This window comes from Ornithodoros turicata, chromosome 8 (genome assembly GCF_037126465.1).
Source record: "Ornithodoros turicata isolate Travis chromosome 8, ASM3712646v1, whole genome shotgun sequence".
Classification (NCBI taxonomy): domain Eukaryota; kingdom Metazoa; phylum Arthropoda; class Arachnida; order Ixodida; family Argasidae; genus Ornithodoros; species Ornithodoros turicata.
Genome location: NC_088208.1, coordinates 5,682,969 through 5,959,082, shown reverse-complemented (window position 1 = coordinate 5,959,082; position 276,114 = coordinate 5,682,969). Strand labels below are relative to the sequence as shown.

Sequence of the window (276,114 nt, the reverse complement as noted above, 5' to 3'; positions counted from 1 at the left end):
CATTTAAGCATACCTACCACCTGCTCTTCAACCAGTGTGTGCGCTTTCGTCCAGACGACGAATTCACGAAATCGAAGTTTGGCAACAATTCGGGATAGGTATGGGCTTCTGTGGCGACCGCTACTAATGTTTCGAGCGGCTATGAAGCGACAGGAATTCTTCCGTTCAATCGATCGATCGCGTGACCCAGACCACAAGTTTGCTCATGCGTAACTGGATGAATCTCCCCGTCCCCTGCCCCCAGTTATGAGCCCCGCGCTGCAGTGAGTACCACGTCTAGATGCCAGCCAGAGCACACAGCGTACGCCCACTGCGCTGTCATCGCCCGCAACTGGTGCGCCTGCTGAGTCAACGACTCTGCCAGATCGTGCGACTCCAGCGCGGAACGTAATTCCCTCACTAGCGAAAGGCGGTGGGGTAAGTTGTTGAAAATAAGTAGCCTGTCATTTTCGGCTCGTACGAAATAAATATCTGTTATCTGGTTCATGGCCACAGTAATTTGTGGATCATTTCTCAAGGGTGTGGGGATTCAGTTGACGAATTATAGTACAATTTAGGCGGTTATTTTGGCTGCTGTTAACAAAATAGTTAACCTGTCTTCAACATAGACCACCTTATCCCACCATTATCGATGGGCGTGCTGATAGTGTCTTTGGCCCATGAATAGCCGCGTAGGTGACCACCGGAACACCTGGAGTGTATCGATAGTTGTGCGTCCTGACATTTCTGAATGTGAGTAAACAAAAGTTCCCAAAACCGAGAAAAGGAAAGCAGGACTGCAGCAGTATAGGGACTGAATAATGCGGAAACCACGAATAAGAGATTTCTTTTCTTAAATAAAAGAATAACTTATCAATGAAATCTAACGGTAACTAAAGGGAAACAACATGCGGCACTTTATTCCGGGAAGTGCGAGAAATAAGCACGCCACAGTACTAGTCTGCCGTGTGAGTAACTGTTACAGAGCAAGGGAAGCTACCGTGGGTGCCGTCACGGGAGTGGGCAAAGGGGGTCGGTGCTTCCCCTGGCTTCAACAAATAAGCGTTGCCGTTGCTACACGATCACAAATTGCGATTCCTTTTTTCCCAAAGTTCCAGTAAGGTAGGGTTTCTGAGCCAAGACAATGTAGTTGCGGGCGCGGTTGACGCAAAGAATTATATGCAGATCCCGTACCGTGAAACCTCCACCTAACATTCTGCCCTCGCCCCTCCCGCGCTGGAAAAAATCCATGGGCACCACACTGAACGCAGTTCGTTGGAGGTGGCCCGGTACGAGGTAACGCGAATGACAAGATTATCAGATTATCAGCTCGTCACAGAAGGCCTTGTAATTTCTTCTGCACACGATTACTCATTGAAAGGACGCAGTGAGAAGGGAAGCATCTCCGAAATATGCTGAACCTATATAGTATAGTGCCTCTTTCGCAACACGGACCGAATAACAGGTCCAGTCACCTTGCATCGCATGGTTTATTCCGTTAACGTTCTGTCAGCGCAGTTTTTCTAAAACTATTGCCGCTCTCGATACTCCTATCAAAACAACAGAAAATCAGACACACAATCGCGTTGGATAATAGATCTGTAAGCACACAAATATTATTTTGTTAATGCACGAGTTTCCCGTGCTGTCCACATTGTGAGGTTTCGTTGCCCAATACGTGTGTTGAAATTTTCCTTTTAGCTGTCCGACTGACTTCAACTTTGTTGCCTTTTTCTCAGCTAACAACCATCCCCCCCCCCCCCCAAAACAAGAGCACGTGCTACCCACGAACCTTCATTCGTTCTCTATCCTTCAAGGAGCCATGGCCCTGAACCTAAAGCGCTATCAAACCCTGATCGCACTTTCTGCCATAGGAGTCATGACCTGCGTGGGCACAGTAGTCTTCTCTTTGACGATGTCCCGGGACCGTCTCCGTGCCGCGCGCTCGCACTCTTTCAACGGTACGCCTTGCAATGACACTCGTTGTGCCTGGGAGGTGGCCTACTTAAGTGATCGGCTGAATACATCGGATGCTGCACCCTGCACCAGCTTTTATGATTATGTCTGCAAGGCCCCTTGGAAAGACAAGGCTCTCGCAACGAAACGGTACAGGGACCAGGCTGCAATAGCGCTTGTTCTAATGCTGAACAACACGATTTCTCTCTACCCTTCCCTTGTCGAAGCCCTGCTGACCTGCTGCAGAGGATACTACCCGGTACTGGGGCTGGACTTCTTCCGTGCATGCTATCCAGGCAAACCTCCAGCGGCAGACTTAGAAAGTGTACGGCACTTGTTCAAACAGCTGGGGTTAGGAGCTTGGCCGGTTCCAGCCAACGGAGTTCTTCTGCGAGAGCAGAGCCCATGGGACGTTATGAAAGTTTTGGACCAGAAGTTCGGTATGTGGTCCCTCATTCGCTTGTCGCTTCGGCTTCGTTTAGGAGTCGTTCAAATGCAGCTTGACAGGCCGGTGCTGCCCCTTGCTAGACACCAGCAGAGTTCTCCTCCAAAACACATCGATGACTATAAAGATGCTGTAGGAAGAACACTCATTATGCATGGAGGAAACTTCTCGTCGGCTCAAGATATTGTGGAGCTCGAGCAGGCCCTGTTGGCGATCGTTCCCCGGGAAACGTTTCTGCCAGGTGGGCGTATGGTAAGCCTCAAGGACCTACCACGCTCCGACCGCTGGAGCTGGGTTGAATATATTGCTACAGTGCGGAACAACGTATCACTACTCGTGGACCAAGACCGGGAAGTAATTGTACGCGATCCAGAGTACCTGGCGTTTTTAACGGACTTGCTTCAGAACACCAGTTCCAGTACTCTGTACAACTACCTTGGATACCGGGCACTGGCGCATCTGTCTCCACTTTTGCCACCGGAAGTTCGTCACCTAGTCCCTCTTGCTCACGACGGTCATGGTTATGACCTACAGCTGGAGTCCTGTCTGCAGCTTCTGGGGACCATAAACCCATTCACATTGCGCTATTTCTCTGCTGTGTCGGTATCACATGGAACGACGAAAAGTGTAACATATAGCCTCGATGACACGTACATTAGGAAACTCTTTGGGGAAAGTCAGACGGCTGTTGTCAACCTTCTCGAAACGCTTCCATGGAAGAATGTCTCTGCGTATACACGGCGCAAACGCATTCTGTCTAACATGAAGCTCAGATATGGTGGCGGAAACGTGTCAGTTACATCGGAACAACACCTGGGAAATTTCACCGGTCCATCGCTTGTTCGCGGTCCTCAATTTCTACAATCCCTTTTGGAGGTGCTGTCCTACAAGTCAAATGCTGCATGGAGGCTAAAGGAACCAGACGACCGCCTAGATACGCGACACCAGGGTGACATGTTCTTGACGAAGACGGACTATTTCTTCGGCGACAATGTTCTGTATGTTACTCGTTCGACAGACGCAGTATCTGCGATTCTAGGAGTGCAGTTGGAACCGTTCTGGCGACCGAAGATTGGTAAGCCACTCCTTGCTGGTATTCTGAAAGGAGCAGTAGGTAGAGTTTCACTCGAACGTTCCCTGCGTGGCATTATGGAATACGAAGACTGCTTAGCAACCCAGTACAACACGACTCGAAACGACGTCCATTTCTACGACGTTTTTCTGGACAACGTGGCAATGCGGCCGCTGTACGAGGTGTACCTCCGAGGTCTCATTCAGCATGAAGGATATTTTCTTTCACAAAGGCTGGGGCATTTGAACCTGACTTTAGATCAACTCTTTTTTGTGAACTGGGCTATTGGACAGTGTGATGACCCAAGTGTGCAAGATCGACAGAGGGACCTGAAAATGATACCCACCAAGTTGCTGGTAAATGTTCCGTTGTCGAACTTCAATAAGTTCCATGAAGTTTTTAACTGCCGTGTAAACAGTGCGATGCGACCTCGACATACGTGCACGTGGGTAACTGCCCCCTATTAGACTGGGAGACGTTGGACTTGTCAATAAAAGTGAAGCGTTGCGTGTGTTCGTCCTTATTGGCTCTTATTCACTACACTGTGACTATGCTCTCTTACTGACTACGTTGACTGAATATTTTGTGCATTGGTATCGCATTCGGGGTCTGCAGCATGCAAACGCATCACTGTTGTGAGAGCAAGCCTTGCACTGGGAATCAGACCATTTGCTATCAGTATAGGACTGAACACGATGAGGGTGATAAACTTGAGAAGCCGTTAGTGTTCCTCACGCAGCAATACGTCTACTGCCGAAATCACTCACGGGCCTCACAGCGGTCCTTCACGTTGATGAGACTGCAAACCTGGGTATTCGCCCCGAGATCGAACGGTGTAGGCGCGCAGCGAAGAAACGATGAACTACCACAGTGCGAGTTCGTCGTCTGCTTTTAAACGTTCGTTCTGCGTTCAGTGCAGTAAGTGGAGCATTGGAGAACGGAATAGTATCTTACCACAAGGCACACGTGATTTTCAGGTGAATATACAGGACAACTGTGGAAAAGAACCATTAACTCCGAACATTGGCCGGCGTGTCATCCACACTACAGGTTTTCTCGATCGATTTAATCCGTTGGTCACTCAATTTAATCACGTGGTCACTCATTTTAATCCCATGGTCATTGAAACTAATCCCATGGGCACTGAATTTAATCCTATGGTCTATCAATTTAACCCGATGGTCAACCAAATTAATCCAGTGGTCAGCCAATCTAATCCGACCAATGTCATTGCATCTGCCGCCATTGGAATCAGTATAACCCTGGAATTTACGACTACGGCTGCGCGATAAGGAGACAGATATTTATAATACCAGTACTTGGTCATTTATTACATTGGTATTGCGTCATGAGTTATGACTATGCGGGACTTTATGAGCTTTTCATGACTATAACCTATATTATAGACCATAACTGGACTATTTCGGACAACCCTTGTCGGAAATGATATACTGACATGAATTACGACTATGCGTGACTTCATGGGCTTTTCATGACTATAACCTAAATTATAGACTACAACTGGGCTATTTCGGAGTAACCTCATTGCAGATAGTATAATACCATGATCTATGACTATGTGGGATTTTATGAGGTTTTCATAACTAAAACCTGCATTGTGTACTATGACTGAACTATTTTGGACTACTCTTGTTGAAAAAAAGGGTTAAAATTGGGCTGTTCGGTTTTCTGGATTCATGATTAAAAGCTTAAAGCCCTTATGAAAATGGATTTTTTCCTTTCTGCAAACCTCTTGTGGACTTCTTGTTTCCTGGCTCGACAGTGTATTGACTTTGACTTCTTGTTGATCAAGTCAACAGGAATTGCTATTGACATCATTTTGGCAATCTCTTGAACTACCTGCTGTGTACCTTCTGTGGAGAAGGCATATAGATGTCGTTGTTGACTGTTTGTTGACTTTCTATGCGCCTATGTCGCAAGTACTTATTTCAACCGTTTTTTTTTCTACATAAACGAATTCCGTATTATTAGTTATTGCATTATCGGACAGTAATGTCCACAGAGGTCGACCTCAAGGGGGTACCGAGCATCCCATCGGGTGGGGGTGGGGTGGGGTTAAGTATGTAGAGGCGCTTGCTTGTGGCTCTATTCATTGGGAGACAAGCTGCATGCATTGGTAATGTAATATCAGCAATTTCTGGGTGTGTTGCAAAAACACCACTCCTGGGAGGTGGAGAGTTCAGTACTATTGGCACGGTCCTTTGATACTCTCTCTGGTCACGAAACTCCATAGGAAAGTTAGCCTAGGGACCGGAGCTGCCGCGCGGCGGCGCGCGCGTAAGCAGCAGGTGGTGACGGTCGTGTCTGGCTCATCGTAGCCGTATGTTCGCGCGTGGGCTGAGCTGGCCGTTTTGGGTGGTTTTGAGCGCAACAAACCAAATAATGTTGTTCAACGTTTTTGAATTTTGTTTTATTTTACACGTGCACGGGTGTGCAGCAATATATAGCTCTTTGAGCAGTATAATCGGCTGCGGACGGAGGAGAACTTTCAGCGAGAAATGGCTTTCACATACCGACGTCCAAATGGGACTGATCGCAAATTTGCAGCGGCGCTTTGTCACTTAAACGCTGTGTTTAGGCAGTTATCTCATCGACACGCTTTACTGTAAGTGTTTCGATCGCGTTTAATGTCTGAAAAAACGAAGACTCCACCTGCGCTACAGCAATGAACCCAATCATCATTTATTGCAAATTTACTAGTTTAGGTAGCAGAACTCCACAATACTGCTATTGCAACATGTTTCCCACACCATGGAGGCTTTCATTAACTACATTTTATGACTGTATTATACATTTTATGATTCGCGAAACAACAGTGATCACAATCAGCGGCACTGGCAATGAGGACTTTATATCACAGAACATCAATGGCTGTGAGTGACTGGGCTTTACATAATCAATTATGATAATCGGCAAAAACAATTTTCCAGGGCAACTCATGAAATGACCAAATGCCTTACGGCCTTGGATGGCCAGATTTATTTGCACTGTTCACCCACAGTGGTGAATCTTTCCTGCCACCTGCAACAGGGCGTGATGTGGGTGTAGCCAGGTTAAGCTTCTTGTTTTTTTTTCTCCTTTTTTTTGTGGGCAAAGAAGTGCAGCCGACATCTAAAAAAAATTAAGCTCTTCAGTTGTTTTCTGGATTTAGTGCGCACTGCATCCAAAGCTAGGACCCGGACATATATATATATGTGAGGTACATGTGACACCTTGAAGATTGCACAGACCTGTGCCAACTTTCTCAGCAGGATGTACTGCTTCTATTGTGTGTCCCACAGCTTCCGCTTTATTCGGTCAAGTTCTGCTTTTATGCACACATGTGAATCAGTCCGACAGGAGTTGTTGCAAGTTTTACTGCAGGCCAGAAAAGATAAATTAATGAATGCGTGTTATTATGGCCTCTTGTTGGCTGCATTGCATTCATATGTTACAACAGAGAATTTCCAAAGGGCTTCTATGAATAGTAACGCACATTCTACTCTGATGCGCCTAGCGTGAGCTTGCGCCTAGCGCTTAGCTAGTCTTGAACGCAGAGTTCTCCTGTTCCAACGTCAATGAGAGGCGCCGAGCTTCTACCACCACAACTCATCAGTTTTCTTTTAGAGAACGGTTTCGCTGCTGGCAGCCTCGTCGTTGCGCAACTTTTAGGTTTTGGGGTTCTCTAGTATTGCGGACACCCGTCAAAAATTCGTGGCACGGCTTCAGGACGCAGCTTTGACCTGTCGCGAGGCATGGTGACCTTCTCTTTGCTTGCGGTGTCATTCGGAGCTTCGCGTGTCACGAGGAATTCGTCCGCTCTGACAATGTCGGATGTGTCAAAGTGCTTCTCGCACACACGTGTCCACTTTGACTCAAAGCTGAAACGCGAGTCCTCTTTCTGAGGTATCGAACGCTTCCACTTGTCTCGCTTGATGGCACCAGTCGGCAACGCGAAAAACGATACTTTTTCACCAGAATTATCATATCCCGAGCGACACGCTGGGATACAACACGTCTGCGGCATGCATAGATTAGCCGAAATCTATTCACAGTTTAAAGATGCACGTGGATTTCAGGAAGAAGCGTCTACACTGGTCAAAACGCAGGCAAAAGAAGAGGCATTTACCCGTATCAGCTGGCGTTTTCTCCCCAAGTAGCGACGCGCGCGCCTCCACGCGGCGGCGGTTCTCTCTAGGCAAACCTGACCTATTGTTCTCCGGCGGAGTTTCGTGACCAGAGACAGCATCAACGGACCGTGCAATTGGCTCTCTAAACAAAGCGGTATTTGAATCTGAACTTCTAATTAAATGCAGTAGCTTGAACGCCACTTTGCCACCTTTTAGCTACATATTAAAACACTAAATACATGTTCTTATTGTAAGTCGGCATGTCCTTATCGTAAGTCCCCACGTTCTCGTTGTAAGTCTCCATGTCCTTACTGTAATTTGCTACGTCCTTAATATGCCTGCCTCCCACTAACACCTCCCTAACCAATTTGCTCCAGATTGCCCACTGTTGAGGAGCAGGAACCCAGAGATTCCCTCCGCAGTGACAACAGTGGACTAATTTGCCCTAGATTTCCCACTGTTGAGAGGAGCAGGAACCCAGAGATTCCCTCCGCAGTGACGACAGTGGACTAATTTGCCCTAAATTCCCCACTGTTGAGAGGAGCAGGAACCCAGAGATTCCCTCCGCAGTGACAACAGTGGACTAAAATTTACGCTAGGTTTCCCACTGTTGAGAGGAGCAGGAACCCAGAGATTTCCTCCTCTGTGATAACAGTGGACTAAAATTTGTCCTAGATTTCACACTGTTGAGAGGAGCAGGAACCCAGACATTCCCTCCTCGGTGACAACAGTGGACTAAAATTTGCGCTAGGTTTCCCACTGTTGAGAGGAGCAGGAACCTAGAGATCTCCTCCTCAGTGACAACAGTGGACTAGTTTGCCCTAGATTTCCCACTATTGAAAGGAGCAGGAACCCAGAGATTCCCTCTGCAGTGACAACAGTGGACTAAAATTTGCGCTAGGTTTGCCACTGTTGAGAGGAGCAGGAACCCAGAGATTCCCTCCGCAGTGAAAACAGTGGACTAAAATTTGTCCTAAATTTCACACTGTTGAGAGGAGCAGGAACGCAGAGATTCCCTCCGCGGTGACAACAGTTGAGTAATTTGCCCTAGATTTCACACTGTTGAGGGGAGCAAGAACCCAGAGATTCCCTCCGCAGTGACAACAGTGGACTAAAATTTGTCCTAGATTTCACACTGTTGAGAGGAGCAGGAACCCAGAGATTCCCTCCGCGGCGACAACAGTTGAGTAATTTGCCCTAGATTTCCCACTGTTGAGAGGAGCAAGAACCAGAGATTCCCTCCGCAGTGACAACAGTGGACTAAAATTTGTCCTAGATTTCACACTGTTGAGAGGAGCAGGAACCCAGAGATTCCCTCCGCGGTGACAACAGTTGAGTAATTTGCCCTAGATTTCACACTGTTGAGAGGAGCAAGAACCAGAGATTCCCTCCGCAGTGACAACAGTGGACTAAAATTTGCGCTAGGTTTCCCACTGTTGAGAGGAGCAGGAACCCAGAGATTCCCTCCGCGGTGACAACAGTTGAGTAATTTGCCCAAGATTTCACACGGTTGAGAGGAGCAGGAACCCAGAGATTCGCACCACAGTGACAACAGTGGACTAAAATTTGCGCTAGGTTCCCACTGTTGAGAGGAGCAGGAACCCAGAGATTCCCTCCTCAGTGACAACAGTGGACTAATTTCCCTAGATTTCCCACTGTTGAGAGGAGCAGGAACCCAGAGATTCCCTCCGCAGTGACAACAGTGGACTAAAATTTGCGCTAGGTTTCCCACTGTTGAGAGGAGCAGGAACGCAGATATTCCCTCCGCGGTGACAACAGTTGAGTAATTTGCCCTAGATTTCACACTGTTGAGGGGAGTAGGAACACAGAGATTCCCTCCGCAGTGACAACAGTGGACTAAAATTTGTCCTAGATTTCACACTGTTGAGAGGAGCAGGAACCCAGAGATTCCCTCCGCGGTGACAACAGTTGAGTAATTTGCCCTAGATTTCCCACTGTTGAGAGGATCAAGAACCAGAGATTCCCTCCGCAGCGACAGCAGTGGACTAATTTGCCCTAGATTTCCCACTGTTGAGAGGAGCAGGAATCCATAGATTTCCTCCGCAGTGACAACTGTTGAGTAATTGCCCTAGATTTCACACTGTTGAGAGGAGCAAGAACCAGAGATTCCCTCCGCAGTGACAGCAGTGGACTAATTTGCCCTAGATTTCCCACTGTTGAGAGGAGCAGGAACCCAGCGATTCCCTCCGCAGTGACAACAGTGGACTAAAATTTGCGCTAGGTTTCCCACTGTTGAGAGGAGCAGGAACCCAGAGATTCCCTCCCCAGTGACAACAGTGGACTAATTTGCCCAAGATTTCACACTGTTGAGAGGAGGAGGAACCCAGAGATTCCCTCCTCAGTGACAACAGTGGACTAATTTCCCTAGATTTCCCACTGTTGAGAGGAGCAGGAACCCAGCGATTCCCTCCGCAGTGACAACAGTGGACTAAAATTTGCGCTAGGTTTCCCACTGTTGAGAGTAGCAGGAACCTAGAGATTCCCTCCGCAGTGACAAGAGTGGACTAAAATTTGCGCTAGGTTTCCCACGGTTGAGAGGAGCAGGAACCCAGAGACTCCCTCCGCAATTGCAACAGTGCAACATAGTGGTACGGCATGCAGCGCGGTAAGGCATATACAGTAAGGCATGTAGCTGTGAGACGTGTGGCAGTAAGGCATGCCGCTGTGACGCATGCAGCAGTAGGGCCTTTCCCAAGGCAGCAAGTCTCCATGTCCTTATTGTAAGTCGGCATGTCCTTATCGTAAGTCCCCACGTTCTCATTGTAAGTCTCCATGTACCTTACTGTAAGTTGCTACGTCCTTAATATGCCTGCCTGCCACTAACATCTCCCTAACTAATTTGCTCCAGATTTCCCACTGTTGAGGAGCAGGAACCCAGAGATTCCCTCCGCAGTGACAACAGTGGACTAATTTGCCCTAGATTTCACACTGTTGAGAGGAGCAGGAACCCAGAGATTCCCTCCGCAGTGACAACAGTGGACTAATTTGCCCTAAATTTCCCACTGTTGAGAGGAGCAGGAACCCAGAGATTTCCTCCTCTGTGATAACAGTGGACTAAAATTTGTCCTAGATTTCACACTGTTGAGAGGAGCAGGAACCCAGAGATTCCCTCCGCAGTGACAACAGTGGACTAATTTGCCCTAAATTTCCCACTGTTGAGAGGAGCAGGAACCCAGAGATTTCCTCCTCTGTGATAACAGTGGACTAAAATTTGTCCTAGATTTCACACTGTTGAGAGGAGCAGGAACCCAGAGATCTCCTCCTCAGTGACAACAGTGGACTAGTTTGCCCTAGATTTCGCACTATTGAGAGGAGCAGGAACCCAGAGATTGCCTCCGCAGTGACAACAGTGGACTAAAATTTGCGCTAGGTTTGCCACTGTTGAGAGGAGCAGGAACCCAGCGATTCCCTCTGCAGTGAAAACAGTGGACTAAAATTTGTCCTAGATTTCACACTGTTGAGAGGAGCAGGAACGCAGAGATTCCCTCCGCGGTGACAACAGTTGAGTAATTTGCCCTAGATTTCACACTGTTGAGGGGAGCAGGAACCCAGAGATTCCCTCCGCAGTGACAACAGTGGACTAAAATTTGTCCTAGATTTCACACTGTTGAGAGGAGCAGGAACCCAGAGATTCCCTCTGCGGTGACAACAGTTGAGTAATTTGCCCTAGATTTCCCACTGTTGAGAGGAGCAAGAACCAGAGATTCCCTCCGCAGTGACAGCAGTGGACTAACTTGCCCTAGATTTCCCACTGTTGAGAGGAGCAGGAACCCAGAGATTCCCTCCGCGCTGACAACAGTTGAGTAATTTGCCCTAGATTTCCTACTGTTGAGAGGAGCAAGAACCAGAGATTCCCTCCGCAGTGATAGCAGTGGACTAATTTGCTCTACATTTCCCACTGTTGGGAGGAGCAGGAACCCAGAGATTCCCACCGCGGTGACAACAGTCAAGTAATTTTCCCTAGATTTCCCACTGTTGAGAGGAGCAAGAACCAGAGATTCCCTCCGCAGTGACAGCAGTGGACTAATTTGCCCTAGATTTCCCTATCTTGAGAGGAGCAGGTACCCAGAGATTCTCTCCGCGGTGACAACAGTTGAGCAATTTGCCCTAGATTTCCCACTGTTGAGAGGAGCAGGTACCCAGAGATTCCCTCCTCAGTGACAACAGTGGACTAATTTCCCTAGATTTCCCACTGTTGAGAGGAGCAGGAACCCAGAGATTCCCTCCGCAGTGACAACAGTGGACTAAAATTTGCGCTAGGTTTCCCACTGTTGAGAGTAGCAAGAACCTAGAGATTCCCTCCGCAGTGACAAGAGTGGACTAAAATTTGCGCTAGGTTTCCCACGGTTGAGAGGAGCAGGAACCCAGAGACTCTCTCCGCAATTGCAAGAGTGCAACATCATAGTGGTACGGCATGCAGCGCGGTAAGGCATACACAGTAAGGCATGTAGCTGTGAGACGTGTGGCAGTAAGGCATGCCGCTGTGAGGCATGTAGCAGTAAGGCCTTTCCTAAGGCAGTAAGTCTCCATGTCCTTATTGTAAGTCGGCATGTCCTTATTGTAAGTCCCCACGTTCTCATTGTAAGTCTCCATGTCCTTACTGTAAGTTGCTACGTCGTTAATATGCCTGCCTGCCACTAACATCTCCCTAACTAATTTGCTCCAGATTTCCCACTGTTGAGGAGCAGGAACCCAGAGATTCCCTCCGCAGTGACATCAGTGGACTAATTTGCCCTAGATTTCCCACTGTTGAGAGGAGCAAGAACCCAGAGATTCCCTCCGCAGTGACAACAGTGGACTAATTTGCCCTAAATTTCCCACTGTTGAGATGAGCAGGAACCCAGAGATTCCCTCCGCAGTGACAACAGTGGACTAAAATTTACGCTAGCTTTCCCACTGTTGTGAGGAGCAGGAACCCAGAGATTTCCTCCTCTGTGATAACAGTGGACTAAAATTTGTCCTAGATTTCACACTGTTGAGAGGAGCAGGAACCCAGAGATTCCCTCCTCAGTAACAACAGTGGACTGATTTGCCCTAGATTTCCCACTGTTGAGAGGTGCAGGAACCCAGAGATTCTGTCTTCGGTGACAACAGTGGACTAAAATTTGCGCTAGGTTTCCCACTGTTAAGAGGAGCGGGAACCGAGAGATTCCCTCCCCATTGACAACAGTGGACGGATTTGCCCTAGATTTCCCACTGTTGAGAGGAGCAGGAACCTAGAGATTCCCTCCGCAGTGACAACAGCGGTCTAATTTGTCCTAGATTTCACACTGTTGAGAGGAGCAGGAACCCAGAGATTCCCTCCTCGGTGACAACAGTGGACTAAAATTTGCGCTAGGTTTCCCACTGTTGAGAGGAGTAGGAACCCAGAGATTCGCACCACAGTGACAACAGTGGACTAAAATTTGCGCTAGGTTCCCACTGTTGAGAGGAGCAGGAACCCAGAGATTCCCTCCGCAGTGACAACAGTGAACTAAAATTTGCGCTAGGTTTCCCACTGTTGAGAGTAGCAGGAACCTAGAGATTCCCTCCGCTGTGACAAGAGTGGACTAAAATTTGCGCTAGGTTTGCCACTGTTGAGAGGAGCAGGAACCCAGAGATTCCCTCCGCAGTGAAAACCGTGGACTAAAATTTGTCCTAGATTTCACACTGTTGAGAGGAGCAGGAACGCAGATATTCCCTCCGCGGTGACAACAGTTGAGTAATTTGCCCTAGATTTCACACTGTTGAGGGGAGTAGGAACCCAGAGATTCCCTCCGCAGTGACAACAGTGGACTAAAATTTGTCCTAGATTTCACACTGTTGAGAGGAGCAGGAACCCAGAGATTCCCTCCGCGGTGACAACAGTTGAGTAATTTGCCCTAGATTTCCCACTGTTGAGAGGATCAAGAACCAGAGATTCCCTCCGCAGCGACAGCAGTGGACTAATTTGCCCTAGATTTCCCACTGTTGAGAGGAGCAGGAATCCATAGATTTCCTCCGCAGTGACAACTGTTGAGTAATTGCCCTAGATTTCACACTGTTGAGAGGAGCAAGAACCAGAGATTCCCTCCGCAGTGACAGCAGTGGACTAATTTGCCCTAGATTTCCCACTGTTGAGAGGAGCAGGAACCCAGCGATTCCCTCCGCAGTGACAACAGTGGACTAAAATTTGCGCTAGGTTTCCCACTGTTGAGATGAGCAGGAACCCAGAGATTCCCTCCCCAGTGACAACAGTGGACTAATTTGCCCAAGATTTCACACTGTTGAGAGGAGGAGGAACCCAGAGATTCCCTCCTCAGTGACAACAGTGGACTAATTTCCCTAGATTTCCCACTGTTGAGAGGAGCAGGAACCCAGCGATTCCCTCCGCAGTGACAACAGTGGACTAAAATTTGCGCTAGGTTTCCCACTGTTGAGAGTAGCAGGAACCTAGAGATTCCCTCCGCAGTGACAAGAGTGGACTAAAATTTGCGCTAGGTTTCCCACGGTTGAGAGGAGCAGGAACCCAGAGACTCCCTCCGCAATTGGAAGAGTGCAACATAGTGGTACGGCATGCAGCGCGGTAAGGCATATACAGTAAGGCATGTAGCTGTGAGACGTGTGGCAGTAAGGCATGCCGCTGTGACGCATGCAGCAGTAGGGCCTTTCCCAAGGCAGCAAGTCTCCATGTCCTTATTGTAAGTCGGCATGTCCTTATCGTAAGTCCCCACGTTCTCATTGTAAGTCTCCATGTACCTTACTGTAAGTTGCTACGTCCTTAATATGCCTGCCTGCCACTAACATCTCCCTAACTAATTTGCTCCAGATTTCCCACTGTTGAGGAGCAGGAACCCAGAGATTTCCTCCGCAGTGACAACAGTGGACTAATTTGCCCTAGATTTCACACTGTTGAGAGGAGCAGGAACCCAGAGATTCCCTCCGCAGTGACAACAGTGGACTAATTTGCCCTAAATTTCCCACTGTTGAGAGGAGCAGGAACCCAGAGATTTCCTCCTCTGTGATAACAGTGGACTAAAATTTGTCCTAGATTTCACACTGTTGAGAGGAGCAGGAACCCAGAGATTCCCTCCGCAGTGGCAACAGTGGACTAATTTGCCCTAAATTTCCCACTGTTGAGAGGAGCAGGAACCCAGAGATTTCCTCCTCTGTGATAACAGTGGACTAAAATTTGTCCTAGATTTCACACTGTTGAGAGGAGCAGGAACCCAGAGATCTCCTCCTCAGTGACAACAGTGGACTAGTTTGCCCTAGATTTCGCACTATTGAGAGGAGCAGGAACCCAGAGATTGCCTCCGCAGTGACAACAGTGGACTAAAATTTGCGCTAGGTTTGCCACTGTTGAGAGGAGCAGGAACCCAGCGATTCCCTCTGCAGTGAAAACAGTGGACTAAAATTTGTCCTAGATTTCACACTGTTGAGAGGAGCAGGAACGCAGAGATTCCCTCCGCGGTGACAACAGTTGAGTAATTTGCCCTAGATTTCACACTGTTGAGGGGAGCAGGAACCCAGAGATTCCCTCCGCAGTGACAACAGTGGACTAAAATTTGTCCTAGATTTCACACTGTTGAGAGGAGCAGGAACCCAGAGATTCCCTCTGCGGTGACAACAGTTGAGTAATTTGCCCTAGATTTCCCACTGTTGAGAGGAGCAAGAACCAGAGATTCCCTCCGCAGTGACAGCAGTGGACTAACTTGCCCTAGATTTCCCACTGTTGAGAGGAGCAGGAACCCAGAGATTCCCTCCGCGCTGACAACAGTTGAGTAATTTGCCCTAGATTTCCTACTGTTGAGAGGAGCAAGAAATGAGATTCCCTCCGCAGTGATAGCAGTGGACTAATTTGCTCTAGATTTCCCACTGTTGGGAGGAGCAGGAACCCAGAGATTCCCACCGCGGTGACAACAGTCAAGTAATTTTCCCTAGATTTCCCACTGTTGAGAGGAGCAAGAACCAGAGATTCCCTCCGCAGTGACAGCAGTGGACTAATTTGCCCTAGATTTCCCTATCTTGAGAGGAGCAGGTACCCAGAGATTCTCTCCGCGGTGACAACAGTTGAGCAATTTGCCCTTGATTTCCCACTGTTGAGAGGAGCAGGTACCCAGAGATTCCCTCCTCAGTGACAACAGTGGACTAATTTCCCTAGATTTCCCACTGTTGAGAGGAGCAGGAACCCAGAGATTCCCTCCGCAGTGACAACAGTGGACTAAAATTTGCGCTAGGTTTCCCACGGTTGAGAGGAGCAGGAACCCAGAGACTCTCTCCGCAATTGCAAGAGTGCAACATCATAGTGGTACGGCATGCAGCGCGGTAAGGCATACACAGTAAGGCATGTAGCTGTGAGACGTGTGGCAGTAAGGCATGCCGCTGTGAGGCATGTAGCAGTAAGGCCTTTCCTAAGGCAGTAAGTCTCCATGTCCTTATTGTAAGTCGGCATGTCCTTATTGTAAGTCCCCACGTTCTCATTGTAAGTCTCCATGTCCTTACTGTAAGTTGCTACGTCGTTAATATGCCTGCCTGCCACTAACATCTCTTTAACTAATTTGCTCCAGATTTCCCACTGTTGAGGAGCAGGAACCCAGAGATTCCCTCCGCAGTGACATCAGTGGACTAATTTGCCCTAGATTTCCCACTGTTGAGAGGAGCAAGAACCCAGAGATTCCCTCCGCAGTGACAACAGTGGACTAATTTGCCCTAAATTTCCCACTGTTGAGATGAGCAGGAACCCAGAGATTCCCTCCGCAGTGACAACAGTGGACTAAAATTTACGCTAGCTTTCCCACTGTTGTGAGGAGCAGGAACCCAGAGATTTTCTCCTCTGTGATAACAGTGGACTAAAATTTGTCCTAGATTTCACACTGTTGAGAGGAGCAGGAACCCAGAGATTCCCTCTGCGGTGACAACAGTTGAGTAATTTGCCCTAGATTTCCCACTGTTGAGAGGAGCAAGAACCAGAGATTCCCTCCGCAGTGACAGCAGTGGACTAACTTGCCCTAGATTTCCCACTGTTGAGAGGAGCAGGAACCCAGAAATTCCCTCCGCGCTGACAACAGTTGAGTAATTTGCCCTAGATTTCCTACTGTTGAGAGGAGCAAGAACCAGAGATTCCCTCCGCAGTGATAGCAGTGGACTAATTTGCTCTAGATTTCCCACTGTTGGGAGGAGCAGGAACCCAGAGATTCCCACCGCGGTGACAACAGTCAAGTAATTTTCCCTAGATTTCCCACTGTTGAGAGGAGCAAGAACCAGAGATTCCCTCCGCAGTGACAGCAGTGGACTAATTTGCCCTAGATTTCCCTATCTTGAGAGGAGCAGGTACCCAGAGATTCTCTCCGCGGTGACAACAGTTGAGCAATTTGCCCTTGATTTCCCACTGTTGAGAGGAGCAGGTACCCAGAGATTCCCTCCTCAGTGACAACAGTGGACTAATTTCCCTAGATTTCCCACTGTTGAGAGGAGCAGGAACCCAGAGATTCCCTCCGCAGTGACAACAGTGGACTAAAATTTGCGCTAGGTTTCCCACGGTTGAGAGGAGCAGGAACCCAGAGACTCTCTCCGCAATTGCAAGAGTGCAACATCATAGTGGTACGGCATGCAGCGCGGTAAGGCATACACAGTAAGGCATGTAGCTGTGAGACGTGTGGCAGTAAGGCATGCCGCTGTGAGGCATGTAGCAGTAAGGCCTTTCCTAAGGCAGTAAGTCTCCATGTCCTTATTGTAAGTCGGCATGTCCTTATTGTAAGTCCCCACGTTCTCATTGTAAGTCTCCATGTCCTTACTGTAAGTTGCTACGTCGTTAATATGCCTGCCTGCCACTAACATCTCTTTAACTAATTTGCTCCAGATTTCCCACTGTTGAGGAGCAGGAACCCAGAGATTCCCTCCGCAGTGACATCAGTGGACTAATTTGCCCTAGATTTCCCACTGTTGAGAGGAGCAAGAACCCAGAGATTCCCTCCGCAGTGACAACAGTGGACTAATTTGCCCTAAATTTCCCACTGTTGAGATGAGCAGGAACCCAGAGATTCCCTCCGCAGTGACAACAGTGGACTAAAATTTACGCTAGCTTTCCCACTGTTGTGAGGAGCAGGAACCCAGAGATTTCCTCCTCTGTGATAACAGTGGACTAAAATTTGTCCTAGATTTCACACTGTTGAGAGGAGCAGGAACCCAGAGATTCCCTCCTCAGTAACAACAGTGGACTGATTTGCCCTAGATTTCCCACTGTTGAGAGGTGCAGGAACCCAGAGATTCTGTCTTCGGTGACAACAGTGGACTAAAATTTGCGCTAGGTTTCCCACTGTTAAGAGGAGCGGGAACCGAGAGATTCCCTCCCCATTGACAACAGTGGACGGATTTGCCCTAGATTTCCCACTGTTGAGAGGAGCAGGAACCTAGAGATTCCCTCCGCAGTGACAACAGCGGTCTAATTTGTCCTAGATTTCACACTGTTGAGAGGAGCAGGAACCCAGAGATTCCCTCCTCGGTGACAACAGTGGACTAAAATTTGCGCTAGGTTTCCCACTGTTGAGAGGAGTAGGAACCCAGAGATCTCCTCCTCAGTGACAACAGTGGACTAGTTTGCCCTAGATTTCCCACTATTGAGAGGAGCAGGAACCCAGAGATTCCCTCCGCAGTGAAAACAGTGGACTAAAATTTGTCCTAGATTTCACACTGTTGAGAGGAGCAGGAACGCAGAGATTCCCTCCGCGGTTACAACAGTTGAGTAATTTGCCCTAGATTTCCCACTGTTGAGAGGAGCAGGAACCAGAGATTCCCTCCGCAGTGACAGCAGTGGACTAATTTGCCCTAGATTTCCCACTGTTGAGAGGAGCAGGAACCCAGAGATTCCCTCCGCGCTGACAACAGTTGAGTAATTTGCCCTAGATTTCCTACTGTTGAGAGGAGCAAGAACCATAGATTCCCTCCGCAGTGATAGCAGTGGAATAATTTGCCCTACATTTCCCACTGTTGAGAGGAGCAGGAACCCAGAGATTCCCTCCGCGGTGACAACAGTCGAGTAATTTGCCCTAGATTTCCCACTGTTGAGAGGAGCAAGAACCAGAGATTCCCTCCGCGGCGACAGCAGTGGACTAATTTGCCCTAGATTTCCCAATGTTGAGGGAGCAGGGACCCAGAGATTTCCTCCGCAGTGACAACAGTGGACTAAAATTTGCGCTAGGTTCCCACTGTTGAGAGGGGCAGGAACCCAGAGATCCCCTCCTCAGTGACAACAGTGGACTAAAATTTGCGCTAGGTTTCCCCCAGTTGAGAGGAGCAGGAACCCAGAGATTCCCTCCGCAGTGACAACAGTGGACTAAAATTTGTCCTAGATTTCACACTGTTGAGAGGAGCAGAAACCCAGAGATTCCCTCCTCGGTGACAACAGTTGAGTAATTTGCCCTAGATTTCCCACTGTTGAGAGGAGCAGGAACCCAGAGATTCCCTCCGCAGTGACAACAGTGGACTAAAATTTACGCTAGGTTTCCCACTGTTGAGAGGAGCAGGAATCCAGAGATTTCCTCCTCTGTGATAACACTGGACAAAAATAAGTCCTAGATTTCACACTGTTGAGAGGAGCAGGAACCCAGAGATTTCCTCGTCGGTGACAACAGCGGACTAAAATTTGCGCTAGGTTTTCCATTGTTGAGAGGAGCAGGAACCCAGAGATATCCTCCTCAGTGACAACAGTGGACTAGTTTGCCCTAGATTTCCCACTATTGAGAGGAGCAGGAACCCAGAGATTCCCTCCGCAGTGAAAACAGTGGACTAAAATTTGCGCTAGGTTTGCCACTGTTGAGAGGAGCAGGAACGCAGAGATTCCCTCCGCGGTGACAACAGTTGAGTAATTTGCCCTAGATTTCACACTGTTGAGGGGAGCAGGAACCCAGAGATTCCCTCCGCAGTGACAACAGTGGACTAAAATTTGTCCTAGATTTCACACTGTTGAGAGGAGCAGGAACCCAGACATTCCCTCCGCGGTGACAACAGTTGAGTTATTTGCCCTAGATTTCCCACTGTTGAGAGGAGCAGGAACCCAGAGATTCCCTCGCGGTGACAACAGTTGAGTAATTGCCCTAGATTTCACACTGTTGAGAGGAGCAAGAACCAGAGATTCCCTCCACAGTGATAGCAGTGGAATAATTTGCCCTACATTTCCCACTGTTGAGAGGAGCAAGAACCAGAGATTCCCTCCGCAGTGACAGCAGTGGACTAATTTGCCCTAGATTTCCCACGGTTGAGAGGAGCAGGAACCCAGAGATTCCCTCCGCAGTGAAAACAGTTGACTAAAATTTGTCCTAGATTTCACACTGTTGAGAGGAGCAGGAACGCAGAGATTCCCTCCGCGGTGACAACAGTTGAGTAATTTGCCCTAGATTTCACACTGTTGAGGGGAGCAGGAACCCAGAGATTCCCTCCGCAGTGACAACAGTGGACTAAAATTTGTCCTAGATTTCACACTGTTGAGAGGAGCAGGAACCCAGAGATTCCCTCTGCAGTGACAACAGTCAAGTAATTTGCCCTAGATTTCCCACTGTTGAGAGGAGCAAGAACCAGAGATTCCCTCCGCAGTGACAGCAGTGGACTAATTTGCCCTAGATTTCCCAATCTGGAGAGGAGCAGGAACCCAGAGATTCCCTCCGCGGTGACAACAGTTGAGTAATTTGCCCTAGATTTCACACTGTTGAGGGGAGCAGGAACCCAGAGATTCCCTCCGCAGTGACAACAGTGGACTAAAATTTGTCCTAGATTTCACACTGTTGAGAGGAGCAGGAACCCAGAGATTCCCTCTGCAGTGACAACAGTCAAGTAATTTGCCCTAGATTTCCCACTGTTGAGAGGAGCAAGAACCAGAGATTCCCTCCGCAGTGACAGCAGTGGACTAATTTGCCCTAGATTTCCCAATCTGGAGAGGAGCAGGAACCCAGAGATTCCCTCCGCAGTGACAACAGTGGAATAAAAGTTGTGCTAGGTTTCCCGCTGTTGAGAGGAGCAGGAACCCAGAGATTCCCTCCTCAGTGACAACAGTGGACTAATTTGCCCAAGATTTCACACTGTTGAGAGGAGGGGGAACCCAGAGATTCCCTCCTCAGTGACAACAGTGGACTAATTTCCCTAGATTTCCCACTGTTGAGAGGAGCAGGAACCCAGAGATTCCCTCCGCAGTGACAACAGTGGACTAAAATTTGCGCTAGGTTTCTCACTGTTGAGAGTAGCAGGAACCTAGAGATTCCCTCCGCAGTGACAAGAGTGGACTAAAATTTGCGCTAGGTTTCCCACGGTTGAGAGGAGCTGGAACCCAGAGACTCCCTCCGCAATTGCAAGAGTGCAACATCATAGTGGTACGGCATGCAGCGCGGTAAGGCATATATAGTAAGGCATGTAGCTGTGAGACGTGTGGCTGTAAGGCATGCCGCTGTGAGGCATGTAGCAGTAAGGCCTTTCCTAAGGCAGTAAGTCTCCATGTCCTTATTGTTAGTCGGCATGTCCTTATCGTAAGTCCCCACGTTCTCATTGTAAGTCTCCATGTCCTTACTGTAAGTTGCTATGTCCTTAATATGCCTCCTGCCACTAACATCTCCCTAACTAATTTGCTCCAGATTTCCCACTGTTGAGGAGCAGGAACCCAGAGATCCCCTCCGCAGTGACATCAGTGGACTAATTTGCCCTAGATTTCCCACTGTTGAGAGGAGCAGGAACCCAGAGATTCCCTCCGCAGTGACAACAGTGGACTAATTTGCCTCAATTTCCCACTGTTGAGATGAGCAGGAACCCAGAGATTTCCTCCGCGGTGACGACTGTTGAGTAATTGCCCTAGATTTCACACTGTTGAGAGGAGCAAGAACCAGAGATTCCCTCCGCAGTGACAGCAGTGGACTAATTTGCCCTAGATTTCCCACTGTTGAGAGGAGCAGGAAACCAGAGATTCCCTCCGCGCTGACAACAGTTGAGTAATTTGCCCTAGATTTCCTACTGTTGAGAGGAGCAAGAACCAGAGATTCCCTCCGCAGTGATAGCAGTGGACTAATTTGCTCTACATTTCCCACTGTTGAGGGGAGCAGGAACCCAGAGATTCCCTCCGCAGTGACAACAGTCAAGTAATTTGCCCTAGATTTCCCACTGTTGAGAGGAGCAAGAACCAGAGATTCCCTCCGCAGTGACAGCAGTGGACTAATTTGCCCTAGATTTCCCAATCTTGAGAGGAGCAGGAACCCAGAGATTCCCTCCGCGGTGACAACAGTTGAGCAATTTGCCCTAGATTTCCCACTGTTGAGAGGAGCAGGTACCCAGAGATTCCCTCCACAGTGACAACAGTGGACTAAAAGTTGCGCTAGGTTTCCCGCTGTTGAGAGGAGCAGGAACCCAGAGATTCCCTCCTCAGTGACAACAGTGGACTAATTTGCCCAAGATTTCACACTGTTGAGAGGAGGAGGAACCCAGAGATTCCCTCCTCAGTGACAACTGTGGACTAATTTCCCTAGATTTCCCACTGTTGAGAGGAGCAGGAACCCAGAGATTCCCTCCGCAGTGACAACAATGGACTAAAATTTGCGCTAGGTTTCTCACTGTCGAGAGTAGCAGGAACCTAGAGATTCCCTCCGCAGTGACAAGAGTGGACTAAAATTTGCGCTAGGTTTCCCACGGTTGAGTGGAGCTGGAACACAGAGACTCCCTCCGCAATTGCAAGAGTGCAACATCATAGTGGTACGGCATGCAGCGCGGTAAGGCATATATAGTAAGGCATGTAGCTGTGAGACGTGTGGCAGTAAGGCATGCCGCTGTGAGGCATGTAGCAGTAAGGCCTTTCCTAAGGCAGTAAGTCTCCATGTCCTTATTGTTAGTCGGCATGTCCTTATCGTAAGTCCCCACGTTCTCATTGTAAGTCTCCATGTCCTTACTGTAAGTTGCTACGTCCTTAATATGCCTGCCTGCCACTAACATCTCCCTAACTAATTTGCTCCAGATTTCCCACTGTTGAGGAGCAGGAACCCAGAGATTCTCTCCGCAGTGACATCAGTGGACTAATTTGCCCTAGATTTCCCACTGTTGAGAGGAGCAGGAACCCAGAGATTCCCTCCGCAGTGACAACAGTGGACTAATTTGCCCTAAATTTCCCACTGTTGAGATGAGCAGGAACCCAGAGATTCCCCCCTCTGTGATAACAGTGGACTAAAATTTGTCCTAGATTTCACACTGTTGAGAGGAGCAGGAACACAGAGATTCCCTCCTCAGTAACAACAGTGGACTAATTTGCCCTAGATTTCCCACTGTTGAGAAGTGCAGGAACCCAGAGATTCTGTCCTCGGTGACAACAGTGGACTAAAATTTGCGCTAGGTTTCCCACTGTTAAGAGGAGCAGGAACCCAGAGATTTCCTCCCCATTGACAACAGTGGACGGATTTGCCCTAGATTTCCCACTGTTGAGAGGAGCAGGAACCTAGAGATTCCCTCCGCTGTGACAACAGCGGACTCATTTGCCCTAGATTTCTCACTGTTGAGAGGAGCAGGAACCCAGAGATTCCCTCCGTAGTGACAACAGTGGTCTAATTTGTCCTAGATTTCACACTGTTGAGAGGAGCAGGAACCCAGAGATTCCCTCCTCGGTGAGAACAGTGGACTAAAATTTGCGCTAGGTTTCCCACTGTTGAGAGGAGTAGGAACCCAGAGATCTCCTCCTCAGTGACAACAGTGGACTAGTTTGTCCTAGATTTCCCACTATTGAGAGGAGCAGGAACCCAGAGATTCCCTCCGCAGTGACAACAGTGGACTAAAATTTGCGCTAGGTTTGCCACTGTTGAGAGGAGCAGGAACCCAGAGATTCCCTCCGCAGTGAAAACTGTTAGATATATTTACACAATGTGTTGTCTAGTTTCGTTTTCGTGTTCGTCTGACGTATGCCCACGTGTTTGTTCACTTTCATCTTGCGCACACTGCGTGTCTCGCGTAAAACGCTGTTCCTTTACTTTTTCCCTTTTCCTTCACAAGTAAAGTCGTTCCGTGTTCGACTCTTGCTGTGGTCTCTGTCTACTCATACCTGCGCAGCGCTAACAGGTTATGGGCCCAGGGCGCAAGTGAAGACGACAGGTCAGGATGCAAGAGAAGACGACAGCTCAGGACGTAAGTGAAGAGGACAGTCCAGGACGCAAGTGAAGATAGCGACCGAAGCCCGAAGCGACGTTAGCGAAGCCAGACGCCAGGAACACAGAAGTAGTGCCTGGGACGACAAAGCGATTCTGAGCGACGCATACCGAGACGGGACGACAGTCAAACCAGAGACGATTCAGCAGTCATGGCTTTCAGCGACGAATTCAAGATCACGAAACTGAATTCAGAGAACTACCATGCGTGGTCGATTAGGACGAAAGCTGCACTCGTACAAAAGAATTGCTGGGAAGCTGTGGATCCTGGATACTCCGGCTCAGAAATGACAGACGAGGAGAGGAAACACAATAACAAGGCCCTCACTTTCCTGTTCCTTGTAGTAGAGGACAGTTATCTGGACGACATTGGCACTTGCACAACCGCGAAGGAAGCGTGGGAAATCCTTTGGGAAATTCACACGAAATACGGATTGCTGCACGTCCTACAACTCCTGTGAGATTTTGTGAATGTCCAGAAGAAAGACGATGAACCGATGAAGGAGTACCTGAGCCGCTTGATGGACCTACATCGCAAGTTGACTAACGATGGATACGGATTCACTGATAAAGAGGTTGCACTTGTCATGCTGATGGGACTGCCGGAATCTTACGAAGCCCTCATCCTCAAGTTGGAGCAGGACGAAGCCACACTCACCGCTAAGGAAGTAAAGGCAAGACTCTTAGTCGAAGAAAAACGCAAGAAACGTCGAGATGAAGGGCAGACGACGGAGAGTGATGGTACAGCAAGAGCTTTGTTCACCAAACGGGAAGCTGAGAGTCAGTACAAGTCAGTAGGCGACAACATGTCCAACATGTCTGAAGGGAAATCGTCCTCTCGAGGCCGTGGAATGAAGAGTTTTCAAAATGTAAGACACGATGTTGGAAGACGACGTGTGAGATGCTTCGCCTGCGGGAAACTGGGACACATCGCCAAACACTGTGAAGAGGTTGATGACGACACCATACCGCAGAAATCAACAGGACGACGGCAAGCGAAAAAGGTGACTCACGCATCATTATCGTTGTCAGATACAAGATCTGGGAGTCATGCTGTTTGGTACATGGACAGCGGAGCTACAGACCATATGACATCAAATAGGACGAAATTCGTGGAGTTCCAGCCATATGAATCTACTGTACACACAGCGAACCAAGACGTAATGAAAGTCCTCGGACTTGGCGAGGTGAAATTCCAACTAAAAGAAGAGTACGGTGGGAATTTCTTAACTCTCAAGAACGTGCTGTACGTACCCGAGCTAGACGGCAACATCCTATCAGTAGGGAAAATTGAGGAACTTAATTTCAAAGTAACATTCCACAATGGAAAAGCAGAAGTGCGACGGAGCAACGGTGAGACCATCTTATCGGCAACAAGGTCGGGAAGATTATACACGGTAGAAGAGTTGTGCTCGTCATCGAGGCTATCGAAACGTGGTTGTACTGCAGATGCATCGCTGTGGCACCGTCGACTCGGCCATCTCCACCTGGATGCCGTATACCAGCTCTGTCCAGAAAGCTTCAGGAGCGATGAAGGAAAATGCTCGACGTGTGTGGAAGGCAAGCTCAGGAGAAGTAGTTTTCCGAGCAGTGACGTCACAGTGAGAGCTACAGCGCCGTTAGAACTGATCCACTCAGACGTGGGGAGTGTGACACCAACTTCGAAAGGAGGTTCCAAGTATTTCGTAACTTTTATTGATGATTATTCCAGATACGCAGTCGTGTACCCCATGAAAAGGAAGAACGAAGTCCTTAAAAAGTTTGATGAGTATAGACGGATGGTAGAAAATCTTCACAGCACTACCATCAAGACCCTTCGAAGCGACAACGGTGGCGAATATGTTGGAGATGACTTCAAACAATACCTGACGAAATACGGGATAACACGACAGTTGACAGTACCTGGGACACCGCAACAGAACGGTATAGCTGAGAGATACAACCAAACGCTGATGGACATGACCAGATGTCTGTTGATTGAGTCCGACCTGACTAAAACACTTTGGGCAGATGCGCTTGATACAGCAGCGCACATACGTAACAAGTGTCCTTCAAAAGCCGTCAACCATCAAGTGCCGGAAACCCTATGGCTCAACCGAGAGGCCAAAATAGACTACCTCAGAGTCTATGGATGTCGAGCTTGGGCAGTACAGCGGAGACAACGTAGAAAGACGAAGTTGGACCCCAAAGCGGTCGAATGCATTCTTGTAGGTTATCCTGAAGGTGTCAAAGGATACAAACTGTGGGACATGAAGAATGATGAATTCTTCTTGAGCCGTGATGCTGTTTTCGACGAAGGCGTATTTCCCTGCAAACCCGAGACTGTCGAAACAGTCACGGAGCCAGTGACTGCGGAGTCATGTAACGACGACGGAATCGTAGTCGTAAATCTTGAAGTCAACGACGAAGACGAGGCCCCAAAGGAGACTCCTATACGAGAACCCGAGCAACAAGAAGTCGCATGCTAATGTGCAAACAGAGACGAAGAGCTCGTCGATGAAGCAGGTCAAGTGGAGGACGAAGTAGAACAGCTACCAAGACTATCTCAACGACTAGCGAACAAACCACGACCAAACTACTGTTACACGGTCACACAAGCCGACGCTATCCCAGATCCTATCACTCTGGAAGAAGCATTGTCGATGCCTGATGGCAATTATTGGCAGGAGGCCATAGATGAAGAACTGGGAAATCTAGAGAGGAACGGTACGTGGGAAATTGTCCCAAGACCGCGCGATCAAGGAGTTGTCAAATGCAAGTGGATATTTCGAAAGAAATATGACGAGAACGGGAATCTACAACGGTACAAAGCACGACTTGTCGCTTGTGGCTATTCTCAAGTCCAAGGAATTGATTTCAACGAAACTTATTCACCCGTTATAAAGATGAAGTCAATACGGATACTCCTTGCGGTTGCAATTGAGAGAGATTGGAAAATACATCAGGTTGACATTACAGCAGCATACCTCAACGGAATTCTAAAGGAAACCATATATATGGAGCAACCCACTATCTTGTGTAAAGAAGACCAGGACAACGTTTGCCTGTTAAAGAAAAGTCTTTATGGACTCCGTCAATCAGGGAGGGAGTGGAACATAAGATTGGACGAACTCCTAAAGAACGAAGGCATGACAAGGTCAAAAGCAGATCCCTGCGTTTACTTTTGTGAAGACCTCATTATAGGTGTGTATGTGGACGACATACTCATCCTAGCGAAGACGGAAAGGAAAATTGAGGACTTTAAGCAGAAACTGCGAAGTGCATTCGAAGTAAAGGACCTTGGTGAAGCGAGCCACATACTATCTATGAGAATCAGAAGAAATGAAGACGGAAGCCTGATCCTGGACCAAACGAAGTATGCTGAGGAGCTCGTGGAAACCTTTGGCATGAAAGATGCGAGGGGAGCTTCGTCACCACTAGATCCAGGAATGAAGTACAAGAAAGCGTGTGATGACGACGAGGCAGCGAATGCATTGTCTCACCAGTACCGTCAAGCGATTGGAGGGCTACTTTATTTAGCTGGAGGGACGAGACCTGACTTGGCATTCGCGGCATCATATATGAGTCAGTTTAATGTGAAGCCTACCGAACAGCATTGGAGCGGATTGAAGCACATGCTACGCTATCTCAAACAAACGAAAGACGTTGCGTTAACGTTTTCAAAGACTGGGAAGCAAATTCAAGCCTTCTGCGACGCAGACTGGGCGACTGATTGTGTTGACAGACGTTCTTTCAGTGGCTACGTTTTTACGCTAGCAGGTGCAGCGGTATCCTGGAGTAGCAAAAAGCAGACGTCAACCGCACTCTCAACAGTCGAAGCGGAGTATATCGCAATGTGCCACGCAACTAAAGAGGTCTTGTGGTTGCAACATTTTACGAAGGAAGTGGGAGCGAGTGAATTCATCGGTGAGCCACATACCCTCTTCGTTGACAATCAGGGTGCAATTGCGGTCGGAAATAATCAAGTGGTATCCGAACGCAACAAGCATATAGAGTTGCGACACTTCTTTCTCCGTGAGAAGATCGAGACCGGACAATTGAAACTCCAGTACGTCAGAACATCGGAAAATTACGCGGACATCGTGACCAAGGCTCTGAATGGGAACAGGACACGCCGGCATTGTGAGAGTCTGGGTCTTCATAAACATCAGACTCCGATACCATCGACAAGGGTTTTTGCGACGACACATTGAGGGAGGGTGTTAGATATATTTACACAATGTGTTGTCTAGTTTCGTTTTCGTGTTCGTCTGACGTATGCCCACGTGTTTGTTCACTTTCATCTTGCGCACACTGCGTGTCTCGCGTAACACGCTGTTCCTTTACTTTTTCCCTTTTCCTTCACGAGTAAAGTCGTTCCTTGTTCGACTCTTGCTGTGGTCTCTGTCTACTCATACCTGCGCAGCGCTAACAAAAACAGTGGACTAAAATTTGTCCTAGATTTCCCACTATTGAGAGGAGCAGGAACCCAGAGATTCCCTCCGCAGTGACAACAGTGGACAAAAATTTGCGCTAGGTTCACCACTGTTGAGAGGAGCAGGAACCCAGAGATTCCCTCCGCAGTGAAAACAGTGGACTAAAATTTGTCCTAGATTTCACACTGTTGAGAGGAGCAGGAACGCAGAGATTCCCTCCCCGGTTACAACAGTTGAGTAATTTGCCCTAGATTTCACACTGTTGAGGGAAACAGGAACCCAGAGATTCCCTCCGCAGTGACAACAGTGGACTAAAATTTGTCCTAGATTTCACACTGTTGAGAGGAGAAGGAACCCAGAGATTCCCTCCGTGGTGACAACAGTTGAGTAATTTGCCCTAGATTTCCCACTGTTGAGAGGAGCAAGAACCAGAGATTCCCTCCGCAGTGACAGCAGTGGACTAATTTGCCCTAGATTTCCCACTGTTGAGAGGAGCAGGAACCCAGAGATTCCCTCCACGGTGACAACAGTTGAGTAATTGCCCTAGATTTCACACTGTTGAGAGGAGCAAGAACCAGAGATTCCCTCCGCAGTGACAGCAGTGGACTAATTTGCCCTAGATTTCCTACTGTTGAGAGGAGCAGGAACCCAGAGATTCCCTCCGCGCTGACAACAGTTGAGTAATTTGCCCTAGATTTCCTACTGTTGAGAGGAGCAAGAACCAGAGATTCCCTCTGCAGTGAAAACAGTTGACTAAAATTTGTCCTAGATTTCACACTGTTGAGAGGAGCAGGAACGCAGAGATTCCCTCCGCGGTGACAACAGTTGAGTAATTTGCCCTAGATTTCACACTGTTGAGGGGAGCAGGAACCCAGAGATTCCCTCCGCAGTGACAACAGTGGACTAAAATTTGTCCTAGATTTCACACTGTTGAGAGGAGCAGGAACCCAGAGATTCCCTCCGTGGTGACAACAGTTGAGTAATTTGCCCTAGATTTCCCACTGTTGAGAGGAGCAAGAACCAGAGATTCCCTCCGCAGTGACAACAGTGGACTAATTTGCCCCAGATTTCCCACTGTTGAGAGGAGCAGGAACCCAGAGATTTCCTCCGCGGTGACGACTGTTGAGTAATTGCCCTAGATTTCACACTGTTGAGAGGAGCAAGAACCAGAGATTCCCTCCGCAGTGACAACAGTGGACTAAAATTTGTCCTAGATTTCACACTGTTGAGAGGAGAAGGAACCCAGAGATTCCCTCCGTGGTGACAACAGTTGAGTAATTTGCCCTAGATTTCCCACTGTTGAGAGGAGCAAGAACCAGAGATTCCCTCCGCAGTGACAGCAGTGGACTAATTTGCCCTAGATTTCCCACTGTTGAGAGGAGCAGGAACCCAGAGATTCCCTCCGCGGTGACAACAGTTGAGTAATTGCCCTAGATTTCACACTGTTGAGAGGAGCAAGAACCAGAGATTCCCTCCGCAGTGACAGCAGTGGACTAATTTGCCCTAGATTTCCCACTGTTGAGAGGAGCAAGAACCCAGAGATTCCCTCCGCGCTGACAACAGTTGATTTATTTGCCCTAGATTTCACACTGTTGAGAGGAGCAAGAACCAGAGATTCCCTCCGCAGTGACAGCAGTGGACTAATTTGCCCTAGATTTCCCACTGTTGAGAGGAGCAGGAACCCAGAGATTCCCTCCGCAGTGACAACAGTGGACTAAAATTTGCGCTAGGTTCGCCACTGTTGAGAGGAGCAGGAACCCAGAGATTCCCTCCGCAGTGAAAACAGTGGACTAAAATTTGTCCTAGATTTCACACTGTTGAGAGGAGCAGGAACGCAGAGATTCCCTCCCCGGTTACAACAGTTGAGTAATTTGCCCTAGATTTCACACTGTTGAGGGAAACAGGAACCCAGAGATTCCCTCCTCAGTGACAACAGTGTGCTAATTTGCCCTAGATTTCCCACTGTTGAGAGGAGCCGAAACCCAGAGATTCCCTCTGCAGTGACAACATGGACTAAAATTTGCGCTAGGTTTCCCACAGTTGAGAGGAGCAGGAACCCAGAGATTCCCTCCTCGGTGACAACAGCGGACTAAAATTTGCGCTAGGTTTCCCACTGTTGAGAGGAGCAGGAACCCAGAGATCTCCTCCTCAGTGACAACAGTGGACTAGTTTGCCCTAGATTTCCCACTATTGAGAGGAGCAGGAACTCAGAGATTCCCTCCGCAGTGAAAACAGTGGACTAAAATTTGCGCTAGGTTTGCCACTGTTGAGAGGAGCAGGAACGCAGAGATTCCCTCCGCAGTGACAACAGTTGAGTAATTTGCCCTAGATTTCACACTGTTGAGGGGAGCAGGAACCCAGAGATTCCCTCCGCAGTGACAACAGTGGACTAAAATTTGTCCTAGATTTCACACTGTTGAGAGGAGCAGGAACCCAGACATTCCCTCCGCGGTGACAACAGTTGAGTTATTTGCCCTAGATTTCCCACTGTTGAGAGGAGCAGGAACCCAGAGATTCCCTCGCGGTGACAACAGTTGAGTAATTGCCCTAGATTTCACACTGTTGAGAGGAGCAAGAACCAGAGATTCCCTCCGCAGTGACAGCAGTGGAGTAATTTGCCCTAGATTTCCCACTGTTGAGAGGAGCAAGAACCCAGAGATACCCTCCGCGCTGACAACAGTTGAGTGATTTGCCCTAGATTTCCTACTGTTGAGAGGAGCAAGAACCAGAGATTCCCTCCGCAGTGATAGCAGTGGAATAATTTGCCCTACATTTCCCACTGTTGAGAGGAGCAAGAACCGGAGATTCCCTCCGCAGTGACAGCAGTGGACTAATTTGCCCTAGATTTCCCACGGTTGAGAGGAGCAGGAACCCAGAGATTCCCTCCGCAGTGAAAACAGTTGACTAAAATTTGTCCTAGATTTCACACTGTTGAGAGGAGCAGGAACGCAGAGATTCCCTCCGCGGTGACAACAGTTGAGTAATTTGCCCTAGATTTCACACTGTTGAGGGGAGCAGGAACCCAGAGATTCCCTCCGCAGTGACAACAGTGGACTAAAATTTGTCCTAGATTTCACACTGTTGAGAGGAGCAGGAACCCAGAGATTCCCTCCGCGGCGACAACAGTTGAGTAATTTGCCCTAGATTTCCCACTGTTGAGAGGAGCAAGAACCAAAGATTCCCTCCGCAGTGACAACAGTAGACTAATTTGCCCCAGATTTCCCACTGTTGAGAGGAGCAGGAACCCAGAGATTTCCTCCGGGGTGACGACTGTTGAGTAATTGCCCCAGATTTCACACTGTTGAGAGGAGCAAGAACCAGAGATTCCCTCCGCAGTGACAACAGTGGACTAAAATTTGTCCTAGATTTCACACCGTTGAGAGGAGAAGGAACCCAGAGATTCCCTCCGTGGTGACAACAGTTGAGTAATTTGCCCTAGATTTCCCACTGTTGAGAGGAGCAAGAACCAGAGATTCCCTCCGCAGTGACAGCAGTGGACTAATTTGCCCAAGATTTCCCACTGTTAAGAGGAGCAGGAACCCAGAGATTCCCTCCGCGGTGACAACAGTTGAGTAATTGCCCTAGATTTCACACTGTTGAGAGGAGCAAGAACCAGAGATTCCCTCCGCAGTGACAGCAGTGGACTAATTTGCCCTAGATTTCCCACTGTTGAGAGGAGCAGGAACCCAGAGATTCCCTCCGCGCTGACAACAGTTGAGTAATTTGCCCTAGATTTCCTACTGTTGAGAGGAGCAAGAACCAGAGATTCCCTCTGCAGTGATAGCAGTGGAATAATTTGCCCTACATTTCCCACTGTTGAGAGGAGCAGGAACCCAGAGATTCCCTCCGCGGTGACAACAGTCGAGTAATTTGCCCTAGATTTCCCACTGTTGAGAGGAGCAAGAACCAGAGATTCCCTCCGCGGTGACAGCAGTGGACTAATTTGCCCTAGATTTCCCAATGTTGAGGGAGCAGGGACCCAGAGATTCCCTCCGCAGTGACAACAGTGGACTAAAATTTTCGCTAGGTTCCCACTGTTGAGAGGGGCAGGAACACAGAGATCCCCTCCTCAGTGACAACAGTGTGCTAATTTGCCCTAGATTTCCCACTGTTGAGAGGAGCAGAAACCCAGAGATTCCCTCCGCAGTGACAACAGTGGACTAAAATTTGCGCTAGGTTTCCCACAGTTGAGAGGAGCAGGAACCCAGAGATTCCCTCCGCAGTGACAACAGTGGACTAAAATTTGTCCTAGATTTCACACTGTTGAGAGGAGCAGAAACCCAGAGATTCCCTCCTTGGTGACAACAGTTGAGTAATTTGCCCTAGATTTCCCACTGTTGAGAGGAGCAGGAACCCAGAGATTCCCTCCGCAGTGACAACAGTGGACTACAATTTACGCTAGGTTTCCCACTGTTGAGAGGAGCAGGAACCCAGAGATTTCCTCCTCTGTGATAACACTGGACAAAAATAAGTCCTAGATTTCACACTGTTGAGAGGAGCAGGAACCCAGAGATTCCCTCCGCGGTGACAACAGTCGAGTAATTTGCCCTAGATTTCCCACTGTTGAGAGGAGCAAGAACCAGAGATTCCCTCCGCGGTGACAGCAGTGGACTAATTTGCCCTAGATTTCCCAATGTTGAGGGAGCAGGGACCCAGAGATTCCCTCCGCAGTGACAACAGTGGACTAAAATTTTCGCTAGGTTCCCACTGTTGAGAGGGGCAGGAACCCAGAGATCCCCTCCTCAGTGACAACAGTGTGCTAATTTGCCCTAGATTTCCCACTGTTGAGAGGAGCAGAAACCCAGAGATTCCCTCCGCAGTGACAACAGTGGACTAAAATTTGCGCTAGGTTTCCCACAGTTGAGAGGAGCAGGAACCCAGAGATTCCCTCCTCGGTGACAACAGCGGACTAAAATTTGCGCTAGGTTTCCCACTGTTGAGAGGAGTAGGAACCCAGAGATCTCCTCCTCAGTGACAACAGTGGACTGGTTTGCCCTAGATTTCCCACTATTGAGAGGAGCAGGAACCCAGAGATTCCCTCCGCAGTGAAAACAGTGGACTAAAATTTGCGCTAGGTTTGCCACTGTTGAGAGGAGCAGGAACGCAGAGATTCCCTCCGCGGTGACAACAGTTGAGTAATTTGCCCTAGATTTCACACTGTTGAGGGGAGCAGGAACCCAGAGATTCCCTCCGCAGTGACAACAGTGGACTAAAATTTGTCCTAGATTTCACACTGTTGAGAGGAGCAGGAACCCAGAGATTCCCTCCGCGGCGACAACAGTTGAGTAATTTGCCCTAGATTTCCCACTGTTGAGAGGAGCAAGAACCAAAGATTCCCTCCGCAGTGACAACAGTAGACTAATTTGCCCCAGATTTCCCACTGTTGAGAGGAGCAGGAACCCAGAGATTTCCTCCGGGGTGACGACTGTTGAGTAATTGCCCCAGATTTCACACTGTTGAGAGGAGCAAGAACCAGAGATTCCCTCCGCAGTGACAACAGTGGACTAAAATTTGTCCTAGATTTCACACCGTTGAGAGGAGAAGGAACCCAGAGATTCCCTCCGTGGTGACAACAGTTGAGTAATTTGCCCTAGATTTCCCACTGTTGAGAGGAGCAAGAACCAGAGATTCCCTCCGCAGTGACAGCAGTGGACTAATTTGCCCAAGATTTCCCACTGTTGAGAGGAGCAGGAACCCAGAGATTCCCTCCGCGGTGACAACAGTTGAGTAATTGCCCTAGATTTCACACTGTTGAGAGGAGCAAGAACCAGAGATTCCCTCCGCAGTGACAGCAGTGGACTAATTTGCCCTAGATTTCCCACTGTTGAGAGGAGCAGGAACCCAGAGATTCCCTCCGCGCTGACAACAGTTGAGTAATTTGCCCTAGATTTCCTACTGTTGAGAGGAGCAAGAACCAGAGATTCCCTCTGCAGTGATAGCAGTGGAATAATTTGCCCTACATTTCCCACTGTTGAGAGGAGCAGGAACCCAGAGATTCCCTCCGCGGTGACAACAGTGTGCTAACTTGCCCTAGATTTCCCACTGTTGAGAGGAGCAGAAACCCAGAGATTCCCTCCGCGCTGACAACAGTTGAGTAATTTGCCCTAGATTTCCTACTGTTGAGAGGAGCAAGAACCAGAGATTCCCTCTGCAGTGATAGCAGTGGAATAATTTGCCCTACATTTCCCACTGTTGAGAGGAGCAGGAACCCAGAGATTCCCTCCGCGGTGACAACAGTCGAGTAATTTGCCCTAGATTTCCCACTGTTGAGAGGAGCAAGAACCAGAGATTCCCTCCGCGGTGACAGCAGTGGACTAATTTGCCCTAGATTTCCCAATGTTGAGGGAGCAGGGACCCAGAGATTCCCTCCGCAGTGACAACAGTGGACTAAAATTTTCGCTAGGTTCCCACTGTTGAGAGGGGCAGGAACACAGAGATCCCCTCCTCAGTGACAACAGTGTGCTAATTTGCCCTAGATTTCCCACTGTTGAGAGGAGCAGAAACCCAGAGATTCCCTCCGCAGTGACAGCAGTGGACTAAAATTTGCGCTAGGTTTCCCACAGTTGAGAGGAGCAGGAACCCAGAGATTCCCTCCGCAGTGACAACAGTGGACTAAAATTTGTCCTAGATTTCACACTGTTGAGAGGAGCAGAAACCCAGAGATTCCCTCCTTGGTGACAACAGTTGAGTAATTTGCCCTAGATTTCCCACTGTTGAGAGGAGCAGGAACCCAGAGATTCCCTCCGCAGTGACAACAGTGGACTACAATTTACGCTAGGTTTCCCACTGTTGAGAGGAGCAGGAACCCAGAGATTTCCTCCTCTGTGATAACACTGGACAAAAATAAGTCCTAGATTTCACACTGTTGAGAGGAGCAGGAACCCAGAGATTCCCTCCGCGGTGACAACAGTCGAGTAATTTGCCCTAGATTTCCCACTGTTGAGAGGAGCAAGAACCAGAGATTCCCTCCGCGGTGACAGCAGTGGACTAATTTGCCCTAGATTTCCCAATGTTGAGGGAGCAGGGACCCAGAGATTCCCTCCGCAGTGACAACAGTGCACTAAAATTTTCGCTAGGTTCCCACTGTTGAGAGGGGCAGGAACCCAGAGATCCCCTCCTCAGTGACAACAGTGTGCTAATTTGCCCTAGATTTCCCACTGTTGAGAGGAGCAGAAACCCAGAGATTCCCTCCGCAGTGACAACAGTGGACTAAAATTTGCGCTAGGTTTCCCACAGTTGAGAGGAGCAGGAACCCAGAGATTCCCTCCTCGGTGACAACAGCGGACTAAAATTTGCGCTAGGTTTCCCACTGTTGAGAGGAGTAGGAACCCAGAGATCTCCTCCTCAGTGACAACAGTGGACTGGTTTGCCCTAGATTTCCCACTATTGAGAGGAGCAGGAACCCAGAGATTCCCTCCGCAGTGAAAACAGTGGACTAAAATTTGCGCTAGGTTTGCCACTGTTGAGAGGAGCAGGAACGCAGAGATTCCCTCCGCGGTGACAACAGTTGAGTAATTTGCCCTAGATTTCACACTGTTGAGGGGAGCAGGAACCCAGAGATTCCCTCCGCAGTGACAACAGTAGACTAAAATTTGTTATAGATTTCACACTGTTGAGAGGAGCAGGAACCCAGACATTCCCTCCGCGGTGACAACAGTTGAGTTATTTGCCCTAGATTTCCCACTGTTGAGAGGAGCAGGAACCCAGAGATTCCCTCGCAGTGACAACAGTGGACTAAAATTTGCGCTAGGTTTGCCACTGTTGAGAGGAGCAGGAACCCAGAGATTCCCTCCGCAGTGAAAACAGTGGACTAAAATTTGTCCTAGATTTCACACTGTTGAAAGGCGCAGGAACGCAGAGATTCCCTCCGCGGTGACAACAATCGAGTAATTTGCCCTAGATTTCCCACTCTTGAGAGGAGCAAGAACCAGAGATTCCCTCCGCGGTGACAGCAGTGGACTAATTTGCCCTAGATTTCCCAATGTTGAGAGGAGCAGGAACCCAGAGATTCCCTCCGCGGTGACAACAGTTGAGTAATCTGCCCTAGATTTCACACTGTTGCGAGGAGCAGGAACCCAGAGATTCCCTCCGCGGTGACAACAGTGGACGAATTTGCCTTAGATTTCCCACTGTTGAGGGAGCAGGAACCCAGAGATTCCCTCCGCAGTGACAACAGTGGACTAAAATTTGCGCTAGGTTCCCACTGTTGAGAGGGGCAGGAACCCAGAGATCCCCTCCTCAGTGACAACAGTGTGCTAATTTGCCCTAGATTTCCCACTGTTGAGAGGAGCTGGAACCCAGAGATTCCCTCCGCAGTGACGACAGTGGACTAAAATTTGCGCTAGGTTTCCCACAGTTGAGAGGAGCAGGAACCCAGAGATTCCCTCCTCGGTGACAACAGCGGACTAAAATTTGCGCTAGGTTTCCCACTGTTGAGAGGAGTAGGAACCCAGAGATCTCCTCCTCAGTGACAACAGTGGACTGGTTTGCCCTAGATTTCCCACTATTGAGAGGAGCAGGAACCCAGAGATTCCCTCCGCAGTGAAAACAGTGGACTAAAATTTGCGCTAGGTTTGCCACTGTTGAGAGGAGCAGGAACGCAGAGATTCCCTCCGCGGTGACAACAGTTGAGTAATTTGCCCTAGATTTCACACTGTTGAGGGGAGCAGGAACCCAGAGATTCCCTCCGCAGTGACAACAGTAGACTAAAATTTGTTATAGATTTCACACTGTTGAGAGGAGCAGGAACCCAGACATTCCCTCCGCGGTGACAACAGTTGAGTTATTTGCCCTAGATTTCCCACTGTTGAGAGGAGCAGGAACCCAGAGATTCCCTCGCAGTGACAACAGTGGACTAAAATTTGCGCTAGGTTTGCCACTGTTGAGAGGAGCAGGAACCCAGAGATTCCCTCCGCAGTGAAAACAGTGGACTAAAATTTGTCCTAGATTTCACACTGTTGAAAGGCGCAGGAACGCAGAGATTCCCTCCGCGGTGACAACAATCGAGTAATTTGCCCTAGATTTCCCACTCTTGAGAGGAGCAAGAACCAGAGATTCCCTCCGCGGTGACAGCAGTGGACTAATTTGCCCTAGATTTCCCAATGTTGAGAGGAGCAGGAACCCAGAGATTCCCTCCGCGGTGACAACAGTTGAGTAATCTGCCCTAGATTTCACACTGTTGCGAGGAGCAGGAACCCAGAGATTCCCTCCGCGGTGACAACAGTGGACGAATTTGCCTTAGATTTCCCACTGTTGAGGGAGCAGGAACCCAGAGATTCCCTCCGCAGTGACAACAGTGGACTAAAATTTGCGCTAGGTTCCCACTGTTGAGAGGGGCAGGAACCCAGAGATCCCCTCCTCAGTGACAACAGTGTGCTAATTTGCCCTAGATTTCCCACTGTTGAGAGGAGCTGGAACCCAGAGATTCCCTCCGCAGTGACGACAGTGGACTAAAATTTGCGCTAGGTTTCCCACAGTTGAGAGGAGCAGGAACCCAGAGATTCCCTCGCAGTGACAACAGTGGACTAAAATTTGCGCTAGGTTTGCCACTGTTGAGAGGAGCAGGAACCCAGAGATTCCCTCCGCAGTGAAAACAGTGGACTAAAATTTGTCCTAGATTTCACACTGTTGAAAGGAGCAGGAACGCAGAGATTCCCTCCGCGGTGACAACAATCGAGTAATTTGCCCTAGATTTCCCACTCTTGAGAGGAGCAAGAACCAGAGATTCCCTCCGCGGTGACAGCAGTGGACTAATTTGCCCTAGATTTCCCAATGTTGAGAGGAGCAGGAACCCAGAGATTCCCTCCGCGGTGACAACAGTTGAGTAATCTGCCCTAGATTTCACACTGTTGTTGTGTCAATTATTCGAGAGACCTACATATGAGTGGTGTGGTTTTTGTGTTCGGGGATGCAAAAATCATGTTCGTTCACCATCGGCGGCAGGCGTTTCTACCACAAGATTCAACAGGAGAGTGCGCGAAAACGAATGTGGTTCAAAGCACTCGGTTATTAGATGTAGCAGTCGTGTGGTATGTGCTGAGCTCATTTTGCTGCCGATGACTACGAAGATGCCGTAGAAGGCGAATTGCGAAGACGTCCGAAGCACACTGATGCTCAGTATCCAGTGATTTTGCTTCACCGAGGTGACGAGTTCAACACAACGTCTTAGGTACGTACAGGTGTCACACACGTATAAGTTATAATATAGCGACGACGTATTCCATTTAACTTATGTTATCCTACTTGTCCCGTACTCAACTTTGTCAACATCAACAAATTCAATTTTAGGGGCCTTCCAGTGTTGAAGTGGCGCAACACTGCTTCGTATGTGTGATCCAGGCACTCAAGTTGACATGAGAGAAATAACTGAAAGCAGGTATGCAAAGTCCACAGATGGAAGCACTAGATTTGTTACGTGTTGCAGACTTTGTGACATTTTTTCTTTCTTTTAGTCTTTGGACAGGTGCAGAACATTAGTATGACGTCAACAAGAGGAGAAGAAACCGATGAGAACTACTAGCTTGTTTCAAGGGTACGAGAATAGTTCCTGTTGAGATGGAGTTATGACTTTATGACTAAGGAACACTAATTAATTTTCTAGAGATGCATCCTCTACACTTGAATACCCAGTGCAACAGCAAACGTTCATTGTCTTTGAAGCCGCAACTACTGGAATTGTTGAATGTGTGTCAGAGCTGCAGTGAGCCATGCAAGGTTACCACATCATATTGGTCCCAAAATTTGCAGAGTTCCCCTATCTCGGACGCAACTGTCATTTCTCTTTATTGCTCTTCCGATCCTACCTTCTCAGAAATGAATATGGTTCACCATACACTGCATGGGCACTGCCTTTCTCTGCTCATGCTTTCGGTTTCTTATTCTGTTGAATAAATCTTCACTTGAGTTTGCAGCCATTACGCTGTCTACTGTGTTTGCCCCTCATCTATATTGATGTACTCTAACGGTATAGCACATCAACATCCCAACAACCTTCCAAACAACCTTGCCTAGTCCTACTTTTGGGTGGAAACTACACGATGTGGTAACATCCACATATATAAAGTTATAGTCGACGGAGATTTGCTGTTTTTGTACAACCTTCATTGTACATTTCTTTTGTCTCACTTAGCATGCCTGAAGAAATGTTCTGATCTTCATCAAGATGACAAGTCATTGTTTGATCTGCAGCATCATTTTTCCTGTAATCTTTTCACCAACAGAGAATACAAAAGTGAACAAATGGTAAAATATAACTAGCTTGTTAAATTCAAAAGGGAAAGACGAAACTGTTTATACTTCTCTTGTTTATTTTGTTGTAGGTTTTACAACTGTACGTTCAAGTACGTCAAAACATCAGAGGGCAGGAAGTCCTACTCTATTTCCTAAATCCCTGGACAATAAAAAAGAAAGATATAGTTTGAATTGGGACAAAACGTTGCTTCTGCTCTTATATTATATTTCAATTAAATGTTACGATGCATTTGTAGTGTACAGTGAAGCCAGTTTCAATTTGCAGGGCTGTCAAAAGTACTTTACAAAAGTACATCTCAATTACAGTAACAGAGAACTTATGCAATAAATTATTTAGCCATTTTGGAGTACTATGCACACCAATGGTGCATTGTTAACTTTGAACCCAGATCAAGGGTTAATAATAGTTGAAGTCAGCCCTCAAGTCCTTCTTTACAAATGTTAGTTGGCGACGTGATAATGAATCAGTTACAAGTACTCCGTTTAGCAAAACAGATTTAATTAAGTGTTAAATCCCAATCTTGGTTCAATTATTAGTTGACATTTGGAAACGTGGTCACTAAGAAGTATACTAAAAGGTTATGAACACAATTCAGCTGAATGACACTGATGAAAATTGTCTTACTTACTCCTCACATATACAAGTGAGACATGAGTATAACCTACAAATACATCTATGCCCACAGGTTACTTAACCTTCCAGGTACAAACTAGTAATTATAATATGCTGTGACAGCAAAGAAAAAGCAATGAGAAAAACTTGCAGCAAACAAGAAATGAAAATGTGCTGACAACAGTTCTACAGGTCAGCGCACTGATGGGAAAGCATCCCTGATAGCATGCATGACGCAGATCGAGATCCAGTGGAGTATTTTCTATTGTATTTTCACGGAGCACCCCACATCCTTGTGAATCGCCAACGGGTGGTAAAACGGAATTTCCTGCAGAAAGAAGGGTTTTCCGTCCAGTTTGCCGTTCAAGTAGCGCGTAAAGACCACATGGCGCTGCCGTGTACGTTGCCATGCTCTTCGGTTTCTCGGATATATGTAAAAGACACTGGCAGTACTTCGGTGTCAAAGCACAGTATTTCGGAATATTCGTTAGTTCTGATGCAATCGTCTGTCTGCTTTTCCCACGCATTCTCTACCTCTCGGCAGCAAAAACCGTAGTATCCACCGTAGTATCCGTCGGTTTGCATTTCCCACATGAACACCTGCACGACGAAAAAACAGCGCTTGTTTCGGCTTACAAAAGTGCTTCTCCCTGATACATGGAAATTTCACAAAGCAGTCCATGTTCACGGCACGGTGAGCTACTCCTGAGGACGAATGTGACTCCGATTAATCTCTGGACGAGGAATCTTCTGCTGCGAAGAACACACTTTCCAGCACGCTAACGCACGAACAACAGTTCTGTGTGAGTGACAGTTCTCGAATGCGGAATTCCAGCGCACTTATATCCAAGAGGGTCGACATTCTCGACGTAGAAAGCGGTCACAAATGCCCACTGCCATTTTCGTTTTCGCCGGATTAGCGCCCGGAAGTGCGCGTATTACATGCGTCCTCGACAGATGGCGCGGGGTCATGCCATTGTTGACAGACTGCTCGGTTTCCTACTAGGTCCCTGGACATGCGATTATGGAAAATTCGATTACAGAAAAACTACAGCGATTTCAGCGGAGTTCTTTGACATTTGAGCTTTTCGCTGAACATAAAGTTTCGATAGGTTTATATTCACTTTTCGGTCCCTTTAAAGTACTCTTCTCCTTAGGCAAGCGAGGAAGCGAGAGATTTATTGACTCTACGTTGCACTACTGTCAGCGCGCTGAGCGGTTGAGCTGGAATTGGAAATGAATCAAAAATAATAATAAATAATACTAAAAAGAAAAAGAATAAAAAAGCGTTATCTGAGCTGATCGAGCTCGGTTCACTCTGGAAATTGTTGGACCGACGACTGGCGCCACGTTTGAACTTACCTAAAATTGCTCCTCTGTTGAACTGTCCTTCTGGGCTCGCATGGCCGCGCCCATGAAATCAGCAGTCACCTGTTCTCGTTTTGTGGAGTGTGCACCAAACTGTTTGTAGTTCAAGCTACAGGTACTTAATACGAGTGGGAGAGCTTCGGCAGTCTTCCTGTGGATTCGTGGGTGCATCAACAAAGATGGGCATAGCTTTCGGGATGGCTGTGTGTGTGACAGCCGGTGTCTTTCTCCGTCTGTTACGTCGCGAAACAACTGAGATCACCGTTTGTGCGCGCTCAGGAAGCTTGAAATCTGCCCTGACACATATACAGTAATATATACCTTCAATATACGCTGATACATATACGGTCAATAAATTGGGACTTGCTCCACTGCAATCTTTCCCGGAGTGCACAAGAGACACTGTTTGTTGATTTATGCCTTACATTTAATCTATCGCAGGTCGTTCCACATCCTACCCGAATAACTCATGCCACACAGTCAACCCTTCACTTGGTTTTAACCTCCTATCCTGAGCACATCACTTCTTTGCATGTCAGTGATGGTCTCAGTGACCACAATGCCATTTTCTTCGATATCTCTTCAAGTCGTCCAAATGTTCGTAAATTCAACGATAAAATCACATACGACTACGCGCGAGCTAACTTCCAAGCCATCAACCAGGGTCTTGAAGCTCTGTATGAAAATTCCTTTCATGGCACCTCGCCTCACTCCATCGAGGATAACTGGTCCCTCTTTCGTGACAACGTAAACTACCTTACCGAGTACCATGTTCCAAAGATAAGAGTGAAATCTTATGATCACAATCCTTGGTTCACGAAAAGTCTCAAAATCTTGCTAACCAAGAAAAAGCGTTTATTCAGGAAGGCAAAGCGTCTTGGCGACGACGTATCATGGGCTGAATTTCACTACTGTGAACAGGAATACAGGCGCTCGATCAAGGAAGTGAAACTTAAGTTCTTCACCATCGACCTCCCGTCTCTATGGGCCTGTTGCTCTGGGCCAGGTGGCGCGAGTGAGCAGCAACAAAAGGCGCCCCAAATCATGCAACACTCCCCAGTTTAGCAGACGACGCGGCACTTTCAAGTACACGGTTTCGAGTTGTTCGCGCTTTTCAAGAAGCACCGCTTTTTCTGTTGATTTCCTACAGGTTTTGTAGCTTCCTTGGCACCATACCGTTTGACACACCATGCAAAACCCGCTGATGGAACTCCTTACTGTTGGGATCCGCGGCCGTTTGGGCCCGAAATGGCGCTGTGCAAACTTCAGTGCAACAGCCCTATTGACGAATAAACCAAAACAATTTTGGAAAATTTTAGCTCCGCCAAAATCTCACCTTATCAGTCTAACTGACACCAACGGCGATACTATCGCCGACAACGACTGCGCCAACGCTTTCGCTTCTTTCTTTTCATCGTTTTCAACACCGATAACGGGTACACCCAAACTCCATTATCAGTAATCGCCTCCTCACCTATGGTCCCCATTCATATCAGCACTCATGGCATTTGTAAAATCATTGAGTCACTTAAGCTGTCGTCAAGTGCTGGTCCGGATTCTACTAACCCGAAGGTTCTATACAACACGAGGTCTATTTCCTGCAAGATTCTATGTTCCATATTTACTCAGTCACTCCAAGATTCTGCTTTACCGCAGGACTGGAAGACGGCGAAGATTGTCGCTATTCACAAATCAGGCAGCTGCCACATCGGTAATAACTACCGCCCCATTTCACTCACTTCATTAGTATGTAAAATTCTCGAACACATAATCTTCTCCAACGTAGTTTGACCTTGACGAAAGTACCTTGACGAAAAATGTTTCTTCTATCCCTTGCAGCACGGGTTTCGAAAGCTCTTTTCGTGTGAAACTCAAGTAGCCAGTTTTGTTCACGACGTCTTTCTCCACGCGGACAATAATCATCAGACTGACGCCGCTTTCTTAGACTTTCGCAAGGCCTTCGATATGGTGCCGCACTCTGAGCTTCTATACAAACTCTCTCTGCTTAACCTCGACCCGTATGTCGTCCGTTGGATAGCTCAATTTCTGACTAATCGTACGTCATTTGTTACTTGCAACAACGACCTATCCCCAAATGTACCTGTGCTTTGTGGTGTCCCTCAGGGTTCAGTCATCGGCCCTCTCCTTTTCGTTATCTATATAAATGACCTTCCTTGAGGCATATCTTCCACGATTCGTCTCTTTGTGCTGACGACTGTGTAGTGTACAGACAAATCCTTTCTCCTTCTGACCAACTAACCCTACAAAGCGACCTTTCACTAATCCGGCGTTGGGTGTAATGAGTGGCAAATGCCTCTGAACATTGCAAAGTGTCGCATTTTGTCGTTTTCTCGAAGACGGGTCTCCTGTCTTCCTCCCTTCCCCTACACTCTAAGTGATATCACATTAACCCGAGCAGATTCTTACAAATATCTGGGAATCCACCTTTCCTCCAACCTAACTTGGAACGAGCACATCAACCACATAATAACTAACGCTTCTCGCTCCCTAGGCTTTGTTAGACGCACCCTCAGGTTGGCGGCCTCCATCTTAAGCTCCTAACCTTCACGGCTCTTGTACGAAGCAAGCTGGAATATGCATCACCTATTTGGGACCCTCCCCAAAAGTATCTCTGCGACGCCATAGAAGCCATCCAGAATCGGGCTGCCCGTTTAATTTCCAACAACTACTAATTCAATACCTCTGTAACTGCATTGAAATCAAATCTTAATCTTGACTCACTCGAATATCGTCGCCGTCTAGCCAAGTTATCCCTCTTCCATAGGTTCTTTTTCATCTTGCCACCGTACCAATCGCCCATCACCCGCTCGAGTGTCATTTTTCCTCACATCGACCACACTAATAAGGTCATACGTTTTCATTGTAATACCATTGCATTATCCAGATCATTCTTTTGTTCAACTGCCATCGAATGGAACAACTTCCCATCATCTCTCGCAACTATTATCGACCAAACGGTATTTTGTAACACCCTCTCCCGTTCACTCCACCCACAAGACCACCACGCTTGTATGTCAGTTGCTATGAAATTTTTCTCCTCCCCCTTATTATATTTGCTAATTATCTGTACTTATGTGAACGAACTCCCTGTTTCATGCTTTAATAATTGTTTTCATATAAGTTTGTACTGTCGTCGTTTCTTTCTTTTCCTGTTTACTTACTGCTAATTGTGTTGTTCTTTTTTGCTTGCTTGTTTGTTTCTATCAAGTTGCTGTAAATGTATCTTACGCTCCAGTTCCCACCCTCATGTAATGTCCTCCGGAACCTTGGGGTTCTCGAAATAAATAAATAAATAAATAAATAAATAAATATGAATGTTATACTAGTGCGCACAAGTAGCGTCTGATGTAGGTCCAGGGTCTCGTCATGATACAGTGAGGAATACTGCGACATACTCGATTGAAAGCATTGCTGCGGGTTAGCTTGTTTCCCGACTGATTGCGCGTTGAACTGAACTTGCATTTTTGTAAAACAACTTCAATATAATGCAGTCGTAGCGAGATGGAACCACCGTGGTCAGGACCCCCATTGAGGCCGCGATAGCCCAAACGGGGCCCAAGAGAAAGCAGATGAAGTGAGCGTAGTATGCCGCAAAACCACGTTGGTAGAAGTCTTCATGCAGAAGTGGTAGAAGAAGAAGAAGAAGCGTTTTGCACATCACGAGGTCTGCTTCAGGTCTAGTAACATTACCTGAAGCGCTTAGTCCTAGCTTGCACGTTCGGCAGTCAGTACATTTCAACAGCTTTCGACATACACAGTCTGTATACAGTATACAGTCTGTAACACTATCTGACGCCGGGGCACCGTCGAAAACATGATCGCACTCAACTTCATCTTCCACGAGACCGTCGAGCTTGCATTTCAGTTCCTCCAAGCGCGAATTGCTGGCGTCATTCCCTTGAATGCAATCGTCAAGTCCGAGAGGTTTATCAGACGCGGCTCTTCACTTTGTTCCCGCTGGCAGTTCCCGTACGTTGGTGGTTTTACTAGGCTGTAAATTGAAAGCATGCTATACAGTTGCAAGAAGGTAGGCAAGCAGGGATGATCGTTCTGGCCTCCTGCTTGACGTATCACACCAAACAATTTCTCGAGAACGTCTTGATTAAACTTCGCCGTTAGCACGTACCGGAAGCCGCAAGTCTCCAAAAGGTACTTAGAAAGCTGTATAGGGCTGTTGCACTGAAGTTTGCACAGCGCCATTTCGGGCCCAAACGGCCGCGGATCCCAACAGTAAGGAGTTCCATCAGCGGGTTTTGCATGGTGTGTCAAACGGTATGGTGCCAAGGAAGCTACAAAACCTGTAGGAAATCAACAGAAAAAGCGGTGCTTCTTGAAAAGCGCGAACAACTCGAAACCGTGTACTTGAAAGTGCCGCGTCGTCTGCTAAACTGGGGAGTGTTGCATGATTTGGGGCGCTGATGTTGCTGCTCACTCGCGCCACCTGGCCCAGAGCAACAGGCCCATAGTGGAAAGAATGGTCACTCTTAAGCTCTCAGCGGTTGACTCAGTAAGAAAGTTGTCCAGTCGTAACGAGTTCCTCTGAAAGTTACCACGGCGCAAAAGCACCGAGTTAAGTTACAAGTTACCAAAAAAGTGAAATTAGTTACAGTAACGAGCACGGTGGTCCTGACACATGGTTTGGGAAACACTGAGGCATACTGTATATTGTTACATGTGACATATTGTAGTGTACTGAAGCCAGCTTCACTGTTGTATTGTTTCTTCCCATGGTTACTTCTTCAACGTTATTTGAATGAGGAATGCCGAGAATGAGGAAATGTACGCCTTGCATGTTCTGGATGTTCTCTAATTGCTGACCACTGCCGTTGGGCTAAAATCCAGCAACTACACAAAAAGATTAACAAATGCAGAACGGGAGACATAAACACAGACACAATGACATGATTGAGATCATGATATGCTGTCAATTTTTTTCTGCGTCTCTGGTTCTACATCTTATGAACATGTGCCACATTGCCAGCACCCTTTCCCTCTAGCTACGAAGAGAGCCTCTCAGTAATAAAAATGCGGGTTGTCAAATGCACGTAAACAGTGCTTACATTTTTTTTGGTCTTCGCTCATCTAATGTTTATGGCAGAAAATGATCCTCTAGTTCACATGGCATACTGAATATGAGTGTGCTCCACAGCCACAAACTACACTGTAAATTAGCACTGCAGTATGTTTATCGGCACACATGAAATTACCCTTTATAAGTGCATCATGCAAGCGCAATGATTCTGATGCTAATTGCTCATGAAATAACATGGGGTGGGGTGAAAGACACTGGAATCACATGTTGCGTCACTAGCAGTGCCGTACTCACTCTGCAGTGATTTTTTACTGAAGCCTGCTACTCAACGATGTAATTCACATCTTGATTGCAGAAAAAGTAAGCACATTTTTGTTATTACTTGGTATACAGTTGAAACTTGTTAATGTGATGACGGTCATTCTCGTGGATTTTGGCAATAAAACCATTTTAGGATAAAAAACACCTGTGAAGGTGTAAGCTATGAAAAGTAGTAAATTGAGTGAGGCATTTTAAATTGCCTTTTTTTCTTTTATATTTTCAATGCTGACATACATCAGCTTGTATAACTGTCAATCTGGGCTATTCCAGCCCAAACCAGCCAGAGATGTAGCTTGACTCTCTTAAGTATCACTGAAAAAAATTGTGTGCATTTTTTAGACGAGGCATATATCGTATGTAAATCATCATTTTGTTTTCTTGAATAATGGGGGCACATTAAACTGTGCCGAAATATGAAGTTGTCCCTTACGAGCTTCCTTCTGACATCTACATATACATCATTTGTGCGCTTTCGTTGCCTGGTGTTAGAGGGGAAGCACGGGTCTGCCATCCCAAAGGGCATGTAGAACGAGTATAAATCTGGGACGTAGTGAGAACTCAAGAACGGAGCACATTTTGGGTAAAGTTTATGATAAATTTCCGGCAAATTAGCATTCTTGAAAGAGTCCCAGATTATTTATGCTTGTAACTGATTGCTTGTGATTAGCTTCACATAAAAATATCAAGCTGATCTATATTCACTGTGTAACAAAGTGTTTGAGAACATCAAGCACTTGCAAAAAATTGCTGTTTAGTACTGTGATGCTTCGCCACACGTTTTATTGTTTCTAAGAACTACCCGTAGATATATGGACGCCTGACCTTGCACGTGCGCTCTGCTCACCTTTGGGACGAGGATTCGGCATTGTAATGTGCCCTTCACGGCTCTGCACTCCCCGAGACAAACGACAACAACGCCCTTCTCACTGTCCCAAACCTTGAAAAACCGAAGAGGCAACCAGTGCTGCAGTGCCTTTACCAGCGAAGAGCATACCATGATGAGGAATCCCCAGAACACAGAATGACGTACAACCTAACCTTCAGACACCGCAAAAAGAACCAAGCAGCAGACAGCGGTTCCTAGAAAACTGTCGCGCGACGGCCTTGTCAATGGGGACGCACGTCCCGCTGAAAGGGAAAAGGAATTTCGGGAGAATGGGACAGGCCGACGCAAGAAGGTCAACCTCGTCCGATGGTCCCTACAAAAGCCGACGGCGAACGCTGGCTGACACAGTTTCCTGGGCCACAGTGAAGAGTGTTGCTGCGAGGAGGAAGATCGGCCTGCCTGTCACCGGAGAGCTGCCCACGAGGATCCGCAACCCCGACTTGCGTCGTGAGGCCCTTTCCGGACACGGACACCGGACTCCTGCACCCAAGTGAAGCTCTACTGTCCAGTGGCGACGTGCGGCCCCTTTCCCACACGGACGTTGGCCTCCGACTCATCACAGCGACTCTACGAGCAACAACCCCTAGTGAGGACGTAAAGCATCGGAAAGAAAAGCCAATCCAGAGGAGGACGGCGACATGGACGGTGCAAGCAATCGCCGGAACCAAGTTCTACTAGGTGAGTCCAGAGCGCACCCGGGGTCGAGGCGTTGGTTAGATTGAGAACGGGTTTACTAATAAACAGTTCCCATTGTTATGAACTGTGTTGTTGTTCTCACTCACTCCCAGTCTCGCCCAAAAGTGGATCCTTTAGTATAGAATTGCTCGCACTCAAATCGCGGGAAGCCTTGAGTTATCACAGTACATTCACATATAGGTCGCCTAAAAGAAATCTTCCCTTATTTGTATAACTGGTCCTCTCCTGTAACATATTGAAAATCTACAGGTTTATTTTCATTAAAAAAACAAAAAAAAAACTTGTCACCATAATCTGCTGTAGCTTGTTCGTCAGTTGAGGCCATCCAGAAAGCAAAAAAAAAAAAAGATGCCTTTGTGGCTGTCTCCTGCAAAAATCGACACTCTGCTTTTCCATTTTGAGAACCTACAGGTGTATTTGTTCTTACGCAAGGATGTTTCGTCAGCTCATTCATATCCCATCTGTATGACGCTATAGCACACTTTGAACAAAGTTTGCATTCAACTGTTCTGCCCAGTTCTACAGATTGGTTGCAGTCGCTGCTTCATAACAGCTTTGTCAACATTTATGATTGTTTTCACATTACACACCTGAAGTCATCTGGAAAGTGAACAAATCTCATCATTTCAAGGGCATACCCTCTCCTATAGCATGTTCAGAATCTGCTGGCATGTGTTTTCTGTAGATCTTATAGCATCAGCTGACCGTATTGGCTCGGATCATGTCAGAATGCGACGTAACAGCTTTTGGAAACAATTTATTATGATCTCGTCTGCCCTTCAACCACAACAGAAAAAAAGCCCACAGTCTTTCTTTCAGTGGAAATAGGTGTTTTTGCTGCATTAACAGAAGGTGCCTCAAAGTAATAGTACCTCCTTGTGGCCTGGGTGGAGCATGCCTCACTGTGCTTTATGTCCAGTAATTTCTTCTCCAACCGTATCTCTTTGGCAGTGAGCCACAACGTATGCAGTCTTCAAGCTTTCTTTCACCAGGAAGAACAGCTTACAGCTCTGCAGGCATCAGAATATCTGCACGCAATAGGGGGCTGCAACCTAGCCCTATCGGTGCTAACGTTTTAAATGGTACTGCGAACACAGTCATAGTACCCTTTATCACGGCACAAAGCAATTATGTCAAAGTCATGCTTGTGGAAGCAAAGCCATGCTTGCCAAAGCCAAAGAGGCAAAGTGATGCTTATGGAGGGTTTTATTATGCCCTGCTGCCCAGTGTATGGCTTCTGTTTTTAGTTGGAACAAACCAATAAAAAAAATCTGAGGAAAGAAATATGCCACCTTCAGTTGCCATTGACCAAGCAAACTAAGTCAATAATGGTGGTTGTTATTCACTCTGCTATGTGATTGTGTTCATGTTCATTCACCTGTTTGGTACTGTGGTACCAGCTAGCTTCCTTGTAGCGTAACATATATGTGACCGCATGGAGGACAAAGAGGAATTAGCTAGTCTGGCGTAGGAGTCCTCACACTGGCATAGCTGGTCAAAGAGAAAATGTGGGCCATACATCACATAAAACAAAAATACCAGTATATTTTCAGCAACCACTGGTTAATTTCTAGTAGGTGCGGTGCATATAGCTTGTCCATGGACTGATTTTTTTATTCTTAGAGAAGTCATATTTTTGCAGTTATAAGGAATGACAACATGTTCTACATCCGAAGTGGATGTACTAATTAGGTCTCGTTTAATTATTGGAAATAGAAGGTCCGTGCAAATGCAACGTCGGTTTCCCTATGTGCCGCTATAGTTTTCGAAAGTATACTCGTGACCATTTAGTGCGAGGACATGGCCCCGAAATAATGGTTGTGTGAGAGTAAGTCTCGGAACGTTCTTTTTGCCTTTTCACTTGAACGTGAGGAAGAAACAACGCTGCAGAAGTGCAAGCAGCACATTTAATGTAATGTCGTGCAGGATGCAAGTTTTACAGCGATTTCATATTTCAGCACAATATTTATAAGCTGTAAAAGTAGGTCCAAGGGTACCATACAATGAAGTAGCTGGTACCGTAAATTTTCGATCTCTTCTTGGGGTGGGTGCTTGGCATAAAGAGTGACCTGCTAATAAACGTACTTGGGGATTTCTGAATGTGAAGATCATAGGAGAGAAAGGAAGGCAAACAAATACAACAGAGGGTGCCATTCATTTCTCACACTTCTGATTTCAGTTACTTATTGCGCTTGGTTTTCTTCAGTTCCGACATCAGATAACCATAATTTGCACTGTATATCCACGCGAATAAAAAAGATGCAAAAATTTCTGTGAGAAAATTTCATGGTTTTTAAGACCTTGGAAATGGCATTCTTAGGTTCCAGGGTATTCAAAGACCAGTGAAAACAAAGTGCTTGAAGTATTATGCCTAGATACATCTCTTGCAGCTCTTGCATGGCAAATCGTTGTCTAGGAAGGTGCGCGAATCAATGTGAATGTTCCTGAAATTAGAATCTTATTTCGTTACACTTTCAGATTACCGTATGCTGGTTACAAAAAATTAGGGCACCTCTGCTGATTCAAGTTATTCATTTGAGAGAAAATAGTTTTTTCTTGCAAACAAACAAACAATTTCTTCACATTGATATGCAGCTTATTTGCAGAAATGCATTTCGAGAGTCTGCCCAGTACCTGTTCCCTGCATTTATCAGAACGTAGGCTCACAAGGAAAACCACAGGCAGTTTCCGATTTCACGACTCTACAGTTCTGAGGCTGGAACACACACAAACACATACAGACGGACAAATACAACACATCCACACGGTATCGGAATCAGGCTTTTTCGTCGATCGTCACTTTTCAACTCTACGATTTCACAACCAAGGCAGCCGTGCAGGAGAATGGCGGTGTTCGCGACAATGTTCATAATATAGCAGGTGTCCACCATAGCTGGAACCAACACCGGGAACTCATTTATTTATTTATTTATTTATTTATTTATTTCCATACCCTCAGGGCCATGAGGCATTGAAGAGGGGAGGGGCAGTACAACACTGGGAAACAAAACGAAAAAAAAAAAGAGGACAACATAGAGCAAGTCTCAGTCTCTGTAGAGATAGTGACACAAAAAATAGCACAAAAAGGTTAGCCATCAAAGTAGATCAGATAAGGTGTCCCTGAAGGTGGGCGAGTCCTGGATGGAAGCAACAGCACGAGGCAACCTGTTCCATTCCAACGCGGTGCGAACAAAGAAGGAGTTAGAGAAGGCACTAGTATATGCATGCGGAATGCGCACTTTACGGAAATGGTCAATGCGGTGCGAAGTGTAAGTGGCAGATGAAATGTATGAGGAGAGAATGGGATCGTTATGATAGAATACCTTATGGAAAAGTGACAAACGAGCATTCTTGCGATGAGATGCTAACAAGGGTAGACACAGAAACCTTTTCATGATACTGACACTTGATGTACGATAGTAGCTTGAGAGTACAAAACGGCTGGCTCGGTTTTGTGTCGATTCTAACATTTTGATGAGGTTATCTGTTCCAGGATCCCATACCGATGATGCGTACTCTAATTTTGGTCGCACGAGAGACCTATATAGCTGTAGCTTAACCTTGGACGGGGCCATGTAGAATGAGCGTCTGATGAAGCCAAGAGAAGAGTTAGCTGAATTACAAATATGCGTGATATGGGACTTCCAAGAGAGGTCTGATGAGATATGAACACCGAGATACTTATATTCAGATACTTGATCGAGAGGGACATCGTTAATTTTATATGAAAACGTGGGTGGCTGACTACGTGAGCGCGAGATTCTTAAACATTTACATTTCTTAATATTCATTTCCATGGACCAAGCTGAGCACCAGTCAAGAACGGAGTCTAGATCTGACTGCAGAATATGAAGGTCAGAGGGGTTAGTTATGGCTCGATAGATTACACAGTCGTCGGCATAAAGCCGAATGGAAAACCTGACGCACCCAGGTAAATCATTAATGTATATGAGAAAAAGTAGCGGGCCCAAGACGGAACCCTGGGGGACGCCGGATGATACAGGGGTTAGGGCAGAGGTGACTTTGTTTACTGTGACAAATTGTGACCGCCCAATAAGGAAAGACTGAATCCAGGACAATACCTTAGGGTCAATATTTAGTAAGGATAATTTTAAAAGCAACAGATTATGGGGCACCTTATCGAATGCTTTGCTGAAGTCCAGAAATATACAATCAACATCAGTTCCTCTGTCCGAAGGGAGATGAATGTCATGAATGAAAGATACCAAAGGAGTCTCACAAGAAAAATGTTTACGAAAACCATGTTGATAAGGGGAAAAGAAAGAGTTTGATTCAAGGTGACGAACTATGACTGCAGATGATATGTGCCAATATCTTGCACGGTATACTCGTTAGTAATATGGGACGGTAGTCAGCAGCGATTTGGTGACACGACACGGATTCAGAGCTCGACATACTCAATTTTGACAGGCGAGCAGCAGAACAAAACATTAACTTGGAGAAGGGCTCCCAACACGAATTAGTCTAGTGCTGAGTGTATCATGTCCAGTATGGGAGGTTCCAGGGATCGAATGCCACTCTGGGTCTTCTCGTCGTCATATTGTCACCGATGAAAACAGACGAGCGAGACGGCGAATAATCGGCGAACGCTTTATTCATCTGCTTAGCTAGTTAACAGAAGAGCGGTAGCTCTCTAAGGTGAAGAAGGCTCCGTCTGGGAGCTCACAAGCTTTACACAGCGGCACGTTACCATGGCGACACGTATCATCTTTGAAGCGACTACACCAAACAGCAACAAAGGGCGGCGAGGCAGCGAACGACGGGCTAAGATCCACGACACGCCGCGCTGATTGACGAGCGATGCTTCCAGAAGCATCTGTTCCTTTGCTTCCTTTCTTCACCGATGCGTGTTGTCTGCAATGTTCGCCGCTGTGTATAAAAGCTTGTGGGCTCTCAGACGGAGCATTCTTAGGTAGATTCAGGTAGACCACCCTGTATTCGACTGAGTCGTTGCCGTTCTTCCAGGCCGTTGTGCATGGGTTGCCCTGCACTTCCACCAGAAATGTCACGGATGAAAACAGACGAGGGAGACGGCGAATAATCGGGGAACGCTTTATTCATCTGCTTAGCTAGTTAACAGAAGAGCGGTAGCTCTCTAAGGTGAAGAAGGCCCCGTCTGGGAGCTCACAAGCTTTACACAGCGGCACGTTACCATGGCGACACGTATCATCTTTGAAGCGACTACACCAAACAGCAACAAAGGGCGGCGAGGCAGCGAACGACGGGCTAAGATCCACGACACGCCGCGCTGATTGACGAGCGATGCTTCCAGAAGCATCTGTTCCTTTGCTTCCTTTCTTCACCGATGCGTGTTGTCTGCAATGTTCGCCGCTGTGTATAAAAGCTTGTGGGCTCTCAGACGGAGCATTCTTAGGTAGATTCAGGTAGACCACCCTGTATTCGACTGAGTCGTTGCCGTTCTTCCAGGCCGTTGTGCATGGGTTGCCCTGCACTTCCACCAGAAATGTCACGGATGAAAACAGACGAGGGAGACGGCGAATAATCGGGGAACGCTTTATTCATCTGCTTAGCTAGTTAACAGAAGAGCGGTAGCTCTCTAAGGTGAAGAAGGCCCCGTCTGGGAGCTCACAAGCTTTACACAGCGGCACGTTACCATGGCGACACGTATCATCTTTGAAGCGACTACACCAAACAGCAACAAAGGGCGGCGAGGCAGCGAACGACGGGCTAAGATCCACGACACGCCGCGCTGATTGACGAGCGATGCTTCCAGAAGCATCTGTTCCTTTGCTTCCTTTCTTCACCGATGCGTGTTGTCTGCAATGTTCGCCGCTGTGTATAAAAGCTTGTGGGCTCTCAGACGGAGCATTCTTAGGTAGATTCAGGTAGACCACCCTGTATTCGACTGAGTCGTTGCCGTTCTTCCAGGCCGTTGTGCATGGGTTGCCCTGCACTTCCACCAGAAATGTCACGGATGAAAACAGACGAGGGAGACGGCGAATAATCGGGGAACGCTTTATTCATCTGCTTAGCTAGTTAACAGAAGAGCGGTAGCTCTCTAAGGTGAAGAAGGCCCCGTCTGGGAGCTCACAAGCTTTACACAGCGGCACGTTACCATGGCGACACGTATCATCTTTGAAGCGACTACACCAAACAGCAACAAAGGGCGGCGAGGCAGCGAACGACGGGCTAAGATCCACGACACGCCGCGCTGATTGACGAGCGATGCTTCCAGAAGCATCTGTTCCTTTGCTTCCTTTCTTCACCGATGCGTGTTGTCTGCAATGTTCGCCGCTGTGTATAAAAGCTTGTGGGCTCTCAGACGGAGCATTCTTAGGTAGATTCAGGTAGACCACCCTGTATTCGACTGAGTCGTTGCCGTTCTTCCAGGCCGTTGTGCATGGGTTGCCCTGCACTTCCACCAGAAATGTCACGGATGAAAACAGACGAGGGAGACGGCGAATAATCGGGGAACGCTTTATTCATCTGCTTAGCTAGTTAACAGAAGAGCGGTAGCTCTCTAAGGTGAAGAAGGCCCCGTCTGGGAGCTCACAAGCTTTACACAGCGGCACGTTACCATGGCGACACGTATCATCTTTGAAGCGACTACACCAAACAGCAACAAAGGGCGGCGAGGCAGCGAACGACGGGCTAAGATCCACGACACGCCGCGCTGATTGACGAGCGATGCTTCCAGAAGCATCTGTTCCTTTGCTTCCTTTCTTCACCGATGCGTGTTGTCTGCAATGTTCGCCGCTGTGTATAAAAGCTTGTGGGCTCTCAGACGGAGCATTCTTAGGTAGATTCAGGTAGACCACCCTGTATTCGACTGAGTCGTTGCCGTTCTTCCAGGCCGTTGTGCATGGGTTGCCCTGCACTTCCACCAGAAATGTCACGGATGAAAACAGACGAGGGAGACGGCGAATAATCGGGGAACGCTTTATTCATCTGCTTAGCTAGTTAACAGAAGAGCGGTAGCTCTCTAAGGTGAAGAAGGCCCCGTCTGGGAGCTCACAAGCTTTACACAGCGGCACGTTACCATGGCGACACGTATCATCTTTGAAGCGACTACACCAAACAGCAACAAAGGGCGGCGAGGCAGCGAACGACGGGCTAAGATCCACGACACGCCGCGCTGATTGACGAGCGATGCTTCCAGAAGCATCTGTTCCTTTGCTTCCTTTCTTCACCGATGCGTGTTGTCTGCAATGTTCGCCGCTGTGTATAAAAGCTTGTGGGCTCTCAGACGGAGCATTCTTAGGTAGATTCAGGTAGACCACCCTGTATTCGACTGAGTCGTTGCCGTTCTTCCAGGCCGTTGTGCATGGGTTGCCCTGCACTTCCACCAGAAATGTCACGGATGAAAACAGACGAGGGAGACGGCGAATAATCGGGGAACGCTTTATTCATCTGCTTAGCTAGTTAACAGAAGAGCGGTAGCTCTCTAAGGTGAAGAAGGCCCCGTCTGGGAGCTCACAAGCTTTACACAGCGGCACGTTACCATGGCGACACGTATCATCTTTGAAGCGACTACACCAAACAGCAACAAAGGGCGGCGAGGCAGCGAACGACGGGCTAAGATCCACGACACGCCGCGCTGATTGACGAGCGATGCTTCCAGAAGCATCTGTTCCTTTGCTTCCTTTCTTCACCGATGCGTGTTGTCTGCAATGTTCGCCGCTGTGTATAAAAGCTTGTGGGCTCTCAGACGGAGCATTCTTAGGTAGATTCAGGTAGACCACCCTGTATTCGACTGAGTCGTTGCCGTTCTTCCAGGCCGTTGTGCATGGGTTGCCCTGCACTTCCACCAGAAATGTCACGGATGAAAACAGACGAGGGAGACGGCGAATAATCGGGGAACGCTTTATTCATCTGCTTAGCTAGTTAACAGAAGAGCGGTAGCTCTCTAAGGTGAAGAAGGCTCCGTCTGGGAGCTCACAAGCTTTACACAGCGGCACGTTACCATGGCGACACGTATCATCTTTGAAGCGACTACACCAAACAGCAACAAAGGGCGGCGAGGCAGCGAACGACGGGCTAAGATCCACGACACGCCGCGCTGATTGACGAGCGATGCTTCCAGAAGCATCTGTTCCTTTGCTTCCTTTCTTCACCGATGCGTGTTGTCTGCAATGTTCGCCGCTGTGTATAAAAGCTTGTGGGCTCTCAGACGGAGCATTCTTAGGTAGATTCAGGTAGACCACCCTGTATTCGACTGAGTCGTTGCCGTTCTTCCAGGCCGTTGTGCATGGGTTGCCCTGCACTTCCACCAGAAATGTCACGGATGAAAACAGACGAGGGAGACGGCGAATAATCGGGGAACGCTTTATTCATCTGCTTAGCTAGTTAACAGAAGAGCGGTAGCTCTCTAAGGTGAAGAAGGCCCCGTCTGGGAGCTCACAAGCTTTACACAGCGGCACGTTACCATGGCGACACGTATCATCTTTGAAGCGACTACACCAAACAGCAACAAAGGGCGGCGAGGCAGCGAACGACGGGCTAAGATCCACGACACGCCGCGCTGATTGACGAGCGATGCTTCCAGAAGCATCTGTTCCTTTGCTTCCTTTCTTCACCGATGCGTGTTGTCTGCAATGTTCGCCGCTGTGTATAAAAGCTTGTGGGCTCTCAGACGGAGCATTCTTAGGTAGATTCAGGTAGACCACCCTGTATTCGACTGAGTCGTTGCCGTTCTTCCAGGCCGTTGTGCATGGGTTGCCCTGCACTTCCACCAGAAATGTCACGGATGAAAACAGACGAGGGAGACGGCGAATAATCGGCGAACGCTTTATTCATCTGCTTAGCTAGTTAACACAAGAGCGGTAGCTCTCAAACAGAACTACACGCTTAAAAATGAACTTCACCGCATAGCACGCTCCTTGCCAACCATCACTGCGAATGATATCGTTATCTGCCCTGATTGGTTGAAAACGGGAGGCGTACGCCTGTTCTGTGACAATTATGAACAGCATAAGTGTCACAAAAAAGGCGTACGCCTCCCGTTTTCAACAAATCAAGGCAGATAACTACATAATTCGAGGAGCGTGCTATGCGGTGAAGTTCATTTTTAAGAGTGTAAGGTAAAGAATGCTCCGTCTGGACGCTCACAAGCTTTTATACACAGCGGCAAACATACGTAGAAACTTTGAGAATCAAAAGAACATTGTAGAAAACATGCGTCGGTGAAGAAGGGGAAGTAAGCTTCTCCAATGTCGTGGATCCGTCCTTGAGATTGATGCCAGCGAAGGAACAGGGCCCGCTTGCACGAAACAATCCTCGGTACGATCCTCAATGCTCACCTTCCTCAAGCATTTCGTTACTCAACTGAGGAATTTATGGGTTGCAGCAGAAAGTGGGTTGCACGAACACTTTGAGAGACGTCCTAATTTGAGTGGATTGTGGCTAGGAACTTCCGGCAGGCTGGTATTGGTGGAACGAACATCAAAAGCTCCTCCCCAAAAACATCACGTCATTTTGCGTTTAGACCAACCAGCGATCGCGCTGAACGGGACTGTCGTCTGCTTTTGCTATCGCTCCATGTAATTTTAGAAATGCACAATAGCGAGCGATTGTTTTATTTTCACTGTTATGCATGTATAAGATGCTGCTGCTTGTATCTTTTTTGCAATAAACGAGCCTCATATTACATACTGTCTCTTCCCTGTGACGGATAATTTCTCCCAAATGTGATCGCCGCCGTCGATATTCATCAGCTGCGGCGATTAGCTGGCCTCACACCAAGAATGGGAATATTAAAAAAGAGAGAAAAACGTTTGACATTAGCGACGATACCAAGAAATAACTTTTCCACAAATACTGCTGAGAAATACGTTACCCACAATATGACCTGAGACATTTGATCAAATACATGAAATGCGCGCTTTTAGTAAGCAGACGATCACGCAGTATTTCCGCGCTTTTGATTTGTTTGAAATGGAAAGTGCTCCAGCAAAAAAGCGCCGTGCTTCTACGTGGAGCGATGAAGAAAGACTGGAGTTCCTCCAAGAGGTGATGGACAGGAGGACTGTCATCAGGGGAAAGTTTAGTCCATCGCTAACCAAAAAAGATAAAAAGGCGGCGTGGCAACAAATTGCGGATGTGCTCAATGCGCGGCACCCAACTACGCTACGAACTGTTGCAGAGCTGAAAAAACAGTGGGACAACCTGTGCACAAGGCACAGAACTATTTTCTTTGAGTTCAGAAGGCAGTCACTCCAAGCTGGTAAGTAGCAATGAGGCTTTATTACATACATTAGTTTTATATTGGGTTCTCTTATGTACGTGTTCCTCATTTGCAATGGAAGTGAAATAAAGACATACACACATTACTACATCATAGTGAACCTGTACGAGGAGCATGACCTCCACCACTGACGTTATGAAATGCATCAAGAACTTCGCATAACACAGCAGAAGCCACACATCCCACAGTGGCGTACGTACAATTGAATGATGAGAATGGAAGAAAAGCAATGAGAATGGAACCCGATTTGCTGGCTTCCTTGGAGCATCCTTTTGTTTCGCACTCAAGTGCTTTGGTGACAGCTTTACAATATATTCATGCCAAAACATATTTAGAGTCATTTGACATGTCAATAACATCCCACAACATAAGGTACACTACATATAGCTTTACACTTACAAAGGCACACTGCTGAGCACATGTGTTCACATTTGTTTTTGTGCTACAACGTTCTGGACTTCTGATTACAGGTCGGGGAGGCAATGTCTCGCAGCCCTCTGCAATCACACAGGCTGTGATCGACATTATTGGTGAAGATTCCCCCAGTATCACTGGGGTTGAAGGAGGTATGGACACCCGTGGGTAAGTAATACAGGTATTATGTAACTAATACGGCTGCCACGTGAAAAATTTCCAACAAGGCACGTCTCACATTGCGTTCGACTGTAATAGGGGAACACAAACACTACTGACAAGGTGGAGCTGGTGCAAAAGAGCACGACATGTTCGGATAAAAGAATTTTCATAGGTCAGGACAGCACCTGATTGGCTTACTAATGTACAATGAGGCACTCCATACTGCATGTACAATGTGTAGAACATTGGAAGTGGGGGATAAGGGAATCATTATATGTTATCTGTAAAATGGTTATTCGAAGGGGTCGTTTCATAATACACGCCACTTGGTGTCACATCCCTTGCTGTGGAACTTGAAATGCACCCTCACACTGATGTAAACAATAACATTCTACAGGCAGGCAGACACACAGGTAGACATACAATGCTATTGTTTACGAAGTGCTACAACCCCATTGAGCACGTTGTGCTACAAGAAGAGCACCTGTGGTGTATTCAATAAACTATCTACAAGACATATAGACAGAACAACAAACAACAATACAACAATTAACTAATATGAAGAGCAAAATGTTGGGGCAACCCAAAAATATTATAACAATCCAAACATAACTATGCATATTAAACATTGCACACTGTCCTTTGTGACATAAGAAATGAACCACAGTTGAAGCAAACTGCTCAAAACAAAACCCGAACAAAACGTGGACTGAGGAAGTACATATATGCACGCACAAAACACACAAAACTGGGTCTCTTGTAAAGTCAAACATACAACTTATAAACAGAGTGCTAAGGAACAATGAAGGAAATCGCTGTACATTTCACCAAACCAACTCATCCGTGTTTTTTTGCTTTCTACAACAGCGCTGCCATTATCGAGGACGTCATTGCAAGTCTGCCAGGGCCGTCCACCAGTGATGACCACGATTATGGTACTGTGGTCCAGGATGTTGTGCCTGTAGTTGGGCTGCGTGAAGATGATAACTTTGTCGTGACTTGCGAGGCGGGTGGCACAGGGGGTAGTGCCTCTTCACAGCCGTTTGCCGGTGCTGGGAACGGTGCAGAGGAGCAGCCGGCACGAAGCAGTACGAATGCGCGTTCCCAGCGAGCCAGGAGGGACACTAGAGAAAACATAGAGCGCAGTTACTCGGGTCTCCTTCACAAGGACACTGAGACGGCTACAATGGAGCAACGGCTCATTGAGGTCCGCCAGAGAGTTGCTCTCGAGGAGCTTGAGCTATGTCATCTCAGGCAGGAAACAGAGCGTCTCAGGCAGCAGACTGAACTGCTGAGACACAACACAGAGAGGCTGCTGCAGACAAAACTGGAGCTGGAAGTGGAACGTCTCCAACAGCAGCAATAGCACAAATGCGCACATTTTTAAGTTCTTATTTCTTATCTCGTTGTATTCATTCCCTTGTGACAATGCAGTTGAAGCGAGCTTAATTTGTTCATGACAGTACCCTCATAGTGCTTAATTTGTTTGTTGCTTTATTTGCACATATTTGCAGGGGTTGCGACTCTTTAATAGATGTGGTTCATTATGGCGTCATGTCTGTGTCGTACTCCACTCCAGAGTACTGAAGGAAGAAGCATTATTCTTCTACGTCTCGTACTTGGTGAGATACAAGACCTAGAACACACAGCTGGGATAATATGGGAAGATGTGTCACAACCCCTTAAAGCTGTACTTGACCTTAGCCTGTGTTAACCTAAATTGTTTGTTAAAGACCTCCAATTCACGCTTAGAACTGTGTTGAGTGATATGTTCCAAAATGTCCACTTACGCTCATGTGAAATGCTGACGTACGATGGCATCTCTGTACATGAAGCCATCCTGACGTCCTTCATAACTGGACACCAGCTGGGGGTCGTAATAGGGGTCGTGATCATTGTCGCTGTCTGCCTCCTGCACTTCACTGCCGAATTCTTTGGCTGTGTTGTGAAGGACACAGCATGCCACGATGATAGGACAGGTATGCTTTGTTAGCACTCGCAGCTCACTGTGAAGGCAGTGGAACCTCCTTTTCAGCTGACCAATTGTCCTGCAATACATACAATAAGGAACAAATATGTACACTGTGCATCTTCCCCGCTGGCATGTGCTGCAGTTCCATCTAGTTTTGCAACGGTGTGCAATTTTGCGCTTACATTGCAGTTTCCATACTGCATGGAAACATGCATGTATATAGCTCATCATATTATGTATGTACATAACTAACAGGGTAGAGTGCCACGTTTTAAACTGAGTCATTCAATAAACTATTCTTGCTATGTTGTTGCTAAATATCGGTGATATCCTGAACCAACTTACCGCTCTACCAAAGCCCGTGTTGTCGAGTGTGAAGCATTGTACTTCTCTTGTGCTCTGTTTCGGGGCTGGAGAAACGGTGTCATCAGCCAGCGTTTGCAGGGGTACCCGCTGTCACCAAGAAGAAGCCCAGTGTGGACTCCAGCTTCCAGCTCCCTCCCAATGGTGCTTTCACGCAGTATCCTAGAGTCATGGGTGGCACCGGGCCAGTTCGCAACCACGTCCAAGATCTTACAGTCGCACCCGCAATGAGCTGAACATTTATGGAGTGGTAGTTCTTGCGGTTGACGAAAGCTGTCTCGTGTGCTGACGGTGCCTGGATGCGAACATGGGTGCTGTCCACTGCTCCCACAACCCCAGGAAAACTGGCCAGATGATAAAACTGGTGTTGGGCCCTTGCTATCTCCTCACCACTTGGCCACCTAAAACATGATTTTAGGAGTCAGGGAAAACAGACAGAACACCAATAGGCATATATGCTTACCGGACGAACTTTCCGACCCTCTTGCACAGCGCTGCAACGACGCGGTGCACTACACGACAGGCTGTTGCTTCGTGCACGTTGACCACGTCACCCGCTGTGATGAGAAAGTTCCCAGTAGCGAGGAACTGCAATGTCAGCAGCACTTGTAACGACGACGGGAGGGACTGGCTCCGACGGGTCGCAGGCTCGATGTCGAGAGCAACGAGGGACGTAATGAAAAATATTCCATCCCTCGTAAAGCGGAACCGCCGTTGCAGCTCACCGTCGTCTAGACACTCCAAAGGATTTTCACGGTCTCTGTAGACTCGCTGCCGTGACAACGAGAGCGCGAGAAACAGCCGATGACGGCGTCGCAGCGTCACAACACGATCCATGCGGTCCATGTTAGTGCTAGCGTAAAAGACGGTCGAAGCTGCGTTGAGAGTGCCAGTAGCTTCCTCAGCCCTTTCGGCGCCGCCGTCCTACCTTCCTCATGGCTACGATCCTCAACTTGTTTCGTGCAAGCCACTTTTCCGCTTGAGGACATCACAGAGGAAGGAAAGTGCCGAGGAGTGTCCCGGAGTGTCCTCAAAGTGTTTCGTGCAAGCGGGCCCAGATGCTTCTGGAAGTATCGCTCGCCAATCAGCGCGGCGTGTCGTGGATCCAGCCCGTCGTTCGCTGCCTTGCCGCCCGTTGTTGCTGTTCCGTGTGATCGCTTCAAAGATGATACGTGGCATTACAGAAGATGGCCCAGAATGCACCAAAGTGTTCGCTAGATATTACTCAAATGTTTTATTCAACATTGAGCTGGTAGGCGTCGTTGTGATATGCGATATCACAACGAAAAAAGATACGAAAGATAGAATTAAGGCGTGGGGGCGAAGTACAGACGATACTGTTGCAATGTCAGGAAAAGAGCGCAGGCTATAAAAGGCACACTGATTCTACAACGATTGACCGAAAGCCCATGAGGGGCATCCATCCATGGCATGGGCCGCTTCATAGAAAAAATACAAGTTGTCCGGTTCTAGATGTGCTATTGTTTTTCCGGAAATGATAGCCAGATGTCACTAAACATGCAGGGACTCCTCCCTATGAACAACCTCTCTCATCATCAACCTCAAGCATATTGCAGGAGCTATATGCTACAAGCGACCGCACAGGAAACTAGTGGCGGGCAGAAGCCAAGATTTTACTGAACGAGAAACAAAAGGGGTGAGCGCGAGCAGGTGAGTAACCCGTGATGCTCGTCGTTGTCGTCAGGCCGCTACAATATATTAACTGCAAGGAAAAGTGTGCATTGATTCGTGAGGAGGAATCATGTGCTGATTTTGTTTGACAGCAGTGCCATGCTGTCTCGTATGCCAGTACACTCTAAAAATGATGGTGGTGATGGTGAAAGGGCTTGCCGTTGTGCCGTGCATAATGGCACAAAATAGGCTCCTCCTCCTGTTTTCAACAAATCTAGGGCGAGAACGTTGTCATTCGGGGTGATGGTTGGCTAGGAGCGTGCTATGTGGTGAAGTTCATTTTTAAGCGTGTACGACCCCATCGATACCACGTTCATGGCCATAGAATGAGAGCACGAAGCTAGAATATAAAATCCTCAGTTACAATGCAGTTGTCTTTTCAGATGAGGACGACAACAGGGTCAGTAGTCCACCTTTGTAATATCTGAAGTGGACGATGACAAACCCCTAGAGTTGGCAAAGAATTCACAGCGCGCCTACTGATCAAGTCCTAATTTTGATTTTCCTTCTGTGCATAGTCTAAGGAACTACCTACAACATAGAAAATTTTTGATGCCCTAGCTGCTTATGTGGGAATGGGATCAGTCGTATGCAGATTTCATTCCTCTGTCTTGTGGGCTAGAGATGAATCACCAAATGCAAGCCGCCCAGAAAAGAGCCCAGTCGAGGGCCATAGAATCATTGAATTACGAGAACATGTTGTGGAAAATCATCCCTCCGTCACAGATGCTTACTTCCTTTCTTTGTCACAGATGAGGCCTTCGACGGAACTGCTACTATGTAGACACTTCTCTGCTCCCTGGACGATGACAAGATGGACGATCTGCGGCTCTATCTACTTATCGTAGCTCCAGCAACCACACCCGTCCTGGAAGCAACACGCCTTTCAAATTTTATCTGTGCTCTAAGGTGCTCATGGTTAAGGACAGAGTTGACAGGTTGACTCCTCATGTCCTTCATGTGAACCTTCACATAACCACCAAGAAATCGAATACGCGATAAACTCTGCTGCCGCAGAGTCCTTGCAACACGTAGAAACTGTGCGAAAGAAGGGTTTTTACCTCCAACGACGTTCAATGTGTCGACTTAAAACTAACACGTTTGAAACCAAAGTGGGTTAGGTGCTAGATCGAGTGTGTTTGTTCACTTGTGTCCGTGTCTTATGGTGTGGCGGTTGGGCAAAAGATGGGTTGGACTCAACCCCGCGTGGGATTCAAGGGGCAGAATCCCACAAATTGACGCCCAACATGGGGCCCAAACCCACGACCCCGAGATTAGGTATCTCGTGCTCTAGTGACTGAGCTAGCCGGGCCGGTCAACCATCCCCGAAGGGACTATGGCCCATCTGCCAGGTGTCCCAAATTCACATGGAGACACATCATTGTGGGGCCCTCCACCTCTGCCGCACCCAAGGAGCACCGCCTCTGTCTAATCCTGGGAACCTACACAACCTCCAGGCAGCTTTAGGTGTTATTTGACGTCTGCAGCCAGATCTTTTGGTCCCTTCCCCCCAGCATCCTTGCACACAAGAAGATCGTCTGCTTGACCTTCCTGACCTACCGGACAATTGATTAGGTGTCATGACACCTGTGCTTAAGTGGGGGGGGGGGAGTGCGGGGTGACGCGGCCGCACAACGGCGCCGTTATCTCGCCGGGAGAGGGAAAACTGGCTGTCTCTTCCGGCGAAGATTATTTAACTGGCTACTGAAAAGGCACAGGGGCCTCTTTTCGGCTGAGCGGTCCTCGGAAGAAACATTCCTCCTGCAGGATACTCTGGTTGGAAGCAGTCCATGTAAGTTTCTCTAGTCACTGATTAAAGGGTGTGTTTGTTCACTTGTGTCCGTGTCTTCCAGTGCGGAGGTTGGGCAAAAGACGGGTTGGACTCAACCCCGCGTGGGATTCAAGGGGGCAGAATTCTAGAAGACATAAACGAAGCGATTCTTGAAATGGCAAAAGCGGAGGAGAGCACCTCATTTACCAAAATACAGTACATGTGTCCCCAATTTCACGATATTGGACACGGAGAGCGTTTTGGAAAAGGATGCACTGGTTAGGGACGCTGTGAGTGTGCACAAGATGAGCTTGTACTGCAGCGTTGTAGTGAGAAGCTGAGTTGGAAACATAATGCGGCTAGGTGGCTATTTGGGACCCGACGTGTCAGAGGAATGCTCACTCGCGCTCAAGGGATTTTGCAATGAAATCGATAGGTTTGAACACTGTCCCTCGCCGTTGGTCATAAGGCTGGAGGACCAGTCTCGACACGAATGCACGACACACTGCGAATTTTGTGGAATTGAGTTTAACCAGCACACGCGAAAGGTTGGCACCTTTCGCGTCACGAGCACCCCCATTTCGTAATGCCCACTTCTCGAATTTTGTCATGGTGCTATGTGATACATGTCACCTATTTGTCGTAACACCAGAGAACTCGTAGTGTGTGTGCACAACATACAATATACTGTATAAGTGGTTAAATTCGCGGGCTCAATAATTCACGAATTTGCGAGGAGCCAGGATCAGGCAATTCTTCGCGGAACCTTAAATTTGCGGTACCGCAGTGTATCGTCCCCCGCACGAGGCGTCTTTGCGACTTTCCACCTTGAACTAACAAAAGCACAATAACCCATTCATCCCTTTTAAGTCCTTCCGACTCAGAATGCTACAATGAGGGGTCATTGCAGAAATTCTGTGTCTCCCTTCATTCTTGGGTCTGCATCGATGCAGTGAGCATCGTGACAGCTTCGTATTTTTCAACTCATTCCCGCCATGTTCTTGCTCCAGTACTTGAAGCCAACGTCGCCGCATCGTCCTCCTTCAACCAGCCACCACGTGCATGGACTGCCTGACGGTGCCATCCTCCGCACGGAAAGCGACAAACTTTTTCTGCTGCCAATGAACATGTCTCTCACGAAGTATCAGCGTCCAGAGCCTCATTTCTTTCTCGTACTTTTCTGTCATTGCTTCGGATATTTCGCGGGACTTTAAATTCGCGAAAAAAAGGGCGTTCGCGAATTTCTCGAAAAGTAGGTCCTCGCGAAAATTACTACTTAAAGAGTAGTTCCCGAGCTACCTTCTCCGCCACATGCACATTCTAAATCTGGGTGAACCATAGATCTTAGCTTTGAATTGGGAAAAGATATGAGGGTCTAACATTGGCGACCTACATTTCTGTGATATCATGCAGGTTTTCAACCTCTCCTTGTCTAACCTGGGGAAAACGCTCCTTGCCAGCGGCGGCTAGAGCATGTTTCATTGCAGCCATCAAATGGTGACTGCTTCCGTCAACCTCATCCAGAAGGGCATTTATCCCTTCACCTTCGTCAACATCGTCTCCTTATGTGTGTGTGTTTTGTGTTGTACTAAACGGCCAGATTGTAACAATCACTGAATGGGCGGACAAGGGAAGCCAGGATTGTCCGTGCCCCTCCTGATGTTCAGTATAGTCTGTAGTGTTCATGCACACACACAACTTATCTTTCTTTGAATTCATATTCGTCGTACCGCACAAGGTAGTTTTCCCAGTCCCGAATTCGTCGCACCGTCACTACGGCAATAACACCGTGAGGGTATAGCTCTTGAATCGCAGGACACGATCCACAAATGCACATGTCCTCCATGTTTGTTTCGATGCGAGCGTCCCTCAGGGAGCGTACAGTGAGCTCACTTGGCTGGCGCGTGCCCTTTGGGCGCCCCTTCCAGATACGGACGCTTTGGGAAACAGAATTCTCCTCCCTCAGGGCTAGAGGTTACATAGGGAGCCCTCAGCTAGTCTTCTTACTCCGTGGTCTCACTACAGAGTTGCATCGATCCCATTGTGTATACGAACATATTATGGCGAGGACTAACATGGTTTTTACTTTTTTTCTCTCGTTCACTATAGACAATAATGTCATCCTGATTAGGACGACAATAAGTCGACGATGAGGGGTTTAGAAACATAAATCAATCACAGAATGACGTTATTATAATAACGTCATTTTGTAGTTGAGTTATTATGATTTATTACATGGTAATTTAATCACCTCAATATTTCATTTCTGCTGGTTCTGATGGTGGCGTTTCATTTTCTGATGACCAGCACATCAGCTAGTATTTCATGATCCTTTGCAGGATAGACATGCAACATTCGAAAGTTCATGCGCACAAGTAGATGGCGGTGGTAATGATAGAAGTGCCTGCCGTAGTCGGCCATGCTCATGTGGGCGACTTCATGATAATCCGAGGGGAGATCTTGCGTCCTTGGCCGACGTCCGTCTTAACAGAGCAAGTGTTTGGGCTGGTTGGTACATGTTGAAATTTAAAATAATTAAATATCCCCCAGTGCTGGGTAGGACGAGAGCGAGGGATAAAAACCACAAGTCGTTTTTCCCCTCGTCCTCGTCCTATCCAGCACTGGTTTTTTTTAAAATCATTTTTAAGTCTGTCTTAAAGCGTCTGAGGAAAACCCAGGGAGAGGCTGGTGGTGGCTAGTCGCTGTCGACCTCACAGAGGTGGTCAACTTCAGGACTGATGCCCTGGGGGAATGTGCGTCCTGAGTCGATTCTAAGGGAAGTGTTCTGTCTGAAAGAGTCTGAGGAAGGGAGAAGGGAAGGGAGGGAAGGAGAACTCGGGGCTGTGGTGGTGGTGGTGATGACGAAGGTCTCGCCGTTGTTGGCCTCACTGAGGTGGGCAACGTCACGACTTACGCCCTGGGGGAATGTGCGTCCTGGGCCGACTTCTAAGGGAACTGTGCCGACACATGCCTGAGAGCGTCTGAGGAACTCAGGGAGAGGTGAGGACTCTGCTCAGTCATCAGCCAATGACTGAGAAGGTAAAGAAGAATTGTGCTGCTAGTGTTGGTGCTAACGAAACTGCTTGCCGTAGTCGATCACGCTCAGCACGGCGGATACAAAGGCAGTAAATCTGTTGCATATCTGAAAGCCATACAATAACGCTTGCAAGGAAGTGACTACTTGTTTACTTCAAGTGTGCCATACGTCTTCCCGCATATTGTTATTATTATTATTATTACGGAAGAGCTGCAGCAGTTGTACAGAGTATTATTTTACAATAGCAACTAACTATGTAGGTAGCAAGGCCACGCAGCTCAAGTAATAAAGGGGGTTTACCTAAACACTACGAAACCAAACACCACCAACGTATGATTCTAAACAAACAGAAAATGGCTCAAGTCAAAGGTCATATGACTCCACCATGCGTTAAACAGCTCCACTGCTCAGAGGGATAAAACTGTTCCTCCCAGGGAAGAAAGTCAATTTACTCCAGAAGCGAGGTTATACACGTGTCAGGATTTGACTCCCCCCAAAGCCAGTCATATCTTGAACTGGCCTGAAGTGGATGTTGACCTGACTTGACAATAACATGAATATGGATGTTTTCTAATATTGCACGCAGGTACTCGGCTATGGTGAACAGCGACTCAGGACAAAATGGGTAAGGTGCTGACTCGCAAAGCCATTTGTAGAAAATGCAACTGATGTGCAGATGACTGCTTGTCTTTCCGAAGAAGCCTGCTACTGACTGCTCTTCTTGGAAGAATGAGGGTGAGGTTGGGGGCCGTAACTCAGTAAGGTACCCTGTGGCATGTCACCGTGATATAGGCCTTCCGTCGTGTTGTCCTGCCCGAATGGGAAGATTGAGGCTAAAAACAGCAAAGGCAGAACAGTCGCCCTTTATTTTAATTTTTCTTTAGTGGCTCATCAAAAGAGATGTCAAGAGAAAGCATTCCGTGAATCTATTTCTATTCAGAGTTTTTACTTTTACTTTACTTACAGAGTTCTTACTAAAGGTTCTCAACGGGCATTCTGTGCGACCTTCTTCTGTGAAACAGTCTACTGTGCGTGGGAACGAAACGGGTTCTGTCATGTAGAGTGTTTATTTTTCATCGCATTTTATTTGCAATCCAAACAAAACTTAAACAAGAAGACAGAAACCATGCAAAGAATGGCACTGGAACAACACACACACAGGCGGAGCTGTTTCCATGCAGCTCACCAGCAACTGCACCCTCGTTGAGAAAGAGGCACAACAGACCGTTTCGGAACTCAATCATTGCCGATGCCACACTCCTGGAAAATACAGTAAAATTAAGATAAGCGAGATGTAGGCACTGAAAGTTAGAAAAAGCGCGCGTCCAATTCATCCTATTTCCGTAACGAAATACATTCCCTTCTACTGCGGCAATAGCTGGAAGAAATTGCGAAAAACGTCATTTCGAGACGCGCCGTCAGTTCTCCGCCAATGTTATGCAGGCGGCGAAAGGAGGGAATCAATTTACCCCCCTTCAATTTCGCTTTCTATACTTTTCATAACGGCAGCAAGGTTGCACGACAGCTATCTGAAACAACAGAGTAGCTGCTATAGCGTATATTTGCGAGGGATTATAGAGTAGGGCCTCATGCATTAGATAATAGCAGGCCAAAGGACGCAGAAGGCGAAAATTGGAAAGTGAGAGGGTTGAGGGTAGTGTAGTAGAGGGTTGAGGTAGTGTAGAGCTCGGAGTTCCAGCATCTGATATAGTTCACTTCTGCTTTTTTATCTGTTATTTTACTGAAACGTTTAAATTTTATTAACTGAAGCAGCAGCGAGCCAGAGTGAAGAAGATATCTGTTTCTGTGTCTGCTGCAGTATGTGGGTTGTGCAGGGCAAAGCATAAGAATTCTGTGACCCCTGCACCACCTATAAGGTGACTAACGTGAAACTAAAGCTTGAGGAGAGCTAGGAGAAGAACTATTTCGTGAAACCACCAACGAGAGAACAGGCCTAACTAAACGATAACCATTAGTTTGTTATCGATTGTACCCTGTATCTTGCTTCTCGATCCCTATGTACCCTCACTGAAGTGACAGTAGCCTGTTTAACATGAGCACGACGGGAGCGGGTCGAGTAGAATCACAGGCTGTGTCAAGCTCTACCCGACGCTGTTTACATTACATGATCTCGCTCCAACCGAAGCCGACGGTACCGCCGCCTTGTGGATCGAGTCCAGCACGACCGAGTCACACAATAGATTTGTTTTTATTTTGTTTCCGCAAGTTAAAGCTCACCTTCGCCGCATGAGGCAGCACTGTGCTGCTTCACCCTCTCACATTGGGGCGAAGGAAAGACGCAAATTCGGAAGACGCGCAATGAACAAAATAACCAAAGAAATAGTGTTCCTTCACAAATTTTTTGCCGACGATCTATCGAGCGGATTTTTGCTCTGAAAACGGCTCCGGTATCAGGTGATCGAAGAGACCAGGTGTTCTCATTGGAACAATTTCGTAGCTATTATAATTGAAAAGTTAATTATTGAAAGTTAACTAAGACATTGCCTTAGGAGTTTGCTAATGCCCTCCTAAGGAGTGTCCTTGAGCATATGCTATATGGCAGTTGATTTCCTCCCGGAAAAAGTGATATATATATATATGTTTAAAACATATGTTCGCATTTAGACACCCTGTATATATGTCCCTAATTTTTACAGGGGGTGTTTTTTTAATGGAGACACATTTTTCATAAAAGACTATAAGGGCTATAGCCATGCTGTTTTCACTTGTATAATCTCTGGGCCGGCGGACGTTCTTGGCCATATGTTGCTCAACCGTCAAATGACTAATTACCTAAAAATCGTTGATTAACTTTCTAATTATAAAAGCTACGAAACTGTCCCAAATAGAACATCTGTTCCTTTGGTGACCTGATATCGTGGCCGTTTTCAGAACAAAACTCCGTTCGGTAGATCATCCGCAACAAATTCGTAAAGGAGCACCATTTTTTTATTTATTTTGTTCATTGCTCATCTTCAGAGACCCGTCTTTCCTTCACCCCCAATGTGAGAGGGTGAAAGAGCACACTGTCGCCTCTTGCGTCCTGGAAAAAGACGAAAAGAAAACAGAAAATGTATCCCATCGGGGGGGGGGGGGGGTTCTAATTGGGACAACTTCGTAGCTTTTATAATTAAAAGTTAACTAACGATTATTAGGTAATTAGACATTTGACGGTTGAGCAACATATGGCCAAGAACGTCCGCCGGCACAAAGATGATATAGAAGGGAAAACAGCATGGCTATAGCACTTACAGTTTTTATTAAAAATGTGTCTTCATTAATATATATATATAACAGAAGAAAATTAGCAGATGCTCTTATAAACATATATATATATATAAGTTGTTAAGTATATATATATATATATATCTCTTAGGACAAATAGGTTAATATATCAGGGCGGCTACGAAGTTGAATAAAAGTGAAATCATAAGACTTGGACTACAGGTTACAGGAACGTTAACAAAAACTAATTTATTTAATGGGATTTAACACATAGATTAAAAAAAAGAATGGTCGACGTTTCGACAGTGGCACTGTCTTCGTCAGGACAAGAGAGGTACAAGGGTTGCATATTGCTTAAATAGGTTTCCTGGGTGACGTCACAATCGGTGCAAGTATGCCACGTGGCAGTTGTCTGGGTCATATTCTGGAACATTCCGCAAGGTCAAGTCCGGGTGGTGATGTCATCTTTCTTCGGGAGCCAGCTCACGGTGAGCTGTACTGAGGCCATAGCTGAGAAAAAAGGAAAATAAAAGGAAAAAAATGGGAAAGTATATCCCATCTAGACGACCAGATTCCTTACTGTTGAAAGTACACCGGGATCTTCGTTAATGATTGATTGGAATTTGTAAATGAGGTAAGACTCGCGTTGTTCCCTGCCTCTATCGGAGCTAAAGTTTGATTGAAGAATAAAAAGGGCGACGTCATTTATTGAATGACCAGGCTGGTTGAAACGACGAGAAACAGGAAGATTTGGCTTTTTATTAACGTCCGACCGGTGGTTGTTGAACCTGATCCGAAAAGATGTTTTGGTTTGACCTACGTATTGTGCTTGACACGCGTTGCACTGAATGGCATAAATGACGTTGGATGAATTGCAGTCAAAGTCTTCATGAATTTTGACGAAGAAATTAGAATTTGTGCTGTTAAGTACGTGGGCACTTCGCATTAGTTTGCATATTTGACATCTGCGGCCATTGCACGGGTGGCAGCCTGCCGTCGGACTTGTTGGTCGGTTGACTTTGGAGCTGACTATATTGTCGTGGAGGTTTTGCGTGCGCCTGTAGGCCACACTTATATATATATATATATATATATATAAGTTGAAATAAACGAATGCGGTTGACCACGAAAAATAAAGGTATTCAATAAAGATCAGAAGTGGAGGAATAAAAGGGGGACTTTATTAAAAACTAAGAGGTGGTATTCGACGTTTCGACAGCAGCGCTGTCTTCAACAGGAATGGGATACTATGGTGACGCAAGACCATTGCAAAGAATGAGAGGGGAATATGTACAAGGAGAGAGGGCAGCACACGTGCTTTGTCCCAAGCAGCACAATGACTGAAAGTTGAGTGCAACAGGGGTGGACGGTATGTGTCTTATCAATGTTCTTTAGTTTCACGAGTCTGTCGAAGACCTTCCACCTACCCGACCACCCCTATTGCACTTGACTTTCAGTACATTGTGCTGCCTGGGGTCAAACAAAGGTAAAGGGGTACAATGAATCATAGGCAGTCATGTTCTTCGCCGAAGGGCAATGATTTCCTGGGGTGACCAACCGGGGAGTCTGAAAGAGATACAAAAGAGTGTATGTATTCTGAGAGAATTAGGAATTTAGGTTGCGAACTGTTGAGAGGACGCCGGGGTCCTGGTTAATCTGGCTTTTAAATTTGTGGATCAGGAACGATTCTCTTTGTTCTCTAAGGCGTTGGGATGGAAAACCAGATTGCAGAACGAAAATGGCTATGTCGTTAATTGAGTGGCCGGGTTTACTAAAATGTCGAGACACTGGCAGATTAGGTTTCTTTGATACGTCGGACCTGTGCTTGTTGAATCGGATTCGGAAGGATGTAGCTGTTTGACCGATATATTGGGCCTTGCACTCATTACATTGAAGGAGATAAAGGACGTTAGAAGAGTTGCAGTTAAATAAACCATTAATTTTTGTGCGATAGCTAGAATTTCTGCTTTCTACTCTGGTAGCAGTTTGCATTAATTTACAGATCTGGCGTCTGCGTCCGTTGCATGGTTGACAACCGTTGTGTTCCGAGGACTTGTTTAACTTGGCGTTCACAAGTCTGTCTTGGATGTTCCTTGCTCGACGATAAGTAACGCGGGGTGGTTCCGGAAACACCTGACTCATACGATTAGATTGGGTGAGGATTGCATAGTGTCGTTTAAGTATGCGGTGTACGTCCGGGGCATAACCGTTGAAGCTAATAGTGAGGTTTACCGTAGAATTCTTATCGGCTCGGGGCTGTGTTTGGAATAGTTTCTCTCGATCGGGTGATCTAGTTTGGCTATGGCATTCATAGCTATGGCTATGTCCGCGATTTTTCTGAGTTGGAAAAACACCAGGCGTTTTTCCAACTCAGAAAAATCGCGGACAAAATTGCGCGCTACTCTTCTCACCTTAATACTCTGGTAACATATGAAAGGAGTGGAAAATGCCCGCGAGGACTGCAGATTCGTAAGATATCTACGTTTCCTCTTAACCAAAACCTTGAAAAAGAGTGGTTATCAACCCTGCACAATACGTCCCTAGCCCTATCCACAATACTAATTATGCAGTGTCAAGATACAATCAATTCCCTGTCAGAGGAGGCGAACAGCGTCTCAAACGCAACCACCTTATCTGAGTCTCATAGAGCTGAACTAGACGAGTTCTTTCAAAAGAAACGAGTGAGCCTAAAACTACAGAAAGAAAAAAAGCTCACTCGGGATAACATACAACATCATACCGCCGATAACACAGCCTCAAACGCGCCCAATTTCTTGTCCACTTTTGCCGTAGCCTCAAACCCTAATCTGCAGCACGTCCCTGAAACGCATCTAAATAATAATTCCCCTCCAATGCGTGATGCCGACCGACTACCAAAAGATCGTAACGTTATCAACCTTTCTTCACGTGAACTTACGAACTCCGATCGTTCCCTACTTGGTAAAGGATTATCGTTCTGCCCTAATGATGCAAGAGTGGATGAATACCAGTTACATTTAGATCTTGATAACTTTCCCGGAGGCTACGGCTTGCAGAATATTTTCATGAAAAGACAGAGTCGAACAGTAATCCGTTTCGTATAAAGTCAGAGTTCACTCCAGAACCTAACCGAGATAAAACCCTTGATTTGTACATTAAAGCAGTTCAGAAGGATATCTTCCGTGCGTATCAGGACAGCGCCAAACGCAAACTCAGGTATAACCTCACTAAGCAGGAGCAAGGAAGCTTGTCGGCATTAGAGAACGACAAGGATATCGTAATTAAGAGAGCAGATAAAGGAGGAGCGATAGTTGTAATGGATAAACAATCATACGTTACAGAAGGCCTCCACCAACTTCAGTGCGCGGAATTTTACAGACCTCTCGAAACTGACCCTACCCCCGAAATTAGTGCCAATGTAACCAAAGTCCTAACAAGATTAAAAAACGCTAAAAAGATTGACGAGAGCTTGTACCAGTACTTACTCCCAAAGGACCCTAGGCCTGGTAGATTTTACATGCTCCCCAAGATACATAAGCCGGGTAACCCCGGAAGACCGATTGTTTCCTGTAATGGTACAGCCACTGAGAATCTTTCATCATTCGTGGATCATCTCCTCAAGCCCATCCCATCTATATTCGACTCATACGTTAAGGATACCAACCATTTCCTTCAAGATATACGTAAAATAAACGTTCCCCCTAACTGTCTGTTAGCAACCCTAGATGTCACTTCCCTGTATACTAACATTCCTCACTCAGATGGAATAGCAGCAGCAGAGCGTGCATTTAAGAATCAACCCGATCAGGGTTATGATACGTCTGTCCTCACGGAACTCCTGAATCTGATCCTAACATGCAATAACTTTGAATTCGACGACAAACAGGTTAATGGTACAGCAATGGGAACAAAAATGGCCCCTAACTATGCAAATATCTTTATGGCATCCTTGGAAGAACCGTTCCTCAGAAATTGTGCACTGAAGCCACTCCTATATAAGCGATTCCTAGATGATATATTCATTATTTGGCCCCACTCCGAATGCGACCTTCAGTTGTTTGTTAACGACTTTAACCAAGTACATCCCAGTATTGAATTTACATTCAATTACTCCTCCTCAGCTGTTAATCTTCTGGATGTGGAAGTTAAACTACATAATGGAATCATAACCACCAGTCTGTATCGCACGCCTACCGACTCCCAACAATATCTATCGTTCCAGAGTTGCCACCCCAGGCACACTAAGCTAGCTATCCCTTATAGTCAAGCGCTGCGTTACCGGAGAATATGTTCTGACGATGATGAACTAGACAATCATCCTGAGAGCCTTGAAGAAACTTTCGCAGATAGAAAATATCCTAATCAGGTCGTAAAAGATGCCATAGCCAGAGCTAGATCAACCGATCGAGAGAACCTATTCCAAACACAGCCCCGAGCCGATAAGAATTATTCGGTAAACCTCACTATTAGCTTCAACGGTTATGCCCCGGACGTAAACCGCATACTTAAACGACACTATGCAATCCTCACCCAATCTGATCGTATGAGTCAGGTGTTTCCGGAACCACCCCGCGTTACTTGTCGTCGAGCAAGGAACATCCAAGACAGACTTGTGAACGCCAAGTTAGACAAGTCCTCGGAACACAACGGTTGTCAACCATGCAACGGACGCAGATGCCAGATCTGTAAATTAATGCAAACTGCTACCAGAGTAGAAAGCACAAATTCTAACTATCGCACAAAAATTAATGGTTTATTTAACTGCAACTCTTCTAACGTCCTGTATCTCCTTCAATGTAATGAGTGCATGGCCCAATATATCGGTCAAACAGCTACATCCTTCCGAATCCGATTCAACAACCACAGGTCCGACGTATCAAAGAAACCTAATCTGCCAGTGTCTGGACATTTTAGTAAACCCGGCCACTCAATTAACGACATAGCCATTTTCGTTCTGCAATCGGGTTTTCCATCCCAACGCCTTAGAGAACAAAGAGAATCGTTCCTGATCTACAAATTTAAAAGCCAGATTAACGAGGACCCCGGCGTCCTCTCAACAGTTCGCAACCTAAATTCCTAATTCTCTCAGAATACCATACACTCTTTTGTATCTCTTTCAGACTCCCCGGTTGGTCACCCCAGGAAATCATTGCCCTCCGGCGAAGAACATGGCTGCCTATGATTCATTGTACCCCTTTACCTTTGTTTGACAAAGCACGTGTGCTGCCCTCTCTCCTTGTACATATTCCCCTCTCATTCTTTGCAATTGTCTTGCGTCACCATAGTATCCCATTCCTGTTGAAGACAGCGCAGCTGTCGAAACGTCGAATACCCCCTCTTAGTTTTTAATAAAGTCCCCCTTTTATTCCTTATCCTGTAGAAGCACCGTCTCCACTTCTGATCTTTATTGAATACCTATATATATATATATATATAATGAGGGGGAAAAGCCATTAAAGAAACAAGTAAATGACACTAGACGTGTTTGAAATTCAAAATTACAGATTAAGATGGCTTCTATGGCTGCACGCAGAGAAACAGATACTCATGGAACGATGAGACAGCACCAGAGGACACATGCTTCGCCGTGTTTGCGGCTCGTCAGCTCTGGGTAGCTGCGCATCGTTCGGAATTGGCAAACCAGGGGTCGCTCAGCGAGCGATATACACCTGGGAGGGTGACTGAGCACTCCTCAATGCCACAGTGCAAGCCAGTGAATTATAATGAGGGGGAAAAAGCGGCGAAACACGTGTCATCTGGTGCTGTCGCATCGTTCCATGAGTATCTGTTTCTCTGCGTGCAGCCATAGAAGCCATCTTAATGTGTAATTTTGAATATCAAACACGTCTAGTGTCATTTTCTTGTTTCTGTAATGGCTTTTTCGCCCTCATTATAATTCACTGGCTTGCACTGTGGCATTGAGGAGTGCTCAGTCACCCTCCCAGGTGTATATCGCTCGCTGAGCGACCCCTGGTTTGCCAATTCCGAACGATGCGTAGCTACCCAGAGCTGACGAGCCGCAAACACGGCGAAACACGTGTCCTCTGGTGCTGTCGCATCGTTCCATGAGTATCTATATATATAAGTTGAAATAAACGAATGCGGTTGACCACGACAAATAAAGGTATTCAATAAAGATAAGAAGTGGAGACGGTGCTTCTACAGGCCAGGGAATAAAAGGGGAACTTTATTAAAAACCAAGAGGGGGTATTCGACGTTTCGACTGCAGCGCTGTCTTCAACAGGAATGGGATATTATGGTGACGCAAGACAATTCCAAAGAATAAGAGGGGAATATGTACAAGGGAAGAGGGCAGCACACGTGCTTTGTCAAACAAAGGTAAAAGGGTACAATGAATCACAGACAGTCATATTCTTCGCCGGAGGGCAATGATTTCCTGGGGTGACCAACCGGGGAGTCTGAAAGACATACAAAAGAGTGTATGTATTCTGAGAGAATTAGGTAGTCGCACTGTCCTCGTCGTCAGGACAAAAGATGCGCAGGGGGTTACAGATTGCTTAAATAGGTTTGGTATGTGACGTCATCATCGGTAGAAGGCAGGCCACAGGCGGTTGTCGGTGAGCCAGGTACGGGAATATTCTCGTACCTGACTCACCGACAACCGCCTGTGGCGTGCCTTGTACGATGATGACGTCACATACCAAAGCTATTTAAGCAAACTGTAACCCCCTGCGCATCTTTCGTCCTGACGAAGGCAATGCCACTGTCGAAACGTCGACACCTTTTTTCATTCAACTTTTAATTTCTGCCCATTAAATGAACTAGTGTTTCAAACTTCCCTAAAATCTGTTGTCCACGTCTTCGCCAATAATCCTGGCGGTTACCGTGGTACAGGGAGCATCCTAATGAAGACTACTGAGGGATGCTCACATGTTTTCTGTGGTGGGTAGTCCTCTTGGACTACCCTAATCCCAGAGCAAGAGGGTTAGCACACCCCTCCCTCTCCTGTGCCACCATCATCTTTCCCCTCCCTCTTTCACCCTCCCCACTTCTCCCTCCCCTGTGTGCACCGAGCCGCCACTTTAGAGCAGGCTGACCGCCCCTTCCCTCTACATCACCCCCCCCTCAAACGCTGCCTGCCTGCGTACTGCTGATGAGGCCCAAGAAGGCCGAAACAGGTGTCCAGTACTAGCATGGCGACGTTTGAGTTACAAACATATGCTACACGTGCAGCTAAAGAGCTCTGGCTATTTTTTTTCCCTAGTACACTTCACTGACTTTGCACTGGGCTTTCAGTGGTGAGTTACCTTATCCTGACGGGAGAAATCACGTGTTACGTGACCCTCTGACGCCATTTAGTCAAACGTTGCCTGTCTGTGAACGGCTGATGAGGCCCAGGAAGGCCGAAACAGCTGTCCAGTATTGGCATGGCGACGTTTGACTTACAAATATATGCTATACGTGCAGCCAAACAGCCCCGGCTATTTTTTTCCTAGTATACTTCACCGGCTTTGCACTGGGCTCTCAGTGGTGACTTAGCTTCACCCTGACGGGAGGAATCACGTGTTACGTGACCTTCTGACGCCATCTGCACAAAAGTTGCCTGCCTGCGTACTCCTGATCGAACTCTCTGTTCGCACTTGCTCTTGCCCGTGCTCGCGGTCTTTGTTCCACAGACACTTCACCCTAATGGCGACATGGTAGCACGGCCACGGTCAGTGATGATACGATAACGTGCCTTTTACACAAAGATCCCAGGGCTCAGAACCGCACCATTCCAATCAAACTACCATGAAGCGTCGTTTGCTGATTAACGTGTATTCGCATCTACTAAGTAGTATAATGAATAATATCAGTGATTTAGGCCAAGGTAGCAGGCTCGGTTGACTGTTATGATCCTGCAAAGATCCTGCGAGCAAACCGGTAGGTTAGTTAACCACTCCGACATGAGCTTCGTGCTGCGGTAATTCATGGTTATGCTTCTATCATAACCACTGCTAATCTGGTCTGTCATATCGCACAAACTCTTTCAAATTCCTGAACGACCATTGACGCCTTCCTGTCCACTTCAAACACTGTACCACACAAAAGGAAGTGTGCTTTAGCCTGCCTGTTGTGCTTCATTCCCACCCGTGGCCCCTGAACCGAAAAAAGGGAAGAATAATGAAACGTTTCTAACCAGTATAGTTGCTATCCGCAGCTGAACCGGAAGTGAACCGTTATCGTGGAACCCAAACCCGAACCGAACCGATATACCGTTTCGGTTCGACTCTCTGCACTAAACACACACGGAGACATGATATCTTAGTGTCACAGAATGCTGCTGAATTCCAGCACACCATGACGTCAAGGTACTACGGCTAGCCACTGCAGCTAACAGGAAGGGCCGTAGGGTGTGGCTTGCACGTGATGTCGAACAGGGCTGTAGAAACCAGTCATTCAGGGTACTAGTACATGAAAACATGGTGTTGGATGTCAATACTCGAAATGGAGAGCGGGCTGTGCCCTGTTCGGAGCAGGCACATTTTCAGTAATTTTCATCATTACGTCATGCAGTCCTGATTACGTCATGCAAGGGAATAGCCCCTGAATTCGTACCGCTTTTCAAGACAGCGCACAGTGAAATTAGTGTGCTCCTGAAAGGCTACTTGGTGAGCGGTTCCTGCTTGAGAGAAAGTCTTCATGCTTACATGTATCATATTCAGAATTTCCACGTTGAGAAAATAGATATCTGTCTCCTTCATTGAGTCGCTACTCTCTAGTACACTGGGTCTCTTCACGAAGCTGGCGTCCAATACCGCAGAAGTGGCCAGTATCCTGACGGTGATGTTGAACTGTCCTTGTGGTGGGAAGCCCAGATACAGCGTCCTCTCGAAGTTCGGGTTCGACAATTTGACACTGGCCCTGCGAGTGACGTTTCAATGTGACGCAAACGCGCACAACAGTTTTCTACAGCGGCACCCGTGCGAAGTAACTCATTCTTATGAGCCTGCGTTGATGTACGTGTTGTTCCGTGAAACTAAACTTTAGAGACAAGATGGCGTATATGGAGGCAAGATGGTGGAGGAACTCCATTATGTAAAAGCCTGAGCCTGGGCAAACAGAGGGACGACACGAACACTCAACACAAACTTTCTGTAGTGTGGTTGTGTCATCCCTCTTTGTGCTCAGCCTTAAACTTTAGAGTATCGTTACTTCTTGTCCTCAGGTAATATGATTATGCGACATTTTCCATCAAAGCATGCAAGGCAAGTGCAACAAGTTTAAACTACAGTATTAATCTTTTCTATTGGCTCAGGACAAGTGTTGCTGCATGGACCGCATATCTACCAATGACTGTTCACGCGATCAGTCATGAAGAAACATCAGCCTGATCTTGCGATTGGGCGATTGGGCCTCAGGAAGGACGACACCAGCAATGATTTATTCACAAAAAGAAGCAAAGTTACATTACCCCGCCAAAACCCGAATGGACAAGTTTCTTTGGAGTCCTTACCAACTGCGCTTTTCTGGGAAAATGGTATCCTTGTTCCTTTCTATTCTACCTTAAACACCTGAAGCGTAATGTGTTGTATATGACAACGAAATGGAAAATTTTTTGGAACAGGTTTTCTCGGAAACAACGGAAAAATGGAAACTGAAAGTAATTCGGGACGCAGTGTCGTGTACTTTTTCTAGCAAATTCCTCTTGGAGGACCACAAACCAGATATGCCCCTCAGGATTGTTTAGAATGAAAACAATACATGGCAAAAACTACCGTCGTACTTTACTTCAAAATCGCGCTCTGCCGCCCTCTGCCGCAGATCTCAGCAGTTCCTTTAGATGATGTTACCCTTTCACGGCAGGAATGCGTTCGTCATTTCACTTAATGTGAATAACTTGCGTTCTTCGTTAAACGAGTCTTTGCTCTTACGTCGTGTGCGCGGGTTTCTGTGGAGGAATTTAGTTTAGTTTCAGTCTAATTTGGTACTCGCTGTAGGTGAATTATTGCTGAACTTATATTTGCAATCAACCGTGACTTTCATTGATGATGTTTTTTTATACTCAGAGCAATGGTGTGTAAATTGAGTCGCCTTATTGGCTGAACTTTATTTGAACGTTCTTGGATAATTCAGTGCGTACATTTCTTCGGAGGGTTCTGCTGCATGGGTCCCAATGTTGACGACACTATCACTGTGCGTAATAGCAAGGCCCTGCGGGACACTTTGCAGCAAAAAGTTTTTTTCGAGTGCACCTGAGCTGAGTTTCACAACAGAATTGCTAGCCAAGGAAAGTTAATTTTTTTATTTGACATTACGCACTGAAGAAAGGCCGTTGTGGAAATACAGGAAAGCGAAGCATAGGCCTCTTCTTTGTCAAGAAGTTGTCACTCTAAGTTAGTACAAAAAACGAGGGAGCTGGTGAAATCATTATTAGATAATGCGGTGAAGAAGCCTCGTTGCCCTTTGATGGTGGTTGACTTGTTTAAGACAATGGATATGCTGCTCAAAGCCGGGTTGTTCAGAACCGTTCGTACTCCATTCGTTATTGTCACGTTTCGAGTCACGCTAAAAAACCCCAATGGATTTGGGAAGAACTAAAGTGACCCCGTTGCATAATTTAAAAGCAATTTGTGGTCAGCATGGTGTTAGAGCTGATTTTAAAAAGCACTTTCAGGATAGATCGTCTTACACCATCTTCAAGGTGCATTGGTCTTCAAGGTCCTTGCATTTGCTCGTTTTTTACGGTGAAATTTTTTACAGTGTGGAGTACAGGCGAGGCTCGATGAACGTGGTGGCAGACGCGCTTTCCCGTGCGCCTCTACCGGAGGGGGGAGAGGGAGGCACCGAGGCGCCTTCTCAACTACTGGCAGCAGCACAAGTGCCACTGGACGTACCTTTGTCTTGGAGCACGGTCGTGAGCAGAGAGCAGCTCCTAGACGCTCAGAGAGCGAACGGCCTTTGTCAGCGGGTGCCTCAATATGAACATTTTTCAGAATCAATTCTCTTGAGCGGTTACCGACAAGAAAAAACAAGTGTTTCGTATGCGAACGTTGCAGACGCTCCTTTAACTAGGAAAAGAGCATGCAAAACATCGTTGCCTCTGCGCGGACATAAATGAAATTATATTGGAATTTTGCGAACTGGAAAAAATTTGTGGAATTTAATAAAATACAGTACATGCAGCAACACAACTACGTCATCAAATTGGGCACGGAGAGCGTACTCGCGGCTTGCGGTTTTGGCATGCATCGTAACATCACCTCTTGCTTCTGTGCTGTGCTCGTGCGCACATATGACTCAAAGGTGATGCACATAAGGACGCACCACGGTGAAGATTCCACAAGGCTGTGCTTGGAAGCTTTGATAGAAATTTGGGACGAAATGATTGTCCTGAACGCCTGGCCCGCCGCATTGGTGCTGAATGATGAGCAACGGGCCGAGCACAGAGACACCACTCATTGCGCGTACTGTAAATGGAAGTTCATGCAAGATCTGCCTCGTGTCCAGCATCACGAGCATTCCAAGCATTGTACTCCAGGCGTGACAAATTACATCGCAACGCTGTGGAACCTCTGTAACGCCGCATGCACGACGAGGGAAAAATTACCGATCATGGTGCACAATCTGGCCTACGATTTTGCTGGACTGCTGCGGGAATTTCACATTCTTGGGTGGATGTGATCTCCCTCCATCGTGGCCAGTTCCATGGAAAGAATTTGTTTGTTTGAAATTGGCACTTTCCTCTTCAGAGGTACAATGAAGTACGAATTGACTCTGCCAACAAAAAACGTCTTCCAAAACGATCTGACGGGGGAGGAGATAAGCGACGAACACTACCAGTATGCACTGGACACATTTGAACATTTTAGATGCCCGAATCTAAAGGATTATAATGGACTGTACTTGAAAATGGGTGCCCTATTACATGCTGACGTAATAGAGCACTTCCGACAACTGTGCTGCCACGCACGCATATTGGAATTGCTTCATTGTGTTTCTCTGGCATTCAATTTCTCTGGCTCTAGCCATTCCAGTGAGGGCTCCTCAAAGAATTAATGTATCAGCAAAGCAGCAGACAGCAAAAACCTGCTCCTCACGTGCAACGTCAAGGTCTAGCACGTCGTCACGTCGTTCGTTATGCGCTGCTCGCACTCCAGTGTAGATTGGGCATGAGGGTGACGAAAATCCTTTTCTTTGACGAAAAGTTCTAAAATTTCGTCAGTCACCATTCCTGCGTGCCTACACCAAGGACACTGTTGCCAGATGCTTTGCCTCGGGCACGATGTTCGAAACAAATTTCTATACAATCTCAAATAATGCAGTCTTCCAAAAGAATGCTTTGAAATAAATTTCATATGTGGATATTTGAGTAGCCTTCAATGAGGAGACGGTGAGTCTACTCCTGTGTCTGTCGGAACGCGTGAGAATGGAAATTGTGTCCTCTGATTGCGTAATCTACGAAATGCGCAAAAGAAAAGTGTGATACGATTTCCTCCCACAGATTGGCTGTACGTTTTTAGAACGGAGTAAATTAACCGGGTGGGGTCTACGTCAGGTCTATGTGCATAAGTGCTAGTAAAGGTTATGTTCAGTAGGCTTAGAATAGAGTCAGCTAATCAGCGCGTTTGGAATCAGGAGCAGCCAATTAGCGATAGGTAGACCTAGAACAGGCCACTCAACATGAAGGGTCAATCGGTAGGCCTAGAAAGGGGACAGAGCTGGGTTCAACCAATCATGGGGCTTACAAGTCTGGAAAATGTGAACAGGAGGACCAATCAGGATCAGTAGGCTTATAATGGACTAATCAGCGTGAAGCGAGGCAGAGCCAGCTAATTAGCATAAAGTGGCGGAGCTATCCTCACCAATCAGCCGGCGTATCATGCATCAATCAACGTGCATTGGGGGAGTCAAGCCAACTAACGAGGATAAAGGGGCTGAGCTATGGTCAACCAATCAGCGATCAGTAGGCTTAGCATGGGCCAATCAACATGAAGCAGGCGGACCTAACGGCGGCCAATCAATTGGCTTAGAATTGGCTTGTGTTGCATTACAACTGCATTTTGGCTTAGAATTGACTTAGAATTTGATTAGAATTGGCTGCTCTTGGATTAGAAAAAGTTATTGGCTATAGGACTTGTAATCATACTACTGCCACCAAGCGAAGGAATAAGAAAAGCCGTGTCATTGCATTGAGTACGTACGAACCTCTTGGATGCGTGCAAAACTCAGTAGTCAGTAGTGCTATCGGTGCTACAAGGTAAACGTCGTCATATCAAACGTGACTCATATTTTATCTGTGTGATTACCTGCGACACCACCAAGCCCTTGCTTTCCACCGACACGGATGAACATGTTTACCGCCTATGACGTGTTGAAGTGGCATTTGTATGTTTCGCCAGCGAAATCAGAACATCGTTACGCATTGTAAAGAATGTAGGTACCCATTTGCGAAGGCAACAGTAATCCAAGGATGTATACACACAGTTAGCTGCCATTTTCATGCTGGTCTCCAAACCAATGGGAACCGGAAATGGCAAAAACAAAACCACCCGCCATTCCATGCTCTGCTCATCGAGCTTCGTGATAATGATGTGACTACGAACGGCAGCACACAACCAAGTGATGTAATGGAAAACACAGCTTACTTCATCAAGAACATTGTGCCCTAGAAAAGTGACTACAATAAAGCATGGCAAACACTCAACAGCAATTATCAGGTGACAAACAAACAAACCCATTTCTCCTTCTAGAACACTATTGAGCAACCCCAAGCGCCACAGATTTCTTCTGCTAAGCGGAAGCGAAAACCCAGGGCTCTCGTCACAGTGAGCAGTGAAAAATTACTCGCACTTCTGTTCGAATAGCAATGTGTCAAGCATGATGAAACGTACGTTGAGAAACACACAATTTTCTACCTTCAGTAAATTATTGCATAACGTAATACGATAATCTTAGGAGTTTTACCCAGAAAACTTTTACGCAGCCCTCTTTCGGGTACTGAAGCTTGCGGTCAATAATGTTGTAATTATAATTTTTAATTTGATTCATCAGTCACTCACCTACTTAGCGAAGGGTAGCATGATCAGGAATATATGCAAACTGGTTCGGTAGTTGATATCTCCAGTGTGTAGCGAATGCTGTTTTCATTTACCCGTCTTTGTAGTATTCTCGCAAAATGTTTTGGGTGAAAGCAAATAAAAATTAAAAGAAATGAATCCCCTTCTGTTTTATAACTGCTGCACAAAAGCACAACGCCCCTTGGATGTCTAGCCAACGCATAACTGAGGTGCTGCGTGTTTCTTTTTTTTTTTGAATTCCGTTCTCTCCTTGGCCTCTAGCGGGTAAGAATGTGTTACTCCTCACTGGTGGATGGCGTGCGTTGATTCTGTCCGTAGCAGTTGCGTTGACCGTGTAAAAAGCGTAGCCTAGGTGGGATCACGTCACGACCAATAAGTGAGGCCCGCAAGAAGGCGCCAGTATTCAATTCTCTGTTTGCCCTTTGTGGTAGGGACGCGGTACTTCTGGTGAACGGCGCGCGTTGATTCTGTTAGCAGCAGTTGGCGGGAGAAAGTGCAGCCTCCATAGGGTGACGTCATGAACAATCAGTAAAGAGGCGCGAGGATTAATTCTCTCTGCCCCTCGCGGGTACGGACGTGTTACTCCACATTCGTTGGCGGTGTCCTCCGATTCTGGTGGATTTTATTTCGAGCGGGCTTACGATGAGGACTGTTTTTTTCTGCCTGTACGTTGCACGTGGAAACACTTTGATGCTGGCAAGTATGTGTTTTCCACTTTGTTCAAGTGTATTTTCTTTGAGTTTCAAGCGTATCTTCTACTCTATACTGACCAATGCTTTCTGTGTGCTTACTTTCCTTTGTTGCGTACTTTTTCTCGCGTGGCAGTACTCATTGCGGATGTGCTTAGACGAGTCCCACTCCGTTCTGTCTTACACTGTTAAAACAGAACTTCACCACATTGCGCGCTCCTAGCCAACCATCATACCGAATGATATCATTCTGTGTCATGATTTGTTCAAAACAGGGGGAGGCGCCAATCTGGGACAAGATAATCTGTCCCAGATAGGCACCTCCTCTCATTTTCAACGAATCAATGCACAGAATGATATCATTCGGAATGGTGGTTGGCTAGGAGCGTGCTATGTGGTGATGTTCTGCGATGCGTGACTTTGTCACGCATCGCAGTCAAGATGCGTGACTTTGTACAGGAGAAAAAGCATCACGAGTCAGTGATGCATATCAGGCATATCGTTCTGTGCTCCTCGTGAGTGTTGCTGTGGTCAAAAGTATGGTGGTCTGCTGCGCACCGAGTCCTTGTTGTTGCTGTTAGTTAGTGATGACGTCCTTGCTAGCATATTTTGTTCTTTCTCCCGCAGAAGTTTGCATCCTTCTGTACTGCAAGAACGGAGACGACTCAGCTCTACAACGAAGATGGGACCCTATTCCGAGCTACCGATTGCGCGTGACCGACACTGTCGGTAGGAGAGGATCGCTAGCTCTCGATCGATATTGCGCAAACGACACATGCAACTTTTGATAGTCCGACGGCGCGGCGTGCTTGAATCGCGAGGTGCACCGCACGAGCTAGCGAGTTGTTTGCAACCGATACCACGTGATGCGTGATGTCACGTAACGACGGCACCGAGCATTTGGTATTTCCATGCCTTCTAAACGTGTCGCTTGTGAACGACGCTATCGGCTGAGTGTCGGTACACGAGCGACTGCTCGGAAGTTGTTTGGCCTGTGGATTAGCCAGAGCATTCAACAGAGATGGCTGCAAGTTACTTCGCGTGGCTGCTATCGAGGCCAATGCGGTCGGAACCAATGTACACGTCGAACTGCCTTCATCGCTCTGTGAGGCAGAAGCGGCCTCGGGCGGTGCCATATAAATGACCGGTGATGCGGACTCCGAGGCCGGCAGTGCCCGTATTCCGAGTCTCCTGCATCCCGGTCGCCGCCACTTGCCCTATCACAGAGGCGAGCCGCTCCTCCAGCTCAGAAAGCGATTCTTTCGGAGGGAGGACCTCCTCCCGTCCCCCGCGTGTGGTGCGAGATTGCGAGCTGCCTTGGCTTTGGTGGCGCTTTTCCAGTCGGTCCACGTCTACAAGTTCCCATTGTATACACAACTTCAAACAAGCAGTGGGATATTGCAACAACAACAACATATATATTCGGATGATGAAGGCGGGAGGTTTTCCGCTCCAGGAGTGGAACGCTACCCCATAGCTAGGGGGTCTAATATGAGTAGTGACAATGATGAGTGATGACGATGAAAGATGACGGGAATGATCGGATCGGCGATGGCGATGATGAACGTGATCGTGATGGTGGTAATGTCCGAGAGCGCTGCTGGGGTCATAATGAGTTCTTTATGCCTTCGCCTCAAAAAAGCCAGCTTCATGACGTAAGGCCGCCCTGGAGAGGGGCGTGGTGCCCCAAGGGCCGACGATGGGGATATTGCAGTCGTCACTGCTGCCGCGAATTTTGAGATTTTTGTTGGTGTTTCGTACCTAATACTAATTTACGCACCTTTCTCCGCGGTGCGCTACATGGTTCCCCCTCCGCCGAGAGAAAGGAAAGGGAGGGTGTTCACACGACTTGGTTGCAGCCTGGGGAGGGCCTTCATTGAGCAATGTGACAGGTGGACGGGTACCAATTGATTCGTCGCAGGTTCCAAGGGAGTGCCGGAGGCTAAGGTCGTTGAGGTGTCGGTATGGCTGCAGGAGGAGCTGACTGAATCAGAGAGGAACCAGCGGGAGCCTCGAAATTCGGGAGCGCAGGCATGAGGCGATCACTGGCCACGGTGTCGGGGCCGCGAAGAAGCTGGAACCAAGCGAGGACCATGAACGGTCCGTCACAAGGCGCCTGCAGAGGTGCCCGCACAGCATCCCGGCGCAAGAATACGTGCGTAGCGTAGAATTTTGGCAGACGCGACGCGGAAGACGATCGACGCCGGTTTGGGACTGTGTAGAGAGGTGGCGGGGTAAAGGATGTGCCAAGAAGTCGCAAGTTGGTGGCATAGACAAGTTCGGCCGGGGAGCAGCGGGGGTCCTGGGGCGGATTACTGACCATTGCATCGGTACGCCTAAACTGCACTCTTAAAAATGGTGGTGGTGGTAAGCCTGGGTTTTCCCCAGACGCTTTCAGACATATGTCGGCACAGTTCCCCTAGAAGTCGGCCCAGGACGCACACTTCCTCCGGGGCGTCAGTCGTGCCTTTGCTCAACTCTTAAAAATGAACTTCACCGCATAGCACGCTCCTAGCCAACCATAATCTCGAATGATATCGTTATCTGCCCGTATTTGTTGAAAAGGGGAGGCGTACGCCTTTTTTGTGACACTTATGCTGTTCATAATTGTCACAAAAAAGGCGTACGCCTCCCCTTTTCAACAAATACGGGCAGATAACGACATCATTCGAGGTTATGATTGGCTAGGAGCGTGCTATGCGGTGAAGTTCATTTTTAAGAGTGTGGCAACGCCCACCGTCGGGCAAGCGCGCGCTGCCGACGCACGATCTGAAGTGGTCAGTAAGGCCACCGTGGTCCGCTTGGTAGGCGAGCCTCGTCGGCGCGAGGAGCAATGACGCTATTCTCGGTGGCACACGCAAGTCTGTCAAGCAAAAAGCCTAAATTTGACGACATTAACTTACTTTGTATTTACCTCTCACAAATATAAATTTTGTTACCGCGTGGAAAGAATCCTCCTTGCACATACTTCGCTAGATGAGCACGTAAGACACGAATCAGCCAATGCGAATGCAGTGCGGTATCGTCTGCTGCCATCGCCGGCTCGAAGGGAATCCTTCGGCGCTCGGAGCTGTCTCTTTTTCATTTCACTCTATACATGTGTTGAGAATTAATTTCGTATTTTATTTTAACATCACATTCGTAGAAGACGAGGACGGTGATCTGTGCACTGTACGCCGCGTGCAAGATTGCTATACTGAGGAGGATAAAGTTGTTTGGCGGACCTACGTTGTGCTTGCTGAGCTTGTCGAGTGATCTCTTCCTCCTTTTTAGTTGTACAACTAAACTAAGCAGTGATTCGGGTAACAGCTCAGGACGACACAGCCTGCTGAGGCTTCCAGAGAGTTACCGGCTACAACAAGCAGCCAAGCTCAAAATGTGCGGAGCGGAGGCAGATGTCGACGGAGGAGGAGGCCACCATCAATATCGCACCAACTCCTTGAAGAACGAGGGAACAACGGTGGCGGATTGCAGGAAGCATTGATCGCCTATGCCAAGTGCGCCCAATGAAAGAGTTACTAACAGTACGGGCAATAAAGTATGTGCTGGCTCATTTCCGCAGGCACGGGCTCCAATATCACAATATTATGCGTACAAGCTTCTGCAGAAAAGGCATACAATGAATAGCGCAAGTATTGCTTGTGTTTTTTTTATTGCAGTGTCCAAATATTTCGTAAATAAAGAAACGTCATGTCTGTGCGAGACGTTCATTTCACAATGTTGTGTTACAAACACACTAACTCAGATAATGCAGGTGCATAACATTTCCTACATGGGAAACACTCGATGTCATGTCGATGTTTCCATATACATCCTATATGTGTGTACACGAAGCTTTGGGCAGTCGGAAGAAAGAAACAAACGGCTCTTCCGACAACGACGTGAAGACATCCTTGTGAGCACGAAATGTCCTCGTTGACTCCACTGAAGCGGCTCCTTGGTCCTCTAGAAACGCGCACACAACCATTTTCAACGACGAACATCGCAACGTTTTGCGTTGGCTGACCTCCTCGCACAATGACTACGAACGCCACACACCCGGCTATGGTGGCAGGCTGCGAGTAAGGTCCCTTCTTCCTTCTCACGACGAAGCGGGTCACGTGCAGAACGCTTTGCTATGGCGACGACGCTGCTCTACGCGCCGACAAGTGGCCAGTAATCCGCCCCTCGACACGACACGACCGACTCGGCTCGGCCCGATGCGGCTCGGAGACCGAGGGCAACCGATCGACCCGGCGGAGGATCTTGGTAATGCCATTTGCTTGAGGGTGGAAGGCCGTGGTCCATATGTGAGCGACTCCCAGTAAGTAGCAGAGGCTACGGAAGAGGTGCGAGTCGCACTCACGGCCCCTGTCGGTGGTGATGGTAGAGGGAACTCCGCAGGGGAAGATCCAACCAGACAGGAGAGCAGAGGCTACGGTCTCCGCAGACATGTCCTGTATGGGAATGACCTCTGGGCATCGAGTGAAGCGGTCTATGCAAGTGAGAGAGCGGCGGTTGCCTTTGGCAGGTGGATGTGGGCCTACCAAATCAATGTGAACGCGGTCGAACCGTGCATCGGGTGTCATGAACCGGCCAGGTGGGGGTGTGGCGGCGAATCTTGCACCGCTGGCAGGGTAGACAAGACCGGACCCACGAGGCCACGTCGCGGTTCATGGTAGGCCAGATGTACCGCTCCTGAAGTAGCTTTCGGAAGACTCGAACGCCAGAGTTAGCCAGGCTGTGGAGGGCGTAAAGGACAGGACGGCGGAACGCAGGTGTTACGTAGAGGCGTGGGGAGCCAGTAGACGTGTCACACCAGAGGGAGGTGCATGCGGGAGGCACTGGAAGTAGCTCGAAGTGGAGGGTACTGCGTTTATCGGAGTATAGAGCCCAGAGGGCCTCGTCCGCCAGCTACGAGACCGCGAGCGCTTCAAAGTCGGTGGGGGCGGTTGCCGAATATCGGGGATGGGGACGATGAGTGCACAGGACAGGACGTCGGATGCGGTGTTGTGGCGGACCGGGATGCAGCGGACATCGTTCGTGAATTCAAAGATATAGGCCATTTGGCAAGCTTCGCGGTGCGAATGCGTATCCGAAGGGGTCCGCAAGGCACAACACTAGAGTTTTGTGGTCCGCACAGCACAAAGTCGCGGCCCTCGAGAAAGTGCTGGTAATGGCAGACTGCCGTGTAGGCTGCGAGTAGTTCCCAGCCGAAGGTGCTGTAGAGGGTCTCAGCTGGTGTCACGTCAGTGTCCGAGAAAAGAAGCTGAGCGGTTTCCAAGCGCCATATTGACGATGTTGCAAGACTGCACCGACGGCCTGGCTGGTGGCGTCCACAAGCTAGGTTGTTGGAGCATGCGGCTCGGGTTGATGAAGTAGCGTAGCGCTAGCGAGCCGCCGTTGAGCATCGTCGAAGGCATGCAACCCGCCGTTGTCCAGGATAAAGGGACAGAGAGGTATTTCTTCCCGTGGGGAGCTGGCAGAAGCGCATGCAACGGAGCCAAAAGATAAGAGAATTGAGGGATGAAGCGACGGTAGAAGTTTAGTAGTCCCACAAACTTGCGGGGAAAGGGTTAAGTGTCTGAACAAGGGAAGTCAGTAATGGCTGTGACCTTCGCGGGCATTGGACGAATCCCCGACGAATGAATGGAAGGTGAGCGTAAAGACGTGAAATTCACACTTTGTGAGGTTGATGATTATTCCATACTCCTGAAGTCTGGAGAGCAGTTGGCGTACGTGGGCGAAATGTTCGGTCTCGGACTTGCTGGCTACGACGATGTCGTATAAGTATGCGAAGGCACTCAAGACTTGATTAATAAAACGCTGTGATGTCTAGGCGGGGTGGTGATGGCGGCTTTCACATTTGGACTCGCCATGAATTAAAAGCTTCATGGGAAACCGAAGTAGAGACGCAAATCTATTGCAACATGTGAATAACACCTGTTTACATTGGAAGGCTCACGAGACGGAAAACACCCTATGGTTTGATTACATATGGACTCGTCACGAATTCACACCTTCATGGCGGAACCGAACTGGTGGTGCAAATCCATTGTAACACGTGAGGAAGAGAAGATCGGATGTTGTGTGTATGTGCAAGGAAATGATACCATCAGCATCAATACATTTTAATCATCTGCTAATCCTGATCAGATCTCGATTTTTAATGTGGGAACTTGCGCGACAGCGACTTGCGGAGCAGTAACACGCGAAACCGAAACATCACGCACCAGAAAACGGAGCGATATATGATCATCATACCCCGTGTATGTGGCGCCACAACAGTGGACGGCCGGTTCGCATGGGTTCCGCTTCGATTGGGCAGTTAAGTACGATCAACACAAGTGAGCAAAATGATAAAAACACTGAAACGTCTGTCTACCAGCGTGCAAACGTTCATGCAAGGGTAAGAATGAAACCTTCGATGGAAGGCAGCTGTTCTGACTCTGAAAGCGACACAAGACTCGTGGGTCAATTCCTGCCACTCTATCTATTTGATTGGATATTGGATGTCATATTTGAATTGCGCATGAAAGCGTTGAGGCGGAACGGCCGTTCAGCGTCTAGTTCAGCGCACTATGCGGCGGCGCCGCCGTATACTTGGGGTTGTGATGATCATGTCGCTGCGGTTGCTGGCTTGGCGTGATGTTTTGGCTTGACACCTATAAATAAACGAAGAGCATAGAAATTTCCCAGTTTATATCTATAGTGACAGGCTTGCAAGTGGATGCGGGTACGGATTGACACCAGACCACCAGACAGACAGAACAAGCTGGAAGGCAGACGATGCTGCAGTCACACGCGAAACTGAAACATCACGCACCAGAAAACGAGCGATATATGATCATCATACGCCGTGTATGTGGCGCCACAACAGTGGACGGCCGGTTCGCATGGGTACCGCTTCGATTGGGCAGGCATTGAAGTATATAGGAGGCTATGGCTCGTACGTCATAAAGATGGCTTTTAGTGTTGCTATTTTTGTCATTTTTTATCGTGCATTACATGTTTTGCGTGGTTAGCAGACTGCCGTTCGAACGTCACTTACGGATCCCCGGAGCTATCGGGTCTTCCAGTGACAGTCGTAACAGATCCGACTTGTACATATGCCATAGTACCAGGAAGCGCCAGCTGTCGGGGAAAAAAAAAAGTTGTGTTTACGCCTGTGACTGTGTGAAGGCGTGTTATCGTGCATCAGTATTTTCATCATTCCTATACATGCCTGTGTTATAACTGTTATGCAACCTGTTGAGCTAACGATAGCTGTCATCCAAACACTGGATTTGCCTTTTACAATATCAAACTGTCGAAGTAGAGTGACACCACGTACATGGACTCGAGAAAACAGGGTTGCGAGTATTCGAGCGGCAAGTGAACCATGGAACGGAGATGAGAAAATAACATAACATTGTAATATTGTAGTCTAAGCCTAAAGACACAATCGCAAACAATGAAAGGAATGAAGCGCATGCTGTTATATATCCAGGTTTATTGGGGATTATAGAAGAGCTTACAGAAAGGATAGAGCATGGCCGCACCGTGTACCAGGGAAGGATACCGGACGTATTTTGGTTACCGTTCCTAATTTCGTTACTGCTATATTTTTGTTTCCGTTATCTGTTTCTGATACCGGCCCTTCAATTTCGTTTCCATTACGTTTCCGTTACTGTTTCCGGTAATGGAACGGTTGTTACAGAGCTGCGAGAGGACAGCCCTTCCGGCTCTGTCAGCATCCTGTTTCGCCCAAGTGCCTTCGGTGTCACGCGTACACACTACACAAGTAATTTTACGTCGTTGGGATGCGCACATTTTGCAAGATTGCTAAAAAAAAAATGTAGGAACATGCGTTCAGTCTTCAGTCACTCGGAGTCCAGCAAGTCAAGATGGGCGTAACCATCATTCAATGTCGAATTCAAAAGCAGACGCTCTCAGTAGTAAATAATACTGCAACAGCAACGGTGAAATTAAAACAAAAAGAGTAGTACCAAATAAGTAACTCAATAGTGGGCGGTCATCCTCATGCTATGGTGGAGTATAGTCATGTGTTGATGCCATGGAATATGAGGACTGGGATGATGTCAGCGACGGATGCACCCTCGAGATCCAATATTGCACTTTCCTTCCATGCTTTCGTGTAATATTTAGAGCATTACAGGGAATGGAGTCATAAAAAAACAACAACAAATAAATGAAAAGTCACTCAAATGTAATCGCACAACAGGAATAGTCATTACGTGAATTCAATACCGGACGATAAATTCGTTTCTGTTTCTGTTTCCGGTAATGGATGACCGTGGTATGCGTTTCCGTTTCCGTTATCGTTACCACATCCAATTTCGGTAATATGCCGTTTCTGTTTCCGTTACCATTACCGTTACCCTTCCCTGCCGTGTACAACTGCGTCACTTACTCATCACGCGCGGCGGAGTGAGCTCCGACGGTAACGTGAGCTCCCATGGCAAGCGGCGCCGGCATACGGAATATCCAACGCATGTAATCTTCTCAGGCGAACAAAAAGTAAAGTTTGCTCATTCCAGAAAGAAAGAGAGAGAGAGCAAAAAAAGTGTGTTCTTTGTCAGCATAGCATTGTAGATCAACTAGATAGATGACCCTAGACGAACAAGATATAATGTTCTTACCACGACCTACTACATTATAACGACCATGTCAGGCGCACCCCTTCTATGCGCCGCATTTTTGGAAGGTAGCGGTGGCGCTTCTGATCGTCCCAGTTATTGCTTCCTCAACTTCTACAATACTTTGTACTTCAGCTTACCTTAGTATTTCTACACAAGCCGTGGACGTTCCACAGATGTTTCATTCTGAGGTTGATTATCATCATCATTCTACGCGTTTTCAAAGGGGCTATCGGTGTCGACTGCTGCGATAGTCGTACACACGCTTCTGCGCGTTCAGAATTCAAATTTCCATCGTCCACTCGTGTTGTGCCGATCAGTAGCGCCCCTGGCGGATCGTGCGGACAGGCTCCTCATAGGGTTTTCTGATTGTGACATGGTCGTTATAATCTAGTAGGTCGTGGTTCTTACTCATCCTCCCTAGAAGTCTTACACTTTCCCCATATTAAAGAGAATAAAGAGAACGCGATTCATAGTCCGTTGCATGATAGGCAAGCCTGAGCGATGGGCAAGACACGTAAACAAACACAAACACGAAAGTGTGTCTACGTGTGTGTGTCTACGTGTCTTGCCCATCGCTCAGGCTTGCCTATCATGGAATGTATCCACCAGCTAGCCTGCATTTACGCCATTCTGTCATAGTCCGTTGCCTCGTGCGTCACTAGGCCCTTCACATGAAGCTCAACAATGCGGAGAGGCCTCCCATTGGTCTCCTCAAACGATATCTCATGACGATTGGTTCTGCATTGGTAGCCCTCTTGCAAAGAAGACGGAAGCGTTCATAGCGTTTTTTTGTCATAGATCGCAAACCACGCCGCCTGTATGAATCCCGTCCCTTTTGTCTGTCATTCCGGAAAGAGGAGAATGCAGTGTTTCCCCGTGTTTAACCCCGTTCATGGTATCCATGGTTCATGATATTCAACTATTCATGGTATTAGGCGCATTCGCCACCTCTCGATGGGACTCTGGCTTTTTCTTTTTCTTTTTGTTCTGGATATGACGCAAGCATTATCGCTACAATACAGAGTACATGTCGGCTCACTTCTTACTTCTGACGTCTACGTCGATCGGAGACTTTACCGTGAGCATTACCTCTTCCACCGTGATATGACAGCCGCATGGGTTTCGATTTTCTGACGTGAAACGTTAACAGTTCGGTTTGGTAGGTCAAGATTTACCATTCAATGATGTTATGCCGAATTTCATGAAGCAATAACTCGGTGTGTGACAAACCGATAGGAATCAACCGGCTAAACACAGAGAGGTGTAAGATTCTAGCTACAAGGACAGTATGCGCTGGGCTCGCCACATTAAGCACCTTGAAATCGAAGTGGAGCGATGGCTTCCTGAAATTCAACTTCTTTCTGGCTTAGGCTGGTGCTGTGATCAACGCTCCCCTCTAGCTCTTCACGCGGCTTTGGTGAGAGCGACTGTGGTTTACAGTCTTTCAGTCTTGCACAAGGTTTCTGCAACATCGTTAAATACCCTTCGGACCCTGTTCTCCCGAGCCTTCGTCGGTGCCTTGGAGTTTCAAGAATAGCTGAAACACGGCAAGTCCTAGCTGAAGCTGGAAAACTCCCGATGGAAGTCCTCCGTGGGCCTGAAACTGCTCGACACTTCCTACGTTTGAGTGCGCACGTCCCCCGTCACCCACCCCTCAGCAAAATTCGATACAGTCCTGAAAGTGATCTCCATCGCGTAGCGCAGAGGACACGCCAGGCTGTCCCTGGCTTCACACCTGAGGATGTCACACCGCCGTGCGCCTTCTCATCACTGCCTGCGCTACCCACCTTCGCACATCTTCCTGACCTCCGGGATCTAAGAGATCAGGTTCCCCCTCAAGTCCTTCGAGCCCATTATTACGCTCACGTAGACGCGGAGTTTTGTACCCCTGTCGCCACATATATCGATGGCGCACCTCGAAATGGCCAGTCCGCGTCGGCATTCGTCATCCCATCCGATATGGCGTAGTTGAACGACGTCGTCTTTGGCATCATACCTCATGCACAGCTGCGGAACTCTATGCCATACTTTTCTTTCTGCAGCACACCGTTCACTTTACCCCACGGAATTGGGTGGTCTTCACTGGCTCAACATCTGCGCTTCAAGCAATTCAAGAGGGATGGAATACTTTTCATAACATCCCTTCACCGCTCCCGGCATCGAGTCTACGAAGCCAGTCCCTCCCGTCGTCGCTACAAGTGCTGCTGACACTGCAGTTCCTCGCTCCTGGAAACTTTTTAATCACATTGGGTGGTGTCATCAACGTACACAAAGCGACGGCCTGTCGTGTGGTGTTTGTGGTGCTGTGTTTGTCTTCTATGTTTATCTCATCTACTGCCATATTACATGAAGTTGCTCTTGATATATTTTTAAACTCCAGTGGTGGAGGTCATGCTCCTCGTACAGGTTGATTGTGATGTAGGACGGTGTGAATGTCTTTATTTCACTTCCATTGCAAATGCGGAAGGGAGCCCACTATAAAACCAATGTATATAATAAAGCCTGAATGATAGTTCCCAGTTTGGAATGACTGTCTCCTGAACTCTGAGTGAGCTTCATTTATTTACCAAAAGTAGAAATAACACCGTCTTATACGTGTATAAGAGCGAAAATGAAACAATTGCTCGCTCTTGTTTGTTTGAAAAATTCCATGGGGCGATGCCAGAAGCAGACGACAGGGCCGCTCAGAGCGATCGCTGGTTGGTCTAAACCCGAAATGACGCAGTATTTTTCGAGGAGGATCTATTGAAGGTCGTTCCGCCAATAACAGCCTGCCGGAAGTTCCTCGCAACGATCCACTTAAATTAGGACATCTCCCAAAGCGTTCGTGCAAGCCACTTTTGCTGCATCCGATAAATTACTCAGTTCAGGACGGAAATGCTTGAGGAAGGTGACCGTTGAGGACCGTACCGAAAAGTGTTTCGTGCAAGCGGGACACCACAGGACTTCGATCCTTATTGCGAAGGGGTTCGTTATTTCATTCCCCGCATCGCCACCGGCAATGGGGTAGAGTACTGCCACCTGGCGACAAAACTCCCCAGCCATCTACCCGTAATAAAGTTGTTGTTTAGCTACAATGTTGCGGCAGCTGACGCAATAGTTTCGACTCGAGTAGTTTCGACTCGCAATAGCTGACTCGAGTTTTGGATGACCTGTACTTGTCGCATCGAAACTCCAACATGGCTGACGTGTCAAGGCCGTCGCTAGAGATGTGCGCCAATGCCGTTGTTGTCGGCGGCGGCGTTGGTTCCATTTTGAGCCGGCGGCGGCTGCGTGAATCGGCGCACCGGCGGTATCGTCATCGGCGTTCAGCGCAAACCGGCGGCACGCTCATCCGTGCGATCTACGAACGATATTTTAGCGGCACTGCTTACCTCATGATGCTTTCCCTTTCAGTTCCTTCCCTTTTTTCTTTTATTCTTAATAAACATATCCACCCCTTCCATCTGTTGTTACATAGGGAAGAGGGTGGATGCAAATGCACTGTTGCGCATTTGACACTGCGCATTAGTAACAGAACGCTTACAAAAGCAAGCGAGCTGATGTCATACACCCAGTGGTTCGTAATCAAACGTGAACACTGATTAGGAAGATCAGGTACCCAAATCACCAAAATGCAACTAGTTTACTGTCTTCATATTTAACAAACTGTACTATGAAATGCAGCGTCGTCCTGAATTTCCAATACCTGGCGTACATTGTAATGCGGTTGAATTGTTAGAGCCTGAATAAATGCGCTTCCGAGTGCGAGTTCACCATTAGTTTCGAGACTTCATGCCGTCCACTCGGACGTCTGCTTTCCCAGATAGGTCCTGTTTGAAGATACGAACCCTAAATCCCACGCATTTGATGTCAGTGCTTCAATGTAGCAACCTCTCCAGAATTACATACAAAATTCGTGCATGTCAGATTTAATGAATTTAGAATGGTCTGGTAGCAAGTAACTCCAAGTAGTAATTGCAAAACATGCACCAAACAGATTATGCAGACTCATGCTCCAGAGATTGTACACGAAATGCAGAAGGCCCATAGCGCCACAGTAGATAATTCTGCAAAACTTTATGACATGCAAAAAAAAAAAAAAAACACGAGCAACACATACACTGCTGATCTCCCTCCCCTAACAGGAAACAGTCACAGTAAAACTCCAGCGCGAAACATGCTCCAGACCGAAGAGTGTACAACAACAACAGCAAATAAGTGGTGATGACGTAGTGGGATGTTTGGAAGCTGTGGCAGCACCCTATCCCATTGCTTGAGGGGGAGAGGATGGGGATCTACTGACTGGAGGAGGGATCCTTCCGGGATGATCTTGAGGCCATTGATGGGCGGCCCTTGCTGATGCAGTTGCCGACTGGTAATATCGTCTATCCCCTTTCGTCAATATGATGGATATCGTATGTCGACTGCGGTGGTCTTGGGCGGCTGTTAAATCTGCGTCTTCATTACCACGTATACCGTGGCGGCCCAGGATCCACTGTCGGTGTCCCTGTTGGTGTAGTCGCTTGTAAAGTTTCAGTACGTCTGTAGCGATTGACGCAAAGGAGTCTCGAAGGCGCCTGCTTGCAATACACTGTAGAGCTGCTTTAGAGTCAGTAGAGATCACCCAGGAGATGGGTTGAAAGTGACACTCCAATAGCTTTTTCATGAAAAAGAGAATAGCGTAGAGCTCCGCACTGATGAATGACGTGCGGTCCGAAAGCATATACCCGCAAGACGGGGACTCCTCTGGTATGACGAAAGCGACAAGAGTGCAGACACGCTACAAACACGCAATTGTCAAAATCTGCACGAGCAGAGAAACCTGTCCGTCTGTGGCTATTGCCTTGCCGAGGCACTCCTTGCAGAAGTACAGGTTATTCACGGATCGCCCCATGCTGTCTTTCTTCATAGATGGCGAAGTATCCCCAAACGCGGTTGGCCAACAGTGTGTAGTGTCCGTCGCCCTAACAGATTTCGAGGAAATTGGAGGGAAATGCAAGAGTATAGCTAAACGCAATTGCAATGTGCACGAGAAACTGTTTCCGTCATACGACACCCACGCGCCTTAGAAACATGAGTTTGAGCGAATGGGTGCCCCCGGTCGAAACTTCTGGAAGCCCTCACCCGCGCAATGTTTCTACTTGGTGGATTGCTTGGATTGGTCGGAACGGTCGGATCTATTGCGTGATCGCTGAGATCCACCAATGGCGTATCTTTCTCCTCCATATTACTGTTTCTGATTGCATTTGTTTATCAATTCGTGCATCCTTCCCTTCGTCCTCCTTTCTAGAATAGCTATACTCTATACACCGTTTTCCAGCCAGTCTCACACCCAGCGCTTTCGCACGCAGCACACTTCAGCAAGAAGGAAAGCGATACCAGTAAGGAAGCATACGACACATGTGCTTTCCTTCTCTCTGGGTTGTGCGGTAAACAGTTTTCAACGTGCTCCCCCAGCTAGACGGCGTCGCGTTTCAATAGGGCGGCGACCACGGGGAAAACGGTGTATACTGGTCCAAAATGGTTAAACCGACGCGGTTTTGGATGTGCACGATGTACTGGAATCTTCGAAACGCGTCTTCTTTTCTGCGTCGGCAGCTATTGTTGTGGGACGAATTTTCTGTCTTTCTCGGAGGAACGATGCCGGTGCAGTCAATCTCAGTATGCGTAAAATCGCACCTTGTACTTTGCGCTATAGGGCTGTTGCAGTGAAGTTTGCACAGTGCCATTTCGGGCCCAAACGGCCACGGATCCCAACAGTAGGTAGTTTCATCAGCGGGTTTTGCGTGGTGTGTCAAACGGTATGCTGCTAAAGGAAGCTACAAAACTTGTAGGAAATCCACAGAAAAAGCGGTGCTTCTTGAAAAGTACGAACAACTCGAGACCGTGTATTTGAAAGTGCCGCGTCGTCTGCTAAACTACGGAGTGTTGCATGATTTGGGGCGCTGAAGTTGCTGCTCACTCGCGCGACCTGGCCCAGAGCAACGGGCCCATAGTCAATTAAATGTTTATTGACTGCGTTCGCCTCTATGTGAGTTTCCCTTTCAATTGATACGAAACACAACAAGGTTTATTCGAGGCACGAAATGGTTACGTCATCGACGTTTCGAGCTCCGGGGAAATCACTTCCACGTAAGATAATCTAACCTGTAACCACTGACGTCGACGATGTCGGTGTTTTCCTCAGTCCTCAGTCCCCGCCCTGGAACTCTCACATGGCCCCTCCGAGAAGTCTACCCCGATGACAGTAACGATGAACATTATGTGCGGTATTCAACAAATCGTAGGCTTCATGCGAATGAAAAAAAAAAAAAAAAGCCTCACGACACGGAATCCCATGTGTTCCGTGTATGTTACCGCTCCGTGTTCAGACGTTTTTACGCCGCTGTAGGTTGAAAGTGCTTTTAATAATAATAATAATAATAATAATAATAATAATAATAATAATAATAATAATAATAATTTATTTATTTCCACATAACACACCATGTGGCGGGAACTGTGAAAAAAAGTCACCTTGGTGACTTGACGAGCTCACAGCTCCCGTGAAAAGAAAACAATTGGCATTGTTTTACATACAAGAATTGCGTATGCACTTCCGCGATGTATAGACAGGATCAAAAAAACATTCGTTTAGAACACGTGGCAAGATGTAGCTCACACTTTGCTCCCCGTAGCGTGTTCTGCAACGGGGTACAGCCCACATTTTTTGGTTCCTACAATTATAGTAGGGTGTGCTGAGATTCAGATTAAATCAAGCTAAAATGGTACTTATACAGTTTTTACATGCTGCCTGGTAAAAACAAAGCAGCCTATATCTGTACAACTTATGTATTTGTATCAAGCCATGTTTTTTAAACAGTCCTACTGTTGTGTGGGTGTAAGGAAGGCTGTCTAGGATTCGGATGAACTTTTTTTGCAGAGCTAGTACTTTATCCAGGTCCGACCTAGTTGCACTTCCCCACACCAGAAAACAGTACGTAAAATACGAGTAAATGAGCGCATAATAAAGTATTAGTACAACTGATTTGGGTAGGGATGAGCGATATCTGTACAAGAAGCTAAAGAAACGCGATGCCTTAGAGTGAACATGATTGATGTGCAGTGTCCAAGAAAGAGTAGAGGTGAAAGTGACACCAAGAACTTTAACACTGTCGACAACGCTGATAACGGTGCCATCAATCAAAAGTTGTTCTCTTGCGTTGACGGACTTGTTCTTGGCAGTGTGGCGACCACCTACCGTCGACGACGACGAGGTCTATCGCAACAGCGGGCACGCGCTACGCGCCCGAATAAACAGTTGACCTCTGGGCTTCCTCCTGTGTGGCTGTCCGCTAGCTAGCTCCCACAGTTGGTGACCCGAACATTCGAACACCTCGGACTATTCGGCCTTCTTACCACCCTAAATTCTCCATTTTCTGCACCAAGCTTCCCAGGCCCACTCAACGTCATTCCCAGGAGGAAGCTGCCTTTTCCATCCGGCAACAGAGGTCACTCAACGCACGGCAAACCACCACCATGCGCCAATTCCACCTTCGGCAGCCATCGCCGTCAGCACCGCGTCCTCAGGTCAGCTTGGAAGGTTCGCACGAACGCCACCTCATTACCACCGCATTACATCACCTGCCGGCCGTGACACCAGAGCCCCGTGCTCGCCGAGCGGTCGCGCTCGTCACGGCAGCCGACGTCACCCTCCCTGTAGCCGACGTCTCGGCAGCTCATCAGCGCGGCGAACAACGCCACACACGCGCAGCCAACACGGCTTTCAACCTCTCTACAACCAACTTGTCAACCTCTCTTCACGGCCTCGCAAACCTTCTGGCGCACATCGCCAAGCTCTTCCAAAGCGACTCAAAGCCATTCACGCGACTCAAAGCGACTCACGCGACTCAAAGCGATTCAAGCGACTGAAAGCGACTCCTTCAGCACCGCACCTGCCTCCCATCATCGCATCACCCATCTCCTTTCCATTCCATGCTCCTGCTACTGCTGCAACCTGCAACCACAGCTCCCGCTGTCTCTGGGCGGGGGAGTACCTGTGGCGACCACCTACCGTCGACGACGACGAGGTCTATCGCAACAGCGGGCACGCGCTACGCGCCCGAATAAACAGTTGACCTCTGGGCTTCCTCCTGTGTGGCTGTCTGCTAGCTAGCTCCCACAGCAGTAAAGATACACGCCTTGGTTTTTGTGGCATTGATCCTTAAACAGTTGAGATCGGCCCAAGATTTTAATTCACGGTGTACTCTATTAGCTCTCCTAATTAAGCCATCAGGGTCAGAACCGGTAAACAGCAGGCTCGTGTCATCAGCATAGATGATAAAGGTTGCTTCATTAGTTAGTGATACGATGTCATTCGTGTAGATACAAAAGAGAAGAGGGCCGAAGAGGCTGCCCTGCGCTTTTTTTTTTTTTTACCGTCATTTTCTTCATACAGTTGGAAGAGCCGACTTATCGAATTGTTCGGTTTGTGCAACGGTGGAGGACAGTGAGCATATATTATTATACACTGCACTAGGTATGCATCTCAAAGAGCTACACTGAAAGCTACACTTGCTCGACTAGACATAAGGGTCTTGGATATAGTGAAGATGTTGGGGTTGTGGCACCGAACAGGAGGAATGCTACCTTCGCGGCTGTCGGATGGATACAGTCTTCTAGGATGCCCTGTGCATGATCTTGGGATAATTTGAATTGGAATTGCCTGTTTATTTCGACGATGAACAATGGTATAAATACTGAACGCGTGCAGACTCATTGTGAATAGTGGGCTTCTAGTGAGCATGTGAACAGTGGACCTGTGAATGGCGAACATGTATATAGTGAATAGCGAACCTGCGAGTATAGAGCACACGATAAGTATTTTTGGGGTAGGGGGTAGGGGGGGGGGGTGAGAATTTATGTTAGGAGTAGCAGAACAAGTCGGGAGTTCGAGTTCAATTTCTTCCTATGTTTTTTTTACAAATAAACAAAAGTCCTCATCACAGAACCTTTAAAAGAAGAGCGATTTCTTTGCTTTTTTTCTCAGCAGTTTTTGAGAAATAGTTAAACAGAACATTCCATCGAACATATTGCGGGTATTATGCGGCGATCAAAGCTAAGGCGATTTAACACTAGGACTGACATGATTCCCCTTGCTAGAACACCGGTGTACTCACGAGGGGCTTTTAAAAAATATGAACCATTATGCTGACCCAATATTTCCGTATATGGACAGTCGAATCTCTTGTTTCCTACTAGTAGTCAAACCGACGCTCATGTAGATGCCTGCAAAGTATAGCAAGAGAAATCATTCCGAAAGACTGAAATGGGCCTGTGAGATATTACGAGTACCAAATGTCATTTATTATCAGTCTAAATCTCGTACGTAACCAGGAACACGAAGAAAGTCGACGTTTTGGCCAACATTAATGTGACGGCAGTCACCGGTTGGCTGCGTATGCCCATAGTCGGAAATGATCAATTCATTCGTGCCAAATGTTTGTATACCACTATATATTACCCTATACATCGAGTTTCGCGCTGACAGATGCAATAGTACATTTCTTGTTTACGCCACTACCTAAACAGACACGCTTGAACATGTGTGATTGCTGACCAGGGTTACACGATTGCGTCATTTTTAACCGGGCTTTGGTTCACGCAGACTTGGCTTTCTCGTCGTAACACATATGCGGCTCACGTATTCGTTGCAGACCTGCGATTGTAAAGCTGCCATATACACGCGAACTCTAGGTCTGCCCGCGATATAATTTCCTAAGCAGCTAGATTTCGCTGAGACACCTTACCAATGAGCTGTCCGTGGGAAAGTATGGACTGGGGAAGCCCACATTATCCTGCGTCACGTGGAATTCCTGCAGTGGAGCAGTATCTGACAGATCCACTTGGATGCAGTCCAGCCGGCGGTCGTCGAACACATGCAGGAGGAAGCTGTAGGCGTTCATGAAGATCTGCAGGGAAAACACAAGTTTCAATAATGATGTTGTCAAGGAAAAGGAAGAAGGGGGGCTCGCGCATCGTCTGTTCATTAAAACCCTGTTCTGTGCATATATCTGGCGCTTCCTCAACAAAATGGTGCCGAAACCCGGCCTGGGCCTGCGGGAGATTCTTCGCCTTGAGTCACTAAATAAGCTACCGCATTTAGTGACTCTATCTTCGCCCAGGAAAAGAATCAGGAGGTCCACTTCAGGCCAGCGATATGATGGAACAGGAGTTGTTTCTCGCGAAGAGAACCTGCACCCGTCGGAGGTTGACTGCGATACTCAGCGAGGCAGAACAAGTCATTACAGAATCCCACAACAGTTGGGACCACGTCAGTCACTGCGAGGTGCTGTCACAAAGGATTAGGACATTCTCCACGAGCCTTGCGGACATCGAGAGCAGACTAAATACTCTGTTCACAGTTCAAGAAGCAGAAACGGAGTTAGATACAGCGTTGGAATGGCAAGGCCGCATCTTTCAAGTTATTTGCCTTTTGAAGAAAAGACGCGCCCAGCATGCGGGAGCGACGTCCAGAACGGCGACTTCTGGATCGACAGCGGCGAATCGGATTTCGGGGCTACAGGGTTACGCTTCACTACTCAAGTTTGATGGCCGCCGCGAACCATGGCAAGAATTTTGGAGCCGGTCGAGGCACTAGTCCACAGCAATATGTACTTGACCATCGCAGAGATGATGTCGTACTTGGTAGCCGTGCTCGTCGGAGAGGCGGCAACGTTCATAAAGGGTCTTCAGCTCACCGATGCCACGTACGCCACATCGGTCAAGGTGCTGGAGGACAAGTTTTGGAAATCGGACACGCTGCCATCAGTTGTCCCACTTGACTCAGAATTTAACTACCAAATCGCAGAACCTGAAGCACCGGTAGACGCTCCGCAAGAAACAGGTCCGGCAGCAACGTCATCAGGCGCACCTCTGCAGGGACTCCCATTAACTGGACTTGACGAGGAACGTGCACCAGGAGGCATCAGCCCAGCAGAGGTCAGGTTGGCTGCGGAGACAACGGCCGAGAAATCATCAGCCACTCTATTTTCGGACGCTGAGAACACACTTTTTTCCACCTGGAGACGTGATTCACAGTAAGATGTCACTTACGGATGTCGAACAGAGGAAGCACCTTACATTGACAGCGTCGCTTGTTGACACGCAGCGCTTGACCAGGGAAAGCCATAGTACTACAGAAACACTGCAACGTAAACTGGAGGAAGCAACATGGAACATCAGCTGGAGTTTTGAAACGCGTAGCGACTCAACTTCTCATGGTGCCGTACCGCTAACCACTGAAGCAGGTAGCACTGTCATACCTACGGGGGCTGACGATCAACCTTCTGGAACTTCTGCAACAGAAACCGCACAGCGTAGAGACGAACAAAACGCAAATGGTCGACGAGCCTCTTAGTTCGACAACGGTCACCGAAGTCTTGGAAAGCACACCATCTGGCGAAGTAAAGTCATTGGAAAATCATGAAATTCTGAAAAATACTGCCTTCTGAACAAGGACTAGTACCAGGCGTAGCAGCAGACATATCACAGCAACCGGCGAACGCATTGGTGAGAGCGGGTGCGAGAGAAGTTGAAGAATGGGAAGAGCACGTACGCTACCCCGATGTTGGGGAGAATAGACTTCTCGAGCGTTCAGCAGAAGACGACCCACCAAAGTGTGTAGGAGCTGGTCGTACAGAGCCTGAACATGTTCCACAACTGAACGACGAAACTGATGTAGGAGAGCATATGTGGATGATAACAGAGCATGAGCTGGTCCAAATCGCGGAATACGACACGCCAGTGTTGACAGGAAAGATCACAAGATATACAGCGCACGGAATTGTATCTACCACGTACGTGCCAGCAAAGGCCAACGACGATCAGAGTACGTTGGATGAGAAGCCGGAACGGAGCCTCACTACATATGAACCTCACATAAACGGAGAAATAGCGAAGCTGTGGAACTACAGAAACCAGCAGTCGAACATGCACTTCAGGAAGACTGAGCATTATCGTGTTACGCGACGCACCTCGGAAAGCACTTTCAAAGCTTTGACGGAGATTTAGGCTGTCAGATGGGGTGTCAGCACGTGGTTGTTCCACCTATGGACGCTGGCAACAAGGACATCAGAAATGACATCACCGGATCTGACGACACGGCGGGGAAAAATAGAGGGCACGTAACAGCCACATGGGACCCTGGCGGAGAGAAGGACCCATGCAGCGAGACTATACACGCACCAGCACCGGTGTCGATCGTGGACGCTAACAATCTAGTTACGACCTAGACGCCAGGCTCGCTGTCGGGTGTCCCTGCACGAGTCGTTCATCATCGATCGTCCGTATACAGCGGCACGTATACATATATAAACGTTTTCTTAGGAGAAGTTTAATCGTTTTCTTTCCTCCTCTAAACACTACAGCTTACTTTCTTTGAAATGCAGTGCAGGGTATATTACACTGTTAAAACAGAACTTCACCACATAGCACGCTCCTGACCAACCATCATACCGAATGATATCATTCTGTGTCATGATTTGTTCAAAACAGGGGGGAGGCGCCTATCTGGGACAAGATAATCTGTCCCAGATAGGCGCCTCCTCTCATTTTCAACAAATCAATGCACAGAATGATATCATTCGGAATGGCGGTTGGCTAGGAGCGTGCTATGCGGTGAAGTTCTGTTTTAACAGTGTAATATGCAGGGTAATATGCAGGGTATCGTTAAAGTGGCATGTTACTTTGTCCCGCTCATTTGGACCGTCTAATGTTTAATAAAGAACAGTCACAGCGCAGGGCGGCATTTTATTCCGTTTCTTGGTGGTTAATAGAGTTTCCACGACCCCATTCGCAGCGTACACCGAACTCCGCTCCGCGTGCACTCATGGCGTTGGGATCGCTGACACTCCAAAAACGGAGCTTTATCTCATCGACATCGTCCGGCACTGTTACAATTCTGGGTGTTAGCCTTTTCTCCATTCCAATTTGATCATAACGGAAGGTGTACGGCTCTTTGTGGGAATTCGCGTCAGCCCATCATGTCACAAAAGTCGTCCTCATCCCTTTTTTCCCACTCTGGCGCAAGAATCGGGACAGTGAAAAGTGATAGGTTCTTAAATCGTGATTGGCAAATGTTCTGGTTTTAGAGTGCAATAGTGGGAACCAGTAGGAAAGAGCAGGCTACATGCTTCAGGAACGCGAATCCTCGAATCCTAGGCAGGGATTCGAGATTCGTGAATCCGAATCCCATTGCCCAAAACCGCGAATCGAATCTTTGGAATCCACCAACCAACCAAGTATGCTTGTTTCTGTTTAAAAAATCGGCACCTCCAAGCCTGCTTAGCCAGCGGTTCCCGCGGCTCTACAAAACCATAACATAAAGCTCCGATATTAGAAGTTTAAAAGTAACACGGTTTTGCTTTGATTGTTTCTTAGTCTTATGGAGGGATTTCAGACTCCTCAGTTTATGTATCTCCTATAGTCGATGAAAAACATGTTAAATAAGTTACACTTAGGAAGATGTATATGCCCAGACAGCACAAGATGCTGCAAATGTGTTGCATCAATGTTACCTCAATGTTGAAGTGTTGCAGCGATACACACATTCATCGGTGTAGCAATATACTTACTTCAATGTTCATGATATGTCTCAAAGATCGAGCTAACATTGTGATATTACTGAAGCGATGATGAATATGTTACGCTCTGGTAATGCGGCGTTTACATTGTTCACGCACGTCAATGCAACGTTGCAATGGCATTTCTTCCAAAACGCTTAATCAGCAACGTAACTTCGACGTTTGTGCAGTATCTTTATTTCAATGTTTTCGCCGTACTTCAAAAGATGCGTAGGGCAGTGTGATTGTGTCTCCGAATCAATTTGCGTGTGCTACACTGAAGAAATGTCGCAGTTACATTGCTGATGTGGGGTTTGGCAGTCAATTCTAATGCAATGTTAGTTGCAATAGGATTACCCACAAAATAGTGCATCAGCGACCTAATCTTAGCGTTGCAGCACTATCATTATATCAATGTTTGCTGTATTTCGAAGGCTGCGTAGAGCTAACAGTGTGATTCTCTTGCGAGAGCAATGTTGCACATGATACATTGAGGCAACGTCGCAGCTTATAAATATTGCTCTAGGTAACGTCTGAGACATTGTAGCAACATTGAAACAAACACATTGCTGCAATGCTGCACGTTTTGCATGCAGCATTTCCGAGGCATTTGCTCTGAGTGCACCAGTAACACAATGTTTGCACGATCTTGTTCTATCTGTAATTCCCACCAATAAACAATGAATGAAATCTTCGGAATTTCCCGTGACATTCACCCGTCATTTGTCAGTTTGTTTTTGACGACGTGTTCAAACTTTGCGGCATCGTTTCATGCACAAATGGAGTGTTACCACAATGCCTCTAGTTCAATGTTGGTGCAGCATTTTGAGACGATGCATTTTAGAAACATTGCGATTGTGTTGCTCAGGCAATGTTTCACGTGCCGCAGCGAGGTAACATTACAATTAGCGTGACAATTTTGGGGAGAATTAATTCAGACTGTGAGAGGCATATTCTGGGACGTACACTGCTGACGTACCATGGGGGATGACTATGGACAAAGGGATCGAGACGAGGACAACATAATCTTTAAAAGAATTAATCCGACCGGCGACTTATAATCAATTACAATCCATTCTTACGAACGTGTGAATGCGCGCTGGCCATCGATATGGCGTTGTTCCATAGCATCAGTGCGACCACAGCCCTTGGCCCTCGCGTGGCATTGCGAGTAGAATGATCGCCTTCCGTGCAGAGACAGGGAGGTAATAACACGGGTTCGAATCCTGTCTGTGCTGTCTGCGGTTTTCCCAGAGCTTCTCGGTAGACTTTCATGACGAATGTCGGCACCATTCCCCTGAAGTCTGCCCAAGAGCAGGACGATTACTGAATATGTAAGCATACTTTGTTCACTTGCACATATATCACCGAGACTGTAGTGCTCCTCGGGCGTTGCTTTTGTAACGGTGCTACACTGTAAAGTAACTGGCTATTGGCAGTGCTGCATCAACATTACAATATTACATTTCTTTTGCAATATTGTTGCTGTAATATTGCTGCAAAATAACGAAGCCGGCCTTCAACAATGTCACACCAGCATTGCAGTGTCACATTTCTGCAATGTTGTTTCAATAACATCGTTGCAGCATAATGAAAGCGGTCATTAGCAACATAGCATCAATATTGCATGGCGATATTGGTGCAATGTCACTGCAACCATTGCGCTGACTGGGTGGGTATGTCTTGTTCCGTTAGTTGTTTTTTTAAACAAAGATATCAAATTCTGCTTCAAAACACTCTTCAGTAGAAGACTTTTTTTCCCTGACGTTTTCAGCTCTTTTTAAACAAAGTATTCGAAAGATTCGAGATTCGTGATTTTCGTGGATTCGCAGAACCTTCCTTGGATTCGGATTCGAGAAATTCTGGATTCGTCCCATCGCTATTTAAAACTGTAGTGAAACACGTCGGTTCATATGAAATGTACGACGAAAAATGAACACTGATGGGGGGGGGGGGGGGGGGCTTAAAAGCCAAATATGACGGGGGGGGGGGGGGGTAATGGCAGGATGGGCTCGCCGTTGTTGGCCACAAAGCGAAATATGAACTCAAGTAATGAACTACTTATAAGCCAGTGAGAAACTGCCGTAGTTGGTAATTACTGATGGGAACCATGGAGGCGCCAGGCATAACGGGGACAACTTTTGTCTCTGTCCCCGTAATGCCTGGCGCGTCCTTGTTGATAAGATGTTGCTTAAATAGGTATTCGTTTCGAAAGGCGCTGCGTTTCGTATTAACAAGATGTTTAAACGCTTCACCTTGATATAACGTTCAACCGCTTCATTTTAACAAAACGCTTGAACAACGTTTCGCATTAATAAAACGCTCAAACGTTTCGTATTAACAAAACGTTTAAACGTTTCGCATTAAACAAAACGTTTAAACGTTTCATAAGGAAACGTTTTCCAGACTATACGTGAATCTAAACGGCATATACAACGTTTAAACGAAAACGTTTTAAACGAAAGTCGGAAAAACGTGTTAGATCCCGAGCCCTAATTTCTATGCAAGTTCTCTCTTTACATTCCATCATTCACCAGGGGAAAGCGTCCATTGAGTACCAATGAAGTTGAGCGCACGAAACAGCTCGCAAACATCCGGATCCATGTTGAAAGAGTGATCGGACTGCTTAGGAACAAGTACACGATTTTGAAACTTTGTCGACCGGTTCAGCTATTGAGGACATCTAAGGATGGTAAATCGCCAATCAACAAAATTGCTGTCGTGTGCTATGCCCTGACGAATCTTTTTAACTCAGTGGTGCCTAGACATTAATATGGACATTGTTGCTCATACACTCAAATCTTGCTAGCTGGACAAACAATTTGCGACTGTTTTGCTTGGAAATAATTATGCGGTGATGAATACAACAGGAGCGTACTGAGTAAAGCTGTTGAATTCGACATGACCACGTAAGTGGGAAACGCTGCGTCAGCCTTCACTCTTAAAAATGAACTTCACCGCATAGCACGCTCCTAGCCAACCATCATCTCAAATGATATCGTTATCTGCCCTGATTTGTTGAAAACGGGAGGCGTACGCCTTTTTTGTGCCACTTATGCTGTTCATAATTGTCACAAAAATGCGTACGCCTCCCGTTTTTAACAAATCAGGGCAGATAATAATAAAATTCAAGTTTATGGTTGGCTAAGAGCGTGCTATGCGGGGAAGTTTATTTCTAAGAGTGTTTTGGACTTGAGGAGAAAGTTTAATGTCCAAATTGCACAGTTACTTCCTTTTTTAGGCGACATCACCTTCGACGCTAGGGTGGCTGGTCGTAAAATGGCTAGCAGCTAACATTCAGGTTTAACTCTAGAATGGTTTGGATCGATAACACTAGTCGGTTCCGCATTGAAAACGTGGAATTTGCAATATAGAAAAGAGTGGAAAGTTGAAGTTGAAATTCTGGCGTCAGCACCTTTCTCCCGAGTGGTTCGAGTGAGTGTTATTCTTATTTTGACGTTAACAGTCTTGTAACGATATGCTGCCTTAAATGAAGACAACTCTGTGTGATGAAATGTTTTTTGTGATTTGGCACCAATGAAGTCTGCATTACCAACATATCATACATATTTGCCACTGACTTAATGCATGATGCATAATACACTCACAAACATCTGCTGCAACATAAGGCTTTAATCTGCACAGAGTCCTCCTATTTTCTCTGTTGGGTGAACCACTTTTCCAACATTTCTGAGAACAGCATGTCTGAAGGACACTTCAGCCTTTCTTATGGCAGCTTCAAGAAGTTGATCATTCCAACAAATCTGCAGCACAGATATTTCATCTTTTTCCAGATCACGAAGTCTGCACACTCTACCTGGTACACAAGCATTTAACATTGCACCTGATAATAGCAGGCATCAGTATCACAGGCCATGAGCTCACCAATATTAAGGCATACACAGCTGCTACGCTTATTGGGCAGCTGCTCAAGCTTCTTGTTTCCTATGTAAAATGGGCACTTTACTTGGACTACTTGCCCATAGCAAGAACGCCGTGGTATCATGTCAGGCCTAGGGGCTCTAAATGGTTTTGGCACTTTGCAACTGGGGAAGCATTGCCTTTCCTGTCATGTGCAAGGAGGCTCTTGTTCTCCGAGTCTGTGCAGATTTTTTTTTCAGGACTCCGGGTAGAAACAAACTGCGTGCAGCCACAGGCGGCTGGGCGCCATGCAGTGTCAGTGGGTCTGTCACAATTTCCCTATCTTTTTAAACCACACCTTGAGATGTGGTGCAGACAATGCTTCGGAATGGTTCACCTGCAAAAATATTAGAAACATGAAACAGAAAACTTGAAGGTCTTGTAGAGTGTACATGTTATCGGTGATTTACTATGACCACACTTGTACAGCTCCCTTCCTCTCAATATCTTATATATATCTTGCTTTATTTATTTAATTTTTGCACGAACATCTAGTGACACATGAATGTGTCTGCAACAGCACTGTGCGAAATAGAGAAATTAGGAATAAGAGAACTGCTTGAGTTTTCAACACCAAAATATCCAGTGTTTTAGTGAACATAATTTGTATTTGAAAATTATGTAATTCATCCGTAATTACTTCAAGTAGTAGTATACCGACGGCCAATATCGTATTATCGTAATATTATTGTAACGTTGCCGTACATTTTTGTACGACATAGTATCCTCATGTTGTGATACCTTCATTGTGACAAGTAGTCAAATTAAGGTTCTCACATGTGAAAGGTTTAGCATGTGATCGTCTCGAATCTTTCTCACTCCGGGTTTCTCACTTGCAAAAAATAAAAATAAAAAAACAATTATATATGCCTCCAGTGCCTTCTTTGCCTTGAGTTGCTTCTTAGAAATAAAGCTATTCTTAATCACAAAGTATTCGTTGACATCACTATGGTCCACCTGAGGCCACAATGACATATGGTGTGCACAGTCACCACGCTTTCGAGCATGCGGCCTTGGTACGGATCAACGCCAAAGCATAGCTCTATTTTCGCTGGATAACGGGACAGATCGTCACCGTCCCAGCGGTCTATATATTTCTTGCTTGCACTTTCGTCACACATGAAACCGTATATCCGTTGTGGAAGGAAGCTATCCAAAAGACAGTCCGCCAACGTCGTCAACACGCACAGATATTCCTATCTGGTGGTACCACAATATGGCGTCGGAGCAGACGATGCGCTTCCGTGAAGTCACGTGAATAAACCTTATAGCCAAATACGTAGTGGTTAAAAAAGGAGATTGCGGAAAAGGGTGCCTTTCTCAACGAGACGTTGCGTGACCGTCTCGTAGCCCGAAAATTCGGCGATCCCTTCTGGAGCTAGACAGCAAAGGCTTCGAGGATGTGTACAGGTTGGAACAGAAGTTTTAGGAACACGCCATTCATCGTTTTACTTTTTCTTCGGTGCGACTCGCACTATAGTGGCTTCCAGAAGCGGGTGAGTTCACTGTTTCCGAGACCTGGCCTTAGGGAGAAGAAAATCAATTGCGCTGTGCATGCGCCGGCAGTGACGTCATGTGTCGTTCTTTTTTGCTGCCTTGCATGTCTTGCTTGCCTTGCTTGTCTGCTCGCTTCGCGTGCAATGCTAGTGGTGTGCGGTTTGCTTGAGGATGCGATTTGTGGTAGTGGTGAAGCAAATCTGCAGAATATTCCGTTCAAGTTCCCCACTTTTCAGTAATGCCTGCGTTAACGGAATGTCTCAGTAATGCCTGCGGGTTGCATGCTCGGATCAAAAGATGAGGGTGTTTGTACAAAATAGTTCCACGGGCCGCTTTGTTACTGCAGATCCGTGCTACAGATGCAACAAGTGCAAGTCCACTTTTTCTAAGCTGCACTTTCTCAGCTAAGGCAACAACAGCACCAGATGAATGTATACACAATTTTCGAGTGAGTTAAAGTAACATTAAAGTGGGCAGGCACTGCAAAGAAACGAGAGCGAAACCGAAATGGAAAAGCAATCCGTTGCCGCCAGGAGCGCACACACTGGAACGAGAGAGTGAAACCAAAACGGTGAAGCAACCCGTTGCCGCTAGGTGTGCACGCGCGCAGTGGAAGCAGAGAGCGAAATCGAAATCGGGAGCGCCCTTGAGGAGATGACCGCTCGATACCAGTGGCGCAGAGGGCGCTATGAGCGTTAGGGGCGCTAGGAGCCGCGGAGAGGCGCTCCAGTCATTCGCGCGCTGGCTCTCACGGAGTAAGGACGTGCTGTCGGTCGCACCGCCGTCCCCGCTCCGCGTCAGTTGAGACTTGGCTGTCGTCGGATCGGACGCTCTGTCGCCGCGGGGGAAAAAATAAGTGATTTGCCGCGGCGGTTTTTCCCGATGTTTGCGCGTTTCTTTTACTGCACTCGTGTAAAGCCTTTTCTCGCAGGTTTGCTGTAGCCGTTAGACCTCATTCCGTGTGTTTTGTACGCGCATGTTTAGACTTGTTTAGCAATGACACGTAGCATCCTAAGCCTTTTCTCCGTGTTGACGCATGTTTAGCGTTGTGTGCCTAGCGTTTTGTGGTTGTCGTCTTGTGTTAACTGTTGAATTTCGAAACGTTGCGAGGTGACGCTGTGGTTAGGCCTAATCGATCACCTTAAGCCTTTCCCCCAAGTAAGATTTCTTCCTCCACCTGCTGCTCTAGCTGGAGGATCGGTTCGAAGTGACGTCCGATGATCGGGAACTGGTTTCCATGAAGACGTCTGACGGACAAGGGGCTCAGCAACGACTAGGTTTTTTTACACTTATGTACACTGCAAACGAATATGGCTTTCAACATACATACGAAACTCTCTAGGCTGGCGTCAAAATTCACACGGGTCCCAGACCCTTTGCAAGTGTTTTCTCCCCCTCTCTTCAGGCCCCGACACCTTCTTAAAAGGGTCATGTTTGGGCCACACCCTCAATCCAGGACCACCAATCGACTGCTCCGGGTTCAAAGTGTTTCAAGCCCTAATTGGACTGTTTTAAAACCTTTGACAGGAGCGTCACCTCGTGACCCCCCGCCCTCTGGTCCAAATTTACTGCCAACGGTCACGGCTGTCAAACCGTGCACCCCGTAACGTTGAGCAGTGCAAAATCCGGGCGTGATCCCTGATTTAGTGCCGGGGGGGAAATGAGGTTTTCTTCGAACTCTCGAGCGTCCACTGTCGCCCCCGCTGTAGCTGTACAACCCGTACACCCCATGTGTAGTGTTTGCTCCGTGCTTTCGCATGCTTAGCAGTAGTGGGTAGGCCTGTTCCCCACGCTCTGGTATGCCTAGACTTGTTGAGCAGTGTTGCAATCTTACCTGCCTTACCTAGTATCTTGTTTCTTTCTCACATAGAGCTATGATGGTGGCGCCATTTGGTGTGATGCATTGCAACTAGGTGGCCACCTGTCTTCGATCTCTGCAACTACCGGCTGTCAATAAGCAACACGGCGGTCGCTAGTTACTCAGGCGTTCCGGAGCGGTTGCACTGCCACGGAGTCGTTCATTTTCGAATAAACTATTTCTCTCCACTCTACTTCTATCTATTTTTTCTTTTTTATGGACACAGGTTGCCGCCAACACACAGCTGGTCTGGACACGAGTTAGATGCTCCCCAATACACCTTACTCAAAAAATGTGCTGTCACCCTACGGCATTTTGGTGAAGCAATCTGGAGGGCAGCGCTATTTCAATGGCGACGTGAGACGCACGCCGGTGTTGTTGTTCCTTGTCGTGGGTATCTCCGAGTTTCACGCATTGTGTTTGCAGCAACTTCATGTGCGATACTTGGTGCATTTTGCTTGTGATGAGAAGTCCTGGTGAAGAGTTTATTCCCAGGGGCTTCACGTTTCTCGTAAATGGGTGGTACAGTCATCTGCAGCAGTTTCACCTTCCAAGTAATGAAGACGTCGTTCAGCACTTGAACTCACTGGGTGTCCCATCCGCTCGACAGATAGCAAAGGGACATCGTTTTAAAGAGGAAGGCTACATGAGACAGATTTATGTGCATACTGTATCACAGGGTTGCGACTACAACGTCGTGAAGTGAATTTGCCTTCCGTCGATGCGGACTGGGTATTACGTCGTACCCGCATAATAAGAAACGACAACGGCAGTGTTGCTGGTGCACGTACTACTGTGCAGCGGGGTAAGTGTGTTGGTTTTGTACAACTGCAAACTTCTGTGTTTTAAATGCACATGTGAGCTGGTTTCTTACTACAGGGTACGATATGATTTGTTTTATTTGTAGTTTTCTGCGTATTTCAAATATAGGCAATACGTGCACAACCAGTGATGATTGCCTGCAATTTACAGATTGAGCGGTTCATGCCAGCACGTCGCAGGGCTATTGTTTAGCCTCGCAGAATGGAATCACACAGCAAAGCCTTCATGCAGTGATATGCCCTGCAAGTGGGTTGTGCCACCATCTGGTAACACCTGATTACTCTTCTTTCTCATAAACAATTAAAACCAACAATAAATACCATCCAAAAGCAGTGAATCATGTACTATGACTAGCACTTGCAAATAATTTTGATATTTAGTGGATTGTTTGTAAATCTACTTCATTTCTCTACACAGCAAAACAGCCGGACCCTCCTGCCACAATTGATAAAATCGACTTCCGAAAAAATGCAATAGGAGTTTCCAGGAGCCGTTACACACCCTCTGCACACTTAACACTGCCCAGTAGTTCACAACTGACAGCGGCTGTTGAGAAGGCCCACCTCGAGTGTCTACGGCTAAGATACAACAGAGACCTGGATGATGACACAAGAAGCAGCCACCTGCAACCACCAACAGCTGTGCCGATGTCTGACAACTTCATGGGTGCCGATTGGAAGTCTTATATACAACAGTACTTTGAAGGTTTTCGTGGGATACTTTTCAAACACAGCATTGTGCTGGACACAGTTCTTTTAGTATGCCATGTGATACCGTGACTAGGCGTACTTGAAGGAAGGAAGTATGAAACAAAACACTGAGTGCTAAGTCATGGTGGCAAATTGTGTTTCTTGTATGCTACTAACCACTGCCTGCACTATTGTGAGGAGCTAACTATTGAGATACATTTATTTGATCATGCATATTATTATGGTCTCCAGGCATCCAACCTCTCACAGAAGAAGAAAGGGTACGTGTACGGCACGCAACGACTGGGCAAGCCTCCAATTGTGTATGGCACGAAGAGAAGACTGGACGCTTAGCTTCATCACTATTGGGTCACATCAAAAGCTGTAGAAAGCCAGAAGGCCCAGGTAGCACAAAAAGTTGCAGCAACGTTGTCTAAATGTCAGCTTGGAACATTGCTCAGATGTTGTTAATGTGCGCGACTTCAACGTTATTTGCAACGCTTATTTGCAACATTACCGCAACATCCATTGTAAACATCACATCAACGTATGCCTCTGTGATGTCCTCTCAACGTAAATTTTGCAACGTTTCAGTAAAGTACGTGTGCAACGTTACAACAATGCATGAATTTATAGCATTTACTCAATATGGCATCTGTCCAAGATCATCGATTGGGAATGGGAGATTTTGATGACTTTCAATGAGAATTGTGAATGCGATATCCACTTTAACCGAATGAGATTTCTGGGCTATTTTGAACTGGACTATTTCCAGCAGTCAAGAAGCTTCAACAGTGATATACTGTACAGTATATCACTATTAAAGCTGCCTTACTGCTGAAAATAGTCCATTTCAAAATAGCCCAGATCTCTCATTCGGTTAAAGTGGATATCGCATTCACAATTCTTATTGAAAGTAATCAAAACTTGCCATTCCCAATCATCGATCTTGGACAAATACATATTGAAAGAAACAACAATTTAGTGGGTTTCGATAATAATTCACTGAAATGTCAATGGTAACAAAATGGAGCAGAAAGCATGTTCTAGCCGTAAAAGTAAATTACACTTGATGCCGTTTCTGTGTGAACATTTATTCTTGCACATATAATAATACAATAGACATGAAAATACTACAAGTGATAAATGTGAAAGCTATTTCAGATGTTTTTATATGTTTCAAGTTTTATATGTGGGAATATTCACCAAGCAGTTGAAAATCGCTAGCAAGACATAGAACAACAACAGTAGAAACCTGGTTCACCACTTACATGTTCTGAAAGCATACTGTCCATCACCAACACACACAACGTTGATCAACAATGAGTAGATTTATAGGGATATGTGTCCCCAATGTCTGAACAGTCCTGACGAAAAAACAAAAGAACTTGGTGACTTGAAGGACTGAGTTCTGCCATGCTCTTGGGTGTTTCGTATGTGATTCGCGATAGCCCATCCAGCTTCCCTTTCTTGCATGAAAATTACCGCCATCAAACTTCAGCGAAATTCCGACAAACGCTGACAAATGCCTATGCCAGCCGCGTCGCACGAGCATAACCTTCAAGAAATACAATTTCAAAAGATGTTAGCACAGCACCATGTTGGGCGTCAAATACTGCTCACATAAGACACGTAACACACAGAACATCTCGCTCTCCTCCCATCAGCGGTCGAATTGCCTACGAGCAGCGGTAAAAACACGAGAAACGACGTAGAAACATCGGGAATGCCTGACACGTCAACTACATACCTTAGAAACGGATAAAATCCTCAAAATGAGGCCCGAATGACGCAAACTGCTTGTCAGACGCAGCGCATAACCGAGCACTTCGACATTTCTAGCAGACTGACCGTTGACGACTGTCGAACGCTCCACTTACGTGCACAGGAATGTTGTACGAAATACGGAAACAATAGCTTAAAGTAAGAGGCGCAATACGAAGTTAGCACGGTACATGTACCTTTGTGGATATGTTCACAAACATTTGAAATAACACGAACTATTTTCAACGCGGACGAGCCACGATGTGGTGCGGCACAGAAACGTACGTGTTGTGTTAGAACGCGCCCTATTCAGAATTCGGACTTGGCGAGCATCCGCGGCCAGCCTTTGGTTCAGTTTTCACTTGCAATACTTGCAATACTATGCGTATTCTGGAATTTCATTAGAATTGAACGAAACACATGAAACACATACTGGCCAATTCCTCCATTTTAAAATGTTGCAGTGTGAGCTATGTGAAACGTAACAGTAATGTTCTGAGGGAATATCTAGACAACGTTTCTGATGCAACGTAGCGGTGTTGTTTCGTTATGTTGAAAACGCAACGTTTCTAAAGCAACGTACAAGCAATGTCTCTTTTTTATTGAACATATAACGTTTCCAGGAGAACGTTGCAATAACGTCATATTTTTGTTGGAAACGTTGCTCTCGCATCGGACATATTCAGGCAACGTTGCTGCAACTTTTTGTGCTACCTGGGGGACTACTAAAGGAAATTTTGTACAGTAAGAAGCAAGTGCGCTGTGACGCTATGCAGTATGGTCAGAACCGCGAAGGGGATGCTGTAAATGCACATGTGAAACTAATGTGATATTATGAAAAGCAAGTGATTGTATGCGAAACAACTGGACTTCACATCCACCCAGTCTACCCATTCCTCACTGCATCGCCAGATCGAATTGTAATGGATGGCAATGATGTAGGTCTCTTAGAGGTAAAGTGCCCCTTTTCGCACGAGGGCAGGTCCCTACTTGATGCATGTAGTGCCAAGACTTTGGTGTGAGGTATGGCATGGAGACATATGTCTAAAACGAGGGCATCACTGTTATGCTCAGGTACAGGGTCAAATGGCAATATGTGGCCACAGGTGGTGTGATGTTGTTGTCTGGACAAACAATAAGACATGTGAGGGTTCTATTATTGTAGAACGCATTGACTTTGATTAGGAGTACTGGAACAACTTGTTACATTTTGTATTTGTAGCTATTGTATGTTTACAAATATGCTGTTATACCAGAAGCACTTACTGGCCGTCTCAAAGCGACGCGAAAGTTGTTCAGTGAAAATGCACCATATGTGCCATATTTACTGCAAACAAAACAACCCTGATCCAAAAAGAAAACCAATACCGTTGTGAAAGCTTCGAGATAAAGAGGAAGGCTTTTATTTCACCTCAGTGTACAAGATCAATTGAAACATGCAAACATTTGACATTTACATATTAATCAGGAGACTCTGAAATTTACTTAGGAAGGCACAGACTCTAAGAATGTGCTCAGCAATGTCTGTCATGTTGACTTGGATGGGGCTGTCAAAAATGTGAAACTCCTTTACACATCTAATAATGCGTTCTATGTGGATTCCTTGCAATTTTGCGTGTCGTGTTTTCTCAACATCTGCCCGTGGCATCTGCACACTTTTTCGGGATGGTGGCAAATACAGTTTTGACAAGAGGTGATCATTCTTGAAGCCCTTATCAGCCATAATGGCATCCCCTGGGCCCAAAAGGTTTAGAAGGCCACTTTCCTTCACTATAAAACCGTCGCTGACGCGCTCTCCCCAAATACTCGAGACGAAACAGAAGTAGCCATCTGATGTCACTACCGACAAGGACTTTGCAGGTATTATAATGCTTATAATTCGAAAATGTCTGACGCCGTGCAGTCAGCTTCGAGGGTCTTTGTATTCTGATTTCAGTGCAGTCGGTCACTATCCTTGTGTCTGGAAAGCATTCAAAACATTTAGGAAGATTTTTCCTAACAGCACAATGGAAGAAAAGTGTGTTTGAGCACTCAGTTCTTTGTCCAGGAACTTTACCCATGTTGTAAATATTCTGCTGAATGTTACTTCGATATTGAAAAATTTCTGGCAATATCTGGAATTGGCATCGCAGTCCTTAGTCTGACAAGTACCATTAAAAGTTCATCTCGAAGGCTCACACTTCTGGGTCATCCTTTGCCTCCATCTTCTTTTCTCAGTTCCATCTGCCACTAAGGCATTTTCCTTGCATTGCCTTCCACGTGGTTGAAAATGGCATCAGAAAGTTCTTTGTTGTTCAGTCCAGTGTAGTACTTGAATTTGTTGTGTGGAATACTGTTCATGCTCAGGAGACGTGATGACAGATTCCTGTTTTCTTCTTCTAAAGCTTAGATACACATTTTCAGGAGTTGATTTTCTGTACTGAGGTTGCTTTGGTTGCAATAGGTCTTGGTTTCCTTCAGAGTTGTGGCTTGTGGTAGCAAGGTTAGTGCTTCCGCAGGTATCACCTCTAGCTCAGTGTGCGCTAAATGTTGGTCAAGGAGACATTGGTAATTATTATACAAAGTAAATATTAACAAAGTGGCGTTCATGTGGTAGGTGCATTATGTTAATTTCAGCGAATTAATCCATCCATAGTTACAAACATTTCCAACACTTATAACCACGGATGGATCTCATCCTGAGGTAATTCCCTTCAGACTTCCTTACCGGTTCGCTGGATTTCTTCCCGTTCTTGTACATCAGTTACTTATGGGTTTGTCATGGGATATCCAGCTTAATTAGTCACACAATTAGGCTGACTGACACGTCGAGAGCACTATTCCTGCTGTCGGGGTGAGTTATCCTATATTGCATGAAGGAATGAAGTAGGAATGATTTATTTCCATGCAAAGAAATAAGGTAACTCAACCCAGTATAAGCAACATTGCTTTCAACATGTAAGCCCGCTTAATTATGCAATTGACTAAGCTGGGTAACCCATGAGAGGTGGCGTGCTCCCTATTCTGAATATTTCTTAAGAAAGCTGGCAAATTGTCATGGTTTATGAACTAATATAATAGAGCTACTAACAGCCTGTGTTGGCTGTTTACCACTGTTATTGCAGATTGAAGACCAACGCAGTAATATGTAGATTGATGTAATGACCAGACTTACTGATGTTCTGTATTATCGCTTTTGTGCTGGCATGGCAGATGTCAGTGCTTTTGGAACCTTCAGCATCTTCAGTCAATCAAAATGAAATAATAGGCAGGTGAATGTCTTGCACAAATGTTCTAACATCTCAAGTGTGGATGAACGGACACAACAGACATCACAACTGCTCACCTGAGCTCTCACAGTCTATCTATCTCGCTGCTGGCATCGTTAACTGTGCATGTCTGTTTGCAATCTTTATCATGGGCACTGCTCAGGAAAACAGCTAAGTCAGGTGAATCTAAATGAAAAATACTCTGTTTCTTTCTTTCTTTCGTTTGCGCTCACCAACAAAAATACGACAGCAATTATGTAAGTGTGCTACGTCGAATCCACCAACCGCTCTCCAAGGAAAACAACATACTTTCATCTTGCTTGTTTCGGTAGCATCCTTCTGAGCGTTGAAGCCTCAGGATGGCATCACTTCTTCACTGGTAAGACTTTTTATCATCGCAGTTAGCAGCACATGGTACTGCAACACATGGGTTGGCCCATTGAACCACATGCGGTCGCCCGTAAAGCTGGTGCTTTTCGACAAACAACGTATTGCAACATACCTGTCACGAAGTGTTGGTGATATATTCTTGAATATGCAGTCGGTGTCCACGGTTTGCCACATTCGTCCACTCGTTTAGTGGGGTTTATCTATACTTGACGCATCTGCGGATCGTGTTTTCTTGATGGGAAGTGAAAAAATCCCTTGACACCCCTTGCGTTGCACCTGGGCATAGCGCAAGTTGACGGCATGATTCGTTTGTTCACGGTTCCAGTGCATCAACATGCTGCGAACATGAATCAGGTAGTCCTTTCGACTAGCAGCATGCATTTGAGTTTAGCGCCTTACTCGTACACCCTGCTCCTTCCGTGCTGGCTGCCCTCCAGACTGTTTCTCCATCGCGCCGCTAGGTGACAGAACCCTTTGCGTATGTGCACAAGATATTTTTGAAAAAGTCGTATTAGTGTGGTGACTCCATCGAGGGTGCTGACTGTTATGGAGGGTCCCAATGGACCATTTCCATATTCGCGTCGCCCCTGGCGACGGAATGTCGAACGTCGTGTCTTTCCCCCAATAATGGTGACACGTTTTGGACTGGCACGTTGCGTGGGAAAGTATATGCAAGAGAAGATTGGAAGAAGAATGCGGAAAGAGTGAAAGCGCATTGTACTCATTACCAGACCTCAAACGCCCGCGTAACCTTGAAACCGATTATCTCCCCACAATTAACATGACAGTCTCCCGCAGGTGGGTCCATAGCGATGTTTTCCGCTCAAAGATGGCGGACACAGGGGCTGGGCATGCGCATACGCGTTGTCGGAAAATGTCCATTATCTCTAATTGATAATTCTATCGTGTTTAGACCAGCTGTGTGTTGGCGGCAGTCTGTGTCAATCCATTACTACTGGTAAGATGTACTACTGGTACTGATGAAGGCCCAATAAGGCCGAAACAGCTGTCCAATGCTGGTGTGGCGACGTTTGGGACATATAAACATTACTACTGGTAGTTAGTTTCAAGGCCCTGTAAGTTTCATTCGTCAGGAATTGTCTCCGTGGGTGCGTACGGGATGCTCGCCACGTCGCAATGTACGTTAAAAGTCTTCTTCCATCCACTACAGTCGTTAACCTCTAACTTTGGAAAAGGCTGCTGATGCTGTGCTGTTCGAGTGGATGCTGTGAGTTGGATATTTTATGTTAAGAATTTGGAACCACTTCCTGATTATCTTCATGAACTTGATAGTCGCAGCAGCGTCCTTGAAACACCCAATGCCGTACTGTTGTCCGTATCGCTGTAGCTACTCCAAGGCTGCTACAACTTCTGGGGGGGGGGGGGAATGTGAACTGTCTTAACATTCATTTTTTCTAGATAATTGGGGAAAAGTGTTTTTATGTCAAGCAGCGTACTGGATTGATGATGTCACCTGATGTTTCCTGGATGTCAGCAAGGTCTTTTAAGAACTTGGATGACACATTCTGACGTTGTACCTGAAAATTTTTGTCATCCGATAAGAATTGGGATCAATTTTTTTTACTATGTGACAATGATCATAGGCTATGAACGACTTCCTCTGCGGGTCAAATGGCTGTTGAATAGAGGGCTTGTCCTCGCCTCCGCATAGCAATGTGAATGCGTTTTGTTTACATTTGTCTTGTGGTCGTCTACAAACAGACGGACCATGATGAACCTGCTTCTTCGACTCGCTTCATTATTTCTAAAATAAAGGTGTGCAGTTCGCAGCCTTGGAGCCCTTTGGTGAAGTCAAAGCCCACTGGTAAACGGTACCAGGTACTTAATCCCAAGAACAAAAAGCACAGGGGTCTATTTGCAACCTCCTCTTCAAGTCCAGCTGATTTTGAAGCGTCGTAGTTGGCAAATTCAGTCAGCTGGTCACTGGTCCTGTCATAGAGGGTGCACTCTTTGATGGCCATTTCGTCCATGAGAAGAGATCCAAGTTTCTCCTAATCTTTCAAGCCTTCAGCTTCGCTCTTGAGCCTGGTAACCATGAGCTCCATTACTGAGTCGGCCGTTGTTGGCCCAATGTACCTTTTCGGTGTGGGTCTTGTGGGGAGTTTTAGTACGTTGGATGATTGTTGCAGAGCGTAACTACTAGGTGACCTGCTGCTCCATAAGACGCTGTGGCGAATTGTCGTCTCTGACCACCTGGGTCATTTTTTTAAATATAATTTTGCAACTTGTCTATCAAAAACGCTGCTCTTTCCGAACCTTCTGCCATGTGGTTTTCGATTTTGTTTAGATTGTACATTTCCTCATGTCGATCAAGCTCCCGCTTCAAGGAGTTTTTCTGTCTCTTTAATGTCTTTACGGTGGCGGTATTGCGCCTGCAATTCTGAATCGACGATTTTAGTTTTCCAAACTTTGAGTAGATATGTCTAGAGACTACGTTAGTCTGGGCGATGGCGCTTGTCCCTGTGTAGGGGGTACCCTCAAACATGTTAGAAGTAGGTCGTTTCAGCCCTTCCTTCGTCTGTCTCGCCTGTAGAGCCATTCGCTGGGGGCGTTACGTCATCTGCTTCACTTCCAATAGGTGCCTGTTCACCGGATATCGGCGTAAGGTCGTCGAGCTTCTGTCACTTTTCGGGAAAAACAGAGGAGATCGCACCACGTTTCAGATTCCTTCTCCTACCTTCTTTGTAATCACTTTCTATAAAGAGCCTTGAACAGACATTCGTGTTCACTTGACCTCCACTCCGCTCCTATAGAAGGATGCAATTTTGCACATTTGGCTACCAGTACAAAAATATACGCCGTGTACAAAGCAAAACTTCCTAGATTTCGGTCTCGCAGCACATACGCCATTCGCGATCTCCAGCGCTCGTCCCTATACACTGTTTAAAATTCCCAGACGATATCGAACTTTGTGTTTTCTCATTCGTTCATGCTCTTTTTATTGGGTGTAATAGCCTTAGGAAGTTACGTGGCACTTTCTACCCTCAAAGGCATCACAAAGAATCACAAAGTTAACATATACCTACCGCGCTGCGGTATTGCTCGCTTCCATGCATCGTATATATATAACGTCTGATCCGCAGGAAACTCATGATACGAACATTTCTCGTTGCTGTCTCGTCTTCTGTCATTGCTGGAGCCACACGCTTTAATGCAGCAATGAACCATTGCCACATTAAAGTATAAGTCAGTTTGGGAACCACAAAGCGTTGATCAACATCAAGCTTTTGGAAATGATCTTTTGCCAGAAATGTATTTCCGACTCCGAGAGTATTTCGTTAGAATACAAAGCCAGTCGTTTCGCACTCTCGGTTTTGAAAAGTATAAATCCAGAAATTACTGAAATTTAACAACTTTTACAAGCGATTACGACTGAACGATGGTTGTCGTCTGCTAGTGCGCCGACTGTGCATGCCGACGGTTCATACCCAAATGGCCTCTGCCTCGCCCAATTCTAGTTGTTGTTTACATCGTTTACCTCAAATCAATGTTCCTGGTCAAAAGCTTTCTAGATAGACGTTTATTGAAGCACACGATGACAGTAGTTCATTCGTGAGTAGAGCTACAACCGTCACAATTCGTGGAGGATATTGCTGTATGGTGTACCACGAGCAGCAACGAGCGAAGGTGACAGTGTAGTAATAGTCGTTCCTCATTGCGGATCGCGGTCTGCTTAGCAGCATTTCGGGCCGTGTAGGGAGTGCCAGTGTGGCAGGCAAGCGATCTAAGTGTGGCACAGCTTTTCTTGGGAGCTTTCAGGCCTGGTGTAATACATGGAGGCCTATAGGTACGAGTGACACCGCTCTCTTTTCTCTCTCTCTCTCTCTCGCTGTATGCTTTCGAAAAATGTGAAATAGGTCCTCGCAAAGATCTCACGTGCGAGGAAAGCGTAGGCCCGTACAAACAGAGGGAAGTTGACTGGCGGAGGAAGTTCCTTACATGTTATGTCGTTGTTTGTTGCAAAAAACTATCGGTAGTACTATCAATTGTCCACTGCCACAAAATCGTAACACTATCGGTGTAGTACTATCCATAGTGCAATATCGCACAACTATACACCGTCTGTCTCCGAGAGTACCTATCACAAGCACAATAGCTATCCAACAAATACAACCCGAGAAAAGTTATTACAAAAAGCAACTACCATTTAGCTATAAATTGAAATTATTCTAAATGTGTAATAGAACAATCAGAATTCTAGCGCATTCAATAAAAAGTGAAAAGTATTAAACTCTCCTTCAAACACAGTATATAAACAGGACCTGGTCTCTTATATATCCATTCTTCTCTAGGTTTCTTGTTTGCACTGTATTACTACTGATAGCTGACGCGAGAGTGAAAAACGAGGATAGGTACAATACCGTTGATAGTGAGAACCAAATCCATCAAAAAAGAGAAAAGAAAGTTCGACATTACTATCTATACTCTACTACCGCCAAACTATGGATAGTTTTTCTGCACTATTGATATACCCTTACAAAGCAACAACAACTTTGTTACGGGATGATGGCTGGGGAATAGCAATGCGTCAATGTCACGTCCGGGGTTCCACAGGGGTTCTGTATTAGGTCCGCTCCTGTTTTTAGTGTATATAAATGACTTAGCGGAGTTCTTGGGTACCGATGTGTCAGTTCGCATGTTTGCAGACGATTGTGTAGTGTATTCTCCAGCATCTTCAAGCCACGATCAAAAACTCTTAAACTGTGCATTATCTAAATTGAAAACTGGGTGTGATACATGGGACATGGTTATTAATTTGGAGAAAACTGTCTTTATGACTATTACAACCAAAAAACAATCCCTAAGGTACGAATACACTATTAACAACAGTAAAATCTCCCAAGTGAATTATTACAGATATCTTGGAGTTACAATAACAAGTGACCTGAAATGGACAAAGCACATAGAGGACTTATGTTCGTCAGCTCGTCGAAAACTGGGTGTCCTTAGAAGACGTCTCAAAAACACGAACGTGACTGTGAAACTAATGGCATTTAAAACGGTGATCCTTCCCACCCTCGACTACGCTAGCATTGTATGGGATCCCCATACGAAAGTTGACATTGACAAAATTGAGAAAATCGAGAAATTAGGATTGCGCTTTATTTATAACCGGTATGATAGGCTTGCTTCAATGACCGAGCTGATGACTAAGGCAGACCTTCTACGGCTACAGCAACGTCGTAGACATGCTCGATTGAGGTTTATGTATTCTCTTTATTTCCATCGCATAGGTTTAAATCTGAGCAATTACATATCGGAACTAAATACAAGAACAGGTAGACATTCTCATGGGCATGCTATAACACCCATATTTGCGCGTACTAACAGATTCAAGTATTCTTTCTTTCTTCGAACCATTGAAGAGTGGAACCGATTACCATCTGAAGCCTTTTGCTCCCACAATGCCTTCTCATTAGCAGTGGAATGCCAGTGCACCTAATTAGAGCAATTTATAGCTACAGCATGTGAGTACCGCGGGAATGTCGCTTTTGTACGCCCTGACCTCTGTCCTGTATTCACTCCTGCATGGGCCCTTCGGGCCTGCAGTATCGTTGAAATAAATAAATAATAAATAATGCTGGGGGCGATACTCTACCCCATTGCTGGTGGTGATGCGGGGAATGAAATAATGTTCACAATAAGGTTCACAATAAGGATAATCGTAATTCCCCGTCGTCCTAATCGTAGTCCTAATCGTCGTCCTTCACAATAACGATCGAAGTCCTTTGGTGTGCTGGATGCGGCCAGGGACCAAACAAGCCTTACGAAGCTTAGCCAGTCTGTTGACATCCTTTGCGTGTCTTATTTCCTGAATAGACTTCCTTTCGACTATTGAACATACAGCCTGTATGCTTCAAATCTACAGACATCTTTTGGACTATCGTGTATCCTTTCTTTGGCCTGCCAATGGGAGATCGCTACCAACAGTCTATAAACAACCTGCTATAGAGGGGAAACAGACATCTGCGATTGCCTGTCTATTGACTTTCTAAGGAATGACGATAGACTGGCTACTGGTTCCCCCCCGACATTCCCCCCAACCACCATCATATGCCCCTATTCGGATTCATGAACTGTGATCAGTTGAATCCGAACCTGGAATTCTGCTGAGATCCTGTTGTGTGAAAGTGATGTTTTTTACCTGTGTTGAGAAGCAATACGTGGCCATCAGTGGCACACGTCTAGGACCATTGAGGATAATCCTTAGTGCCATCTGCAAGGACGTAGCAAGAACGTAGCACGTGCTATTAGCACGCCATCTCCGCACCGCCATCTCCTTCCTAGCAGAAAAGAGATATCATATATTGCTTGACCTTCGAGCGTCCGCAAATTCGAGTGCCCTGCTCGCCTCTGACGAGTCAGAGTGAAGGGTGAGGTGTTCCAGCTTAATTCGATTCTGCATACATCTAACCCCGAAGTGTGGAATTGCTTGGAGTAGTAACTCAACACCATGATAACGCTTGTGTTTGCAACTGCTTTCGGTCTGCGACATTCAGCAGGTCCACTGAAAGTCAAACTTGTGCTGTGCATAATTTGCCATGCAGGTTCACATTGATGCGGTTAGCCACCTCACTGCAGAAGTTTAACTTCCAATGGACCTAGTGAATGTCCCAAACTGGAAGCAATTACAAACACACGCGTTATCTCGGTGGTGAGTTAATACCCATAGCTATTCCTTATTTCGGTCTTGGATGGATGCGTAATCGAATTAAGCAGGGATACCTCACCCTTCCTTTTGACTCAGAGGCAAGCATGACACTCGAATTTGCGGAAGCTCGCAAGTCAAGCAATGTATGGTATCTGTTTTCTCTTAGGAAGGTGATGCCAATGCTACCTGGTCGGATGTGAACGTCTTGAAAGCACTAAAATTAAGCAATTGCAAATGGCACTAATGGTTACCCGCGATGACCCTAGACGTGTGCCAATGATGGCCGCGTATTGCATGTCAGCATTGGTTAACAAACATCAATGCACATGTACACAACAGGAACTCAACAGAATTCCAGATTCAGATTCAACATATTACAGTTCATGAATCCGAATTGAGTGAATATAATGATGATAGAAACACAATCGGTGGATGAGTGGCCAGTCTATTGTCAGTCTATGGTAAGTCAATAGACAGGCAATGGCAGTTGATTATTTCCTTTCTATAGCAGGTTGCCTATAGACTGTTGCTGCCAATCTCCCATTGACTGTCTATGGGAAGGAAAAAGGGGGATGTCCAAAGGTGGTCTATGGGAAGGCAATAGACCGTCTATAGCTTCAATGAACGTTTTGTTCATGGATTCTCTATTGGTTGACCGAACAATTTTTCACAAGGGATATATCGATAGCCAATTTACCGATAGTTTCGCCTCACTACCATAATAGCGTCACATTCAGGTGAGAGAAGTTATCGTGACTTTTATGGTCCGAGACATGCGAGTAAAATTTACTTGTACACTGTGTACACACCAAATACACTAATTATAGGACTGATAAAAAATGTACATCATCATCATCATTTTACATTTTGGTTGGACGTCTAGGTTTTGTAGAGACAGAAGTGACATAAAATAAATGAACGTAGTGGAGCTGAGCTGTCACACGTAATGTTGCATATGTTACACGTAGTTATCACGTTATGTATGAGTCAGTACAGCCTTCACACCATTCAACGCTCTAAAGTCCTGCACATATACACAACTGACCTTTTGTTATCGTCATGTTTGTCTGCAACTATGTGTAAGTAATAATGATGATAATGATGTAAGATGTTTCAAAACAAACAACAATAAATTTGCATACATCTATAGCACATGACGGAGTTCATCGTGCGCATAGAAATCTTACGGAGAGATGCTAGAAGGAAAGCTGGGGAGGAGGATCGGAGGAGAGCAAAGCACTTAAACGGGGCTCTTCCCTCTCTCAATGTATGCGCTTGCAGGCAGCCATATTGAATCAGCCGAAGAAACGTCGTGTATTTCCAGCCTGTGAAAGCAGCCACAGTTCCAAAAACTGTTGCAACACTTGCTCGGTTGCTCCTCTGCTTCCGTCGGCTACATATTTTGTCAGTGTCCGCCCCTATCCAGGCTTGTAGTCAAGGCTGGTTGAGGCAGCGGCGGAGACGGCGTCCCCATGTGGCGTCCGTGTCGTGTCTGTTTCTTCGTGTGTGTGTGTGTATGTGTTTTCATATATCTTACGGTTTCATGGGTTCTGGCGGTGTGTTACTGTTCCAAAAACATTTTTGGCGTTATGCTTGCTGTATGCTTACTGGATTCCTTTGTTTGCATGCGCCACGGCAACAGTAGCTGATTCAATATGGCGCTCCCCTCGCCCGTACGTCCCAGTTTTGGAGGTTTCCTTCTAGCATACTCCTTAAGATTTCTATGATCGTGCGTGCTTGCATCGTGCTTCATTCCTGAGTTTCATGTGTCCACCTTGGATCGACCCTTTCCACCCTTGAATCGACAAACTCTGGTAGTAATTATTGCAGCTCCGGCAGAGTCTTCGCCAAGAAGACTTCATCCCGATGAATTTCGAGGACTCTGAGGTCTGATGGTGACCACAGGGAAAAGCTTGCAAAACTTAGTTATGTTCAGCTTCGTCTGTACCTGATAAAAATATTTGAGACCAGGGTAGTTGCAGGCTTCCTTTGTGAAGTTTAAAGGGACGGTTAAAAGTCGATGTGTGTACGATAGTGGGGGATCATGAGAACGGTTTCCTGCAGAGCACTCGGAATTTGCGAAAATCATTTTATGGCCCCTTTAACTCCGAGTGCATGATGTCTTGAAGCTCCCTTTGTGGTGTCATATTTACCGGCTGACGAAGGCTACTTTATTTCTAAAATTTTGTCGTCGTATCAGCCTGTCGGGGTTTGCGCATAAAGGTGGTAGCTCAGGATGGACAACCACTCCGCATTTCTTAATCTTAAGATGTGTTGTATTTCAGCAGGAATGCTTCATTTTCGCGTTATTATCGCGGTTTAGTCCACATTGCGCGTGGAGATTGTTTCTAAAGCTTTTCGGATACAACGTACGTAGAAAACGGCCCAGAGACGGGACACGGAGAAAAAGAAACAAGTGCACACACGTGTCCCGTTGCTGTTTTCTACATAGCTATGTACCAACTTGCCCAAATCTCCGCCTTATCTTTTCGGATACAATATATCGTTAATTATGCGGTTATAGTTAAAAGATACTCGATGAAGCCGGTAAGTACACTGTTAAAACAGAACGTGACCACGTAGCACGCTCCTAGCCGATCATCATACCGAATGATATCATTCTGTGTCGTGATTTGTTCAAAACAGGGGGGAGGCGCATGTCGGACAAGATAATCTGTCCGAGATACGCGCCTCCTCCCATTTTCACCAAATCAATGCACAGAATGATATCCTCATGCCAAGCAATGCATATAGGTAGCAACGGCTCTCAGGCGCATGCGCACAACCCAAACCATATGTATGAGCCCCAGCGGCCTCCGCATCCACGACGGAGAAATGAGATACAGGAGACGAAGAAAAAGGTAACTGGAAGAGCTCAGTTTCCTATCGAGAGAAACCACGGGATGGCGCCAAAGTGCAGAGAATGCTAGTAGACGGCAAAACCATTATTTTTATGCGCAGGGATCTCGATGACAACTTTAAGCTGATCGAATTTGTTGACTGAAATCCGTTCCTGGGGATGACACATTTTGTCCCAGGTATCGCTGTCGTGCATGGGTGCCGTGAGAAGCGATTTTGTTGCATCTCTCATAGACTGCCATATATTGAAAATCTGACCAACTTTAATTCACCAAAATTCAGTGGTCCGCTTCAGGCCTTCACAAATATGTCATTCCCTAGATAAAATAGAGAGGAACACGCCCGTACTGTTTCGTATAGAACTTTAGCGTGGTTTACGAGATCCCTACGAACAAAAGTTTCCCATAGGCTTTCTTAAGAAGAGAGTCCGCCTTAAAAATATTATCTCTTGTACAATATGTATTGCTTTCTTGTCTCTTTTTCAAATCCTCAAGCTTTTTCACCTGATTGACATTACAGTTGGCACAATTCCCAGCATCATTGTCTTTAGTTCACATATTTTGACTTGTACTTTTTTTGGATGGCGATTTCTTGCATGCCTAGTGTCGATTAATGCATTCTTCAATAAGAAGTATATCCTTTCTATGTGGAAATGTGACGAGTCGCGGCTTGCTAGCTTGTGACAGTTATGGTGATGTGAGATAGAAAAAAAATGGGCGCTGAAATGGGCTGAAAGCTGGTGGCGCGCCTTGGAAGCGCAGGCGCACGTGATCTTTTCCCGCCGGAAGAAGTCGCGCAGCTGTTGCACCCGTCAACTGGACCTGGAAAATTTGCAAAGGAAGCAGGCCCCAGCGGCACACTTGACAACTGCGCGCAACCGTATACTACTCTCCTATAAGCAGGAAAGCTGCCGGATCTCCTGAAGCGAGTTATCGTTTCCAGATGACGCACACGGGTTGGTTAATTGCTTGTGGTCTGTGTACATTGTCAAACCGCCACTTTCAATGAAGTGGCTGAAATGCTTCACAACTAGGCATACTGCAAGTAATTCGATTTAGAATGTGCTATAGAGCATTTCTCTGTCCTTCCGGTAGAAGAACTACTAATCATACGTGCACTAAAGTTTCGGAGTACCGGTAGTGCCCCATCCCGTGAAGGCCGTTTCCAACTGGGTAGGTGGTTGAATCATGGAGGCACGCGGGGGAAAACGCAGGTCCCAACACTGAAAAGTGTCAACGAAGGTTACAGCGGGAGATACTGTTGCTTTGCTCCTCGTTTTAACTCTGAGAGCAAGGTTTGACGACAAAACTGGAAGTCTCTGAAGTTTCAGTTCAAGTCTTGAAGCAAAATAGGGAAGGCAGTGGTCGACGGCGTTGGGTGTCTGTCACTCAAAAAATCAAACGGCAAGGTAAACAGTTTGTTTGTTAAGCAAGCATATCATTCTAAATTTCATGAAGAGGAGTAAATATTTCAGGCAAGATGGGGATAGTATCCGCTGTTTGGCGAATGGCAACACAAGCTTTGCTGCTGAACTTTGGAAAAAATATGCGATGTGCTACTACCATCGGGGAAGACCGTTCTGAGCTCCTTCAGCTTTGGTGTGCCGTCAACTTTGGCGTACTGGCAAAACGATACAATTTTGGCAAACCCAGTTAAGCGCAAACTAAGCGCGACAAGTCTCACCAAGCAACCTTGTCTGCGATTCACCATTTCTCAAATCTCTGAAAACATAAAAAAACACAACACGGGAGTAGACTGAAAGCAATATATGACTGCCCATGCTGTAGCTGTAATAACTGATTTATGCTCTGTACTCCATTGTCACCTATACATAACTAGCGTATTTCCATTTGTGTTCTATGTTATTCTGGTATGTACTGCATTTAACGGAAGAATTTGTCGATATCTGTTCTTGTTAGTAACACAAGGTCTCGAAATTGGTTTAATTAACTATGAGACCACTTTCTGTGTCTGCTTCGTAACTATACTATTTTGTGAAGTAAAATGACAAGATCACCATACATCAAATACATAATGCCGAATTCGGGACACCGTCATAGGCAACAATGCTCGGAAAGACAGCAGTGCGGAGACAACGGCGTAAAGAATGTTGAGTACTATGTTGAGTACTAATGTTGAGTATGCTAAGAGTACTGGCTGGTTGAAGAGGTGACGGGATATGTTTATCATAAAAAAAGAGGAGGGAAAAGTTAGCCTCCATACGGCGGCTTGCTATTCGTATCAAAGAAAGAAAAGGAGGAGAAAAGCAAACAAACAAGAAAGAAAACAACCACGAGATTGATCACAGTTCACCCAAAAGGCCACAGATCCGCAGGAACTGAACAAGTGCCTTTGTCACCTGACTATGTTGTGTGGGGCCCCGCATCGTAGTGAGGGAAAGGTCCGTGATCCTGAGGCGTGCGATCCACGTCCGTAGGAGAAGACGATGTTGGCGGTAACGGGTGAAGTGAAATAGCAGGTGCGGAATGACTCTTTCAACATGTCAGGTGGGGCAGTTGGATGGTGGATCATCTTGAACAGGAGCAGTGTAGTCCTCGTCACATTCAGTCGAAGCCTATGGAGCCAAGACACTTCCTCCCTGGAGTTAGTGGCCTACCAGTGTGTCGGTCATCGTAGGGTCAATCGAGCGCAAAAAAGAGTTCGTCCTGACAGCGTCTTGAAAAAGGGCCTGAGAGATACTCGTGCAGTATCGGCGAATGGCTAGCCGACAGACAGACGGGGTAAGCAGGACTGAAGTGAGAGACCTAGCTGCACGAGCACACCTGGTCGTGGAATCGGCAAGGATATTCCCCGAGGAACCAACGTGGTCCGGAATTCACTGGAACCACACACTGTGGCCGAGAGACGAGAGTATCGAGTGCAGGTAAAGGAACTACGTGTAAATGTCGTTGATTTCTCCCGTTGAACTTTGGGCGAATACGATGTCAGGGCCTCCAAGGCTGACATGCTATCCGAAAGAACAGTCCACACTCTTGGTGTCCACAAAGAGACGTACCGCAGAGCCGATAATACAGGGTGTTCAAAATTAAGCTTTCACTAGCACTTTATAAATAGGCGAACCAAAGAAAAACTGGTGCTATTTTACTGTTCCTCGAGTAAGAAACGGTTGCTACATAATTAGCAGCAGCTGTTTCTTACACAAGTAGCGTAAAGTTATCATCCGGTTTCCTGTCATCGCTGTGTTTGCGTAGCCCTCGTGAAAGCTTAATTTTGAACACCCTGTATAGCGAAGGCTTCTGCTTCGTTTGATGATAACGCAGGCAGCAGCTTGAAACCGCGCCCCTATTTCTCCTCAGGAATACAAAAAGCAGATGATGATCCATCGGATACCACCGAGCCGTCAGTGTAAATCTCTGTTCGGTTCGCGTGCAGGGAGTGAAGATGTTGCAACGTTATTTGGATTGCCACAGCAGCTGGGACATGGCCCTTTTTCGGAAGACCAGGAACGGATGTGTGCATGGGAAAGGGGGGGGGGGCAGGGTCAGACATAAGGTCCCCAGCGACGTCGTATAGGAGACCAAGGTACGCGTTGGCGGGACTTAGCTTTGTAGGCGCAGAACAGCTTGGCAGTACGGAGAAGCAGGCCAATGCTGCGTAAAATCAACGGAATATTGGGTCTACACAGCACCGACTGACCCGTGAAACCCGAGAAACCATGTTTATCAGTGTGAGCAACGTACTCTATATTGTAGTTACGATTGGTCCAACGTTTTTTATGGTTCCTAAGTTTCGGGGATCCTGTACCTATGACCACTCTCGTCAAGCTTAATGCTTTTTTTTTCGAGCTAGAACCCCCGAAGAAGTCCCAAACAAATCGACTTTCTTGAGTCCACCGTATAAAACTACGCCTATTGCAGCCGGTATTCCGGTATACATGTGCTCACCTACCCAGTTGCGAACAGTTCTGTAGCTGGCTGGCGCTCAAGGCAGAGCGTCGAGCTACTCACTGGCAAGGTGCACAGCGCCTGTAGCTGACGGCAAAGCACCTAAATGTAGCATCCCTGACCGGTATTCATCGGGGTCCAGGTTCAACCCCTATCGTTGGCACTTACTGTTTGTTTTGTGTGTGTTTTTGCAGAGTTCGAGGTAACTCGTTACAAGTAACTCGTTACTGCATATAACTAACTCCTTTTTTTGGTAACTTTATAACTTAACTCGGCACTCTTGTGTCGTGGCAACTTTCAGAGGAACTCGTTCCTTTTTCAGGTAACTTTGCGAAAGTAACTTAAGCGAAGTTCCAGGTTACTTTTAATCAGGGTGTCGAACCGAACCCGAAACCGAACCGAAAACCGTACCCGAACCGTTATTTTTGCCGGAACCGAACCCAAACCCGAACCGAAATTTTCATGACACTGTTGAACCCGAACCGGAGCAGAACCGTAAAAAATAATAGCGGTAACCGGTTCGCAACAAAACGGTTCGGACATAAAAGAAGTCAGCATAAGAGTCCCTCTCTATCCCCGAACGAAGACACATTGGTATCATCATCACGCGCCTATATCATGGATTTCCAAAATTTTCACCTAGCAGTCAGACGACGACGTATAGTAAGTATACTTCCAGCGTCTTTTTAACATGTTGAAGCGCAGTTGTCCTTGTGAGCGCCGCGGCTAGCGCCCCGCACGCGTTGCGGCGTCTACTCTTCAGAGACGAGGTGCCACGCCTAAGAATGAAACAGGAATGGAGTAGGCCAGTTATATAGCTCTACAGGACGAATATGTGATCAAATAAGCGCCCAAGATTTCCCTTTACATGTGAGCAGTACAAATTAAACAAGTCAGAAACATAAGAAGTAGAGAAGGAGCGTACGCAGAACGGTGCCTGTTTGATTGGTCGTAGTTTGAAAAGTAAATGTGGTTCTGCTTATTGGTAGCGCAGTTATGTCGTGACACATTGCCTTTGTGTTGTGGATTAACTAGTACACTGCTGTGAGCTCGGACAGAGTAAGGCTGGCAGGCTTATTTTCGACATGCTTCAGTACGGTTTCAGATCGATTCACGCTGCGAAGGCAGTGTGCCGGCAAGTACTGTCGTCTATCTTACGCTGTCCATGTTACTAGGCTTCGTTTAAGTTTATCTTGCTGGCACTGTGCGTGTGAAAAAGAGATTTTGGGAACAGAAAGTAGCGGGACAACACCGCTTCATCAGCGTGGACTCTATTTGCAATAAGTGTTCATCCATTTCTTATTTCTCTCGCTAAAGAGCTACCTCACCGCTAAAGACGTCAATGCAGACAACAGCAGTAAGCTATTAGCCACGCATTTCCTGATAAAATCAGTTTTATGGAACATATAAAACGGAAGCGTTGAACCGGTTCGCGAACCGGTTCGGGGCTGCGAACCGGTTTGCGAACCGGTTCGAGTTTTGGCGTGGCCGAACCGGAACTGAACCGGAACGAAATCAAAACAACGCGAACCCGAACCCGAACCGAACCCGTATTTTTTGCGGTTCGACACCCTGCTTTTAATTCGCTTTTCACTCACGTCCACGTATTTGTTTTCTTTCTTTCCGGTTCTTTCATGGCATTTTATGCCAGAGAACTTGATCAAAGACACTATTCTATTCAGGAAGTAGGAACCTCTGCCGTGGAATGAAGCCGAACAACTGTGCGCCCACAGGGGGTAAGATGCAAAGCGTTCGAATTGTTTGAGACAAACGAGCGTGCTGCACTCCTCCGCAGGCAACTGAAGATCTAACTTAACTGCTCACGCGCGCTGCACCTGTGTAGTGCTATTCTGTACCCGTAGTAACTTGGAAGTAACTCGCTCTTTTTTTAAGTAACTCCGTAACCGCGAGTTACATTTCAGGCTGAAGAGCTTCGTTATTAACTTAGTTACATTTTTCACACGCTAATAACTCGTAACTTAACTCGTAACTTCCCAATCTACGTTACTTTTTGTGTGTGTGAATTACTCGTTGACTTTGTTTTGTGTCCCCCTGTCCTCGCTGGAGCTCAGGCTTCATCTTCAATGAAGTTCACCATCAGCCCGAATGCGTCTATGTGATAACCACTATACACCACGGAAACAAGCTCAAGGTCGCGCGGGTTCGATCCCGGTTGGGGGCGGTAGCAATGTGGTGGAGGTAAACATTGCTTCCAGCAACGTGTGTCGGAGATTTCCGGTGCACGTCAAAAGAACTCCAGGTGGTTCAAATTATTCATAATTATCCATCCAATTATCCGCAGTCCTACCCTGCCGCACAATACATCGCCACACTGCGCAGACAAACCATGCGTGTAACATCACAGTACCGAATGCGTCTATGCCACTTGATCAAACCTTCCTTACGAGCATATTTTGGACAATTGTTGTTGCGAATGCTACCAGTATTATGGATCGGCAGTGCGGAAATGATATTGGACTGACGTTGATGCATAGCACACAACTTCTAAATTGATCAGCAACTGAATACACACATATATGTACTTACCCTGCCTTCATTCCCGCTCATGTGAAACTGCAACAAAGTATAATCGCCCTTCGTCAGAACAAGACCGCCAGATTGTTTGTCAGATCTCGTGTCGGATTGGGACTTGGAACAGAGGCAGCGCAGCCGCTTTCCGTTGCTTACTACTGCACTAATGTAGCAGTTCCCGGCATCCTTTTGATTGAAGTATTTGACGTCCATCCTGCAGTAAAGAGATAATCCTTTACTGCTCTAACAAGTAAATGGAAAGGCTGATGTATCTCCTCAGAGGGTTATCAGTCTTCCTAGCGTTCGGTGCACACGACAACAACAAGTAGGCCTGCGAAGAAAGGAAAACGTCAATAGGCTTGCTTCGTTGCTCTCGTTTTGAGATTGGTTTTCACGTTTTTATGGCTTCGACCCTCCGGGTGCTACCAGAGAGATGAGAGCGTGTTTTGTGAGGCGGAAAATTAAGGCTGTGGTATTACCCCACCTCTGAAAAACGGACATTTCCTTAACAAGATTACGTCGCTCGTGAACGACTGATCCCTATTCTAGGGGTAAAAAAGTAGAACTGTCTACACATTCGGGTAGAGCTGTGTTAAACCAGTACTGTACTCAAATGAGTAGAAGTGCAAGCGTACGAACGGGTCTCTACTGGTATGAGTATAATTGGTAGTACAACTCTTTTATTCAAAAACAGTTCAACTGTTACACTGCTTGAAGCATATGGTCTACCGCAGTCCCTTGATAGCCTTTTGGTCATGCAGCTGCATCAAAAAGTTGGCCTAGGGACACAGACATGTACAAGATACTCAAAAATGTATTTAAGATAAGATAATAAATACTAACGTTAAATGTAATTAATATAGAGTAAAATACATGAAAATTAATGTAATTAAGATAGAGTAAAAAATACTTAAGAAAGTATTTGAAATAGAATTAAGATACTATTTATCCTTGAACGCAAAATATCACCGGTCATTGGTCAATGTGGCAAGTCACCGCTGTGTGACATGAATCCCCTAAACGCCGCGCACTACGCAAGCCGCAGCTGTGTGATAGGAGTCCTCTAAACACAAGTCCAGTGATGGCCACTAACTACTTCTACAGTAGTTTAATTATAACTACTAACTATTTCGCGATGGAGTAGTTTAACTAGTAGTTCAACTGCTTTTCAGGGGAGGTAGCTAAAACTACTTCTTTAACTACTACAGTGTATTTTAACTACATCCATAACTACTTAACGTTGTCCATCAACACCAATCCCATTCTATACTGTCCTTGGGCACTTAAATATAAATAACAAGCAGTGGTAAAAGAAGATTTTGTACAGATGCACGGCACAAGTGTTCTGCGCCTCCGTACTCATCAACCAAGTGGAAAAGTCGGAAGCACAATCGTGCCGTAAAGCTTGCGGCGAAGTCGGAAGTAGTTGGCGCCAGCAATAACCTAACTACTGTAGTTAACTAGTCGCAATACTAGTTTAACTAGTAGTTGCCACTAGATTTCAGCAAGTAGTTGGTAACTACTTTTTAACTACAATCAGGTAGTTTAACTAGTAGTTTAACTACATGTAGTTAACTACTGCCCATCACTGCACACGTCCCAAAAAGATGACAAAGAGATAGCACATAACTCCACACTGTAAAAATAGAACTTCACCACATAGCACGCCCCTAGCCAAACATCATTCCGAATGATATCATTCTGTGTATTGATTTGTTGAAAATGGGAGGGGGCGCCTATCTGGGACAGATTATCTTGTCCCAGATAGGCGCCTCCCCCCTGTTTTGAACAAATCAGGACACAGAATGATATCATTCGGAATTATGGTTGACTAGGAGCGTGCTATGTGGTGAAGTTTTGTTTTAGCAGTGCACTAAGTACATGTGGCCCAGAACAAAGCAAACTTCTAGCAAGTCCCTGCTCGGCGAGGTCAGAATTCGCCGTCACCACATCAGGGCACACATAACAGAACCCTCACTCGCCAAGGATTAGTACACACGGGGCAAGATCTCTAAATGGAGACCTCCAAGAAGGGCCAATGTTCGGGTCAAGTCCGAGGGACTCAGGAAATTTCCACTGATCAAGCGAGATAATGGAAAAACAAGACACAAAGTTTGAGGGGGAGATCTAAAATTAGAGTAATGAGTAGAAAATACCATAAAATGTATTTTAAATAGAGTACAAATACACAAAACAAAAAATATCGAGTAGAGCACCAAAATACCGCGAATTGTATTTAAAATACAGTATTTTAAATACAGTTGACCCCCGTTTATCCGGACGGTGCCGTTCCTGGCGAAATCGTCCGGATACCCGGGCAGCCGGATAAATGAAACGACCGGATAGAGACGTCCTACAGAGCAAGGTTTAATTAAAACACAGAAATCTCGTCAATGACAGCTGTTACATAGTAGTGTATGCACTCGATTCCTGCAAACGTTTGCTAATTGCATAGAGTTGAGCCACGCTGTTGCGCTGCTCGAAGAATGTCAGTGCGGACGCAAAGTGTCAATGTCGAAGCCTTGTTTCTCACTGGCGTCATCGGCACCGTCTTGCTACACGTCATCGGAGGCAACAGTAGCTATCACACCGTCATCAGTCATAGCTGCGCACGCGTTATCATCCTTATCAACGTCAACGTAGTCAGAAACCGCAGCATCATCTACGGCAGTCACAGTGAGCCTCTGCATCAGGGATCGCAGCTCACTTAGGGGAATGTCTTCGTCGGCCAACGGGCCGTAAGCAGGAGGCCCTCGGGTTGGTGCTTTCCCCTCTAGAACCGTACAGTTACTCGAGATATTTTCAAATGACTCGACTGGTCAACGTGACCCAACGCACACAAATAGAAAACGGGTCATCGTGCACGGTTGTCTCCCCTACAGAGGAATGTAGGTCCCTCACGTGTGACGGGAATAACCCCAACACAGCGAAAAGGGTGAAGAAGCGGGGTCAGTGTCTCCTCTTACTCACGGTAGTCCGGATAACTGAAGCTGGATTACAGGAATTTTCGACTTTCGTTCCCTGGAATTCTTGTCCGAGTCCGGATAAGCGAGAACAAAATACATGGAGGAAAATCCGTTCCCGTGCCTTTTGTCCGGATACCGCGGGATCCGGATAAATGAAGTCCGGATAAACGGGGGTCGACTGTACAATACCCCAAATACGTACAAGTAGGGACAACGGGCGCAGCCTGGTGGCGCCCGGGAGAAGCGCTTGGGCCAGTCATGGGAACGGCAGATGCAGTGTTGTTGCGCTTTTCCAAACATCCTACAAGAAAATTATTTGTTGCGATGGGGGCTTTCTGCTAAGTTTACAGCAGCTGTAATGCGAATAATCGTTTCTCGTTCGACTTTATTTTATGCGGAAAGCTGCAGCCGATCACTTCGAGTGGCACGGATGTGTTGTGGCGAGTCTACTATGTTCAGATCCTCAACCGGACCTCAATCTCACTTCCCTAGGCCACATGGAACTTTCCCTGGCGACGCTGCTGGGACCTGTCGGGCACTCCAGACAATGGGCAGTCACCCGAGCCCTCCTGTGTTACCTGAAGGACACTGGGCTCAGCAGCCTTTCAGCCTTGAGCCACCCCATCGTCCCCTGCCACTTTCTCTTTTCCTTTCTGCTTCTCTTTTCTCTTTCTTTCTTTTTTTTCTTTTTTTCTCTTTTTGGAGTAGCAAGTCGACCTTGGCATGTCTGACCTTTCCCGCTTTCTTTAGCTTTAATAAACATATCCCCCCCCCCCCCTCAACCGGAGATTCTGGCGCCGTTTATGTGCATAGTGCACGGCGGTAAGGTGATCCGTATTTTATTCACCGCGTAGACGACATTCTACAGTTAATCGCAGACAGTTACATGACCGCTTAGTATTTGACGCGATCGGTGGATCGCGAACTCAGACGTTTCGAAGTTTCAACGGTTGAAATGGGCACGGGATGTCGCAGCCGTCAGAGCTGTGTCAGCGGTGATCGGTTTATATCCTTGTCAAGTGGCGTGGAGTGCAGATATGGGATGGGCACCCGGTTCACAAACTACAAGACGACCGCGCAAAGTGTGGGCAACCGGACAAGATCAGCTCAAGATTTGTTGCGCCTCCTTTTCACTGAAGAGGAGTTTGTTGGCCAGCACATCACTGGAAGCCCAAGCAACGCACACAAATATGCGCATCCAAAAGAAAAGGTAGACCCGGTCCGCATGCGAGCAATGTTTGGTAAGCATTAATTTCACTATTGTGTTTTGCATAGATATACATTTCCATTGCGATTACAGATTAATGCCGCGCAGCGTGCCCCGGTACAGAGTTCTCGAAAACAAAGCAGAGCGTCCGGACATTCCTTCAACGATTGTAAGAACTGTCGGGCAAGAGTGTGCATAAGACTACTGTGCTTTGTAGTTTAAGTATACTGTGTATACACATAATAAACACATCGTGAAAAGCCTTTTGTATACAATGTTTTCTCTACACTTTGTATAGCAAAGGTCTTACACACTGGATATACATAATGTCCAAAAAAGGTGTTGCAATTGTATACGCAAAATGTATACAGTGTATATAGTAGAATTTTATACACTTGCATAAAGTGTTCATAGCCTATTTCCATAAGGGTATGGCTTTCCACGCTTCTGAAGCACTTCCTCGCCGTTGATGACGAATTCGTCATGCCACATGACGTCGCCGTGGTCAAAGTGCTTCTCGCAGACACGTGTGTGAGGAGAGTCAAAACTGAAGCGCCCACCTTGCGAGGAATGGCACGTTTCCACTACTCGCGCTTGTCAGGATCCGCAGGAAACGCGAGCATGGGTGACTTGCCACCTCCTGAGCCGCGTTTACATGAACTCGTTGAACTGTCTAGTTAACTCTCACATGTAAACGCTGTCGGGTCGACTTGGCTCTGCGTTCTGTCGAGTTGAGTCAACCCGACAGCAAGGGGTGGGTTGACGCGCTCGGCTCGACAGGCGAAGTGCATGTAAACGCTGTCGGGTTGAGTTCGCCGGGCGCGAGGAACTGTGGGATCGAGTACAGCCATCGCTGTACGCGGGCGGCGGCAGGCGGGAGCAGAAACAGGAACCCGAAGACGCTCTTAGTGCGCTGTCAGCTCGACTCGACACGGGGCGTCGCTGCGGACGTCTTCCGTTGGAGAGAGTTCGTGTAAACAGCGTCGGGTCGAGTTCAACTCGACCCGACAGTCGACTCGATCCGCTCTCTCGAGTTCATGTAAACGCGGCTCTGGGTACCTAGAGCGACTCTTCGTAACACAGCGCGTTTCTGGCATGCTGCTAGCACAGAGTTATCACGCGACAACAGCCGAAACAGGTGTACTGCAATGGGAGACGCAGGTGTTTTCCTCCCGGGTTCCTATGGCAGCGCCACCACGCGGGCGCTCCGGTTCCTGGGCAACGCTTTCCCATCACAGGTTTAACATCCAATGTATTGCTCTGTAGACGAAAGCGTGCTGGGCGATCACAATGCATCCAGGACAGGTCCTGGTCGCACTTCACACAGCGAACGTCAAGGCACACGTGACCTTAAAGACGGCGGCGCCTGTCATCGGCGGCCGTTTGTAAACAATGTGGTTGTTGTTTCTGCGCGACGTTTTGAATGTCTTTCGAGAACGGTAATTATTTTTATCCGATAATCTCACAGTAAAACTTGCAGTTTTGCACATGAGGCCTCGTACTGTTGACTCCTTTCAAAGATGTGACGACGACCGCGCGTAAAAATTTACTGAGCCGATGCAATGTACTTAAACTAAGGAGCAATGGGCTAGCCCTGGGAAGAAGAACTATATAGTTTACGCTGGCAAAATACGTTGCGTCTTGGCTTTATGACCACGGAAAGATGTCGGTAAGCGGCAGAACAACATGTAAACAAAGTCAGACGACCGCAAAATGATTGTTTCTATGACGACGCGACCAGGAGAAGATGCCAGTTTTGCAAAAAGCACCCGCTTGAGTGCAGTCACAACCATGGCGGGTTTGTGTTACTCCTGTGCGTTCAAAGCTGCTTTAACGGGCTTGCGGGGGCGAACATAGGTCGTCACGTTGCCACGCCGTCAACTGGAACAAAGGGAGAAACGACACAACGAGGCGAAAGAGTAAACTGGTACGTTCAATTTCTTAAACTGTTAATTCACAAAAGACACACGACTAGTTCACACGTCATTGCATGTGAATAGATGCGGCTACTCGTCGCGCGGAGCGGCAGCGGAAACTGTAAGCGCATTATGGACCGTCCTATATAGGAAGTGTACGTCGTGCTGCCAAACCACAATCGAGAGGACGTAGCAAACGGCGAGCTCAGATAAACAGCTCTGTCGCCGTGCTTTGAGGGATGAGGTGCAGCTACTTTTACTTTTAGGAACGCAGTTTGATCATTGAATAATCTTTCTTTTTTTATTTGTTTTCTTTTTCTAGTGTCGGCACAGCTGTTTGTGAAGTGTCACTCTTCGATACTCTTTTCCTTTAACGGTACTACTAGCATGAGAAATACCAGCGTTCAAGATAACTCGTTACTCCAACTGAGTCCCTCATTTTGATAACTTGTAACTTAACTCGGTATTACTGCGGCTTGGAAGCTTTCTTTTCAGGAACTTGTTTCTTTTTCAGGTAACTTTGCCAAAGTAACTTAAGCTAAGTTCCAAGTTACTTCTAATTCGCTTTTAACTAACGTCCACTTATTTTCTTGCTTTCTCTCCAGTTCTTCATTGGCATTTTATGCCATAAAACGTGATATTCAGTCAATGACATTATTCAGGAAATAAGAACCGCTGCCAGTGAAATGAAGCCGAACCACTGCGCGCCCACAGGGAGTAAGATGCAAAGCATTCGAATAGTTCTACATAAACGAAAACGATCTAAGCGCGTTGCACTCCTCCGCAGACAACTCAAGGTCGAACTCAACTGCTAACGCGCGCTGCACCTGTGTATAGTGCTATTTTGCGTCCGAAATAACTTGGAAGTAACTCGTTGTTGTTTTTAAGTAACTGCGAGTTACATCTCAGACTGAAGAACTTCGTTACCTACTTAGTAACATTTTTTTTCACACGGTAACTTAATTCGTAACGAGTTCTTCTTGACGGGTAACTTCTCGATGTATGAGATATACTCACGAGGGATTGTCTGTAGCGTGGTAGAAGAGTAGACTGACATAAAAACCGGTAGTTGCTTGTGGGAAAGGCTGGAGAATTTTGCCCGTTCTTGGAGTCTGCAAATCATGCAGAGAAAAAAGGAGCACGTTATGTAGACCACAAAGTATATTCAAGGATCCAAAAGCAAGAAACCCCTTCTTTTAACTCTTCACACATAAACTCAACTCTATTACATTTCATAGGCACCCCTTCCCAGCACCGCATTTGGAAGCTAGCGGTGGCGCTACTCATCGGCCCGCTTATTGCTTCCTCAATTTCTACAGTATACTTTGTACTTCAGCGTTAATTAGTATTTCTGTACAAGTGGTGGATATCCCACGGAAGATGTTTCGTTCTCAAGTTGACGATCATCACCGTTCTACGCGTTTTCATAGCAGCTATTGCTGTCGTCTCCTACGCTAGTCGTACGCTCGTTCCTGCGCTTTCAAAATTCAAATTTTTAGTCCAATCATGATGTAGGTCTCGCGGGCCGACGGGTAACGCCCCTGGCGGACCGTGCGGACGGGCTCTGTGGCAGCACGCGGACCATATGTTCACAATTTGATGGTGCAGTCCCAGCCCACTCCCTTTGTATATGTACTTGCTGGCTTGCACTGCGGCCTCCACAGGTGGCGCCGTCACCGTGGGACATTGCCGTCTCGCCGAGACGCACTGTTGGAGCCGACCCAAGATCGTGTCACTTCCCTGCGCCAGGCTGACGAGCTCCAAGTAGAGCGAAACGGCTGTCCTCGGCTGGGAGTGCACGATCAATTTGTCATATATATATATATATATGTATATAATGCAGGAAAAAAAAGCCATTAAAGAAACAAATAAATGATACTAGACGTGTTTGAAATTCAAACTTACAGATTAACATGGCTTCTATGGCTGCACGCAGAGAAACAGATACCCATGGAACGATGCGGCAGCACCAGAGGACACGGCTTCACTGGCTTGCACTGTGGCATTGAGGAGTGCTCAGTCACCCTTCCAGGTGTATATCGCTCGCTGAGTGACCCGTGGTTTGCCAATCCCGAACGATGCGCAGCTACCCAGGGCCGACGAGCCGCAAACACGGCGAAACACGTGTCCTCTGGTGCTGTCGCATCGTTCCATGAGTATCTGTTTTTCTACGTGCAGCCATAGAAGCCATCTTAATCTGTAAGTTTGAATTTCAAACACATCTAGCGTCATTTTTCTTATTTTTTAATGGCTTTTTCCCTCTCTTTATATATATATATATATATACACGCTACAAAATGGAGGTTCGAACGACCAGGATATTGTATATAGATACGGGAGAAAAGACACCAGAGACTGAAGTAAGGAGTGGGGGAAAGTTATTTATAAGATTTCCATAGACGCGCTCACGAAATGTCTGCTGATTTCAGGAAACGTAACTATCCCAGCAATCTAATTGAAAATGCTTTCACCAAATCATGCTCGCTGGACAGAGAGGCACTTCTTTCCAGCCAACCTAACGAGGAACACAGAAACATTACGTTCGTGACCACCTACAACAAAGCCCTTCCTAACACGAAAACTATTTTTCAGCGCCATCTTAACATTCTACACAGTGACGAAAAATTGAAAAAACTATTTCCTTCTGCCCCCAGTGTCACATTCCGCAGGTAAAGGAATATCCGGAATATCCTTACTTCTTCGCGCTTGCGCCGTACTACAACACCTGGTTCAGGTCACAAAATGCACACGCTGCAAATGCACACGCTGCCAAATTTGTAATCTTATTTCTACCTGCTCCTCGGTCTCCAGTACCATAAACAACTACACCTTTCAAATTAAACAATCATTGCACTGCAACTCCTTTAACACTTGTTATCTAATAACATGTATGAAATGCAATGTTCAGTACATTGGTGAAACCTCCAATACCATGCGTCAGAGGTTTTACGGTCATAAATCCGACATTGTCAATAATCGCCCCACACCCGTTGCTATACATTTTAATCTTCCCGGGCACGTCATGGATACACACCTGTCTATTGCAATTCTAGAATCTGGCTACACCACCGATTGCAAACGCAAAAATCGCGAGTCCTTCTTCATTTCTAAGTTTTCTTCTTTAAAACCACGGGGACTAAACGTTCATGGCGGTCCTCTGCAATTGTTCAACCCATCACGCAGCTAAGCTACTTCATTCACCTTCTGTTCTTAGCATTCTTAGCGCCATTTTCCCTTCAGCCCATAAGGTCACTCGGACCTTCCCACGCAGTTCAACAAAAGCTGTGTTCTCCACGTACGCGGCTAGACATCCACCTGTGCCCCCGTTTTGTCACCACCAAATCTTTTGAACCCCAATTCTCCGAATGTCTCATTTACCCATACACTTTCTCTTTCCCGATTCTTATGTGACGGTTGCTCGCGTGATGCGTGATGTGATGTGATGTGATGTGAGTAAAGAAAAAAATGGGGATGTAAGTTTCGACGAAGTCAAACTGGCTACCCCAGTACACTTAATACAGAAAGTTCAATCTGATGATGAGATGATGAAAACGCAAAAGGATGATGTCCAGAGACGAACAGAGATGATAATTGAGTTCAACATGTAGGTCAAAAGTTCAAGAGCTGCGCCCAAGTTAGAGTAAAGTGGCGGAATCACCGGGGGCACACACAGGACACATCACACATTCACCGTGTCATAGGATGTCCATAAGCCCGGTTGCATGCAAAAAGTCTTCAAGTGCCCTTAGCGCCTTGTCGGACGAAGGAGGACCTAATAGTTTCGTGATGTCGAAGGCTCGGGAGTCCAAACGAGAGAGGCTTGTCTCTAATGCCCTTCGAGCAGCGACGTACTTCTGACACCTGAGAAGGATGTGTTCTACATCCTCTACAACGCCACACTCACTACAGTTCGGAGAGTCTCGCTTTCCGATTTTGAAGAGGAGACGTGCGCTGTACGGTACATTGAGCCGTAGCCTATGTAGGACAGTTGTCGTTTGTCGCGTAAAGGAAGGTGGTACTCGAAAGCGTAACCCTGGGTCGACCTTACACAGAAGCGAATCCCGAGCCGATCCTGTTAACCAGGAGGTGTTGCACATTCTTTGTTTTAACTCGTTCAGCATTCGCCCCGCGTCACCCTTGGTGAAATAAATGGGCAACACCTGGGCGCGCCTTAGTTGAAGAGCCCGGCGTGCAGCAGCGTCCACAGCCTCGTTACCTGCAATGCCACAGTGGCTAGGGATCCACTGCATTTGGATGTCATGACCTTTTAAAACTGCTGCATGGTGTGCGTGTAAGACATCTTGTGCTGGTGTCGCCAGAGATCCCGTAGTAAACATGGTAGCTAGGGTCTGTAACGCACATTTTGAGTCGCTATAGATGGTCCAGCGAGCAGCTGAAGATTGTGAGTTGATGAAACTTATTGCCAAGAGGACTCCATAAAGTTCAGCGGCCGTTGCAGAGGTGACGTGAGACAGCCGCACCGCTATCTCAATATTCGCCTCCGGGATAACAAATGCACACGAGGAGCCGGATGATGTCGTAGAGGCATCCGTGAAAATCTGCATCCTGCCTGCGGAGCTGTTTAGTAGCTCAAGACTGAACTGACGAAGAACATGCGTTGGTATATCCTTCTTTCCCGGGAGTCCAGGCACACTAGTTCTTACGTCAGGAGGCTGCAGGACCCTCGCGTGATGCATTGCAATGCTCGCGTGATGCATTGCATTACTGTCTGGTTGTTTTCTGTTTACTTGGTTCTGGAAACCTGTTTTATTGTATCTGTTCTCTTGGGTTGTATATATACTTGTGTCGCACTTAGTTTTGTAACCTGAAGAAGTGCAGTCTCTTGCACGAAAGTTCTTGTTCAAATAAATCTTAGTTGCTCCTAACCGTTTTTCATGTTACGTGTGTGATTCCCTTTTCGCGGGCTCCTTGACAGTGTTTCTTTTTTTTGTTTGTTCCCCTTTTCGACGTATCCTCGCATTTAAACTAAGGGTCTGGGGAAGTCTACGTTTCGGCGGAAGCTCCGCCTTCTTCGGGACTGAGACGAAAATCTATGTACAAGGTCTTTTAAAAGGTTACAAAAGTGTCGTCACAGCCGGTACAATTGCACTGCGAGGCAGTCGTCAGTGAGTCATGTTCTGGAAGATTCCGGAAGGTTCCTGGGACATCGGCCGGGGAGATTACGTGTCAGAGCTTTGGAATTCCAGAAAGGTCTGGGGTCGCGCTCGTTGAAAACCTGTTGTCCGGGGTTTTCTTAGCGTCATTGTGTCCAGCAGTAAAGAAAAGAAGAAAAGAGGCAGCGGGCACTCCGAGGACACACAGAAAAAAATTTATCCGGATATGCTTCTCACAGTTGATAGCACTCCTTTATCCTCATTTATTAAAGATTGGAATTTGTAGATCAAGTACCATTCGTGTTGCTCTCTGGAGCGATCGGATGGGAAATTTGACTCTCAAATAAAAAGTGCGACGTTATTAATGCAATGACCGGGTCGACTAAAATGGCGGGAAACCGGGAGGCTACCTTTTTTCGAAACACCTGATCGGTGGTTATTGAATCGAATCCTAAATGAATTTTTACTTTGACCTACATATTGCGCGGAGCATGTTGTACATTGAATGATATAAATAATGTTACTGGAGTTACAGTCAAAGTCGCTATTGATTTTAAGGGAGAAGTCGGAGTTTGTACTCTTGACCGCTGCCGTGCTTTGTATTGATTTGCATATTTGGCATCTTTTACCATTGCATGGATGGCATCCCGCCGTAGGTGTTAATGGTTTGGGAACTTTGGAGTTGACTAGTCTATCTTGAAGGTTGCGGGCACGTCTGTAGGTAACTCGTGGCTCCTCGGCAAATATTTGTCGTGTCCGTTCAGATTGCAGAAGGATGCTATGGTGGCGGTGGAGGATACTGTTAATATTACCCGCGCCTGCACCAAAGGTAAGAACAAGGTTTACGCGGTCGCCCTTGGATTCACCGTTGCGTTTACCGAATAAGTTCATCCGGTCTGTTTGTCCTGCTTTGAACAGGGCCTCTTTTACTAGACTGGGTGGAAAATTACGATTAACGAAGGTATGCTCTAATTCCGCGAGGTTTTTGTTTAGAACATCGTCGTCCGAGCAGATCCTCCTGTATCGGAGTGCATGGCTATAAGGAATGGCGAGTTTAGTACGGCGCGGGTGGCAGCTGTTAAAGGAAAGGTACTGCTGAGCATCAGTTGGCTTTCGGTACCCAAAAACCCTTCTCGGTTAAGGTTACTTTTACATCTAGGAAATTAACAGTCGTTGCCGAGAAGGAGTGGGTGAACTTCATGGCGGGGTGTACCAGGTTGAAATCGCGAATGAGATCTTCTTCGGAGTGTGGTCAAACCATGAATATGTCGTCCAGGAAGCGTTTGTACAGACTAGGTTTTTTGTCGCGCACGGCTAGAAATTTTTCCTCTAGTGCACCCATGAAAATATTTGCGTACGTTGGTGCCATCTTAGTTCCCATAGCTGCGCCATTTATTTGTAGATAGTGTCGGCCGTCAAATTCGAAGTTATTATTTTTGAGGATCAAGTTGAGTAGAGTTGGTAATACAGATGGGTCAACCGCGCGATCGGAGTACTTCAGATACGCCGCCTCCGCTGCTAGCACGCCATCCTCATGTGGGATGTTAGTGTAAAGGGAGGTAACGTCTAGCGTTACAAGCAAGCTTGCATTGGGTGGTTCACATTTGCTAAGTACTTCGAGGAAATGGTTGGTGTCCTTAGTATATGAGGGTAATCGGGGAGGTATATCTTTAAGGAGGTGGTCAACGAAGCTAGAAATTTTCTCCGTGGCGGTGCCGATTGAGGAAACTAGTATAGGTCGCCCTAGGTTTCCTGGTTTATGGATTTTCGGTAGCATGTAGGACCTGCCTGGTTTAGGGTTGTGGGGGCTAGAAATTCATATAGACAGGAGTCGATCATTTCACGCGCTTTTAGGGATTTAAGGGTTTTGGTGATTTCGGCAGCTATCTTATTTGTTGGATCACTGTCAAGCGGCTCATAGAACGTGTTACAGCCCAGTTGTCGGAAGCCCTCGTTAAGGTAGTCCTGTTTGTTCATCACTAAGATTGCCCCTCCCTTGTCTGCCCTTTTGATAATGATATCGCCACAGTTCTGTAAGTCGGAGAGGCTGCGCTGCTCAGCTGCTGTTAAATTTGGTTTAGTTTTGCGGTTAGATGAATTGTTGTATGCGTCAAGTACATCCCTTTGAACAGCCTTGATGTACATATCCAGGGCTTTGTCGCGGTTGGCATCGGGTGTGAAATCAGAAGTTGGTTTAAAGGGATTCGGATTGGAGTTAGGTTTGTCGAAAAAATATTCTTTTGCGAAATTGTCCAAATCAAGATGGAGTTGATATTCATTTAGTTTAGAGTTGTTAGGGCAGAATGACAGACCCCGATTCAGGTGTGAGAATTCTGAGTCGGTGAGGGTGCGGGATGACAAGTTCACAACGTTTTGTGATACAGTTACACGTTGTTGGACGGAAGAGGCCGCACCATCCAATTCACCATCATGGTCACGTGGAAGTTGGGGCAGTAATAATTAAGTAGAGGTGACCGGTTGTTTATTTACCGAGATATTTTCTGGGGGCGTTTCATTATTATCAGCTAAAATAGGTGAGCATACTCCGTCCCTGGCAAGCTTTTTGCGTTTAGTTCCCGATACGAGCTGTTCACGGGACCTGCAAAATTTTGACAATTCTTCTTGATGGGCGTCGGATAATGTGGTCGTATCGTCGATGATTTTCGCTTCCCGAGAAAGTTCGTTGGTAGAGTGATCGCAATGAGAGATTAGTACATCTATGAGCGCAGCAGAGGCATTTTGAACGATGTTATTCCACTGACGGGAAAGTCTATCATCGAGGGGGAATGTCAGGTTCACTTTAATGGTCAACCCTCTAGGAGTTTTTTCTTGCTCTTTGTAAGGGGTGAGTGCGGCGCGGTGAGAATTGTAGCGTATTTTCTTATCGCATACTTGACGGAGCCTAAAGAACGCTTCAGTCTCGGGAGATATGTCGCTATTTCGTTGGGAAAGTTTACGCTCACCGGCGGTTAGTCAGTCGTGCTTCGATGTGGTGCTGCGGCCTCAGTACCACATCGAAGCACGACTGACTCAAATTTCACATCCGATCGCTGCAGAGAGCAACGCGAATCGTACTCGATCTACAAATTCCAATCTTTAATAAATGAGGATAAAGGAGTGCTATCAACTGTAAGAAGCATATACGGATAACGTTTTTTCTGTGTGTCCTCGCAGTGCCCGCTGCCTCTTTTCTTCTTTTCTTTACAGCTGGACACAATGACGCTAAGAACACCCCGGACAACAGGTTTTCAAGGAGCGCGACCCCAGACCTTTTTGGAACTCCAAGGCTCTGACACGTAATCTCCCCGGCCGATCACCCAGGAACCTTCCAGAATCTTCCAGAACATGACTCACTGACGACTGCCTCGCAGTGGAATTGTACCGGCTGTGACGACACTTTTGTAACCTTTTAAAAGACCTTGTACATAGATTTTCGTCTCAGTCCAGAAGAAGGCGGAGCTGCCGCCGAAACGTAGACTTTCCCAGACCCTTAGTTTAAATGCCAGCTTAATAAATAACTTTCCCCCACTCCCTACTTCGGGTGTCTTTTGGTGTGTCTTTTGGTCTCTGGTGTCTTTTCTCCCCTATCTATAGTATATATATATATATATATATATATATATATATAGAACAAATAGGTTAATATATCAGACGGCTACGAAGTTGAATAAAAGTGAAATAATAAGACGTGGACTACAGATTACAGGAACGTTAACAAAAACTAATTTATTAAATGGGCATTTTAACACATAGATTAAAAAAAGAATGGTCGACGTTTCGACAGTGGCACTGTCTTCGTCAGGACAAAAGAGGTCCAAGGGTTGCATATTGCTTAAATAGGTTTCCTGGGTGACGTCACAATCGGTGCAAGTATGCCACGTGGCAGTTGTCTGAGTCATATTCTGGAACATTCCGCAAGGTCAAGTCCGGGTGGTGATGTCATCTTTCTTGGGGAGCCAGCTCAGGGTGAGCTGTACTGAGACCATAGCTGAAAAGCAAAAAAAAAAAGGAAAATAAAAGGAAAAAAAGGGAAAGTATATCCTATCTAGGCGACCAGATTCCTTACTGTTGAAAGTACACCGGGATCTTCGTTAATGATTGATTGGTAGCTGTTCGGTAGCTGTACCGTTACACCCATAAACCTGGGACCTGTTACACGTAGCACGTTCGGTAGCTGTACCGTTACACCCATAAACCTGGGAACCCAGGGCGCCCGATAGTTTCGTGTAACGGTACAGCTACCGAAAATATTTCCAGCTTTGTAGATTATCTTCTTAAAGATATACCCCCAAAACTTCCATCCTACATTAAAGATACAAATCACTTCCTGGAAATATTAAGTCAGTGTCAACCTCCTCCCTCAAGTTTGCTGGTCACGCTAGACGTTTCTTCCCTCTATACCAACATCCCCCACGAAGATGGCATTGCTGCAGCTCAAAGGGCGTTTTTAAAATATTCGGACAACTCATACGATCCTTGTGTTCTATTCACATTCCTTAACCTTATTCTGAAAAATAACAACTTTGAATTTGATGGTAAACATTACTTGCAAGTCAGTGGCACGGCTATGGGCACTAAGATGGCACCAAATTATGCAAACATCTTTATGGGTAATCTGGAGGAGGCATTTCTGTTCCAATGCGAGAAAAAGCCGACGTTGTACAAGCGTTTTCTGGACGACATCTTTATGGTTTGGCCATATTCGGAGGACGATCTGAATATATTCATTAGCAATTTTAACCAAGCACATCCGTCTATCAAATTCACCCATTCTTACTCAGCTCTAACTGTTAACTTCCTAGATGTCCAGGTAAAGTTAACGGACGGGGTCCTAACTACGGACCTGTTCCGTAAACCTACGGACTCCCAGCAGTACCTAGCTTTCAAGAGTTGCCACCCGCGGCACACTAAACTTGCTATCCCCTACAGCCAGGCACTTCGTTATAGACGCATCTGTTCCAGCGAAAGTGATCTGGATATAAATTTGAACCAACTCAAGCAAACATTCATCAGTCGCCAATTCCCACCCAGTTTAGTTGAGGACGCAATAAGGAAGGCCCGCAGGGCAGATCGCAAAGCTCTGTTCCAAAACCGCAACCGCAAATCAGACAATGGTTCCGTCAACCTCGTTGTAACATTCAACAATAATGTTTCCAACGTCAACAGTATACTTAATCGCCACCACGGTATTCTTTGTCAGTCAGAGCGCATGCGACAAATCTTCCCCGAACCGCCACGTGTGACCTACAGGCGCTCGCAAAACCTCCACGATAATCTAGTCAGCTCCAAAGTCAACCGACCAACAAGTCGCCGTGGTTGCGGCTCGTCAGACCTGGGTAGCTGCGCATCTTTCGGGATTGGCAAACCAAGGGTCGCTCAGCGAGCGATATACCACATTTTCCACCATACCACCTTCTCGATGCCACAGTGCAAGCCAGTGAATTATATATATTGCGACTTTGCGATATATATTTATATATATTGTGTTTATATATATATGGCGACGTTTGACTTACAAACATATGTTGTACGTGCAGCCAAAGAGCTCCGGCTATTTGATTCCTAGTATACTTAACCGGCTTTGCACTGGGCTTTCAGTAGTGACTTAGCTCACCCTGACGGGAGGAATCACGTGTTACGTGACCTTCTGACGCCATCCGCTCAAACGTTGCCTGCCTGCGTACTGCTGATGAGGCCCAAGAAGGCCGAAACAGCTGTCCAGTACTGGCACGGCGCGGTTGACTTACAAACAAATGCCATACGTGCAGCCAAAGAGCTCCGGCTATTTTTTTCCTAGTATACTTCACGGGCTTTGCACTGGGGTTTCAGTGGTGACTCAGCTCACGATGACGGGAGGAATCACGTGTTACGTAACCTTCTGACGCCATCCGCTTAAAAGGTTGCCTGCCTGCGTACTGCTGATGAGGCAGAAGAAGGCCGAAAGAGCTGTTTAGTATTGACATTTGACTAACAAACATACTGTAGAAGTGGTTTTTTTCGCGCGGAATTATTTTTCGCGTTTTTCGCGCACACCTCCAAAATCGCGAATTTAAGTTCCCGCGAATAACTCTGGAAATACGAGGGCGAAAATCGTTCGGCGTTCGACGCTATACCGCGACTACCTGACCCTTTCTACTTCATGTAGCATAGGCAGTTTAAGCAAGCGCAGAAGATTGTTTTATCCCATCAGGCAAGATGAAAAGAAATGAAAATTCATCACGCTTTTGTTACTCCTATAAACGCTTTGCACTATACATGCAATATACCACTATACCACGAAGCCAGAACATGTCTTTCCCCGCATTCTCAAAACCAGCTTGAATGATAGTACCATATCTCAAACGAACTGGTCAGTGCCCCGAGTGATAATTAATAAGAACAGCTAAAATAAACTGGCTAACTTGCACACGGCCAGTACTATGGCCTCCTACAGGGTCCCTAAAGGGCATTGGACAGGACCTTTCCTCCTATCTCTGTGAGGAGAAGAAAGGAATAGACCTAGAATGCCGCAATCCACGTGAACAACGGATGTCTTAGTACGTGCCGAAATACGCCCGAGTATTGACGGCGGCACGATATGCAAGAGCAAAGCACTCCCGGAAACCTGTGTCGCGAATTTAAGTTCTCGCGAATCAATCCTCAAAGCAGCTCTGCTCGAAAACGCGAAAATATTTTCCACGCGGAAAAAACCACTTCTACAGTATGCTATACGTGCAGCGAAAGAGCCCCGGCTATTTTTTCCTAGTATACTTCACCGGCTTTGCACTGTGCTTTCAGTTTTGACTTAGCTCAGCGTGACGGGAGGAATCACGTGTTACGTGACCTGCTGACGCCATCCGCTCAAACGTTGCCTGCCTGTGTACTGCTGATGAGGCCCAAGAAGGCTGAAACAGCTGTCCAGCACTGGCATGGCGACGTTTGGCTTACAAACATAAGCTATACGTGCAGCCAAAGGCTCCGGCTATTTTTTTCCTAGTATACTTCACTGGCTTTGCACTTGGCTTTCGGCGGTGACTTGGCTCACCCTGACGGGAGGAATCACTGTTACATGATCTTCTGACGCCATCCGCTTAAAAGGTTGCCTGCCTGCGTACTGCTGATGAGGCCCAAGAAGGCTGAAACAGCTGTCCAGCACTGACATGGCGACGTTTGGCTTACAAACGTATGCTATACGTGCAGCCAAAGAGCTCTGGATATTTTTTTCCCCAGTATACTTTACCGGCTTTGCACTTGGCTTTCGGCGGTGACTTAGCTCACAATGACGGGAGGAATCACGTGTTACGTGACCTGCTGACGCCATCCGCTCAATCGTTGCCTGCCTGCGTACTGCTGAGGAGGCCCAAGAATGCCGAAACAGCTGTCCAGCACTGGCATGGCGACGTTTGGCTTACAAACATGCTATACGTGCAGCCAAAGAGCTCCGGCTGTTTTTTTCCTAGTATACTTCACTGGCTTTGCAGTGGGCTTTCAGTGGGGACTTCGCTCACCCTGACGGGAGGAATCACTGTTACATGATCTTCTGACGCCATCCGCTTAAAAGGTTGCCTGCCTGCGTACTGCTGATGAGGCCCAAGAAGGCTGAAACAGCTGTCCAGTACTGGCACGGCGCGGTTGACTTACAAACATATGCTATACGTGCAGCCAAAGAGCTCCGGCTATTTGTTTCCTAGTATACTTCACCGGCGTTGCACTAGGCTTTTAGTGGTGACTTAGCTCACCCTGACCGGAAGAATCACGTGTTACGTGACCTTCTGACGCCATCCGCATAAACAGTTGCCTGCCTGCGTATTGCTAATGAGGCACAAGAAGGCCGAAACAGCTGTCCAGCACTGGCATGGCGACGTTTGGCTTACAAACATATGCTATACGTGCAGCCAAAGAGCCCCGGCTATTTTTTCCTAGTATACTTCACCGGCTTTGCACTAGGCTTTCAGTGGTGACTTAGCTCAGCGTGACGGGAGGAATCACGTGTTACGTGACCTCCTGACGCCATCCGATCAAACGTTGCCTGCCTGTGTACTGCTGATGAGGCGCAAGAAGGCCGAAACAGCTGTCCAGCACTGGCATGGCGACGTTTGGCTTACAAACATAAGCTATACGTGCAGCCAATGAGCTCCGGCTATTTTTTTCCTAGTATACTTCACTGGCTTTGCACTGGGCTTTCAGTGGTGACTTAGCTCACCCTGACGGGAGGGATCACATGTTACGTGACCATCTGACGCCATCCGCATAAACGGTTGCCTGCCTGCGTACTGCTGATGACGCACAAGAAGGCCGAAACAGCTGTCCAGCACTGGCATGGCGACCTTTGGCTTACAAACATATGCTATACGTGCAGCCAAAGAGCTCCGGCTATTTTTTTCATAGTATACTTCACTGGCTTTGCACTGGGCTTTTAGTGGTGACTTAGCTCACCCTCACGGGAGGAATCACGTGTTACGCGACCTTCTGACGCCATCCGATCAAACGTTGCCTGCCTGCGTACTGCTGATGAGGCCCAAGAAGGCTGAAACAGCTGTTCAGTACTGGCACGGCGCGGTTGACTTACAAACATATGCTATACGTGCAGCCAAAGAGCTCCGGCTATTTTTTTCCTAGTATACTTCACCGACTTTGCACTGGGCTTTCAGTGGTGACTTAGCTCACCTTGACGGGAGGCATCACGTGTTACGTGACCTTCTGACGCCATCCGCTCAAACGTTGCCTGCCTGCGTACTGCTGATCAGGCCCGAGAACGCCGAAACAGCTGTCCAGCACTGGCATGGCCACGTTTGGCTTACAAACATATGCTATACGCGCAGCCAAAGAGGTCCGGTTATTTTTTTCCTAGTATACTTCACTGGCTTTGCACTGGGCTTTCAGTGGTGACTCAGCTCACCATGACGGGAGGAATCACGTGTTACGTGACCTGCTTACTCCATCCGTTCAAACGTTGCCTGCCTGTGTACTGCTGATGAGGCCCAAGAAGGCCGAAACAGCTGTCCAGCACTGGCATGGCGACGTTTGGCTTACAAACATATGCTATACGTGCAGCCAAAGAGCTCCGGCTATTTTTGTCCTAGTATACTTCACTGGCTTTGCACTGGGCTTTCAGTGGTGACTTAGCTCAACCTGACGGGAGGAATCAAGTGTTACGTGACCTTCTGACGCCATCCGCTCAAACGTCGCCTGCCTGCGTAGTGCTGATGAGGCCCAAGATGGCCGAAACAGCTCTCCAGTACTGGCACGGCGCGGTTTACCTACAAACATATGCACTACGTGCAGCCTAAGAGCTCCGGCTATTTTCTTCCCTAGCATACTTAACTGGCTTTGTACTGGGCTTTCAGTGGTGACTTAGCTCACCCTGACGGGAGGAATCTTGTGTTACTTGACCTTCTGACGCCATCCGCATAAACGGTTGCCTGCCTGCGTACTGCTGATGAGGCACAAGAAGGCCGAAACAGCTGTCCAGCACTAGCATGGCGACGTTTGGCCTACAAACATATACTATACGTGCAGCCAAAGAGCTCTGGCTATTTTTTCCTAGTATACTTCACCGGCTTTGCACTAGGCTTTCAGTGGTGACTTAGCTCAGCGTGACGGGAGGAATCACGTGTTACGTGACCTTCTGACGCCATCCGCTTAAAAGGTTGCCTGCCTGCGTACTGCTGATGAGGCACAAGAAGGCCGAAAGAGCTGTCTAGTATTGGCATGGCGATGTTTGACTAACAAACATATGCTATACGTGCAGCGAAAGAGCCCCGGCTATTTTTTCCTAGTATACTTCACCGGCTTTGCACTGGGCTTTCAGTGGTGACTTAGCTCAGCGTGACGGGAGGAATCACGTGTTATATGACCTGCTGACACCATCCGCTCAAACGTTGCCTGCCTGCGTAGTGCTGATGAGGCCCAAGAAGGCTGAAACACCTGTGCAGTACTGGCACGGTTCGGTTGACTTACAAACATATGCTATACGTGCAGCCAAAGAGCTCCGGCTATTTTTTCCTAGTATACTTCACCGGCTTTGCACTGGGCTTTCAGTGGTGACTTAGCTCAGCGTGACGGGAGGAATCACGTGTTATATGACCTGCTGACGCCATCCGCTCAAACGTTGCCTGCCTGCGTAGTGCTGATGAGGCCCAAGAAGGCTGAAACACCTGTGCAGTACTGGCACGGCTCGGTTGACTTACAAACATATGCTATACGTGCAGCCAAAGAGCTCCGGCTATTTTTTTCCTAGTATACTTCACCGGCTTTGCACTGGGCTTTTAGTGGTGACATAGCTCACCCTGACGGGAGGAATCATGTGTTACGTGACCTTCTGACGCCATCCGCATAAACGGTTGCCTGCCTGCGTACTGCTGATGAGGCACAAGAAGGCCGAAACAGCTGTCCAGTACTGACATGGCGACGTTTGACTTACAAATATATGCTATACGTGCAGCCAAAGAGCCCCGGCTATTTTTTCCTAGTATACTTCACCGGCTTTGCACTGGGCTTTCAGTGGTGACTTAGCTCACCCTGACGGGAGGAATCACGTGTTACGTGAGCTTCTGACGCCATCCGCTCAAACGTTGCCTGCCTGCGTACTGCTGATGAGGCACGAGAAGGCTGAAACAGCTGTCTAGTACTGGCATGGCGACGTTTGGCTTACAAACAAATGCTATACGCGCAGCCAAAGAGCTCCGACTATTTTTTTGCTCGTATAGTTCACAAGCTTTGCACTGGGCTTTCAGTGGTGACTTGGCTCACCCTGACGGGAGGAATCACGTGTTACGTGACCTTCTGACGCCATCCGCTCAAAAGTTGCCTGCCTACGTAGTGCTGATGAGGCCCAAGAAGGCTGAAACAGCTGTCCAGTACTGGCACGGCGTGGTTGACTTACAAACATATGCTATACGTGCAGCCAAAGAGCTCCGGCTATTTTTTCCTAGTATACTTCACCGGCTTTGCACTGGGCTTTCAGTGGTGACTTAGCTCACCCTGACGGGAGAAATCACGTGTTACGTGACCTTCTGACGATATCCGCACAAACGTCGCCTGCCTGCGTAGTGCTGATGAGGCCCAAGAAGGCCGAAACAGCTATCCAGTACTGGCACGGCGCGGTTTACTTACAAACATATGCAATACGTGCAGCCTAAGAGCTCCGGCTATTTTGTTCCATAGCATACTTAACTGGCTTTGTGCTGGGCTTTCAGTGGTGACTTAGCTCACCCTGACGGGAGGAATCATGTGTTACGTGACCTTCTGACGCCATCCGCATAAACGGTTGCCTGCCTGCGTACTGCTGATGAGGCCCGAGAAGGCCGAAACAGCTGTCCAGTACTGACATGGCGACGTTTGACTTACAAACATATGCTATACGTGCAGCCAAAGAGCTCTGGCTATTTTTTCCTAGTATACTTCACTGGCTTTGCACTGGGCTTTCAGTGGTGACTTAGCTCACCCTGACGGGAGGAGTCACGTGTTACGTGCCCTTCTGACGCCATCCGCTCAAACGTTGCCTGCCTGCGTACTGCTGATGAGGCCAGAGAAGGTCAAAACAGCTGTCCAGTACCGACATGGCGACGTTTGACTTACAAACGTATCCTATACGTGCAGCCAAAGAGCTCTGGCTATTTTTTTCCTAGTATACTTCACTGGGTTTGCACTGGGCTTTCAGTGGTGACTTAGCTCACCCTGACGGGAGGAATCACGTGTTACGTGACCTTCTGACGCCATCCGCTTAAAAGGTTGCCTGCCTGCGTACTGCTGATGAGGCACAAGAAGGCCGAAAGAGCTGTCTAGTATTGGCATGGCGATGTCTGACTAACAAACATATGCTATACGTGCAGCGAAAGAGCCCCGGCTATTTTTTCCTAGTATACTTCACCGGCTTTGCACTGGGCTTTCAGTGGTGACTTAGCTCAGCGTGACGGGAGGAATCACGTGTTACGTGACCTTCTGACGCCATCCGCTCAAACGTTGCTTCCCTGCGTGCTGCTGATGAGGCCCAAGAAGGCCAAAACAGCTGTCCAGTACTGACATGGCGACGTTTGACTTACAAACATATGCTATACGTGCAGTCAAAGAGCCCAGGCTATTTTTTGCTAGTATACTTCACTGGCTTTGCACTGGGCTTTCAGTGGTGACTTAGCTCACCCTGACGGGAGGAATCATGTGTTACGTGACCTTCTGACGCCATCCGCATAACCGGTTGCCTGCCTGCGTACTGCTGATGAGGCACAAGAAGGCCGAAACAGCTGTCCAGAACTGACATGGCGACGTTTGACTTACAAATATATGCTATACGTGCAGCCAAAGAGCCCCGGCTATTTTTTCCTAGTATACTTCACCGGCTTTGCACTGGGCTCTCAGTGGTGACTTAGCTCACCCTGACGGGAGGAATCACGTGTTACGTGAGCTTCTGACGCCATCCGCTCAAACGTTGCCTGCCTGCGTACTGCTGATGAGGCCCGAGAAGGCTGAAACAGCTGTCCAGTACTGGCACGGCGTGGTTGACTTACAAACATATGCTATACGTGCAGCCAAAGAGCTCCGGCTATTTTTTCCTAGTATACTTCACCGGCTTTGCACTGGGCTTTTAGTGGCGACTTAGCTCACCCTGACGGGAGGAATCACGTGTTACGTGACCTTCTGACGCCATCCGCTCAAACGTCGCCTGCCTGCGTAGTGCTGATGAGGCCCAAGAAGGCCGAAACAGCTCTCCAGTACTGGCACGGCGCGGTTTACTTACAAACATATGCAATACGTGCAGCCTAAGAGCTCCGGCTATTTTGTTCCATAGCATACTTAACTGGCTTTGCACTGGGCTTTCAGTGGTGACTTAGCTCACCCTGACGGGAGGAGTCACGTGTTACGTGCCCTTCTGACGCCATCCGCTCAAACGTTGCCTGCCTGCGTACTGCTGATGAGGCCAGAGAAGGTCAAAACAGCTGTCCAGTACCGACATGGCGACGTTTGACTTACAAACGTATCCTATACGTGCAGCCAAAGAGCTCTGGCTATTTTTTTCCTAGTATACTTCACTGGGTTTGCACTGGGCTTTCAGTGGTGACTTAGCTCACCCTGACGGGAGGAATCACGTGTTACGTGACCTTCTGACGCCATCCGCTTAAAAGGTTGCCTGCCTGCGTACTGCTGATGAGGCACAAGAAGGCCGAAAGAGCTGTCTAGTATTGGCATGGCGATGTCTGACTAACAAACATATGCTATACGTGCAGCGAAAGAGCCCCGGCTATTTTTTCCTAGTATACTTCACCGGCTTTGCACTGGGCTTTCAGTGGTGACTTAGCTCAGCGTGACGGGAGGAATCACGTGTTACGTGACCTTCTGACGCCATCCGCTCAAACGTTGCTTCCCTGCGTGCTGCTGATGAGGCCCAAGAAGGCCAAAACAGCTGTCCAGTACTGACATGGCGACGTTTGACTTACAAACATATGCTATACGTGCAGTCAAAGAGCCCAGGCTATTTTTTGCTAGTATACTTCACTGGCTTTGCACTGGGCTTTCAGTGGTGACTTAGCTCACCCTGACGGGAGGAATCATGTGTTACGTGACCTTCTGACGCCATCCGCATAACCGGTTGCCTGCCTGCGTACTGCTGATGAGGCACAAGAAGGCCGAAACAGCTGTCCAGAACTGACATGGCGACGTTTGACTTACAAATATATGCTATACGTGCAGCCAAAGAGCCCCGGCTATTTTTTCCTAGTATACTTCACCGGCTTTGCACTGGGCTCTCAGTGGTGACTTAGCTCACCCTGACGGGAGGAATCACGTGTTACGTGAGCTTCTGACGCCATCCGCTCAAACGTTGCCTGCCTGCGTACTGCTGATGAGGCCCGAGAAGGCTGAAACAGCTGTCCAGTACTGGCACGGCGTGGTTGACTTACAAACATATGCTATACGTGCAGCCAAAGAGCTCCGGCTATTTTTTCCTAGTATACTTCACCGGCTTTGCACTGGGCTTTTAGTGGCGACTTAGCTCACCCTGACGGGAGGAATCACGTGTTACGTGACCTTCTGACGCCATCCGCTCAAACGTCGCCTGCCTGCGTAGTGCTGATGAGGCCCAAGAAGGCCGAAACAGCTCTCCAGTACTGGCACGGCGCGGTTTACTTACAAACATATGCAATACGTGCAGCCTAAGAGCTCCGGCTATTTTGTTCCATAGCATACTTAACTGGCTTTGTACTGGGCTTTCAGTGGTGACTTAGCTCACCCTGACGGGAGGAATCATGTGTTACGTGACCTTCTGACGCCATCCGCATAAACGGTTGCCTGCCTGCGTACTGCTGATGAGGCACAAGAAGGCCGAAACAGCTGTCCAGCACTGGCATGGCGACGTTTGGCCTACAAACATATACTATACGTGCAGCCAAAGAGCTCCGGCTATTTTTTTCCTAGTATACTTCACTGGCTTTGCACTGGGCTTTCAGTGGTGACTTAGCTCACCCTGACGGGAGGAATCACGTGTTACGTGACCTTCTGACGCCGTCCGCTCAAACGTTGCCTGCCTGCGTACTGCTGATGAGGCCAGAGAAGGCCGAAACAGCTGTCCAGCACTGGCATGGCGACGTTTGGCTTACAAACATATGCTATACGCGCAGCCAAAGAGCTCCGGCTATTTTTTTTTCCTAGTATGCTTCACCGGCTTTGCACTGGGCTTTCAGTGTTGCCTTAGCTCATCCTGACGGGAGGAATCAGGTGTTACGTGACCTTCTGACGCCATCCGCTCAAACGCTGCCTGCCTGCGTACTGCTGATGAGGCCCGAGAAGGCCGAAACAGCTGTCCAGTACTGACATGGCGACGTTTGACTTACAAACATATGCTATACGTGCAGCCAAAGAGCTCTGGCTATTTTTTTCCTAGTATACTTCACCGGCTTCGCACTGGGCTTTCAGTGGTGACTTAGCTCACCCTGACGGGAGGAGTCACGTGTTACGTGACTTTCTGACGCCATCCGCTCAAACGTTGCCTGCCTGCGTACTGCTGATGAGGCCAGAGAAGGCCGAAACAGCTGTCCAGCACTGGCATGGCGACGTTTGGCTTACAAACATATGCTATACGCGCAGCCAAAGAGCTCCGGCTATTTTTTTTCCTAGTATGCTTCACCGGCTTTGCACTGGGCTTTCAGTGGTGCCTTAGCTCACCCTGACGGGAGGAATCAGGTGTTACGTGACCTTCTGACGCCATCCGCTCAAACGCTGCCTGCCTGCGTACTGCTGATGAGGCCCGAGAAGGCCGAAACAGCTGTCCAGTACTGACATGGCGACGTTTGACTTACAAACATATGCTATACGTGCAGCCAAAGAGCCCAGGCTATTTTTTTCCTAGTATACTTCACCGGCTTTGCACTGGGCTTTCAGTGGTGACTTAGCTCACCCTGACGGGAGGAATCACGTGTTACGTGACCTTCTGACGCCATCCGCTCAAACGTTGCCTGCCTGCGTACTGCTGATGAGGCCCAAGAAGGCCGAAACAGCTGTCCAGCACTGGCATGGCGACGTTTGGCTTACAAACATATGCTATACGTGCAGGCAAAGAGCCCAGGCTATTTTTTTCCTAGTATACTTCACCGGCTTTGCACTGGGCTTTCAGTGGTGACTTAGCTCACCCTGACGGAAGGAATCACGTGTTACGTGACCTTCTGCCGCCATCCGCTCAAACGTTGCCTGCCTGCGTACTGCTGATGAGGCCCAAGAAGGTCAAAACAGCTGTCCAGTACTGACATGGCGACGTTTGACTTACAAACGTATGCTATACGTGCAGCCAAAGAGCCCAGGCTATTTTTTTCCTAGTATGCTTCACCGGCTTTGCACTGGGCTTTCAGTGTTGCCTTAGCTCATCCTGACGGGAGGAATCAGGTGTTACGTGACCTTCTGACGCCATCCGCTCAAACGCTGCCTGCCTGCGTACTGCTGATGAGGCCCGAGAAGGCCGAAACAGCTGTCCAGTACTGACATGGCGACGTTTGACTTACAAACGTATGCTATACGTGCAGCCAAAGAGCTCTGGCTATTTTTTCCTAGTGTACTTCACTGGCTTTGCACTGGGCTTTCAGTGGTGACTTAGCTCACCCTGACGGGAGGAATCACGTGTTACGTGACCTTCTGACGCCATCCGCTTAAAAGGTTGCCTGCCTGCGTACTGCTGATGAGGCACAAGAAGGCCGAAAGAGCTGTCTAGTATTGGCATGGCGATGTTTGACTAACAAACATATGCTATACGTGCAGCGAAAGAGCCCCGGCTATTTTTTCCTAGTATACTTCACCGGCTTTGCACTGGGCTTTCAGTGGTGACTTAGCTCAGCGTGACGGGAGGAATCACGTGTTATATGACCTGCTGACGCCATCCGCTCAAACGTTGCCTGACTGCCTAGTGCTGATGAGGCCCAAGAAGGCTGAAACAGCTGTGCAGTACTGGCACGGCTCCGTTGACTTACAAACATATGCTATACGTGCATCAAAGAGCTCCGGCTATTTTTTTTTTCCTAGTATACTTCACCGGCTTTGCACTGGGCTTTTAGTGGTGACTTAGCTCACCCTGACGGGAGGAATCACGTGTTACGTGACCACCTGACGCCATCCGCTTAAAAGGTTGCCTGCCTGCGTACTGCTGATGAGGCACAAGAAGGCCGAAACAGCTGTCTAGTACTGGCATGGCGATGTTTGACTGACAAACATATGCTATACGTGCAGCCAAAGAGCCCCGGCTATTTTTTTACTAGTATACCTCACAAGGTTTGCACTGGGCTTTCAGTGGTGACTTAGCTCACCCTGACGAAAGGAACCACGTGTTACGTGACCTTCTGACGCCATCCGCTCAATGGTTGCCTCCCTGCGTACTGCTGATGAGGCCCGAGAAGGCCGAAACAACTGTCCAGCACTGGGATGGCGACGTTTGGGTACAAACATATGCTATACGTACAGCCAAAGAGCTCCGGCTATTTTTTTTCCTAGTATACTTGACTGGCTTTGCACTGGGCTTTCAGTGGTGACTTAGCTCAGCCTGACGGGAGGAATCACGTGTTACGTGACCTCCTGACGCCATCCGCTTAAAAGGTTGCCTGCCTGCGTACTGCTGATGAGGCACAAGAAGGCCGAAAGAGCTGTCCAGTATTGGCGTAGCGACGTGTGACTTACAAACATATGCTACACGTGCAGCCAAAGAGCCCCGGCTATTTTTTCCTAGTTTACTTCACCGGCTTTGCACTGGGCTTTCAGTGGTGACTTAGCTCACAATTACGGGAGGAATCACGTGTTACGTGACCTGCTGACGCCATCCGCTCAAACATTGCCTGCCTGCGTACTGCTGATGAGGCCCAAGAAGGCCGAAACAGCTGTCCAGCACTGGCATGGAGACGTTTGGCTTACAAACATGCTATACGTGCAGCCAAAGAGCTCCAGCTATTTTTTTGCTGGTATACTTCACTGGGTTTGCACTGGGCTTTCAGTGGTGACTTAGCTCACCCTGACGGGAGGAATCACGTGTTACGTGACCTGCTGACGCCATCCGCTCAAACGTTGCCTGCCCGCGTACTGGTGATGAGGCCCAAAAAGGCCGAAACAACTGTGCAGCACTGGCATGGCGACGTTTGGCTTACAAACATATGCTATACGTGCAGCCAAAGAGCTCCGGCTATTTTTTTCCTAGTATACTTCACTGGCTTTGCACTGGGCTTTCAGTGGTGACTTAGCTCACCCTGACGGGAGGAATCACGTGTTACGTGACCTTCTGACGCCATCCGCTCAAACTTTGCCTGCCTGCGTACTGCTGATGAGGCCCGAGAAGGCCGAAACAGCTGTCCAGCACTGGCATGGCGACATTTGGCTTAGAAACATGCTATACATGCAGCCAAAGAGCTCCTGCTATTTGATTCCTAGTATACTTCACTGGCTTTGCACGGGGCTTTCAGTGGTGACTTAGCCCACCCTGACGGGAGGAATCACGTGTTACGTGACCTTCTGACGCCATCCGCTTAAAAGGTTGACTGCCGGCGTACTGTTGATGAGGCCCAAGAAGGCCGAAACAGCTGTCCAGTACTGCCATGGCGACGTTGGACTGACAAACATATGCTATACGTGCAGCCAAAGAGCCCCGGCTATTTTTTTCCTAGTATACTTCACAAGCTTTGCACTGGGCTTTCAGTGGTGACTTAGCTCACCCTGACGAAAGGAACCACGTGTTACGTGACCTTCTGACGCCATCCGCTCAAACGTTGCCTGCCTGCGTGCTGCCCATGAGGCCCGAGAAGGCTGAAACAGCTGTCCAGCACTGGCATGGCGACGTTTGGCTACAAACATATGGTATACGTACAGCCAAAGAGCTCCGGCTATTTTTTTCCTAGTATACTTCACTGGCTTTGCACTGGGCTTTCAGTGGTGACTTAGCTCAGCCTGACGGGAGGAATCACGTGTTACATGACCTTGTGACGCCATCCGCTTAAAAGTTTGCCTGCCTGCGTACTGCTGATGAGGCACAAGAAGGCCGAAACAGCTGTCCAGTATTGGCATGGCGACGTGTGGCTTACAAACATATGTTACACGTGCAGCCAAAGAGCCCCGGCTATTTTTTCCTAGTTTACTTCTCCGGCTTTGCACTGGGCTTTCAGTGGTGACTTAACTCACAATGACGGGAGGAATCACGTGTTACGTGACCTGCTGACGCCATCCGCTCAAACATTGCCTGCCTGCGTACTGCTGATGAGGCCCAAGAAGACCGAAACAGCTATCCAGCACTGGCATGACGACGTTTGGCTTACAAACATGCTATACGTGCAGCCAAAGAGCTCCGGCTATTTTTTTCCTGGTATACTTCACTGGCTTTGCACTGGGCTTTCAGTGGTGACTTAGCTCACCCTGACGGGAGGAATCACGTGTTACGTGACCTGCTGACGCCATCCGCGCAAACGTTGCCTGCCCGCGTACTGCTGATGAGGCCCAAAAAGGCCGAAACAACTGTGGAGCACTGGCATGGTGACGTTTGGCTTACAAACATATCCTATACGTGCAGCCAAAGAGCTCCGGCTATTTTTTTTCGTAGTATACTTCACTGGCTTTGCACTGGGCTTTCAGTGGTGACTTAGCCCACCCTGACGGGAGGAATGACGTGTTACGTGACCTTCTGACGCCATCCGCTCAAACTTTGCACGCCTGCGTACTGCTGATGAGGCCCGAGAAGGCCGAAACAGATGTCCAGCACTGGCATGGCGACATTTGGCTTAGAAACACATGCTATACGTGCTGCCAAAGAGCTCCGGCTATTTGATTCCTAGTATACTTCACTGGCTTTCACTGGGCTTTCAGTGGTGACTTAGCCCACCCTGACGGGAGGAGTCACGTGTTACGTGACCTTCTGACGCCATCCGCTTAAAAGGTTGCCTGCCGGCGTACTGCTGATGAGGCCCAAGAAGGCCGAAACAGCTGTCCAGTACTGACATGGCGACGTTTGGCTTACAAACATATGCTATACGTGCAGCCAAAGCGCTCCGGCTATTTTTTTCCTAGTATACTTCACTGGCTTTGCACTGGGCTTTCAGTGGTGACTTAGCTCACGCTGACGGGAGGAATCACGTGTTACGTGACCTTCTGACGCCATCCGCTTAAAAGGTTGCCTGCCTGCGTACTGCTGATGAGGCAGAAGAAGGCCGAAAGAGCTGTCCAGCACTGGCATGGCGACGTTTGACTAACAAACATACGCTATACGTGCAGCGAAAGAGCCTCGGCTATTTTTTCCTAGTATACTTCACTGGCTTTGCACTGGGCTTTCAGTGGTGACTTAGCTCACAGTGACGGGAGGAATCACGTGTTACGTGACCTTCTGACGCCATCCGCTCAAACGTTGCCTGTCTGCGTACTGCTGATGAGGCCCAAGAAGGCCGAAACAGCTGTCCAGTACTGGCATGGCGACGTTTGACTTACAAACATATGCTATACATGCAGCCAAAGAGCCCCGGCTATTTTTTTTCCTAGTATACTTCACCGGCTTTGCACTGGGCTTTCAGTTCTGACTTAGCTCACCCTGACGGGATGAATCACGTGTTACGTGACCTTCTGACGCCATCCGCTTAAACGTTGCCTGCCTGCGTACTGCCGATGAGGCCCGAGAAGGCCGAAACAGCTGTCCAGCACTGGCATGGCGACGTTTGGCTTACAAACATATGCTATACGTGCAGCCAAAGCGCTCCGGCTATTTTTTTCCTAGCATACTTAACTGGCTTTGCACTGGGCTTTCAGTGGTGACTTAGCGCACCCTGACGGGAGGAATCACGTGTTACGTGACCTTCTGACGCCATCCGCTTAAAAGGTTGCCTGCCTGCGTACTGCTGATGAGGCACAAGAAGGCCGAAACAGCCGTCCAGTACTGGCATGGCGACGTTTGACTTACAAATATATGCTATACGTGCAGCCAAAGAGCTCCGGCTATTTTTTTTTCCTAGTATACTTCACTGGCTTTGCACTGGGCTTTCAGTGGTGACTTAGCTCACCCGGACGGGAGGAATCACGTGTTACGTGACCTTCTGACGCCATCCGCTTAAAGGTTACCTGCCTGCGTACTGCTGATGGGGCACAAGAAGGCCGAAACTGCTGTCCAGTACTGGCATGGCGACGTTTGATTTACAAATATATGCTATACGTGCAGCCAAAGAGCTCCGGCTATTTTTTTTCCTACTATACTTCACTGGCTTTGTACTGGGCTTTCAGTGGTGACTTAGCTCGCCCTGACAGGAAGAATCACGTATTACGTGACCTTCTGACGCCATCCGTCATGTATGTCATCCGGTGTACGTCTTGTGCTCCGTCTTTTACGGTCTGCGAGGCCTACCTCAGGAAAAATGATGGAACATCCTCGGAAACTCCCTGATCCTGGAGGCACAGAAAATGACATCCCTAAGTTACAAGCAAAACAAGGTACGTCGAACGTGCTCCTCGGCGTGCTTCTACGGCTAATTTTCAGTCTCAGGAAAGGGTGTCTGTGTCCCGCTTTCCTCCGAAGGACCAATTCCTCAGTGTTCGTTCACCACTGGTGGTGTCTATAGATGATCTCTCCGAGGCGTCTTTGACATCGTTGGCTTTGGAAGGCCCTTCGATTTGAACGATTCCCATTGAACTACTTGGCAGGGTGTCGAACCGAAACGTTTTTCGTTCCGGTTTTCGTTCCGGTTACATCATAAACGATCCGGTACCGGTTCTGCTCCGGAGTAAAAAAATAACGGTTCATACCGGTTTTTAACCGGTTCCGCTTCTGCTGGAAATGCTCATCCCCACAAAAAAAATCAATGTTGCAAAATGTAAACCCGTTTATTCAGCATACATGGTATTTAATATTAATAGACAGCTGTGAAATTGGTAGCTCCTGGTTCCTGTAGGTTACTGTCTGTTCAAAGGCTTTCTCATTTCTTGAAGCGCATGCTACAAACTGACTTGTTTGTCGTGATGTCACACATAAAGTACTTTCTTGCTGGGTTTGAGCGATGACGTCCCATCCGAATGTCTGTTGCTACTGTCTAGCCAGCGAGCATCACCGCACGAGTACGACGCAAATCGAGGAACACCTTCACTCACAAACGCGCTCGACGGCTCCGTTTTATTTTCTTGGTGTCCTGTTCACAAAACAGTTGCCACTTTGCACGGGCTTGCCCTCGCGTATACGTAAATGTATTCAACTTAGCTGCTCTCAGACAAGGGACGCGTTGCGCGACATTACCGATAAAGAAGCTGTTATGCAGCCCCCTTGTTGTTTAGTTGAGGAGAGTTTGGGGGGATCAAATTAAAACGAACACTACGGCACATTGCTAGATAGTCCCATGTACCTCGAAGTCTGTGTGCGTGCGCGAACGATAAACCATTACAAAGGGAGCCTAAGGGTCATACTATACCGACATACATTCCATCGTAACCGTAACCCTCGTATAGTATCCATGACATGACTTCAGAGCACACGACGTCTCATTCGCCTGTCCGTAGTCCAAACCGGCGAAGTTTTTTCTTGGACCGAAAACCGTTAAATTATTTTTCGGTTTCCCTCCTGAGCGAAAAAAATGTATACGGTTTCGATTCCGTTCCGGTTCGCACCAAAATAGCGTTTTTTTTTTGGTTTTCGGTTCCGGTTTTCGGTTCGCTCCGACACCCTGCTACTTGGACCCAGGATGTAACCGTCACCGCCTTGATGATGTCTTTGGGTCTAATTCTTAAACGACCCTTGACTCTACCCTCCACTTCAGACCGGTTTTGTGCTTCAAAAACTGGCCTTAACTCGAAAGGTCCTCAGAGCGGAGGAACTCCTTCGCCCCCTTTCCTCGAATACTGCACGGTAGGGCCAGTGTTTACTGTTTCCTTAGAGTACAATGGCGCATCATGTAGAGGAGCGCTTCTTTCCTCCACTCACTGGAGTGGAGGACCGTTCAAGAATACGGCCGTTTGTTCTTATCGGATGAGCCCCTATATTCAAGCATCCAGCAAGCACGGCAATATTATTGACATTGAACATGTCCATTATGAAGACAAAAAAGGTCGCGGTGTTATCCTAACAGGAACACGTCTTGTCAAAATGGAGATATCAGAAATTTCCCCACCGCCTAATTATCTTCGTGTGCGTGAGCACCTGTTATGTTGCAACTATCCCGGAGTACGCCGAGTGTGCCGACGTTGCAAGTTGGAGGGCCATATCAGGGTGAATTGTACCACCCGTTTCCTTCGGACGTTGGTCTACGTTTGGTCATACCGTGACCGAGCGCAGCTCGTGGTGCAGACGCTGTCGTGCGGTGCATCCTCCATGGGGAATTTTCGGGCCCTCGATCTTATGCAGTCCTGGCGAGTGACTTTCAACCCATACAAGCTCAGAACATCCAAACTACGAATGCGGTTGCTGATCAGCTGCGAGACATTCAAGAGGACGGCGCAGTGCAAGAACTCGAGAACGTCAGGTCCACATACGAACCTCATGACACTGGCGTTAATGTGAAGGAAGCTCAAACACCATCGGAAGAGCCCCCGCATCCACCTGAGGTCATCATTCCACCGATAGGTGAAACGTCTGCTCCTCCAGAGTCTAAAAGCGATGACGAGACACTCTCTGACTAAGGGTTAGCACTTATCACATGCGGAAAACTCAGTAGCGCAGACAACGATGAAGATGTTGACATAGGTATGGATACAAATCACCAGCGAAGCATTTCGGCGCAACCTGCATCGAATGATCCATTCGCACGTACGAAGAACAGTCGTGCGCATACCCACACCACCAGCTCAAACAGTGACGACCAACCGACGGTGCGGAAAAAGTCGAAGTTTGTGTTGTGCAAGGAACTTTTTGGTACGGACAGCGACGAGTCGCTCGATAGTCTTCTGTAGTGTAGATGTAAGCATTTAATGACATTTCAGTTCCTCTTGGTTTTGCTTTTCAGTATAAGTATGCATTTGAATATATTAACGTTCAACGTTAGGGGATTTCATGATCCCTCGAAGGAGTTGACTGTTATCGACTTTGCTCGACGTAAGAAATGCGATGTTCTGTTGTTACAAGACGCCCACTTTTATTCTGGTGTTGAAGTTAACCGATTCAAGCGCACATTCGGGCTTCCTTGCTTTTTCAGCCTTGGAGAACCCCATCTAAAGGAGTCGGCATAGTTGTGTTTAACCGGGCGGTTTTAAATATATTTACGCGTTCCATGATGTACATGGGCGTGTGATGTATATATATTTTTCCATAGGCTCACTTGAATTTGGTGTGGTGAATATTTACGCACCTGTTTTGTCAGCCGAACGTACACAATTCTTTCTTTCGCTCGACGCTTTTCTGTACACGTCTCGACATGTGATTCTAGTCGGTGACCTTAATTGCGTGGAGTCACCGATGTGGGACACAGCAAGGCCTGATCGCCGCGCGAACTCGTCTCGTGCTGTCACAAGTCTGTCCAACTTAGTTCGGCAGTATGATTTAATTGATGCCTGGCCTACTCTGCATCCTTCTATGTGCGGCATGACATGGCATAGGTCTACTTCGGCATCGCGACCGTTTTTGCCTGAGTTCAGTGCTCAGACCTCAGCATTCGCGATGAGAAGTGCTCAACTTGCCGCTTCCTCATCTCTCTGATCATTCCCCCGTGCTCCTGACACTTGAAGTCCCTGGTAACATTCACAAGTCTACCCCACGCTGGCGACTGGACACTACATTGCTGGCCTCACCAGATGTGAGACAGATGATAGCTGATTTCCTCAAAGTCCATCTTGACGGAAGTCAGGCGTCACTATCGCATTGGCTGCGCTTAAAACTTGAGCTACAAAGACTCTTCATTCATTGGGGCAAAGTACATGCTCGAGAACGTACTGCACAACTTAACTACCTCGCCGAGAAAGCCCTGGTGGTAAGGCGTGGTGCTCCTTTGACTCCTGTTATGACAGAGAATCTTCGTACGTTTTTTGAAACACCCTGTATACAGGGGGTTTGAAAAAACGTGTCATTCGGACTTTATAAAAAAACGGGGTGACGGAAAAATACGGGGTCAACGGCAAGTCCTCCTCTCCACGAATCTTTGCGTCTGATTTCGTGCGCCGTTGAGTACCCGAAACTTTGAAGCCTCAATTTCGGGACTTTTTTTGGACAGTTCCATTTGCAATATCGAGCGGATTTCCTGGTGGATCTGACTAGGTTCGCTTCGGGCTCTCTAATTCTGTAAAAAAAACAACAAAAAAAAACACACGCTAGGTTGACTTGGGAAATTTTGGAGTTCAATTAAAGAAATTCAATTTATTTTAATTAAAATCAAATTAAAATATTTTTGCAACATGGCGAATTCAGTTGCCACACAAATGCCGTTTGCCCCGTATTTTTCCGTCCCCCGTTTTTTTTATAAAGTCCGAATGACACGTTTTTGGAAACACCCTGTATATATTATCCGACAGGCTGTCGCCCTTGTGGCGGCCTCAGATGTCAAATCTGCAAGCTAATGCAAAGTACCCAGATTGTCAAAAGTACAAATTCCAATTTTTTCATCAAAATTAACGGAGATTTAAACTGTAGTTCCTCTAACATCATCTACGTCATTCAGTGTAAAGCATGTGAATGCCAGTATGTGGGACAAACTGAAACATCCTTCCGAATCAGGTTTAGTAACCAGAGATCAGACGTTTGCAAGAAGCCGAAGCTTCCTGTTTCCCGCCATTTCAAACCGCCCGGACACACAATAAGTGACATCTCTCTTTTTATTCTTGAATCAAATTTCAATTCTGACAGATGCAGGGAGCAACGCGAGAGTCATATTTGATTTATAAGTTTAAATCTACAATCAATCAAGATCCCGGTGTACTGTCAGCAGTTAGAAATTTAAACAATTAGGTATCATCCCTCTCGCCCTGTTCTTCTTCTCTTTCAGATATGGCCGGAGGACATCCCCGCACTACGAACAATGCTACGGAAAAACCCGATAGATGACTTCGCCTTACATGGACTATTCGTGAAGCAACAGGGCCACGAGAACAACAACGCCCCAAACGACGACTTCGCGAGGAGGCCACCTAAGGCTCCCAAACATGTGCGATGACCTAAACCCAAGATAATGATTTCATCACGGACGACGCCTTTGGGAGAAAGACGATGATCTCCAGCTCTGACTTCAGAAGAACCCGGAACGTCAGCGCAGTGACACCACACCGGACAGCGACAAACGACCCTTCCAGAACGTGACTCATCGACGAACGCCAGGTGGCGCGAATACGCAAGATTACGTCAGCAAGCTGAATCCATAAAGGTCGTGGACAGCCGTGTTGCCTCTTGTGTCCAGAAGAACGAGGAGCTTCCCTCCGAAACGTCGACTCTTCCCCATTTCCGAAATAATGTTTTAATTACATAAAATAAACCTTTCTATTCTATTAACACCTCAAATCCGTCGCTGTGTCCCCTTCCCTTCCGCTCACACACACACATATACAGGGTGTTTCAAAAAACGTGTCATTCGGACTTTATAAAAAAACGGGGCGACGGAAAAATACGGGGTAAACTGCACGCGGGCGGCAACTGAATTTGCCACCTTGAAAAAATATTTTCATTTGATTTTAATTCAAATATATTGAATTTCTTTAATTGAACTCCAAAATTTCCCAAGTCAACCTAGCGTTTTTTTTTTTTACAGTTTAAATTTTTTACAGATCCACTAAGAAATCCGCTCGATATTGCAAATGGAACTGCCCAAAAAAAGTCCCAAAATTGAAGCTTCAAAGTTTCGGGTATTCAACGGCGCACCAAATCAGACACAGATATTCGTGGAGAGGAGGACTGCTCCTGCCCCCATGAAAGATAGAAGGTCGAAAAAGCACAGGGCGGGAAAAAAGGGGCGGAATCATTTTTGTTTGCCGCTTATCAACGTATGGTGGAATGTCACCTGCCTTGTTATCTGCGCGTCTTGTGCTGCGCGCCGGTCCGGCGATAAACTGTTCTAGCTTCATGGGGGCAGCAACATGTCCTGCCCTCCGCGCATTTTTCCGACTGATTTGGTGCGCTGTTGAATACCCGAAACTCTGAAGCCTCAATTTCGGGACTTTTTTTGGGCAGTTCCATTTGCAATATCGAGCGGATTTCTTAGTGGATCCGACTAAGTTCGCTACGGGCTCTCTAATTCTGTAAAAAAAAAACAAAAAAAACGTGAGGTTGACTTAGGAAAATTTGGAGTTCAATTAAAGAAATTCAATTTATTTTAATTAAAATCAAATGAAAATATTTTTTCAAGGTGGCAAATTCAGTTGCCACACAAATGCCGTTTACCACGTATTTTTCCGTCGCCCTGTTTTTTTATAAAGTCCGAATGACACGTTTTTTGAAACACCCTGTATATACAAGGGGTGTCCAAGTGAACAGCGCTTTGGAAGCGTTTCTTACCCACCTCAAATATTACATGGTAGCCCTCTTTTCGTCGGATTTTCTGCAACTCACGGAACACTTCGTCCTGTTTAGGCCATCCGAAGTGTGGTTCCATTGCGTTCTCTTCTTGGTAAGACTTGGATGAGAAGTACGTAGTTGAGCCTCGTGCTCGACCAATTGATCCGTTCAGAATGAAACAGCTAGCTGGCGAACAATGTCCCGCCATTGCAGAATAAAACCAAACCCTTATTTCATCACATTGCATTGAATTGGAGTAACAGTTGCTACGCAACCTGGGAGGAAAGTTGGTGAAATGATCATCTATAAACGCCCACATTGAATCAGACGCAAGCCACAACGTTATGAAAGGGTCCCATTGTACTTCAGCTGACGAAAGATTTAAGGTAGCTTTATGCAGTAGAGCCACTGAAAAGCTACTGTGTGTGGCAGTAGGCCTCAGAGCAGACGTGACTTGTGTGAAGAGTATGAATATAGCACAGCGAGCAAAAACATGTGGGCACAAAGTACATTGTCTATAACTGTTCAGTGCAGCGGCGTAGCCAGAAGGGCGCTTTTGGGGTTCAAACTCCCCCCCCCCCCGAAACTGGTTCTTTAGTAGACCATTTGAGAGGGGGAAATCGAGGGCAAATCCTTCCTCTTTCCCATGTAAAGTCCGCGTAGAAGTCTCCCAAAATACTTTTCTGGCTACGCTGCTGGTTCGGTGGGCACAGGAGTGTCATTTCACGCCAAACGGCCCAATGGTCTTATACTGAATAACGCCTCCAAGACCACACGAATAATACAGACGAGAGCACAATGCCAAAGTGCAAATAGTTTACTTCACAGGAAATACCCAGTCAAATCGGCCCCTAGCGTTGCACACTAGTAGCATATGACCTGGGCGTATTATTGAGTGTGTCGCCGGGGCCAGCATGCTTCGTGAATATTTCGGGTCAAGATATCGAGCGCAACAGCTGCTCGGGATCGTTCCGAAGGGGTTTATTACACGCACCGAAGCTTCCAAGCCGCGCAACCCGCTGAGCGTGCTGCAAGACGTCGCATTTCCCCAATAGGGTTTATACACACGACGTCACGTGAGCGTGTCGTCTGCTCCGACGCCATATTGTGGTACTACCAGGGATAGGAACCGGAACTGAACCCGTACCGAAAACAAAAAAAAAAACGTTATTCTCTCACGAACCCGAACCGGACCAAACCCGAAAAATTTAGTTTGCTTGTCCTGAACCGAACCGGAAACGAATCGAAAAATATTCATACGGTTACCGGTTGGGAATCTGTTCAGAGGTGAAATAATAGTTCTACCAACCGACTTTTTTTTTACTCACCTGAAACGGTTACCTCACACCTTTCTCTTACAACAGCTTACGGTGAGCGTAAGCTCGCTTTCATGTAGCAAAATTACTGCCTATGAACCGGTTAAACCAGGCCCGAAAAAAGTAACGGTTCCAATCCCTGTAATTATGTCCCGACCGCTGAGCGATTTTTTCTCTGTGTCTGTGTGCGGGGGGGTTCTCTCTGAGCCGAACCCGGACCGAACCGATATACTTGAACCGGTACAAGCTGATAATTTCGGTTCAGCGGAGCTACACCCGAACCGAACCAATATGAAAATGAAAAAAACAATGGCTAGGAAGCAAGCGAGCTGGTGAAGATGATGCATAATGTAAAAACCCCGAGACTAGGGAACACGAAGGGACAGACACAACACGAAGTCTCACGAGACTTCGTGTTGTGTCTGTCCCTTCGTGTTCCCTAGTCTCGGGGTTTTTACATTATACGAACCAATATGCCTGAACCCGAACAGGACCGAAAAAAATACCGGTTCCGATCCGTGGGTACTACCGGACCGGACTATCTATGCGTGTTGACGGACGTTGGCGGACCGTCATTTTGCGTCGCTTCCTTCCACTTCATGCGCGACGAAAGTGCAGGCAAGAAATATACAGACAGTTTGGACGGTGACGATCTGTCCCATTATCGAGCGGAAAGAGAGGTTTATGCTTTGGCGTTGATCGCGTTGTATGCGTTGGCGTTGGGACGCTCTAAAGCGTGATGACTATTTGTCACTGTGCCCGCAGGTGGACCTTAATGATATCCACGAATACTTTGTGGTGAACAATAGCTTGATTTCAAGGCAAAGAAGGCACTGGAGGCATATATATATATATATTTTTACAAGTAAATGGGTGGAGAAACCCAAACTGAGAGAGATTCTTCTGCAGCTGTCAACCGTGGCTGGAATTGAGGTGCAAACTTCGATACCGGGTTCCTTCTTGCGATCAATGGGAAGGATCCAAAACATCCCAAGGTGGTACTCAGAAGAAGAACTACTAGAATATTTTCAGCCGTTCGGGGTTACGGCAGTACGACGGGAAATTGTCTATAAGAGAGAAGACGATGGGTCATCCACGCCCTACCATAAGTCAAGTGTCATCCTCACATTTGGTTCCGGTCAGGCCTTGCCGGAGGAAGTCAGCCTGGGATTTACGACGCATGTGGTAACAGAGTACGTGGCTCCTCCGATTCGATGTTTCCAGTGTCAGAGATCCGGCCATTATGCGAAGGATTGCAGGGGAACACATAAGTGTAAGATATGCGCAGGAGCGCACCACTTTAAAACCTGCACGGCGCGTCGTGAACCAAGGTGCGTTAACTGCGGAGAGAAACATACAGCGTCGTACGGAGCGTGTAGAGTTGCACGGGCAGCGGCGGCTACACACGCTCGGAGGGCTTTTACGGAAGCGACCAAAGCGACCAAAGTATTCACTCGTCCAAATGCTACCTACGTTAAGCAGCCACCAAGGGAGACTCCTCCTCGAGCAGAGGTGCACAAAAGCACACGTGACCAGAAACACACACGCCCTAAAGGAAAAAAAAACATTTGCTGAAGCTGCAGCGAAGGGGAAGAATACTCCAGAAGTGCCTTCTGAGCCTATAGCAACAGCCACGTCAGCGACTCCAGCTCGTGCACTCCAACAGGAACACGGCAAACAGAGCTCCCATCACACTGAGACGCAAGCGAATGTCAATCTTGAGATGCTCGTGCCATTGATCATTCTTGCTCTGCGCTCAATCTTGAAATCGATACCTGGAGCATCTAAACTTCCGGAGGTGCAAGCTCTGCTCTCCCTGGAGCCGATGCTGAACAAGCGTACCACACTGACCAGTAATGACCGATAGGTACAAACATACTACTGTATTTCACTGGAATATCAATGGCATGCGAACTAAATTAGGCGACTTTCGCAATTTTGTGTATAGGCACAATTTCCCTGTGTTGGCTATCAGCGAGCATCGTATGAATCCTTCTTTCCGGCTTTCAAACTACGTTACGTACGTCTCTGCCTCGACGACAGGGTCCAGCCGGGCTATGTTGTGTGTTAGAAAGGACATTCCTAGCAGCCTTTTGTGCACCTCTAGCGATGGGGGCTTCGAGTTTGTTGTCTGCAGTGTTCTCCTCCGCACACGAAGGATTGCTGTGGCTAGTGTATACATCGCCCCTTCTATTCGCATCCCGGAAGATGCTATGAGGGAGTTCTTCCAGCGACTTCCTTCCTGTTTTATCATATGCGGCGACTTCAACGCCCATGGCAACAGCTGGGGAAGTCAACATGCCGATTCAAGGGCGCGACTGATTGAACAATGTATTGAAGACTGCAGTGCTGTGGTGCTAAATGACGGCTCACGAACATATTTCCGGGGTCCCTCTTATTCAAGCTGCCTGGATATTACAGTCTGCTCTCCCGATCTGGTTTCTCGCATGCACGGGAGGACGGATTTAGATACACTAGCGATCACATACCTATACTCATCTCTTACTCCCCAATGGTTGCCGGATCACGACAAGAAAGAGTCACAGACTGGAAAGTATTCAAACGCAGGACAGAGGAACTTCTACAGAATGTCACCACTTTTGACGAATTCAACGAGGCGCTGTCATCTAGTATTGCAGCTGCAACAAAAAAGATATCGTGCCCGATCAAATATCGCAGCGTAGACGCCGAGTTCGAAAGGTTGCGGACAATACGTCGTCGGGCGGAAAGAAGACTGCGAAGATCGGGTTGCATTGGGGATTATCGCGAGCTTTGCAGGCTACGATCACTAATTCGCACTCATCTTCAACGTCTAGCCAAGCAGAGATGGAGAGCACTCTGTTCTACATTATCTCCATACACACCTACGGGACATGTCTGGCGGATCATCAAGGGCCTAAGCTCCCCGGTTGAACAAGTTAAGCCGTTTGGAGCACTAGCCGTTCATCAGGGCACGACCGAAAAATCTGTTGGGGAAGACTTTTGTAGGCTTTTTATTAGGCCCTCAGATGCGTCATGCACAACATCCCACAGGGACTCGGCACAAGCCGCGTATAGGGCGGTTGTTTTCACACAGCCAGCTGAAGACCCCTATATGGACAGTGACATCACGATACAGGAATTGGAGGCACGGGAACCACCTGTATCAGCTCCCAGGATGCAAGAAACGTTCCGCCACTACGTGCGGTTGGCAACGCGTCACCATCGCCATCCTCAGCTTCGAGCCATTATGAGTCGTCACCACTCTTCTTTTACCCAAGCTATCCAGACTCAACGTGGTCTTATTCCGAAACACAAGCCACATGCATTACCAGATATCCCAACATGGGTCTTGCAGCCTCCTGACGTAAGTACTAGTGTGCCTGGACTCCCGGGAAAGAAGGATATACCAACGCATGTTCTTCGTCAATTCAGTCTTGAGCTACTAAACAGCTCCGCAGGCAGGATGCAGACTTTCACGGATGCCTCTACGACATCATCCGGCTCCTCGTGTGCATTTGTTATCCCGGAGGCGAATATTGAGAGAGCGGTGCGGCTGTCTCACGTCACCTCTGCAACGGCCGCTGAACTTTATGGAGTCCTCTTGGCAATAAGTTTCATCAACTCACAATCTTCAGCTGCTCGCTGGACCATCTATAGCGACTCTAAATGTGCGTTACAGACCCTAGCTACCATGTTTACTACGGGATCTCTGGCGACAGCAGCACAAGATGTCTTACACGCACACCATGCAGCAGTTTTAAAAGGTCATGACATCCAAATGCAGTGGATGCCTAGCCACTGCGGCATTGCAGGTAACGAGGCTGTGGACGCTGCTGCACGCCGTGCTCTACAACTAAGGCGCGCCCAGGTGTTGCCCATTTATTTCACCAAGGGTGACGCGGGGCGAATGCTGAACGAGTTCAAACAACGAATGTGCAATACCTCCTGGTTAACAGGATCGGCTCGGGATTCGCTTCTGTACAAGGTCGACCCAGGGTTACGCTTTCGAGTACCACCTTCCTTTACGCGACAAACGACAACTGTCCTACATAGGCTACGGCTCAATGTACCGTACAGCGCACGTCTCCTCTTCAAAATCGGAAAGCGAGACTCTCCGAACTGTAGTCAGTGTGGCCTTGTAGAGGATGTAGAACACATCCTTCTCAGGTGTCAGAAGTACGTCGATGCTCGAAGGGCATTAGAGACAAGCCTCTCTCGTTTGGACTCCCGAGCCTTCGACATCACGAAACTATTAGGTCCTCCTTCGTCCGACAAGACGCTAAGGCACTTGAAGACTTTTTGCATGCAACCGGGCTTATGGACATCCTATGACACGGTGAATGTGTGATGTGTCCTGTGTGTGCACCCGGTGATTCCGCCACTTTACTCTCTTGGGCGCAGCTCTTGAACTTTTGACCTACATGTTGAACTCCATTATCATCTCTGTTCGTCTCTGGACATCACCCTTTTGCGTTTTCATCATCTCATCATCGGATTGAATTTTCTGTATTATGTGTACTGGGGTAGCCAGTTTGACTTCGTCGAAACTCACATCACATCGAGAGAGATTCAAGACGATCACGTGCTAGCGGTTTCACAGGTGAGAACCCTGATTTGGATCCTTCATATATGTCTCGTCGATTGGATTGCATTGGATTGAGGTTCTACTGGCTCATGAACAACTAAGGCTATAATGCGCCAACACTGTGAGATATGATCTATTTACCAGTTAAAAGAAAACGATCAATTTAAAACTGATATAAACATAAAAAAATGTACGCGATTTCAGATATCTCTCAGGTATCCAGTGTCCCTAAAAAACTTGTGAACACTGCTAAAACTGATAAGCCGCTCATCGCCCAGCAAAAGGGCTGGGTTAAGAGGAATTCTATACCTGTCAGAAAAATGAGTTTGGCGATGGTGTTCCTGGAGAGGGCAGCTGATGACAACGTGAAGGACAGACAGCTGCTCAGCACAGTGCCCACACTGAGATGGGTCCTTCTGGAGAATTAAAAAAAAAAACATGCGTGAGAAATGTATAGCCGATACGCAAACGAGACATGACTACTTCACAAAGCCTGTCTTTGAAAACTCCTGCAGGCTTGCCTACATTACACTTGATCAAGTGTAATTTATCCTTTGTCTGTGCGTCTCAGTCCTGTTGCCATTTTAAGTTAATTGCTCTACGCAAGGCAAACCTCAGACACTGAGCTGGTATGTCAAAGGGGGGGGGGGATACGTTTAATAGAGTGAAAAAAATGAAGAAAACGGAAATGTCAGCCAGGCTATTGCTAGCTTTCTATTCCGAAACAGAAATTGAAAAATAAAGAAAAATAAAGAAAAATAAAGAAAAATAAAGGAAATGAAAAATTAACAATAGGGGGTTATGTCAGCTCAGAGTGAGTTGGTAGCCGCTGTGTCTGCGAGCTCGTTACTCCCTATGTATTGGCATCGGAGCGGAAGACCAGCCACGTCATTCCGACGTGGCTGGGAACCCAGCAAAGTGCTAAGGTTTTTATTATGCGGCTAGATAGTTGTTTTGCTCGCAGAACGAGCAGGTTTTTTAGTGGTTGCAGGCTACATATAGCCTGCAAGCAACTAAGCGAATAAGTGTACCCAAGTGATGACCTGTTCGCAAGTCGTAGTACGTAATTAAGCGCTAAGATAATGCCATAGACTTCTGCGGTGAAAATGGAAGCTGTGTTTCCTAATCGGTGCGATCTGCAAGATGTGTCTGTAACCATTGCACATGAGACACCGGTGTCCGTTCTAGAGCCATCTGTGTAAAATGCGACATGGTCCCCAAAACCTTCTTTTATGGACAGAAACTCTAGCAGGAGTGCGGCTGTGGGGGTTTCGTGTTTCTTGTACTTCAATAAAGGTTCTTTGTGTTCGGGCAGTGGTTGCCACGTAGCAATCCTCCCACTAGTTCTATAAGCGTAGAATCGTACTCAGAAGAACTGTGTGCTTCAATTTCCTGCAGGATTCGCAAGTTCAAAGGAGGTGTAGATGACGGTTTGTTAAGAAATAACTGTTTGCAGCGTGTCTGAGTAACACAAGAGAGAGCTGGGTGCTGTGGATAACTTCGTACTTTTACCGCATATGTGGAGGCAAGGTAAAATCTCCGCCTCTCTAATGACCACTCATTGCACTCCACAAAGAGACTCTCTCGACCGGCGATGTGCGAAAGGCTCCAAAGACCAGTCGCAGTCCCTGGTGGTGGACAGGGTCTAGAGCTTTCAAGACGGATTTTCGTGCAGAGCCGTACAAGACACATCCATATTCAAGCCTGGAACGATGTGTGCAAGATGTGTAGATGCGAAGCAGAACCTCTCGGTCTGCACCCTAGGATCTATGTGACAACATTTTGAGAATGTTCAGAGATTTCCCACATTTGCTTTTTAGGTTTCTTATGTGAGGGTTGAAAGTGAGCTTGCGTTCAAAAAGTATACCCAGGAATTTATGCTCAGATTCGACCGTAATACCTTGGCCGTTCATTTTAAGTTCTGGCTCAGGAAACATACCCCTTGCTCTTGAGAAAGGTACGCAGGTTACAGCAAACCGTTTTCTCAGGTGAGAAATTAAACCCATTCTCAAATGACCATTTTGCTAATTTGTTCACACAGAGCTGGAGCTGTCTCTCACATCTTGAGAAGCTTGTAGATGAACAAGACATCTGAACATCGTCAACGTATAGTGAGTACGTGACGGATGGCGGAATAGCGTGGACAATAGAGTTCATTTTGACTATAAAGAGAGTGACACTCAGAACGGAACCCTGTGGGACACCGTTCTCCTCAATAAAAGAATGTGAGAGTGATGTGCCCAACCGAACTCTAAAAGCTCTGTCCTGTAGGAAAGTTGCGTTGGAGCGGAGCATACGACCACGTACACCGAAATTATACAAGTCAAGCAACGATCAGTGGTTGAGTGGTTGGCTCTAAATCCGCAGTGATATCTGTCGAGATATCCATTTTCGAGGAAGTACATCAGGCGGTAGTTAACCACGAGCTCTAATGTTTTCCCTAGAAACTTGTAAGGGCTGTGGGCCCCGTATCTACATACATTGGAAGGATCTTTCGCTGGCTTCAAAAGTGAAACGACTGTGGCCGCTTTCCAACGAGATGGAAGTTCACCGTGATGCCAAACTGGATTGAAAAAGTACAGAAGACCTTCTAGTGATGCTTTTGATAGGTGCTGCAACATGCTGTACGTAATTCGATCTGGCCCAGATGCCGTTTGTTTTGGAGGTGACAGAGCACGCAGCAGCTCCATCATAAAAAATTGTTCATTAAAAGCATGGCTGCCGCTGGTGCAATACTTGATTTTGCATTTCTCAGCATCATCTTCGACCTTTAAGAAATCTCTGCTGTAGTGAGAGGAGGAAGAAACGCAATGGAAGCGTTCTCCCAACACATCTGCTCGTTCTTCTAAACGATCAAAGGTCACCGGAAAGGTTAGCCAGCTGTAGGAGTCGAACCCAGCTGGCTAACCTTTTCAGTGACTTTCATCGTTCATTTCTTAGGCAATTTGAGGCTTTGTATGTATTTGTCCCTTCTATGTTGTTCCAGCCTCACAACATCAGTTCTCCCTTGTTCTTCTAAAGTTTGGCACACCGTACCATTCTTCTCCAAAAGGGGCTTGTGTAATTGTCCTTTATTTTCTTTAGTCGATCCCACACAACCTCAGTTGGGATGTCGCTATTCATGGAGGAGACAAAGCCCTTCCATGATTCACTCTTTGCTTCTCAGCGTGTCCACCTAGCTTTTGCTCTAGCTCTCTTAAAAGCCAGTAGATTTGCTGGGGTTGGATACCGCCGGAACCTGCCCCAAGCACGGTTTTGCTCTTTTCGTGTATTTCCACATTCCTCTGACCACCAAGGCTTGCAACGCCTGGGCAGTTGACCTGATGACTGTGGAATGGACTTGGTTGCTGCTTTTACAAGAATGTCTGTGACATAGTTATTTGCATCGTTAATGTTCAGCCCAAGGATGGACTCTGTAGGAAGTGTGGCTTCTCGTTTAAAGAGGCCCCAGTTTGCTAACTGTGTCTTACAACGAGGTGGACGGGTTCTAATAGCAACTGACGGTCGATTGGTCTCTAAAATGGCAGGGAAGTTATCGCTACCATAGGGGTTGTTGACCACTGTCCATGAAATCTCCTTGAATTTCATGGACCTACCATGTCCTGAAATACAGATGGACTGCACAGAGAAATATCAATGGCTTATAAAGGACTGTGAAGCAGCATTAACATGAGTAGCGTTTCCTGCATTGAGCAGGCAGATCGGCAAGGATGCTAATAATTTCTCAACAATTTTACCTCGGGTTGTCAACTTTGGAACAACCTCAGAGAAAATGATGCGCATTGCAATCTCCCAGTAGTAGAAAAGGCGATGGGACCTGATTCATAAGATCCTCACTGTCTCTGTTCAACCCTGCAGAAACAGACAGCATGACGTCTGTATGCATATCATGGGCATCATCAAGATTTTTCAGCAAACCCTGGCAGTTCCATTGAATAATGCTCTGGGAACTCATAAGAAATGTACAGAAAATGGAAATAATAAGGACTGAACGACTACTCTAATGCGTAAAGACCTCGTGGAACAATTGCCCATGAATGCGGAGGGATTAAGGAGTTCGTATTCTCGGTGGAGGAACCCTTTGCTGTTCTTCCTTGGCTTTCCCTCCGCTTCCTCGGCCAGCTTTTTTCCTTCTCTGTTCTTTCGACAAGGAAAGACTTGGTAGACTCGAAGACGACTTCTGCGAGCAGCTGTCGCCGTCATCGAGATCCATGCTCTGACTCATGTTTTGAGACAGGCCCATGACCAGAATTCAGGGACACCTCCTTTGATGCAGGTTCTGCCTGATAGCAGAAGAACATGTAGGAAAGTCGACTTGAAAGAAAAGTATGAGGTGAGAAAGAAGGAAGATGGAAAGAGGCGTGGGCAGACGAGAAAGGGAACATCAGATATCGCGCGCGGAGCCCTGCTATCAGCAGCAATTGCCTAACGCAGAATGAAAACGCGATAATCAGTTCTGATAACTTTTGCCAATCCTTTCTTTGCTGTACTGCTGCTCATAATTCTGGGCTGCTACTCGTAGCGTGTGGAACGGGATGACCGGCACTCCTAAGGCTGGTCAATATACATTTTTGTTCTCTCTGTGGGAAATGGGGATGCCGTCGACGATGAGAAATTTGCGTCCTGGGGCGACTTCTAAGGGGACTCTGCCGATGTATGTGTGACAGCGTCGGAGGAATACCTCAGAAATTACCCTACGTTATGATGAAAAAAAAAAAAAAAACTCCATAGGCTACTATGACGAATTCAGTAACTGCACTTCACTTTGTTACTTGTACCTTGTTACTCCGTTACCATTGTATCATACACTTGTTTGCTCTCGGCCTTATCATGAGGACCTTTCAATGCTTAATTCCAAATTTAGCGTGTTACAGTCTCTTCCCGACACCATCAAAAAGGCTTGTCGGCTACCAACGCCCTCCCCTTCAAGAATGAAAATAAACAAACAAACAAGCGGAAGAGTGCTTATTTTCAGAACATCTATATAACATAGATATGTATATATATATATATATATATATACGTGGCAGCAGAGTCACGTTCGAAAGAAAAAGTGATTGGTAAAGCAACAGCTCCTAGATAGCGTCGGGCTGCGCGCTTACGTCACCTATGGAGGCCTTTCCTATACTTTGTGATCTGCTTTGAGCTTTCTTCTCGTTCGCTCTTTCATTTACTTCATAGCAGCATCCTGCATCTACAATAGTAACAGCGGGCCTTCCTATGTGACGTAGGGCGCGAACCTTCTCCTTATCATGGAGGTATTGGGTAAACTCTGCTCAAATAAGTACGAGAAACCGAGAAAAAGGGAGAAAAGTGCAATCGCAAACTGTGGCGATAAGATGGTAGGGAGCAACGGACGTCATATCAAAGTTTCCTTTCACCGCACCAAGAGTAGAGTCGCGCAAACGTTCGTGATGTTTCCCGCAGATAATCGCAATTCTTGTGGAATTTTTGTGGGCGTCCTATCCGCTTTATTGTGGAATGGGGTGAACATGGTAGAAACTTTTAGCAAAGCGTTCATAACGTGGCTTGCCAGTGGATAATATTCTGAGTCTTACATAACTGCAAATTGGCACCGACAAGCATGGTAACCTCACAAACCGTCTGCTAAAACTGCTCTTATGCGCTTGCTATTGACAACCTGAAATAAGAGACTTCAACTAGCAAGAAACGACAGTTATCGCAGTCCCATATGAAGCGGTAAGGAAAAACGCAGATTCAAGCACAAGTTTTCTCACCCGCCGGAAGCACTGTAATGCTTAATTAGAGTTCTTCGTTTTCGGGTTAAACCCGATTTTTCACCATAGTTCCCTCCCCCACCGAACAAGTTTTCCAGAATTCGGGTAAAACCCGATATCTACCCGAAATCCTTGGGGTCCTTCAACTTGTCGTTCTAGGTAAATCGTCCAAAAAGTGGATCATAATATCAGCAAAGAGAGCTATTTGTGGCAACCTATTTGTCCTTTCTTTTCTAATCCCCTCCTGCAGGGGTCAAAGACGAGCTTTTTGTGGAGCTCGGTCAAGTATTTGAATACCGCTGTCATTAACTGCCCTAGTTCCGAGCGGAAATATAAAGAATATTGTTTCTTGTCCCAGTGTGACAGCAGTGGCTTGTTTCATATGCCTTTTGTTTCACCCGAAACTTCCCCGATTACCTATCAAACAGAGATCGTAGAGCCCGATTTCTCCCCGAATTAGAAAAATCATAAAACCCGAAAAAACATGACTTGACGTGACAGTTTGATTAAAATGCATGGGAAGCCTTGTGAGTGCGCACGAGAGCACATTGTTAAGGGTGAACAAATAGCATTTAAAAAGAGAAACAAGAATTTCGACCACACGCGCACTGCTGTTGTAACGATGGCGGTTAAAGGTGCTCTGTCTGCTGTTGTTCTGAAATGAAACACCTTGGCATTCTGCAGAGGGGGTGGGGTGGTGGTGGATATACGTTTATTTCGGAAAGGCTTGCTATTCCTAAAACAAAAATATAGCACAAAGATGGAGCAAAACCGAATATAAAATAACGAAGGTGGGTGAAGTGTAGATGACATGAAAGGTCAACTCATAATTTCTTCGTGAGGGGACTTCCTATAACGATCTATAGTCAATTCGCGTTTACCCGGACTTCGTTTATCCGGATCCTGGGCTAGCTGGACAAAAAAGCATGGGGACAGATTTCTCCCCATGTATTTCGCCCTCGTTTATCCGGACTTCAGCTTTTGGACTCGGAGTAGAATTCCAGAGAACAGAAGTGACTATACCCAACAATCTGGTTCAGTTTTCCGGTCATTGTCCAGGAAGGACACTTGGCCCACACCTAGTCAAGGGATATCGAGGACGGTTGTGCCTCATATGCACCAAATGCTCATAACCTCCAAACGCTCAAAACCTCCAAACGCTCATATGCACCGAAAAAAAGTTGGTGGTTTTGAGCGTTTGGTGGAAATGAGCAGGAGGGGAGAAGCTACTCATAAGCACCAAACGTCCAGAACATCCGAATGCTCAGAAAGGCGGGCGACCACAAAGGCCGGGTCTTCCTCTCCCGCATTTGGAACAAGGTCATAGGGTGAGAAAGGTGGAATGAATGGCGACTACCAAGGCCGCTTAATGTGTCAGTTTGAAGTTTACGTAACAACTTGGTCCTGCTTGTATGTAGCCAGAACGAATAGCGCCATGTCGTTTATGGATTTCAATTTAAACTTTATTTTCATAGACATGGAGGTAGCCTAGGACAAAAGACTTGATTCTCTAGCTCGAAAGGCACTCGGCTCCCAGGGCTGTAGCAACAAAGAGCGTGGTCCCCTCCGAACATATGTCCGGGTTCACTTACAATGCAGAAGCTGGAATACGATATTTATATAGGGTTTATATTATGCATACATAGGCCGCAGTGAACAATTGCGCAAAACCGTTCTTTCGAGCCTTGTTCTTCGCAAGTTGGTTAATCAATGCGTCATAGTCTAGAGATATGATAATCATGTTTTCGGTTGACTACGAACTCAGGAAGCCTGACATCTCTTATGGTTGAGCGCAGGATATTCTTGATCGGTCAGTTTCGTTGTGCTGAGGCTTCTTTCAGCATCGGCGACAATAGCTGGTGTGGTCAGAAAATATAATCCTGACGCAAATGCAAGGATTCAGATATATATCTCCTGGAGGCTTTCTTGTAGGCGTCTCTTTGTTTGGCGTCCTCTCTTTTTCTCAATGACACGAAACGATATTCCATTACAAGTTCGCTGGCATCCATGTCTACCATTTTTACTTCCAAATTTTTGCTGCGATTCTCCAGTTCAAGATCACATTCACACTGCCCCAAGTTGTTAGCGTTTTGCATAAATCCAAACAACTTTTACCACTCCACGACTTGGCCGATTTGAATTTTCGCTCTGCACGAAGACGACTGTTTTTTTTTTTTGTGTGTGTGTTTTTTCACTTTGAGGAGAAGGTAGCATACATTGCAGAACTGCTTCCTGATCTTGTCGCGTTGTCTGTACTCCGCAAAATAAAGAGAGGAACAGCAAGAACAGACGCAACTTGTACAATACAAGCGGTGCAGCAAATGGAACCGCTTTTATGTTCCTCATTAAATGGCGTGCAGCATTTATTGTTCATTAAGATTAATGTTAATTTAAAAAGCATGTCTTCGCATTTCGAACAAATGAGGAGTGCGAATGATAGCACTTGATTGGCTATGATCCGGTTTATCAGATGTCCACAACGACGCTCCTGTATTTTTGGGCGCACGGAACCGCGCGGGACCATTTCTTCCGCCACGCAACCAGGGACCAATTTTTCCGAGACGAACTTTTCCGGGACTATTTTTTTCCGAAAATCCATCCAACATGCTCTACACATTCTCGCTCCTGTAGTTATTCTAGCTTCGGTCTGGAAGATGACTGGTTTGGTTCTTTGGATGATTGGTTTTCAACTCATTTCTGTTTGCCCACCGTTTTAGGCACGGGGCGTTGTTGGGCTCACAGAGGTGGGCAATGTCACGACTGACGGCCTGGGGGAATGAGCATCCTGGCCGACTTCTAAAGGAACTGTGCTGACATATGATATGGTTGAAAGACATTTCATCGAAGATCGAAACGGCAGCGGTCGTTTGATCGATTTTTTATTGGTTCACTTAAAGTGTTGAAATAAAAAAGAACAACAACAAAAAACAACGCCGGAGTTCTAAATGCCGTTATCCTAAGCAATATTTAACTGCGTGTAACCCGCTTGCTCGTAAACACATTCCTCATGCTAACCCACTTTTTCGTGTCCAAGAAGCGGTCCAAGGGCCGATGTCGTTCACCGTAGCCCGTTGGACAACCTGATAGGCTTTTCCGCTCTGACACATAGTGACTAAACATGCCATACATGTTAATCCCCCAACCCTTTGTCAAATAACAATTGATTTCAAGTAGTAAACATTTTTGGCAAATAAATAAAAAATAAATTAGTGACAGTTTTCGATGATTTATTCCTGTTGTGTGGACAATTTTATCAATGTATTATTGTTTGTAATCAATTGACCACTGTATAGGAGAAAGAACAGTTTTAGTTTATTTACTTTTCGCCTATGCGCAGGTGCATCTAAATTTAGTTCCTACAACAGACATGTAACCGAAGAAGTCCTTCGAAACCTAGACAACCTAGACCTCGAAACCTAGACCTCCTAGAAACCTAGACCTCGAAACCTCGAAACCTAGACAAGCAGGGCAGCAGATCTTTGTACTTTCTATATTTTTTCGGATAGCGTGCATGTGTACTGACCCCAGATTGCAGATGCATACACGAAACGAGTTTGAACTGAGGTTTTATTTGCTGTTAATTTAATATCTTTGGTTGTGCCATGGCGAAATTTCCTCCTTAGCATCCACAGACTTCGAGTGGCTTTCGCGCACATGTGGCTATCCCGTTTGAGACCGTTCCCTTGAAATATGTCACCAGCAATGAGAAGGGTGCTCAGAAGAAGCACAGACTATCGGCTGCTCCCAACCTGGGGCAACTTCCTTCAACATGTGTCCGACTGGTTCGTAAATTACAAACGTCTGCAAGTAACCAGTGGTCTCCCTGCAAAAAAAAAAAGAAAGAGAAAAGAAATAATAATAATAACAATAATAATAGTAAAATGAAAAAAAAAAAAGCAGAGTACACTGATTGCCTGCTCCGTATGCTCGAGACAAAAGTTACAGAAAAAGAGGTGCGGATGACACAGTGCATGCAGTTTTGAACTCCCTTCGAACAAACGTCTGTCGAACAAACGGCGTCGATCAACCGGCTTTCGATCAAACGATTTTCGACCAAGCGGCGTTCGATCAAACGCCTTCAATCAAACGTCATTCGACCAAACGGCGCTCGACCAAATGGGCGGACACTACGGCGGACGTGTTGGTCACGTTCAAACACCCATTGACTCACGATAACCCCATTCAAACCCACACATTCAGTCAAATTCGAACTTCATAAACTTCGTTTATAAAGATAAAAATAAACTTCGATAAAAATTCGTTCTGACTACATACAAGCAGGACCAAGCTGTTACATAAACTTCAAACTGACACATTAAGCGGCCATGGTGGTCGCCATTCATTCCACCTTTCTCACCATATGACCTTGTTCCAAATGCGGGAGAGGAAGACCCGGCCTTTGTGGTCGCCCGCGAGGGAGGAGGAGGAGGAGTGTCGTTGGGAGGAACCCGAGAGGTCTGCCTGCCTGATTAGGCGGCATGTTTCTCGGGAAGGGAAAGGTGGTGGGGAGGAGGAGAGGAAAGGGTGAAGTGGAAGACCGAGCGGAATCCGCTCGGGGGGAGGATAGCTGCGTCAACGGGCCGACTGCAGAGGATCTGTGCCGGCATACGCCTATTACACATCTGAGGGAAACCCAGGAAAAACCCCAGACGGCACAGCCGGCCCGCGGATTCGAACCGCGGACCTCCCAGTCTCCAAGCGCACGCGTTACCGCTGCGCCACCGGAGCTGGTGTGGTCGCCCGCCTTTCGGTGCATATGAGCATTCGGATGTTCTGGACGTTTGGTGCTTATGAGGAGCTTCTCCCCTCCTGCTCATTTCCACCAAACGCTCAAAACCACCAACTTTTTTTCGGTGCATATGGGCGTTTGGAGGTTTTGAGCGTTTGAAAGTTATGAGCATTTGGTGCTTATGAGCTACTACCGTCGAGGACCCTGGCCGTGGCCTCCTTTTTACTGACACAAAGAGGGTGTTGCTATGAAGAATTTTCTCCCTTTCCGACTTTGCACGTTACACAAAAGTAATCCATTGAGCAAGTCTGGTCATTTCAGAGTGAGAAGGTCCACAACGAGGACCCCTGCGCTGCAATCACAGATGACGACATCGTCGGTGTCGTCGCTTCCGATTGTGTTGAAGAAGAATCTGATGATGAAAGTGTGTGTGTGGGGGGGGGAGGGGGGCACCAACTGTGACGGTAGAAAATCCGCGGGCGGCACTCAGAACAGCGCTGGTATTTTCGGAGCATCAAAACAATATTTCGCAAGTTCATGCCATTAGCAAAGGTTTGCAAGAACTGGATGCGTGTATTAGAATGAAACAGATGACAATGGATAGTTTTTTATGTAATGGTCAATAAAGATGTGTCAATCGTGAATGTCGTTTTAGGATCACACTGGATTTTCGTGTTTCACTTATCCGGGTCCCCCGGAATCGGGACATCTTCACAGGAAACGAGACCGTCCGGATAAACGCGGGTCGACTGTAGGAGGTTCGGGTGCAATGAAAAGTGGTTCACCTTTCACAGACTAAGTCATGTTATGTCATAGTGCCTAATAATAGGCCCAAGTTAAAATTGTGATGATCTTGCCTTGCCGTAACCTTAAAACTCTCTTAATAAAAAAGAAGAAAAGCATGACCCTCAGATAGAACCAGGGAACATGAAAGCTAGATTCGCCATCTGCATCACTGAACCACCAGCCCAGAATGTTGTCATCGTGAGAAACCAAGACGCAACCGCTTTGGAACGCACACTCAGCAGCCGTTACTTCTTTCGCCGTGTAAATAATAATAATAATAACTTTATTTTTCTTCGGGTACCCAAAAACAATCACAAGGGTCAAAAAAGAAAGGGTCAAAAAAGAAAAAAAAACTACTTTTATAATGAATCTTCACAATTCCCGAAAACAAGCTGAACGCGCAATTCTAGATTTGTATAGCACAACCCTGAGAAGTCTAGTCAGCAAGAATCGAAACAGCAGTACTTTTCTGTGGCTTTAAAGAATATGAGAAAGTGCCCTATCGTCGAGCGTTAGGCGAGTTCGGCGGCCGCTTTTTCCTGTCGTTCTCTCACTGTCAACCTTTGACAACACTGACATCACAAAACATGGGGCACCCCCGCTTCCCAAGCAGCAAAATGTACCGAAAGTCGAGTGCAATAGGGGTGGACGGGTAGGTGGAAGGCCTTGGACAGACTCGTGAAACTAAAGAACATTGATAAGACACATACCGTCCACCCCTATTGCACTCAACTTTCAGTACATTGTGCTGCTTGGGTTCCTAGGTCCTGGTCGATATCGTCGTTTTTTCTTTTTTTTTCTTTTTTTTCTGGCAGAACGTACACACTTATCGAGCAGCAGAATCAGTGATTTTATTTTTGTTATCTCCGTGGTACATTGATAGTTTTATTGCGTGACAGTTGTCACATGAAGTCGCGAGCTGCCTTGGAAGGTGCTGAGCAGACCAAAGGAGATAATGACGGAAAGAAGATCAAAGACGGCATGTTTTATGATAACGTAGGATGAGAAATAGCATCAATAATTCACCTCACGCTTACTTCTGGGGACAAAGCGTGCTGTTCCATGATTTCAGGAACAACCTGATGTCAGTTGAAAAGGGGTGACACCGAGAAAGGGAGAGGAGAAATTGGCCGCAAAACCCGCACAATGCTCAATTATTTTGTATTTTCGCACATTTTTAATAGAGCACAAAAAGGCGCTGTCGTGTCGGTTCTTGTGGGGTAGACCCTGCAGAGTTGTACCCTACATCTTTGCAATCACGCAGTCAACGCATTTTCAATAATTACAAAGATTAGTTAAGAAAGTTAATTAACGCTGCGCTATTTACTGATACAGTACCACCACTGAGTAGATCCCGTCGGGAATAAATATATTCAACGACTTTGGCGAAAAAAAAAGTCAATCGCGGATTTAATACAATTCTGTCGGTCTTACGCCACGTACACTGTATATATAACAATAAGCATGCATATATTTTTAACATATTCATTATTTTGGCGAGTTTTGGCGCATTATGATCCCAGTTGTCGCTGCGCCACAAAACTCCCAATCGTCATCATCATCATCATTATTTTGGTACTTAGAACGAGTTAACCCGTAAGGAGATTACGGCCTTGCGCAATGCTGAGAACAAAAATTTTGGCGAGTTGGGGAATAAAGTTGAAGCCACATGTCCGAAATTTATGCTAAATGATTGACATGTATTAACACTGAAAGAGACACGCGTGGTAGTTTGTTCATCTTAATTTCATTTACCATTAAAGCGCGTCAAAGGTGACTCGCATAATTGGTTCCGGCGTCACATCGATCTCGAATGAAACTTTGATGAGTTTCTCCTTCACAGAGAACAAAGGACGCTTAAGCCACAAGTTCGAAATTCATGTTAGAGGATTGACAATCATCTACATTATAACAAAAACGCCCGGCACTGTGCAAAACGGAGATTCCTGTAACGGTGAAGTAAGTCAAAACGAACAGCATGCAGTATGACATAGAGCCACAGACTCTGACGCTCTCGCCCTGCCGTTACTCTCGTAACTCCCACTACAAACAAAATAAAATATAGAAAATACATGAATATAATAATAACAAAAAAACACTAAGCCGGCCGCGGATCGAACCACGGCCCTCGAAAGCTATAACCAAATCATCACCACTGGGCCAACACCGCCCGTTACTGTTACCTTCAGGAATGAAGATACAGACGCTTCGCAGGCCACACTGAGCTTGTCAACACTTCTTTTGTCGTGGGAAGAACATTGGAGCGGCCCACAGTTGCGCACAAAGTTGCAAAGCGTAAGAGACAACTTCACCTTTCATGTCTGACGTGGGCATTTTCTCCAGAACCCATTGTTTTGGCCAAGTACGAGAAAAACAGCACACAAATGCATTCTGCCACGAAGCCAACACGGCGAAAATAAGTCCTCCAAGAACAAAACTGTGACGTTCTTGCGCTTCCATTCCACTTGTACGCCATCGAAGGGCCTCTCACAACAAGACCCATGTGTGGGCATTTCTTTCTAAAGATCAGGGTCAACAGATATTCTAACAAAACCAGATGGGATGCATTACTTCAATGGAAGGCAGCGAGTGCACCGGTCAAGCCAACTTTAAGGAGCTGTGTCCCGCACTTCTGGGAATGCTTCGGGAAGTTATTATCAGTGTGTGCAATATAATTACGTGAACATGCACTGTTGTGTTGTCAGATGTTCTTAAAACCGAACGGCAATTGGTGGTAAACAAAAAGTATACTGCTAAAATTTTCTCAAATACTTTAATACAAACGAATTCATCGAACAGCGACATCTTAATAATTAATATGACAAGAGATAACGCTTCAAAATTCGTGTTCCACACGCGGGCGCATAATGTACCAACCATGCTCTCAAAATTATATCTAACTCAAGAAATGATGTCAAGAGCAGCTACTAAATCTAAATTAGCAGAGAAAAGTTCAACTGACGCGTAAAGGTAACTTCCCTGCTACACACCGCTGCAACGCGGAGAAGCCACTTTGACTTTTTCCGAATTTTGGCATTTGGGCCAAGTTTGCCGTGCAAGGGAACCGCAGACGATTGAGTGACTCTAAAACTTCTTCTAAATGTTGAATCTAGAGGTACCCTACAACGCATATCCATGGGAATATTACAGTGCATCATACATTATCAGAGATATTAAAGGGACTATGAAATTTCCCGAACCCCCATACGTTTTTTCGATGGAAACTGCTCTTCCCGCAGAGAAACTAATATGCCACAAATTTTTCCGGACGAAATCGCTCCACTCTGCGAGGAGCGCGCGCTGGAAATGTCTCTTCCGCGTTCCTCCTCTCTCGCGCATATTTCCCTGCCGATGGTGTAACTGTACGGACCGCACTTCGGTTCCCCGTTACGTCACCGGTGTTGCACAATGGCAAGTAACGCCGCGAGCTCGCGCTGTCGCCACTGTCGAAATCTGCCGATTGCGCGAAAGCTGCTGTCATGGAGATTTCCACTCCCGATGAACGCATACGCCGGATCCTACGGCGCATGCTCCTGGCGGGATTCCTCGGCTCGGCAACACGTCACGATGACGTGTTGCTGAGCCGGCCGTGGTCGCGTCAAGTTACCCGTTGTGTCTCCGCTCGGCAGCTCCCCACGGCGCGGCACCAGCTGTCCTCCCTTCGCCGCTCCGTTTAAATTCGCTCCCGAGAAATCCGCTCGCGCGACGAAAGTAAAATTTCGGTTCTAGACTCAGAAAAATGTCTTCTTTCGAACGAAACCAAGAAAAAAATCGTTTCATAGTCCCTTTAACCGATGAAATCGTTTCCTCCGTGAAAATCCCCATACCTCCCATGTATTCACGGTCCGAATTGCGGGATGTCTGGGGAACCAAATGTATTTCATGTATAGCGATATTTTTCGTTTGTATAAGTTTAGAATAGATGTCTGAACGTGTATCCTCGGGAATATTACGATACCTTGGATAGAACAGCTGCTATCAGCACTTTTCTATTGTCTTGGCGGCAAGTTTCACTCAATGGTCGCGAGAGGGCGCAAGGCGTCGCTGTCCACGAAAGCTGGGAATGCATGGCAATCCCGTCCCAAACGGAGGGGGATGCAACAACCTCCTCTGAGGTTAACATTGCATCTCCTTGGCTATTCATCTGATAGCGTCCTCGATAAACTTGCTCCGGAATTGCCCCGAAACCACAGTGGTGCGTGGTGCTCTACACTGGCGGTGCCCTGGGCGGAGGCATTATCGAACATGAAACTGCACTGCACTGGTTGATCTGATGGATACTAGCATGCGCCACCTAGAGATCTGTGCTCGTTGTGGCTCGTAGGCTGCGTGACCCGTAGCGAGAGGCACCTGGCGAGCGGCACCGATCGAATGCCATGCTGACGATGGCTGTCTGTTGCTACTTGCCCGGCTACACCTGGCTACTTGCCGCTTCCGCCTTCCTCCTGCTTCCTGCAATCGCGATGCTTCTTGGGATTGCACTCTGGCGCTCGGCCGATTTTCTCGGTGTGGGTTCGGGGCAACTCAGTGCTGCACTGAATGGGTGCATTCCTTTAATCGAGGACGTTCAGTGCGCACCAGTGCAGTTTATCGAGGATGGCAAGCCGCACCAGGTCGCACCGGTGCGCACCGGTGCAGTTTATCGAGGACGCTATGAGAGACCACCGGGTGAGAACCCTCCGTGTCCCTCTCTTTGTATTCGAGAGTGTGGAGGGGAGCCCCAGAGGTCTGGGTCCCCACCGATACTCTGAGTGGTGCCAATCCCCTGCGCACCACATCAGAGGAGGTTCCTTTCTTTTGGGACGCCAGTTGTGCCTTTTCTACAGCGTACGTGACATTTTGTTCAGTTTTCAGTTTGAGGAACTGTTTCTTCTCCTTCCAACAAGGACACGATCTGCAGTAAACAGGGTGGTTACCCGTGCAATTGGTGCACTGAAAGTCATTGTTGCACGACTCTGACGAATGGTCTTTGTCGGCGCACTTAGCACAGACGGGCTGCTCACGGCACACCTGAGAGCCGCGGCCAAACCGCTGGCACTTGTAATCAGCGACTCGGATTTAGGATGTAAGCCCTCACATTGCAACGGAGGTAACCTGCTTTATTTGTTTCTGGCAGCTTGTGGAGCTTGAAAGAAAGAATGACGTGCTTTGTTGGGATTTCTTTCCCATCCCTACGCATGACTATTCGCTTTACGGCTACCACGTCGAGCTGTTGTAGGCCTTTTTGGAGTTCCGATTCCGAACAGTCAGGAAGGTCGCTCTCAGAAGTTACTCCTTTAACAATGTTCAAACTCCGGTGTGAACTTACTGTGACAGATATCCCACTGATGCTTGTCAGCGAAAAAAGTGCACTGCTTTGCTCTCGCTTTTCAACGTGTACTTGGATATCTCCAGAACCCAGTTTCTTGGCATTGTATTCTTTACCGATGAGCTGTTCAAGTGCTTTCGCTATTACAAAAGGAGACATCTTTGACAGTGGTCTTTTGTCATCATTAGAGTGGACAACGAGAAACTTTGCAAACCATGGTTCCGGTGTTGAGGTAGATAGATCAATTTGCCGATAGATCAATCTATACCCGAGTGCAGCCGCCGTCCGATTTCCGAAAGTTTGTGTGGCGACACAAACCCCCTGATGTGCATATCCCAATGCGGCATTACCGAGGATTTTCGTTTGTCGGAATATGTCACCTTCGTTTCCGAGCCCCTTGGAAGAAGAAGCAGAGCAGCGCTTTTCGTGCGCTCCGATATACCTGCAATACAAAACCGCGTGCGGATAACAGGGGCTGGCGAATACGTATGCTGTACCGTTCGTTTGCGTTCTCTTGACATCACGGTCGTCTCCTTATACATCCCGCCGCCAACTCATTACAATGTGGATGACCCGGGCATCCTACTGAACAGCACTCACTCTCCGTATGTCGTCTGTGGGGACTTCAACGCCCATAACATCATCTGGGGCAGCACACGCTCGGATATGAGATGGGAGAGGCTTGCTGCCCTGTTTCAAGAACGGGATCTTAGGCTTCTCAATGATGGCTCCCCTACTTTTATACAAGGCGCACTACTTTCATCGTGCTTGGATCTAACAGCCGTGTCCGCGTCGATAGCGCATCGTTTCACCTGGTGCCTTGACGTAGACACGCTCGGGAGTGACCACCTGCCCATACTGCTTAACATCCGTGGCGCCCGCCGGCCCCACGCTAGTCACTGCATCAAGTGGACCAACTGGGAGAGTTACAGGACTGCTCTCGAATCCACTTTCGCAGCCAATACGCCCGACAGCGAAAGTGGCTTTTCTCGGGCAATCACTGATGCAGCGAAATTTGCTACAAGCGTTATCCGCGTCCCTGTCCATTTGTCTGCGGTTGATGCCGAATATGAGAGGCTCCGTGCCATTCGTCGTCGCACCGAGCACAGAGCTCGTCGCTCCCAACTTCCAACTCACCAAGCTGAGGCTCGACGGATCCTGAAGGCAATTCAAAGGCGTCTACGTAAATTAGCGCGCGACCGCTGGCGGAACTTCGCTGCATCTTTGTCACCCCGTACACCGATGTCATGTAGATGGACCGTGCTCAGGGGGCTTTCTGCCCCAGTTGCTCAGCGGAACCCATTCCTATCCTTATCACTAGCTTCCGGGCGCTGAGTTCTGCAGATCGCTGAGGAGTACTGAGCACCTCTCACCACGCTCTCAGCCTCTTCTGAGCTGTCTTCTGCAAGTCATATCCCTATCGTGCTGGATTCCTCTTCAGACCCTGCCTTGGACGTACCTTTCTCGCTTGTTGAGCTTGAATCCGCCGTGAGGAATTCCCCAACACACGTCGCCTGGAGCTGACCAGGTGACGTACAAAGCCCTCCGGAATCTCTCCTCATGTGGGCGTCGGCTCCTCTTGAGGCTCTTTAACAGAACCTGGCGGGCAGGTGAAGTTCCACGCGGATGGAAAACTGCAATGGTTGTTCCTCTTCTGAAACCGGGCAGGTAGCCGCATAATATTGATTCCTTTTGCCCGATTGCCCTCACAAGCTGCGTTGCGAAAACAATGGAGCCCATGGTTTTCCGCCGCTTGAACTGGTACCTGGAAAGCACGCGCTTTTTTCCTGAGGTGATGGCAGGCTTTCGTCAGGGACGTTCAGCAATTGACAACGTACTCGATCTCGTCGCTGAAGTTGAAGTTCGCAGGACTCCTGTATGCGACCACATTCCTGGCCTTCTGAAGAAAAACTCTGTACCTCCCGTTGTTGCTCACCAACGTACACTGGAGTACCTTAACTCAGCGTACTCTCAACGACTCCCTGTGTACATTGATGGATCAGTGTCTCAAGGCGGATCCACTGCAGCCTTTTATATGCCACATGAAAACCTTGAAGTGGCGCACAAGCTCCCCTACGAAACGTCATCTACTGAGTCGCTCTTTGCCATACTGACCGCGTTGAACCACATACCAGTATCAGCGCCTGGCGCTTGTGTTGTGTTCACGGACAGTAAGGTGGCGCTAGAAGTTGTAGCAAATTATTGTTCCAGAACAATCGGCGGCCTGGACACCATGATAGTCGCAATATACAGCCGACTTCTATTGGTCATAGCCTGTGTTTCCAATGGGCACCCAGTCACACCGGACTGCACGTAAACACCCGCGCAGACGCCTTAGCACGTCGGGCACATGGGGACGGCACCTCCAATAACTGTATCCTACCACTTTCAGCCTCATCATGTCGGTTACAGACACAGCGACTCCGTCATAACGACACTCGGCAGTTTCAAGAGGATGCTGTCCGACTGAACGACCATCTCCGGTTTATCGACCCATCGATGGATTTCGTTGCCACACACCACTGCTCGCGTCAAGAAGCGTCCATTCTACACCGACTACGCCTTACTGCCGCCAGGACACCTCTACTTCTCTGTAAAATGGGTTTTCTCCAGTCGCCCAGATGCCCCACCTGCGCTGTTGAAGCTGATGTTCCACACCTTCTCCTCGACTGTCACAGATTCGACACCCCTCGAGCCACGCTGAGACGACGCCTAGTCGAGCTGCGGTGCACGGACTTTTTTCTGGTCACTCTGCTCGGCCCAGTACGACATCAGACACAGCGGTCTGTGACCAAAGGACTTTCTTGAGCGATTCAGGTCTGATGAACAGCCTGTGAACTCACTCGTGCAATCTCATTCTTCTGTGCCCCACTCTCACCCTCAACGCATTAAACTCATGCTTTCCTTTTAAAGTCATCTTCTGTGATCCATCTCATCATTCTTTCACCGTTTGTTAGTCATCTTTTTGTCCCTTTTTTGTCGTCTTTGTCTTTAATCTACCTCATCCTCCTTTCATCATTTGTTAGTGTATCCTTTATTTCCTAATTCCTTCTCTTTTTATTTATTTCTTATTTCTTAATTTTCTTTCTTTCTTATTCCTTCCTATTTCTTTCTTTATTTAATTCTTTTCTTTTCTTTTTATTTATTTATTTCATAATTTTATTTATTTAGTTATTTCCAGAATAGCAAGCCGACATCCCGTTTGGCTGAGCTTTCCTCCGTTTTTTTTCTTTTCGTCTAATAAATATATACCCCACCCCCCGAGTGCAGCTTCTCGAGAGTGAAAAGACTGCCCAAGGTTGACACTTGCTGCCGAAGAAGATGAAAAGGAGGAGAGATAGAGGAAGAGAAGAAGAAAGAAGAAGTAATGAAAAGCGAGATGCCGACTAGCTGAATAGCCCTGTCCGGGCCTTCCAGGACCACCCGTCTATGGGAAGCAGGGGCCAAAGCAGTGTGTTGTTTTCCCGGAGGGGCCCCGAAGGGTCCAGTCCAACCTCAGAGTCCACTCAACTGCCAGGATCCCCCTTTCCTCAGACACGTGAAAGCCACGCACAGCGTGGGGGTCTTCCTCCTGCGACGACCCCACTGTGAGTGCAGGAGGGGACTACTGCGGCTGCTGCCGGGCGATGGGGGCGCCAAGTTCCCGACGCCGGGATATGTCTTACCCTAACAATGAGGTACCACAACATAAAGATGCAATGTTGTACAAAAATATACGACAATATAATTATACTTCGATAATACGATATTGCATGCAACGACTATACTCGAAGTGATTACGGATGCCATTACATACACTTTTCAATACAAATACGTTCACTTAAACGGTGGATATTTCGGTGTTCAAAAATCAAGCGGTTCTCTGACTTCAAATTTCTCTGTTTGTACATATTGCGTCTCACAGTGCTGTCGCAGACACATTCATATGACGCTTGATGTACGTGCAAAAATTAAATAAGTAAAGCAACATTAAGATATTGAGGGGAAGTAGGTGTACAGGTGTGTTCCTAGTAAATTACTGATAGCATGCACACTCCACAGAACTGCTTCATGTTCTCCGTTTCATATTTCGAACACTTTTGGAGGTGATTCATTCCCAAGCATTGTCTGCACCACGTCTCAAGGTGTGGATTTTGTTTTAAAAACATGGATGAATTGTGACAGCCCACTGCAACGGCATGGCAGGACGTGGTGAGGTCTGCTTGTGCATAGGACGTATCAGATGATGCCCAGGAGTTACTCCCGGAAGAATCGTGTCAGCGCAGACGTGACGTCAGCGAGCTGAGTATGGCCAAGTAGCACCGCGGGGGAAAGCTCTCGGTAGCCTCGATGAGCAAGGCGGCGCCGGAGACTCGACCGGTGATCTTCGTACCGCTGGCAGGCAAGGAGTATGTGTGGCATGTCAGCTTTTACGTGGCACGTGGGGCAAAGAGGCGATGGATGCTGACTCACCTTAAATAGGAGGAGTGGAGTTCGTGCCACATTCAAACGCAGCCATTCCATGAAGCAACGATTCCTCGATGCGTGGGATGCGGCAAGGCACAGCGTGTTGGAACTAGCCTCCGTTCTGGTTGAGAGACAGACATCGAATGCCTCATTTATTACTCAGAGCGAGCTCGGTTCGTCCCCTCCCCCCACCCCGTCTTCCTCCTCCTCTAATCAACCGATCTTCAACATCCTCCCCCGCGGCGCTGGTTGTGTCTGCCTCCAAAGGGTACAGTCGCTGTAACGGGCGTCGGATCCGCTGTCCACTCAGGAGGAGGACACAAAAGGAGGACCAGGTCCTGTCGCTGCAGGTAGGCGGTGAAACCAGAGAAAGCGCAGAAGATCCCGCTCTTCCGGCTTGATGCAGATCTGCAGGAACGCTTTACATATGTCGGCGGTGAGGACTAGTGGGCTGCCTCTGAACTGCAACAGAAGCTGCAACAACTTTGCCCCGAGCTTCACTCCTCCGTTCAGCACGTCGTTGAGAAGGACTCCCCAGCTCATGAGAAAACGCATCGAATACGACCCGAACTTTCGTGGTGACGGCTTCTCGACGTGAGATTGCGTGATGTGGTAGACAGTATACCATCTCCGAATCGTTGTTCGCTGGCACTTCCTCTGCACGGCCTTCTTTCGGGTACTTCCTGAGGACGCTGTCGTACTCCAGAAGTACTCCGGGTTGGGTCAGGAAGCGTTGTAGCTGACGCTTTAGCCGCGTTTTGGCAACTGTCCGATTCCCGCTTGGCAAGTGGCCTTAAGACTTTAGCATGATGGGCACGACATAACGCCCTTTGTCCTTGTTGTCAGCATCACGGAACTGCACCATCGCCGTTGGCTCGTCGATGGGCTGTTCCCCAGGGTCTGAAACGCCAATTGCGTCGAGCCTCGTCCACATTTCTGAAGGGTCTCCAGCCGGGTGGGGGTGGGGGGTCACCGGAGAAGACGGGCACCTGCAACTTCGGAAGGGCAACCCGTTTCGTCGAGGGCCGTGGTACCATCCCAAGTGCAGGATTATCGTGAACGGTCGGAGCCGCGCCACTCAAAACGCATTCGGTACGATCTCCTGGTGCGTCTTGAAGCGAAACGGTGGCGGCGGCCTGTGCGAGGGTGGCGTCGGAACGGGAGCGCGTACGAAGTCGAATCCTGCTGATGCAGCTAAGAATCCTTTCGTGGTAATCCAAGGAGGTACTGACCTCCTCTTCGTAACCGTCGTCGTCGAGGTCCACAATCTTTTCGTTTAAGCCCGCAAGCGTCGCGTCTTTGTCCAAAAGGTGACCACTTGCAACTCTTCGGTAGATGGTATTTCTTGCTTCAGGAGGTCGGCTACAGATGACAGCCATCGAGTCGTTGCGCCGCGGACTACAGACCGATTCTTACGCAGCTTGTCCATCCCAGTTGCCGAGACCACTTTTACTCCCGGGTTTCGGCACCAAATTATGTTGAGTAAGAAGAACTAGCCTCCGTTCTGGTTGAGAGACAGACATCGAATGCCTCGTTTATTACTCAGCGCGAGCTCGGTTCGTCCCCCCCTGTCTTCCTCCTCCTCTAATCAAACGATCTTCAACACAGCGTATGTCATTAAAGGGTCAATGGATTTAAGGAAGGCATTGGTTCGTATAGCTTCTTCTTGAAAGAGGTGTGTGCGGTTGGCAATGAAGCGGCCCATTTTCAGCTGGCACATAGAGTGAACAAGGGGAAGGACGGTTGGTTGCTCAGTGTCGTGGGCTTGCCGAGCAAGAGGGTCAGCACGATCATTGCCTGAAATTCTGACATGGAATCCATTGGAACACCACGCCGTATTCCAGGGATACAAGTTCAGAGTGGAGGGCGATGATCGTGGTGCAGGTGTCACTGATGACTGCAGCAGGCCAGTATGCGAATGCCTCGGCCTCAGCAGATGACAAAAGAGGAAGCTTGAAGCTGTGCCCAACTCCATCCTCTGCGATGCAGAAGGCAGTAGACGATCCAACTAGAGAGACTGAAGCATCGATGTATACTTGTGTTCGATGCCGATGGTGACTGTAGATGTGGTGCACGATGAGTTGGCAGGCCACAACCTTCTTTTTCCTAAGGCCCGGAATTGATGTTTATACAGTGGTGTAGTGGAGCGTCCACATGGGTGGAGCATAAGATGTCCCGGCCGAGGTTGAGGGGATGTTGGCTCGTAAACGGCAAATCGCTTGACCGAATGTAGATGTGGGATAACGTTGCGATATGTCACAGAGGTAATGGGCTGGATGGCGGGCAAGACAGCGTGAATTCGCGTGTAGGGAGACACTATCGCGAAGAATAAGCACCGATGACTTGCATGCGTCTCCCAAAACAGAGAAGGTTTCCGTTGTCTTTGGCACAGCCAAACAGAGACGGAGGCCTCTGGTTTGAATATTGAGCACCTCCCACGTGAGTGTTGTAGATCCCATAAAGGACAGGCAGGCTATAGCGCATAACGCCAAGCAACAGGGCGCAATGCACACGATGGATGCACAGGACGGGCCTCATGTGGATCCACAGAGGTGCCGGAGCACATTACAGTAGATGCGGGCGCTAGTAGAGAGGGAGTTGATCTGCCGCGATCATGTCAGTCCCCTATCAATGATTATGCCTAGGTACCGATGATGCGAGACATTGTTCAGTGTAGAGACAGCTAGCAGGAGGGGGTATTTGGTGAAGGATCGGCGCGTGAATGCCATTGCTACTGTCCTAGCCGGCGAGACAGACAACCCACGGTCAGCAAGATATGCCACAATAAGGTCTAAGGCATGGTTCAGACGACGCTCTATGGCATCACGGCGCGCTACAGAGGTCCATACGCATATGTCATCAGCATAGATCGTGATATGGGTATGCGTAGGCAGAAGAGAAGGGAGGTTTGTCAGGACGACATTAAACAGGAGCGGGCTGGGGACGCTCCCCTGTGGAACTCCACGATGCACACAGTAGTTGGCACTGTCACCATCTGCTATGCGCACGAACAGAGACCTGTCACAGAGGAAGGCTTGCAACCAGGCAAGGGTACAGCCGCGCACACCAGCTTCTTGAAGCTATGCGACAACAACATCATGTCGAACACTGTCGTACGCTTTCGCTACATCCAGAAAGGCAGCGGCCGGTAGGAGTCCATCAAACTTTGCTTGCTGGATGAAGGAGGCGAGAACGATGACATTGTCAATCGCGGACCGCGCTTGCCGGAAACCAGCCATAGCGTCAGGAAATAATCAGGTGCTCTCAAAATACTATTTCAATCGTGCGTATATCATCCGTTCCATAATCTTCCCGACACTGCTGGTGAGGGCGATTGGGCGAAAGGCATCAATGGCGTGTGGAGACTTGCCTGGCTTCAGGAGCGGCACTATCATTGCATTCTTCCATTCTGCTGGGAAAACACCATCCCGCCAACAGTTATTGTAGAGCATAGGGCGGGCTGTCGGCCATGGAGGGGCAGATCTTGGAGGGCCTTGTACGTAATACAGTCAGGCTCAGGAGAGGTGTGTGGGGATGATTTCCTTAGGGCAGCCTCCAACTCCATGAAGGAGAACGGAACATCCAGACATTGTTGCACCGAGGATTCCAGGACGACCGGGATGGCACGAGCTGACGATCCCTGCGATATCGAAGCTATCGTTAGACGGGCACAGTATTCGATTGCAACGCCGATGTTTGCCGAGCGTGAGCGGGTGTTTGAAAAGGGCGACGTTGAGCAACAGGTGTGGAGAGCGCCTTGAGTACGCTCTATATTGCCACGAATCATCATCGCGAAACTTCCAGGGCAGGCACGAAATGGTACATCTCATCCCGGCGCATGCTGAAGAAGAAGCAAGAAGCTTCCAGACACATCGCCTGCTCTTTGGCAAACGCACCTGCTGTTTCGAGACTTTTCGGCGCGACGCTTAAATGCTTGTGCGCTCCAAGCTGGAGCATTCATTCTTTGGACTCAGTTGTGTTCAGAGAGCTATCACTCTTGTGTTTTGCTACCAAGTAGTCTAATAAACCGTTCGCTGTTTATTCGACGACTCGCCGACCCATTTCGCTTCGTGACATTTCTGGTGAAGCTGCGGACCGACGACAAGTTACAATTCCTCCAACTCGACGAACAGCAACGCAGCACCAACACGACGCTCGAAAAATTACCAATAACCTGAAAATACTCATCGACGGCCATGAGATGATTGCGTTAATCGATACCGGAGCCGACGACTCTGATATAAGTGGTAGGTTGGCTAAGAAGCTTCGCAAGGTGCAAACGAAGTGAGATGAGCCTAACATCGGCACTGCTGGTGGACACGTCGTAACAACGACTGGCCGATGCACGGCAGTCATACAAGTGCGTGACATCCAGTACGTCGTCAGCTTTGCCGTCTTGCCGAACTGCCCACGGGATGTAATACTCGGAATGGACTTTCTAGTCGAAAACGAAGCAATCATCGACTTCACAAATGGAATTATCTCTTTTAAAACGCCGGAAACAGCAGAAGACAAGTGGTGGGCACGAATAACCCCGGAGAAACGCGCAAACACGGACGTAACCGCCGTGACGACTCAGCACGTCAACCTGCCTCCCTTGTCGTCAGTCCTTGTGACCGCTACGTGCGAGAGAGCACCGACTGGCTGTTTGTTGGCTGAAGGCAACACGCAACTTCTTCTCGAACGAGGAATTGGGATAGCTAGAGGAATTGTGCCCGTAAGAAACGAAATATTTGAACTCCTGGTCACAAATTTTCGCCCGTAGCCACAACACCTGGCGAACGGCACGAAGATAGCTGTCATCGTAGACCAATACTCCACCACGGATGTTTGCCTGATCGACACTGCTCGCATCGCGGTCACCACGGAACACGACGCCGAACATTTCGACGTAAACCCTCAACTCAATACAACTCAAAAGCAAACCCTTCTCCAGATGCTCAACGATTTCAGTGACTGCTTCGCTGCATCGTCGAAAGTAAGACAAACGCCCATTGCGAAGCACCGCATCATCGTCGACGAAAAGACCCGTCCAATTCACCGCATGCCGTACCGGGTCTCCTGCAAAGAGCGAGAAGCGATCCGAACGCAAGTAGAAGAGATGCTAATAGATGACATTTTTCAGCCGTCGACCAGTCCGTGGGCATCGCCGGTGGTACTAGTGAAGAAGAAGGACGGAACACTCAGGTTCTGCGTCGACTACCGGAAACTCAATGAGATAACGAAGAAGGACGTCTACCCGTTACCGCGCATCGACGACACGCTCGATCGCCTTCAAACCGCAAAAATTGTTCTCTTCCATGGACCTCAAGACGGGGTACTGGCAAATTGAAGTCGACGAACGGGACCGTGAGAAGACTGCCTTCGTCACTCCGGATGGACTTTACGATTTCAAGGTTATGCCTTTCGGCCTCTGCACAGCACCAGCGACGTTCCAGCGTGTTATGGATACAGTTCTCGCCGGGTTGAAGTGGCAAACCTGCCTGGTGTACCTCGACGATGTTGTCGTCTTCGCAAGAACATTCGAAGAACATGTTGAACGGCTAAAGCAAGTCCTCCAGGCTATCAGAACTGCAGGGCTGACGTTGAAGCCTCAGAAGTGTCGATTCGGCTACGAGGAACTCAGATTTCTCGGCCATCTCGTGAGCAGCGACGGCGTACGCCCCGACCCCGAGAAGATGGCGGCCATCGCAAGTTACCATGTTCCTTCTACCGTGAAAGACGTTCGAAGCTTTCTTGGCCTTTGCGCCTACTACCGACGGTTCATTCCGAACTTTTCAAGAATTGCGTCACCCCTGAATGCCCTCACGAAGGACGGATCCACGTTTATCTGGAGTGAAGCCCAGCAACAGGCGTTTGATGAATTGAAGACGCGTCTACAGACCGCACCCGTGCTTGCCCGCTTCGATCCAAACGCCGAAACAGAAATACACACCGACGCAAGCAACGATGGTCTAGGAGCCGTGCTCGTTCAACTTCACGACGGCGTCGAACGTGTCATCGCTTACGCAAGCAGAACGCTAACCAAGGCAGAGAAGAACTATTCGACGACCGAAAAAGAGTGCCTTGCACTCATATGGGCCATCACAAAGTTGCGCCCCTACCTGTACGGACGGCCGTTCTAGGTGGTAACAGACCACCATTCTCTGTGCTGGCTGGCTGGTTTAAGGGACCCCTCAGGACGCCTAGCGAGATGGAGCCTCCGATTACAGGAGTATGACATAACCGTCACTTACAAGTCAGGAAGAAAACACAACGACGCCGACTGCCTGTCCCGAGCACCACTCCAGCGACAGGACAGCAGCCTCGAGGACGACGACGCCTTCCTCGGTCTAATGAGCGCGACTACCATGTCTACCAAGCAGTATAACGACCCCGAATTGAAGACACTCGTCGACTATCTGCAGGGCCGCGTCGACAATGTTCCTCCCATCTTCAGAAGATCACTCCCAAGTTTTTCATTAAGTAATGGTGTTCCCTACAAAGAAAACCACGCACCACAAGGCGCTACGTGGCTTCTCGTTGTGCCTGGGGACATGCGCATCGAGATTCTTGAATCCTGCCACGACGAACCGTCATCAGGTCATTTGGGATACAGCCGGACACTGGCCCGTATAAGGGAAAAGTACTACTGGCCAAAACTGGCCAAGACCGTACACCACTACGTAAGGACGTGCCGGGAATGCCAACGACGAAAAACGCCGCCGGTACGACCTTCTGGGTACCTTCAGCCAATCGCACCGCCGTCGGCGCCGTTCGAGCAGATTGGGATGGATCTACTCGGGCCCTTCCCGCGTTCGTCTTCCGGAAATCGTTGGATAATCGTCGCCACCGACTACCTGACACGCTATGCTGAGACTAAGGCACTCCCGCAGGGCACAGCAACAGAAGTGGCGAAGTTCTTCATCGAGAACATCGTACTACGGCACGGAGCTCCGGCCGCCTTAATCACCGATGGGGGAACGGCATTTACAAGCAGGCTAACACAAGAAATCCTTCGACTCAGCCACACCGCTCACCGGAGGACAACGGCGTACCATCCGCAGACGAACGGGCTCACCGAACGCCTAAACAAAACCCTTGCCGACATGATTTCGATGTACGTCGACGTCGAGCACAAGACATGGGACGAAATACTGCCTTACGTCACGTTCGCCTATAACACGGCTGTGCAGGAAACAACGGGAATCACACCGTTCCGCCTTGCACACGGCCATGACGCATCGACTATGCTGGACGCGATGCTGCCCCACGAACCCAGTGATGTGGAAAACGGCGCTCTGGACTTCACACAGCGAGCAGAAGAAGCCCGCCAGCTGGCCAGACTACGGATTGGTCAACAACAACGCGTCGATGAAAGAAGATACAATTTGCGCCGACGAGACGTACGCTTCAGTCCAGGCGACTTGGTATGGGTTTGGACGCCGATTCGACGACGAGGCCTGAGCGAGAAGCTATTGAAGCGGTACTTCGGTCCCTACAAAGTATTTCGACGCATTGGAGACCTGGATTACGGAGTGGTACCTCAGGGCAGCGTTCCCTCTCGACGACCCCCGAGGACTGAAATGGTTCACGTCGTTCGACTCAAGCCGTACTTCAGCAGGTAGCGCTGAAGACTGGCTGGAAGGAAACAACATGAAAAAAGAAAAGAAGGAGAACAAACGGCATCGAGACGATGCCCCGTCTACGGAGGGGGCAATGCCATGAATCATCATCGCGAAACTTCCAGGGCAGGCACGAAACGGTACATCTCATCTCGTCGCATGCTGAAGAAGAAGCAAGAAGCTTCCAGACACATCGCCTGCTCTCTGGCAAACGCACGTGCTGTTTCTAGACTTTTCGGCGCGACGCTTAAATGCTTGTGCGCTCCAAGCTGGAGCATTCATTCTTTGGACTCAGTTGTGTTCAGAGAGCTATCACTCTTGTGTTTTGCTACCAAGTAGTCTAATAAACCGTTCGCTGTTTATTCGACGACTCGCCGACCCATTTCGCTTCGTGACAGTATTCTAGAAAGTGGCGTCCGCGGAGACAAAGAGCTCGCACAGCGCCGCCAAATGTATCTTGCATGGTTGCCCAGGTGTCTCTGTATGGCCTTCTGAATGCGTCGTGCTTCGGCGATGTGACACGGGAGACCGGAACGACGAGCTTTTCGTTCAGCCCGACGACGAATAGCACGCAACCGTTAATACTCTGCATGAATAGCTGCAAAGGCGATGGAAATACGGCGCGCCGGTGTGCTGCGAGTCATCGCATCGGTTACGACTTCAGCAGGAGGAAGAGGTCGTCTTCTCCACCTACTAAGATGTGTCGCGCAGGAGACCGCTATGTCCGCTGCACAATCTTGCGTCAGTGGCTGCGTCAGCCAGTCAGCTCGGGCAAGGAGATATTGTTTACTTAGGACATCGCTTGGACCCTTGGATGGACCGTTGGATGCCATAACAAATGCACACTCGCCTAAGAGCATGAGGGAGCTACGTTCGTTCCTATATCTTGCAAATACGCATCTCGGTGGAACTGAGTGTGAGGAGGAGCCTCGCCGCTGCGGTTAGCGCGACATGATTTAGAAATACACTATACCCGTACACGGCCGTCGTAAAACAGTTTTATCACGTGCTACGCTTCACACATATGCTGTCGAACTATGTTATTAACGTGATGAGACGGGGGTTTCAATATCGAATTCAAACCAGAGCTTCAAATGCCTGTATTCCCTATTGCACTGAAAGCACTAAGAGCGATGATTTCGATTTTTAGGTTAGAAAATTACGTCAGCCTATAGTTCAACTGAGAAATTTATCCATCCCAGGAGAAATTTATACAGTTTATTACAGCCCACATGAGAACTAGTTAGTGCACTTGATACAGCAGATACATTTGGTACGAAATAAAAACTTTGAATCTGAGTTCTTACCACTTGAGCACTTCCCACATAACTGTCTGCCGGGCGATGCCACGCAGGTGCGTGATCTCGAGAGTAGAAACGGAAATTTGCGGATGCTAGTTGGATGTAAAAAACGTAATGGTTGTTACACAGAAGGACCATGACTTTTTATATCACGGTTTGCAGGTTTATCCTGTACGTTTGTTTAGCGCGTGCTTGTCCGCTAATCACGAGGTCGCTGCTAATACACGCAGCTGCCAGCGACAACTTTCGAGGGCCCTTTTCAGCTCCAAGGGCGTTTCACGGGCCTCCATCGAGTCGAGGATGATCCTGGTCAATGGTCATTTAAAGTGGAAAATACAAACAGCGCCACAGAACTCAGAGGTTCAAGTACATGAGTAATATTGTTTTAAGAAGGTTCACCCGTGCCTACCTTGAAGGAATTATATTTCCCGCTCAGACAACGTAATCGTAATCGTGAATCGATTGCAGACGATCGATCGAAACGTAAACGAAACGAAAGATAGAAGACTACTGGGGGTGGGGGGAAATTATTGAAGCTTACTGTATTTTTGATAATGGAGATAATTGTGTTAGCAAGCCCTCGATTACGTTATCTGAGCGGGAAATAAAATTTCTTCAAGGTGGGCACGGGTGAACCTTCTGATCTTTTCACAATTTTTCCTTGTATAAGATAAGTATTACTCGTGTACTTGAACATTTAAACTGGTCCTTGTAGCAGTGTCCAGGAAGATTTAAAACATCCCTGTGACATCTTCATGTAACGTTTGGCGTTACGGATCAAATTAATAAAATTGTAAAGCGAACTTGACTGAATCAGGTAAGTTCTTGGCCCAAAACCTTGCGGACCTCGCTTATCAACATTTCGTTTATCGATATATTCTAAACTCTCATGTTCTCGTACCTTTATTGGTGTCTTAGTTCTCGACACAAAGCTGTCGCCATATTCAGCGTAGCAGCCCTTCTACGTATAGGAAGTTGGGATGTATTTCTCACACTTAGGACATCATTCGCCATTTACAATTACAGTGACTAACAATATATGACGCGCACAGTATTGCGATCAAGCACTTGTACAGTGAACGATCTATACATGTAGGCATTTACTTCTGTTGAGAGACACAGCTGTCACTTCTGAAAGTCTCTCTCTCAGTGCAACCGAAGGCAGTGGCGAAATCCGGGATACTAAGAAGTGGGACGAGGCAGCGCTCTTTGAATGCCTCAGGAACCTCCTTGGAGTCTTCTTCCCGTGGCATACACGATAGCATACAGAAGCGGATGAAAAGATAATGCTGCGTTTCCTTCCAGATGTCGCCGCTTGTAGACTCTCCCATGTTGATGGCCAAATGCTGGAGGCCTTCGTAGACGCTGCGAAGAGCATAGTACCACACAACTGCGTCTGTGTCCCACAGGTCAGCTCCAGTGATCCTTGTCAAATTTAGGCCATAAGCTGCACCGACTTTCTTCAAGCATGTAAGAGACTCGTGGAGGGTATTAATGGACGTGCTCGAACTTTTAAACGGCACAGTCAAAGCACGTACCATTTCCTTGGCGATCTCGACGCCGAGTGTTGCCACGTTGATGTAAAGCGGAATTTCGTCAGACTGTTCGAAGAAGAGAACGGGAGGGTTTTGATACGCCGTGGGGATTGTAAGGAGTCTCTCAGCTTCGTGGAACCTTAGATCATTTTGTAACTGACTCTCGCTAGCCTTAATGATACTCGTCAAAGAAAATGACTTGCTGAGCATCGCCGCTTCCTTTTGTCCCGCTTCTACATAAACCGAGAACAGATGTTTTCCTTCGAGCTTCCACGACGTGTAATCGGTATGTTTATCTAGCATTTCCACTTCTGAACCATCGTAGGTAATCGCTGTGGTGCGCTGTAAGATTTCTTGACCATTTTGTCGTTCGTCTTCGTTAAAGACGCGGAACGTAGTGCCAGCCGTAACCATGTCCCTGACGCGTGCGCTCAGCTCCTTGGCTACTGTTCCACTACTTAGATGGCCAGTGGATCGGGCAACCACAAATTGCCAGGTATTGGTGAGGGCAACCCTTGTGGCACGAAGGCAGACAAACGGAATGATCTTAGCAACGTTCCTGTGCGCCGTGAATCGGAGGAGATCGGCTGCGATGTTCAGCAGGTGGTACATGTCCCGCAGACCCACAGATCCATTTGAGAGAATCCTGCGAATATCCAGCAGAGACCCAAGTCCAGCGATTTCAACCTGGCTTCCAAAATCGACTCTGAAACCGGGTGGTGCATTCTTGTTAACGACCTCTATGATCTGCTCTATGGTCTTGCGTGATGTCAAGCGCGCAACTGAGTTGAACGTCAGCTGCGTCACCCAAGCCTTCGCACTGAGCAAGTGATGAATCTTGGCATCCAGGCTGAATATAGTGGCTGCATCGATGTCAGAGCTGATACGATAATCATTCAGAAACTGCGTTGTCATAAATATCATCGACTCCTCAATTTCCGAAGCACTACTGGTGTCCGCATCCACGACTCCATACATCTTGGAACGAATAGAGTGTCCGAGGTCGAACCGCAAGTATTTCGATTTCTCACTGCGATGAAATCGAACAGAGAATGTTGAGTGTATATTCTTGGTTAATGAAGTTTCGAGCAGAAATACGAAAATGTGCTGTTGTCGTTTCAGAATGGTCCTAAAATTTAGCAATTTGATGACTTGTCCTATTGCGTCCTTAAAAGTTCCTTCGCTGCTAGTCGTGTAATCGCGGCAGGCTTGATACAGTTTGGCCATTACGTGTAAGCCGAATCTGTCAGGATGACTTGACTCCGGAGACGTGAGAGCCGTTATCAGGGAATGCGAATAAATATCGATGACATCGTGTAAAAATCCCCCTGATCCTCGTTTGATCCACCTACTACAAACGTAGCTGTACAAATCATCGCACGGGTGAATTTTCTTGTCCAACTCGCTGTTAAGTTGGCGTTGAATTAATTTGCATTCCGTTGTTCTGCATTCTATCGTTTTGCGTTGTCTCAGCTTGTCCTTGTAATGCTTGTAAATCCAGAAGGCCCCTGCCGCGGTGACACCAAGAATTAAGATGACGGACACGACGGTTCTTAACACCGTATTGGTGGGCTTCGGACTCTTTCTCTCTGAATCTGAAAAGAAATGCACGAAGTTAACCTTTCTGCGTTTTAACTTAAGGAACGTCGCGGCGCGCTGCTTTACAGGCCGCAGGGCCCCCCTGTCCCACACACCCTCCTACTGGCCAATCTCCATCTGTCTGTATGTCGCTCATAGTCACAGCTCTTTCGCGACGCTAACATACACATAAAAATGTAAGTAGGGACCATGAAGAGATGGTGATGGGGATTCCCGAATATTTCGGCTTCTTTGCGGCATATATAGCCTCCTATATACTACATGCCTGCCCAGTGATCCCGGATCACACAAGCGCCGGTCGTCCACAATAGTGGCGCTAGTTTCCTAGGTCGGTGATAGCTACCTCGATGCGATATCAGGAGTATTGGTCGGAACGCAGTCTTCCTACACACAGATTGCAGATTACAACCAGTGGTGTCTGACAGGCTGAGAACTGACATGACACCCAAAATGAGACTGTGCCAACGCTAGCTGGCATAAGCGATGACACAGCCTGCACAGCATGCGGCCATCCAGGACGCTTATGTCCGCAAAGAACTGTAGAGCAACGTATGCACCGAGCGCACGGCAGCGTACACTTACGAGGTAGGCAAAGGTTGTCACTGCTGTGACTGTCCGTGTTTCCGACCCAGGGAGCGCGCTTCCAGTACAGTTACGTTAACGACCGCATTTGCCTCATTGGGAGGTTGTCTGCGGACAATGATTCTCAAAAATGGGTTTACACGTTGATTTTTAGGGTGTAGTTCCGTATCGGGACCACTCGTTTTTAAAAATTACTGAAACGGTTAGGAAAGTAAATATTGCGTAGAAGTGGAAGAAGATCATATACTGAATCTAAAAATGTAAGAATTATAAAATTCTGTGGACTAGAAGTTTTTTTTATATGCATTTAAACAACCCCGTCTGATTCACTTTTAGCGCAGGAGAAACATGGGAATGCTAAGCCTTACGGATTCGAAACTTGCCGTCTTGCGAAAGGTATGGTAGTTGAAATGGGCTAAACTACCTCACTTTAGTGAGGCTAGGTGAAGTTAGGTTCTACAGATTGGGACGCTGGGGGCGTGGGGCGCCGCCCCCTCAGGCATGCACTAGGCGGTGCGGGCGTCGAGACTGTGCCTCGGGTTAGGTCAGTAAGGTCCTCAGCCAAGATGGCGGATCGCCATCAAGAAACCGGCGATAAAATTTAAATTTTATACGTTTTACGCAATATACGAGGGACATTCCCGTTGAATTTCGTTACTAATTACTTCCTCTTTCACGTAAAAGCGTTACATTTTTGTTTTTATTCGGTTTTCTTTAAAAAAAGCCAGTGGTCCCGATACGGAACTACATCCGATTTTTACCACTCCACGCAGGCGCAGTTAACGCGCAACCAATGCAGCACCCGCCTTGCGACAGCATTATGTATATCGCAAAAAGCGTCATTCAGGGTTCCTTCGCTCGAGGACCACGGAGAACAAAATTACACGCATCAATCGCAGGCAAAAGAAGAAACCTACCATTATACAAGCACGATTTTTCAGATAGTGTCTGCATGGACACAGTGTACTTCCATGATAGACTCTTCCTAGAGGTTCTCGTCCCGTCCCTGGAACTTCCACGATCAGATTTCTCTTGTCCAGATTTGTTGCCGATTTCTTTCTTGGTTTGTTGTGGCTGACGTGAGTTGGAAGCTCTCTCCCTGGATGGCTTTGACGGCTCCGTTGATGGCTCTTCAACACTGGCCTTCGAAATCGTGCTTCCTTTCGAGCGTTTCTGCGATGAAGCGGTCTTTTTCTTACTTCGGCTCTTCCGTTTCTCTTCGGTAGCAGAGGTTTCCATCATGTCCATAGTCCTGAATGCTATGCGATGTACCTTCAGTCACAACTGGCGAAATTCCACTTCTTCGAAAAGGAATATCACTCGCTCGTGCAGCTACGAGCGTCTCGCTTCTTCTTTTCCTTATGGATTTCTCATTTCGAATTTAAATCAGGCCACTACTCCGAGGACGAAGAAGAAAAAGGTCTGTGGTTGGGCGCGTTAGGCAGGTTGGGGAATAACGAGTCGATGAGAGACACTCGGCTTTGGCTAACACGTCGTTGGCACCGTAGGAATACACCACAGCTGCTTTTCGCCGAACAGCTCCTCGCGCCACTGAGGATCTCTTTGGCCGATGTGTGTGTACTTGGTCCTCACCGGGATGCCCCCTTCATTCAAGTCTCCGAGATATTTCATGCGGATGCCAAGCGTCTTCCACTGACCACTCTACAGAGGACATTAACGGACCACCTAAATCGCTACGCGCAGTACTTGATTGTTGCAACGGACGCGTCGGTTTCTGCGGAGCGCGCTGGAGCTGGCTTTTACTTCCCACAACTTGATTTCCAGTTTCCGGTTCGCCTCCCTGACTTTACCCCACCCTTTGACAGCGAGTTCTTAGCTATGGCCCTTGCCCTTAGGAGGGTTCCTCCTGCCTTCGAACAAGTTATCCTGCTGTCGGACTCCCTGTCTGTCATTTCAGCCTTGACGGCGCCCTCAGGTTTCCTGGCGTCCTCAGAGTCATTGGTATCCATTTTGGTTCGGCTTGCCCCTCCTCATATTCGCAACGTCATAATCACGTGGATTCCTGGCCACTGCGGACTCACCCTTAACGAAACCGCTGACACCCTCGCTAAAATGTCCCTCTCTGGAGAGATTCTTCCTCTCCTCCCAGTACTTGCTCGCACTTCTGTTGCCAGGTACAAACGGCTCACAAGTCTGTCTCGAGCTGCCCCCCCACGCCCGCCATATGAACATCTCGTCTTTTCATGGAACCCTAACCTCTGCAGCTCCACGCAGACAGAAGTCTTGGTGACGAGAGCTCGATGCCTGGCGCTGCCGCTAAATTTTTACCTCCACCGTGCTGGTCGGTCTTTGTCCCCTGCTTGTCCCCACTGTGGCCAGGATGAAACAACTGAACACTTTTTGCTAACCTGCTCTCAGTTCGGCCAATTACGCCGCAGGTATATCTGAACACCCTTACGCTTGTTAGGAGCCCCACTCTCATTGGCGTCAGTGCTGTCCCTCGGAGCATCACACACTGTGCTCTGTCATAGGGCTGTGGTAGCGGGTCTTGCTTCCTACATCGTGTTCTCCAACCGCTTCTAGGCACTTCCTTCCTACTCTCATACACTTTCACGTACATACACATTCATACAGTCATCCTTTTGGCCGTGTATAGTCGCCATACGCATATTCCTACATATGTGCATATCCAGTTCCTGTATTAGTCATCACACGTCATATATGTCATAAGTTACTTGGATCTGACCTGGCCTTAGTCCCTATCATTACTGCACAAACATAGACAAACATCTGTCGCCCCCTTTGTCCTGGCCAATCTCCCTTAGTGGTTCATGGCCATTATCTCATTGGTAGAAGAAGAAGAAGAAGAAGAAGAAGAAGGCTCCCGAGCGCCATATCCCGGGCTCTCAGGGGAACGTTCCCTTGGTGTCTCCACTTAATGGTGTTCTGCCGGAAGCCAAGCGCCAGAGCCGCTGAGCGCGCACCGCCTATCGAGCTTTCTTTTGTCCTCCCCTTTTAAGTAAACATAGCAGCAGACCATTGGAGTCCTCTATAATCGTACAATTATTTGCCGCCGACATCCGATGATTCCGGAAACACAAAGAGCATGGGCGGTTGCAACGTGTTCCAACGGTTGCGCCATTTCGAAAGGCTGAACACCGGCCGGAACATGCGTCATGCTCCGGAACTGGCCTCGCTCTTCCCCAGCGTTCCCCCAGGGGTGCGCAGGGTGCACCCGGGAACGTGCACCGGAAGTCACTTTGGAGGTGTTCAGGGATCCCCTGAAAGAGGGAATGTTTCCGGAACACGAACCTAACGCGCCCGTTGTCTTTGTGTGTGGTGAGGATATGTTTATTGGAAAAAAAAGCGAGGGTGGTTGGATGGTGGTGGGGGCATAGGTGGGCATTTTGGTGAAACCTCACTCGCCCTCACCCTTACGGCCCTTACGGGCATAGGCCCTCACTCGCCCTCACCCTCACCGCCCTCATGGGCACATGCCCTCACTCGCCCTCACCCTCACGGCCCTCACGGGCACATGCCCTCACTCGCCCTCACCCTCACGGCCCTCACAGACACATGCCCTCAGTCGCCCTCAACCTCACCGCCCTCACGAGCACAGGCCCTCAGTCGCCCTCACCCTCACGGCACTCACAAACGCAAGTCCTGAGGGTCTTACCCTCATAAGGTCTCCTGTGAGTGCACTCATGAGGTCTGAGGGGTGCCAGGTCTCTGTGAGTGAAGTCACTGGTGGGGCCTGAGGTGTGTAGGGTCAGTATGAGGGCATTCAGAAATGAGGTCAAATGACGCATACCAGACGTGCGCAAATTAAATTATGAAGGCATTGACGATATGGTTCCAGCGTCTGGATTGTGGGTGGTGACACCAGCCCTTTAAAGTGCACCCTGCCAGTAGTTCGGTCACTGGAACCATATCACGAAGTAATCAATCAGCTCAGGACGCTTTGCTGTGTTCCCAGCGCGACGTAGACGAAATTGGTAAAAACATGCACACCAGCCCTTTAAAGTGCACCCTGCCTGTAGCTGGGTCACTGGACCCATATCACCAAGTCATCAGTTAGATCCGGACGCTTTGCTGTATTCCCAACGCGACATAGACGAAATTGCTAAAAACGTGCACACGAGCCCTTTAAACTGCACCATGCCTGGAGTTGGGTCGCTGGAACCATATCACCAAGTCATCAGTCAACTCAGGACACGTGGCTGTGTTCCCAACGCGACATGGACGAAATTGCCAAAAACGGGCACACCAGCCCTTTAAAGTGCACCCTGCCGGTAGTTGGGTGGCTGGAGCAATATCACCAAGTAATCAGTCAGCCAAAACGCTTTGCACTGTTCCCAGGGCGACATATACGAAACTGCTAAAAACGGGCAGACCAGCCCTTTAAAGTGCACACTGCGTGTAGGTGGGTCGATGGTACCATATCACCAAGCAATCAGTCAGCTGAGGACGCTTTGCTCTGTTCCCGGCGGGACATAGATGAAATTGCTAAAAACGGGCACACCAGCCCTTTAAAGTGCACCCTGCCGGTAGCTGGATCGCTGGAACCATGCCCATGTCTCGTAAGCGTCATTTAACCTCATTTCTGAATGCACTCATACTGACCTCACACCCCTCAGGCCTCACCAGTGACTTCACTCACACAGACCTGGCGCCCCTCAGACCTCATGAGTGCACTCACAGGAAGTCTCATGAGGGGCAAAACCTCATTAGTGCACTCACAGGAGATCTCATGAGGGGCAAAACCTCATGAGTGCACTCACAGGGGACTTGGTGAGGGTAAGACCTCATGAGTGCACTCACAGATGGCCTGGTCGCGGGCTTGCCCTCACTCACCCTCACCTCAAAGGCGTGAGGTGAGGGTGAGGGGCACTCATGAGGGCCCTCATGAGTGAGTTCGCCCAGCTATGGGTGGGGGTTGGTCCCGGGTCGTTGGTTCGAACCACTGACCTATATGTATAAAGGCTGGGTCGCGCATAGGAGAGGGGATCGTGGGAGGCACGCATTCGGGCCGCCTTATTGGTGGGCCCTAAAGCGCTGTGTGTACCCACAGAAAACAATGGGAGACAATAGAGATTGTGAGTATTTATTGCACTGCAAGCGTTGATCGTTGTTTGTTATCACACAATTTTGTATGGCGCCGGTACAGTGATGTATCCGAACAGTGTTTCACGGGTGTCCTGCGTTCGATTCTTAATTAAGTTATGTTTTGTATTCCGAAACTTAGACCGTCACTGCAGTGCAGAGCTGGGGATTGTGCTACAACATGTTTCACAGACAATATTGGATGCTGGCGCACAGCGATCTTCATTCAAGGTCAGATATCTAAGACCTTAACTGCATCTCTTCCTAGTAACGTTGTGCCACGTGTGTAATGTAATGTAATGTCGCTGCCACATAACATAAAACAAAATTGTGTAAGTTCTGTCCATGTAATTCATACTTGCTTAAAAACACCCACATGCTGCTATCTTATGGTCGCTGTGGTCGACTAGTGTCCGTCGTGGCCGTGGTAACGGAAATATGGTTCCAAAGTTGCTTTCGCACACGTGTTGACTCACCACGGAAACTGCCGCGCCTGTATCAACGCCAAAGGTCACGGAAACATCTTCCACAGTCATGTTTGCACATATTTGGTTCTGCTCATTCCCCAGCTGCAGCAGCTGAATACTTTCGCTGTCGTGCTCAAAATTCCTAATTGATTTTCCGCTTTCGACAAACTCTCATAAGACGTCCCATCTTGCTGCGTACCCGGCAGTTCTTGGTTCGAGCACTATACCGTTCATCCTTAGGAAAGTGTCCACTTTCCCCGCATCGATAACATATGGTATGTGCTGACTGTCTCTTGATCATGTGATGTCCCCCTGCTCGCTGACTGCTCTGGAGCTTTCCATGAAGAATACCTTTTCGCTCGTTGCCGAACTTGTTCAACTTTATGCTCGTCTGTAGAACGATAGAACTCAGCAGCAGCTACTTCCCTACCTTCTTCGAACGTCAGCGCGCAAGGAAACCGCTTCATCAATTGGAAGTGGGCCCCCTTGTACTAGTAGTCATTCACGAAGAGCTATTACTTTCCGACCGCAACTCCGCGGATTTCGAGGATTCTTGCACGGCCGTGTCATTGCCGTGTGTTTCCAGTTTGTGTGACGCGGCAGCAGCAGCGATACTATGATCGTGTAGCCTACCGCAATATCAACAGTTCAAATCAAAACACGACTGTCAATACGGCGTGGAGTGGCGAACCTTCGACGCCAATATGCTGGCGATCAATGAGTCCGCAGCACAGCAGGACGTAAAGAACGCGAAGTAACGAACAGAAGTGACGCAAGCGCCACCTCCCGCAGAATACTGGAGTTGATCACACGGTAGTTACATGCTTCGCCACGATGTGGCCACCGGAAGTCTTGTACAGTTTCGGTTTGTTCGGAATGTTATGGAATGGCTTCGGAACGAAATAACCTGCGTTGTGCTCCTCAAATCATGCTGAAATTTCCAGGAATTGTTTTGCACATCATTGCCTATCAACTGCCACTTTTAGGGTGGTGTGGTGACATTAGAACACCTCGAAACAGGAGGCCAAACAAAGTCATTTTTTCATGTTTTTCTGAAGGCGCTTTCCGATTATCGGCGTCATAGTCCCAAGTCAAGAAATGATAGCTTCCGAATGGCACCAGTTTCACCACCAACAGACAAAAATGAGAGCTACATGACTGGTACAAAGTTGCCTCATTTTAAGAGAGGAGTGAGACCATAGCCTTAAATCGTAAATTTTAAAACAATGTAATGATGTGGGACTAGCTGTCTTGTATAGCTGAATATGTAGAAGTTTCGATTAGTTATTGCACAGTGGCTGAAGATGTTGCCTTATACAGTCGACCCCCGTTTATCCGGACGGTGCCGTTCCCGGCGAAATCGTCCGGATACCGGGGCATCCGGATAAATGAAACGACCGAATAGAAACGTCCTACAGAGCAAGGTTTAATTAAAACACAGAATCTTGTCAATGACAGCTGTTACATAGTAGTGTCGGTACTCGATTCCTGCAAACTTTTGCTAATTGCATAGAGTTGAGCAACGCCGTTGCGCTGCTCGAAGAATGTCAGTGCGGACGCAAAGTGTCAATGTCGGAGCCTTGTTTCTCACTGGCGTCATCGGCACCGTCTTGCTGCACATCATCGGAGGCAACAGCAGCAATCACACCGTCATCAGTCATAGCTGCGCACGCGTCATTATCCTTATCAACGTCAACGTAGTCAGAAACCGCAGCATCACTTACGGCAGTCACAGTGAGCCTCTGCATCAGGGATCGCAGCTCACCTAGGGGAATGTCTTCATCGGCCAACGGGCCGTAAGCAGCAGGCCCTCGGGTTGGAGTTTTCCCCTCTAGAACCGGACAGTTGCTCGAGATATTTCCAAATGACTCGACCGGTCAACGTGACCCAACGCATACAAATAGAAAAGGGGGTCATCGTGCACAGTTGTCTCCCCTACGGAGGAATGTAGGTCCCTAACGTGTAACGGGAATAACCCCGACACAGCGAAAAGGGTGACGAAGCGGGGTCAGTGTCCCCTCTTACTCACGGTAGTCCGGATAACTGAAGCTGGATTACAAGAATTTTCGACTTTCGTTCCCTGGAATTCTTGTCCGAGTCCGGAAGCTGAAGTCCAGATAAACGAGAACAAAATACATGGAGGAAAATCCGTTCCCGTGCCTTTTGTCCGGATACCGCGGGATCCGGATAAATGAAGTCCGGATAAACGGGGGTCGACTGTAGTAGAGTAGAGTAGATAGTAGTAGTAGGTAGTATAGATAGTAGTATAGTAGGTAGAGCACTGCTGAGTATTGTATACTTGCTTTATCCTTTCTAATGTTACTACTGGCAAAAGAACAGTGTCAGGGAATGGGGACGTAGCTGTGTAAGGCGTAGATGCGCGCTACCAAGGCTCTGTGCATCTACAGTGTTTCTTTTGACAGATGAGGTGATTCTCGCCAAAGATGGACAGTTCATGGAAAGATAATGCTGCAGAGGTGCAACGTTCAGCATCCCATGTTGTGTTCTCACTCTTCTGGTATCCAAATCTAGAGGAGATGGTCTCCCTCAACTTGAGTTCTGACTGGCAATGATGGAATGTCCAAGCGGGCGCACATTTCTTGCCCCACGCGTGGCCACTGCCGTTACAACTGACTAACTGGCACGCCTTTCCAGGACGCCAAACGTCATTTTTTTCTTGCACGTTGCCTACATCATGAATCACTTGGACCTTTATGGTGGATGACAGGATTGTACAGACAGATGTGCAGATGTGCATCGACAAGGACCTTCCCATAGAAACAAAAATGTACGAGAGCGAAATCTTGGAACTCGTGTCCCTGAACTCCCTCGCTTCCTCCATGTTGAGAGGCATTTGCACTTCTGACGAAGCCTTCGTTTTACGCAAGCCCGGCTATTTAATCATCAAAACGGAAGAGCGAAGAAAGCGCGGCCAGCACTGCGGCTCTACCTGAAAAACTACGACGGGTCTGCAGTCTTTTTCGACAGTTACGGACTTCCCCCCATCGAAGCAAACCTTCGAAGGGCTTTACTAGTGGACGAGTATAACGACAAGTGTATTCAAACGTCTTTTTCGCCTTACTATGGGCCTTTTTGTATCTACGTAGACACGCGCATGTCGAGACGCTACAGCTAGAAGAATTCACATATTGTGGCCTCGACGTTGCAGCAATTTTGCGAATGTTGTCCAATGTGGGGCAACGTTTATCAACATTTCGCAACGTCCCTGCAACACTGTCAAATGTGGACCAACGTTACTTGACACTTAGCAATGTTCAAGCAACATGAAAGGTCAACGTTTGAGCAACGCTGCGCGCCGACCGTTCCTGCACCCTTGTCAGAAGTGGCCATCCATTAGCCACCAACATAGGGCCACCCTTTCTGGCCAACCTGGCTAACGCTGACCCATACATGGCCCTATCACGGCCCAGTGAGAAATTTTACATGACAACGCTACTTCCCAGCGGGAAAAGCAATATTGGCGAAACACTGGGCCGACGTCTGCTTCCAACCTAAAAGTTGTCGGGCCCAGCTTGCAAAAAAAGCTTGGGCCAAGGTTTGGGATTGACAATGGCCTACTCGGGCCGACGTAGCCGGCACAAGCTCGGGCCAATGTACAGCGCCCACCTGACAGATGTAGGGCCGATGCCTGCCAATAAGGAACCAAGCTTGCGTACTGATTGGGTAAACGTGGGTCCTAGAATGGTCCACGGAACAACACCTGTGCATGGGCCAACCACGGCCCGTTGCCAAAAAATGCATGGCCCAACTCACTCAATTCTCTCGCGGGGTAGGGTAACGGCGTAGGGGGAGAATCGTAAAAGCTCGCAATATGCCCGAGATCACTAGAATCAAACAGGTCAGTATAAAGAAAAGAAATTGCATTTCTTTCCTGAGGAAGAACACCAGATACTATACATAGGTTTGTCTTGCGAGCTTCCACAAATTCGAGAGTCCTGCTCGCGTGTGAGTCAAAATGAAGGGTGAGGTGTCTAAGTTTAATTTGATGCGTACACAAACAAAACTGAAATGAGGAATTCCTTGTCGTATTAGCTCACCATGAAGATAATGTCTCTGTTTCTTACTGGGTGGTGGTGGTGGTGATGGCGAAAGGGCTTGCCGTTGTCGGCCTCACCTGTTTCTTACTGCATTTGGTTTGACATAGAGTCACTAAATAAGCTACGCTGAAGCGTAGCTTATTTAGTGACTCTAGTTTGACACACACACACACAAATAGAGGTACGATGATGAGATGGGGCTGATGCCAGCCAGCAGGCTGGGCGCTGCCCCAGTGCCACTTGTACGTGATGAGAGATGATGATGGATATGATAAGGGGTCCGGTAATCAAAGCAGGGTGGAGAGGCCTGTTGATGACAAGAAGTCCCAGAGGTGACGCAGACCTTGGCGTGTATGAGCTGGACTGGACCATGGGCCCAGCACCATTTGGTTTGAGACAATCACTTGGCCAATCGAAAGTTGAACTTATGCAGTGCTACACCATTCCGCGTTCACCCTCCCCGAGGCAACATACCGAGATTGAACCAAGCTTGGCAAGAGCTTGGCTGGCCAACCGAGCCGTGCTTGGCCAACGAGCTCGTTTCTTGCTACAGATCTGCCCTGGCCGACAGCTTGCCAAACCTCGCTCTGCCTATCACAATGCAACATATAGAGGACGTTAGAGGACCCTTTCTCTTTTTTCATATGGCGTATATGACTCTTCTGTGACAGTTTCAACGACTACAACAGAGTCTACGTGACTGTCTCAATCTTCGGTAATATGTGCGCCCCCGAGAACTGATTGAAATCGTCATAAAGAGGCGTCATTGGCCACTTACCTTGGTGCTACGTGAAGATGAGTTCGATAACCGACTGACGGCAAGCTACGGTGGTGTCCCGTCGGCACGGTCTGTTGGCCCAACGTCATTGGCCAGGTCCTCGCCGACGTAGTTGGCAGTTAGCGTTGGCCAGACGTTAGAACATGACTGGCTGGCCGACTTAGTTGGCTGCCAACTGGTCCCCGACTTTCTGCCGAGAGTCGGCCGTCGGCCAATTTCAATTGGGCAAAGTAGCCCACAAGACCTTCCCTCAGAAGGAGCTAGAGGGTATTGAAACGGGCAACCGGCGCGCTCTTATGGAAATGCGGACCCCAGTTCCGAACTTCATTAGTGTGCGTGGTAAGCGTTTGACCGTCAACTATGACGGTATCAAACGAGTTTGTATGCGGTGTGGCAGAGAGGGCCACTTCAAAAAAGACTGCGTGGTCCCAGTGTGTGCTCACTGTGGTGACTTTGGGCACGAGAGGTGTGATGCTTCGTGTAAGCGCTGTGGCGGGGATCATGCTATGTCCGAATGTTTGGCCACAACTTGGGCATCCCGTGTTTCTGGTAGCGGTGTGCTATCAACTGCTCCCGATGGAGCGCCTCCCGTGCAGGCGCTCGCGGACGAGAGTGCCACGGCTGAGGTGGGAGTGCGTTCAGTGGGAGTGCCTCACGATACCGTTAGTGTGGCGGAAGAGCCTTTCGCTGTTAGTGCTAGCAGTAATAATGGTAGTGGAGACGCAGTTAGTGGTGACAGAGCAGGTACCGATGACACCGTTGCAGGTGTCTCTGTTGTTAGCGCGGTTACCAGTTCTCCTTGTGCTGTTAGTGTTGCAGCCGTAGTAGTCAGTGGCGGTGCTCTTGATGCAACACATGCTTCTCCAGTTGAGCGCACGAGTGCTGTCGTTGGTGGCGTTGTGGCAGGGTGTAACTCCCAGATTACCGAGGCTATCGGTGAGGACGATGACAGTGTTGCGTCCTCAGACTCCGAGCGCTTGGTAATTGATGAGGACCCCAAGATAGTGCACGTGGGTGATAGGGATTTTCCGGCCTCTGTCGCTAAACGTATGCGTGTGGCCTCGGACGGCTCCAAAGTGCATGATGACTCTCAAATGGACGATGAATCCTAGTGTTCAACTCGCTCCATTTCCTTTCCTTTTAATGTCTCTGTTCAGTCTTGCAACCTTAAACGTCCGGGGGTTTAGCAGGGAGGCCAAGCAGGTGGAGGTTGTCGATTGGGCAAAGTTGGCGGGTGCGAACATTATCCTTCTTCAAGAGACTGGTTGCCTTTCTGGGCGTGCCGATCAAGTCCCTTGAAGATCCACATGGGCTCAGAGCTTTCTTCAGTCCTGGCTCGCGACACAGAGCAGGCGTGGGTATTCTAGTGTTCCCGTCATTCCGGGGTACCGTCCGGTGGTTCGACACAGACACCGAAGGTAGGGTTGTGGCGGTGAAGTTAGAGTACGGCAGTAGTGCTTTCCGGATTGTTAATGTTTACGCCCCTATCCGTCGCAGTGAGCGCTCAGATTTCTTTCGCACAATCGATCCTTTTTTCTATGGTAACCAAAATCTACTCTTTGCGGGCAAGTTCAACTGCACGATAGGCCTACAGCACGGTAGACAAGCGAATAGAGAACTTGAGCGCTTAGTAAATTCTGTTGGTTTCTTTCATGCTTGGTCGCACGTCAACGGGAATGCCTATGAATTCACCTGGGTTGATTCCCGGGGTCGCCACGGCCGATTGGACAGATTTTACGTCTCGCCAGGGCTGTCGGGTTTCATCACCCGCTGTATGACGTGACCTGCTTGGGATCTCACGGATCATGTTGGTGTTCTATTATCTTTATCTGGCCTGTTAAATTTTCGCTCTGGCTCCAGTTTTTGGCGCATGAACGTGTCTTTGCTCAACGACCCCGAAATTAAAAACGCCATAAAAAATTGGCTTGCGGATGCATGTTCCGCGCCCGATTTCTGGCCTAGAAGGAACAAAGCATCATTATTCAATTATCTGCCTGGCTCTCGGGTGGGATGGACATGTCTTGCTGAACCATTTTTTTCCCTGTACAGTAAGACTTTGGGAATGAAATGCTATAATCTCCTCTCATCTATGGTGCTGTTCTGCAATAGTTCCCTATGCAATCATTATAGTAGAATAAAGGAAATAATCTTGGGATAGCGATTCAATAAATAACAGGTCCCCTGTCTAGAGCGTAAGCGTCCTTGAGCCACGCACCTGCATGATGACGTCATACCGCAACACTATTGTTTCAGGTTGACCTTGTCTAGAGGAGCATTAGTGGAAAAAACCAGTGTAGCCCTGAGAGAATAGGATGACGTCACGACCAATGAGACTGGCCTGCAGGGGGCGCAAGGATTCACTTCTCTCTTAGACACTGGCGGGTGTAGACACGGTAATTATGATCCTGGCAATTGTGTTGATCGTCAGTGGAAGAGCGTAGCTTAGGTGGGGTTCTGTCTGCCTCTGATGGGGTGCGGATGTGTGGTTCGTCACTGGTGAATGGTGTTCGACGATGCAGGTGGATTTTGTGACGAGCGGATTTACAATGAGGGAATGCAGTGTACGTGTCCGATGATAGTGAGTGTCTTTTCACTCTGTTCAAGTGTTTGTTTTCCTCTGTTGCCCAACAGTCGTGCGATTTGTCCTGACGTGTCCTGACATGCCCCGATATGCATGCTTTCCTTTGTTAACGCTCTGTATTTTTTCTTTTTTGACAAGGAACATTGTTGTCTTGACGGTAGTGCTGCCCTGAGTTCTGCGCTCCTGGTTACCCGTACTCTGTGTTGATTTGTTGAGTGCCTAGTCCTCGTATTAGCCGTTGATGGAGTTACGTGTTTGGATAATTTGTTCTTTTGCAAGTCTCATTTAGTAAGACTTTGGAATTCCTACGATCAGCTTTCATGCATGGTGCTCTTCTGCAATAGTTTCCTATTCAATCGTTACAGAAGAATAAAGGAAATAATCTTGGGATAGTGATTCAATAAATAATAGGTCCCCTGTCTAGAGCACACGCGTCTTTGAGCCACGCAGGTGCATGATGACGTCATACCGTGGCTTCACTGCAGATTGACCTTGTCTAGAGGAGCATTAGTGGAAAAAAACAGGGTAGCCCTGAGACAGTAGGATGACGTCACGACCAATGAGAACGGCCAGCAGGGGGCGCAGGAATGCTCTTCTCTCTTAGCCTCTCGCAGGTGGCGGTAGGAGTGCGCAGAGGGTGCTAGGAGCGCATGCGTAGCACCCGTAGAGTGGCGCTTACGTCAGTCCAGCTCTGGCTCTCGTAGGCAGAAGACGTGCGGTCGGTCGCTCCGTCGTCACTTGATCCCTGGCTGTCGACGAGAGCGGACGCTCCATCGCAGCGGGGAAAAAGGTGAGTGATTTACCGATGTTTGCGCGTTGTTTTACCGTGCTCGTGTTAAGCCCTTTCTCGCCGTACGCGAATGTTTAGACTTGTTTAGCGGTGTCCAAGCCTGTTGACGCACGTTTACCATCGTGTGGCTAGTGGTTCCCACCATGTGTTAGCTGCGTAGTGTTGTGACGCTGTGGTTAGGCCTAGTCGATTGCCTTAAGCCTTTTCCCCCGATGTGTAGTGTTTTCTCCGTGCTGTTTAGCAGTAGCGGTTAGGCCTTTCCCCCACGCTCTGGCATGCTTAGACTTGTCGAGCAGTGTTGCCATTTTTACGTGTCGCTAGTACTTTCTTGTTCTCTGTCTTTCTCGTATAGAGCTACGATGCTGGCGCCATCTGGTGTTATGTCCTGGAACTAGCTTGCCATCTGCCTCTGCAACCGTCGTGTTCCAGTCGCCCGCACCGGCGTGATTTCTTCAAGATGGCGTCGTTGATTTTCAAATAAATCATTTCCCACTGTCTGCTTCCTTTCTATCTAGTTTTTTATTTCCTACAACCCGAGTTTTACATAGAAAATCCACGACAAGTATTGCACTGAGTCAGGTTTTCCACAATTTAAAAATTTTAAAAATTTAAATTAAAAAAAATTAAAAGTAATTTTAAAATAATTTAAAGTAAAAAGTGCAATACTTGCCGTGGATTTTCTGTGTAAATCTTGGGCTGTAACATTACTACTTACAAACAGTAAAAAATTCACTCATCAAGGCAACTCAGAGTGGTCAGGATCCTGCGCTTGTGCTACTTAGCTACAGAGCAACCTCAACAAGTGGGCTTCCTTCTCCGGCAGAAATGCTAATGGGTCAAAAACTGAGAACCACCATACCCACACTTCCCAAGCTCCTAAGGCCTCACTTCCCCACAGCACAGAGATGCACTCCGGAAGAGGCAGGCAGCCCAGCATAATATGCAGATAGACACACAAGAAGCCTGAAGCCCCTAAAAGCAAATCAGTCAGTGTGGTTTTGGCATGGACGCCAATGGGAAAGGGCAACGGTGATTCAAGTTGGGCCTCATCCACGATCATACCTGGTTAGGGCTGGAACAGGAGGAGTATACCGCAGAAACCTACGGCTAGCCTCAACACCATCTCCAACATTGAATGGAGCTGAGAAACAGAAAGCATCTCCGGAGGACTACTGCCCTCCTGGCTACTGTTCATCCTCATCAGAACCTGTTATGGTGGCACCTCCAACAGTGACTACGACAGCATCTGTAGCCCCTCAACTCACAGCGCCACACAGGATCACAAGCTCAGGCGGAGCACTAAAGCTTCCAAGAAGATACCAGGACTGAATCTTTCAGTTGTTCTGTATCGCCTTACTTTTGTGTTGCATTGTTTTGATTGCCAGTATATGTACTACCACTATGTATTGAAAAAAAGGGAGGCATGTTATGTAATTGCTATTGTTAACGACAGGCTGCTCCCCAAGTCAAGTGCCTGAATTGCATCATGATTGCACCAAGGTATATCTAAACAGGTAGCGCAACTCCCATAGGCCCCTGTGTCTTCAGAATGACGCCATGATAGAGACGGTCAGCGCCATCCATCCGTTGCGCAGACTACTACGATTGTAAATAAATGGCGTCAGAGGTGACGTCAGCAGTATGAATAATAAGTAGTGCATTATTGGCCATGGCACGTTTTCGTTCGCGCACTTCGTTTGCGTTGAATTCCCTTTTCCTTACCCGTGCAACACTACCAGACGAGAACACAGAAAAAATAAATCGTATAAGGTTTAATGAAACATGTCAATACGAAATATATATAGTTATCACATATCTTGACAACTCCAAACAGAAGGGCACCGTGATATCACACAGAAACGAGGAAGGTTCACTTAAGCTCCATTTCTCACGTAGAGCAATACGCACACGCAGTGATTAGATGTTTGCATTTATTCAATGAGTGGCCATTGCAACAAAACATGACATCGTTGGTGCACAGCTGATTCCTGCTAACACTCACCCTATCATGGCCGCTCGTCCCATGAATTTTTTTTTTCGCGGGGCCAGCAACAGAGGATGCATTGTATTCATCAGCTCACAAGTGTTAGTCTTGGCCTACAGCTCCGAGATATCAACGTCGTTATCTGTTTAACCCAAAAAGTATACGAACTCCGCTTTACAATGCACGGACACACGGCACGGATACACAGATGCACGGATAAACACGCCCACTGTGACACATGCGCAAAGGAGCAGGATACGGAAACGTACTCGGGTGGTAGATGATTTCGTATATGTGCACGAGTGCGGCAACTGAAAGTTTTTTCTACATTGAAATTATGAATAACCTATTAGTACGCACACAATGCCCACGTTCTAAAGTTTTTGTGTTTACGATCGTACCTCTACTGTCAACACCCAGGATCGCTCGCGCCTCATGATGGTAGCCTTGCGGATGGGCCCGATTTAGTATTTTCGCTTGTTTTCGCTACCAGTTTAGATATACCTTGGTTGCACTCTGTGATGCAACCGTCTCTCCCTCGCGCGGGCCAGTCGGCTCCCAGTCTTTGACTCATGTAACCATGTAGAAAGTGCTCCTCGCACACATTAAAAGTTGTTGTTTACATTAATCCGACACGTCTGATATATGACAGCCGTGACTAGGTTACTTTTGAGCGCCCGCAATGGAACATCGGTCATTTCTGAAGTTTTTTTCCCGCCGTATGCTATGTGAGCTTCCTACGAACAATATGTGTGAGGAATATGAACCACGTCACGAGTGGCCGAATATGTGAATACGCAACCGAAGTTGAGAGTTTTTGCCTTACTACCCCTCACTAAACGCACGTTAGGAATGTCCGAGCTTCTGCAACAATCTCCTTTGTATGAATGGAAAAAGCGTTAAAGAGGAATAGAATGATGTGACCCACGTTAACCCACTGGTATTTGCAGAAGAGCAGTTATGTGCCAAAAAAGTGATTTTTTGCACATGAGGCGACTTTGCGATTTTTATCTGGGCACCTGCAAAACCTAGGAAACCCTTGAACGCCTCAAAAATAGAGCAAACAGTACAGAAGCACATGGGCAATAAGCGCGGAAAAAATTAAGTGCACGGCCTTAATGGCTACGAAGATACGAGGCCTGAAAATTGCGAGGAAGTGCAGTGCTCGAAATGGTCAGCCTTGAACATTATTTTATTTAAAAAAAAACTATAGTATATTTTCAGCTATTTCCTCCGCCAATGTACTTCCTAAGCGCTAGGCTTCAATAACAGGGTATCCCAGCTAAAGGCGAACATTTTTTAAAGTATATATATCACTTTTTGCGAGAGAATTGTATTATAGCATATAGGCTGAAGGGCACTCCTTAGGAGGGCATTAGCAAACTCCTATGGCAACGTCTTAATTAACTTTCAATAATGAACTTTTTAATTATAAAAGCTACGAAGTTGTCCCAATGAGAATATCTGTTCCTTCGGTGACCTGATATCGTAGCCGTTTTTGAGAACAAAAATCCGTTCGGTAGCTTGTCCGCAAAAAATTCGTGAAGCAACACCGTTTTTTTCTTTATTTTGTTCATTGCGCATCTTCGGAGACGCGTCTTTCCTTCACCCCCAATGTCGGACGGTGAAGGAGCCTGATGCGTCGAAGATGCCGCCACATTGCCGCCTCATGCGTCGAAGATGAGCTTTACCTTGCGGAAACAAAATAAAAACACAATTTTTTCTTTATTTTGTTCGCGCAACTTAGTGGACGCGTCTTTCCTTCCCCCCCCCCCAATGTGAGAGGGTGAAGGAGCACAGTGCGGATTCATGCGTCGAAAATGAGCTTTAACTTGCGGAAACAAAACAAAACAAATGTATCGGGCAACTCTATTGGAACTGCCCTTATCTTGGGCTGCATTTTCTGTTTTCTTTTAATGTTTTTCCAGGATGCAAGAGGCGACAGTGTGCTCTTTCACCCTCTCACATTAGGGTGAAGGAAAGACAGGTCTCCGAAGATGCGCGATGAACAAAATAAAGGAAAAAATGGTGTTCCTTCACGAGTTTTTTGCGGACGACCTAGCGAACGGATTTTGTTCTGAAAACGGCTACGATATCAGGCAACCAGATCTGTACGCGAAAATAACAGTACATGGTTATCATTGTGTAATTTACACAGATCCGCTGTACGACTTACAAGGCAGAGCAATTTATGGCAAGTTCTGTTTCATAGGACGAATTATGGAACACAGTCTTTGAGTTACAGAATGGCGAGAGTTCTCGGCCGTTTCTTGCTTGCGAATATTAACATTTACTCTGCTTCTCCCGCGAGCCTTCGCGATATGTTCTGAGTTCTACAAAGATTTTTTTGTTCTGTGTTTCCGTCATATGTTGCGTTGCATACTACTGTACAACGTGTTGTAACCACTGTATATCTCTGTTAGCATCAGATCTTCTTTTTAATGCAATTCTTTGACTTGCTGCTGCGGACGCCAAATGCAAGGGGGTGCTGCCCTAGTCAAGCAGAGTTTGCTGCTTTTTGTCGTACCTCCTCCAATTGTGCTGTAGCGCAAAAGAAAAAAAAATGGAAATGAAAAAGAAAAAAATTCCAAGACAACGTGACGTTTTCTTTGCGGAAATGGGTTCCTCGTGGTTATTTTACTCAGTATAGCACATAACCCCACTCGTAATGCAATGGCAATTGCCGAAATAAATTTGTCAAAAATCCGTGGAGATGAGCCCTTGGCTCCGCCTCTTTTTTAACGGCTCTAAGTTTGAGCGCAAAGCTGCGAAGAAAGGAGGTTACATTGACACGCCACACGAGGGGGTAAAGGGTTACAAGCCTTACCCACGGAACAAACACGCGCGGTGAGTGCGGGAATCACAGCTATCTTATCAAAAATGAGGTCACCCGACGTGTTGACAGGTAGGGAAGGAAATATATTTTGGGGGCGTTTTGCACACCGGTCTCAGTGAATGCAGTGAACAAGTAAACGGCAGCGATGGCAAGCACCGTGTATTCCAACCAAGAAAAAACAATGTTGATCATTGCTGTATGGGCCACAGGTATGGGCTATGACAGAGCAGTCCTCAAATACAGTGAAATGCTTCCAGGAACTAGGGTGGTGAGCTCTTGTACCATAAGGCGTGCATTTGTGAGACTGTCCACAACAGGAAGTTTCCATACCGGTACCCAGAGCCGGTCACACCCAATCACTGCCAGTGGGTCGAGACAAACAGACAAGGTCCTGAAAGAAGTAGATGATCTCCACGTAAAGTCTGCGCACGCTGGCAAAGTGAGTACAGACATCAAAGTGAAGTGTGCTGAGGATACTACACAAACACAAACTCCACCCGTACCACGTGAGCCTTCATCAACAGTTCCAGCCATGCGACAACGAGAAACGGCTGGATCTCTGTAACTGGATCATATGTCAGACCGAGGAAAGCAGATACTTGGTGAACAGGGTGATTTGGGCCGATGAGGCCCACTTCTGCCACAGCGCTCTAGTGAATCGCCACAACGCGCATATTTGGAGCCAAACAAACCCACACTGGCTACGGGATCGCAAGCATCGTACGAGTGGGGATTCAATGTATGGGCCGGAGGGAGGGGGGGAGTAATGACAGGATAGACTCGCCGTTGTTGGCCACACAGAAGTGGGGCGTCGTGACGACTATAGCCAAAATCCGAGATTTATAACGAAGCCATTATTGGGCCAATCTTTTTCACGCGATTTCTAGATGCCGACCGCTACTGTACCGACATTTTAGATGCCGTGTTCAGCTTTGTTGATGATCAGCCTCTTGCGGAACGGACCCGCGTGTGGTTCCAGCACAATAGGGCTCCACCTCACAGCGCGCGGCGTGCAGTACAGCTGCTCCGTCACATGTTCCGGGAGAAGTGGGCTGGCCGATTTGGTCCTGTGTCATGGCCCGCCAGGTCTCCTGACTTCACGCCGATGGACTTTTACCTCTGGGGTCGCATCAAAGACGAAGTATACAAAAGCGAACCACGATCGCCGCCTGACTAGCAGGGGAAAATAACTGCTTTCTGCTAATCACTTTCCAGATCCGAAATAAAAAGGGCCGCGAAAGATACGATTCGGTGAGCCCACCTGTACCTTGCAGCAGATGGCGAACACTTTTACCCATACCTGGTTTATGGTGATATTTTGCTTTCACGCCTTTCGTTTTGCTTTCAACTTTCATTTTTTTAAGTTGGTTTGTCTTCCGTTGTTCAGGGAAACGTATCCTGTTCTGCATTGAAAGTGTCGCTAATGATGACCTAATAAAAGTACACAGGAAGTGTGTTGAATGTGAAGAAATCCATAGCATGTTGAAACAAACGAATTAAAAAAGAAGAGAGTGACAGGCGTTCGTGCATGCAACTCTCTCTCTCTCTCTCTCTCTCTCAAACACACACAGACACACACACATACACAGGTTCATGACAATAAGGTGGTGCAACAAAACTGCGAGATCGCTATCAGCGGTCATAGTGAAAACGGCCGTGTACCCACCCAAAAGCAAACAAACGCACTGAGCAAAACACGAATAAAGGAAAAAGAGCGCCCCCCTGAAACTGACGTGGGCAAAGCTGATACCTGGCAGCGGAACTCTTCTGTGGGTTGGGTTTGTAACCCTTTCCCCCTCGTCTGGTGTGCCAAGGTAACCTCCTTTCTTCGCAGCTTTGCGCTCAAACTTAGAGCCGCCAAAAAAGAGGCGGAGCCAAGAGCTCACATTTCCACGGGTTTTTGGCGAATTTATTTCGCAATTGCCATTGCATTACGAGTGGAGTTATGTGCGATACTGAGTAAAATGATGACGGGGAACCCGTTTCCGCAAAGAATACGTTAGATTGCCTTGGGAAATTTTGGAGTTCAATTCAAGAAATTAACTTTCCGTCAATTGAAATGAAATACAAATATTACAAATATGTGAGAAAAGTTACTGGCAGAAAGAAAATCCCTTGACCGCATGTCACTCCGGGGCCTACCTTTTCTACTATGAACTTCAGCTGTGAGCGTATCCTCCGATTCGGGCAGCAGCGTCATACGGTTCTGAGAATCGAGTACAAGATCTCTTCAAGCACTATTCTCCGCCACCACCCGATCATTTCCGTAACGGTACATCTGCACTGTAGTATTTCGGGCTTCACTTTACTGATGCCAAACACTAACGTTTACCCTCACTGTGACAGTAACAACTGTCACCACATTTATCCAAGCACAGCACGAAACCCTATAAACAGTTTAATGCCGCGCAGTATCATTAGTACCAACTATCGACACAGTAGTTCAACGCCGACGTCTCATGTGAACATGACGGAAAGTTCTTGAGGCTCACGTGCCTCCTAGTGACTCGAAGACACGTGAGGCCATGTGGGTCCTCATGAAGTGAAGGTACGTGAGGCCATGAGGGCCCTCAGGAGGGTGAGGGCACGTGGGGATGAGGATACTTGCGGCCATGTGGGTCCTCATTAGGCGAAAGTACGTGAGGCGCAGTGAGGACATGAGGGCACTCATGAGGTGAGGGCACGTGAGCATGAGGACTCCTGAGGCCATGAGAGCTCTCATGAGGTGAAGATACGTGAGACCATGAGGGTCGCGAATAGCCTCATGAGGTGAAGGCATGTGAGAATGAGGATGGTGAGGCCTTCCGGGATCCCGATGCCCTGAAGTGAGGTCTGTGAGGTCAAAATTTGAAATGGATTGTGAAGGTGAGGGCGACTGAGGTTAAGTTACTGGTGAGGAAAGTTTGGTGAGGGTGAGTGAGGCCGATAAAGTCGGTCCTTCGTGAGGTGAGGATGAGTGAGTCCGCATGAAAATGCCCACCTATGGTGTTGTGCTTCATTCGCTTTACTAGTCATTGGAACAACTGAATAAGCAGCTTTAGAGTTGCTGGATTCCGACAGCAGCAACGGGTTGACGACGTATGCATTCTACACTCTTAGAAAAAAGGCTAGTAAAAAGGTAGTAACCATTGCGGTTATTACCCTCGAAGTGCGTTACTAGTTGGTCACTAGCTGAGTACTAGCTAAGAGTTGTGGAAAGCAGTAAATGCTGCTGTTACTAGCCAGAAAGTTTTGCTGAGTAGCTGTTGCTAGATCGATTCTTATGTTTGCTATGTGTTATGTTGTGCCCGTTACTTTGTGATGGAGGCGGTATTATCCCAGTTAAACGGTAATGTGATTTAAAAACACATGCGTTAATAGAATAGCATTTTATTTAACAGGGGAGAGATTTACGGTAACATATTATTAACGTATATAACGTATTATAATTTACGTACAGCTATTAATACAGATACTTACTTACAGAGACCACATTATCTATCGCGGCAACTAGACCATGGCTTTAAAATTAGGGAAATCCCTGCCAGAACCAACATGTACGCAAACTCTTTTTTGTTAGAACCATTGCGCTGTGGAATCGGTTGTCGCAGTCGCAAGTGTGCTCTGCAAATGTTGACTTGTTTGTTGCAAGTTTGTAACCCTCCTACTATACGCCTTAGGGCTATGTAGGGTTTGTCTGGAATAAAGAATAAAGAATTTGCTCCTGAGACAACCGTGTGCGCGCATCCACACCCAAGAAGTCGCTTCGCGGCTAGTGGCGGCTTCGAAATCTCAGAAGTTGCGATGCATTATATCAGTATCTGTTGTCCAGTAAACGGCAATCTGCTGGGATGAGCTGTCCTTTCTGGTTCACACTCATGATATCGGAATATGAGTTCGTGTAGGCGCATTCCCGAGTATTCCCCCCTCCTCACCCCCCACCCACAACTAGAGGTGGCATATCTCCGAATGTTTGTTAGTACTTCTATATAAAAGTTGGGAAATATATGCGGTCGCTAATGAGATACGCCTGCTAGCCCAACTACAGATTATGTACCACCGTTTCCACCGAGATGGTTCTCTCTTTGCCTCCGTACGGTCCGAAGCAGCTGCCCGCAACCTTTTGTCTGCTAAGTGCTTAGCTTGGATTCCGGTGATACCATCAATACCCCAATCGTGCGCCAGAAATATAGAAGGCAAGATATATGATGTTCCAAGAGAGTATTCGGACGACGACCTCGTGCTCTTCCCTAAAGACGCAGGGGTTTTATCTGCACGGCGACAGGTTCGGCATTCCATAGCAGAAGATGGCAGTGATGTGTTTACCCCGTTACGGAGCGTTATCCTGACTTTTGAACATACAATCCGTCTTCCCCACCGAATTGCCCTTGGGTTTCAGACCTTCACAGTCCAAGAGTACATAGAAGGCCCCATACAGTGTTATAACTGCCAACAATTTGGCCATATTGCACGAAATTGCCGAGGTTCTACACGGTGTGACATCTGCGCCGGGACTCACCGGAGATCAGACTGCAACAATAAAAGAGAGCCAAAGTGTGCTAACTGCAAATCCAGCCATCCCGCATCATTTTCTTTATGTCCTGTCAAGACCGCCGCCACCAAAAGGCACCAAGACCGGACCCTACGACTTCCGTCTGACGCTCCTAGGGATGGTAGTGCCCCACTCCTGTCTCGTACAAATGCACAAGAATTTCCTGCACTACCCCCTCGATCTGCACCAGGTGAACGGGGGTCGCTGAACACAGTCACGGCTACGCCTATCACAAGCAGTCACCCACCGCCTCCTCGTCCATCAAGGCAGATACAAACACTTACGCCAGTGTGACGGAACCAGCAGGCACGAGGAGACAGTTACGCTCATCAGCCTCTGAAGATATGCCTTGTCTGGGAGTCTTCTCAGCGGTACTCGCTGCCCTTAAGGCAATTGTCTCTGCTTTTCCTGGTGCGTCGCAACTGCCCGAGGTTCAAGCGCTTCTGGCACTGGAAGCATTATCTTCGCATCAGCATGACGGCATTGTATAGAAAGGCCATGGCAATGCAGTGGGATCCTCGAAGCCTGCGTAACAAGCTCCCTGATTTTAAATTACATCTACAACAGTACAAGTTCCCTTTCATAGCTATATGCGAACACGGCATGGATTGTACACATCGCGTTAATGGCTACACAATCTATCGATCTCATCAATCCCCTGAGACAAGGACAGCGCTATACGTTCGCAATGACCTCGTTGCTGCACCCATCGGGTCAGTTTGTCATCGCTCTTATGATTACGTCACCTGCAGGATCCGCCTTGGCCCCATGCTGTTAACGGTCGTCAGTATCTATATCCGTCCCGCGGTACAGGTCCCGTGGAGTGACATCGAACGCTTACTTGGTTCTCTGGAAGCCCCGGCGCTTGTGCTGGGTGACTTCAATGCACATCACTCGGCCTGGGGAAGCCGAAGGACGGACGGTAGGGGAAGGAGGTTGTTGGAGGCAATGGAGAATAATAACATGTGCCTGCTGAACAACCGCGAGTCCACTTACATGCGATCCCCAACGTCACTTGATGTATTAGACCTCTCGTGGTGCTCAACCGACATAATTCGCCACTTGTCGTGCGCTACGGACGCCGACACTAGAGGTAGCGATCATTTTCCTCTATATATTTCGCACGACAGACTGCCCCTCTCAGCCACTACTGGACTGATTTCTGTCACAAACTGGAGACTTTTTCGTGCGGGCCTCAGAACATCTGTGCACACCGGTATGTCCCCAGAGGCTCTCTCTCAAGCAATTACCCGCGGTATTCAGGACGCGGTGGTCATGTCTAAAAGGGTAACAGGCCATGTCGGTCATTCTCCAGCAATTAACCACCTTAGAGCATTACGTCGCCGAGCAGAAAGAACGGCTCGTCGGACAGGGCAACTTACGGACATTGTGGAATACCGCCGGCTGAAAGCTAAAGTAACACGAGAACTTAAGAACGAGGACAGGAAGCGTTGACGTAAGTTTTGCCACCACCTTTCACCGTTTGATCCGGTCACGAAGATCTGGCGGACAATCCAATCTCTGAAGGAGGCGCCCCCTCAAAAGAATCCTCTCGCGGCCTTGGCTATCGTTAAGGGTGTAGACGAAAACACGCTTGCGACGGACTTCTGTGTGGTACTAACCCTCCTCAGGAAAATTCGATACCGCCCTGAAAGTGTCTTCTATCGAGTAGCGCAGAGGACACGCCAGACTCTCACTGGCTTCATAACTAAGGACACTATACCGCCGGAAGCCCCCTGGTCTCTACCGGTACCGCCCACTTGTGTACGCCTCCCAAACCTTCTGGAAAGAAGAGATCAGGTCCCCCCTCAAGTCCTCCGATCCCATTTTCATGCTCTGGTAGACGAGAAGTTTTCTACGTTTACGGCAGCATATACCGATGGCGCATCCCGAAACAACAAGTCCGCCTCAGCATTCGTCATACCATCCGAAGGCGTAGTGCACGGAAGACGCCTTTTACATCCAACCTCCTCCACAGCTGCGGAACTCTATGCCATCCTTTTCTTTCTACAGCACATCGCTGATTTTACAATCCGGGAATGGGCAGTCTTTACAGACTCCAAATCTGCACTTCATGCAATTGAAAATTCCGGCATACGAGGCCCATCCGCACCCGTAGTCACAGATGTGTTAATGGCTTACCACACTATCTACGCCGCAGGCCACAGGCTAGTTCTCCAGTGGGTTCCAGCCCATTGTGGTGTCGTGGGGAACGAACAGGCCGACAGCGCCGCAGAAGCAGCACTCTCGTATCGGAAACGGACCCGTATTGTTCTGCTGAGAAAAGACCGCCGTTCAATTCTGCGACGCCTAGTGACACCCCTGGCTTCCCGCCAACGGACAACCGACATTCTTCCCCCTCTATGTTGAGCAGAGTTGATCCAACGCTCGCTTTCCGCATGCCACGAAACACCTCTCGTCAAGATGCTGCATTAATCCATCGAATGAGCCTCGATGTGGCCTTTACAGCTCAGTGGCGTTACCGCTTGAGACAAGTTGACTCTCCCACCTGCTGCCACTGTGGTGCTCTTGGGGATCTGGAGCATATTCTTCTTCATTGCCCTCACTACCAACCTTCCCGAACCACACTCTCCGAGTCTCTTCGTCAGCTGGACTCTCGCCCTTTCTCCCTATCGAAATTGCTTGGTTCCTGGTCCAATCCAGCCCAGCAACGCTCTGCGCTCAAAGCTCTTCTGACATTTCTGGACACCATCGGACTTCGATCGTTATTGTGAAGGGGCTCGTTATTTTATTCCCCCCATTCCAACCAGCAATGGGGTAGAGTATCGCCTGTGGCGATGAAACTCCCCACTCTCCAAGGTCAAAAATAAAGTTGTTGTTGTTTGGGAAATATATTGGTGCTGAAAAAATTCAGCAATCCCTTTTTCAGAAATTATGTGCAAGCCGTGTATGTTTTTTCATTTTCAAAAGAAGAAGAAGCCACACGCTCATAGCAATTTCCTTTGTGGCTGAAGAAGAAGCTGCACGAGCGAGTGATATTCCTTTTTGACGAGTAGAAGGCTTACGGCCATTGCCCTGAGGTAGAAGAAGAAGAAGAATTTCGCCAGTTGTGACGCAAGGTGCATCGCATAGTATTCAGTATGATGGACATGACGGAAACCTCTGCTACCGAGGAGAAACGGAAGCGCCGACGTAAGAAAAAGCGCGATTCATCGCAGAAACGCTCGAAAGGAAGTACCATTTCGAAGACCAGCGTTGAAGAGCCATCCACGAAGCCGTCAGAGCTATCCAGGGAGAGAGCTTCCACGAAGCAGTCAAAGCTATACAGGGAGAGAGCTTCCAACTCACATCTGCCACAACAATCCAAGAAAGAAATCGTCAAGAAATCTGTCGAAGAGAAATCTGATCGTGCAAGTTCCAGAGACGGGACGAGAACCTCTAGGAAGAGTCTATCGCGTAAGTACACTGTGTCCATGCAAACACTATCCGAAAAATCGTTCTGGGATAATGGTAGGTTTTTTTTTTGTGCGATTGATGCGTGTATTTTTGTTCTCTATGGTTCTCGAGCGAAACAACCCTCAATAACGCTTATTGCGATATACGGGGTGGGTGCAGATAAAGTAGCCCCACATTTGTGCACGAATGGCGTTCCACGCTTCCCGCGTGAACTTCCGGTGGTGCGAGAAGACGCATGTCTCGGATGAAAACGAACAAAGAATCGTAGTAATCCAAACAGTACGTAACAAAAAAAAGTTCTCCATGCAAACACTCCACTCAGTGCATCCCGATTTTCCTATGCAGAAGTCAATATGGCGGTCACAGCACAGTTGCGTCTACCTACCGCTAGGCGTACCACATCTCGTTTTGTTTCTGCGTGAGTGGCATCCCCAGCGGTATGGCGATGCAACTGTGCTACACTGCCATGTCCCATTGGAAATACACGGAGCGAAGTTCTCGTTGCTAATTATTTTATTGCGGCCTCTCGCCGCATTGATTGCACGTGAACTGCGCGTGCGTGGAGAGCAATAGGGTAAACATCCATGCGTAAAGTCATTCTCCACAGAGAAGCCGAAATATTCGGGAGTCTCCATCACCATCTCTTCATGGTCCCTACTTCCTTTTTTGTGTGTGTTTCTGTTTGCGCCACAAAGCAACTGTGGCTATGAGCGACGTACAGACAGATAGAGAGAGGACAGTAGGCGGGTGTGAGGGACAGGGCCTACAGGGCTACAGCCTACAGGGCTGTTCTGCCTGCAAAGCAGCGCACACGACGTTACTTAGACGTTAGTTAAAACGCAGGAACATTAACTTCCATGCATATATTTTCAGATTCAGAGAAAAAGAGTCCCAAGTCCACCAATACAGTGTTAAGAACCGCCGTCTCCGTGGTCTTAATTCTTGGTGCCACGGCCGCAGGAGCCTTCTGGATTTACAAGCATTACAAGGACAAGCTGAGACAGCGGAAAATGATAGAATGCAGAACAACGGAATGCAAACTAATCCAACGCCAACTTAACAGCGAGTTGGACAAGAAAATTCACCCGTGCGATGATTTTTATAGCTACGTTTGCAGTACGTGGATCAAACGAGAATCAGGGGGATTTTTACACGATGTCATCGATATATATTCTCATTCCCTGATAACGGCTCTCACATCTCCGGAGTCAAGCCATCCTGACAGATTCGGCTTACACGTAATGGCCAAACTGTATCAAGCCTGCCGCGATTACACGACTAGCAGCGAAGGAACTTTCAAGGACGCAATAGGACAAGTCATCGAATTGCTGAATTTTAGGACCATTCTGAAACGACAACAGCACATCTTCGTATTTCTGCTCGAAACGTCATTAACCAAGAATATACACTCAACATTCACGGTTCGATTTCATCGCAGTGAGAAATCGAAATACTTGCGGTTCGACCTCGGACACACTATTCGTTCCAAGATGTATGGAGTCGTGGATGCGGACACCAGTAGTGCTTCGGTAATTGAGGAGTCGATGACATTCATGACAACGCAGTTTTTGAATGATTCTCGTATCAGCTCTGACATCGATGCAGCCACTATATTAAGCCTGGACGCCAAGATTCATCAGTTGCTCAGTGCGAAGGCTTGGGTGACGCAGCTGACGTTCAACTCAGTTGCGTGCTTGACGTCACGCAAGACCATAGAGCAGATCATAGAGGTCGTTAACAAGAATGCACCACGCGGTTTCAGAGTCAACTTTGGAAGCCAGGTTGAAATCGCTGGACTTGGGTCTCTGCTGGATATCCGCAGGATTCTCTCAGATGGATCTGTGGGTCTGCGGGACATGTACCACCTGCTGAACATCGCAGCCGATCTCCTCCGGTTCACGGCGCACAGGAACGTGGCTAAGATCATACCGTTTGTCTGCCTTCGTGCCACAATGGTTGCCCTCACCAATACCTGGCAATTTGTGGTTGCTCGATCCGCTGGCCATCTAAGTAGTGGAACAGTAGCCAAGGGGCTGGGCGTACGCGTCAGGGACATGGTTACGGCTGGCACTACGTTCCGCGTGTTTAACGAAGACGAACGACAAAATGGTCAAGAAATCTTACAGCGCACCACAGCGATTACCTACAACGGTTCAGTAGTGGAAACGCTAGATGAACATACCGATTACACCTCGTTGAAGCTCGAAGGAAAACATCTGTTCTCGGTTTATGTAGAAGCGGGACAAAAGGAAAAGGTGATGCTCCGCAAGTCATTTTCTTTGACGAGTATCATTAAGACTAGCGAGAGTCAGTTAAAAAATGATTTAAGGTTCCACGAAGCTGAGAGACTCCTTACAATCCCCACGGCGTATCAAAACCCTCCCGTTCTCTTCTTCGAACAGTCTGACGAAATTCCGCTTTACATCAACGTGGCAACACTCGGCGTCGAGATCGCGAAGGAAATGATACGTGCTTTGACTGTGCCGTTTAGAAGTTCAAGCACGTCAATTAACACCCTCCACGAGTCTCTTACATGCTTGAAGAAAGTCGGTGCAGATTATGGTCTAAATTTGACAAGGAGCACTGGTGCCGACCTGTGGGATACAGACGCAGTTGTGTGGTACTATGCTCTTCGCAGCGTGTACGAAGGCCTCCAGCATTTGGTCATCAACGTGGGAGAGTCTACAAGTGGCGACATCTGGAAGGAAACGCTGCATTATCTTTTCATCCGCTTCTGTATGCTATCGTGTACGCCACGAGAAGAAGACTACAAGGAGACTCCTGAGGTATTCAAAGAGCGCTGCCTCGTTCCACTTCTTAGTATCCCGGATTTCGCCACTGCCTTCGGGTGCACTGAGAGAGAGACTTTCAGAAGTGACAGCTGTGTCTCTCAACAGAAGTAAATGCCTACATGTATAGAGAGTTAGGACAGATAGATCGTCCGCTGTACAAGTGCTTGATCGCAATACTGTGCGCGTCATATATTGTTAGTCACTGTAATTGTAAATGTCGAATAATGTCCCAAGTGTGTGACATACATTTTTAACTGCCTATACGTAAGGGTTCCTATGCTGAATGTGGCGACAGCTATATGCGTCAAGAACTAAGACACCAATAAAGGTACAAGAACGTCAGAGTTTATAATATACCGATAAACGAAATGTTGATAAGCGAGGTCCGCAAGTTTTGGGGCCCATAATTTACCTGATTCAAATAGTCCCTTTAGCTTTACAATTATCATTAATTTGATCCTACACTCGGAACGCCAAAGCGTTACATGAAAATGTAACAGGGGTGTTTTAATGTTCTCGGACACTGCTACACGGCCATTGACCCGGATCGTTCTCGACTCGATGGAGGCTCGTGAAACGCCCTTGGAGTTGACAAGGGTCCTCGAAAGTTGCCGCTGGCGGCCTCACAGCCCCGTGATTAGCGAACAAGCATACCCTAAACAAACGCACACGATAAACCTACAAACAGTGATATAAAAGTCATGGACCTTCCGTGTAACAATTATTACGGTTTTTACCATAGATTGAGAAGTTACCCGCCAAAAAGAGCTCGTCACGAGTTAACTTACCGTGTGGAAAATGTAGCTAAGTTAATAACGAAGTTCTTCAGCATGTAATGTAACCGCAGTTACGGGGGTGGGTTGTCGTGCGGCTGTTGTGACGTCACGAACGAAGCAGCCAATGATACTGCCTCTCTGGTAGATGTAGGTGGGTCCGGGAAAAATTCCGTTCTGAATATAAATAAAGTTATTGATTTCGTCGTGTTGTGCCTTGAAAGACAAAGGAAATACGGAATGACTTGTTCTCGTTTACTGTGTTTCATTATGTGAGCAAATTTCGGTTTGTTATATAGAGTGTAAGCGAATGTATCTCTTGCCCCGTTGTTGTAGCAACACGGCGGTTCAGAGCGACATGTCGTAGGGATGTCGCCGTCCATGTGTCTACGAATGCAGCATGCGACAAGTCGTGACACGAAACTGCGCAACTTGTCGCACGACGTGTCGTGCATTTTGTCGTACATGTGTCGGTTTAAAGAATGCAATACCCGTTCCTTACTAAATAAGAAGCCATTCAAGGACACACGATGATAGCAGATGAAACAAACGCACTTGACACACGACATGGCACAAAGTCCCGCCGAAGGAAGCATGACTTGGTTTGGATTGGATATCGGAGTGCCCATAGGAGGCCATGCATATCGACGGCCATGTCCCGGTGTAACACAAGATCTGCACCGTGAAAATTAGAGATGTACGTGCTGTGGCTTCTCTGTGTGTGGCAAAGATCTCAATGAAGACAGTCTTGCCCCGAGGGTTGGGGCAAGATGGAGACTATCTGCATTTTTGATTATCTTGTTCTCCGTTTATTTTAGAACCGGCTACGTCCGTTCTGATTTACAGATCAGATGCTCTAGACCCCTGAGAATGTGCCTATCGCTGGTATTTTTTTTAAACACGAAAAATAATAATTCCATATTTAATTGCAAATTTCTGTCTCATCTTTCCCCACCTTCTCTTGTATCGCTCGGGGCTCTCTTTGTCGTACCAGATCTTGAAGTCCACTGTGCTGTCTTTTCATGTTTGCCGCCCCGTCGTAGCACTGTCCACAACACCTGTTAATAGGAAGACTGAATGGGCGTAAGATAGCTTTCAAGATGGCGAAGAGGATTGTCGCTCTGGCGACTGCTGTACTAAACAAGCCGCAGAACAACGCTTCAACTTTTAACTTCGCTTGTTCTGTTCGGAAGCATATTGACACTTGCGGATATATCTGCCGTCTCATCCAGGATCACGGCATAATTTCCCGCTTCACGGATTTCATCTGTCGGGGAATGGAGTACATCATGAGCCATCATTTCCAATTGTTCGTTTAAAATGTCGTGCGAAATCCCGTCGAATATCATGCGGCGAACCCATGACTTCACCTCCGGTACGTCATTTGCACCAAGTTCTAAGAGCTCGATGGAAATTGATGCTCTAAGCTGGAACACTGAAGAAAGGACAACACACAAGGCCTCAAGTGCCTAAGGACAATGAAAGAGGAAATACACTGAAAAGGTTTGCCAACTGTGCAACTCGACCCAACGTCTTCTGGATTGCCGGTCCAGTGCTAAGCTGACACACTTCCCAAACGACTTCTAAGGATGCGTCAAATGAAAGGACACACCCCATCCACTCACTCACTCATTCCACTCTTACATGTTTCCTCACTCACACACACCACACATTTATACGACGGGGCGACGCAAGCGGCATCTGTTGAACACGATGGAAATTGATGTTCTGAGGCTGGAACACAGAAGAAAGGACAACAGACCGCTGTTGCAGATTGCTCTCTTTGTCCTCATGGCCCCGTATTGCCAACCTCTGACAAGCTAGACACCGCAGAGACGATTAGTGTTAGATTAGATTTGAAGAAGCGCTTTTCTTGCCGCTTTCATGTCGCTCATCTTCCCTTGTACTCTGGCCGACGCGACGTTTTTCTCCCCGTTTCACAGCTGTTAAAGCGTCCAATGCAGCCCTGTGGAAGATTGTCGCTTCGTGTGCGTGAAATCTCTCGGGAGCTTTTTTTTCATTTGGTGAACCCGTTTTCCACAAAAAGCCCGTTTGGAATCCTTGTCTCCTGAAGTAAGAAGGGAGTTGCCTCAGGACGAGAGCCGCCGATATTTCGAACAGAGACTGTTCTTTTTCTGGGCCCAGAAGGTGAATGAATGTGTAGGTCTCTGTTCCAAATATCGGCGGCTCTCGTCCTGAGGCAACTCCCTTTTTACTTCCTTACCGGTTTGCTGTATCTCTACCCGTCTACTGTCTCCTGACGCGTTCGGAAGAGGTACGTTCCTGTGTATTCACACGAGCTACATTCTCCGCAGAAGCGGAAAACGTCATCAAAAGCGTAAAAACGTCATAGCCTTCTGAGCGCGAGCGCTCAACGTCCAGTGTTCACGTAGACTGCTAACCGTGGAGAATATCCTACAACACAGTCACAAGATATTCTGTAGCAGACGACAGGAAAGACGCTGACGGTGTCGTCTGCTAAGTGCGCAGTACACCACGCCCGATATTCCGCATCGTGTGAATGCTCACATGACACGGGACGGAACTTGGTCTCTGTGAGCAGTGGTTTTGCTTTTTCTTCCACTATCTTCCGTGAAGTGGTCGCTCGTGTGAATACAGAGTTCGACTCCGAAGCAGCGCGGCAAGTTGCACAGAACGCCTTTTCTTTGGCAGTGTCATATGAGAGCCACTGGTAAAGAGTCTCCCGGTTGGGCTGGTAGTGTCGCCCTTTCCTTCCCTGAGGGCATTCAGTTGGGACATTAGCTTGATTGGAGGAAGTCTTTACGGCACCGCCTAAAGAGCTGCCGCTGTCTTCGGTGGTGTGAAGTCCGTAAGTCGAAGCTTCTGTACAGGATGAAGTACCGCTCTGCCTGCCCCCGTCTTCACCCGGAGATGCACGCTTTTTAAGGATGTCGTTCCATGGGCGTGCGACTTGTGGTACACGTAAAACCAAACATGTCCCGGTTACACTACATCATGCGTACCTCGTGTCCACATGATGCATGAGACGAGCTAGAGAGCGCCACGTCTAATGACACCATGTCGTGGCGATTCATAAAAACGCCTCGAGCAGTGTACGCGTGCCACAAAAGAACAATAAATAGCTTTCTATTTAGGGACATGGATGACAGACACTTAATGAGTTTGAGAAAGTAAAAACATGTATGTTGCGCAACATTCACACCGTCAGTGTCGGCTATCAGGGAGCCGCGCTGCTCAGTTAAACAACGACCACCACCACTACTGGGCCGACGTCGCGTGAGTTATAGGCCACGAAAAAAAGCAAGGAAAATATTTTAGACACGGCAGTGCCACGGGGAAAATGCGAGTGGCAGTGCAGCCCCTTTATACGAGGGGTGTTCAAGTCAAACCGGGACTTTTCTTTTTTCGCAAAAGTAAAATGAACTTACAGGCGAGAAATTAGTTTTATATTTCAACGTAATCTCCAGCTGCACTAATGCACTTGTCCCAGCGTTTCACGAGGGCATGGATGCCAGCAGCGTAGAAATCCTTACCGGCGCGTAGCAGCCATGATCGGACCGCATTCTTGACCTCGTCGTCGCAGCTGATCTGGCGGCCCCCAAGGAACACCTTCAGTGGTCCGAAGAGATGGAAATCGCTGGGGGCGAGGTCTGGACTGTAAGGGGGATGTGGCAGCAACTCCCAGCCAAGTTCTTGTAAGGTGCGTGTCGTGAGATGCGCGGTATGCGTGCGTGCGTTGTCCTGTAGGAGGAGGACTCCTTTGGTGATGAGGCCCGACCACTTTTGCTTCAGCGCCTTATGCACATCCCCGAGAACCTGGCAATAATATGTACTATTAATGGTGGTACCACTGGGCAGAAAATTAACATGAACAAGCGCCAGCCTTGTCCCAGAAAACCGTGGCCATGACCTTAGCTCTTGGGATATTTCCAGTCTTCTCTGCCGGTCAAACACGGTGAACTGCCTCGGGACCCAACGGGCACTAATTTGCCTAAACTGGAGGTGCTCATGAATGAGAGTGTTCAACGTTCCCACAGAAAGGTCCGTCTTTCGAGCCAGTTCGAGACATGTTATCCGTCGGTCCTTGAGGATCAGGCGCTCCATAATTTGAATGTTCTCAGCAACTTTGACACTGGGCTCTGAGCCGCCCCGGCCGGTATCGCCTGCACTGATGTACGGCCGTCTCGGAACCATTTGCACAACTCATACGCTTTGCTACATCTAAGTGTATGGTGGCCATACTGAGCCTGAAGTCGTCTGTGAATGTCAGATGACTTTACGCCTTGATTCACGAGAAACTTCGTGACAATTTGCTGTTCGATGTGCGCGCTCACCTCGTTGTCGGCCATCTTGTCCAGCACGTGTCTTCTGTTTTGCACAAACTTTGGACCACCACGTCGTGAACGCGGAGGCCTGTCACGTGTGAAAATGACGAAAAAGATGTAGCGCGCGCCATTTGTACACTCAGGAGACAGAAAGTCCCGGTTTGACTTGAACACCCCTATATGACACGGGTATGCTAGCGAGTTAATAACGAAAGAATTTAAGTGAAACTTGCCGTAAAATAATAACGAAGCGCCGCAGTAAAGGCTTTCTGTGACACTTGAAGTTCAACCCTACAGTGCACGGTGACCATGATGCACAAAGCACCGCCGAAACAATTCTTCACTGTTGTTCGTTTCGTGCGCCCGCCGCGCCAGGAAAAATCTTGGCTGCAGCCATAGGAAGTAGATGTGTGAGTCCGCTCGGTTCTCTACAGGGCTATTCGTACGCTTTCAATCGTCACCTGGGTGGCTTCGACACCGCACCATACATGTTGCTGTGACTGGGTTACTTTTGAGTGGCCGCAACGGAACCTCGGCCATTTCTGAAGTTTTTTTTTCGTACGCTATGTGAGCTTCTTACGAACAATATCTGTGAGGAATATGAACCATGTTATGAGTGGGCGAATACGCAACCGAAGTTGCGCGTTTTTGCCTTACCACCCCTCACTAAACGCGCGTTAGGAATGTCCGAGCTTCTTCAACAATCTCCTTTGTATGAATGGAAAGAGCGTTAAAAGAGGAATAGAATGATGTCACCCATGTTAACCCACTGGTATTTGCAGAAGAGCAGTTATGCACCAAAAAAGTGATTTTTTTTTTGCAAATGACGCGACTTTGCGATTTTTTGACTGGGCACCTGCAAAACCTAGAAAACCCTTGAACGCCTCAAAGATAGAGCAAACAGTAAAGAAGCACATGGGCAATAAACGCGGAAAAAATTAAGTGCACGGCCTTAATGGCTACGAAGATACGAGGCCTGAAAATTGCGAGGAAGTGCAGTGCTCGAAATGGTCAGCCTTGAACATTATTTTATTTAAAAAACCAACTATAGTATATTTTCACCTATTTCCTCCGCCAATGTACTTCCTAAGCGCTAGGCTTCAATAACAGGGTATCCCAGCCAAAGGCGAACATTTTTTAAAGTGCGTATATATATATCACTTTTTGCGAGACAAATCAATTGCATTATAGCATAGGTTGAAGGTCACTCCTTAGGAGGGCATTAGCAAACTCCTATGGCAACGTCTTAGTTAACTTTCAATAATGAACTTTTTAATTATAAAAGCTACGATGTTGTCCCAATGAGAACATGTGTTCCTTTCGGTGACCTGATATCGTAGCCGTTTTTGAGAACAAAAATTCGTTCGGTAGATCGTCCGCAAAAAATTCGTGAAGGAACCCCGTTTTTTTCTTTATTTTGTTGATTGCGCATCTTCGGAGACGCGTCTTTCATTCACCCCCAATGTGAGATGGTGAAGGAGCCTGATGCGTCTAAGATGGCGCCACATTGCCGCCTCATGCGTCCAAGATGAGCTTTACATTGTGGAAACAAAATAGAAACAGCTTTTTCTTTATATTTTCGCGCAACTTAGTGGACACGTCTTTCATACACCCCCCAATGTGAGAAGGTGAAGGACCACATTGCCGCTTCATGCATCGAAGATGAGCTTTAACTTGCGGAAACAAAACAAAAACAAATGTATCGCGTAACTCTATCGGAACTGCCCTTATCTTGGGTTGCATTTTCTGTCTTCTTTTAACGTTTTTCCAGTACGCAAGAGGCGACAGTGTGCTCTTTCACCCTCTCACATTCGGGTGAAGGAAAGACGGGTCTCCGAAGACGCACAATGAACAAAATAAAGGAAAAAAATGGTGTTCCTTCACGAGTTTTTTGCGCACAATCTACCGAACGGATTTTGTTCTGAAAACGGCTACGATATCAGGCCACCGAAAGGAACAGATGTTCTCATTGGGACAACTTCGTAGCTTTTATAATTAAAAAGTTAATAACGATTTTTAGGTAAATATTCATTCGACGGTTGAGCAACATATGGCAAAGAACGTCTGCAGGCCCAGAGATGATAGAAGTGAAAACAGCATGTCTATAGCCCTTATTGTTTTTTTATGAAAAACACTGTACAAAAAAAAAGACGCCCTGTATATATGTTGACTGGGACGCAGCTATGCAAACTCCGTTCGCCCGCAAAAAACGCCCGTTCCCGCGCATTCATATACCACAGAAGTTAAGTTTGTTCGGAGGCGGTGAGTGTTGTCCGTCCGGATGATGTAGATACTATCGACACATTACAATAGGGTACGGCTAGCAACCAGTCACATTTATTTCCAAAAGCCCTACATCAGTGGCGTCCAGAGCGTATCCGCCCGCGTTCCCCTTTCCAGGCCGCGGTTCGTCCCTTGACGTCCTTAAAATCGGGGTTCCGTCTCTGTTTCTCTAACGCTGTTAACGAGCGTCTCTTGGCTATGTATCACCATGAGAAGCAGGGCATAAGTTGCTCAATGTCAGTCCACATCGCCGTGGGACTGTGGAAAGACACTTAACAACGGGTGAGTTCCTCCGACGAACTCATCAAACGAACAAGCGAGTGCGGGTGCAGGCTAGTCGTCTTCTGCCAAAACTGCGGCCATGTTCATGTTCATGTTGCCGTTTTCTTAATGTATACCGTGTTTGTGTGTGTTGCATAGCTGGGCGGCCCACTCATAAGGGCGCCTCACCCTCACCTCACGACTATGAGGTTAGGGTGAGTGAGGCCACACCACGCTGAATCTTCCTCATGAGGACAGTCGTGAGGCATGGTACCTAATGAGGCCAGTCGTCTTGAGGCCATCAATACGTGAGGGTACAACGTATTCCGTGAGAAGCCTCACAGATGAAGTCGTGGAGCCTTTTGTGAGGAACCTCAACGATGAGGCCGTGAGGCCCTTTATGAGGAACGCGAACGATGAGGCCTTGAGGCCCTTTGTGAGGAACCTCGCAGTTGATGCCCGTGGGGCCCTTTGTGAGGAACTTAACGGTTGAGGCCGTGAGGCCCTTTGTGAGGAACCTCAACGATGAGGCCGTGAGGCCTTTCGTGAGGAACCTCACGGATGAGGTCATGGGTCCATTCGTGAAGAGCCTCACGGATGAAGGGGGAGCCACTGTATCCCCTCGCTTGGAGACTGAGGTGTGCGGCCGATGACATCACTCTGCGCGAAGGGCCAATGAAAATTCGAAGATCTTCGAGGATCGCCATGTTCTGTTCTTAGGTTCCATTCCTCCATATACAGGGTGGTCCACCAACCATGATAGAAATTCACAGTAAAAAACGTAGGCCCGGGGAGACATATAGCTTTTGTCATATATTGGTAACATTTTTATTTCATTTCAATTGACGGAAAGTTAATTTCTTGAATTGAACTCCGCAAAAATAGTTCAACGGAACTTGCACTACTTGGTAGTGTACTTGGACCGCTCTTGTTTAACGCTTACATAAATGATATTGTCAATGCCACCGACTTGGGGAGTTTTACATATATGCGGATGACACCACTATTTATTTCGCAGGCAGAAACTTGCAGACCTGTAAAAGTTACTTTTCCATGTGAACAAAGTGCAGATCATGAGTACAGCTTGTAACGTCCATTGGCTTTCAATGGTAAGGTATTCTCAAAGCTCTTGTCTGTAAGGCTGTCACGTCTCCTTGTCATAACAAGACCACCAACCGAAAACAGACGCTCCACTGGTGCACTGCTGGGCAGCCCAACATTGTACTTCATGAACACCTCGAGCACACAAGGAAGTTCTTTCAAGCACTCTAACAAGTCTGAAGGGTGGGTCGATACCCACAATTCGTGCCTTCCCTTGTCCCATGGCACAAGAGTTTTTCTCCTTCCACATTCAATTGTAAAAAATCTGTACCGGAAAATGTACCGATCTGAGTCGAGTCTTTGGGTAATCACTGTGAAAAAAAAGAAAAAAAAACGGCGTGGAACTGACCCAAACTTTAAACATTGGGCCTTCCCAGATAGCGTTCAAAGTAATTCCGAAAGTAATTGTAAATGCGTTACGCCTTACCTGTAAAAGTAATGCAATTACAGTTACAATTACATAAATTCTAATGTAATTCTGGAAGTAATTAATTACTAAGAAAGTAATTAATTACAGTAATTCAATTACTTGGAATTAATTACTTTACAGGTCTGGAAACTTGGTAGATGTTGTGAAATGTGCTAATAATGCACTGACTGCTGTGAATGAGCGGGCTATCAAAAATCGTTCTCTAATCAACAATGACAAATCCAAAGCAATATTATACAAGGCAAAGAACAAACCTGTGCCCCCTTAAATAAACATTGCTCTGGGCGATCAGGGGATTGAATTTGTTCATTCTGTAAAAAATTTAGGTGTGTTTTTTCTGCAGACTTGTCCTGGGATTGTCATATTGAGCAGATATGTAACAAACTATCAAAAGTGTGCGGCATTATGCTGAGAAACAGATTTATATTGCCTAAGCAGATCAAATTATTAATATACGTCCCCTCATACAATCCCTCATACATTCTGTTCTTTGCTATTGCAATCTCGTGTGGAGTACCACCAGCTCACATAACCTCAGCAAAATACTACTTCTGCAGAAGAGAGCTGTGAGGATCATATAGAGTGAGTGTCATTCTCTGCCCATACTACATCAATATTTAAGGAATTGCATATCAAAAGAATAAATTCCTTGTCAGAATACGTATTAGTTAGATCGTATCTGGGATCTGTACGCGAAAATAACAGCACATGGTTATCATTGTGTAATTTACACAGATCCGCTGTGCGACCTACCAGGCAGCGCAATTTATTGCAAGTTCCGTTTCATAGGACGAATTATGGAACACAGTCTTTGAGTTACAGAATGGCGAGAGTTCTCAACCGTTTCTTACTTGCGAATATTAACATTTACTCTGCTTTTCCCGCGAGCCTTCGCGATATGTTCTGAGTTTCTACAAAGAGGTTTTTGTTCTGTGTTTCCGTCATATGTTGCGTTGCATACTACTGTACAACGTGTTGTAACCACTGTATATCTCTGTTAGCATCAGGTCTTCTTTTTAATGCAATTCTTTGACTTGCTGCTGCGGACGCCAAATGCAAGGGGGTGATGCCCTAGTCAAGCAGAGTTTGCTGCTTTTTGGCGTACCTCCTCCAATTGTGCTGTAGCGCAAAAGGAAAATAAATGGAAATGAAAAAAAAAGAAATTCCAAGACAACGTGACATTATCCTTGCGGAAATGGGTTCCCCGTGGTTATTTTACTCAGTATAGCACATAATCCCACTCGTAATGCAATGGCAATTGCCGAAATAAATTCGTCGAAAATCCGTGGAGATGAGCCCTTGGCTCCGCCTCTTTTTTAACGGCTCTAAGCTTGAGCGCAAACCTGCGAAGAAAGGAGGTTACATTGACACGCCACACGAGGGGGTAAAGGGTTACAAGCCTTACCCACGGAACAAACACGCGCGGTGAGTGCGGGAATCACAGCTATCTTATCAAAAATGAGGTCACCCGACGTGTTGACAGGTAGGGAAGGAAATATATTTTGGGGGCGTTTTGCACACCGGTCTCAGTGAATGCAGTGAACAAGTAAACGGCAGCGATGGCAAGCACCGTGTATTCCAACCAAGAAAAAACAATGTTGATCATTGCTGTATGGGCCACAGGTATGGGCTATGACAAAGCAGTCCTCAAATACAGTGAAATGCTTCCAGGAACTAGGGTGGTGAGCTCTTGTACCATAAGGCGTGCATTTGTGAGACTGTCCACAACAGGAAGTTTCCATACCGGTACCCAGAGCCGGTCACACCCAATCACTGCCAGTGGGTCGAGACAAACAGACAAGGTCCTGAAAGAAGTAGATGATCTCCACGTAAAGTCTGCGCACCCTGGCAAAGTGAGTACAGACATCAAAGTGAAGTGTGCTGAGATCTCTGTAACTGGACCATATGTCAGACCGAGGAAAGCAGAAACTTGGTGAACAGGGTGATTTGGGCCGATGAGGCCCACTTCTGCCACAGCGCTCTAGTGAATCGCCACAACGCGCATATTTGGAGCCAAACAAACCCACAATGGCTACGGGACCGCAGGCATCAGTACGAGTACGATTCAATGTATAGGCCGGGGGGGGGGGGGGGGGGTAATGGCAGGATAGACTCGCCTTTGTTGGCCACACGGGAGTGGGCGTCGTCACGACTATAGCCAAAATCCGAGATTTATAACGGAGCCATTATTGGGCCAACCTTTTTCACGCGATTTCTAGATGCCGACCGCTACTGTAGCGAAACTTTAGATGCCGTGTTCAGCTTTGTTGATGATCTGCCTCTTGCTGAACGGACCCGCGTGTTGTTCCAGCACACTAGGGCTCCACCTCACAGCGCGCCGTCACATGTTCCGGGAGAAGTGGGCTGGCCGATTTGGTCCTGTGTCATGGCCCGCCAGGTCTCCTGACTTCACGGCGATGGACTTTTACCTCTGGGGTCGCATCAAAGACGAAGTATACAAAACCGAACCACGATCGCCGCCTGACTAGCAGCGGAAAATCACTGCTTTCTGCTAATCGCTTTCCAGATCCGAAATAAAAAGGGCCGCGAAAGATAGGATTCGGAGAGCCCAGCTGTACCTTGCAGCAGATGGCGAACACTTTTACCCATACCTGGTTCATGGTGATATTTTGCTTTCACGCCTTTCGTTTTGCTTTCAACTTTCATTTTTTACGTTGGTTTGTCTTCCGTTGTTCAGGGAAACGTATCCTGTTCTGCATTGAAAGTGTCGCTAAATTAACCTAATGAAAGTACACAGGAAGTGTGTTGAATGTGAAGAAATCCATAGCATGTTGAAACAAACGAATTGAAAAAAGAAGAGAGGTGACAGGCGTTCGTGCATACAACTCTCTATCTCTCTCTCACACACACATACACAGGTTCATGACAATAAGGTGGTGCAAAAAAACTGCGAGATCGCTATCAGCGGTCATAGTGAAAACTGTCGCGTACGCACTCAAAAGCAAACAAACACACTGAGCAAAACACGAATAAAGGAAAAAGAGCGCGATCCTGAAACTGACGTGGGCAAAGCTGATACCTGGCAGCGGAACTCTTCTGTGGGTTGGGTTTGTAACCCTTTCCCCCTCGTGTGGCGTGTCAGTGTAACCTCCTTTCTTCGCAGCCTTGCGCTCAAAGTTAGAGCCGCCAAAAAAAGAGGCGGAGCCAAGGGCTCACATTTCCACAGATTTTCGGCGAATTTATTTCGGCAAATGCCATTGCATTACGAGTGGAGTTATGTGCTATACTGAGTAAAATGATGACGGGGAACCCGTTTCCGCAAAGAATACTTTAGATTGCCTTGGGAAATTTTGGAGTTCAATTCAAGAATTAACTTTCCGTCAATTGAAATGAAATAAAAATATTACAAATATGTGACAAAAGTTATTGACAGAAAAAAATCCCTTGACCGCATGTCACTCCGGGGAATACGTTTTCTGCTATGAACATCAGCTGTGAGCGTATCCTCCGATTCTGGCAGCAGCGTCATACGGTTCTGAGAATCGAGTACAATATCTCTTCAAGCACTATTCCCCGCCACCACCCGATCATTTCCGTAACGGTACATCTGCACTGTAGTATTTCGGGCTCCACTTTACTGATGCCAAACACTAACGTTTACCCTCACTGTGACAGTAACAACTGTCACCATATTTATCCAAGCACAGCACGAAACCCTATAAACGGTTTAATGCCACACAGTATCATTAGTACCAACTATCGACACAGTAGTTCAACGCCGACGTCTCATGTGAACATGACGGAAAGTTCTTGAGGCTCACGTGCCTCCTAGTGACTCGAAGACACCTGAGGCCATGTGGGTCCTCATGAAGTGAAGGTACGTGAGGCCATAAGGGCCCTCATGAGGTGAGGGCACGTGGGGATGAGGATACGTGAGGCCATGTGGGCCCTCATTAGGCGAGAGTACGTGAGGCGCCGTGAGGACATGAGGGCCTTCATGAGGTGAGGGCACGTGAGCATGGGGACTCCTGAGGCCATGAGAGCTCTCATGAGGTGAAGATACGTGAGACCATGAGGGTCGTGAATAGCCTCATGAGGTGAAGGCATGTGAGGATGAGGATGGTGAGGCCTTCAGGGATCCCGATGCCCTGAAGTGAGGTTTGTGAGGGCAAAATTTGAAATGGATTGTGAAGATGAGGGCGACTGAGGTTAAGTTACTTGTGAGGAAAGTTTGGTGAGGGTGAGTGAGGCCGATAAAGTCGGTGCTTCGTGAGGTGAGGATGAGTGAGGCCGCATGAAAATGCCCACCTATGGTGTTGTGCTTCATTCGCTTTACTAGTCATTGGAACAACTGAATAAGCAGCTTTAGAGTTGCTGGATTCCGACAGCAGCAACGGGTTGACGACGTATGCATTCTACACACTTAGAAAAAAGGCTAGTAAAAAGGTAGTAACGATTGCGGTTACTACCCTCGAAGTGCGTTACTAGTTGGTCACTAGCTGAGTACTAGCTAAGAGTTGTGGAAAGCAGTAAATGCTGCTGTTACTAGCCAGAAAGTTTTGCTGAGTAGCTGTTGCTAGATCGACACTTATGTTTGCTATATGTTATTTTGTGCCCGTTACTTTGTGATGGAGGCGGTATTATCCCAGTTAAACGGTAATGTGATTTAAAAACACATGCGTTAATAGAGTAGCATTTTATTTAATAGGGGAGAGATTAACGGTAACGTATTATTAACGTATATAACGTATTATTATTAACGTACGGGTATTAATAAAGATACTTACTTACAGAGACCACATTACCTATCGCGGCGACTAGACCGTAACTTAAAAATTAGGGAAATCCATGCCAGAACCAACATGTACGCAAATTCTTTTTTGTTAGAACCATTGCGCAGTGGAATCGGTTGTCGCAGTTGCAAGTGTGCTCTGCAAATGTTGACTTGTTTGTTGCAAGTTTGTAATCCTCCTACTATACGCCTTCGGGCTATGTAGGGTATATCTGGAATAAAGAATAAAGAATTTGCTCCTGAGACAACCGTGCGCGCATCCACACCCAAGAAGTCGCTTCGCGGCTAGTGGCGGCTTCGAAATCTAAGAAGTTGCGATGCATTTATCAGTATCTGTTGTCCAGTGAATGGCAATCTGCTGGGATGAGCTGTCCTTTCTGGTTCACACTCATGATATCGGAATATAAATTCGTGTACGCACATCCCCGATTATTCCCCCTCCCCACCCCCACTCACAACTAGAGGTGGCATATCTCCGATCGTTTATTAGTACTTCTATATAAAAGTTGGTATATATATTGGTGCTGAAAAAAATCAGCAATCCCTTTTTCAGAAATTATGTGCAAGCCGTGTATGTTTTTTTTATTTTCAAAAGAAGAAGATGCAACACGCTCGTAGTCATTTCCTTTGTGGCTGAAGAAGAAAAAGAATTTTTACCTCCGCCGTGCTGGACGGTTTTGTCCCCTGCTTGTTCCCACTGTAGCCAGCATGAAACAACTGAAAACTTTTTGCTAACCTGCTCTCAGTTCGGCCAATCACGCCGGAGGTATATCTGGACCCCCTTGCGCTTGTTGGTAGCCCCACTCTCATTGGCATCAGTGCTGTCTCTCGGAGCATCACACACTGCGCTCTGTCATAGGGCTGTGGTAGCGGGTCTTGTATCCTACATCGTGCTCTCCAACCGCTTCTAGGCACTTCCTTCCTACTCTCATACACTTTCACGTACACACACATTCATACAGTCATCCTTTTGGCCGTGTATAGTCGTCATACGCATATTCCTACATACGTGCATCGCCAGTTCCAGTATTAGTCATCACACGTCATATATGGCATAAGTTACTTGGATCTGACCTGGCCTTAGTCCCTATCATTATTGCACAGACATAGACATCTACAAACATCTTTCGCCCCTTTTGTCCTGGCCTATCTGCCTTAGTGCATAGCCTCCTATATACTGATCATGCCTGCCCGCTGAGCGCGAAACACACGCGGAGGGGCCGTTCACTTTGGTGGCGCCAGTTTCTCAGGATCGTGATGGTCATGCCGATGGGTGTGCTCCCTGGAGAACGGCGCTTGCTGTTATGTGATATAATGCGTGAGCGCTTTGTCGTCTGCTACTCCGCGTTGAAATGTGCGCCACGTGTGTCTCGCGCCTAAAAACCGTTGTTTTTAGGTAATCGCGCAAGAATGTCTAAAGGTACTCTCATTAGATACGGGTTTCTGATACATGGCATTGCCTGCCACACGTGCAATGTCTGTAACCTCCCGGGCTATTCTGATTACATTTGTGTGCTTCTATCCCAGTCCTAGAGACACCCGAAAACGTTTGGGATGGCCGGTGACCACTTGTGACAAAGCAGACATAACGGAGGACACGGCTAGCACAAAACAAACTTTTGTTTTAACGTAAAGTATGCTACGACAACATGTGAAGTAAACATGAAATTGATATGGAGATGGGGTGGGATGGGGATAACTACAGTACGATCTCTAGGATATGATTTGCAATACAATGATTAGGGGTTTCAACTTAAGCGCGTACAACAAAAAAACAGCCGCAGTTCAACCAACGTTCCTTCCAACGCAACTAAAGTATCCGACGACAACAACAATAATTAAAATGGAGCTTGATGGAACGGCGGTGAGATTGGGTAGGGTGAGGCTAACTACAGTGGGATCTGTCGAATGATGAAAAGTTTCATGAAGCAATATAAACCATTCAAAAGACGAGAAAAAAAGAAAAAAGCCAGAATGCAACTGCGTTGGTGGTCTGTTTCAGAGTTCACATAGCTTAAGCCGCCTTGGTGGAAAGCCGTAGAGAATTCCCCACACCCGAATGTGCAGTAAGCTGCAATTTCTGGTGAGTGATACGATGCTTTATTATCATACACCAGGAGCGAAATTATTTCATGACTTTGACATGCTACAGCTGAGTGCAGTCCAACACCTCGAAACATTTATGCCAAAACTGGCCTACACGCTTAATAGGGAACTGCAAATACGCTTGAAAGCACAGCACAGCTGTGGCGGCCCGGAAAGGCCTGTAAACAGTATATAGGAGGCTATGCTTAGTGGCTCACGGCCATCATCTCATTTGTAGAAGAAGAAGCTGCACGAGCGAGTGATATTCCTTTTTGACGAAGTAGAATTTTGCCAGTTGTGACGCAAGGTGCATCGCATAGTATTCAGTATGATGGACATGACGGAAACGTCTGCTACCGAAGAGAAACGGAAGCGCCGACGTAAGAAAAAGCGGGATTCATCGCAGAAACGCTCGAAAGGAACTACCATTTCGAAGACCAGTGTTGAAGAGCCATCCACGAAGCCGTCAGAGCTATCCAGGGAAAGTGCTTCCACGAAGCCGTCAAAGCTATCCAGGGAGAGAGCTTCCAACTCACGTCTGCCACAACAAACCAAACAAGAAATCAAGAAATCTTGCGAAGAGAAATCTGATCGTGGAAGTTCCAGAGACGGGACGGGAACCTCTAGGAAGAGTCTATGGTGGAAGTACACTGTGTCCATGCAACACTATCCGAAAAATCGTTGTGGCATAATGGAAGGTTTGCTTTTTTTTTCGTACGATTGATGCGTGTATTTTTGTTCTCCATGGTTCTCAAGCGAAGCAACCCTCAATAACGCTTATTGCGACATACGGGGTGGGTGCAGATAAAGTATCCCCACATTTGTGCACGAATGGTGTTCCACGCTTAGCGCGTGAACTTCCGTAGGTGCGAGAATACACATGTCTCGGATGAAAACGAACAAAGAATCGTAGTAATCCAAACAGTACGTAGCAAAAAAGTTCTTCATGCAAACACTCCACTCCGTGCATCCCGATTTTTCTATGCAGAAGTCAATATGGTTCCTGCTCCTCTCAACAGTGGGAAATCTAGGGCAAATCAGTCCATTGTTGTCAATGGGGAGGGAATCTGTGTTCCTGCTCCTATTAACAGTGGGAAATCTAGGGCAAATTAGTCCACTGTTGTCACCGAGGAGGGAATCTCTGGGTCCCGCACCTCTCAACAGTGGGAAACCTAGCGCAAATTTTAGTCCACTGTTGTCACTGAGGAGGGAATCTCTCGGTTCCTGCTCTACTCAACAGTGAGAAATCTAGGGCAAATGAGACCACTGTTGTCACCGAGGAAGGAATCTCTGGGTTCCTGCTCCTCTCAACAGTGGGACATCTAGGGCAAATTAGTCCACTGTTGTCACCGAGGAAGGAATCTCTGGGTTCATGCACCTCTCAACTGTGGGAAACCTAGCGCAAATTTTAGTCCACTGTTGTCACTGCGGAGGGAATCTCTCGGTTCCTGCACCACTCAACAGTGGGAAATCTAGGGCAAATTAGATCACTGTTGTCCCTGCGGAGGGATCTGTGGGTTCATGCACCTCTCAACTGTGGGAAACCTAGCGCAAATTTTAGTGCACTGTTGTCACTGCGGAGGGAATCTCTCGGTTCCTACTCCACTCAACAGAGGAAAATCTAGGGCAAATTAGGCCACTATTGTCACTACGGGGTAATCTCTGCATTCCTGCTCCTCTCAACAGTGGGAAATCTAGGGCAAATGAGTCCACTGTTGTCAATGGGGAGGGAATCTCTGGGTTCCAGCTCCTCTTAACAGTGGGGAATCTAGGGCAAATTAGTCCACTGTTGTCACCGAGGAGGGAATCTCTGGGTTCCTGCACCTCTCAACAGTGGGAAATCTAGGGCAAATTAGACAACTGTTGTCACTGCGGAGGGAATCTCTGGGTTCCTGCTCCTCTCAACAGTGGGAAATCTAGGGCAAATTAGTCCACTGTTGTCACCGAGGAGGTAATCTCATGGTTCATGTACCTCTCAACTGTGGGAAACCTAGCGCAAATTGTAGTACACTGTTGTCACTGCGGAGGGAATCTCTGGGTTCCTGCTCCTCTCAACAGTGGGAAACCTAGCGCAAATTTTAGTCCACTGTTGTCACTGCAGAGGGAATCTCTGGGTTCCTGCTCCTCTCAACAGTGGGAAATCTAGGGCAAATTAGTCCACTGTTGTCACAGAGGAGGGAATCTCTGGGTTCTTGCACCTCTCAACAGTGGGAAACGTAGCACAAATTTTAGTCCACTGTTGTCACTGCGTAGGGAATCTCTGGGTTCCTGCTCCTCTCAACAGTGTGAAATCTAGGGCAAATGAGTCCACTGTTGTCACTGCGGAGGGAATCTCTGGGTTCCTGCTCCTCTCAACAGTGGGAAATCTAGGGCAAATCAGTCCACTGTTGTCAATGGGGAGGGAATCTCTGTGTTCCTGCTCCTATTAACAGTAGGAAATCTAGGGCAAATTAGTCCACTGTTGTCACCGAGGAGGGAATCTCTGGGTCCTGCACCTCTCAACAGTGGGAAACCTAGCGCAAATTTTAGTCCACTGTGGTCACTGCGGAGGGAATCTCTCGGTTCCTGCTCCACTCAAATGGAGGGAAAACTAGGGCAAATGAGACCACTGTTGTCAGTGCGGAAGGAATCTCTGGGTTCCTGCTCCTCTCAACAGTGGGAAATCTAGGGCAAATTAGTCCACTGTTGTCACCGAGGAAGGAATCTCTGGGTTCATGCACCTCTCAACTGTGGGAAACCTAGCGCAAATTTTAGTGCACTGTTGTCACTGCGGAGGGAATCTCTCGGTTCCTGCTCCACTCAACAGAGGTAAATCTAGGGCAAATTAGGCCACTATTGTCACTGCGGGGTAATCTCTGCATTCCTGCTCCTCTTAACAGTGGGAAATCTAGGGCAAATGAGGCCACTGTTGTCACTGCGGAGTGAATCTCTGGGTTCCTGCTCCTCTCAACAGTGGGAAATCTAGGGCAAATCAGTCCACTGTTGTCAATGGGGAGGGAATCTCCGGGTTCCAGCTCCTCTTAACAGTGGGGAATCTAGGGCGAATCAGTCCACTGTTGTCAATGGGGAGGGAATCTCTGGGTTCCTGCACCACTCAACAGTGGGAAATCTGGAGCAAATTAGTTAGGGAGATGCTAGTGGCAGGCAGGCATATTAAGGATGTAGCAAATTACAGTAAGAACATGGAGACTTACAATGAGAACGTGGGGACTTACGATAATGACATGCCGACTTACAATAAGGACATGGAGACTTACTGCCTTAGGAAAGGTCTTACTGCTACATGCCTCAGAGCGGCATGCCTTACTGCCACACGTCTCACAGCTACATGCCTTACTGCATATGCCTTACCGCACTGCATGCCATACCACTATGATGTTGCACTCTTGCAACTGCGGAGGGAATCTCTGGTTTCCTGCTCCTCTCAACCGTGGGAAACCTAGCGCAACTTTTAATCCGCTGTTGTCACTGCGGAGGGAATCTCTGGGTTCCTGCTCCTCTCAACAGTGGGAAATCTAGGGCAAATTAGTCCACTGTTGTCACTGAGGACGGAATCCCTGGGTTCCTGCTCCTCTCAACAGGGCGAAACCTAGCGGAAAATTTAGTCCACTGCTGTCACTGCGGAAGGAATCTCTGGGTTCCTACTCCTCTGAAGAGTGGGAAATCTAGGGCAAATTAGTTAGGAGATGTTAGTGGCAGGCAGGCATAATAAGGACGTACCAAATTACAGTAAGGACATGGAGACTTACAATGAGAACGTGGGGACTTACGATAAGGACATGCCGACTTACAATAAGGACATGGAGGCTTACTGCATTAGGAATGGTCTTACTGCTACATGCCTCACAGCGGCATGTCTTACTGCCACACGTCTCACTGCTACGTGGCTTACTGTATATGCCTTACCGCGTTGCATGCCATACCACTATGATGTTGCACTCTTGCAACTGCGGAGGGAATCTCTGGATTCCTGCTTCTCTCAACGGTGGAAAATCTAGGACAAATTAGTCCACTGTTGTCACTGAAGAGGGAATCTCTGGGTTCCTGCTCCTCTCAACAGTGGGAAATCTAGGGCAAATTAGTCCACTGTTGTCACTGAGGAGGGAATCTCTGAGTTCCTGCTCCTCTCAACAGTGGGAACCTAGCGCAAATTTAGTCGACTGTTGTCACTGTGGAGGGAATCTCTGGGTTGCTGCTCCTCTCAACAGTAGGAAATCTAGGGCAAATTAGTCCACTGTTGTCACTGAGGTGGGAATCTCTCGGTTCCTGCACCACTCAAGAGTGGGAAATCTAGGGCAAATTAGACCACTGTTGTCACTGCGGAGGGAATCTCTCGGTTCCTGCACCACTCAACAGTGGGAAACCTAGCGCAAATGTTAGTCCCCTGTTGTCACTGCGGAGGGAATCTCTCGGTTCCTGCTCCATCTCCTGCAACAGTAGAACATTGAAGAAGACAAAGGCACAAGTTAAAAGACAAAGGCAGAAGTTTTCAACAAATCAGGGGAGATAGGGATATCACTCGAGATAATGGTTGGCTAGGAGCATTCTATGCGGTGAAGTTCATTTTTAGCACTGTAGGCCCATCATCCAACAGCTTGAACAAAAGTACGAAGAAAAACAAATGTAGCTCGAAAATGGTAGGTAGATATCGCTTATGATTCCAAGCAACTTACATCTAATAGAAATATGGGAACATGATAGTCGTAAAAAACAAAGTCTAAGACTGGTGAACGTTAGAAACGCAAAGAGCATAAATATCGACATCAAACTGGATATCAAGTCACATAGAGCGAATTTGTGGAACAGAACTGCGCAAAGCTGCAAACGGGATAAGCGGACAAATTTGGATACTAGTGACATGTGCATGGCATACATAAGCCAGTACTTGTCGAAAAGGATACCAGGCTGCCATGGCATCGAGGCGGCACCGGGCTCCAAGTCTACAATTCAAGGCTGCAAGCTGAAAGAATCAACAGAGGTATATTAGATCGCAAATGCTTATAAGCTTCTTTTTGTCGCGTAACCCACGTGCTCGCTTATGTTTGCTTTGGCAACGTAGGATTATCACTGATCCATATCGCATCGTTGTGGACATACACTTTCAGTTCATACAAGTTCAGCCATCATTAGTGCAGCCACTTCTGTATTGATATGTAGCAACCCTCAAACATAACGTAAGCCCTTAGCTGGACAAGAACTGATAATACGCAAATGTCAGCTGTACAACGACAAATGTCGACAATTTGACCCATGTTCTCCATGGGAGAATAAGTAAAAAAATTCGATAACACATTTGGTAAGGCATAAATCGCCCTGCCTCGTGCGTGAATCATAGAGTGAGAGGGAAAGATGTAGGAGAGAATGGAAATGGCGCTGTTGGTTGTGGGCTGTCCGTCTCATCTGTAGCGGCAGAACCTGTTTTCCCTGAGTTGTTGTTGTGTTTAGTAACGCCAATAAAATATCTGGAATACATATTAGCACAATACTACTGTACACTACAATACACTACAATGCTGTTGATATCACATCATGGTCTGCAAATTAGCGGAAAAGAGAATATCCAGGAAGCGCTGTATTTATCCTTTTTGTTTAATATTGCACGTTTTTTTTTTTTTGCATCCGAAATATAAAATGAAATTTCGAGCCATGCTTCATAGCCAAAAAATGGGAATGGTAGAATATGTGTAATCGAACGACTTGCGTGTCGTGGAGCTAACTTTGGATCTTACTGTACCTCTTAATGAACGGAGTCGTTTGCGTTTTCTGTTATGACACCTGTGTTATTGGCTCATATTTGTTTCGGTTTTTTGTTTCCGCTGCCACCGCTGTTTTTGTTCCCTGTCATATTTCGGTTTCTATCTTCCAAACTGACTCACTTCCTGATGGTTTCCCGCGTTTTTTATAAGCTTTGAGAGTGTGACAAAGCTTCATACCGATACTTCCACAGAATATATTTTTCAAACGTACGCATGCGTGGCTATTTTGAGCAGCCATATAAACATGGTTCTCACGGACTACCCAAGTTTGCAGCTTCCCTTAGAGTCATGCGTCACCGGTAAAACTATATATCAGGAAGCAAAGCCCACCGGCTCAGAATCGGGGCGTGGCCGGCGAGCCATCCAGTCGTAGGTTCATACAACCCTTTGTAATACCGGGTCGATAAAGGCCTCATGTGGGCAAGCTAACGCTTGTCCCATCCTACAGTTGGCGATACAAGTCGGGATGAGTGGAACTCAATTTAACTCTCCGACGGCTACCCGACCAGAACTCGATTCGCTTTTCCCCTCTCCCGCCTGGTATTTTCCCCGAATATCTACACAAGCAGCACGTTAATATTGCTCCAATTTCGGCTGCCAATATTGGCAACACCATTTTGCGCAATAATGCCAATATTTCTGTGATAATGCCAACGTGGAGTCCGTGAAATTATAAAGCATTATCCGGTTTAATATCCACTACTGATATTACTTCTCTCTTCTTTTCGCTTCTCCATTTCTGCAGATCTCATTGATCCACGTTTTATACAATTACAGAAACAACACTGCGTCGCCAAAAAAAACGACGAACGGTGCTACGCCCGTCTTGCCGAAGGACATACGGAGTCCCACGCCAACGCAAAACACCACTCAGAAGCCTTCATTAGGATCGCAATACTCTACGAAGTGACCACACGACCTCCCCAAAGAACACGAACATCATCACAACTGACTCCAACCACCACAGCTGGAGAACACAGAGTAAACAGCACACTGTTACGAGACCTGTCGTAGCAGAGCGTTAGAAATTTGATAACATCTACACCTTTTTCACACCAATTCTCGAAATTACATCCTGCAGAGCGGGACATACACATATTACACCCAAACACACGAAACACCAGAAACAAGGTGTATTCTTTTTCTTGTGGGTGTAATTGTTGCCGTTCTCGCCACCTGATGTCCGACAACACAGGGCTCACTTCGACTTCTTCTCTAGTGACTAATAAAAAACAGCTGATTGTCACGGGGCACGCGATGACACGCGGTCATTCTGCCCCCAGCCTTAAAACGGTAATCATGCCTCTTGTCTGACTCTGGTCCTGTCCCATCATTGGCTATGGGCCCAGAGACGTCCATGGATTGAGCGACTGGGAAAATTTGAAGTCGTACCGTTACACCACAGTCTAAAGCAGTTGGTGCGGAAGAGGTTGGCGCTGCCAACCTCCCGAAATACGTGAGGTGTGAAAAAAAGACTTCGCACAATCACAAAAGTGTTGTGAACTGTAAACGAAACTCTTCAAACATTTCGATGATTATGTCGTGGATATTACCTACGAGGATCTATCAAGCTGAGCATGACGGAGAGACGGGCGTGATGATCAAACTATCGCTTCGACATTTATAGTAACGCTTTTCCTCTCACTCTGTATATATATATGTCCTTGATCATGTTTGAACTTGTTTAGACACGAAACCCGCAGACGCGCATCATATAGAGAAGTCGCGCCAGCGCGCAACAGTTCCTCTCTCTCTCTCTCTCTAATGTGCTTGAACATGTTTGGACGTGTTTAGACAGGGACCCTGTGATACCAACTCATCTTGGAGAAGGGCTCCCAACACGAATTAGTCTAGTGGTTAGTGTATCATGACCAGTATGGGAGGTTCCAGGGATCGAATGCCACTCTGGGTCTTCTTGTCGTCATATTGTCACGAATGAAAACAGGCGAGCGAGACGGCGAACGCTTTATTCATCTGCTTAGCCAGCTAACAGAGAGCGGTAGCTCTCAAACAGAACTAAGGTAAAGAATGCTTCGTCTGGGAGCTCACAAGCTTTACACAGCGGCACGTTACCACGGCGGCACGTATAATCTTTGAAGCGACTACACGGAACAGCAACAAAGGGCGGCAAGGCGGCGAACGACGGGCTGAGATCCACGACACGCCGCGCTGATTGGCGAGCGATGCTTCCAGAAGCATCTGTTCCTTTGCTCGCATCAATCCCACGAAAGGATCGACGACATTGGAGAAGCTTCTCTACTTCTCCTATTTGTTTCGTAACAAACAAACAAACAAACAAACAAACAAACTTCTCTACTTCCTCTTCTTCACCGATGCGTGTTGTCTGCAATGTTCGCCGCTGTGTATAAAAGCTCGTGGGCTCCCAGATGGAGCATTCCTAGGTAGATTCAGGTAGACCACCCTGTCTTCGATTCAGTCGTTGCCGTTCTTCCAGGCCGTTGTGCATGGGTTGCCCTGCACCTCCACGAGAAATGTCACGGATGGAAACAGACGAGGGAGACGGCGAATAATCGACGAACGCTTTATTCAGCTGCTTAGCTGGTTAACACAAGGGCGGTAGCTCTCAAACAGAACTAAGGTAAAGAATGCTCCGTCTGGGCGCTCACAAGCTTTTATACACAGCGGCAAACATCGCAGAAAACACGCGTCGGTGAAGAAGTGGAAGTAGAGAAGCTTCTCCCATGTCGTGGATCGCCGTCCTTGAGATTGATGCCAGCGAAGGAACAGATGCTTCTGGAAGTATCGCTCGCCAATCAGCGTGGCGTGTCGTGGATCTCAGCCCGTCGTTCGCCGCCTTGCCGCCCGTTGTTCCTGTTCCGTGTGCTCGCTTCAAAGATGATACGTGGCATTACAGAAGATGGCCCAGAGTGCACCAAAGTGTTCGCTAGGTATTACTCAAATGTTTTATTCAACATTGAGCTGGTAGGCGTCGTCGTGATATGCGATATCACAACGAAAAAAGGTGCGAAAGATAGAAGGCGTGTGGGCGAAGTACAGACGATACTGTTGCAATGCCAGGAAAAGAGCGCCGACTATAAAAGGCACATTGATTCTACAACGATTGACCAAAGCCCATGAGGGGCATCCATCCATGGCATGGGCCGCTTCATAGAAAAAATACAAGTTGGCTCTGCTCTGTGTTCTAGATGTGCTATTGTTTTTCCGGAAACGATAGCCAGATGTCACTAAACATGCAGGGACTCCTCCCTATGAGCAACTTCTCTCATCATCAACCTCAAGCATATTGCAGGAGCTATGCTACAAGCGACCACACAGGAAACTAGTGGCGGGCAGAAGCCAAGATTTTACTGACCGAGAAACAAAAGGGGTGAGCGCGAGCAGGTGTGTAACCCGTGATGCTCGTCGTTGTCGTCGGGCAGCTACAATATATTAACTGCAAGGAAAAGTGTGCATTGATTCGTGAGGAGCAATGATGTGCTGATTTTGTTTGACAGCAGTGGCCATGCTGTCTCGTATGCCAGTACGACCCCATCGATACCATGTTCGTGGCCATAGAATGAGAGCACGAAGCTAGAATATAGAATTCTCAGTTACAATGCATTTGTGTTTTCAGATGAGGACGACAACAGGGTCAGTAGTCCACCTTTGTAATATCTGAAGTGGACCATGACAAACCCCTAGATGCCTTAGCTGCGTATGTGGGAATGGGATCAGTCGTATGCAGATTTCATTCCTCTTCTTGTGGGGTTAGAGCTGAATCACCAAATGCAAGCCCAGAAAAGAGCCCCGTCGAGGGCCATAGAATCATTGAATTACGAGAACATGTTGTGGAAATTCATCCCTCCGTCACAGATGCTTACTTCCTTGCTTTGTCACAGATGAGGCCTTCGACGGAACTGCTACTATGTAAACACTTCTCTGCTCCCTGGACGATGACAAGATGGACGATCTGCGGCTCTATCTACTTATCGTAGCTCCAGTAACCACACCCGTCCTTGAAGCAACATGCCTTTCAAATTTTATCTGTGCTCTAAGGTGCTCATGGTTAAGGAGAGAGCTGACAGGTTGACTCCTCATGTCCTTCATGTGAACCTTCACATAACCACCAAGAAATCGAAGACGCGATAAACACTGCTATCGCAGAGTCCTTGCAACACGTAGAAAACTGTGTGAAAGAAGGGTTTTACCTCCAACGACGTTCAATGTGTCGACTTAAAACTAACACGTTTGAAACCAAAGTGGGTTGGGTGCTAGATCGAGTGTGTTTGTTCACTTGTGTCCGTGTCTTATGGTGTGGCGGTTGGACAAAAGATGGGTTGGACTCAACCCCGCGTGGGATTGAAGGGGCAGAATCCTACAAATTGGCACCCAACATGGGGCCCGAACCCACGGCCCCGAGATTGGGTATCTCGTGCTCTACTGACTGAGATAGCCGGGCCGGTCAACCATCCCCGAAGAGACTCTGCCCCTTCTGCCAGGTGCCCCAAGTTCACATGGAGACACATCATCGTGGGGCCCTCCACCTCTGCCGCACCCAAGGAGCACCGCCCCTGTCTAATCCTAGGAACCTCCAGACACAACCTACACAACCTCCAGACAGCTTTAGCTGTTATTTGACGTCTGTAGCCGGATCTTTTGGTCCCTTCCCAACAGCATCCTTGCACACAAGAAGATCGTTTGCTTGACCTTCCTGACCAACCGGACAATTAATTAGGTGTGGGGTGATCAGTGTGGGGTGACGCGGCCGCACAACGGCGCCGTTATCTCGCCGAGAGAGGAGAAACCGGCTGTCTCTCCCAGCGAAGATTATTTAACTGGCTACTGAAAAGGCACGGTGGCCTCTTTTCGGCTGAGCGGTGCTCGGAAGAAACATTCCTCCCGCACGATACACTGGTTGGAAACAGTCCATGTAAGTTTCTCTAGTCACGTCTCTAGTCTAGTCTAGTCTAGTCTAGTAGGTGGTAAAAGAGTGTGTGTGTTCACTTGTGTCCGTGTCTTCCGGTGTGGAGGTTGGGCAAAAGACGGGTTGGACTCAACCCCGCGTCGGATTCAAGGGGGCATGATCCTACAAGACATAAACGAAGTGATTCTTGAAATGGCAAAAGCGGAGGAGAGCACCTCATTCACCAGAAATTTGCGGTACCGCAGTGTGTCGCCCCCGCACGAGGCGTCTTTGCGACTTTCCACCTTTAACTAACAAAAGCACAATAACCCATTCATCCGTTTTAAGCGCATCCGACTCAGAATGCTACAGTGAGGGGTTATTGTAGAAATTTCGTGTCTTCCTTCATTTGTGTCTCTGCATCGACGCAGTGAGCATCGTGACAGCTTCGTATTTTTCAACTCATTCCCGCCATGTTCTTGCTCCAGTACTTGAAGCCAACGTTGCCGCATCGTCGTCCTTCAACCAGCCACCACGTGTATGGACTGCCTGACAGTGCCATCCTCCACACAGAAAGCGGCAAACTTTTTCTGCTGCCAATGAACATGTCTCTCGCGAAGTCGCTGATCGTCACAACCAGAAGCGTAAACATGGCAACTATAAGTAAAGTCCTGAAGTTACATACAGAACTGAAAGTACAGTATAAGGGCGCAATAAACCACGTACATAAGATGTATCAGCGTCCAGAGCCTTATTTCTTTCTCGTATTTTTCTGTCATTGCTTCAAAATTTCGTGGGACTTAAAATTCGCAAAAAAAAGGACGTTCACGAATTTCTCGAAAAATAGGTCCTCGTGAAAATTACTAAAGTCGACCCCCGTTTATACGGACGGTGCCGTTCCCGGCGAAATCGTCCGGATACCGGGGCATCCGGATAAATGAAACGACCGAACAGAAACGTCCTACAGAGCAAGGTTTAATTAAAACACAGAAATCTCATCAATGACAGCTGTTACATAGTAGTGTAGGCACTCGATTCCTGCCAACTATTGCTAAAAACCACGATAAAAAAACCAGAGACATGGAACAGAAAAAGACAACTCTGGCTTTTATCGTGGTGTTCACAATGTACCAGCTCGCCTGCACCCTTGCACTTCTACCATTAAACTATTGCTAATTGCATAGAGTTGAGCCACGCTGTTGCGCTGCTCGAAGAATGTCAGTGCGGACGCAAAGTGTCAATGCCTTGTTTCTCACTGGCGTCATTGGCACCGTCTTGCTGCACATCATCGGAGGCAACAGCAGCAATCACACTGTCATCAGTTATAGCTGCACACACGTCATCATCCTTATCCATGTCAACGTAGTCAGAAACCGCAGCATTATCTATGGCAGTCGCAGTGAGCCTCTGCATCAGGGATCGCAGCTCAGCTAGGGGAATGTCTTCACTGGCCAACGGGCCGGCAGCAGGCCCTCGGGTTGGAGTTTTCCCCTCTAGAACCAGACAGTTGCTCGAGATATTTCCAAAAGACTCGACTGGTCAACGTGACCAAACGCACACAAATAGAAAAAGGGGTCATCGTGCACGGTTGCCTCCCCTACGGAGGAATGTAGGTCCCTGACGTGTGACGGGAATAACCCCAACACAGCAAAAAGGGTGACGAAGCAGGGTCAGCATCTCCTCTTACTCACGGTAGTCCGGATAACTGAAGCTGGATTACAAGAATTTTCGACTTTCGTTCCCTGGAATTCTTGTCCGAGTCCGGAAGCTGAAGTCCGGATAAACGAGAACAAAATGCATAGAGGAAAATCCGTTCCCGTGCCTTTTGTCCGGATACCGCGGGATCCGGATAAATGAAGTCCGAATAAACGGAGGTCGACTGTACTTATAAAGTAGTTCCCGACCTGCCTTCTCCGCCACATGCACATTCTAAATCTGGGTGAACCATAGATCTTAGCTTTGAATTGTGAAAAGATATGAGGGTCTAACATTGACGACCTACATTTCTGTGATATCATGCAGGTTTTCAACCTCTCCTTGTCTAACCTGGTGAAAAAGCTCCTTGCCAGCGGTGGCTAGAGCATGTTTCATTGCACCCATCAAATGGTGACCGCTTCCGTCGCCTCATCCAGAAGGGCATTTATCCCTTCACCCTTGTCAACAGTTTCGAAGCGTACAAGTTGCCCCTTTACCGCCAAAGGAGGCTTTTTGAAAGTGACCTGAATGAGCAACAGATCACGGACGAGATCTATCAGTACACACTCAACATTTTCGAATTGTTTGAATGTAAGAACATTGGCCGTTACACGTGACCTTATGTCACACTCGATGCCCTGTCGGCTCTGCGACGTCAGATGCTGTCGTGCTAATCATGAGGGGTGCAAGGATTATGACCCCAAGCAAGAAAAGATGGCTATCCAGTACCTCGACGTAAACAGTTTGTATGCAGACTCAATGATTTTCCGTTTCCCAATAGGTGGGGTTTCGAATGGGTCAACCGTTTGAGGTGGAGCGAGATCAATTTTCTCAACATTGCTCATGATTCCGAATTGGGTTATGTCTATGTGCACTGTGACTTGTCGCACTTCAAAGAACTGCAGGCGCTCACCAGGGATTTTCCCCTCTAACCCAAACACAGGTGCGTGGACAAGAACAAACTCTCCCCTACGAGCAATAATTAGAAACAAGCGTTGGTGCTGAATGCCCCCACAAAGAACTTTTGCAGACATGCTGTGACAAAGAACGCTACGTCGTTCACTATGTATTGCTCGCTCTCATGGTGGCACCAGCTGGTGTGATGTCTTGCAACTAGGTGGCCACTTGTCATTGATCTGTGCAACTAACGGCCGTCAACAAGCAACATGGCGGTCGCTGGACACTCGGCTGTTCTGGAGCGATTTCTTTGACACAGCATTGTTTATTTTCAGGTAAGTTGCTACTCTCCGCTCTACTCCTGTTTACTCTTTTCTTTTTTGTGAACGTTGAACGAACCACCCACTCGTCCCCAGCAACGAACAGGGTGGTATGGACACTGCTCCACTGTTAGATTTGGATAGATGCTTCCCAATAGACACTTTTCAAAAGTCAGTCTGGCCACCTTTCAGCAGACGACATTCGACCATATCATTGGCAAGTCGTACATGTGGTGCTGTGTATGGTAAGAGAACGCGCGATGGCGAACGAGAATATTCAGTGGTCGAGAGGCTTGACGAACATGCCAGATGGATTTTCCCAAAGACGTGTGGATGCCTTTTGTGAACATATGAGTTCATCTGGCATGACTGGCCACGCTAGCGAGAACAGTTTTTTGCGTGTCATATACAGATTCAACTTCCATCCGCATCACCTTGTCGATTTTCAGATACAGTACTCCATATTTTTGCATGTTGTATTGTGCTTCTTATGCCCATTTTAAGACCAGTCGTGTATTTTAAATGTGGGACCTTACTGTTGCATGCTTTCACCTGCGAGGCATTTATAGTTTGTCTGTTTAGAATGGCAACAGGACGCTTCTGACGATAGTTATTTGGAAAGCCATGCTTCGTGTGAACTTTAGCCGCCAAACAGTTTGTGCATACGTCTTGTTTCCTTCTTTCCTTCTTGTTTCCTTTCTTCTCTCATGCCACGCTGGTTGCAGAAGGTCACGCAAGAACAGACTGACATTGGAAATCCAGATGGACGACCCACTCATGAAAAGAGCAATGCTTCAATGAGAAAGAAGACCGAGTCCCAAGTGGCAGAAGGCAAGATCACCCCTGATGTGTGGTTCAAGCAGAGTCATACTGTCTGCACACGAGCAACGCTTCCATCCTTGCCCAAAATATGGCAGACGCGCGCTGCCTGAGTGTAGTTGGCTCGCCTTAAACTAGATGGCGCCGGCTTATGGAAACCCCCTGTAAGAACTGTGAAAGACGAGGCCCTGCCCCTGCCAAAAATGCGCCTGCGCACGTGTTGTGCTTCATTTTAGTTTGGTTAACTGAATTGCTCCTAGGCAGTCAGAGCAACAAACCGTCGTGTCTTCCAGTTGGAGTAATTTCTTTCCCCGTATGATTCCCAACACCCCCTAATACTGTGGGGTGTCCTAATTAGCTGTAATTGATAAGTTAATTGTGTCCACATCCCCCTGTGTATTTCCGGCAGCCAGTGGTCAGCTCTTACTACTGGGAACACAACACACTAAAGTGAAACAGTGGCCAGTGGTTCTGATGTCCCAGTGCCCAAATGTCACTGTCGTCTGCTACCCAGCAAACCATCAATATCCCACAGACCTCCCAAATTGGTCTCACACGTCACAGATGTCACGCGTATCCTCACAACGTCCGCTGTATATCCACCATGAGACGTCACAAATATCCCCCAGTGAATATTCTGTGGATATACTACGAATATCACAACAATGA

At 47.5% G+C, this 276,114-nt stretch overlaps 3 protein-coding genes and 1 pseudogene across 5 annotated transcripts; 1 reads left to right on the top strand and 3 right to left on the bottom strand.

The window, feature by feature from the left end:
* Window positions 1-60,913: 60,913 nt before the first annotated feature.
* LOC135366372 (putative nuclease HARBI1) lies at window positions 60,914-61,909 on the bottom strand (annotated as a pseudogene).
* Window positions 61,910-69,010: 7,101 nt separating this feature from the next.
* On the bottom strand, window positions 69,011-176,478 carry LOC135365867 (uncharacterized). Of its 3 annotated transcripts, XM_064598554.1 has the most exons (7): window positions 176,297-176,478; window positions 145,339-145,433; window positions 138,248-138,446; window positions 104,262-104,423; window positions 92,901-92,983; window positions 79,812-80,025; window positions 69,011-69,216 (listed from the first exon to the last, which is right to left on the bottom strand). In XM_064598554.1, exons 1-7 carry the CDS (start codon window positions 176,387-176,389, stop codon window positions 69,193-69,195), a joined length of 870 nt encoding a protein of 289 aa, XP_064454624.1. In that variant the 5' UTR covers window positions 176,390-176,478; the 3' UTR covers window positions 69,011-69,192. The 3 variants fall into 3 exon arrangements, 1 of the variants encoding a protein (XP_064454624.1); XR_010413973.1 differs by lacking the exon at window positions 92,901-92,983; XR_010413974.1 differs by lacking the exons at window positions 69,011-69,216; window positions 92,901-92,983 and adding an exon at window positions 77,521-77,579.
* A 36,512-nt stretch (window positions 176,479-212,990) lies between these two features.
* Window positions 212,991-217,107, bottom strand: LOC135365866 (uncharacterized). Its single transcript, XM_064598553.1, has 2 exons — window positions 216,721-217,107; window positions 212,991-215,217 (listed from the first exon to the last, which is right to left on the bottom strand). Exons 1-2 carry the CDS (start codon window positions 217,049-217,051, stop codon window positions 213,188-213,190), a joined length of 2,361 nt encoding a protein of 786 aa, XP_064454623.1. The 5' UTR covers window positions 217,052-217,107; the 3' UTR covers window positions 212,991-213,187.
* Window positions 217,108-241,946: 24,839 nt separating this feature from the next.
* Window positions 241,947-245,478, top strand: LOC135365865 (uncharacterized). The gene is made up of 2 exons (XM_064598552.1): window positions 241,947-242,309; window positions 243,183-245,478. Exons 1-2 carry the CDS (start codon window positions 241,994-241,996, stop codon window positions 245,210-245,212), a joined length of 2,346 nt encoding a protein of 781 aa, XP_064454622.1. The 5' UTR covers window positions 241,947-241,993; the 3' UTR covers window positions 245,213-245,478.
* Window positions 245,479-276,114: the final 30,636 nt, after the last annotated feature.

Bases quoted from the DNA above. Each gene is read 5' to 3' on its own strand.
- LOC135365867 (XM_064598554.1), bottom strand. From the start codon at position 176,389: ATGGAACCACACTTCGGATGGCCTAAACAGGACGAAGTGTTCCGTGAG. The intron at 145,434-176,296 runs GTGGGTAAGAAA...CATGATTTGCAG, and splicing joins GCTACCATGTAATATTTGAG to ACTCCAAGAACGGGCAAAAT. The intron at 104,424-138,247 runs GTAAGTACATAT...TTTTCCCTGCAG, and splicing joins TGAGCGGGAATGAAGGCAGG to ATCTTCATGAACGCCTACAG.
- LOC135365866 (XM_064598553.1), bottom strand. From the start codon at position 217,051: ATGGACATGATGGAAACCTCTGCTACCGAAGAGAAACGGAAGAGCCGA. The intron at 215,218-216,720 runs GTAGGTTTCTTC...ATTTCTTTTCAG, and splicing joins AAAATCGTGCTTGTATAATG to ATTCAGAGAGAAAGAGTCCG.
- LOC135365865 (XM_064598552.1), top strand. From the start codon at position 241,994: ATGATGGACATGACGGAAACCTCTGCTACCGAGGAGAAACGGAAGCGC. The intron at 242,310-243,182 runs GTAAGTACACTG...ATATATTTTCAG, and splicing joins CTCTAGGAAGAGTCTATCGC to ATTCAGAGAAAAAGAGTCCC.